Raw genomic sequence first — 230,396 nt, 5'->3', positions numbered from 1 at the left:
AACAGGGCGAGAAAAGGGAGCAGGGATGGAAAAAACTGAAAGCCAAAATAGTTTTGGTTTCTGAAAGTTGCTTCAATGCCTTTTTACACTTCCCTTGAAACATCTAGTGTATTGTGAGCAGCTCCGATTGTTGTTGATGTTTGTGGCGCTAGCTTCTGGGACACACCTATGGCATGGAGCCTTGGTGCTGCCTAGATTGCATAGTACCAGCCACACTGCAGATTGTGGCAGGCGCACTTCCCACCCTGCTCCCATTGGCCTTAGTGTGTAGAAACTGCCCCTTATCTACTTCCCATCCCACTTCTCCAATGGCTGAGCACAGAACACTGCTTTGCTATCCCTTGTAACAGCCAATGACTAACTCCTCCACCAACTGGAGGTTTCTCTATCAATTCAGGGACAGATGAGGTCCAAGAAATGACAAAGAATCTCAAAGGACCTTGAACATGGCTGGGAAGGAGACCCAGACATTTACCAACAGGGAGAACGGCAGTGCCAGGAGAGCGTAGCAGCACAGCAGTGAGGCTCTGAAGATCCCAGGAGCCGGACACACTGCTGGGCCCCGAGTGCTCAGGCAGCCTACATAGCTACTACTGAGAGCAGAATGTCATATCACCCACGTTAAAGTTTTGCTTTAAAAACTCCAGAGCAACCAAAGGAGGCCTTGTCCCCCTGCCAGTGTCTGAACAGGAGCCAGCACAGCTGGCCCCTCACTGGTTGCAGCCATAGTGTGTGATTCAGGGATGTGGGTGAGAGTCTGGGAGGCAATCTTCAAAGGCCATAACACATCCTGATTCGGGCACATCCCGTTCCCACCCACAGCCTGCTGCACCTCTGAGATCACAAGCCATTTTCTGCTGTAATCCATTATGCAGAGGCAGAGGGCCCGGTCTGAGGCCTAACCCTTTGCCCTCATGCACAGCAGTAACAGCCAGGCACAGCTTCGTCCTGTTGTAATCAACCCCTCACTGAAGGTGGAAAACAGGATTCTAGTGAATTTGCCCAACTACGTCGCAGATGAAGCAATATGTACCGCAGGGAACCTGGGAAAGGCCTTGGAGCTGTGGTTCCCTGATACTAAGGGCTAATGCAGAAAATGATTCACCTGTTGAGGCAGACAATCGGTCAACAATCTCTCACACAAGATCCATCGCTCACCTAATTTATAGGCATCCTGGCCAGCAGCAATTGGCCTGAAAGCAGAGAGGATGTTTTCAAAGAAGAAGGGCACACTGATCTCAGCCCTTCCTGTTTCTATAGTAGATAAATTGTGTTTCATGCCATTTACTGTGTATGTATGTTTCAGATGCAACCTTAGAAACGAATGTCCTGTCTCCTCTGCGTAGACACTGAAGAGCCAATTGTTCTTGTTGAGAATAGAGTTATTAGTCCAGGTGTTCCTGACAAAATTCTCCCTTCCCCCTGCGCTTTGCTCTGATTGGTTTTCTTCCCACCTGAGAGGTGCCTATATTTCAGCAGTGCTGTAGAGCAACAATTCTACGAGTCCATTGGGCTTGGAGGAGTCGAGGAAAGTAAAATAGGGAGCTCATTCAGGATCATAGAAAGGCCGTGGAGTAGGTTTGGGGGTGAAGGTGGTATGGAGTTTGCCGAGTGCTTTGGTACAAAGGGTGCTTTGTGAGCTATTAATCAGCACATCTTGTCAATAATAACTGAGCTCCTAAAGAAGCATGCATTGCTGCACAGCTGGAAGTCCTCGCCCCCAGTCCCACTGAGTCACCTGCTCCCAGGGTGCTTGCATTGTTCTTGGACTCTCCTCGTATTATTACAGAAGGGGGGTGTTAGTATTATAGAATCAGGGTTACCTGGAGGCAGTTTTAGCCGTAGAGTCTGGCATTTGACTGGGCCCTTACACAGAGAAGGGGCTTAATGTGCAAAGTATACACCCTGCATTAGTCTCTCATGTTCATAAGCAAGGCAATCATGCCACCTCACTACGGGGATCCTCTAGGAAGTGCCGCCCCACAGATTTCCATTCTGATCTCTCCCCACAACAAACCAGCCCACTCCTTCTATCCCCTCACAACAGTCTCCCTGAACACCCTTCCCACCTGCCCCTTCCCCATTCTACTCCATCCCCCAAATCCCCTTACAACTTCACTAAACTATAGGTGGGGCACGTCTGCCTCCCTGCTGGGCCCTACAATCCCCAGCTGAATGGATAGGGCTAAATTCTACACTGCCCTTTGTCACATGAGATCTCATTGGCTTCAACAGGGTAGCCCTGGGTGAGCCACTGCAGAATTCGGCCTGTGGAGGAAGGGGAGGGAGCACAAAATCACCTCTCCAAATCAGTCCAGACATTGAAAGCTTTTGTTGTAGATCAAGGGCTGGGCTGCGATTGGTGAAGATTCTGAATCAGGCCAATCCAGTCTGTCCTTAATACCCAGCCTTTGGACCTTGGCGGCAACCTTCACGAAAGGGTCTGCACAGTGAAAGTTGGTGGCTGTAACAATGAAGTGGTGTAACAATGAAGCAGCTGTGTGCACCTTTCACTGCTCTGTCCATCCTGGAGGCATCCCAGGAATCCAGCAGCACAGTCTCTGCTCTGGGGTGACGGGAAAGGAGAGATTCCCCCAGAGAGGCGTGGACTTGGAATCCCCCATCATGCAGCAAAGCAGTCACCATGCTTCTCCCCTCCTTGTTCTCTGCTCCAGTAATGGCCACCATTTGCATCAAGTTAGACAAGCACCTGCATGTCAGGAACGGTCTAGTTATTATGTAGTCCTGCCACAAGTGCAGGGAATTGGACTAAATGTCCTCTCAAGGTCCCTTCCAGTCCTATCCTCCTATGATTCTGTGATCATCTATAGTAAATAAAACTCACTGCACACAGAGCACTTGGCAGAAGTTTTCAGTTTCCATGGCTCTACATCCTTCCCCTTTTACCAGTCTGAGAGTTAATAATAATCAGCTATTGTGTATTGCTGCTGTGTACACTTAAAGCAGCTGCCGCATTCTATCCTCAGAAGTGGCTGCATTTCAGTAGGCCCTATATAGTCTTAGCTTTCTCACCAGGGTGCCGCAAAGCTCAATGTTTGTACTGTATTCTAAGAACCTCAGGGGCAAAATGCTACCATACTGAATTGCTTGGTCTCCTTGAAATTTAGCATGAAGGAGAATGAAAAAGATTATACGATATAAATCAGGTTGAGAAGGTGCCAAGAGGAAGCGATTCCAGCTCTGGCACTAGAAGCTGAAATAAACTCATACCAGCTTGGGTTCATTGGTTGCTTAGTTTCTATTTTAATAGAGGAAAAATTAATAGACTAGAATGAAGGTTGCTGTGTGCATCGCAGTGTGTATATACCTTTCAGAGGCTCTCACCTTTCTTTCAGTTGTTATTGCATAAGAAAGCTACCGCTCACAAGGATAAAGCTCCTGGTCCATTGCAATCCACCGTCTATGTTTGTAGTAGTGCTCGCCCTTTGGAAAAGTTTATTTATATTACAGAAGCACTTAGAAGCTCCAACGGAGATCAGCACCCCAAGCATTAGCAGAGCTTACCACCTACATAGACAGGATGGACAAAGACTGGAAGGGAAAGCTGAGGGACAGAACAGAGAGGTGAAGTGACTTGGCCAGTGTCACAGAGCAAGACAGTGACAGCGCCAGGAGCAGAACCAAGGGCTCCCAAGTACTGTACCAGTGCAGTGCCCTTTGGGGATCTGTAATCCAATGTGAAACGCTCCATGAAATAACAAACAAGAAACATCCGTGAGTTTTAAATTACTCTTGTACAAAAGACACCAACAGGCCCCGCAGAGGAGGGTTTCCATACTTAAAGAGTTTGTTTTCCCATCCCTTTCCTTCCATGTCACTTCACTTGCTCGCAGACTTCACTTCCCCTTGCCTGAGGCACAAGAAGATCACAGTCCCCTCTGTGTTGCTCGGGGTTGCTATAGCGATCCCACCAGAGCAGGCTGTGCCTGAGTAGAGGCTGACAGGGGCTCAGCTTGTAACCTGAGAGAGAGAGAGCGCGAGCTGGCAGGTTGGAGATGCTTTGTATTGTGTTTCTGATTGAAAATGAGTCATTGGTTCTCAGGAGTACAGATTTCCTCCCGCCACCCACTCTCAAAAGCAGATATCAGACAAAAGAATTTCCAACAGGATTATCCACGGTTGCATAAGAGTTACTTAGGCTGTAGCCAAGGAGCTGGAGCTTTAAAAACAACACGTTGCTCTTCTGTATCCCCTGATCTGACAATACTTTAGAAAGAAAGGTAAAGATAAATATCCCTATTTTACAGATGGGGAAACTGAGGCACGGAGGTACAGGAATTTGCCCCAGGATACAGAGGTACAGTAACCAAGGAAAGTAACCAGCAGAGCTGGGAACAGAATGCACCCACTTGACTCCCAGGCTAATGCTCTCTGCACTGGTCTGTACCGCCTCCCTTCCGGTCAATTTAGTGCTGGTGAAAGGGGCCAAATTCACAGACTCTGAAGACCGAAATCCTCTGCCAATCTGCTGCCTTGCCTTTCTTGTCTTGTGAGGAAACCTGTAGGCCCAGACAGAGCTAGTGTAACCCACACACCTCCTGGGTGTGGTGTTCTGCCCCATCTAGTGACACCAAGACCACTTAGAGCGAGAGAGAGAAAATGAGTCTGCCCTACAGCCTTAGCTAATGGGCAGTTGGCTTTTAGCTCATGCGGTAGAGGCTCACGCTTTAAGCTCCAGAGGTCCCTGGTTCGATCCTGCCCGCCGCCGACCAGGGTCTGTCAGCATTCCACTAGTACCTGAGCCAGGAAGAACTCAATGCACAGAGAAAGGGAGACGAAACAGTTCTTCCCAGGTAAAAAGAAGTCATATGTGGTTGAGCAAAGCTCTGGAAAGATCCCGTCTGTCCTGCTCTCGACAGGACTAGTGCACTTGAAGCACAGGACAAAGGAGAGGTGGAGTCATGGGCCTGTAGTAATTGCATGGCTGACGGTGTCAGCTTCCGGTGCAGTCAAAAGGCAGTGGTTGGAGTGGGTTCTTCAGGAGAGTGATAATGTGAAAAAAATGGAGTTAAAGCAGGACAATCTCAGGAGTTTTAGAATTTTAATGTCTGGGGAGAAGCCGTTGCAGGCTGGCTCAGTTCAGCCAAAGCCACACCCACAGGCCTTGTCCCAGGACTGCTGCAAACACACCGCAGCACTTTAGCACTGTTTTAAGTCACTTCTGAACCAGCTACAGGGGCTGCACTTCCCCTTCCCAACCCTGGAGGGCAGAGAAGATGATGCAATCAGCACCAGGCTGTTGTTAGGAGTTGCCCTGGGAAAGTGGTGGAGACATTGCAGGCTACCTTTCAAGGGGGATCCTGGCACTGCAGTGAGCAGTCCTGATGCCCTGATTCCTCCAGGATGCATTGTCAGTGCTCTGTGACACAGCCACGAGCTCACTGACAGACTCACATGACAAGCGCACTCCCCCAGTCACAAACATCCAGCTGACCGGCCCACATGATTTCAGATGAAGTTCCCTGGAAATCAAAGTCTAAAGAAGTGAGGGGCAGCAGTGGGAGAGGATTTAGAGTGACACATCAAAAATGTGTTAAGAAAAATAATTTACCTTAGCCAGCATCTGCTCTACTTCCCCATCTCAGCAGGGCTGTTTCAGCAACTAGCGGTGGGGACACTTCCTGTTTGGTTTGCGACACTCCTGGCTCCAGGGCCAGAGGAAACACAGAAGTACAAGCAGGAGAAGTGCAGAGTGGCTGAGTGACTGTAAAGAGCAAAGAAGGGCTGAAGCAAGGGGAGGCAGTCTTTACCCCACTGCAGGCTGCTGCTGCACCATGTCTCTGGCTCAGACCATCCGACTGTGGAATGAGGGAGTGTGTGCTACAGACCGCGAGGACTGGACAGCTGCGCTGGATGCTTTCAGCTCAGTGCAGAACCCCCCTTCCAAACTCTGCTTTAACATTGGCTGCATCCACCTGATCCTGGGGAATTTGGCTGAGGCAGAGCAGGTGAGTCACTCCTGTTACTGGCCCCTTTTCACAGGCCAGTCTGACTGACGTACAACTGGGTGCAAGCCCAGACTGCTCTGCCAGACAGACTGACAGACCCGCTGAAACGTGGAGTGACTAACGAGTGTAGACTGGCCGATGGGATGACTTGCAGACCAGCAGGTCCAACACCTGGCTTGATCTGTAGCCTGACATACAGAAGGGTATTCAGCACAAATCCAAGGGGGTGGCTGGCAAACTGACCAAACTGGGTACAGTGCGGGGGGAAGGGGAAGGGGAGGGGAGATTGACACCCCATATGTAGGGGGCCATATGGAGCATTCCCTGAGTGGAACACATCAACATGCAGGGATAAAGCAACTGGTTAGAAAGACACAGTGAGACAACTACGGTGCATCAATTCACCCAGTTCATTCCTTCTGCCCTACTGAAATTCAGTTAGTTCATGGGTCCTAGGGTGATCAGATGTCCCGATTTTATAGAGACAGCCCTGATTTTTGGGTCTCTCTCTTACATAGGTTCCTATTGCCCCCCACCCCCTGTCCTGATTTTTCACATTTGCTGTCTGGTCACCCTAATTGGTCCCAGCAAGATCCAGGCAGGAAATGGTTTTCCTGATTCAGAGCAGGGACTTGAACCTAGCTCTCCAGGTTCCCAGCGAGTGCCCTAACCACCCGGCTATTGGCTATACTGGAGGGCTGTGGGGGGTCCAGAAATTCCACCGTGGACCAAAGAGGCATTTCCCGACAGTTTCCTGACCAGCTCTGGTCTCCACTTGGGGCATCAGAAACCCTGGTCAGGAGACATACAGCAGGCATGTAACAGAGGGACAGGCAGCAGGGGAGGAGGCAACCCCTCCCTTGTCTTGCTTCTCTCCATGTTCCCCTTGCTTATTCACCCCTCATTTAGGCCCTTCCCCGGTACTCTGCCCTCATGCCTCATCCCAGCTCAGGGCAAGTGTCTCTCTACATGTTCCATTGCTCTGCATCGCTCTAGGACTCCTCCCTGATCCCTAGCCTTGCACTCAACGTCCAGGTCTCCGTCTGCCACTCTCCGCCAGTCTGTCTGTGCCGTGTATGAACCACCTTCTGCTCTCTGCAGGCGTTTGCCAGGAGCATTAACTGCGACAAGCACTTAGCCGTGGCCTATTTCCAGCGCGGGACAGTGTTTTACTGGAGAGAGAAGTAAGTGTTGGGTGCACTCTCCGGGGGGTTCATACTGCCTTTAGGCAGAGCCATTTCCTGGTTCCTGACTGGTTGAGAACAGTTATTTTGGCAAGTCAGTCCTGTTGTGATGCCAAAGGTGATAACTGGGGCTGGGGCACACCTCCCAAGGTAAACATTTTCTCTTGCTTAGAGGAAGAGGACTAGTGGGTTGAGAATGGGTATCGGAGCCTGGGGAATACCCCAGTGTCTTTAAAGATCCCCGCACAAGACAAAGACAATGGGAGACACAGCTAAAACCTTCACCGCAGGGCCTGTCTCACACATTGTGCAGTGCCTAGCGTAAAGACAATACTATTAACACTGATCGTGGCTTTGAAAATAGCATGGATAGAGGTGAGAGGCGCGAAGTGCTAGGGCTGGCAAACTGCGATGGGCAAGGAGGAGGGGGACGCACTCACCCCAAGAGATTCTGACATCTGAGACCCTCGAGGCAGCCATATCTCATGAGAGTGACTCCAAATGACCCCAGGACTCAGTGGGTAAAAGGCCATCAGTATCCTACGGGCTAGAAGGAGTCAGCTTAGAGCAACTGAGGGCTAGAGCAGGACGCTGTGGGCTTTTGATGGATGGCAGGCAGCGAGATTAGCAGAGCCGTGCCCTGATGGTTTATCACCTTTCTTTGCTCTACAGGTACGAATTGGCCATTGAGGACTTTAAAGAGGTGTTGGCCCTGCTGCGAGGGAACCAGCTGATAGACTACAAGATCCTGGGGCTGCAGTTCAAGCTGTTTGCTTGTGAGGTGAGGCGCGTGCAGGGGCTGAGAGTGTTTGAGACAAGCGAGGGCAGCCGGGAAGCACGGGAGGTGAAAGAATGGGGTTGTATGCTAACCCAGCTCCACTCAGCCAGTGGGCGCAACACAGAAGTGGGTCACCAGGGTACACGCAGTCAGCACAGCGGCTGAGAAAGCCGCAAAGTCCCAGAGTTGGTGGGACCCCTACCACATGCACCTGTCCCACAAACCCCCCTTCACCCAACACCACCAGCTCCACCCCCGTGACAAAACTCCCCCAATCCTTTGTGAATGATTTTGTGGTTCCTAGATTTAGAGATCACCTCTTGATAACCAGTGAGGGCTGGCTTAGGGCCAGGCTCCCTCCTGGGGACTCAGCTCTGGGGTGAGAAGCTAAGGAGCTCTCTGCAGCTGGGCTCTTCTCTCTCCGTCAGTCAGGTTTGAGCCCCACCTCTACCACCACCCTGGGGGGAGACGGGGGCAGCACTGCCTTCCCTGAGACATCTCCCTTCTACCCTACCAAATTCATGGCTGTGAAAAATGCATCATGGCCTGTGAAATCTGATCTCCCCTGTGAAATCTGGCTATTGTAGGGGAGACCAGATTTCACAGAGTTGGGCGGCTGGAGAGTGGCGGCTGCTGGCCCAGAGCCCAGCTCTGAAGGCAGAGCCACCGCAAGTAGCAATGCAGAAGTGAGGGTGGCATGGTATGGTATTGCCTCCCTTACTTCTGCGCTGCTGTTGGCAGTGGTACTGCCTTCAGAGCCGGGCATCTGACCAAGAGCTGCCCTCCAGCCACTCAGCTCTGAAGGCAGCAGCACAAAAGTAGGGGTGGTAATACCATGACTCCCCCTACAATAGCCTTCTGACCCACCCCAGCCCTGTTTTGCTTTGGGACCTGCCACGATTACAATACCGTGAAATTTCAGATTTAAATATCTGAAACCGTGAAATTTATGATTTTTTAAATCCTGTGACTGAAATTGACCCAAATGGGCCATAAATTTGGTAGGGCCCTACTGATTATCATTTGGCAATTAGGCAGCATGGAGGAATGGGGCGTCTTGAGGATTCGAAGCAGGAGTCCGCAGCTGGGCAGGTTCTGCCTCACAGAGCTGGACAAAGCCAGGATTTGGCCTGCAAAGCGTGGGGAGGGATGGGATGGATTACTGAAGGCTGTTCACTAGCACAGGTAACTTTAGAGATGTAAAACAAGCTTCTCTTTGTATCCAAATCCCCCTGAAAAGGGAGATGAGTTAGCCCTGGTGAGGGCAAATCACATGGCCCCTGGGTAAAGAGTGTGATCGTTGTTAGGAAGGTGGTTACAAGCAGGGAGCAGAATCATTACAAAGAGAAGCAAGTCCTCTCCTCCCCCCTCAAACACACACATCACCTCATTGCCTTCAGAGAGGCTTTCTCGATCCTCCTTTGGGATGCAAGGACAAGCAAACCCCTCAGCAGAGTCCTCAGGCAGTAGGTGCCATATGCAGTAACGTGGGCCATCGCAGGTCTGCCCTCTGGCATAGGCCACTGTTCTGGGAGTGGGTCAATGGAGATGGCCCATTCTCTGCTCCCTGTCGACCTTGCAGGTGTTGTATAACATAGCCCTGCTCTATGCCAAGCTGGAGGACTGGAGAAAAGCTGAAGAGCATCTGACGCTGGCGATAAGCATGAAGACCGAGCCCCGGCATAACAAGATTGACAGGGCGATGGAAGCCATCTTGGTAAAGAACACCACTAGGGATTGCTTAGTGGGTCTGTTCCTATCTAGGCTCACACTGAAAAGCCAGGGACCTGTAGGGATGAGAAAGGCTCTGAATTCCAGGAAGGCAAGGAACTGTCTTTGATCAGAGACTTTACAGAGCAGCAGAAAACGCTGAGAAATATTGCAGGAAATGTGGGTTTCAGGGTAGACAGTAGGATTTGCAGGTGAGTGGGGCTTGTGAGGGGATAGTTGGGCCAAGTGGGCATTTATTGTCAGGAGTGGGGGTTGAAGCAAGGGGGTGGTTGGGCTGAGTGGGGTTTGTGGGGAGGGGCTGGGTCATGGGGCAGTTGGATCGAGTGGGGTTGTGGGGAGGGGGCGGCTGGATCGAGTGGGGTTGGGGGAGCTGGGGTCGACGCAAAGGGGCAATTGGGTTGAGTTTACATGGAGAGAGTTAAACAGAAAGACAGAAGTCCGGCAATGCTGGAGCAAGCTGTGCTCTCCCCACATATCCCTGAAAAACACTGTGATTTCTGTGTGCTGCAGAAGCATAGACTCTTTGAGCCGGTGGCAATTCCTCCGGGGAAGCTGTTTAGGCCAAATGAAAAGCAAGTGGCTCAGCTGGAGAAGAAGGATTACCTGGGAAAAGCTACGGTAGGAAATTCATCCAAGGGGGAGGAATTAACATGCAGTTTTCTCAAGTCGGGCTGTGGGTCAGAGGAGCCAACTCACTGGCCTCTGCCTAGGGATCCCCACTTATTTATTATTGGCTGAGTCTTGGCAGCACAGAGGAGAACAGGGAATTGAGGACATCCCCGCCCTGAGGGACTCAGCCACTTGTAAGGGGAGGGAAATCAGTAGAAATCCATTGTAAAATTTGGAAGCTGCATGAATAAAACAAGAAAACGGGCCTGTGTGTGACCATGTTTTCAGGCCCCCTTCAGTGCGTGAGAGCCAAACACTGCAGCACTGACGTAGCACGTGAGAACCGGGAAGCGAATGGCCAATTCCCTTGCCACTGCCTGAGCCAGAAAATAAACCAGCAGCAGCTAAGGTGCAAAGCAGATCAGCCAACCAACATCCTGTCAGCTCCAGTGCTCCCAGGGGCTGTCAGTAATGCACGTAAGGGTGTCTGGTTTCGAAGGCCAGGATTTTTGAAACAGCCTAAGGGAGTTAAGTACCAAAATCACAGTGAAAGGGAGCTGGGAACCTAGCTCTCTCCAGCTGCTTTCAGAAACTCAGGCTACAAATATAGCTGAATTTTAAGCCAACATTGTCCCTTTCAGTGCTGCAGGGACAAGGCTCAAGCCTGAGCGCTCACCCCCGTGAGGGGGCAGGCTCAGGTGCCCTGCAGCGCAGTAGAAAGCGTTTAGCCCGAAGACATGGCTGCTCTTGAACCAGGGCTGGGTGTTAGAACCACTAGAGGAACAGCGGCCCCCATGGTGGTTGGGTCAATAATACATGGGAATTGGAGCAGTTAGCTGGGATTTTCCAAAGCCGGAGAGTCAGGGCCACGGGGAGGTCAGACTACAGTGAGCAGCAAGCAAAAGCATGGGAGCAAGGGGGCAGGAGAGGGAGTGGGAGCTGGGGAAAGCCAGGAAGAACCAAGTAACGGCCTTTCCCCTCTTTGTCTGTAGGTCGTGGCGTCTGTGGTCGACAAGGATAGTTTTTCAGGGTTTGCTCCGCTTCAGCCGCAGGTGAGGCAGCATTAGCTGCATCGTCACACACGTAGCACAATACAGCAAGTGCTGCCAATGAGAGAACGTGTGCACACGTCTGCACTGCAAGCACTGATGACATAGCAGCTAGATTTGACCTCGTTAGCTCAAACAGCAGCAGTGAAGGCACAGGCGGCAGCCGGGGCTAGCTGCTCCAGCCCACGCCCAGTGTCCTGGGTGGCACGGTATAACCCGTGCTGCTGTGGCTTCACCTCCATTGTGCTGCAAACCAGCTAGATCAGTGCTAGTTTGGTTATGTCCACGCATGCGGCAGTCACACCTGATTGCAGCATCCATACACCTTGCGTGTGAAGTTGATTTTCAACAACTTGCAGGGAATCCAACAAGACCCGGATAGTTCAGCTGTTATTTTCCCTCCTTCTCTCTCCCTCCCACCAGCCTCAGTTTCCTGACAAACACACCTCCCCACTAGGCCTTCAGCTGACATTTGCTGCTTCTGAGGCCTTCCATCTGTTCAGACTCTTGAGCCACCAGAAGGCTTTAGTTAAAGTTCTTTGAAAGACTATCAAGGAAGTGAGGTAACCACAGGGTCTGGTGTAATGTCCTCTTGTGACCTGAAACAGCTCCATTGCAAGAATAAGCGGGCTGATCCCACTACGGCAAAAGGCTGATAGCATGTTTCCCTACCATTCAGTAGTATGACCATGTTTAATGTAGCAGAGCTCTTGAAGAGGTGGTAAAATTGGCTAAGGATCCAAAATGATTTGGTTTAAGACTAGAGGAGATTGTGTAGCGCTGCAGAAGGGCCTAGCAAACCTAAACACCATGATGGCAGCTGAAATTCATCAGCAGGTGAGTGCATGGTGCTGCATATTGGAACAAACAATGAAGTGGCTGAATGGACTCTGGGTTAAATTGTGGCCTCTTAGGGTCTGTCTAAGCTGCATTTAGATCCCCGTGGCTGGCCCATGGTTTGGGCTCACGGGGCTTGGCTAAGGGGCTGTTTAATTGCGGTGTAGATGTTTGGGCTCAGCTAGAGCAGGGCTCTAGAACCACGCAAGGTGGGAGGGTCCCAAAGCTCAGGCTGCAGCCTGAGCATCTACACTGTAATTAAACAGCCCCTTAGCCCAAGCCAGCTGGCACAGGCCAGCCGCAGGTGTCTAACTGTCATGTAGACAGACCCTTGGGGGGATGAGCCAAAGTGACATTATGAACATCTCATAATGAGATGGCTGCCCAAAGCACAGCAGTGGTCCTGGGGGCAAATAAAGGGTTGGGCTGCACTGAGAAGGGAACAGAGATTAATCATGCCATTGCCAGCATTAAACTGCTGGTCTATATTAGGAGAAAGGAAACATCCCGAGAAGGGCAAGACACGTGTTAGGAGCCTGGAGGGATTCCTTTTGCAGAGGGATTAAACTGGCAGGATTATTTAGGTTCTGTTTGTTTGTTTACAGACGAGTGGCCCTCCACCCAGGCCAAAGACACCAGAAATCCTCCGGTGAGTTAAACAGAGTCTAGGGGATAACAGTAATGCATGGAGCCAGTCTGATACTGCAGCAAGTAGGCTATGGATACAGAGGCATGGTAGATGTGTGAATTAATCAGACATGCAACATCACCCCCCCAGAGAATTGAGACACTGGGACAATAGGGAACTGGACTGGCAGGTGAGAATGGCTTTGGTGATGAAAAGGGGTCTCGGACACTAAGAGGGAAGGAGACAGCTGCTCTAGCAGTGGCTGGAGGAGAGGGGAACAGCAGGGTGTCGCTGGAGAAGGCTGTAGCAGCAGGGGTGAGGTGGAGGAGAATGCACAATGGGGGCAGCAGTAGAGAGATTGGCAGCAGTGGTACAGGGGAGGCATGTGGAGACTGGAGAGGGAAGGAGTGGTGAGCTGGGCTAGGCATGGGAGCAGCAATTACTTCTATGTATTCCAATGAAATAAACTGCTGCATTGTGATTGGTGGGGCTGTAATTCCATCTCGGGGATCCACTGACTTCCTAGACCAAGAGAAAGAAACCCTTGTGGCTTTTGGTGCTACCAGAGCCCCTCTGTAGATTTAGAGCCCCGCAGCGGTTAAAGCAGGCAAGAGGGAATCAGGACTGCGGGGTTCTCTTCCCAGCTCTGCCACGGACAGGCGGTGCTAACCTTGAACAGGTGAACTCTCTGCCTCGTTGTATCCACCTGTGAAACGGGGATGATGCTTCCCTAACTCCTGTGGGGGAGGCATCAGTGTACACAAGGGGCTGCACAAGGCTCAGATGACTCGTCCTATGCAAAAGCAGAATAGTAGTAACATGTGTAGCACCTGTCCCCGTACCAAGGCTCTGCGCAGTTACAGCTCCCAGACTGGCCATGTCCCATGCACACTCACTCTGTATTGGATACTGGATTTTCTCCAGTTCTGGTGCTGGTTTCATTCAGAATGATGCCACCCCTAACAGGAGTCAGTAACTTACAGCTGTAATGGCAGATAGATTCAGCTCCCTATCTACTATCCCGTGTGCTTTTGGGATGCAGTCTGAGTGAGTGATGGAAGGAGTGAGGAGACTCCATGTGTGGGGAGGATGAGAGATTGCATCAGACACTAGCCCCATTGCAACAGCACAAACACCACGTTTCTGTTTACCCAACCTAGCAACTTCCATCCTAATTTAGCGGCAATCATATGCAGTTCTGCCTTCAGAGGGGCTCAACCTATGATTCCCTGAAGTGCCATGGAAAACCACATGCTCTTTACCAGAGCACTGGGGCCAGCTGCTCTTTACTCTTTATCACTAAGCTCTCCCAGTCCTGGGCTCTCTTCCCAGCCCTGCCACTGACCTCCTGAATGACCTTGGGTAAGTCACTTTGCCATTCTGTGCCTTAGTTTCTCCATCTATAAAATGGAGCCAGGTAATGATACTTATGACTTACCTGCTTTGTAAAGTGCTTGGAGGTCTATGCATGAAGAGTGCTATGTACATATGATGTACGTATGTATGATGTACTTGGTACTTCGATACCATGGTGAGGGGTGCATCGGGCCAAAATCCAGCTCTCTGTCCTCCCACTGCAGGGCTAATGGGGTACAATGAGCAGATAGGGTGAGGAAGGACGATGTCCTTCTGACATAGTGACTGTGACAGCCTCAGCCACTAGAAACACCGAGGGAGGCGGAGGCCCAGGAGAACAAGAGATCCAAGACAAAGCTAAGGAAGGCAGCAGCACTCTTCCCAGCTGACTCAGCCATTGCTTCCCCACCTAGGGCCCTGGAAGGGGAGCCTTACCGCGTGCTGTACGAGTTCACGCCCGAGACCGCGGAGGAGCTGCAGGTCCTGCCGGGAAACATTGTCTTTGTCCTGACGAAAGGGAAGGACAACTGGGCCACCGTTATGTTCAACGGGAAGGTACTTAGAGCCCATTCCACACGTGGGCTTTGCCAGACCAGTGCTGGCACTTGCTAAGGGCGTGTTTCCACTCCATCGAAGGCAATGCCAAAGCCCCCCCTGACCCCTATGGGGCAGTGCCAGGGCTCAGTTGCTGGGTGAGTTTGCTGGGTTGCTTTGTATGTCATTGCTTTTGTGCTGGGATCTGTTGCCTGATCGATGTGCTTTAGGGTCCTCACTGCAGCCTGTAAAGTGCTGCAAACATAGACACGTTTCTAGGCTTGGTAGGATCCTTCCCTGCTACAGGTCCCTTGGGGAGCTGTTTCCTGGCATCCTCTAATTCCATCAGCCAGCATCTGAGCACAGACTGCCTTGCTCACCCGCCCCAGCCCCACCTCAGGCTGTCTGGCCCCTGCGCAGTGTTTCCACTCACCTTCTCACTGTGGGCTCACCAGCTTGTTCCTTGCATCCCCGCTACCTGCTCCCTCGGCCCTGCATTTATACAGTGCACCCCATGCACTTTAACAGTACCCATCACACCACCCCCGGGAGGTCCCTGTTTTACAGGTGGGGAAGCGGAGGCCACAAAATGACTTGCCCACAGTGAAGCAGCAAGCACGTGGCAGAGCCAGGAAGGGGATGCCGGCCTCTCAGCTCCAAGGCCTGACCACACTTCCTTCCTGTACAGCTGGTCTCATTCAGCACCCCTCCCCCACATCAGTTAGTGACCTTCAAAAGGCCATCCAAGCCCCGCCTTGCCCTTTCTCCAGAAACTGCTCAGATGCATCCCTCAACTCGAAGTGCAAGAGCCCTGAGGCTGCACCTGCAGCCAGATCCCACACGTGAAAGCAAAGCCTCGGGCACTAGCCCCGAGCTGTGTCAGCCCACACTAGCTCCATGACACAGCAGCGTGAGCTGACCAAGCTGCTCTTGGTGGCCTATCTGATCAGATACCACGCAGAGGGGGCATGCTCCCTCTCCTTAGATCCTCCTCCTGGGACAGTAGGTTCGGCCCTAGGCTGCTCAGACACCTCTCTGAACTGGAAGAGGCCACAAGAAACAAATCTAAACTCTGCAGCAGCTGCCCTTCCAGGCTACAGTTGTAGAGGAGACCCCCAGACTGATGGGCATGGTTGAGTTGCTCCTTCCCAGCCGGTGGTTCTACCCAAATGTTAATGCATAACCCTGCTGCCGTCTCCTCCTAACCACTCCTGCTTTTGTCTTTGTGTCTCCCCTCCCCACAGAAAGGGATTGTCCCCTGGAACTACCTTGAGGCCGTGGAGCTCCAGAACCAGCCGCAGTTCCGGGTAAGGCAGGCTGGCACACTAGCAGCCCCTTTGGAATAGATGTTTCCCTGCAGAGTGGTGTCTCACTCCAGGAGAATGATGCTGCAGCTCACCAGAGCCTACAGCACTGTCATTGTTACTGTATGCAGGGGCACCTGCCTGCAGCATCCCCTGCCTCATGCTCTCCAGCCCTGTCTGCTCACTAGGGCTGCATGAATTGCTCCTGGAGCACCCAGAACTCCCCCAAATCAGGATGATCATGGCACCCCGCCTTCATGAATGTCCATATATCTGGGTAGGTGCGGATCCCATGGTCCACAGAGTGGTAGCCAGGGACTGCCTGCGCTACTGGGAGCGGGGAGACCAAGTGTTTCTTCACCCCATTCTCTCCATTAGGATCTGAATGGCCTGAGAGATGTAGAGGCCCTGCCAGGCAGTTCCCTCCAAACGCACACTGCCCCCTACAGGTTACCACCCAGCACTGCAGCACTATCACACATGGTGGGGAGCTGAGCTAGGGCTACCCAAACCACCCCTCCAGGATCCCTGTGGCCAGTGAGTCCCAGCAGGGATGTGATGCACAGATCCTGCCACCCAAGATCCCAAAGTAGCAGCTCTGCCGGTGTCCTAAAAGGGCATCCCACATGCAGGACAGCAGGACCCAAGCTCCCCTGTGCTGTCCCCTGCTGATAGTAACACTAACTACAGTCTCACCCTGCACAGGAGGAAACCCCCACTGAGTTGGACATCCCTGCCCCACCCAGTTCCACCGCTCCGGAAAAGCCCAGGTCTTCAGCACCAGGTCAGTGACCGTCGCACCCAGGGATCACTGAGATGGCAGTAGCTGGTGGGAACAGGCACTAGTTTCACCCCATCTGATGTTAGTTAGTTTCACCCCATGTGATGGGGGTGTGCCCCCTCTTTCCTGCTCTGCTGTACCTGCACTGGGGGAATTTGTCCCAGCCAGCTGCAGCTCTTGTGTGGCCCTTATTTGCTGTTGGCACAGTAGAGAGAGGCTGGAGCAGGGGACACAGTCATTTGTAGTGTTATATGGCATAGCACTGGTGATGGACTTGAAGAACAGAGGGTTGAATTGTCACACGCCTCCAGGTCACTTGGAAGCACTTTGAAACTGTGCTCCTAAATCACTTGGGCACTTAAGACCCTCCCACCCTAAATCCTGTCTGACTGGTGGGGAACAGTACAAAGTTGAGGCCCAAAGCTCTGGGTACAAGCAGGGCGTGTTTAGGAGGAAGATGCTCATGGTTTGCAGGCTGCCCGCTGTGGACAATCACTGCCTTTGAGGGGTTAGTTGGGACTGTTAGACCCAATTTTGCTGCTTTAGCTTTAGATGTGGGCTTCTCTCCCAGGGCTCTGAACCCTGCTACAAAGCATTTGGCCCCTGCTGGGGCTCTCAAGACTCCCAGTGCTTGTTCAGTACAGCTGGGACAGGGGGCACGAGGGCTGTGTTTGAAAAGCTGCTTGAACCTTCAATTCCATCTCGTATGGACAGCCAGGCTGATTTCACTCCCTCAGAAGAAAAGGTCCTCAGTGTGCTCGGCTAAGGGCTGTCTGGACTGCGGTGAATGCTGCACTCCCAGCGTGCCCACACTCAGACACCAACGATCCATAATGTGGTAGTGCCGAGAGGCGCTTACTGAGATCAGGGGCCCATTGTGCGAGGTGCTGTACAGACAGTGAGAGACAGTCCAAGATTCCCTACTTATTTCAATAGACAAGTCAGACAAAGGAGTTGCTATTGTCCCCTTCTGCAGAGTGGGAACTGAGGCACAGAGTAAATTAAGCACCTTGTTCAAGCTTGTAGAGCTGAGAACTAAACCCACTTCACTCACCTCCCAGTGCAGGGAAATCAGCACAAGACCATCCCATAGCAGGCTGCTGCCTGCCTGTCCTGGGGCTGTATTCTCTGCCACTGTACGTTGCGCCATTTAAGATGGAGCTGGGTTTGCAGCACAGCGGCTGACTTCACTGCAAGCCGCTGGAGTCCCGCGTTCCACACTGTTCTCCAGCATTTGCCTGACAGGAGAAGGAGGGGGCTCCAGTTGCTGAATGAAGGTGTGAAACTGTCCCATTCACCAAGCCCAAAGACAGTGTCCCCTGACCCTGGAGTCAGGGCCGGCTCCAGGCACCAGCGAACCAAGCTGGTGCCTGGGATGGCAAATGTAAAGGGGCGGCAGGATGTCGGGCTCTGGGGCGGCAATCCCGCTCGGCGGCGGGGACGCGACTCTTCTTCGATCGCTGGCAGCAATTCGGCGGCCGCACCGTCACTCCGCCTCCGTGTTCGGCAGCAAGGTTTTTTGTTTTGTTTTTTTTGCCGCTTGGGGCTGCAAAAACGCTGGAGCCGGCCTTGCCCGGAGTGGAAAGCAGCCATGTGCTGTAGGAGTCAGCTGCTAGCAGCCCTGTTAGACCTGGACCAGAAGCACTCAGATGTGCTAAGACACAGTGGTTAACACTTGTTAAAGCTGGCCAGGCTGGTGGAGGGTGAGGGTGAGAGGAGAAGAGGATGAGTGAGCGTGTTCATTCTAAACCCTTTGAACCATCTCATGGGAAGCATCATGTCTGAATGACCAGATTTGAGACATTGTTGGCACCCTAGAAGATCCTGATATGGGGTTCTAATGTTGGAATGGCTTTTCTATTAGACCAGCGGTTCTCAAACTGTGGGTCAGGACCCCTAAGTGGATCACAACCCATTTTAATGGGGTCGCTGGGGTGGTGTTAGACTTGCTGGGGCCCAGGGCTGAAGCCAAAGCCCGAGCCCCACCACCCAGGGCTGAAGCTGAAGCCCGAGGGCTTCAGGCCTGAATGACGGGGCTCAGGTTACAGGTCCCCCCTACCTGAGGTGGCGGGGCTCAGGCAGGCTCAGGCTTTGGTCCCCCTCCTGGGGTCGTGTAGTAATTTTGTTGTTAGAAGGGGGGTCGTGATGCAATGAAGTTTGAGAACCCCTGTATTAGACAGCAAAAAACTGCCTACCATCTTTGGCCTCATTTGATGCAGTTTTGGATGGCTGCCTGCAGTTGGATGATCAGGACCAAATGTAAATGTGTTGATAAATGCAAAATAATGCCCATTGGAAAACATAATCCCAATTATACATATAAAATGATGGGGTCTAAATTAACTGTTCCCACTCAAGAAGATGATGTTGGAATCACTGTGGATAATTCTCTGAAAACATCCACTCAATGTGCAGCAGTGGCAAAAATGCGAACAGAATGTTGGGAATCATTAAGAAGGGGAGAGATAAGAAGACAGAAAATATCATGTTGCCTCTATATAAATCCATGGTACGCCCACATCTTGAATACTGTGTGCAGATGTGGTCACCCCATCTCAAAAAAGATATATTGGAATTGAAAAATGTTCAGAAAAGGGCAACAAAAAATTAGGGGCATAGGACAGCTTCCATATAAGCAGAGACTAATAAGACTAGGACTTTTCATCTTGAAAAGAGATGACTAAGGGGGGGATATGATAGAAGTCTATATAATCATGATGAGTGTGGGGAAAGTAAATAAGGAAGTGTTATTTACTCCTTCTCATAACACAAGAACTAGGGGGTCACCAAATGAAATTAATAGGCAGCAGGTTTAAAACAAACAAAAGGAAGTATTTCTTCACGCAACACACAGCCAACCCATGGAACTCCTTGCCAGAGGATGTTGTGAAGGCCAAAACTATACCAGGGTTCAAAAAAGAACTTTATAAATTCATGGAGGATAGGTCCATCAATGGCTATTAGCCAGGATGGGCAGGGATGTTGTCCCTAGCCTCTGTTTGCCAGAAGCTGGGAATGGGCGACAGGGGATGGATCACTTGATAATTACCTGTTCTGTTCATTCCGTCTGAAGCACCTGGCATTGGCCACTGCTGGAAGACAGGATACTGGGTTAGATGGACCTTTGGTCTGATACAGTATGGCCGTTCTTATGTTGAGTGGACTCTGCAGAGGGATTTTTTTTACACTGACTCATGGTCTTAGTGGAGGTCTTCAGGGAACCTGAAGATGTGTTCTCCACTCAAAGTGCAGCAGCTGTCAAAAAAGCTAACAATGTTAGGAACCATTAGGAAAGGGATAGATAATAGGACAGAACATATAATAAATGCCCCTATATAAATTCATAGTATGCCCACACCTTGAATACCATGTGGAGTTCTGGTCACACTATCTCAAAAAAATGTTAGAATTGGAAAAGGTACAAAGAAGGGCAACAAAAACAATTAGGGGTGTGGAACAGCATCCATATGTGGAGAGATTAAAGAAGACTGGGACTATTCATCTTAGAAAAGAGATGACTAAGAGGGTATATGATTGAGGTCTATAAAAATCAAGAATGGTGTGGAGAAAATGAACAGGGAAATGTTATTTACCCCTTCATGTAACACAAGAACCAGGGGTCACCCAATGAAATTAACAGGCAGCAGGTTTACAACAAACATAAGGAAGTAACACATCACATAACACACAGTCAACCTGTGGAACTCTTTGCCCAGGGATGTTGTGAAGGCCAAAACTATAACTGGGTTCAAAAAAGAATTAGCTAAATTCATGGAGCTGAGGTCCATCAATAGCTATTAGCCAAGATGATCAGGGAGTCAACCCCATGCTCGGGGTGTCCCTAAACCTCTGACTGCCAGAAGCTGGGAGTGGACAACAGGGGATGGATCACTTGATAATTGCCCTGTTCTGTTCATTCCTTCTGAAGCACCTGGCACTGGCCACTGGCAGAAGACAGGATACCAGGCTAGATGGACCATTGGTCTGACCCAATATGGCCACTCTTACATTCTAAATCTTTAACCCTGTTCATATATCCAGCATAACTTTAATTTTCCCCCTGCCCTCTATAGAAGCTCAACTCCTGAAGTAGCATAACCCTCAGGGACTAAAAAGCTTACCATGAGCAGGAAACAAACACCTAAGCTTACTTCTAAGCTAAGTGGTCATTAGCCACTGCCTGCAAGAGCCTGGCTATTGCTCCATAAAGCATTGACAATGAACAGTCACCAATGCCTTAGTCTGAGCTGGATAGTGGGCAGCGCTGTGCTGGGGGACGATGACGGATTGACAGCCCTGGAGAACGAAGCGCTGCATGGCCCCAGAACAGGCAGAACCAAGGAGCAGCAGGGTAGGCAGAGGGTCTGGAATGGGGCTTCCATCCTGAGCGAGAGAACCACCTCTACGATGTCCCTCCTTGCCCTCTGCTCAGGCTGTCAGCAGAGGGGCCACTTTGTACTGGGCTGGATGGTGGCAGGTGGAAACAGCTACATCTGAACTTGCTTTACAGCCAGACACAGTCTGTGAACATAATCAGGTGTCGGACAGGGACACGACATTGGCAGCTGGCTGTCTTGTTTGGAACAGAACGATCACTTTCAAAGGCCACGGGCCAAACAAAGCCACCTTCAGCAAGGAGGGAACTGAAGAACCGAATGAAAGTTTTCATTTAAAGAAACAAAACAAAACAGCTGACCAAGAATGGCACTCTTTCAGAATGAGAGTTAGTTTGAGCATTTACCAGTTTTTCCAACAATTTTTTAAATTTGTCATAAAAACCTAAAAATGTCTGCAGTGTTTACAAATTTCCAGATAAAAAGACTTCCTTTCCCAGGCAGCTGTACTTCAGAGACACTAGCAGAGTAACATGCAGCAATGCCAGCAGAGCTGACAGCCACACCAATTAGCCTTGTGAGTCAGAAGGCCCAGGGAACCTTCACATCCAGCAGGGTCTCTAGCCCAGCAAAATCCTTAAAACTGAGCACAAATCTCACAGTGGGACCGTATTGAATACACTGGCGCTTCTGTAATGCCTTCCAGTGTCAAAGCATTAACAAACCAGGGGGCAGATCCTCAGCTGGTATAAACTGTCATAGCTGCATCACTTCAATTGCACCAGCTGAGGATCTGCTCCCATGAATTTAACCTTACCTCTGTGAGTTAAGAGTCATCTGCAGCGTACAGAGAAGGAAACAGGCACAGAGAGATTTTCAAAAGTGTTGAGCACCTGGAGCTATGGGCGCTCCCCAGTGACTCGCCCAAGGTCACACAACGAGGCAGGGGCAGAGTTGGGAACAGAAGCCAGGAGGTTTGACTCCCAGTCCACACATTAACAGATCTTCACAGATCCAAAACCCTGAGCTGAGAATGTAAGTGGTATGACAGATGAGTCGCATACATATTTGTACGTCATGATCATTAGTTTATCAGTCTAAACACGGGGAGTCTAACTTCCCTTCCATTCTAAAAATCCAGACTTCTACCACTTGTGCTAACTTGGCTACCATTAGTGCTGGAACTTACAGTGTCTTGTCAAGCCCCCAGCCTCTAGGAGAGACCACTGTAAACTGAACCCTGAGCAGGTCTGACACCATGTGTTACCATGTGAACTAACCTCCTCTTCTAGGTGCACTGTGCAGTGGTTAAGGAGCTCGCTCAGCCACATGAATAGCCACATAGGGCAGATTATGTTACGTTACCCAGCAATTTGTGTTTTTATTTTTTTTTGTTTTGTTTTGTTTTTTAAGAAAAAACTGTCTCTATGCCCTATGGTTGCAAAAATAACCTTTAAAATGTGAAATCAAGTGTAGCTGATGCAGTGATATCGGCCTGAGTCATAGAAATTTGGGTTGCTTCCATTCATCTCAATGAGGTGTTAATGGCAAAACCTAATAACACTAATGATTTCACTCATTTTGGCAGCAACAAGCTAATGTGCTTATCTGCTGTCATTGTTTGATGTAATGAGAGATGTGGGGTGAGGGGGCTGCCATTAATCTGAGTGTATATTTGCATGGAGAGTGACAATAGTTACCTGCTTAGAGTCCATTCATGTACTTTTTCCTCTGTTGTCTATTCAGCTCACGGACCTGGTACTTCTGGAAAACAGCAGCAAGAAGCTCCAAAGGTAATGGGTGTCTCTGTGTGCTTGTGCAGAGGAACCACTGAAGGGTGAATACATACGTCCATAGACACATGCATTTATTGTACTGGGGTAAATATTTGCGCTTTTGCAAGTGCTGCAAAACCAGAAACATTTTTGAGCTTGTCATCTTCTAGACTAATAGCCTCTTTGAAAAGTAATAGCCAGGCTGCAGGTCAGCTGGACAGCAGGATCTAAGACAGTCAATGTACCTGAGCACATCCTTTGACTTTTTACTGTGCTGGTAAGTTAATGATTGGGGTAGCTTTTGGAGAGGTATCCTCTATCCTCTCCCTGCACAGCCAGAGCAATGCAAGCCTCTCACATCATCTGCACTAGCATGCCCTGACTGACCAGAGTGAATTGCTTTCAGAGTGGTCAAGACTGGCTTGGCTTCCCTCCTAGAATTGCCACCGTGTTTGCCAATAAGCCTTAGTCGTGATGGTGGCTTTTGTGACAGACACTTACCTGCTGGAAAAGCTATTAAAACCCCCAGCTGGCAGATTGCTGGTGACCTGGGTCAGAATGGAACCAATAGCTTAGAGTTGAAAGGTTTCCGTTTCCATGCCAGCCCCCTGATTTATGCAGGCCTCATTCCTCGTCTTTTAACGAGTCATAACTACCTGTAGTTATACAATAAGGCTTCTGTGGTGCAGATTGCAACATTCAATTCCACTTTTCTCCTGCAGGATGTAGGATCAGCTACTTCAAACTCATATGTTCTCAAGGTGCATTACAAGTACACAGTAGCAATACTAGTCTGGCTTGGAATCACCTACAGCAAGCTCCTGGACATGGTGTGCAAGAAACTGGAGCTCTCACTAGAGCATACTAAACTGAGGTGAGCTACTGCCCGGTCTCAGCATCATCCTCATCTTCAGGGGGCTTCTGGTCTCACGCTAATTTTCCCCTGTGGCACAGGTACCGGCCTGCAGAGAGTGAGGAGCTGGTAACTCTGAGCGAGGAGAGCATGAAGACAGTATGGAGTCACGCTAAGGACTATTGCCTGACACTGTGGTGTGACGTCACAGAGGTCAGTAAACTTTGGTTCTAATGCTTGCTGACTGTGGACAGCTCTTCTGGCACCAGCATTCCTAGTTTATCATCAGCAGGGACTCCTGCTGGCTGAATTTGGGAGAGAAATACAGTATTTGAGGATCTGGATATTTGAAAGTAATTCAGTCTGAGGGACAGTAAGAGACAATGTGGTAAATCCATAGCCGACGGCCAAACTCAAAGGTGCTAAGTAAAGTGGTGTAACAAACTCCCCTAGTTCCTCAGAGACTGGCACCCTCTGGCCTGTTTACCCCACGCCCAGGCTGGGTCTTTGAGGAAGCTCCCGTTGGCATAACTTACACCCTGGGACCCAGAAGGTGTCTGCTAAAGTAGATGCAGTCTGGTATATTCCTGTCTCCTGGCCAGTTACCCTGGCATGGACTCTCTTTGAATCAGTGAGGCATTCAGAGGTGATGTGTGAGTGTGTGCGGTGGAGAGGGGGACTGTGTGCACGACAGGGCATTAAGTGGGTGAGGGTCTACTTAAATCGGAATGACTCTGGGCCAGGGTAGCATGCACTGGGGCAGGGAGTTAGAAGTTGTATCAGCTCGTATTCCCCTCTAAATCTGGGCCCAGTTTATTCAGATTTGGGCTCCTGTATGTTAAGCCTACGCCCATCCCTCCACAGCTATCAGGGACTGGAAGGCAGGGCCAGAGGTGCAGGGGGGCATCTCAAAGAAGCCAGCCCCTCAAATCGAGCGGTCCCACCATGTCAGCCCCTTTCTCCACCGTACCTACCCAGCAATTCTGGTCTTTCACAGGCTGGAACCCGCCACATCAGCTCCTTTCTCCACCATACCTACCCTGCAATTCCCGTCTTTCACAGGCTGGAACACCCCACCCCAGGCCACTGCTGTGCCTGGGTCTCAAATGCAAAGGGGAGCAGCACACTCAGCTCAGCACAGGCCGTCTCTCAAGGACTGGACAGCCCATTAGGCGGGAAGAGGTTGTGTGAAAGTCTAGGAGCTGGGGTGAGAGCTTGCAAGGTGCACTGTGGGAAGACACAGCCAGGTGGCAGCTCCCCGGAACAAGCCGCCCAGCAATCCCACTCCCAGCAGTGGCTATGTGCAAAGAGGCTGGTTTGAATTTTTATTTTTTTAAAAACAGCGCCTCCAGAGAATGCCAGAGCCCTTGTGGGAGGCTCTAACTTTAAACTTCCCTGGTGTTGGGGGTCCTTCCTCTTCCTCTTCCTTCCTCTTCCTCTCGCCTCCCCAGGAACTCAGTTCCACTCCAAATTTCATCCCTCATTCGGAGCCCTAGAATGGCAGAGCAGCTGCCCATGCTGAGCAAGACTAGCAGCAAGGCCCAAGCAAGAGAACTTGATTCTCCTTTGGTTTTGCACAAACCTTTCTTTGGCCTCGCGTACAACCCCAGTCCTCTAGTGAAATGAGTCAAGCTACTGAGGCACCCAGCCCTGTACACCCTGCATCTGTTGGTAACTGAGGTAGCCGTCAAACACAAAGGCAGGTAGAAAGAGCTACCAGGGACAACCTAGCTCTGATGAGTGCAAGGGTGGAGGGAAGCCTGGCTTTGAACCCAGGCATCTCAGCAGTGATCGAATGTCCTGCAAAGGACAGCCCGGCCTCCTGCTGCACTCAGCCAGCTGCTGGAGCTGCAGGAACAGTTCTGAGAGGCATTTTACCCCCTGACCGTGCACACTGAAGAGCACCAGAGGGGGACAGAAGCAATGGCCGTTCCTGTCACATCAGTGCAGCCTTGTGGCGGCAGGGGGCAGCTGACCCTTCAGGGGCTTTGGCAATGGCTACTTTCCCCAGGAAGGCTGGGTGTGTTTGACCCCCACACACGGGTGGATTCCCTGGTGGGCCAGCTGCTCATTTCTTGCTCCTGCCTTGGAGACAAACTCAGCCCCCTTGACCTAGCTGTACCAGGCGAGGATCGGTGAGTGCAGGCCATGCCCACCACTTCGCTGACTATTTGAGTCCTGGGCTGATCTCACGGCAGGAGCCTGGGAGCCAGGCTTCTGGCTGCAAGTGAATCTAGGAGAAGGGCCCAAGTCCCACTCCTAGTATCTTGCACTTCTGTGATGCCTTTCACACAAGGGTCTCAGGATGCTTACAAAGCATCAGAGTGCACACTCTATTCCCCTCCCCCTGCCTTAGGCCAAAGTGCCCCCCGTAGGTACAGTAGCTAAGGAACATATAGGATAATTACATAGACCCATTTGGTAGCTCTTGGGCAATCTGGATAGAGGAAGACATACACAGTTCGTCTGACACACAAGTAAACTTACAGTGTAACAACATTGCTAGCTCCTCCTGTGAAATTCAGTCAGTAGCTTTTCTTACATAGACATGCACATTAAAGGAAACACCAAGCGGCATCTCAACAGGCTGTTTCCTGCATTAGGGAGACAAAGATTTACCCCCAGGGGAAGATGGCCAAGCTGAGGAGGGTACCCAGAAGACATCACAGCAGCTGGAAGCAAACCACGTGGTAGCACAATACAGTTATGAAGCCATCCAGCCCGAGGACCTGGAGTTCCAGGCAGGAGACGTGATACTCGTCTTATCCAAAGGTAGGTTTATGCTGCTGTGACCTGGACTGGGGCTCCCAGTTCTGGTAGGAGCACTGGCCTGATTTCAGAGGTGCTGAGCACCTTCACCAGCTCCCACTGAGTTCAGTGGGTGCCCTGGATATCCAGGTCCTCCAAAAACCATGACAAAAAACCCTTGAAAGTTAATTCATCCGGCTGTTACCTATCTCTTTAGCAAGTCACCTTTCTGCTGGGCGTAGACGAGCCAGCTGAGAACTTCTCCGGCTGCTTCCCCGATCTGTTGGGTCTCACCCTGCACCTTAGCGGGCTCAGCCCCATATATAGTCAAGCAGGCGAGGCTGGAAATTCTCCTGTTTCCAGCTGCTTCCGCACGCCTGGCTGAGACACAGGCTCCTCCACCTTCCAGCCTGCAGAGAGTAATCCCTTGGCTGCAAAAGCCAGCATTGCACGTGACACTTGGCCGTCACTGGTCTTTGTAGGAATACAAGCTTGCTGAAAGAAGCTTGGTGAGAGGCTGTTGGGTGTGATCTTAGGGCTGTGGGGATAATGCTCAAATCCTGCAGGTTGAAAGTGTGGGGGAGGATAAGAAAGATGCCTTTCTTCCTTCCCACCTCTAAGAGATGGGCATTTTTAATCTGAAACCTGCAAGATGGGTCCCTGATTCCCTTTACTCTAGAGAGCCCCCATTTAGGTCTTGTTTATACAGAGAGAAAAATTGCAACAGTAACTACATCAATTTTTTTTACACTGTTGCAAATTTTCTTACCACGTACAAGGCCTTCGGATCAAACCTGCTAAGGTAAGGGCAGCTTCTGTCCCATGTGCTGCGCAGGAAGTGAGCAGGATTTTCAGCCAATTGACTAACCCAATGAAGCAGCAGGCTAAGGAGAGTTTAGGGTCTACACATGGACGCTTTCTAGTTCTCTCTAGTCCAGCTTTAGTCCACGTCCCCAGCAGCAGTTCAGCCCACCCAGATCCTCCAGTTCTACCCTCATTTCCCAGTTTAACAGTATTGGATGTTACCAGGCCATCTCTTCCAATCCACCTCTGAGCAGTCTTGTCCCACGCCTAATTAAATACAGCCACACCGATTTTGCCCTTTTCTTTTTTAAACACACTACACGTCCAAGCTGAGCCGACTTCAGTCGGCCTCTTGAGTTCTATCCCGCTTGAGACATGCTAGTTTGTTAATCACTTTCTCAATATCGGTTTTCCTTTTTTGAAAGAAAGGAAGAACCAGGGTGGCCATTTCAGCCCAGGCTACCACACCCCACCTTCGGAACAGAGCCACTCAATTATTGCCCCAGGCCCTCTCTCCTAATCAGCTTCCTTTTTCACTGCACTGCTCTTTGGCAGTGATCGGTTTAGGGTAGAATTTTGTATGAATCTTTGATCCTTCCCAATACCAGTCTGTGGTGTTTTCAGGACAATTCAAGCTTTCTGGGGGTGTGAGGCTGTGTAGTGGGCCTTGCTGGCAGCGATACTGTAGCCTTGACGGTTTCAGCCTGTGCACGAAGCACAGCAGGGAGGACAAGGCTGGTATGCTCCAGTGCAGTTATGAACAGAGACTACAGTAGGAACAGATACGGATAAGAACTAGGCTCAGCCCTCTGCCCTGAACTGGTGTGCCCACCCCCTTGCTCTCAAGAGCTCAGGTTGGAAGAGGGGCGGATTTGGCAGAGGACGAGCATGGCAGGAGAGATGGGTTTTAGTGAATCCCTCAGTATGCGAGACCTGTAGCTATATGTGGCCCTTAGATCTTATGCCTGCTCTAAGGCAGGAATAATTTGGTGGCTGCACAGAGGTGCTGTCATTAATGAAGGGTCTTGTCTTCCTACACTCCCTCCTTGGCCCAGTCAGGTTTTTTGCCTTGCTTTTATATGCCCAGATGGCACCTGCCCCGCCCAGGATAAAGCCCTCTAACGCCCTGTGATCCTGCTGCTGCTTTTCACTGAGCCTGGAAAAGCCACCTCTTCCTTCCATTCATTTTTCAGAAATTCCAGTACTCCATTCATTGCGCCATCGCCCCCGCTGCTGTTCTCATCCTGACACTTGCTGGTTTTCGTTCATCTCTGTTGCTCTGGTTTGTACTCTCTGATGTGACCAGTGACAGACTGCAGCTCTAAGGGTGCCAGGCTCTGGCCACGCCATATTTGGCTTTGCCCCTTAAGTTTGCTCCATTGTCTTTTATACAGGGCCACCATCCCCCCAGAACTGGGTCTGTAGGAACTTAGGGCAGTTTGGTGCCTAAATCCCACTGAAAGGTTGGCACTTAGCAGGCTTTTGTGCCTTTGAAAAGCTTCCCCTTATCGTCCTACGGCCTCGGCCTGGCACTGCCTGCAGCTTTACACTGAAGACCAGTTTTCTCTCAGAAAGGGAGAGTCAGGGCTAGTCTACGCTGGCAGTGCTGAGGCACGCCCGCAGCAGCGCTTTAAACGTGCCTTGCGTGGTCGTGGTGCTCTCCCAGCGCTCTAAAAAAAAGAAAACCACCTCAACAAGGGGTGCGGCTCCCAGCGCTGGGGCACTGTTTACACTGGCGCTTTACAGCGCTGAAACTTGCTGCGCTCAGGGGGGTGTTTTTTCACACCCCTGAGCAAGAAAGTTGCAGCGCTGTAAATTGCCAGTGTAAACAAGCCCTCAGAGACTTCACTATTGCTATTGATTTTACCTGAAAGACGTTCAGGGTTTCATACTAGCGCCCATCACCATAGTATCTAAGATAATACTCCTATAATAGTCCACCTATTTCTAGAATCTCCCCTCCCCATTTCCAGTCAGTCCTCAGGAATTAATATTTTTTATTTTAAAAAAAATAGAAAGTAAGATTGCTTTTTTTCCTAAGGCCTTCCTGCTCTATTTACTCCTATAAGCTTTTCCCATTGTTTCAGAAATACCTGCCCATCTTCGTACCGGTCCTCCCCAGTTCTGCAGCCTATTCTTTGTTGCCACCTCCGACTTGCGCTTTCACAGCTGTCCATCCTGTCTGTCCACTGGCTCCCTCAGTTCCTCCTTCTTTAGCCACGTCTTCACCTGGCTTTCAGCACATCTATTTACCCATTTGAGGAGCTTACTGGTGCCCTTAGGCACTGATCGGTTTGTGGGGTGTGATGTTGTTTACAAACTTATCCACAGCGAAAAAAGCGTCTGCCTTTAATTTTATCTTCTAGTGAATGAAGAGTGGTTGGAAGGCCAGTGCAAGGGGAAGGTGGGCATTTTCCCCAGAGCTTTTGTTCAAAAAAGTGATGCCGAAAACCCTGAAATTTAATTCCACAGAAGACTAAGGATCCCAGGACGTGCAACAGCAGCATTTAAGATGTCTCCTCTCATTAACCACTGTATGCAGAATTGTTACCCTCGTGTGTAAGAAAAGCCTTAATTTTCTTTAACCTTTTGTTTTGCCCCAGCTCTTATTTAAGCATGTCCCAGTTAGCACTTTGTTTATGAACCATCTCCCAGCGTGGAGACCAGCCACTCAGGCCTGCCTGAACAGTTGCACTTCTAGACCACTTGAGAAGCAGTTCTCCCTGTATCTATTCTGTCTCTGGCAAGAATCTGGAAACCTCTTCAAGGAGGGCAGTGCTGTACTATTTATGGCACTGCCAGCAAGAATGGAAGAGGAGCTGGTGGTCAGGAGCAAAGGATCAGGACAGGTTAATCCTGCCACATCATTAGTCACCTGTCAGCCACCACAACCCTCCCTCTCCTTTTCCCCCTTCCAGCATGACTGTCTTTTTTCTGCTCAATAAAATGGCGGCTCTTTCACAGTGCTTCACCTTCACTTACCAGCAGCTGGGATTTCTCAAAACCCTTAGGAAGGCACCTTTTCTCGTATCAGAGCTACTAGCCCTTCTGGTAGCACAGGAGCTGTGGATAAAGTTACTGTCAAATCTCTGCACTGACGTTTATACTATTAGGTGATCTACACTTTTTATGAGACGATTTCCCCATTCTAAGTACTAACATGCATGTTCTGGAAAGTCCCCACACTCCTAGCAGTATAAATATTGGTATTTGGATTCATCGTTCTTGAAAGATGTCTGAAAACAGAAACATGAAAGCTACCACACCAGTACAGTGCTGGCTTGCCTACACTGCCCCACTAATGTGCCTCAAACCTGACTTAAAGGTACTAGCCTCAGACAAGGCAATTCAGTTTCCAAAGCTCTTTTAAGAATTGGCCCCACATTGCTATTATGACAAGAACAGTACTATCAAGGATGGCGTAGACACCTGTGCCACTAAGACTTGAACTGAGACCAACCATCCATCAGGTAGTAAGGACATGGTCAACGCCATCCTGATGTGTATATGGACAAATGGCCTGTGGGCAAAAGGCTCAACATCTCAGTATCAATCCCCTGCCATCCCAAACTTCATTGATTCACATACCACCTTCAAAAGAAACTGTTAAAAGTACCACATGCAATTTCTCCTTTTGTGCACATTTATTTTAGACCTTATTAGGCTCAACTGATGTATTTACAAACTCAGTAAAATAAGCGGTGAATTAGACCGATGGAGATCTTCCTGGGGAAGTCAGAGAAAGGAGTTTGGCTGGGGGAGTCAGAGTGTTAGGTTAGAGGACAGGAGGTTTAGAACTGGTCAGGAATTTTTTTTTTTTTTTTTTTTTTTTTTAAACAAAACATTTCCTCCCCGCACCATCTGAAAATGCCGCTTTGTTAAAACCAAAACTTTCTACAGGAATGTACCACAGTTTTAACAAAACTCATCAGGGAAGGTCTCGGGTCCAGGATAGAATTTCTGCTCAAAACCAGAGAGAGACACCCCCCTGCCCTCACACACATTAGAACAGCCTGGTGGTTTGGGCATTCACCTGGATATGGGTGATCCAGTGAATATCTAATTATTTATACAACAGCTCCAACAGGAGCCACACCCAACCCAGCATTCAAACCAGGGACCTGAACCTGGGTCTCACCCAGCCCAGGTGAGTGCCCTGACCACCATGTTATTGGCGGTTTTGGGATAGGATCTCTTGCTCGGGTTTACACACACTTCAAAAGAACTCAGTTCCATCAGGATGCAGAATGGGGAAGTTTCAAAATGGTAAAAAGGTTCACATGGGGGGAAAACCATTTCCTTCCCAGCTCTAATGGTGTTAGACTGAGGATACAGGTTCTGGCTGGAGTGTAGAGGGGCTCTGGTGGTGAGAACGTGAGAGAGCAGGGAGGCACAGAGGGGTGGGGGGGGTCTTAGCTGGACATCCAGGGCTTTAACTGGACACCAAGAAGCGTCAGCCAGTTTACCCTTACTCCAAGGCTTCCGGTTCCCAGTTCTGCTTTGGTTCTCTCTGAGCCAGGGAGCTGCCAGTCCCACTGCAACACCGGCCTCACAGGAGTTTTATACACAAAAGTCTCCTCCTACCCTGGGCCCATGACTCACATCATCATTTTCTTCATTAACACTTTTTAGGGCGTAAGGGATTTTCCAGCCCACCAGTCTCCCTTTCTGGTCCCCATCCTAGGGAGCCTCTCTCCTGACTTGATGCTCTCCTGTAATTCTCTTCTCCTCCTGGGAGTCACTTAACAGCTGGGTTTTATGTTAAGCTGGCAGCTACTTGATTAACACCTGACCCCATTCCCCCAGCTAGTCTGTGGCTCCCTTGGAGTCCTGTTTCCTTAAAGGGGCAATGTCCTTGGACAGGGGTCAGTTGCGATCCCTTAGAAAGGAACAGCCCACCCTCTTACAGCCTCATGTATCACCAGTGATGCACATACCACAGTTTGGAAACCCCAGCCCTAAATCTTTCCATCAGCGCACAGGACTAAAGTTTAACTCATTCTCTGGGCTCTGGCAGTTTGACATAATCAGCCTTCCAAATGAAGGCTTTGCCAGGAACTCCCATACATCATTTTCAGTTCAATGTTCATAGCCCCTGTGCTATGTTTGCCTTTTGGGTCTCCCATGCTGGGTCCAATCAGAATCTCTCTGGCTCACTTAATCTTTCAATCCCACGTGGATATTATATTCCTTAGTATGAACCTTGCCCCCCTTTTCTACAAAAAAAAAGAGAATCTAAATAACTTCCGTTCAGTTAGACAGGAAATAAATGCTACTCAGGCCTGGATGGAGAGAACATGGTTTAATTAAAGGCAAAGCTGATTTCAGCAGCTGCAGGTCTTGCACAGACAGACAAAAAACACAAAAAAGCTTACGACACAAACCAGTTTCTGTTGGGAATCCCCGAGCCCTATGCAACTCCAACACCGGAGGGTGGGATGGGGAATCCCGGCCCAAGACTCAGAAAACATTCCAAACACCAGATTCTCATGCAGAAATGGGATTCTGTGGCTGGGACTCTGGCACTGCTGGGCGTGAGATGGAGAACCTGGTTAGCTTGTCTAGGGTGCAAGAGTCAGTGACAGTTCAAGCACTGGAATGTTGCAGCTGCCTGGGTGCACAGCTCAAAATACACAAACTGGGGGCCTGGAGAGAAGCACAGAAGGTTTCGGTTTGTATTCACCACCTCTAGGATGGGAGCTTCACTCTTTAGACCTTTCAAAGGAAATATATCTTCGAACTGCAACAGAGAACAGTAATGTTGCTAGTGCAGGGGGTATGGGGGAGCCAGTCATACCCTAACGAAGGGCATTAAGCTCTAATCTTCCCTTTTTGTATTAATTGGGGCTGCCCAGACTCCAGTGTCACTGAGGCTCCTGCATGTGCTTTGCTCTGCAGCTGTTTCTCAGCTCAACGATTCTGAATCATCACACACAAAATGCCCCTCTGGCTAGCACTGCAAATGGACATTTAGCTTGTTTCCATAACTTCCCTGGGAAACTAACAGAAATGCTGTCCTTTTTTCTATATGAGATTTCCAGTCTTCCTTTTCCCCTAATAAATAGCAAATAAAATGCTGTATTTCCCTTTCTGCGCCTTTTCAGAACTGAACGGCGCTATGTTTTCTTCTGGGTGTGGGTTACACGTGTCTGTGATGCCTGGAATTTCACTCTGGAACTGGAGGTTTGGGGCTCAGCTGCATGCGAGTCTGGAGTTGACGTATACCTATGGGGCTGTGTACACACCACACTGCCCAGCTGACTGTCTTCTTTACCCCATCGTGCTGGACCCATTCGTTGTTTGTGAGATGTTGACATCGGGAATAAAACTACGAGCATCCAGCAACGAGGGGAAGGTGGGGGTAGAAAGAAAAACAAAAAAAAAAAAAACAAAAACACTGAAAGCTTCTACCTACCTACCTACTAAAAGGAGTCAGGCTGTGAATGCACAGATTAGTCTGCCCTTTATGAGGCTGGTCACTATGCCACAGTAAAATGTACAGGAATCAGAAACATTAATTTAAAACCCCGTAGCAGTTACTTGCTTGCACTGCAATGCCCACTGCGTCCCCAAATGTAGCTTGAACACCTACAGAAAGGGCATTTTACGCTGGAGTCTCTAACCCACACAAGGGCTGGCCAGAGCCTTTGAGTGAAAGATGAAGTGGTGTCAAGTGCCAGACTCTCCTTCATGAAACTCCTTCACTAGCCCAGGAGATAGATCCCCACCCTGTCACCACCCACCTCTGACCGGAGCAGTGACTGGGGCTTTCATTGCTACACACTGACTACAAAGCACATTGTGTATGGAAGAATTCAGTGTGATCTTACTACTGAGACAGTAATAATAATAATAAAGATGTTTAGGAATAATTTCAACTACATTCTCAGTCAGCAAAGCAATCATTAATGGATTCCTATTTTATCTCCCCAAAGAGAGGAAAAGGATTGAGAAGTTCTCATTGGCTTCTCCCATCTGCCCTTCATTCTCAGCTTTTACTTCCCATGTGGCTGGGGACATGCACGATGGAGAAGGTGAGAGGCGGTGATATCAGGTTACTGAGTGAGACAAACAGCAGTTCCTCTCTCCCTCCAGAGGGCCGGGGGGGGATGGGAGAGTTCCTGATGTTTTTTGTTGCACTGCAGACATTTCGTGCACACTCAGTGGGTTGGTGGAGCACTTACGCCCTCCTGACAGCAAGGAACAGAAGAGAGGGCTGCCACCTGCACAGGACTGTGTGGGCGAGTCCTGCAGACCCAACATGCCATGGTTTATGGAGCCTTTCTTTGCAAGGATTGCCACCTCATTCTCAGTGTGGTGGATTCATGGGGCCTTGTCCACGTTGCTGCTTCTGCTTCTGCTGCATTAACAGTTGCTCCAGGGCTGACGGTCCAGGATGCATCATGGAACTGGACCAGATGGACTAAGGAAATAAAAAACAGCAAGGGTCAGCATGAGTACCTGGTTGAAGGGGCCCCTTCTCATATACATCTCCCAGACTGGCAAGTCTCCCATTTTCTCCTGCCTCCCCCCAGTATTTATACCATGCTCTTCACTGGAATGGATGCTTTTGTAAGTGGCTGGATCACAAATTAGTTACTAAAAGGACCCTTCCTCTTAACTCTCCTCCCTTCTTCCTATATACCCATAAAACAAGACAACGTGAACAGAGATTCCCATTACCTTAAAACTCATCCCAGACTAATAAGCAATGGAAATGCAGAATAATTTGTTTTTAAATAGACACAGATATGGTAAATCAGACCTAACGTTTGGGTTTCTTCTAGTTCAACCAGTCTATTCCTGGTCCATATGACATTTCAAAGTGAGGAGAGAGATTTCTACAGTGTGAGAGAACTGACACCTACAGTGACGTCTTCCAGCACTGGACATGCCTAACACGTTGTCTGCATTAGTGGGTTTTGCAGCAGGAAACCTTCAGCTCATAGTACTAAGGCCTGGTCTACACTAAAAGGTTAGGTCAACCCAGCTACACTGCCCAAGGGTGTGAAAAAGCCACACCCTCTGAACAACACAGTTAAGTTGATCTAACCCCCAGTTTAGACAGTGCTAGGTCTATGGAAGAATTCTTCCATCAGCCTAGCTGCCATCTCTCGGGGAGGTGGATTACCTGTGCCGACAGGAGAACCCCTCCCGTCGACGTAGGGAGTGTCTATACCGAAGCGCTACGGCAGCGTAGCTGCAGTGCTGCAGCTGTGTTGCTGTACCATTTCAAGTGCAGACAAGCACTACATTAACAGTCTGGTGCTTGGAACGCTTGACACGTATTCTGCATTGAGTCTCATCACCCAGATCTCCACACGCCATAAATACATTTAGGAAATAGGGGAATTACACAACAGCACTAAAACCTATTTTCTTCTCTTCAGGTTCAATATACCTTCAAGCTCTCCATGAGCACAGCAGAAGAATCCTCCATAGTGGGGCCATGGGTTGCCCAGGTGCCGCTGGGAGTGCTGGTCTGGTGCCAGCTGCTCTCTGAGGAGGAGGATGTTGCTGGGAGATAGTCCAGCCCAAATCCTCCCATTGCTAAAGCAAACAGAGGCTGGTTAAAAGTGCATGTAACAAAAAGGCATTGCAAAGCATCAGACTAACTTGGGGAGTATTTGCCCCAGGACTGGAACCTAGCACTCACCTGGTTTATCTGTTTTCCAACGGTCTGCAATCCTCCTGTCCCTGTTGTCTGGCGTCCCAATAGGTCCAAAGTTGGAGAATGGAACAGAATTGTGGTTATGAGTTGGAGGGGAGCTTGGCAAACTGCTTGGGTTGGAGGAGTGAGGAGACTGGCTGGCTGGTGTTGAATGATCTGTTGAACAATATAAATCAAGATAGAGTAAAAGAAATGTCAAAAAATTGGTAAGGGTTTTCTGCACATCTGAGAATGTTAAACTCTGCTACAATATCTGCAGTCACAAGGCTTTTCTCTGAGCCAGGGTCAGTTTATTCCTTATTATATTAACTTCAGGATTTGGAAATCTGCCAACTGTAATGTGAATATGCCACACCACAGTAGTAGAATAATTTATTTGATAGCCAACGGAAAAAAAACACGTGTGCTTACTTGAGAGCACTGGAACCCTCCTAGCAAGATCTTTGTGCAGGGCTTTCTAGCCAATGGAATGGAGTTCGCCAAACTTATTTCAAATATGTTTTGGGTGCAGTTTTCAGTGTTGAGCCCCTGTTCACAATCTGAAATTTGCCTATTTTGTAGTTTGACCAAAGCCATTGTTTTATACAAAAATGATTTTCTTTCTCCACTGTCTCGATCATTTTGCAAAGAGTCTGGTATTAAGTGATGAATCATCAAATTCAGAAAGTCTGACTTATACAGAAATCTGCGATAGCCTGAAAGGAATTCAGACTTGTACTGAATACCAAGCAAGAGGTGTTGAGGAAGTGTGGAATATTAGCAGATCTACCTGGTAGAGGAGAGAATGTTACCTAAGGATAGATGAGAGCCCTATAACATAGGGTAGCAGGAGGCCACTTAAATGAAGAGGCGAGGTGATAGAAAGCAGAATGGAGGGTCTTGCCATAAGTCTTACTGGAATAGAGACCACTCTGCAATTGCATCTTTTTAGACTGAGAAACTTCTACCCTCACATCTCATCTAGCACCCCCCACCTCTGTTCTGCTGCACAAACTAACCTCTTCTGCAGCTGCTGCCATTTGGAAGAGCGTTCCCATCTCTTGGCTTCAGCTTGCCATTTTCTGAAATCAAATTTTTCCCTCCCTTGCCTATGCCTCTTGATTTACCTCTCCTTTCTACTCTAACCATATTACTATATTATGTTCTTTAAAAGGTAACCTGTAAAGGAAAAATGTGTGCGTGCATTTTTCTGCCTCTTTGGATGTATTAAAGCAGCACTCCACCCTATATCCTTTACTTTTGGAACATCAGGACCATGAAATCTAGTCTTCCCTGATTTGTCTGAAGGACTTCTTGGAGGATTAGGACAGAAGCAGCAGGTGTGTCTGAATCAGAGCTTTTCTCCCAAATGTTTGTCAGTAATTAGAGTTAAATAAGTGTTAATAAAATAGCTTGGAAAATGGACTACAATTTCTTGCCCCACTCAGTTGCTCAGGTTTCTCTCTCTCTCTCTTTTAATGTCAGAACCCTGTAATTCTCTGGCATTTGTAGTCTTCCATCAAAAAACAGGGTACCAAAGACACCAAGCAGTAAGAGACTTTGAAAAAGACTTTCAGGCCTTCTTTATATACTATAAAGACGCAAATAGAAATTTTTCGTTTGCAGGTCACATTTAACAGATAATACAATATATATCACAATAGGTATAGAAAATAGCTTCTGTGCAGCCTTCTGAACTCCTGTGCAGGAAAGAAGCCATATCAAGATTATTACCTGAGCTTGCTGGAAGGGAGGGAGACCAGGGCGTCCCTTCAAAGAGAGAATATAGTGACGTCTCCTGATGGGCCATTGAGGGAGTGACCTCTGCTTTTGTGCTGGTATTCAGGTTTTTCCCATATACCTCATTGAACATGCTGCTGTTTGGATATCTTTCCTGCAATATTAAACAGAGTTTAATCTGAGTACCAGACTTATTTGAAACATTAAGGCTGTGGAAAGAACTTGAGGTGTGGGTTAAAACACTTCATGAACTCCATATTTATTCCCCCTTGCCCCATCCCCTTTATAATCATTTTACTTATATAAACTATCACTTTCTGAATCATCTCCCCAGCTGTACCACAAAATCCTAACTTGGTCTGTAACTGGACAGTCGACCATGCTCACAGTAGCTTAGTGGGAAACATGCAAACAACAGATGATGAAAAGAAGGAAAAATATACACACTAAGGGCCAATCCTGGGGCCCTACATAGGCAAGACTCCCAGTGAAGTCAACGGGAGTTTTGACTGTTGGTCTGCAGAATCAGGCCCTAAGAGGAGACAAAGAAGGAACAAACAAATGAGACAGGGGGACCAGACAGTGTGCCTAAGAGCTCAGAATGGAAAGACCCAAAAACCATCTACCTATAGGAATAAGATTACAGCTCGGAATTCCTTTCCAGCTTGTGTACATTTTTGGAACTAGTGTAACCACCCTGATTCTATAACATGACCAGAGCTGAATGGAAGTTTCCAATACTGAAGGGTTAAGAGTTCTTGTTGTTTACATACCTGGTTTAGGGAGAAGCCAGTGAGGGACAGGAAAGAAGATGACTGAGACATCAGCTCCGATGGTTTTTCTAGTAGGGACTTCTTCAGAAATCAAAAGGGAAAGATGTCATTAGATGTTTATTGTATTTGTGAATGAGAGAGAAAGCACATTATGCCACATTAAGGACAAGTTGTTTAATCACCAGAATACTTTAAAGCAAGTTGTTAATCAAAAATATTTTACAAGTTATTTTCAACGTTGGGATGAAGCAAATATTGATACATGCAGAAAAGTGTCACAAACCCATCACATTAACTGAAATCCAGTTAATGCCTCAGCACCAGCAACTACACCAAGTTTGAGATGAAATCTCAACCAAACCCGTTTTATGATTTGTCGTGCTGGATTAGGCCACTGGTTTATCAAGTCTTGGTATCTTGCTTTTGGCCTTTGTCAGTAACCGATACTTCAGAGGAAGGCAGTCCCCTCTACCAATAAAGAAGCCAGCTAATTGTGCAATGTTATACATTAGGAGAGCAAGAATGGGAGAGTTTTATGCCCATTTCCCCAAATGATCAGTTCACCTCCTTGGCAAGAGATTTTATCACCTTTATTTGCAGCTGTGCCAAATATGTTAGCTGTCACAAGATAATTCAACTCTTTTAAAAGAAAATATACATCTACTGTATCCTGAAGCATCAAGACGTGACTATGTGGTATATGCCTTTTTAATTAGTTTTAAAATACTCCTTTAATGTCAAGTGTTCTCTTGTTCTCATCACAACATGGGATAAGGAGGAAAAACTGATCAATTTTTATGATGGCAGGGTTTCCCAAACCTTCATAGGTGGGGAACCATTTTATAGACCACTCCACTACCAGTCAATTATCTGGACCAATTCCCCTCCCACATGTAATCATGTAACACCCTGTGAAGGAGCAGAGACTATTGCCAGACAAAGCCGGAGTTAAGAACACCTGTGGGTTCAGCTAGCCCCGCCCCATTATACCTACAGCCAATGCCAGGCCTGGAGGGGGGAGAAAAGAAGGGAGCCTGGCTCAGCCAGGGGCTGACTGGCGAAGAGGCAGGAGCTCTCTGTATGCCTGCCTGAAGGCACAGACCAGCAACCTGCCTGCCAACGCAGCCACTAGAGGCAAGTAAGTCTTCCCCTGCCAAGGGGAACCTACAGACCAGCCCCAACTGCGGGAAAACTAGACTAGCAGGGCCATGCCCCAAACTAAAATGACTTGCATAGGGAGCAGCCCAGGAAAACAGGTCCTGAAGCCCTCCTCACAGCAGGAAGGAAGGTCTATCTCCCCTGCTTAGGGGTGAGTGACACAGGATCCTGGGCCGGGACCTGAGGGAGGAGGAGCACTCAGGTCCCCCTTCAGCCCTCCCTAACCAATGATCTAGCCACTAGGCTGTCTGGCCACCGAAGGCCCTATCACACACCCCTTTGGGAACTACAGTAATTACTTGTATTACGTTCTGTATGTTACTCTAGGTCAGTAGTCTCCAGCTGGTTGATCGTGATTGACTGGTCGATCCTGGAGACTCTCCCAGTCAATTGTGATGTCCGGTGGTGCAGCGGGGCTGTTGTTAAGGCAGGCTCCCTGCCTGCCCCAGCCCCACGCTGCTCCTGCAAGCAGCCAGCATGCCCCTGCAGTCCCAGGGGTGGGCGGGCAGAGGTCTCCGCACACTGCTCCTGCCTGCAAGCACCGCCCCCGCAGCTCCCATTGGCTGGGAACAGGGAATGGTGGCCAATGGGAGTGGTGCCTGAAGAGGGGGCAGTACGCAGAGACCCCTGCCCACCCCAGGGGCGTGCTCTTCCTTTTCTGGGAGCAGCGTGTGGCCAGGGCTGCACAAGGTAAGTGCCCTGCCCCCCCCCCCCCCCAACACACACACAGCTGGGCCTGCTGCACTCTTGCTACTCCTGATCTTAATGCTGTCTTAATGGTGCAGAGCCATTCAGAACCTTGAAGGGGGTGGCACTTACCTTTGGGGAAGGGTAGATCCTGGGTTGCCCTTAAATTCAAAAAAAGTGATCTTGGGTGTAAAAAGGTTGGAGACCATTGCTCTATGTATTTAAGTTTCTATAAAGCAGTTTAGCAGCTAGAAACAAGGAGAGCCGTACAATGCCAGCAGTCACCCTCCACAGACAGCAGGGAATCTCTTGTCATTTTTAACTTCACACCCCTCAATTGAGTCCCCACTAGTTTTTCTCCCTTCTGCCCTACCTAACTGCTAGCGTTAAGGGGTCAGCAATAATGCACCTCAAACCAGCACGAGGCATTTTGGCATGATGTTCCCGTTTGGAACAGAGGGTAAATGTGAATCAATTTTCAGGAAGTTGGATCTATCCACATAATATAAAAATTTATGTGCCGGTGGGCAGCGAGTGCCACAGAGTTCAGGATGACTGTGTAAGTCACAAATGAATTGTGTGTGACAAAGTCAAAATTAAAATTGGGGCATCACTCAATACTTTGTTAAATTCATTTAAAATTATTTAAAATTAAATCCTCTGGATTACACTGCAGCCTGCATTGTAGTCCTTTCCTAGAATTTAGACCTTTGTATCAGGAACATCTTTGTGTTTGATCCTGTCAAATGACCAGGAATTCCCCTGTCAGTTTTCTAATAAGCAGAGGCTAGCTTATTGGGTTTTGCTAGGGTGACAACTTGATACTTGGAAAATGATTTATAATTCAGACAAATGCCAAATTTGGCAATTCCACACCACTCAACCGGCACACGAACAAAGCTGGCCTCCCTCCACTTCTCAGCAAAGATTGGTTCAAATATGGGGGGAATACAAGCTTGAAGAAGAGGGGAATTTGTTTTATATTTGTGCTGTTGGTTGTTCAGAATTGTGTGAAGACGTTCTTTCTTTGATTTATTGTATATTATGTATGAATCAGAGGCTCCCAATGCATTCAGGAGACATGCCTCTTCATTTTATAAATCTAAGTATTACTAAGACTTCAATATTGTCACAAGATATTCTACAGGGTATTTAACTAATCAATTGTAACTTTAAACTACAATTGCCATAATAAAAATATGAAATAATGCTTTTTAATTGATATTCTGTTACTAATTCACAACGTTCAGCAGTTTTCAATGGTTCTCCTGGTCAACGTCAATTAAGAAGGCTCTAGTATGCTATTAAAACATAACATTCAAGATTTCCCACCAAACCTTGTTGTAATCTACAAGACTGAAAGTTAACCTTATTCTTTATCCATATACTTCCAATTCTTTTCTAAAAAGGTATTTTCTTCCTTCTGTGATTTTTTGCATTTTTAAAAGATTTTTTCATATTATGTAACATATAATCATTGTTTTCATAATACATGAAAACAATATGATTTTACATATGGATAAAATAGAATCTTGTGAGTAACCAAGCCTATTCCACTGTGGAAGGCATAGTTTTATAGATTCTGGATCAATGTTTTGCTTGTGGACTTAACACTTTTAAACAAAGCAATTATTTTGAATTCTGAAGAAGCCAAGAGTCCAGGAACTGGATCAATTGCTATTCTATTCTTTATAAATCTCCTCCTCAATTATCCTGAGCTAATGAGCCAGCAGCTTGTTTAAACTCGCAGGCAGAGACTAACTCAACAAGGGAAAACAAAATTTCACACATCTTGCAACTTCACAGAAAAAAGATGCCAGAATTAGAATGAGAAGCAGCAGAATTAAGTCAAATACATACAAAGAGGCTTCGTCCAGGAAGAGAGGCGAGAGGCCCCAGCAGAGCTGGGTAAAGATCAGGAGGATTAGAGAAAATCAGCTCTTCCTCCTCCTCCAAGGCAGCCAGACTCTTTAACAGGTCCGGAGGAAGCAGAGGGGAGCTCTTGGGGTCCTAGTGACAGAAAGGAGTACAGTCAGATGCAGCAGAGGAGGGAAAAAGGAAAAAAAGCAAGAATATGAGTGAGAAGGGAAGCCACAGAAAGAGAACAGAAACTGTAATAACCTCAAATAAGGCAAGACAGAATAGTGTCCAGAAGAGAGGAATATTATAAAGCAGTTAAAAAGGCAGCATGCAAAAGAAGCACAAGACCATAAAGAACAGTGCAACATAAGGAGAGAAACAAGGAAGAGGGGATGGAAAGAGAATGCTAAACTGATATTAAAACTAATATCTTGTCCTTATGCATATTTAGCAGAATGATGCAGTTTTACATCAAGTTGAAGTTTTCAGTCAGAGACTAGTAACTAAATTAGAGAATGTGCTCCCTGTTATATTAGTGACCTACAGACTAATGGATTCATTCCACATTTTGTAAGGCAAGGAAAACCCAGATCTGAAGTCTGGTTTTCTGATAAGAAAAATCACCATATTTTTTCTATAGCCAATCTGTGTTTTGTTTTGTTTTTTAAGCTGTAAGCAAATTAAATTTCTGTTTTTGTTTTTTTTTATGGTTAAGTTTAGTTTTCATGAGAAAAACATTTCTACCTCTAATGGCCCTTACTCTTATGGTCCACAAGTGAATGTACCATTGGGCAAAAGGAGGTTTCCCTACCTGGGAAAGGGGGAGTGGACAGAATTAGCCATCTCACATTGTGTGTGTAATCATTAAATCAGCCACAGGTGGGTTGCGTGGCATAGTCTCTGCTCATGCTTCAAGCAGCCAAATCAAAAGTTGCAGCATGGATGAGATCCATGGATGGGGGTGAGGAGATCAGGACACTGGCACTGTTCCATCTAAAAACACAACCTGACATTAGGGCATGAGGCAGTTTCCTGGTCACTGTCTAGCTCTTCTCCCTCAAGGAACTGAACTGACCTCTTAATCCTCAGTACACTCACACAAGTACACCTGACCCCAGGTTAAAAATGGAAACCATGTTTCTGCCTCAGTTTCCTTATAGCCAATTCCAAAAAGCATTGCACCCCACACTTTTCTTCAGCAGGACTAACAGAACAGAAATTAACCACAATATTTGTAACAGCAATATGAGGCACAACTGGATGAGCAGAAGCAAAGGATGAGTCTGGCAAAGCAATGGACCAGGCAAGCAGGTCACCCATTTCTGTTTGGTGGAGTTTAAAAGGAAACTGAGGCAGGAGGCAATTTTTTTTTAATTTCCAGCCTAGGTTGGATGTGTTGGTGAGCCAATGCACCGAAGATATCAAGTGCAGGTTAGCAGCTTGTTTAGAAGGCAGTAATTAAATTTCAATTGTTTGAATATATTTTTGTTCTCTGCTCCTAGACAATAGGATCTCTCTCAACCTGGTCTATCACTAAGAGGGTCTCTTGCAGGAGGCAGGGGAGCCTGTCACCAAAATCAGAATGTGGCATGAATTTTCCATTTTCCATCAAGCAGCAAATTCTTGCTTTAGTGCAGAGGTTAATGTCACTTCTACACTGAGTGTGACTGACAGTACCCTGAACCAACAGTTTCCCCAAGAATATGCTCCCATATGCTTAGACCAACTGAGTGGCAAATCCAGTACTGGTGGCTGGAATCTCAAGTGAACCACTCTCCAGAAGGCAGTACAATATCATATTATCCCTGTTGGGGGGTGGGCCAGAAACAGCCCCACATTTAGGCATTTCTTGCTAGAGGATATGGCCAGAAATTAGAGTTTCACATTTAGGGATATCAGAGTCTTGCTGATCTTCACCACTTAACAAAATGTATGTTTACCTCAAAAGCCATCCTGGGCACAGTGTCCTGCTCTGGGCGGAAGACTCCTTGTGGTCGCTTCCCCCTGCGATCCATGTTAGCCTGTTGTGCCATCACTACCCTATTATCAGCCATGCCATAGGAGGAGTCCCAATAAAATTCTGGCATCTTGACTTCTGAGGGGTTGTGGTTATATGGCTCCATGGGGAAAGGCTTCATTTTTTTCTCCAGAGGCTGCTGCTGCATCACAGGAGGCTGTAATGACTGTTCAAAGAGTTTTAGGGGGTCCTGGGCCTGAAGATAATAGGGCTGTTTTACAGGCATGATCTTTCCCAGTGGGCCTTGGACTTGAGGAGGATTCCAGAGATGCTTTGATGAGTCTGCCTGTGGATACTAAAAGAGATGCACACTTTCACCATAAGGCATAAACAATGGATTACCATCATAAAGGTTAACTGAATGACTAACTGTTCTATTCAGACGTTCATTCCTGGTGACCATGCCCACTGGTCGATTACAGATTCTCCTTTTATAAATCCGAGAGTGTTTCTCACAGTTCTTATTCACCGAAGTTCAGAATCTCAGTGAGCACTCACTTCACACTCCCTACTCAAGCTCTGAGGTAACACCTGAGAAATGTCATCCTCATTTCAATTTGCAGACTTCACAGACCTCCAATTGAGGTGCCTTGGGTGGTCGTGGAGTCTCTCTCAGCTACAGATTTCAGATGGAGCAATGTTCAAAAGGAGATTTCTCAAGTGCTGAGTGTATAACTAATGGATGGCACGGAACCAATGTGGTGAGGCATTTAACTAAAAAGGATAGGAGGGAATAGTTATGGGGAAAGATCCAGAGCCACCCTCCTTACCTAGACAGGAAACCTCCTGGCTGTCTAGAAAAGCCTAAAGCAGAAACATCTAGTCGAAAAGATCACCTTTTAGCCATCTGTACACATATGCAGAAGGGCGAATACATTGTCTGCCATACAAAACATTTCAGACCTCAACAGCTAGCTTTAATTATAGAGACAATAGTCCACAGCACCAAGCCATACCCTCCTGTACACTTTGGCCATACTATACTGGCCAAAATTTTCAAAAATAGGAGCTTAAAGTCCATAGTCCTAAATCCATATTTAGGCGCCTAAAGGCAGGATTTTCAAAAGGATCTAAGTGACTTCTGCGCACAAATCCTATTGACTTCAGTGGGACCTGTGCTCCTATTTTCAAAAATATTGGCCACTGCATCCTTCCCTTTCATGGATGCTTGAAGAATTTTATAGTTCTTATGTTTTAAGTTTACCTGCTGGAATCCAGAGTGCTGTGGTGGGCTCTTCCTTAGGGCCTGCACAGCTTTTGTAGGGGACTGTTGTTGCTGGGCCAGAGCTTGGACCTGTAATTGGCTTGCAGACTGGGCTGTTGCCTGAGCTGGTAAGGATGTAAGGGGTTGCTGGGAAGGTGGTACTGACTGTTGAGGTCCCTGGTTCATTGGCCCTGGTCCAGAGGGCCGCTGCTGGCTGTAAGGAATGTGGGACTGTTTCCCACCTTGCACCTGGTTTCCTGCAGAGGAGTGAGCTGTAGGCTGAAGAAAGGTTCCTGGAACAGAAACACCACCTGGGAAGGTGTAACCCGAGCTCATAGAGAAAGCCACAGGAGGAGGTATAACGTATGCTGGAGGTGGGAACCCTAGAAAACATAAAAACACACCTTTAACCATTAGGAAGCCACACGCCTTAAGCAATGCAGGATATGCATGATGGTTTTCCATTTACTGTGTTTCAGTCATGAAGACTGTAAATGTGAGCTATAATTCCACATTTGTGAGACTTTGTATCTTCCCCAAATGACATCCACACACTTTCAAAAATCAGGGGAAGGGGTTTGATAATTTTATAGGGAAGTTCTATTTCTGAATTTTTTTTAGCTACCCTTCTAGTTAATGGTTATGGTCAATGGGAGAGACCCCTGAAATTTCTCCACCCTAAATTTAACCTATTTCTTTCTACTTTTTCTCCATCTCTCTTGCCTTCACCATCCTGAGATTTTCAATCTACTACTCTCCATCCCACATTCTGTCTGATACTGAATCACTGCAATGCTGAAGGGAGGACTGGCAACCTATCAAGCTGCACCCCACGCCCAGGCAGTCTCCAGTCCCTGACTTAGTTCTGTACCCACTTAGCTCTTTGGATAAACTAAGTCCTCCTTTCAGCAAGACTAAGGCTATGTCTAGACTACAGCTTCTGCCAGCATAATTTATGTTACTCGGGGGGTGAACAAGCCACCCCCGAGTGACAAATTATGCTGGCATAAGCACTCACGTGCACAGCGCTATATCAGTGGGAGAGCTTCTGCCACTGACATAGCTTCTGCCACTTTCAGAGGTGATTTTATTACGCCACCAGGAGAGCTCTCTCCTGTCAGCATAGAGTGTCTTCACCACCCATGCTGCAGCTGCACAGTTGCATCGGTGCAGCTGCACCGCTGTACATGTAGACATGGCCTAACTTCTTTTCTTGCAGTTCAGATTGTTGCAGTTTGGGGAGGAAGACAAGGGACTGAAGCTGCTCCTCCCAACCCAGATTTTCAGTTGAGTCTAGTGTAAGAACTGAGGGTCCTCTTTCTCCATCCCCACTTTTGGTCACTTGGGGAAGGTGGGCTCTGCAACTGCTCAATGGGCAAGCAGCATGGAGAAAGTAAACATGATAGTGGCACTTAAAGCCACAAGATCCCTCTGTTTATGTGGGTAAACCAAAGCCCTGAGAAACAGCAGCAGCAAATCATTAAACATATTTAGACAATATATGTTAACACAAATATTAACACCACACCTTCTTCAGTGGAAACTTGGCTGTAAAGCATATAAAATATAAAAGATCAGCTATGCAATTATGAGAGTATTGTGTACAGAAACAAGTTGGGTCAGGTAATATCTTTTATTGGACCAACTTCTACTGGTGAAAGAGACAAGCTTTTGAGCTTACACAGAGCTCTTCTCCAGGTCTGGGAAAGACACTCAAGGTGTCACAGCTATCTATAAGATGGAACAGATTGTTTAGCATAAGGAGTTAACATGTTGTTAGTGACCATTCAAGATGAAATAGGCAGTTAATACTTTTGCAGTTGCACGACAAAAGGAGGGTTACTGGGTTATAGATTGTTGTAATGAGCCAAAAATCCAGTGTTTTTATTGAGTCCATGATTTTTAGTATCTAACAAAGTATCTAACTAAGCTCCCAGGCTCATCTTTTGAATACTTCACTCCTAAGTGAAGCAGCTTTGCTTAAAATCCTGTTTTACTCAGTTTGTCATATTATAAGTAAATACAAGAGCAGACTACAGCAGTTTCATGTTATAAAGTTAGAAGCTTGTCCTTCAACAACAAAACCTAAGTGATGTGCTATATTTGCATGTAAACCATACAGACATCATGGCATGGAACGTAATTCCAAAATATAAGGAACCCTATTTATCTCACTTTTCAGTTCAACTACAACCTCTGGTTATTATGCTTTAAGTCAGGTCCATAACCTGAAATGATTATTTTACTAAAACTGTTGCTGCCTTGAGGGATGCTTCAATAGATCTTTCATCACATGAATTTCTATGCAGTTAGTAGTAAGTGCTGCTTCAGATGAGAATCAGCCGATTTACCTGGCCGACTGGGAAGAGGAGGGAAGGCTCCTGGGTGATGAATGGGGATGAACTGGGAGTTGCTTGCCTGGCTTGGAGTCTGAGTTACTGGTGTTTTCCTGGCTTCGGACACTGGAGTTTTCCGCATCTCAGTCTGAGATTTTACCTATATCAAAAGAAATCACACAAAAATAGTTACAGATTTTTTGTCAGCCATCTACATCATCTCAGCTCTGAAATGGAAGGCCCAGACAGAGATATATTCACTTTGTCCAGACAGTCGGAGGGGAAGAATGATCCAAGTAGTTAGGGCATGAGGACTTGGGAGATCCACAAGCTTCCTGTGCAACCTTCTGCAAGTTGCTTAGCCTGTCTGTGCCTCAGCTCCTGGTCTGTAAAATAGGGATAGTAGTACTTCCCTACTTCACAGTGTATAAGAACAAATGCAGTCTGGAAAAGAAGCTGCAGCAAGACTTCTCCCAGTGTATTGCTCCAGCCTAAATTATGCAGTATATATGCAAGGCCCTATATTTTATGCAGCACATTTGACCCAAATTATTTAAAAGGTCTCAAGTGGTCCTCACGGCAAGCCTCCCTACCCGAACACCAGTTCTCTACCACTTACTACTCAGCCCCATCCAGCACAGTATCTTGTGTTATTGGGTATTAAATTCAATTCTATGCTGCACCCACATTTTCAGGTAGTCAAAGGTTTTGTACTGCATGATGAACATTTAGATTTGGGGAAACAATTATGTAGCAGATTCAAAAAATAATGCAAGAAACCAAGGGACTGAATAACTACTTTATACACAGGGCCTTGAGTATGTGTGATGTGCATTTTAATGCACATTACAATGTCTAGCCACTCACTTCCTCATTCTCATGCAATACAAAGTACATAAATCATAAGGCTGTAACACAAGGGCCTATAGGACACAAGCCTGTATGATAATAAAGCTTCGCATAACTAAGGCCTAGGCATAAAATGTTGATATAGGTAGTTACTGGGTAAGTTGTCTTTGACAGTTTGACCTCAAGTCCCAAGATAAGTATTACAGTAAATGAGAGTGGTAGGTGATGGGAAAAAGTGAAGTGAGGTACCACAAAAGTATATTTTTGGAATTTTAGGGAAATTTAAAAGGATGTTGAGCTTAACCGAAACTAACAGGTACTAACTGCAGATGTATCATGGCAACTAATTGACAAATGCTAATGAGCATAACATAAGAGACTAATTGAGCGATTGAAGACAGGGATTCCAATTTTATTGAGGGTAGAAGTACCTATAAGGGAAAAGGTTAAAACCATCACTGGATATAGATTTAGTTGGGGATTGGTCCTGGTTTGAGCAGGGGGTTGGACTAGATGACCTCCTGAGGTCCCTTCCAACCCTGATATTCTATGACTTTATGATATGCATAAGATACGATGGGCATTAGCATAACACCCTATACAAGTTAAGACCCAGCCTGAAGGCAGTCGGACATGTTGAATGCATTGATTTGACAACCACACGCAGATCACCTCATCTATTCCAGGGCTCCCCACAAGAGATGATGATGCAAATATGCAAGTGCTAGCCATTTTGTATTGGCTCTCTCTCCTTTGTGTATTACAGGGCTTGTGATCTTGTTTGTTTAGCAAACAAATTTTACTAGTCAGAAAACATGCAGAGTTTTGTTTCTTGTATGCTCCTCAAGTTCCTCGTTCTACTGGCAATTCTATTACTGTACCTGATTTGGAAGCAGATCCCTTTCAAATTATTGTATAATATCTATATGAAAATAAGTACCCCCTTAGCAATCAGGCAATAGAAGCATTTGAATAGCCCCAAAGTATTTTCCATAAAATGAAAATTAAAACATCAATGTTGTACAAAAGTTCTGAAGGTGACCCGCAGAAAAGGGGTCTTCTGTCCTGTTTTATTTCTTTATGTACTGAAGTTGGCTTTGAAGTTTTTCAAAACAGATTTCTTCTGCTTGCAGGACTGAACTGTATTAGATTTTTAAAAATCTAATCAGATTTTGTCATTAGTTTTTAACTTTACCATTTTATAGTCTTAACTTGCTGAAGTGGATGTTTTATATTTGTTTCCTTTAGTTTCTCAAATTCTGCTATTTAGGATTTTACACGGGGGAGGGGGAGAATCTCTCCCCCCGCCAAAAATCTCAAAAAAAAAAATTCACATTTTAAACACTTATTTATGCTGAAAAAGACAGAACCTCATTATCAACCTTACTGTGAGGAAGCCATAAACTCTCAACCAAAAAGCTGATAAATTACATAGCTGCAGTCAGCATCACCTTCTGATCTACTGAATTTCCACAAGTCAAGAAAGACTGATTATTTTCACCAGGCTACCCTCCTTCAGGGTTTGAAGTCAACTTTGGTCTTCAGTCACTAAGGTGACTTTGAAAATTACACCCGTAAGTGCCTAAATATGGATTTAGGTGCCTAATTTTATACCTCTATTTTTGAAAGCTGTGGCCTATGTGTATTTAAAAAGTTAATAGCTTTGTTAGTGTTGAAAGTAACTTTCTTTTAGTGACAAAATCTGAGTACAATTTTAGTCTAAGATACTGTAAACACTCATACACATGCTTAACTTTAAGCAAAAGTAATCCCATTGAAATAAAAATTCTTTATCTATCAAAGCAGATTAGAAGTGTAATTTTTTTTCCTTTGCAGGTTACTTTCATAATACTATCACCTAACAGTGCCCCTCATACAGTAAATATGCTACCAGGACATGAATTTACCAGCCAGCAAGCCTATCATTTCTTCAGCATTGGTTTACACAATGTTCGTGCATAAACAAAATGTCTTTGCAACATTAAGCCTGAGGCAAGTCTTTAATATAACAGTTCCACAAACCACTTAATTTAAATCACTAACACAATAAGTAGCTGCATCGACTGATCGATCAGATCTGATTTAGAGATTAACAGGGAACCTCAGGATACTTGGAGAAAATCAGCTTTGCATCAGAGACATAAGAATGGCCATACTGGGTCAGACCAAAGGTCCATCCAGCCCAGTATCCTGTCTGCCGACAGTGGCCAATGCCAGGTGCCCCAGAGGGAGTGAACCTAACAGGTAATGATCTAGTGACCTCTCTCCTGCCATCCATCTCCACCCTCTGACAAACAGAGGCTAGGGACACCATTCCTTGCCCATCCTGGCTAATAGCCATTAATGAACTTAACTGGATAAATTCATGGAAGTTCTCTTTTAAACCCTGTTATAGTCCTAACCTTCACAACCTCCTCAGGCAAGGAGTTCCACAGGTTGACTGTATGCTGAGTGAAGAAGAACTTCCTTTTATTTGTTTTAAACCTGCTATCCATTAATTTCATTTGGTGGCCCCTAGTTCTTATATTATGGGAACAAGTAAATAATTTTTCCTTATTCACTTTCTCCACACCACTCATGATTTTATATACCTCTAGCATATCTCCCCTTAGTCTCCTCTTTTTCAAGCTGAAAAGTCCTAGATGCTTTAATCTCTCCTCATATGGGACCCGTTCCAAACCCTTAATCATTTTAGTTGCCCTTTTCTGAACCTTTTCTAATGCCAGTATATCTTTTTTGAGATGAGGGGACCACATCTGTACGCAGTGTTCAAGATGTGGGCGTACCATGGATTTACATAAGGGCAATAAGATATTCTCCGTCTTATTCTCTATCCCTTTTTTAATGATTCCTAACATCCCGTTTGCTTTTTTGACTGCTGTTGCACACTGCGAGGACGTCTTCAGAGAACTATCTATGATGACTCCAAGATCTTTCTCCTGACTAGTTGTAGCTAAATTAGCCCCCATCATATTGTATGTATAGTTGGGGTTACTTTTTCCAATATGTATTACTTTACATTTATCCACATTAAATTTCATTTGCCATTTTGTTGCCCAATCACTTAGTTTTGGGAGATCTTTTTGAAGTTCTTCACAGTCTGCTTTGGTCTTAACTATCTTGAGCAGTTTAGTATCATCTGCAAACTTTGCCACCTCACTGTTTACCCCTTCCTCCAGATCATTTATGAATAAGTTGAATAGGATTGATCCTAGGACTGACCCTTGGGGACCACCACTAGTTACCCCTCTCTATTCTGAAAATTTACCATTTATTTCTACCCTTTGTTCCCGGTCTTTTAACCAGTTCTCAGTCCATGAAAGGATCTTCCCTCTTATCCCATGACAACTTAATTTACGTAAGAGCCTTTGGTGAGGGACCTTGTCAAAGGCTTTCTGGAAATCTATGTCCACTGGATCCCCCTTGTCCACATGTTTGTTGACCCCCTCAAAGAACTCTAATAGATTAGTAAGACATGATCTCCCTTTACAGAAAATTGTTGCGCAAAAGTCAACATGGTTATGTTCTTCTACGTGTCTGACAATTTTATTCTTTACTATTGTTTCAGCTAATTTGCCCGGTACTGACATTAGACTTACCGGTCTGTAATTGCCAGGATCACCTCTAGAGCCCTTCATAAATATTGGCGTTACATTAGCTATCTTCCAGTCATTGGGTACAGTAGCTGATTTAAAGAACAGGTGACAAACCACAGTTACTAGTTCTGCAATTTCACATCTGAGTTTTCAGAACTCTTGGGTGAATGCCATCTGGTCCCAGTGACTTGTTATTATTAAGTTTCTCAATTAATTCCAAAACCTCCTCTAGTGACTTCAACCTGTGACAACTCCTCAGATTCGTCACCTACAAAAGACGGCTCAGGTTTGGGAATCTCCCTAACATCCTCAGCCGCAAAGACTGAAGCAAAGAATTAATTTGGTTTCTCTGCGATGACTTTATTGTTTTTAAGTGCTCCTTTTGTATCTCAAGTGTCCATTCCACCACGTGTGTTCTCCCCTAAGAAAATCTCCATTACACTTTCTACTGCCCTATTGGATTCATTGTTCCCAGGGGAGATAACATGATCTAGTGCTCAGAGCAGGATTCAGGGAATCAGTCTATTCCAGACGGTCATACTCTGTGTGCCACTGAGCAAGCATTTCCCTCATCTGTGAAATGGGAAAAATTACCTTTGAGAAAGTTATACAATTAGGTGCTATTAAATTTGAAGTATTATTTATCCTAAACACATTGGGCCATATCCTGTGCCTTGGCTTCATCCCCCTTGTACTGCTCTAGCTTGCAAAGGAGATGGAATGCTGACTGAACAGGGAAGCTGGAGAGTCCCTTCAACATAAGGCTTAGCTGGCTCCACAAACCTCCGTTGCCTGGACAGTTGTCTGCAGCCAGAAATCTGGCTAATATTCAATACTCCAGAGTTCAAACTGCTCTGGGAAGCACAATGTACTTCCATAGTTTCTCTTAAACTACCCAACAGCACAGTAAATACAGCAATTCACTATCAGGAATGAAACATTAGACTCTACCCAGAGAGCAGAGCCAAATTCAGGAGCCAATATAAGTTACACCTTTTTCCAGCCTGTCTGAGTTATTAACTAGCCTCTCTTCCACTTCTAGTTGGATACATAGGCCAAATGTGGAAGTGACTCGTAAGATGGTATACGGTAGATTCCGCTTAATAGCAATCCTGATGTTAGCAACTTCTAGTTAATGGTTCCCAGCAAAATGTTGCCAATTCCATTCACATTAACATCATTGTTAATGGGATCTGGATATTGGCAACGGCACGCCGATTATTAGCGCCCATCCCTTATTTTGAAGAAAGGCCCCACCGCAGACAGATTTGCAAGGCTGCAGCCAGGAAAGGAAGTGGTGGGACAGCCTTTCCCTGCTTGCAGCCCCACAAAGCTGCCTGCTGCCAGTGCTCAGCCCATCCCAGTTCTTCCTTCAGGACCTGCAGCCCAGCAAACCTCCCTGCACACAGGGACTGTACAGGTATGGGGCTGTGGATGGGCAGGGAGGTTGTGGGTAGGACAACAACAGGGAGGGGAGCTGCATCCCAGATGTTACTGTGGCACAGTACCTCTCCCTGTGCCTTGCCAGGGCACTGCATACCACGAAGAAAGCACTGGGATGTACTGAACCCTGACCCTTGGAGAGTGTAGAGACAGGTATGGTGAAGCCCCATGAACCCCTCAGCACCTCTGCTCCCCATAGGAAGTCCCAACATCCAGACTGCAGCTGCCTTGCCACAGTCAGGTTTGCACAGCTACATCCAGAAAAGGCATGTCCCAATGCTTTCTTCCCTGGCTGCTGCCTTCCAAATCTGCCTTCTGCTTATTAGCAACTCTCTGATAACAACAGGTTTCAGAGTAGCAGCCGTGTTTGTTTACGCAAAAAGAAAAGGAGGACTTGTGGCACCTTAGAGACTAACCAATTTATCTGAGCATAAGCTTCCGTGAGCTACAGCTCACTTCATTGGATGTATGATGATGTATGATGTATAATAGCAGCATCTTTTTGCTACCAACTGAAGAGTTGCTAATAAGCGCAATCTACTATGCTACTTGAGCAAACAACTCCTTACACCCTCCTATTTTACCTGCTACACCCCCCCTTTTCTGAGGTTTCCACACTAGTTATTGTACACCAACTTTGCTTTCCTTAGATTGAGTGGGCCAGGAGTCAAAAGTATAGGGTAAAAGCACATGCACGACCAGATTTCACAGTCCGTGACATGTTTTTCATGGCTGTGAATTTGGTAGGGCCCTAGTTACGGGTAATGCAGTATAAGTTACATGATGGTAAGCTGATGAGAGTCTAGATCATGGGTGGGCAAACTACGGCCTGCGGGATTGCCACCCCCGTGGCACTGCAGACCCCGAGCAGCTCCCGGAAGCGGCCAGCACCACATCCCTGCTGCCACTGGGGGTGTGGAGGCAGAGGGCTCCGTGCACTGCCCTCACCTGCAGGCACCTCCCCCCACAGCTCCCATCCTGGAGCCACTCCAGGTAAGCAGTGCCAGGCCGGAGCTCACACCCTGAACCCCTCCTGCACCCCGCTCCCCAACCCCCTGCCCTGAGCCCCCTGCTGCACCTCTCCTGTACCCCAAATCCCTGCCCTGAGCCCCCTCCCACACTCTGCACCCCCCCTCCTCCCCAACCCCTTGCCTTGAGCCCCTTCCTGCACTCTGCACCCCCTCCCACAGCCCGCACTCCCTCCCGCGCCCCAACCCCCTGCCCCAGCCCTACATTCAAGGCAAGTTTGTTTACATTTGTGGAAGATAATGTCACCTGCTTCTTGTTTATTATGTCACCCGAAAGCGAGAACAGGCGTTCGCATGGCACTATCGTAGATGGCATCGCAAGATATTTACGTGCCAGATGCACTAAAGATTCATATGTCCCTTTATGCTTTGCCCACCATTTCAGAGGACATGCATCAATGCTGATGAGTTCTGCTCAATAACGATTCAAAGCAGTGCAGACTCACACACGTTCGTTTTCATCATCTGAGTCAGATGCCACCAACAAAGGTTGATTTTCTTTTTTGGTGGTTCGGGTTCTGTAGTTTCCACATTGGAGTGCTGCTCTTTTAAGATTTCTGAAAACATGCTCCACACCTCATCTCTCAGATTTTGGAAGGCACTTCAGATTCTTAAAGCTTGAGTTGAATGCTGTAGCTATCTCTAGAAATCTCACATTTGGTACCTTCTTTGCATTTTGCCAAATCTGCAGTAAAAGTGTTCTTAAATTGAACAACATGTGCTGGGTCGTCATCCGAGACTGCTATAACACGAAATACATGGCAGAATGCAGGTAAAAACAGAGCAGGAGACATAATTCTCCCCCCAAGGAGTTAAGTCACAAATTTAAATTAGTGCATTAATTTATTTTAAGAATAGCATCGGCATGGAAGCATGTCCTCTGGAATGGTGGCGGAAGCATGAAGGGGCACACTAATGTTTAGCATACCTGACACAGAAATACTTAGCAATGCCAGCTACAACAGTATCATGTGAACACCTGTTCTGATTTTCAGGTGACACTGTAAATAAGAAGTGGGCAACATAGTCTCCCGTAAATGTAAACAAACTTGTTTGTCTTAATGATTGGCTGAACAAGAAGTAGGACTGAGTGAGGACTTATAGGCTCTAAAGTTTTACATTGTTTTGTTTTTGAGTGCAGTTATGTAACAAAAAAAAAAAATCTACATTTGTAAGTTCAACTTTCAAGATAAAGAGATTGCACTACAGTACTTGTATGAGGTGAATTGAGAAATACTATTTCTTTTATCATTTTTACAGTGCAAATATTTGTAATAAAAATAATAAGGTGAGCACTGTACACTTTGTATTCTGTGTTGTAAATAGAAATCAAACGTGAAAATGTAGAAAAAATCCAAAATATTTAATACATTTCAATTGGTCTTCTATTGTTTAATAGTGCAATTAAAACTGTGATTAATCCCAATTAATTTTTTTGAGTAATTGCTTGAGTTAACTGCAATTAATCAACAGCCCTAGTAAAAATGTATGATGCTAAAGTAAACAGGCCTTTGTATAGTAGAGGAGCTGATCTGTTAAGTCAGAAGTGCCATTTTTAACTAGTGACTTTTCAGTGTAGAACTACAATTTAAGGTACTGAACATAGCACCCTCCATTACCTCCCTTCCCTCAAGAGTAAACTTGTAAGGAAATGCCATGAATCACTTTTATATCTGGTCCCTAAATAAGGCCTGTTGCTGTTCTTCAACTAACAACTACTGGCATAGCAGTAGCACCTAGGACCTCAGTCACGGCTCCTTTCAGCTAGATGCTGCACATAAAAAAAGACAATCCCTGCTCCAAAGAGCATCTAACCATCTAACAAAAAGGCAAGAGACAGACTCTGTACTCAGAATCTGAATGCCTTACCTGCACTGCCACATTCTGCTTTCCTGCCTCCTGCATCTTCTCCAAGCTGCATTTCTTGGTTTCATTCTTTCTTTTGTTGTCTTTCTTTCCATCATTTTTAGTGGCTGCTATTCCTTTGCTATAGTCCCTTCTTTCCCTACCCACATCTTTAGGTGGATAGATTCGCCCTTGCTCTCGGTTTACCTCTCGTGGTTTAATGTTCTCTTTGAATGTGACCATTGGTTTCTCCCCAGTGTCACAGTTGCTAAGATTTCTGCCAGTGGACAGAACCGATTTGAGTCCTGGGCTCCCATCTGTAGACAGTGGCTCTGCAATGGATGTTTCCTGTAGGACGAGACTCTCTTTGGCTTCACTAGGGTCCTCTAGTAACAACTCTGGGATTTCTGTCAAAAACAACAGTTTTCCTACTTCGTTTTCACACTGAATCAGCCTAAAAAAAGAAAAAGGTACTGAATAGCATGTAGTAGTCCTTTTAGCCATGTAGCCCATCTTCCCAGGCTATAATAATGGCATGACATATGCAACGAGCCAGCACACAGCACACTAACCCCCCAGCCTCAGTACTAACTCTATATAACAAATTACATTATACCTTCCAGGCTGCTGGCACTCTTCAATATGCACACACACCCACCATTGCCCAGTCTCTACGACTTCACATACTATTGCCAGTATTGTTGTTTAATTGTACCACAGTAGTACTCAGAGGTCCCATTGTACTAGATGCTTTACTACCATGTAGGAAGATACAAGCCCTGCCCCAAACAGGTAAATCTCAGGAACTGTGTATTCCTACAAGTTTCACGAATGCTCATTATCAGAGCCATGCATTCGCGCATTGTCTTTTGTCACTACCACAGTACAAAACATTTACTTACATATGTAGTGTTCTACAATACACTAATGCAACATATCAACATTACCACTCAAAACTAAATCTCTGGCACCTGTCAATGCTACTAAGCTTTACAGCAAGAACAATATACAAACAGGAGTGAGAGAGATAGCACTAGCAGCTGCATAGATACCTTGGCTGGTTGTCAGCAATCCATTTTCCTGTGAAGATCAGTCGTTGCTGCCGTACCCGTCGCTGCAGCCCTTCTTTGTCTCCTGTAATCCCCTGGTGGCCTTTGGAGAAATCCAAGTTCCTAATGTTGACGTAAACAAAGAATGGAAAATAAAACTAATCTCAGTCGCCTCTTGTACCGTAAAGGCAAATGGAGGCTTGCAAAAAGGACGATGAATTGTACAGAAAGTCTATTGCAGATTTCATTTTCAGCAGGATTTAATAACCTAAATACAGGTTTCAGATGCATCCGATGAAGTGAGCTGTAGCTCACGAAAGCTTATGCTCTAATAAATTTGTTAGTCTCGAAGGTGCCACAAGTACTCCTTTTCTTTTAACCTAAATACAGTTATAGATATCGGAATTGCATTTTCAGTTATATTACTTTAATAAAGATGGTCTACATTAAGCAAGTAAACTAGTGACGTCAAGTCCTTTATGATGACATGACAAAAGGGTGCATGATATTAGGAAAAACTCTCATATTAAGACCAAAATTAAAGGTTAACAGTAAGCAAATGGATTTAAACCAACGTTTCTCCCTCACTAGCCATCTCCTCCTTGCTTTGGTAGTGAAGTCATAGTGCTATTAGTACTCTGATGCTACGGAAATTATTCAGATGTCAAGTATAGGCGAACTACTTTGCTACAGGATCAAGCCGAAGAACAACTCAGGATCAGAGGGAGAAAATCCCACAACTTCAACAGCAGCAAAGGAAACTAGGGCCAAGTAGTTTTTTTTTCATATAAATATATTCCTTTCCCAAGTTCTCAGTGTGAGTTCTCCTTTAAGATCGTCACTGTTTTCAAAGCTGGGTTGAAGGCTATTGAAGGAAAAATGCAAAAAGGCAAATTTAAAAATTAAAGCCAGAAAAAAGAACCCCATCCATGTTTCAAGTTTTAGTATATTTTATATACAAATGTGTTCAAATAAATGGAACTTCCCCTTCCTCAAAAATTTTACTTCTGTGATACTGGACATGGACTCCAGTTCATCACAAAACTAGAGAGATAGGAGTCCTGCATGCAGACCACTTTTTACTTATTAAAATTGTTTGTAAGGAGATCTACATTCATCTGTACTTGCTCTGAAAATAGGGTTAGTGCAGAACATCAGTATCTCCCTACCACAAAGTCTTCCTCTTAGTACTTCACCACCAGTATGGGTAAAAAGAATAGGAGTACTTGTGGCACCTTAGAGAATAACAAATTTATTAAAGCATAAGCTTTCATTGGCTACAGCCCACTTCATCGGATGCATAGAATGAAACATATAGTAAGTGTATATATTATATATATATATATACACACACACACACAGTAAGTATATATATATATATATTACACACACATACACACACACACAGAGATAAGCTGGAAGTTGCCATACAAACTGTGATAGGCTAATTAGTTAAGATGAGCTATTATCAGCAGGAGAAAAAAAACTTTTGTAGTGATAATCAAGATGGCCCATTTAGAGACAGTTGACAAGAAGGTGTGAGGATACTTAACATGGAGAAATAGATTCAATATGTGTAGTGACCCAGCCACTCCCAGTCTCTGTTCAAACCCAAGTTTGTGGTATCTAGTTTGCATATTAATTCAAGCTCAGCAGTTTCTCACTGGAGTCTGTTTTTGAAGCTTTTCTGTTGCAAAATTGCCACCCTTAAGTCTTCTACTGAGTGGCCAGAGAGGTTGAAGTATTCTCCTACCGGTTTTTGAACGTTATGATTCCTGATGTCAGATTTGTGTCCACTTATTCTTTTGCGTAGAGACTGTCAGGTTTGGCCAATGTACATGGCAGAGGGGCATCGCTGGCACATGATGGCATATATCACATTGTAGATGTGCAGGTGAACGAGCCCCTGATGGCGTGGCTAATGTGATTAGGTCCTATGATGGTGTCACTTGAATAAATATGTGGACAGAGTTGGCATCGAGCTTTGTTACAAGAATAGGTTCCTGGGTTAGTGTTTTTGTTGTGTGGTGTGCTGGAGAGTATTTGCTTCAGGTTGAGGGGCTGTCTGTAAGCAAGGACTGGTCAGTCTCCCAAGATCTGTGAGAGTGAGGGATCATTTTTCAGGATAGGTTGTAAATCTTTGATGATGCACTGGAGAGGTTTTAGTTGGGGGCTGAAGGAGACAGCTAGTGGTGTTTTGTTATTTTCTTTGTTGGGCCTGTCCTGTAGTAGGTGACTTCTGGGTACTCTTCTGGTTCTGTCAATCTGTTTTTTCACTTCAGCAGGTGGGTATTGTAGTTTTAAGGATGCTTGTCTCCGTCTGAGGGACTGGAGCAAATGCGGTTGTATCTAACACTAATTAACCTCTCAGAGTTTGTATGGCAACTTCCAACTTATCTGTATGTATATATATTTCTTCTTACTATATGTTCCATTCTATGCATCCGATGAAGTGGGCTGTAGCCCACGAAAGCTTATGCTCTAATAAATTTGTTAGTCTCTAACGTGCCACAAGTACTCCTGTTCCTTTTGCGGATACAGACTAACACAGCTGCTACTCTGAAACCTGTCAGTATGGGTAAAGCATCCTTCAGCGGCCACTCACCTGAATGAGGGTCTCAGAGCCAAGAATCCCTGCAACTCAAACTCCTCTGGAAGTGGGGTAGCTGGTGAACAAACAAGAAAGAATATCAGTAAACAAGGCCTGGAATATGCTGCACCAGTAAGGTTATGGATATCCAGTTACCACATACAGTACAGCTCACACTACTAGATAAATGCTGTACTACTCATGCTGTGGGATCTACAGAAAGTGAAGGACAGATAAAATGAAATACAATATGCTCAGCACAGGAAAAAGCAGTTTGTAAAATATTCACATTCTAAGTGTACTAATACTAGAAGGTGCTTTATTCTACCATGATACCCCACACCAAAGATGCTAGAGACACTTCCTCCCCGCCTCCCATTGCCCTTTCACAGAACACAGACTAGGAGCATCCTTACCATTAGTGCTGGAAAGATCTTCCTCATGGGGCTGGAAGCTGTTTAGCAGAGAAATCAGCCATGGCCAAATGCTACAAATCAAAAGAAGATAGTTTCCACTTGTCATGGTATGTCTGAACTGGAATTCTACTCATTGTACCAATTCAATATGGAGACCTATGACAGAGTTGAAATCCAACTCAGCCCAACTGCTTCCAAGAATCAAGATTTTTGGCATCCCTCCCTTACTGCAACTAGTCAGGAGCCCTTATTCTCCTTAACAAAGTGAACTCCTTCAGCAATGAAATGATATTCTCTCAGTGTTGTCAAGGGAAGGATAGAATTTTGAGATGCAAGGAAAATGCTTTCAAAAGGCGGTCTGAGATAACCAAAGAACCCAGTTTCCTGTCACCAAATTCAGGAAGCATGGCAAGTGCATTTACCAGCTAGAGAGAAACAAACCACAGGTGTCACTTGATTTTAAAATATTATACTAGGGGAATGAGTTCACAGCATTTGTTTGTAGTTCGTACTTTCCAATTCAAAGCTGACTGTTCTCAAGAGAATATATCTGAAAATCAGTTCAGAGACAAAATGCTTCCGTAAGATATAGTTAGGGTTACTTCTAAAAACCTTAACAGAATATTGTAGTTCTAGAAGTAGATGTTGGACCACCACAAGTCCTAAGTTCAGGATGGATTTAAGTTGAACACTAAACTACCTTCACTCTAGACGCATGCCCTGCTGAAGTTGGTGCAATGACTGGCAATACTTTGCATAGACACCACTCTGTTTCGATGTCAAATCTGAAGGACTACTCTATGGGGCATGTATAAGGTGAGGCAATTGTTTGAGAATGAAATAAAGTACTCTGATTTTACAACAAAGGGGGAAATAGTGCATATCCGTCTACCTATGGATAGTCAAGTCTTATTACAGCCAAAAGGAAAATAAAAGCGTAGTGAGGTACACAAATGTGGGTATACTGGGTCCATGGCAACAGTGAGATGGAAGGGATGGACTGATTCGGCACTCTGAGGAATGCCTTTATTCTCTGGGGCCCTAACAGTTTTTGCATTTTTTTTTAAAAATAAATGAAAGCATAAATTAGCAAATCTTTCGGATGTGAACCTGTGTCTGCAGACAGACAGAAAATAGCTTGAATAGAGATGTGAAATACTCCATTATCTCAATAGCATGTTAACATTTAATTGCCATCAACAGGCTTAAAATCAACCATTGATAACCATCTTGCTACTTGTTTTGCAAGCACATGGTACTCTGGGATTGCTAGATGAGCTTGAATGGAGCACAGTACTATTACACTCCCCAAACCTCCAAATCTGACTCATGGTGAGATATGAAAATATACAGTAGTGGTGGAAATGGAAGAAGGTGGAGAAAAGTTCTGATGGGTAAGACACAGGCATATTCCAGGAGTATGAATTCTAGTTGGGTCTGTGGCAAAACAGAGGACTTCTATGTAGCAAGTATAGTCTGCATTTCTGCTAGTGTATGGCTGCTTTTGTAGACCATAGGGCAGGGGTGGCCAAATTTACTGACCCTCCAAGCCACATATGACAGTCTTCAGAAGTTTGAGAGCCATGGCACACCTAGACGGGTCTCCAACCCTGCTCCTGCTGAAGGCCCAAGCCTGTGGGGCTGAAGCCCTGAGACCCCTCTCCTCACTAGACAGAAGCCTCTACCCTCCCTCCCTCCCCCGCTGCAAGGCAGAGGGCCCAAGCTCTCCCCACTCCCCATACATTTAAATTCAGTGAAACAATACAGGTTGAAACGAAGACCAGATAAATCAAGAATTACTCAGAGATCAGAAAATTACAAAGCCTAACCTCCTTTAAACAGAATGGTCCAGCTAAAGGAGCTTACAAAACACCATTAGCCGTACTGACAGAGCCTATAGCCACCTTGAACTTGAGCAGATTGGTTAACTGAGCTTACAGCTCTGTTAGCACAGAAGAATTTAGTGACTCCAGCAGATATTTGCTGAGGGTTAAAAAACCTGAATAGCCTGTAAAACACATCCTGCAAAACACATCCTGCAGCATGGACTCCTATAGTAGCCACATTGGAAATAACCTGCATCTTCATCCCATCTCACGTTTCACAATCTGCCTCTCGCCCCTACAACTGAGCTCAAAGATTTCTTAAAACTCTGTCTCTGCAGGCATGGTTCTGGCCTGGAGACTCCTTCCAGTTGTATGGCTCCCTTCATGGAAAAATACTTGCAAACTGGGCTACAGAACAGGAGTTAGTATCTTTTCACTGCCAGTGTTAACTACCAAGTACAGTGTGCGCAAAAGAGCAAGGGGCTGGCATCAGTATAAAGATGAGTTATGTGTCAGATGAAGGAGAAAGTATTTCCTACTATATTCTAGGCAGTTTCACCAAACAACCCCCAAGTTTTGTTGCCTCAAGGGAGTGAGGAAGCGGAGCAGAGATTAAAGAACACTAATCCATTTCAAGTTTTCATTGTGCCTAATTTGTCAGGGTCCCACAGGACTTAAACTTTACAAGTGTACCAGTAATATTTATATTGCAGTTCACTTGCCTCCTGTGACAGATCCCCTCATCTTCCCTTCCCTCTGCCAGTCAATGCCTTGGACTAACATTTATATCCTGTAGTGACTGGCATCAATTCTGTGAAAGCAATAGGCATTCTATGTCAAAGGCATGCCCAGAGCTCTCAGAATGAATCTGACCTTTTTCAGTAAATCTTAGTCATTATCTACCACATGATGAATTGAAATACAAACATGTACCCTGAAGGTAGGTCAGCCACTTTTCCTGAATGACTGCTGAGATTGGTGAATGTAAAAATGTTGATTTTCTAAGTCCATCAAATCCTTTTAGATCTAAATTACGGTAAGTAACAAACCCTCATTCTGTTTGTATGGTAGGGCGTGAGGGGGATAGAGGTGGAGAGTATAAATATCATCCGTGTAGTTCTCATCCATGATACTTGCCATACTTTCAACATGCCTTTTGAAATAAATTAATAAAAAGTCTTTACTAACAGTAGATCTCTGCTTTAGCTATTTTTGAGTCTAGTATGTGAGTGTAAAATGTTTAAAAAGAACTTAGGAGGCCTACTTAAAATAGTTTCCAAAGTGCACTGGCTGCTGTCTCATTTATATCAACAGGGAACAAACTCTTGTACAATATTTTTAAAAGCATGAAACAGACATTCTGTTAAAGTTGTCTATCAGCCTGATTCTGGATAGGAAAGTGACATGCAGATATTGCAGCCTGTGGAACTGCAACAGAAAGAGGTGGCCAGAAACCTGATTGTGAAGAGCCACACACTAGAATTGGTATTTTATGGATATTTCTTTTCCTGTCTGGGATTAAAGATTCCTGCCCTTGGGTAATATGGTTTCAGCAGAAGAAAAATCTGTATCAGCTATTTGTTTTGTTTAAGGTAAGAGCAATGCTCCACAAGAAAAAGCACATAAACCTTCAGGGTTGAGAACTTGTGTATTTCTGCATTTTTCAGAGTACAGAAAATTCTAAATCTGCATGTAGTACAAGGATTATTTCCCCAATGAGTCCAAGAATAAGTACAGTTAAGACTGATAGAGATGTTTTCAAATAAATAGGACAGGGATACTTACAGCTTTACTATATAATAGGAAAGCCTCAGAAGTATGACTAGGTCCTTTTTCATTTGCGGACCCCTTTGGAAATTTCTAATGGAGGTGCGGACCCCTTTGGAAATCTATTGTCTGTATATACAGTTGAATTCTGTTCAGTCAGTTTTCAGTGTAAGTCTTTCATGGACCCCTTAGACATAATCCGCAGACCACAGGTTGAGAACTACTGCACTAGAGTATTACAGAGACACAACAGATACAGGTTTCGGGAGAACCAATGAAAGGAAAAAAGGAAAAAAAGTGGTTTTTTATCCTAAAGGAAGTTTTTTATTATTAGCAGTACTGCGAGAAAAACTTTAAAGAGACATGGTCAGCTTGAATATAGGGCTAGATACCTTAAGGGCCTGATTCATGCTTTCCCCCAGTTTGGGAGCTCCCTTTTTAGGGCCTCTAGTTCAAGTTGTGCATTTGACAGCTCTTAGTAATTTTTACTATGGATGTAGTCACAGTGTCTCTTTGCTGAGAAAAAATAAGGTTATTTCACTAAGTTTTCAGTTATATTAATCTTAGCTGTTGCTTGCAACTAACGAAAGTATAACAATCAGACCAGCGTGATCAAGTTGATGTTGCCCCTTTACTACGAGAATAGGAGCATGTAGACAAATTGAGCAAAAGTGAGGGATTTTTAAGTAGAGCTCTGTGTCCTACCTTCTCACAGCAGAATTCAGAACATTCTACTTTGAGGGAAAAAAGGAATAGTGCACGTTCATTTGTTCTGAGGGAAGGAGGGAAAAAGATCAAGTCTGATGAATGAAGGAGATATCATAGAACCATAGAATATCAGGGTTGGAAGGGACCTCAGGAGGTCATCTAGTCCAACCCCCTGCTCAAAGCAGGACCAATCCCCAATTTTTGCCCCAGATCCCTAAATGGCCCCCTCAAGGATTGAACTCGCAACCCTGGGTTTAGCAGGCCAATGCTCAAACCACTGAGCTATCCCTCCCCCAGACAGGGCAAAAAATTTTTATCATCAAAGATCATTTTGAAAGACTGATTACTTACCTTACAGTAAGTATGGTTGTTAGAGATATGTTGTCAACATGGACTCCACTCCCGGTGCACATGTGCCTCATGCACACATAATTAGACTCTTTTGACCAGAGCTGTTCGTTGGGGCTGTGCTTGTCCCCTACATGTTCTCATACCTTCACCCAAACACAAACAGCAGAGCAGGCCCAAATGTTCCTGAGTTCCTTCACCAGTTGAGAGCCCTAGAGGAGTAGGACTCCATAGTAGTGGGGAAGGAGTGTAGGTCATGGAATCTAGATGGACAACACATCTTGAAGATGTCATGGAAGTTACTGTAATGTAAGTAACCATTCTCTCTTCTTTGAGAGATTGTCCACATGACTTCTACTCTAGGTGACAAACAGTTGTCCGTTTGCTTGGATGTGGGTACTAGGAGTCCTACTTGAACAATGAATGGAGAACAGCCCTGAAATAAGCAGCATCTGATCTGGAAGCCTCTACCAAAGAATAGTGTCTTGTAAATGAGTGAACCATACATGTAGCCAACCATATAAACTTCAGAAATAGGAACAGTTAGCAGAGGATGCCTGATGTCTAGCAGAATGAGCTCTAATGCGGCTAGGTGGATCTAACTCACTCATAATATGTTCTTATACAGTTGAAGAAGAGCTAAGACTCTCAGAGGATAGTGCCTAACCCTTCACTCACTTTCTCTGAGAAGGCCACAGTTTAGGTATGTTCCTAAAATATTTTTGTTCTGTTAAGGTAGTCTTACAATCCCTTGACTAAATCGAGCGTATGAAATTTAGTTTCCCATGAGACTGAGTGAGACTTGGGGAAGAAAACGAAGATGAATAAATTGATATACACACACATTTTAAATAACTTTGGGCAGGAACTTGGGATGAGACCTAAGAGTGATCCTTTCCTTATGAAACACAGTTTAAGGGAGCCCTGTCCTGAGGGCCTGAATCTCTACTACCCTTCAAACTGATGTAATGGCTACTGGAAAGGCAGTCTTCATAGCTAGGTGGTAGAGGGAACAGATTGCTAAGCACTCAAAGGAGGGGACCTATCAACCTTTTAATATTATAGAGGTCCTAAAAAGGGAGCTCCCAAACTGGGGGAAAGCATGAATCAGGCCCTTAAGGTATCTAGCCACTGTAGGGTGAGAAAATAGTGCGATTCTGGATAGGAAAGTGATATGCAGATATTGCAGCTTGTGGAACTGACAAGTCCAGCTTTGGGGGCTAATAAATAGTCCAATATTGCTGAAGGAGACTTCTAGTCCTGATGCCAGTATAGAAAACTTTCTACTTGGCTATTAGTCAATGTAGTTGAGGCTTTCCTGCTTTGGAGCAGAATGTTCTAAACTTCTACTGAAGAGCTTTTTCTGGTGGATGTCAGCGAGCCAACATCCAGGCTATTAACAACACAGGGTGAAGGATCTAATCATTGTGCTGTGAGACCATGTTGCACAGGACAGGCAAAGTCATCTGAGGCTGCATGGAGAGGTTCACCAGATCCGAATATTGGAACTCCTTGGCCCATGCAGGGGCTATCACAATTGATCCAACATCTTGCCTCAGTTTTCTAAGGTCTCTCAAGGATGTTAGGGGAAAGCATATATTAGTCCCAGTGTCCAGGGGATAAGAAAGGAATCTGATAGAGCCCAGAATGGAGCAGAACACTTGACACTTCTTTTCTGACCTGTGGCAAATAGGTCAATTGATGGGTATCTCCACTTGCAAAAAATGCTCTGCAACACTGAGTCCTTAACTGACCACTTGTGATTGTCTGAGAACTGCCCACTGAGGTGATCTTCTAGCAAGTTCTGAATGCTTGGAAGATGCAGGGCCAGTGACATCAGTGGGTGAGGAATAGAGCTGAATGCTCTCTTGTGCAGATGACCTAGCTCCTCCTCTACTGCGGACATAATATATAACTGTGGTGGTGTTTGTTAGCACTTCGACTGTAGATCCCTGGAGTAGAAGCAAGAATGCTTTGCATGCCAGTCAAATGGCTCTGAGTTCTGGGACATTTATGTGCAGACAAACTTCTTGAGAAGATCACAGGCCTGGTGTTTGAAGGTAACTTAGATGAGCCTTCCACATCTCTCCCCAGAGTCTTGGTAGGCAGAGGCGCAGCAAAGAGTACTTCCTCATACACCTGAAGGGGGTCCTTCTACTAGTTTAGAGAGGAGAGAACTTCTTGTGGGACCATGATAATCAGATCCATGAAGTGTCCACTGAATGTGGATTTTTCATTGTTGACTCTGAGCCTCAGTGTGGCAAAGAACTTTAAGGTTATTTGAACTGCATTGGCCACCTGTCGTGCTGAACTTCTTCAGATCAACCCTTCAACAGGATATGAATAAACTCCTCCTTTGTCTCTGTAAATGAGCTGCTATGACTACCAGATACTTGGTGAACACCCTCAATGCTGAGAAAGACTAAAGGGCAGAATCCAGTACTGGTAATGAGATGTTCCTACTAGGAATCTGAGGGATTTCCTGTCAGCCAGGAGTATATTGTTGAGACACCAAAGATCTAGAATGGGCTGCCAACCCCCTTTCTTTAGGAAGAATAAATAATGAGAATTAAAAACGCCACCTGCCCCTGAATTCTGAATCTCCCCCCACATCTTGGAGCAGTGGAAGAATCCACCTTCTTGCTTCAACAGTATCTTGAGAGGGGTTCCTGAAGAGGGACAGGGCAGTCGAGTGGGCAGCAGGAAGAAAATGGAATTGTATGCAATACCAGTTGCTGACAATCTCTCAGACCCACTTCATACCCCAATGTGCCCAGCAGGGCTATGACTGATAAGCATTTGGCTACTGAATCAATGGACACAGGAGAATACCAGGGACCCATACACTTTCCTGCTCAAAGAGAAATCTTTGGAGTCCATCCCTGATTCCCACTGTAGTTGGGAAGGGGAAGTATACTGTATCGATGTCTCAACTGCTGTATGCATTGCCATGATTTAGGTGGTCAAAAGTCTAGTTTGCACTGCTGAGGGGAATCCAGTACCATCCCAGAAAGGGTAATTCAGTACCAGGTCCACAGACAGGTCACTAACTGTGCCAAAAAGACCACAGATGCAGTGTATGCAGGGTACAGAGAGTGAGGAAGAGTCTGTGTGAGAGGAAAGGCAATCAGCAGATACTCTTTTCATAGCCAGTAACAAGATTCCAGAGGAATCCAGCTTGGGCTATTTGGATGCCATTGACTGTGGTGCTTGAAACAAGTTAGACACATGTTGACTCTTATGTCTTGGTTCTGAGGATGTCTAATCTTGTCCCTGGAGCGTGGAGCTGCTTCCTAGCTGTGCCTGAAGAAGTCAACAACTGGATTGAAGCCGACAACTGGTTCCGTAGACCTCTCAGCCCTGGAGCTCAGGATGAAATCCCAGCTGGTTTGGGCATGAGCTGAGAGAAACTGGAGAAAGACTGAGCCTTAGCCACATCCTTCTCTGGGTCTGAGGAGGCTTTCACTGAAATCCTCCAGAAGTAGTAACTAAGCAGGCACCCCTAACCTTATGAGTCTGCCTGGAACAAGAGCAGCAAAATAAGCAATGGTCAGGGATATGACATTTGCCTAAACCAAATAGCCACTTAGACTGCTGAATGGAATAGCAGCACCACAGAGTGGCATTCCTAAAGCCCAGAGATTTAACATCTACCATAACAGCTCAAGTCTCCGTACAAATGGAACGGAGAGGAGGCGGCTCCAAGCCTATTATCTATGAAAAATTAGTAAAAGAAAGTAGTAAAAAAAGAAAATTTTTAAACCAACAGGCAATCTAAAAGTTAACAACCTGACAGCTGTATTACCTAAACACTCACTGCAACTGAACTGAAGAGAAGCAGGCAGACTGAAAGGACTCCATCTCTCTGCCAAGGGCGGTAAGAAAGAACTTGGGTAGGTATTGTGGGTTAGGTGGAGATGGAAAAAAAACCTGCAAGTTGTAGAAACAGATGGCCAGAAGAATCTGATCTCAGGTGCATGGGGTGCACCTGCAGTAAGAGAGGAATCCATGTGGACAACACATCAATGAAGAACTTAATATCTGTCGATTTTACTTAATTTTAAGTTTTTTTTCATGAGCCTCTCTTTTTGAAACCCTTAAATTATACTTGCAGTCTATAAAAGGAAACTGAACATATGATGGAACAAGTTGAAAAACCGTTGAACTCAGATTTCCTTTTCATTATCCTGAGCCTGTGATTTGGCAAAATGAAGCATGGAGAGGTCTTTATTTTTTGAAGTAGGAAGATTATGGGAAGATAAAAATTTCCCTAAGCTTTTTTTTTTTCTTTTTTAAATTTTGAGTGACTGTTGGGGAAAACAGTACATAATACTTTTTAAGGGCAGATTTCAAAGCACTTTGCAGTAGTGAGTAAGCACTATCATCCCTATTTGACAATCAGGGAATTGAGGTGCAGAGAGAGGGGGTAAGTGACTTGCCCAAGGCCACACAATTAGGGGCTGAACAAGGAACAGACTATATCTCCAGACTCCCAGTCCTATGCTATACCCACTGCTTTTGTAGGGCTCTGTCCATTGTGGCCACTTACCCCCAAGGATGACAGCAGCCTTCTCTATTAAGGTATACAATACTCTATTCTTACTGTGAAGATTAGCATTTATTCAGGCAGTGCCAATTAATCCAGTCACTGTACTTCACCTTGGTTTTTTAAAGACATCGAGAGAGAGAGAGAGAGAGTGAGTGAGAGAGAAAAATAATAGCCACTTAGGTGTTGAAAAATATCCATAGAGCCAAACAAAATTAAACAATTGCTGTAGTTGTAGAATAGACTGGGCAGTGCCACAAAAAGCCTATAATTATGGTACTATGAGCATAGAGTAGAGCAACACCATGAGATGCTCTCTGTGCTGACCTTCAGTACAAAATCGAAGATTATGGGAGAATCTTGGATTCTAGCACCATCCAAGCCTCAATGTATGACTTTTGGAAAATCATTTTACAGTCATCGGCCTCAGTAAATCTAACTGAGCGAGTACAAAAAACCAACACAGATTACTGGGTGAGGTTGTTTGGCTTATTTTATGCAGGAGTCAGACTAGATGTTTGCAATGGTCCCTTCTAACCTATGAATAAAATCTAAAAAACAATGGTTATATATTTGCAAATACTGTATCTAGTTTAACACCCAGAACCCACAATTTTCTTTGCAAAAATTCTGTACTTTTAAAAACCTCAGTGTTTGTAAATGAACAGTTAAGGGACTCAGTCTATTTCTTCACTACCTTCTTCACATTAATCCTTCTTTAGTCACTATCACCTTACACAACTGACTGAAAGTTAAAAGAAAAAAATAATTGTATCAAAAAGAGAGACTCACAACTGTCTTTCATCAACCACTGCCTCCTGGAAGACACTGGGCCTAAGTTTCAGCCAGTCCATCGAGACCTTTACAGCAGGAAGCGGGTATGCACCCCAAGACTCCTCCTGGAAGTCATTCTGCAGTGGACACTTGCACAGGACTCCAAGAAAGGAAACTGAAAGGATAACAGGTGAAGTGAGCTGTAGCTCATGAAAGCTTATGTGCAAATAAATTTGTTAGTCTCTAAGGTGCCACAAGTACTCCTTTTCTTTTTGAAGGGATAACAGAGGAATCCATAACAACTTTTAAAAGTGTTACACCATAAATCTACTTTGAAGGCTATTTATTTAGAACAAGCCACCCAAATGATTTTAGTTTAAAGATTCCACTGGCAGATCATAATCTCTTATTTTCCATGTACTACTTCTTACCACAAAGTTCAGCCATTAGCTTTTTGAATTGTTTTTCCTAAAAAGGCTCTGTTGACAACTGAAGAGAGGTGGTAAATTCAGTGGGACAAATAGGTAAGTATCTCCTTACAAGTGAATCAATGGAAAAAATAGAAACTGAATTGGGGGTGGGGAAGGGGAGGGAACAATCCATTTTAAATGTATATTATATGGAAGCAAAGAAGAAAACAAAAAAATATTTGGAATCTCAGTACTTACTGAAGAGGGCAAGTAGCTGTGTCCAGCAGAGCTGCTCATCCTGGCTGTAACTATGCTGTTCAGTTTCATTGCTAAAATCTCGCAGATGATGCAGTTGAAACAGGTTGATGACAGTAATATGAACTAACTGCTGAGAGTTGAAGGCTTTTTGGAATAACAACCTCTGTAACAAAGAAATTTATATAAGAGAGTGTGTACTATAACCCAGAAAGAATGCATCCGAAAGGGTTAGTTGACTGACTGACATTTCAGACTTGTGGTTACTATTGTACTGCATTAGCAATGGTTCAGCCACTGGGGAGAAGGCACTCATCCTAAATGTTTTTTGAGTGCTATTAGATTATCCCTAATAGCGAATTACCCCTCCAGCGCAAACATACACTTAACTGAGCCCCTTCCGGTGCCATCTTAAGTGACCGACTTTGCTAGACCTCTACACCTGTACACACAAGATGGAATGTACTGTGGGGGACTGGCCCGCTCCATGTAGTTTAAATGTAACATGCAATAGAGTGATTACGTTAAAATGTGTGACTATACAAACTGCACAGAAACATACCAGCTAATCTTTTTCCCTTTCAAAAAATGAAACAGCAGCAAATGTAGTGTCATGATTAAGATTTTTACAGATAAATCAGGAAATTCAACCATGATGTATGGTTATGCATTATGAGTGTTTCCATATTTAATCCCATGTGACAGAACTATTAATAGTGATGAAAATGGCACATGATGTTTACAAAAATGATCTTGCTTCACTAAGTACAGTAACACTAGACACCTGCCATTCTTTGGCAGATGAAGACGAACTTTAAACCTTTCTGATGCATAGTGATAAGGGTTGATATCCAATCTATCACCACAATCAATTTAGACAAAATCACATAGCGAGCTAAAGTTAGTTGCCTAAGAGGAAAAAATGACTTTTCTGAGTCCCATGCCCAGTTTTGTTGTTTGCCTAAGAGCATACAGCACCCTAAGTTCTACAACTGGAGTCAGAAGCATAATGAGACTGCTGGTATTGTTGAACAGTCCGAACCTTATAATTTTGGATGTAAAGAGAGCTTTAGCTGCATGACCAACCATACAGTATCTACAGCTAAAAATATTTCTGAAAATATAGCCCATCGTTTCATCAGTTTCATGACATCCCGAAGGTTGAGCTGTTAAATGCCCATTTTGCTTCAGTCCTCACTAAAAAGGTTAATCGTGACCAGATATTCCACAGTTAATATTAACAAGGGGAAAGGAATGCAAGCCAACACAGGAAACGAACAAACTAAGTTAGATCTATTCAGCAGGGCCTGATGAAATTCATCCTAGGGTACTGAAGGAACTAGGTGAAGCAATCTCAGAACCGTTAGCAATTATCTTTGAGAGCTCACGGAGGATGGGTGAGGTTCCAGAGTAATGAAGGCTAAACATAGTACCTATCTTTAAAAAGGGGAACAAAAAGAGGGCCTTGGGAATTATAGACCAGTCAAGCCTAACTGCCCCAGTAGATAGGGGAAAGCAGTAGACATGATATATCTAATTTTAGTAAGTCTTTTGACAGTCCTTCAGGACATTCTCATAAGCAAACTAGGGAAAGTAGTCTACATACAATTACTATACAGTGGTTGCACAACTGGTTGAAAGACCATACTCAAAGAGTAGTTATCAATGGTTTGCTGTCAAAGTGGAAGAATGTATCTAGTGGGGTTCCACAGTGGTCAGTTCTGGGTCCGGTACTATTCAGTAATGACTTGGATAAAGGAATGGCAAGTATTCTTATAAAATTTGTGGGTGACACCAAGATAAGAGGGTTGCAAGGAGGACAGTCACAGGAAGACAGGATGAGAATTCAAAACTACCTTGACAAGTTGGCTAATTAGTCTGAAATCAACAAGATGAAATTCAATAAAAACAAGTGCAAAGGATTTACTATGGAAGGAAAAAAAAAAACACAAAAAAACAAATGCACCACTACAAAATGGGAAATAACTGGCTAGTAATCCTGAAAAGGATCTCGGGATTACAGTAGATCACAAATTGTATACGAGTCAACACTGTAATGCAGTTGCGAAAAAGGTTAATATAATTCTGGGGTGTATTACCAGGAATGTCATATCTATGACACTGGAGGTAATTGTCCCACTCTACTCAGCACAGGTGGGGCCCTAAACTGGAGTACTGGCTAATTATAGGCGCCATGCTTTAGAAAAGACGAGGACAAACTGGAGAGAGTCCAGAAGAGAGGAACAAAAATGATAAAAGGTTTAGAAAACCTGACATATGAGGAAATGTTAAAAAAACTGGGCATGTTTAGTCTTCAGAAAAAAACAGACTGAGGGGAAACCTGTTAACAGTCTTCCAATATATTAAGGGAAGTTATAAAAAGGACAGTGATCAATTGTTCTTCAAGTGCAGTGAAAGTAGGACAAGTAGTAATCAGCTTAATCTGCAGCAAAGGAGATTTAGGTTAGATGTTAGGAAAAAACTATAAGGATAGTCAAGCTCTAGAATAGGCTTCTAAGGGAGGTTGTGGACTCATTGGAGGTTTTTAAGAACAGGTTGGACAAACACCTGCCAGGGACTGTCTAGGTTTACTTGGCGCTGCCTCATTGTAGGGTGCCGGACTTGACATCTAAAGGTCCTTCCCAGCCATAGGTATCTATGATTTCATGCTTCACTTCACAACCCAGCTAGATGAAATGATTTTCTTATATCATGGAGAGGAGGAAGCTAAAACTATTCAGCTCAGTGTAGCAAATGCCATGTTACAGAACATGTTGCTTATATATACACAACACAATGTAATGCACAATGTCAGGTTGTCATTAGTTCTTGCACACCTTGGATGTGTTCGGTACCACAGAGTCTTCCACATGCCTGAGCACTGTTCATAATTACTAATAAGCATTCTGGAAAGTACCATTTATAAAATGGCTAAAATTAAGAAAAGAGACAGTGAAGAACAGTTGGGGGGTGGGGGAGGTTTCTTGTTTTAAATTGTACCTAGCTAAGTCACATTGTCTGGAGTAAACATAAAAAAGTTCATCTGTTTGAATTAGAGAATGTAACAGTTTTAAACTTATGAGCGATGTGCTTAATTACTGGTTACTCTTACTTTGCAGAGGAGACAGCTCAGTTTTGAATGGTTCCACTCCATGCACAGAACTGAAGGCTTTCAAAACAAACACTGCTCTCAAGGGTAAAAGCCAGCAGGAGAGGCAGCTTGAGCAGGGTTAAAACTGTCTTAATTACTACTAAAGAGTAAATGTAGGAAATCAAAGGAGGAAGCTCTTGGTTCAGAGTTCACTAAAGAATTTAAGGAAGACTCATCAGATGAAATAGTAGTAGTTGGGAGAAACTGCTTTTCACAAAATCTCTTGCGATCATCCAGTTCAAGAAGCAGAGAATCAAAAGTGGCACTCCAAGCTCAGAATACAGCCTATGTTTTAAACATTTAATTAATTTTAATTAACCTTTTGTCTCCAACAGAAGAACACATTTGGATAAGCAATATTAAACTGGAGGAAAAAATCATGCTGTCTGTGTAGGTGAGTAGGGCTGACCCATTATCAGCCTCACCACCAAATCTTTGCAGCCTGCTGACTATCACCACCTCATGCATAGGGCCATACCAAATTCACGGTCATGAAGAACATGTCATGGACCACGAAATCTGGTCTTGTGTGTACTTTTACCCAATACTATAAAGATTTGAAGGGGGAGACCAGCGTCTTTCAAATTGGGGGTCCTGACCCAAAAGGAAGTTGCAGGAAGATCACAAGGTTATTTTAGAGGGGTTGCAGTATTGCCACCCTTACTTCTGAGTTGCTACCTTCACAGCTGGATGGCCGGACTGAGGGCCCAACTCTGCAGGCAGCAGTGCAGAAGTAAAGAGTGGCAATACCATTCCATGCTATCTTTACTTTTGCACTGCTGCTGGCAGCAGCTCTGCCTTCAGAGCTAGGCTCCCAGCCAGCAGCCGCCCAGATCCAAAAGCAGTGCCACCGCCAGCAGCAGCACAGAAGTAAGGGTAGGAGTACCGCAACCCCCCCTACAATAAAACTTTGTGACCCGCCCTGCAACTCCCTTTTGGGTCAGGACCCCTACTGCTATACCACCATGAAATTTCAGATTTAAATAGGTGAAATCATAAAATTTACGATTTAAAAAATCCTACAACCATGAAATAACCAAAATGGACCAGAAAGGAATTTGGTAGGGCCCTACTCATGCATATCATGTTCTATTTCAGGATGCAAAACACTTACCCCCTGGTCAGAAATACTTTGTCAGTTTTCTTAAAGGAACATGTTTTCCCAGCATATTAAATCAGTGAAAGATCAGATTCCTGTATAGATGTTAGATTTCCAAAGTGAAAAATTAGGAATTTTGTGTGGCACTAACCTTGAACTGTTCCTCCAGCCTCTCTCGAAGAGGGCTCAGCTTCTCCAAGCCCTTACTCAGATATACATGGCCATGGAACTTAATAAATGCCTTGATGAAGTCAGACACCCCCCATCGAGTCTTCACCTCATCCCGACTGCAGTTTGAGAGAAATAGTTGGCTTCAGTTTTTGTAAATAGACATAGCTGCATAGACTAAGGATCTTCCAGGCAGAAACAATGCTAATAGCTGCATCCCCTTCTCAGAGAAAGGACAGGGGTGTGAGAGAGAAGAGGTAGTTTCCACTATTGGCTGCCCCTACCCAAGAGATGTGGTGGTAACTTGATACAGTTCACTTGCCCCCCAATGGTGCTCCCACCCAAGAGGATCTCAGATACAGGTACCTCTGCTCAATACATATATAAGGCGGATGTGGCTGGAATGGGGGTCAGTGATCTACTTCTGTGTGCACATTTGGTACTATGAATGCTTATCTGTGGTGGGTATACACACAGACACACCAAATAAGGGAGGGAATACTTGCCAGGACAGAGGCAAAGGGAGTGTTAGTTATGAATAACTACTCACTCCCTAGAACAGATCAGCCTCACCTTTCCAGTGCTTTAGAAAGTGCTTTTTGTAGATTAGTGGAGGCAGCTGGGAAAGGGAACTTCACAGCAATGCTTCTGCAGTAGTAGAAAATTGTGGTCAGGTGGTCTCCTTTGGAGGAAGCTAAAATAGCCAACTGATTGTAAGGCTGACCTAGGGGAGAAGAGGATGACAATTTCTCATGGAGTGAAGTGAGCTTTTCTTCAACTGTAACCAAAGCTATTTGCTCTAGAAAAGAAGCTCTATTTCAATCTAAATCTTAGCTATAAGGACAGCAAGCTTCCATTTAAAGCCTATATATCCTTTATACAGATCAGATTAATTTGCTGAACCAGTTACCCAGCCGCATCTCAGCACTGCTATAATTCACAAGCTACAGAATTCATGGTTCAAATTTTCACAAGTCTATTAAATGTAAAAACAGATGCAAATGACAAAAAAAACTTTGTCTAAGCAGGAAGGTACAGTCAAGGCCAGGCAAAAGTTTTGCCTCTAATATACCAACCAGAATCTATTAGAAGTTACTGATGTAATACAATTTAAAATACATAGGACAAAAAAGACAGCTCCAAAAATTTAAAAGTCAGTTTTAGATGACTACTGCACTAACTGAGTCCTGGTGGGTGTGGCTCATAAAAGTGGTTTGCATTCTCGCTACAGAGCAACCTGCAGCAAATGGGAATCTGTATTCTGTTCATTGTAGTTGAATTAGTTCTATTCGTACTATATCACTGCACCTGCATAAGGAGAGAGATCAGGAGAAAATAGGGAGTCAGAAGGCTGAACTACAGAACCACCTCAAACTTGTATGAGTGACTTGGAGACCCCCTGTGAATTACTGAATTTTATTTATTAGTAAGTAAATAATTAAAGAAAGCAAAGAATGTTTATTCATTTGACAAGTGCAGTATAGGTTTAATAATACTTCATACAAAATGCATAAATGTACTATAGCATATTCTGTAACATAGCTCAGTCTTAAGACTACGAGACCTCACTATAATACTTTGCTATTAATCCTTTGAGAAATGAAAATAGATTGTGTGTGAACTATGGGTGCATGCAGATTAGTGAAGTGTGAATTATCAATGTTCTACTGTAACTTATTGCTGGTATTTTATTTTTTTTTTAATAATCAAGATCTTAAAACTATTTCTCCATTTTCTATGGAGAAAAAAAGCAAACGCCTTACATACTGATTTGGGACAGTAAACTCAGCAGAATAGAGGCATCTCAGACTCACCATTGGAGGGAACAAGCTGAGCTGCATGTCTATAGTAGGACTCTGCCTGGCTGGTCTGATTCCTGTAGCGAGCTAAAAAAGGAAAGAAAGGCAAGTTTAGACAGCAGTTTGTCTTGCTGCTCAGAGGGCTAAATTCTCCTCAACATTTCCAAGTATTTGGTCCTGCAGATTACAAGTACATACAGTTTACTTGAGGAGACCCATAAATGTCTTGCAAATACTTTAAAACAAACAGTAGGATTACATACTGAGTACCCGAAAGAGTACAAGGAACATCAATTCACTTTTAGTTGCCCTCCCTTTCCCACTCCTCTTTCAGGTCCCAAAGTCACAGATCACCAGCTCTTATTCAATACCCTCAAATACACTGTGTCAGACACATTACACAAAAAGCTGTGAATGCTCCTCATTCCTCTTGACACTCGGAGTATTCAATACCTAGACCTAATTTTAAAGTAGTTGCAGGTTGCCTTTTGCAATAACCCCTTCTACAAAAAGTTTAATCTAGTGTGGATCATATAAGCTAAATATGTAAAGCACCACAATAAAATTATAAATGGAATAAACCTGTTGAACTTAAGTGTACCTGGATGCAAAATAAAACAGGCAGGCTTATGAAAGTTAGACTTCTTACCATGTTCTTTGTAGGAAAGACTGTTTAACATATGCTCTCTCTGACATGAATGCCTGTTAAACATTGCAGCACAAATTCTTGTAATAGCTCTTGCAATTTAACAGGTTTCTACTTTTCACTGTCTATCTCTGCAACAAACAGAGCTCCTCTAGATGAAAACACAAGTCTAAGCAAATCATTAGAAAGCTACTCTTCATAATATCACTGCCTTCGTGCATCACAGTCTTTCAAGGGCTCTAACACTCCAACATTACATTTCAGACCTTTCAACCTGTTCAAACTGTTCAGTCTACAGGCAGCAGTTCAAGGCAAAGTACTTGGTCTAGCACAGGGGTGTCCAACCTGAGCCTGAGAAGGAGCCAGAATTTACCAATGTACTTTGCCAAAGAGCCACAGTAATACGTCAGCAGCCCTCCATCAGCTCCCCCACCCCTCTCCCAGTGCCTCCCACCCACCAGCAGCCCTGCCAATCAGCTGTTTCGTGGCATGCAGGAGGCTCTGGGGGGCAGGGGGGAAAAGAGAGCACTGCAGGCTCAGGGGAGGGGGTGGGAAGGGCCTGTGGCAGAGCCAGGGGTTGAGCAGTGAGCACCCCTCAGCACATTGGAAAGTTGGTGTGTGTAGCTCCAGCCCCGGAGTCGGTACCTATACAAGGAGCCACAGGTTGGCCGCCCCTGATTTAGCTGCAGCACAGGTTGCACGGATTCCTTTCCAAGTTTATGCTATACAGAGCACCTCATCTCTCCTTGCTCCAAACACTCACCAATGTCTCCAAGGTGGACAAGGCAGTGCTGGCAGATGTATGAGCAGGAGCTAGACTGCGGCTTCACAATGGCGCTGGTGTGCGTCTGTTTATTGCTGATAATTCCCAGCTGGGAGGACTTCACACGGCAGGGTAAGTCTACATTAAACACTGTGCACAGCTCCTGTAATAACTAGAAGAAAAGCCCTAGTTTAATAATAAAAATCAGACAGTAATCAACACAGCAATGTAAAAGCAGTGCGAATACTACTACTACTTCTGCATCAACAACAACAACAACAACAACGGAGTTGCGTACCCCACCATGCAGAGCACCTCCATAAAGAAGGCATGTTCCCCACACCTCACTGCCCAGAGGTAGATAAGTAGGGGGCAGAGGGCAGATGCAGATCTGTTACGGTCATTTTTAAATATTTTCTGAGAACAGCAGTTACTAGTTAGGTTTTCCCTTGAAATTCCTGACTCCAAAGACTAGTTTGGGTAAAGAATTCACAGGAGAACAAAATTACTGAATTCTTATAGTACCACTTTCTTAAATGGGCATCCATCATATTCTCAAATTATACAGCAAGGTCCAGTGGATTTACACAATACTTCAAAACTGCCATACAAGTATATTAGGACCTGAGCAAAAAGGTGCGGGAGAGGGTGCGGTGTGCAGGAAGGAGCTCAGGGCAAGGGGTTGGGGCCGAGGAGGGGGGGCAGAGTGTGGGAGGGGGCTCAGGGCAGGGAGGGGTGCAAAGTGTGGGAGGGATGTTGCAGGGGGCTCAGGGCAGGGGGTTGGGGTGCAGGACGGGTGCGGTGTGCGGCGAGGGCTCAAGGCAGGGGGCTGGGGTGCAGGACGGGTGCGGTGTGCGGCGAGGGCTCAAGGCAGGGGGCTGGGGTGCAGGAAGGGTGTGGGGTATGGCAGGGGGCTCAGGGCAGGGGGTTGGGGTTCGGTCTCTAGCCCGGTGCTGCTTACCTGGAGTGGCTCCGGGGTGGCAGCTGTGCGTAGTGGGGCCAGGGCAGGCTCCCTGCCTACCCTGGCCCCATGCCGCTTCTGGAAGCAGCCGGCACCAAATCCCTGTGGCCCCAGGGAGTGGGCGAGGGGGAAGGGGGTAGAGGGCTCCGTGCGCTGCCCTGCGGGTACCTCCCCCAAAGCTCCCATTGGTCTCAGTTCCCCATTCCCAGCCAATGGGAGCTGCGGGGGGTGGTGCCTGCAGGTAAGGGCAGCACATGGAACCCTCTGCCCCCTCCCCATCCCCCAGGGGCCACAGGGACATCGCGCCAGGGGCTTCCAGGAATGGTGCGGGGCCTGTGGCACCACAGGGGTGGCAATCCCACGGGCCGGATCCAAAGCCCTGAAGGGCCAGATCTGGCCCAAGGGCTGTAGTTTGCCCACCTCTGCTTTAGAGGCCTAGTTCAATGGGCTTTAAGACAAGATGCTGCTAATTCTTTGTAGCATGTCAATACACTGTGCTATCCGTAGATATTGATTCCCCTTTAGACTGGTCCAAAGAGTTCAAGAAACAGACTTGAAAAAAAAAATTCTTATGCTTTTTGCTCTCAACATAAAAGTTAAGAGTACACAAAATTTATAGTCTGTGTAGGATCCCATTCCCTTAAAATACTGTTAATGAAATTCATGGAGAAGGAAGTCCAAGATCACTAAGCAAAAAGTTGGATGGGAGGAGAGCACTACCTTTTCTTTATGGGAAAGAAGCTCTTGTGTCCAACTGCCAGAGGCAAAGGGAATATATAGTTAAAACCTGAGCAATTGAGAGGGGAAGGGATTTTTAATCTGATTGAGCAGAGCTGAATGTTAACTACAACAGTTTCAACATCCCTACCCCTTCAGATAAAGGCCAAGAGAGTGCCCACTACAGTTCTCTAGTTGTTCATGACATCCTCTGGCATTTTGTCTGACTTGATAGAACGCCAGGCCAAAAACTATAGGTGAGAGACTCAAGTTCCAAAGCAGAGACAGTTGTTACTGAATCAAATACACTGAACGCTGATGTGAGGGAGTGCTGAGGAATGACAGCTTTGCTTTCCCAGTTAATGCTTTTGTAGTTTCGCCTAGAGGCTTCTTGCAGAAGCTCTTGAACCAAGAGCATTTTGTTACACCATAACGGAAATACCTATGTACAGCCTTATTACTAAGAAGTAGACAGAGATGTAAGGAGTACTTTGCAGCCCTGTAAATTCACTTTCCCCAAAATAATTTTAAAAAGGAGAATAAAGTGTCTTTTAGCTTCATATTAGCTGCAGACAACTGAATCAAAAAAAGACAGGCAGGTGAGATAGTCAACTCTTATTTATGTATTTGGCACAATCTTCCAGAGTCTGAGTAATCACTTGGAAAGTACCCGTCTTGGGCTGCAACATCTTGGCAAGGTTCAAGAGTCTCTTCCAAGAAAAGCACCTAATTCATAATAGGTAAATACTGAATAATAAGCCTTCTCCAAGACAGAAGATTCAAACTTTTAACTTAAAATGCGATATAATGAATAAAGAACGATCCAGAACTAGTCTTGTGATTAAGAAAGAATAATAATCCAGAAATAGAAACTGCATTGCTGGGACAGGTAAGAGCATTTCTTCCATTTGTCCTTTTAACAATAATTCAAACAAAGCCTTTGAAGGCATACAAACTCAAAAATCCTCTTCCGATGTGCCTTTGTATACCAGAATTGCCACTAAGTAACAAAGAAGGACTACTTGTGTTAGCTGGTATCTGTGTTGGAGACGAAAGACACAAACATTGACCCCTGAATGTTCTCCAGCTGGCGATATGAAGGGTCACATAGATCATGGCCAATCAAGGATGAATAAGCAGAATGTTTCCATTCTCAGCTAAATCTACATAGGAAGCCCAAAAGGGAACTGTAACTGGTAAAGCTGATGGGGACAGAGAGCTCATATCCCAAAAGTTCTTGGATGTGATGGTTTCCAACTTAGCAACTTTCTTTACTCAAGAAAGGCACAGATGTGTCACTCCTAAGGATCTTCAAAGTTATAGCTATGAACATCCTTGAAGGTTAAGAGGTGAAATGTGATACCAAAGTTTGCTTCAATTGTCCAGACAATACAGAAAACAGCAGCACAGAAAATACATATGGCATCAAGCATTTATGGTTTATGTGCTGCTTGAAGAGTCAAGTCCCTCAAAGCAGCTTCTCAAGAATGCTTCAATTGCTCTTCCGATATTGAGGATTTTGTCCTTCTCAACTATGAAGAAAGTGGATGAAAAAAAACTAATGGTACTTTTTCAAGCTCTGCCCATAATACTCCACCCCTGCCTACTTGAACCTTTAGTCATTTGATAAATGTGAAGGTCTTACTTCATGCACATTATAGTTACATTTTAAATGTACTTTTCGCTCAAACACAGTAAGAACAGTCTTATTGTATGGACAAAAGCAAGATAAAGAATCCCTTAAAAGCAGAACATCTCCAACTGATGAAGAGGAGAGAAACCTCTGAAGTGATCTTCCAATATACAGTGTGATAGGTATTCATTCTTAAAGATGCCATCTGCACAGCAGTTTCACTCCTGAGCATAAGTAGCTTGAGTGAGGTCTCCAAATTAAAAGCAAATCAATTAGCACTGCAGTGAGCAGAGCAAGACAGACAGCCTATGGCACAACATAAAAGTACCATGAACTTTAGCATACTTCAGGGAAGAAAGACACTTCCAAAAGACAAAAGGTGTAAAAACAAGTAAGGCCTCAATGAGAATCCTCAGACTGTCAGAAGTTGGCTAATTAATATAAGAGATATCCCAAAGAGAGAACTCCAGGAGACAGGAGAGTCTGCTCTGCCTCACCCATCATAACTCTCACATCCTCCAGTACTGTCTGAACAAGAACTCCTTTTCCTAGAATCTGAATTAAAGTTATAATGCTTCATGCGGTTGTGCAGGAAAAACCATGGCAGCTTTGCACATACTCAGAATTTAAGCAGACCTCATGCAGCAAATGAAGCAGCTATATTTTGGATCTTCTGTGTTGTGGTTCCTATAGGCATCAGACAAGGATGTCTTATGAACTTTTTACTGGTAGTGGACTGGTAATATGAGAGACCACAGAACAATCAAGGGTCATACAATGGACTTTCACATAGAAGTCAGAGCACCTTGACTTTGCAGATGACATCAGCTTGCTATCCCATACCCACAGAGACATGTAAGCCAGCACAAATGATCTCCGGGCTTATGCACAATTAGTAGGGTTGACAAACTTCAAGAAAACTAAAATTATGAGAATCAACCCAAAAGAATCATCAACAACACTTTCTAGGACTAACATGTCACATATCTTGGCAGCATTGTAAGTACAACAGGTGGAACAAAGACATTAAAGCCAGAATAGAAAAAGCCAGCCATGCTTTTGTAACTCTAAAGCCAATCTGGAGAAACAGAAATCTTGTCCTCCAAACTAAACTTTGAATATTTAACACCACTGTAAAGTCGGTCTTACTACGTGGTGCTAAAACTTGTAGGTTAGATAGTAAGGTCTTAAGACTCCAAATTTTCATGAAAAACTGCCTTAGACATATCCTCAGTCTCAGATGGCCCAAACAAAAAAGCGAAGAACTCTGGAGAATGATGAAACAGAAGCCAATAGAACAGGACATTATGGAACAAAAATGGAGATGACTATGCCATACATGGAAAGACTCAAAAGATCATGAGAGGCAGGCATTGGACAGGAACACTCAGGGTAAGAGGCGGCAACCTAGACCAAGGATACCATGGAAACACACTACAGAAGCAGAACTGAAAGCTATCAAAATGACAGGGAAAGAAGCTAAGACTGCTTCAGGAGACTGACAAAGATGGAAGACTCTGGTAAAGGCCCTACATTCTGCATGGAATGGAAAGGCATAAAATGAAAATATCTAGGGTTGGGATTATCAGGAGTGTAAGGGAGTTGAGTGCCCTTAATATTAATCATAAACCTTTTACTGTTATCAAATCTCCACCACAGTATCATTTTAATTTCATCTTTTTAAAACGGAATGACCTTCTATGTAAAGTAATCAGTTTTATAATAGTTTTTAAACAGCCCAATGAGTAGAGCCCTACCAAATTCACAGCCATGAAAAACGCATCATGGACCATGAAATCTGGTCTCCCCCCATGAGACCTGGTCTTTTGTATGCTTTCCCTATATTATACAAATTTCACGGGGGAGACCAGCATTTATCAAATTGGGGGTCCTGACCCAAAAGGGAGGGTTTTTTTGGGGGGTCCACAAGGTTATTTTTAAGGGGGAGGTCACGGTATTGCCACCCTTTACTTCAGCGCTGCCTTCAGAGCTGGGTGGCCGGACAGTGGCAGCTGTTGGCTGGGCGCCCAGCTCTAAATGCAGTGCCCCACCAGCTGCAGTGCAAAAGTAAGGGTAGCAATGCCATACCACGCCACTCTTACTTCTGTGCTGCTGCCTTCAGAGCTGGGCAGCCGAAGAGTGGCGGTTGCTGACTGAGGGACCAACTCTGCAGGTAGCAGCACAGAAGTAAGAGTGGCAATATCATACCACACCATCCTTAATTCTGCACTGCTTCTGGCAGCAGCTCTGCCTTCAGAACTGGGCTCCTCGGCAGCAGCCGCCGCCCTCCAGCAGCCCAGTTCTGAAGGCAGCACTGCCGCCAGCAGTAGTGCAGAAGTAAGAGTAGCAGTACTGCAACACCCCCACCCCCACCCCAATAACCTTGTGACCTCACACACACACAACTCCTTTTTGGGTCCAGACCCCTACAGTTACAACACCGTGAAATTTCAGATTTAAATAGCTGAAAATCATGAAGTTTACGATTTTTAAATTCCTATGACCGTGAAATTGACAAAAATGGACCATGAATTTGGTAGGGCCCTACCTATGAGGCCTCAGCTGATCACCACAGAAACATCTCCCCAACTCCGCAACTGGTGTTCCTTCAAAAGTCAAAAGATTGCTGAGCGATAATTATGGGACCAACAACAGTAGTAGCTGTGTTTATTAAGATTACATGCAAAAAAACTATGTTAGAGGAAGATTAAGGTTACAAACTCAAGCACTTTGTGTAGTGAAGGAGACTCCTCTGTACGACCCCTCCCTTATTTGTTACAGAAGGAAGAAGGCATGTAGTGGATTACAGAAAAGGAAAGGATGGTCTCAGGGATAAGGCAGCTAAAAGTTGCTCTGGAGAACTGGATTCAATCCCTTGTGCCAGAGTTCCTACATCAGGGGTGGGCAGCCTTTTTGGCCTGAGGGCCACATCGGGTTTCTGAAATTGTATGGAGGGGCCGGTTAGGGGAGGCTGTGCCTCCTCCAAACAGCCAGGCATGGCCCGGCCCCCGCCCCCTATCTGATCCCCCCGCTTCTCACCCCGACGCCCCCCCACCCAGGACTCCTGCCCCATCCAACCCGCCCTGTTCCCTGACGGTCCCCCGGAGGACCCCTGCCCCATCCATCCCCCCACCCCCCGCTCTTGGTCCCCTGACCGTTCCCGGGCCCCCTGCCCCTAACTTCCCCTGCCACCCCATCCAACCCCCGCCCCACTCCTTCCTGACTACCCCCTGGGACCCCTACCCCAACCACCCCTTCTCCCTGACCGCCCCCAGACCCCCCGCCCCTAACTTCCCCCTGCCACCCCACTCAACCCCCCCTCTCCTTCCTGACTCCCCCTGCCCGGACCCCTGCCCCATCCACCCCCCCTGCTCCCCGTCCCCTGACCGCCCCCCGCCACCCCATCCAAACCCTTCTCTCCTTCCTGACTGCCCCCATTCAACCCCCGTTCCCCGCCCTCTGACCACCCCAACCCCTATCCACGCCCCGAACTCCCCTGCCCTCTATCCAACCCCCCCCCGCTCCCTGCCCCCTTACTGCGCTGCCTGGAGCACCAGTGGCTGACAGCGCGGCTACACCAGGACAGGCAGCTGCGTCGTGCCGCGCAGCACAGAACACTGGGTCAGGCTGGGCTCTGCAGCCCCGCTGCCCAGAGCATTGCGCTGCGCAGCGGCGTGGCTCCAGGGGAGGGGGGACAGCTTCCTGGGCCAGGAGCTCAGGGGCTGTACTTTGCCCACCTCTGTCCTACATGATGCTAGTCAGGTCACTTAAGCCACGCTTTTCGAAAGGTGGTTAACTAATTGTGTGTTTCTCATTTTATGGATGCTTGAACTTGAGACTCTTGGTCTGATTTTCAGAAGTACTGAGCACTCACAGCTGCAATGGAAATCAATGGGAGCTGTGCTTTGAACATATGAAGTCCTCTATAATGCTAAATACTCTAAAAATCGGGTTCTAGGTGTCTCAAATGCTTTCCAGAGAAAAGGTTCTCAGGTGGTTTTTTTTTGACATTGAAAACCAGTATATTTTTCCCTAATCTCAATCAGGAACAGCTGAATGGTTATGGCTGAAATAAAAAATAAATAAATAAAAATGGACGGGGAGGGGGAAGGGCACAATTACCCAGCACTGAAAATTTCAGCCCAAACAGTTAAAGTTTGGCAAACTTAAAAAAAAAACAAAACCCAAAAAACCCCCACACAACTGAATACAGGGGTCTTATAACGAGAAGCATCAGGTAACCTTAGTAAGAAGCTAGTCTACCAGCTTCACCTATAATAAATATTTTACCATTTTTAGACTCAGACTGCTGCAGGAATGAATACCTCATGCTCTTCCTTCTCCATGTACAATATTAAACAATTGGTCAAGTGCATTATGGGAGCTTGTCTGCCTCAAGAGTAAGCAACTGCTGGAGAGAACATACTAAGTTTGACAAAATAAACAGTGCAAGCTAAGCAGAGGAGCTCCATACATTCACTATCAGGGCAAAAGTGTAAAAACTCTTGCTCCAAGGTTGTATATTTGTACGGAAACCAGTGTTTCAGAACTCACCTGTGTGTAGAAACCACTAGCTGCCTCTAGGAACAGAGAAAGGTTCGCCTGAACTTCACTCCGATTCGGGTTTGCTCGGTTTTTTGCCTGCCCCTGAAGTGTTGTGATCTGATTCTTAAAAGCATGATTCCAGCTGAGAATAAAACACAATTCTATTGGCTACAGCAGTGACTCACTGGGCAGACACTGAGCTCCCTGAGAATGGGAAAAAACTGTCTGTTACAATTATAAGGCACCTGGCGCTAACTCCATCAAAGCTCTCCACTTATTCTAGTGTCTTAACTGCTCCCTTTTAAAATGGAACAGAACATGCAGTGGAAATCTAAAGTCAAACAGGGAAGAACGGCAAATTCCCCCCAAATCTCCAAAAGCCAAATAGATTGTTTGCAGCATTAACAATTATTTATTTGCTGCCAGCACTAACCAGCATGTCAAGCACTATTAGTCATAAAGCTTTGACCATCAGTCTCACGGACAGGGTTAGAGAAACTGTTCAGGAACTGATGTCAGGCCAAAATGTCTGAACATCCAGCAGCTTTAACATCACGCTCTTCCAGACTCTTTGCCAGGGACTGGAAGAAATGCAGACTATTAACCAAGGCTGGTACAAAAAGATGCTCCTGTTCCTCAAATAAGATCCAGGGGTAGAAGCTGGGGGACAATCCAGTAAGAACCTCACCTGGCTATGAGGAATGCCCCACTAGAGCACTAGCCCTATATGATCTCTCCCCAATCTCTGGCATGGAGTCTTTGTCCCTAAATTAGTATGAATGAACATTTGGAGCTCCTCCATCACCAGTTTCCCAAATGCTCAGAATGGCAGTGTTAGGGAAGATTTCCTGCTCTTTTGATCCGCCTTTCCTTGATGGGAATAGAAAGGCAAATGACTCTTTCCCCCTCTTTTCAACCTCACACAACTGAGGGGGGCTCAATACCACTAGTCCTCACCCCATAAGAGGATCTTCGTCAGTGATGATTGCATCACCCTCTTCTCATGCTGATCATGAGGATGCTTCCAGCTTGTTTTACTAACACATAGTACTCTACTTCTGTGCTTCAGCTGTAAGGCAGGGTGGCACTTGCCCATTTGTAAGTTAGAGTTGACATGAGTGGGTAAGCAAGTGTGGTTTTGAGTCTTTTGTTTTTGAGTCTTGTTCTGAGCTGCGTCTCACTCACATGGCTCTCAAGTGGAGCTAGATCCCATCCCCTGACCTCAGTAGGAGCTACACTATATTTACTAAGGCTGAGTACCCAAAGCTTCTTCCATGTCAAAGATTATGTGGCAGAGCAGCTCCTCTTAGACATAGAGAAAAACAGATTATTCACCTGTTCGACTAAAAAGGCAGGTCCATGGATTAGCATTCTCAAACAAGTTTTTGGGAATGCTTAAGGGATTTCACTAGGAATTACATATTGGAAAGTCTCTATGCAACAAGTGACACACCTCTCTCCAACATTAATCAGTTCCATAAATCATGCATCTCACTCACCGTGTGTATGCTACACATGCCTAAACAATGAACTATTATGTACAAGTCCTTTTTTGAGAGTACAAATCCATTAGAGATTTTCTGATGCACAGCAAGGTTTTCCCCAAAGTCCTTAAGAGCAGGAATTGTAAACATCCTTTCATTCCCCATTCCCATACATTCCTCCTAGTTCTTTAAATTCAGTGTAAGATTATTCAAAATGCATTTATTCAAGCTTCCACTTACAGAAAAATTGAGCCCATTTTATAGGTTGTACCCACCCTTCCATAAGTCTTGGAAGGATCCTGCTCTAGTTCACAACACATGTGAATACTTGCAATTAGAATACTTACAGGTCCTGTTCCACTTTCTTGTCTAAAGCATACTCCAGATCAGTTACTAGCATTTTCTGGTATAAGTCCTGCAGAGCCTGTCTGGATGTCCAGACTTCAGCTGGACCCAGCTTCGAATCTGAGCATCAAAAAACAAAAGACAGATTTACCATGTCCCAGTACACAGAACAGCATTGTTTCAACTGATTTTTCCCATTCCTTCCCCAGGAAAGAAAACACCATGTCGTGCCACATCCAATGTCATGCCACACCTCCCTTCAATTACAGCTTCATCAAAAAACAAAAACTAGGAAAACCAATGAATACCAGGAAGAGATTTGCAGGCTTTGCAACAAAGGGCCAAAATGACAAGCTGCTAGAAACCAGAGGATTGCACAAGAATTTCATATGCAAGCTATTTTACCAAAAAGCACATCAACGTAATATTTATTGCAGTTCTGAAAAAAGACTAAGTTACCACTTATATAAATTCACCAGCAATAAAAACATGCTATCTTGTAAAAGCCAGAAGATAGATGCTGCAAAGCTGCATTTTAGGACTTCACAGGCTGCATTTGGGGCATCCATAAGTTAGTGTTTGACACAGCAGTTCCAGCATCTTTGGTGCTAGAAACTAGAGACAGATCTTTTCTATTACTGAGAATATCTGCTGTTCATTTTTAAATAAGTATCAGATCAGTCATTACCCAAGACATATGAGCTAGGTCCAGTCCTTCTCTCTCCTCCCAGGTGGAAAATAGGACTCATCCTACATCACCAGCTGGGACAGAAAAGGACTTGTCTCTCCATAAGTGTTTTAAGGCACTGCATGTGAGTTTTAACTATTTAAGTTTCAAATTTTCATTTTCTATCTACAGCAGGGAGTATAGTCACTTGTAAAGCATTCTCCATTTAGCCACATGGGAAGAACAGACCTTTAACAGGACACCACCTACACACTCCAGAGATCTTGGAAATCCCAGCTATTCACTAGATCATATTTATAAGTAACTGTGAACTCAGGATTTCAGTTAGGTCTCAATGTCCAAAGTTAAAATGAAATTTTACAGCCTGCTTCTTTTATGCCCATCGTCTCACTCCTATTAGGAGTCTGGTAAGCATTTTGTATCACTACAACACAAAGAAAAATAGGACTCAAACACAATTTTAGTAACTGCACTAACAGTGAAATAAAAGACAATTACCTGTCATGTCAGCCTTCAGGACTTCTGCCTGCCTGCAAGAGGAAGACAGGACAAGACATTAGATATTAACAAGGACTGATGAAGATAATCAAGTTACACCAAACAAGTGGGGAGGGATGTTGTTGTTGCTGGGGTTTTCTCTCTTTTAAAAACACAATTGCTTGAGCGTGAGGCAAAGACAAGGGTTCAAGTCTTTTTAGGGATTGTATATACCAATAAGTTATACCAATATAAGCTAAGATGTGAATTTAAACCACTAGAATTTGTCATGTAGACACTTATGCTCTTATAAGAGTGGCTTCACTTTAGTTTATGTTGCTTTGAAAGGGTTTAAGCTAAACTGATTTAAGCCACTCTGATAAAAGCCACTCTTGTACCAGAAGAAGAATGTCTACTTGGGGAGTTATACTGGTATAAATGAATGTTACTTACCTGTAATCACAGTTCTTTGAGATGGACTCTGCATAGTCACACTCATGTGATGTGCTGGCTAGTGAAGTTCAGGCTGTCAAGCCTTCTCATAGCAGTGCTTCTTAGAGCACTCATGCATCCCTCTTATCCTTTGACTTTGCATTCCTGAACGTTCTAAGGACAAGGCTATAAAAGGTGTCATGGTGCTCCTTACCACCTCAGTTCCTTCTATGGAGTCTTAACAGAATCTTGACTGAGGAGTCAGAGGAAAAGGGGAATATGCAGAAACAATCTTGAACTCCAGTTACAGGTGAGTATCCTTAATTTCTTCAAGTGTCCTTAGCATATTCCCATTCATGGGATAGTTTGGCAAGCAGTACCCCATAGATGTAAGGTGGAACTCCAAGTCCTAATTTAAGTCCTTGAAGTTCTGCTTTACCAAACTGAGTGTCAGATCTAGACACTAGGTCAAAGGAGTATTGTTTTGTAAAGGTATGTATAGAGGTCCAAGGAACAGCTTTACAGATCTCTGCAATTAGAACATATCTGAACCTGGTCTACTCCTAAATGTTGGGTCGACTTAGCTACATCACTCAGGGCTGTGAAAAATGTCACACCCTGTCTGACGTACTTAGGTCAACCTAACCTCCACTGTGGGCACAGCGAAATAGACAAAATAATTCTTCCATTGACCTAGCTACCGCCTCAAGGGGATGGATTTACTACAGCAGGGGTGGGCAAACTAGAGCCCACAGGATTGCCACCCCTGTGGCGCTGCGGGCCCCACACCGCTCCCGAAAGTGGCCAGCACCACGTCCCTGCGGCCCCTGGGGGAGGGGAGAGGGTGGCAGAGGGCTCCGCGCACTGCCCTTGCCTGAAGACACCGCCCCCCGCAGCTCCCCAGTGGGAGCCTCGGGGGAGGTATCTGCGGGTGAGGACAGCACGCGGAGCCCTCTGCCACACCTTCCCCTCCCCCAGGGGCCGCAAGGACGTGGTGCTGGCCGCTTCCGGGAGCGGCATGGGGTCAGGACAGGCAGGGAGCCTGCCCTGGCCCCGCTGTGTGCCACTGCCACCCCGGAGCCACTCCAGGTAATTGGAGCCAGGCCAGAGCCCGCACACCAAACCCTCTTGAACCCCGCACCCCAGCCCCCTGCCACACCCCACACCCCTCCTATACCCTAACCCCCTGCCCTGAGCCCCCTGCTGCACCCTGCACCTCAAGTCCCTGCCGCACCCCTCCTGCACCTCAACCCCCTGCCCTGAGCCCCCTCCGCCCCAATCTCTTGCCCTGAGCCTCTTCCTGCACACATTCCCACACCCCACACTCCTCCTCATACCCCAACCCCCTGCCCCAGCCCTACATGCATGGCTCTGCATGCAATTTCCCCACCCAGATGTGGCCCTTGGGCCAAAAAGTTTGCCCACCCCTGTACTACAGTGATGGAAACAACCCTTCTGTCACTGTAGTGTTTATGCTACAGTGCAACTGCAGCATAGCTGCAGCTATAGTGCTTATAGTGCAGACATATCCTACATACCATGTTATGGAAGCAGACATTGCTCTGGCAGAGTGCAATTTAATCTCAACAGGGAGTTGAATGGATGTTAACTAACGCTCTCCTCTACGCACTGTCTAACCCATCTAGATAATGTCTCTGAGGAGATAGTGACCTATGGGGGGGGGGGGGGGGAGAAGAGAGACACACAGTCAGACAGATGCCTTTTCAGGTTGCCATAGTCCATCTAATATTGGAAGGGCAATTTTCTGATGGAGAATTCAGGATGTCAAACAGGCAGGGATATTTCTTCCACTGTGACAGATGTGGACAGAATGGCAGTAACACTGAAATTCCCAAGTCCACAGAAAACATCTTCAGAAGAGGAAGCAACCCCTTCCACTTGATATTCCAAACACTTGATATTCCACTTGAGCCCTATGCTGCTCATCTGACAGTATCAGGAACTACAGCAGAGGAAATGTTCCATGGAAGCAGATGAAGGTGACAGATCCAGGACTCATCCAAGGAGAGAGACTTTTCCTGATCTCTAAAGTCCATGAGAACTCAAAAGATTTCTATAATGCTTAGACAAAGGCCATCAAGCACAGAACAATATCTGTCATTCATGCCAGTAAACAAATTCATGCTCCACATCATATCTGGGAGGGTGTGATGATACATAGGTACCATATTGACCGGTGTATTCCTTCTGATGAGAGAGTGGAACCCAGGAGGTATGCCTAACACATCCAATTCTTCCTCGGACTACAAGACACTACAGGTATGCCTACACTGCAATAACACTCCTGCACCTGGCCCAGCTCAGCTGACTCAGACTCTCGGGGTGCAGGTTGCAGGGCTATAAAATTGCAGCATAGATGCTGGGGCTTGAGCTGGAGCCCAATCTTTGAGACTCTGCAAGGGAGGGAAGGTCCAAGGGCCCAGACCCCAGCTCAAATATCTACACTGCAATTTTATAGCCCTGCAGCATGAGCCTTGCAGCTCAAGTCAGTTGACACAGACCAGCACAGATGTTTTATTGCAGCGTAGACATACCCTACAAGACCTGGCATGTGTAAAACGGAGTGTTTGAGGGCGAAGGGGAGTGTCTGGGGGATATATGAGGCAACTTTTCTCACCTCTTCTCTGGCTGTGAGGAGGAGGGCATTCAAGGAGAATAACTAGCAGTAACCTTCATTTTATCCCACTTAGAAGAGTAAGCTTGTCTCTTCAGGTTCCAGTAACTTATGGAATTGCCAATTTGTATGGTGTACCTGCACTACCACAGTAAATGTTCATACAGAGTGAACAGGAGATGAAGAAACTACTTCCTCCTCCAGAACAATCTTTGGATCTCATGCAGTCTTCAGAACTGGGGGAAGACTCTTAGGCAGGGATATACCTTGAACCAGAATCTTAGTTTTTGATTTAGGATCTGATATTATCCAGTCTAGATGCAATCGATCTGAGGATTCCCTCAATATCAAATTGTCCCCGCTAACACAAGCCTTCTTGTCTTGGAACTGAAGTAGAAAGATCCCACGGTTTCTCCCGTGGTTTGGCCTTCAGGCTGAAACAGACTGAGTCCAAGTGCCTTTAAGGTCAGTCTAATGATCTGGGGGGGACTGACTACACTGAGGTGCTGGATCTTGATCCTTGGGCAGAGATTGAAACCTTCTACATAGTGTTCTTAATGCCAGAGGTGTAAGGAGCAGACATAGGCATTTTCATCATGAATAGGGATCCCTTGGATGTGTCGGGTTCAAGAGGCTCTAGAACCAGAGATTCATGAAGCAATAAGACTTACAGCCTGTTGTCACATTCCTTGCATCCCCTCAGGGTAAGTGTGCTACAGACAGAGCATCTTTAAGGAGAGTGACCCTGCCCAAGGCGTTTTGTGTGGGCATCCAACACCAGAAAAAGACTGCAAGACAAGAGTTGCACCTTTCAAAAGCAAGTCTGAACTTTCAGATCTGCCATGGAACCAGTCGTCAAAACCGAAATTAACTACTATCTATCATAATAAAAAAATCCTTTTCCTTAACCAACTAACCTTTTCATTAAAGTGACACTAAAAACTACACTAAAGTAAACCACTAAATTCTTTGATAGAAGAATCCTGATCGGATAGATGTGAACCTCTCCAGATCTATCTGCTGGTGTGGCTGGAAGGAACTGAGGCAGCAAGCAGAGGGCACCACATCCCCTTTCACAGCCTTGCCCTCAGAATGTTCAGGAATGTAGAGAGGAGAGGTAGGAAGGATGCATGAGTGCTCTAAGGTTAGGTTCCACTGTCTAAGCTGATCAGGTCAGTGCATTCCACGAGTGGGAATATGCAGACGACACTCGAAAAAATTATAATTGATGTACCTATACCACAAAAACTAGTAAACCTTTCCTGTGTAGACAAGCCCTTAAAGAGTAAGAACAGTTACAGTTTCAATATGTAGGAAGAATATTTCTGAACCACTAAATGTCCCAAATCAAAGCCTCCATTATGTGTCTATATGGAAGATGCATCTAATTCTTCTGTTTCGCACTAGAGATAAAGTGCAATTAAAAAAAAAAAGGTATCTTATAGGTACATCATAACACTAGCTATATTGACTCACCCTTGAGTTTAATACCCAGAAAAAAATAACTCATTCTTAATGTTAATTGTTAAGACTAACTCATTTCCAAAGATCAGTTTTCACCAAGTCAATTACCAATTTATGTCAATTCTTTGACCTTAGAATAATTACTACCATTTAATATTAAACAAAAGAAACAACTATTAATAAAATGTGTTCTCTGGTACAGCATATTTCAATAAACCTTATCTGCCCATCTTGGAATACTACATTTATGATCTGAAATAAACAAAACCTCTATTCCTTTATTAAGTCCCTATACTTGTCATAATGGAATCCACATTTTGAGGGCAGGCCCTAACAAAGTACAAGTTTATAAAATAGGCAATGGAAATTTCTTAAATATCAGGGCATGTCTATACTACAAACTTTTGCTACCGCAAGTTACATCGGCATAAAGCCACTGCAGTTAGTAAAAAGAAAAAAGAAAAGGAGTACTTGTGGCACCTTAGAGACTAACCAGTTTATTTGAGCATGAGCTTTCGTGAGCTACAGCTCACTTCATCGGATGCATAGCATATCGTGGAAACTGCAGAAGACCCACGATATGCTATGCATCCGATGAAGTGAGCTGTAGCTCACGAAAGCTCATGCTCAAATAAACTGGTTAGTCTCTAAGGTGCCACAAGTACTCCTTTTCTTTTTTCTTTTTACGAATACAGACTAACACAGCTGTTACTCTGAAAACTGCAGTTAGTGTATCACTTGTGCACATGCATACTTGGCTCCTCGCACTGGCACCACATGTACTAGGAGTGTGTCAATATGCAGTGCCAAGCATAATGAGTAGGTAACCCAGTGTGCAACCCCCCGCCGCCCAATGCACTTTCTTTTGAGAAGTTTTGGCAAAGCACAGTGGGGCAGAAAAAAGTTGCACAGGGGGGACTGGGAGTAAGGGGTCAGCTTCCCAGCATGCAACTGTCTCTATTCCATCATGTTATCTATATCCCATAATTTTTGCGCCTTTTTAAAAAAAATCCCACAAACCTGCATGGCCTTCTTTGCGGTCTGCCATCTTTGACAGAAGCCTGGAGACTGCACACCTCTGAAATATTGTCATAAGCATTGCAAGCACAGGATGCATGTGTGATGTTCCCCTCCGGTGCTATCTGGACTGGTGATCTGGTAGGTCAAAGGTCTCCAAAGTTTTTGGATCGCGCACCCCCCCCCGCCCCCGATGCCGCTAAAGCAAGAAGAGTGGAAGACCTGCCGCAGGTGTGCCGCCGAAGAAAGAAGGGAAGACCTGCCGCAGGCGTGCTGCCGGAGGGGAAGACCTGCTGCAGGCGTGCAGAGCTGCCGCCGAAGAAAAAAAACGGCGGAGTGCTGTCTGGCAGAGCTCCTCCTGCCATGCACCCCCTGGGATCCTCTGGCGCACCCCACTTTGGAGACCACTCTGCGAGGTCACTTCAATCTTTGACTCTGGGAGCCAGCCTCACCCTGCTCTGCTGTGAGAACCCCCACTCCTGGGCTGTTCACACACAGCCGCTGGCATGTAAGCTGCTCCCAGCTACTAGCAACCGAATGACACCAGCCAATATCTCTGGTCCCAGACACAACCCTGGGAACCTCCGTCTTTCACTGTCCAGTTATGCCCACTGGACGCTGCAAGCTTATATAAGTTCGTCAATTTAACAAAGAAATTGATATGTACCAGGATTGTTATCCCAAGGGGAGCCTCTGACACACTTCAAACCAAACGCACTGCTTCAGGTAGAACAAAAACAGATTTATTAGCTATAAAGATAGACTGATAAGCTAAAGCATAACAAGTCAGATTTGGTTAAATGAAATAAAAGCAAAAACACATTCTAAGCTGATCTTAACACTTTCAATGTCCTTAAAAAACTGAGGTGCTTCTCACCACAGGCTGGCTGGTTACTTTTCAGCCAGGCTCTCCCCTTTGATCAGCGTTTCAGTCGCTTGGTGCTGGTGGTGTCCGTAGATGTAGGTGGAAGAGAGAGAGCATGGCAAAATGTCTCTCCCTTTTATAATGTCCTTTCTTTCCTCTTGGCTTTGCCTCACCCCCACCACGCCAGAATCAGGTGAGCATTACCTCATTGCAGTCCCAAACTGACCGAAGGAAGGGGGTGACTCCCTCAAGGGTCTAACAGATTCTTTTGTTGCTGCCTAAGCCAGTGTCCATTGTTCCTGTGAGGCTGGGCTGGGTTTGTCCCATCCATGCCCTGACGAGGTGTGAACTGCCTCTCTGTTCTTGGAGAGTTTTTGCATGGGCTTGCTTTAAGCCATGAGAATACATTTTCAGCCTCATAACTATATACATGAAAGTATAACCTATAACATTATTGTAACAAAAAAAACCAAGTACTTGTGGCACCTTGGAGACTAACAAATTTATTTGGAACCTTATGCCCAAATAAATTTGTTAGTCTCTAAGGTGCCACAACTACTCCTTGCTTTTTTTGCTGATACAGACTAACACGGCTACCACTCTGAAACCTGATTACTGTAACAATTGCTACAACATCACTAACAACCATGCTCAGTGCATTAGGAGCCTTCCAAAGACACCCAACGTGACGAACTCTGCATTGGATACCACACAATCATTTTATAAAGATGAACATAGGGGCATAGGGTGTTACCCCGAGGTACAGAGCGCAACAACACGATCCTCCAGTATTTGCACAGCCATCTTAAAAACCAAAATCAGCGTGGAACATTATGATTTCTTGGAGGACAGACTGCTGTGCAACATAGTGAGAATCAATTTGAGGCTGTTGGTGGCATTCATGGAGCAGCTGCAGATAGTGGAGTGTCACCCCTGAGCCCAAGAAATGAAAACTGACTGGTAGGATTGCACTGTAATGCAGGCTTGGGATGATGAGCAAGGTCACATTCCTAGATCTGTGTGCCAAGCTTGCGCCAGCCCTCCAGCTCAGGAACACCAAAATGAAACCTGCCTTGACAGTGAAGAATCAAGTGGCAATTGCATTGTGGAAACTTGCAATGTCAGATTGCTAGCGGTCAGCAGGAAAAAATTTTGGAGCTTGAAAATCCACTGTGGGGGTAGTTCTGTGTGCAAGACCATTCCGACTGTTACTCTAGGCAATGTGCAGGTCATAGTAGATGGATTTGCAGCAGTGGGATTCCCAAACTGTAGTGGAGCAACAGACAGGATGCATATCCCTATTTTGGCACCAGACCATCTTGCCACAGAATACAAAAGAAAAGGGTACTTTTCTATGGTATTGCAACTGTTGGTGGAGCACCGGATACGCTTCACCAACATCAACATTGGCTAGTTAGGAAGGTGCATGACATGTGGATCTTTAAGAACAAAGGACAGTTCAGAAACCTACAAACAAGGACTTTTTTGCCAATGTTAATCTGCCAGTTGAGGAAATGTTGACATGCCAATAGTGATCCTAGGGGACCCAGTCTACCGCTTAATCCCTCAGTTCAGGAAGCCATATGCTGGCCATCTCAACAGCACCAAGTAAAGATTCGACCACTGGCTCAGCAGGTGCAGAATGACAGCTGAATGTGCTTTTGGTAGACTGAAGGACACTGACATTATTTACTCACAAGACAGTTAAAAAAAATCCCAATGGTTATAGCTGCCTGCTGTGTCCTGAACAACATCTGTGAAGCAAATGGGGAAAAGATGCCTGCTGTCTGCTGAGTGAACAGCCAGACACAAGAGTGATTAGAAGAGCTCATTGCAGAGCTATATGGCTCAGGGAGGCTTTGAAAGAGTAATTACCCAATGATCCACAGTATTGCATTGTACTGTACTGTGATCTACCTGGCCCTGCTATTTTGGGGCCTCTTAGGAATTGTTTGGTGCTCCGTGTACAGATATAGAACACTGCCAATGCACCTATTAATTTTGAAGTGGTTGCTGTCCTTTTATGATTATTACACTGTCACTGATCTAATGTGTTGTGTCACGCTATACAGTAACAAGTGAGTAGGTGCTTTCTGAACTGCTAGGAACTCTGCAGCATATGTTGTGAACTACTAACGATGAATTCTTTTCCACATAATAGAATTTTATTCAGTAACAAAACCAGTGCAAAAAACCAAAAAGCCTGTGCAATTTAAAAGCAAATACATTAAAAATGTAATATATTAATGGAACAGAACTTAAAGGGAAAGAACACTCACGTCCATTTTAGCTATCCATACATCAAACCGTGGCTTTCACAGGTCAGAGCATGTGAAGCTGTGGCTGTCCTTAATGTTGCCCCAGGATGGAATGGTAGGGTTAGAAATGTGGAATGTTTAAAGAGGTGCTGCAATGGAGTTCTCAGTGGACTACAAAAAGAGACGAGCCTTGGACTGTTGAACCTGTAGGTCTGCAAGAGAGTCTGCAGCATCTGTTTGTTGCTGGAGAAGCTCCATTATGTCCTGATGCATCTCCCTCTCCTTTTTCCTGTTGGGGCTCCTAGCCTTTCTCCAGGATGTCTGCAATGTTCAGGCCCTTCACTCACAGTCTAAGGAGATCCTGCAAGCCAGCACTGCATCAAACATGTCACCCCAAGTCCTCTTCTTTCTCCCCTCTATCTGGCTCTGGATCTGCAGGTGTGGAGGAAGAAACCCCTTGATGTCACAACGGAGCAGCTGCACATAAAACACAGAGGTACTACTGTCAATACAGTCACAACGGAAAGTGAAAGTTAAGATTCAGAATTCCCTTCCCTTGCTCCTCTAAAGTTTTAAACAAGACATGCTTATTGACGTTTCTGCTTCGGAGTGCTTGTGCACAGTGCTACTCATCATGATTGCTGTTATTATGGCCCGCCGGAGGGAAGGGAAATGAGAGAATAGCTAGGTTGCATAAAACTATGAGTATAGGCAATGGCACTGAATACTGGCACCATTTTTCACAGGTAGTGGCGATTTAGCGGATATCTCACTCCTGAAGTAACAAAGGCATACAGAGCACAGCTGCTGCTGGAGTCCCAAAGCTGCCTGGGACCGTATGCTGTTAGCCTGTGTACTGCAATGGTGCCTGCCCAAGTCATCACTGACTGGCATGGGAAAGTGTTCTACTGTGGAGGAAGAAATAAGGCTGCCATCCCTAGAAACCTTCGGGAGAGAACTGCAGAGTAAATCCAGGAAAGTTTCATCGAGATCTCTCAGGAGGATTCCAGGGACATCCCTGTGTATAAAAACAAACTGCTCCGTGTGGCCCCCTTGCTTAACTCTACAGAGGAATGAAAAGCAGATAACTCTACCTCTCTTTGTTGTACCGCTATCTCTTCTAATATGGGTAAATTAATGAAAATAGCTGTGTCCTGTTAAGCTGTGGGCGTCATCAGTACATCATTGTAATAGGAAATACAGCTGCACACTTACCTGAGGTTCCTTTCCCTGCACCAGGCTCGCCCGTGCTCGACTGCCAGGACTGCAGTGCAGTCTCAAACAGGTGCTGGTCGCATATCCCCCATCCTCCTCCTCGCTGTTCATGCCAGGGGCCTGTGACTCGGGCTCTTTGGAGATATGCATGGTGGTCTGTTGGGTGGTAGTGGAGTCTCCACAACTATGGCTTGCAGTTCTTTATAAAAGCAGCAGGTCTGTGGCTCACCACCAGATGGACTGTTGGCCTCTCTGGCCTTCTGGTATGCCTGATGCAGTTCCTTCATTTTCATGTGGCACTACTGCCTGTCCCTGTTGTACCCTTTCTCCTGCATCCCCCATTAAATCTGCTCTTATATGTCCACTTTTCTACAGCTGGTCCGTAGCTGTGCTTGCATGAGCCTCTTCTCCTGGTCCAATCAGGTTACCCAATATGTCCTGTCTACTCCAAGCCACAGTGCATCTGGAGTGGATAGCTGGCATGATCAGTGGCACATAACAATGGACAGCTGCTAGGTGTGCTCGGCAAGCCAGACAATCAGGAAAAGGCATTTCAAAAAAAAAAAAAAAAAAATCCACAGGACTTTAAAAAAAAAAAAGGGGGGGGGGGGCGGCGCAGGCATATGGGACTTCTGGCATTTAGGATTCCTGGGCAGTGGAGCTGACAACTGCAACCAGAGCAGTCAGTGTCAGGCACTGTGGGACAGCTGCTGGAGGACTGTTAGGGCCAACGTAAGTAATGTAGTGTCTATACTCGCACTGGGTCGACTTCAGTAGATTGACCTTAGCTCAAGGCCCCTTGGGGAGGTGGTGTTACTGCACTGCTAGAACAGCGCACTTACGTCGGTGGGAGGTCAATTTAACTTCAGATACATGCACAAGTAGGCCGACGCCAGGCAGCTTACATCACCCTAACTTTGCAGTGAGGACCAAGCCTAAGTATATTTAAAATCAAATCCCTCTTCCTAGACTTCCAAGGAATTATCTGTGGGTAGTATTAACCATCATTCATAATTTCTCTCTCATCTCCATGTCAGAATAGCTGTTGCAAATACAGGTGTCTGATTTATGGGTGAGGACAGGCTATCCCCCTCTTTTTGGGGCTGTGACACATCCAGGGTACAATCCAGACCAATGAGTAGCTGTGTCACTCCTGACCGCAAACCTCAGATGCACTTTACACTGCTTTGCTGCTGTAGCCTCCAGACTGGACTGCTCACAAACAGCCTCCAGCATACAAGTCGCTCCCAGCTACGTGTGCACGCGCTGCAGTCATCCAGTCACACTGGCTCTTACCAGCCTTGAGCATATTGCAAGGTGACCCCAACACATCTCCAGTCCTAGATTTACCCCCAGAAATATATGTCCTGTATTGCCCAGCCCTCTACTGGATAACTAACTTATATAAAGCCCATCATTTTATTAATAGACATGATAAGCACACATCTAGTTACCCCAAATGGAGTTTCCCAAACAAACACACTGGATAAGATAAAACAAAACAAGTTAACTAACTACAGAGAGACAGATTTTAACTGAGTACAACTTAGGAGGTATAAGAGGCAGAAATGGTTACACGAAAAAAAGATAAATTAGGCATCAGTTGCATTTTAACAGGCTATGTTAATTTCTAGGAGCCCTCAACCTTCCCCACCCCATGCAAGCCTCCAAAATCCTGCAGGCCACCTCAGACCCTTCGCCCATGCCTATAAGTGGCACAAATCCCCCGTCACCCACTGTACCAACCTCCTAGGATTAAAACTGAATTACTATGCAAAAGGGAAATACGGTGAAACACTGCTTACCATCTCCCAACTCTACCCAGGCTGGGAAAAAACTACTGAAATAGTATTCCAAAACTGAGGAACGAAAGTTTATCATTGTTGCCATGGAGACTTGAATCACCTACAATAACTACTTGTTCTGTTTCTCAACTCTCCCAGCTTCTGCCCCCGACACCAACCTCCAATAACAGGACTGCTATCAGTTGCACAACTCTGGACTCATTTCCAAGGCAGGAAAAGGAAGACCAAAGATAAAAAAATGTTTGGGGACCTCCTGGCAGCATCCCAAAAAGAGGGATGAATAGAGGAGTGGAAGGAAGTTCTCCTTGCAGAGACAGACAGGTGATGCAGAGACAAGTGATGCAGAGCATGCGCAAAAGACAAATCATCTTGAGAACATGCTGCTGCACTGGCCTGCAACCCATGGAGAACAATGTTCCAGGAACAGAAGTACCTCTCACAAGGCTACAACAGGCATTTCTGTAGATATCCCATACCACAGGGCCCTGAAAACAGTAAGTTCTAGAATCCATCACCACCCCCACAACAAACAAAAGGTTCTTCCCACACTATTCCACATTCCAAGGAAGACGCCAGGCACAAATCACATGTACACAGGCCTGTGACCAGTACAGCACTGATATACATGTACTCAGTATTTAGTCACGTGTTGCACAACTGCACTTCAATGTTGGATACAATTTGTACTGTCTGTCACGGTATAATGAATAATAATTTTTGTTCAATAACTGATTTTTATTATTTGCACTGCCTGACATTCAATAAAAGGTTATTTTGACAAACGTTCAATAAAGTTTCGTAAAAATACCACATTTCCACTGTCATTCTGCAACTATTCAGGGATAGTTGAACAGGTCCTTTCTCCTATCCAAGTGTCCAGTAAAAGGCATCATAAGCCAGTGAAACAGAGGGTAAACTGGGTTTACAAGAATGACAAGAGGAATCAGACCACCCATGATGTTCATAGTGGTCCTGGGACCAAAATAATCATTTTTCATTAAACAAAAACAGGCGTGAGTTTCAAAAGAGCCTAACAGCATGGACCATTCCAGATCATCCCACATTGGTGAACCTGCCAGTGATCAACCGGGCCCTGGAGCACCATGGAGAAGTACCCCTTTCTGTTTATGAACTCTGAGGCCTGGTCGGGGAGAGGGAAACAAAGAATAGGCACATGGGTCGCATCAATGGCCCACCAATACACTTCAGGGACCCTAGCTGGGCAAATCCAAGTCATTCACCAAGATGAATGACTCATGCCATTAGCACCTTCTTAATATAAACAGTGCATGCCTCCGTGACAACAATCCCAACAGTTGATCTACCAGCTACCAACCAAGAGCAATTTGGTATTAACTAACCATAGGTGACAAGCTTCCAGATGGTGATGCCACATTCTTCTCCACAGTGAGGAGAGAGCTCACAATGGTATGATGCCGCTACAGTTCTGTGCAGATCTTTAGAAAAGTGCTCTTTGTCATCCCAAAATTCTGCTTCGACTTCTGGTCAGCATCATGATCCTTTACCACCAGAGTTGGTTTCTCAAACCCAGAAATGGCACTCAATGGAATGAAGATGTTCCAAGAAAGCTTTACACACAATTAACTGTTTGATCTCATCCTCCTCTGCCTGCTCTGCTGAAAACGACTTGTCAGTGTGACAGCTGGCTGCCGAAGCCACCTGGATGCACGATTCCAAATACATGCGCAGCACCATCTATGTATTAATGAACGCGTGGAGTGTGGGATGCTGATGTGTTCCTTCCATGCTGGCTGACAGCAGTTAGAAAGTGCTGCTAACTCACAAGATAGAATCAATCATGGGATGTGTTCATAGGAATCTCAGCAATTTGTTGCTATGACCTCTACATCCCAGATTTCCAGTGGGTATCCCACAATGTGCTGACACAAAATCCCCATAATACATAGAACCCAGCAACAGGACAAAGCACCAGGGGATACCTACCCAGAACACTAAGAGCTTATTTTGAAACAAAATTAGTGCCTTGTGTATGCATTGATTCAGGGGGTAGTAGGCAAGAGTGAGCTGTATGGATGCAATTCGTTTGGAATAGTTATTCTGCAAGAGCTCACACAAAGGTAATCTGAAAAACTCCACCATGTAGACAAGCCTTTAGTCTACATGACCACTGAAATCCTTCTAATACCTTATCCATGCTAGGGATTTTTTGGAGGGAAAAAAAATCCCCACCGTTGTTCCCCAGTTGCCTATACTAGCTTTTCCAATATTGCTAAAAAGCCTCTTGCAGCTCCTGAGGTTTACCACCAGGTCATCTAAGCCTACTCAGAGCAGGTTGAATTGAAACAGGTAAAATACCAGCTATAACAGAAGCTTTATCTCCCTTAGAACTCCCAACATAAACATGACCTCCCTTCCAAAGTTACTTTTTTTCAAGTTAAAATATAGAGGAAGAGCTATGAGTGCAAAGATGTATACATTTACGACTATTTCTATGAGACAAGAGTGAGTGATAAGATATATTCTAACAAATTATTCACCTTGGAAAGGAGGAAATTGTTTGCTATTTAAATGCCTGAAGATAATATATAAGGAACTAGGATCTTCTCTCTCTTTAGTAAAGTTATAATTAGGGCTGTCAAGCAATTAAAAAAATTAATAATGATGAATCGTGCTGTTAAACAATAGAATACTATTATATAAATATTTTTGGATGTTTTCCACATTTTCAAATATACTGATTTCAATTACAACACATAATACAAAGAGTACAGTTCTCGCTTTATATTATTATAAATATTGGCATTGGAAAAATGAATACTATTTTTCAATTCACTTAATACAAGTATTTAGTGCAATCTCTTCATCATGAAAGCGCAACTTACAAATGTAGAATTATGTATAAAAAAACAACTGCACTCAAAAACAAAACATTATAAACTTTAGAGCCCACAAGTTCACTCAGTCTTACTTCTTGTTCAGCCAATTGCTAAGAGAAACCAATTTACAGTTAAGGGAGATAATGCTGCCCTCTTATTTACAATGTCACCTGAAAGTGAGAACAGGCGTTTGCATGGCACTATTGTAGCCGGCTTTGCAAGATATTTACATGCCAGATGCGCTAAAGATTCATGTCCCATCATGCTTCAACCACCATTCCAGTGTACATGCGTCCATACTGATGATGGGTTCTGCTCATAACAATCCAAAGCAGTAAAGACTAACGCATGTTCATTTTCATCATTTGAGTCAGATGCCACCAGCAGAAGGTTGATTTTCTTTTTTTGGTGGTTCAGGTTCTGTAGTTTCCACATTGGAATGTTGCTCTTTTAAGACTTCTGAAAGCAAGCTCCACACCCCGTCCCTCTCAGATTTTGGAAGGCACTTCAGATTCTTAAACCTTGGGTCGAGTGCTGTAGCTATCTTTAGAAATCTCACATTGGTACCTTCTTTGCATTTTGTCAAATCTGCAATGAAAGCGTTCTTAAAATGAACAACATGCTGGGTCATCATCCAAGACTGCTATAACATGAAACGTATGGCAGAATGCGGGTAAAACATAGAGCAGGACACATACAATTCTCTCCCAAGGAGTTCAGTCACAAATTTAATTAATGCATTATTTTTTTAACAAGCATGGAAGCACGTCCTCTGCAATGGTGGACAAAGCATGAAGAGGCATACGAACATTTAGCATATCTGGCATGTAAATACCTTGCAATGCTGGCTACAAAAGTGCCATGCAAAAGCCTGTTCTCACTTTCAGGTGACACTGTAAATAAGAGGGCAGCATTATCTCCCGTAACTATAAATTTGTTTCTCTTAGCGATTGGCTGAACAAGAAGTAGGACTGAGTGGACTTGTAGGCTCAAAAGTTTTACAATGTTTTGTTTTTGAGTGCACTTATGTAACAAAAACCTATACATTTGTAAGTTGCGCTTTCATGATAAAGAGATTGCACTACAGTACCTGTATGAGGTGAACTGAAAAATGCTATCATTTTTACAGTGCAAATATTTGTAATAAAAATAATATAAAGTGAGTATTGTACACTTGGTATTATAACTGAAATCAATATATTTGAAAATGTAGAAAAAATCTAAAATATTTAATAAATTTCAACTAGTATTCTATTGTTTAACAGTGCAATTAAAACTGCAGTTAATCGTGATTAATTTTTGAGTTAATCACGTGAGTTAACTGCGATTAATCAACAGCCCTAGTTATAATGCAATGTAATAAAATCTTAACTGGAATAGGGTATATATACACAAGAAGTCAGAGGCCGAACTAGATAGGAACTCAATTGTTCCTTCTGTCCACAATTCTGTTTTTCTGCCTTTCCCAAGTAACTGCAAGGGCTAGAAGCCCAGTCAGCCACACTACTATTTTCATCTCAGAATCAAAAATAATTCCCAGGAATGGAAAGCAGAGTGACCATGCTATTAGGAGGTTTAACTAATTTGTGGTTTTACAGTAATTTGAAAAATATAAAAGCACTATAATTCTACTGGCTTAGTAAATGACCATCTAAAGCACCTCATTTCTGGAGGGAGATATGACTTGATCATATCTTTGCTCTTGTGGGCTCTAGAGTATAGAGATCAATTCCCTTTGACACCCCATCTCAGGACATGTAAAAACTACACACCCACTCTTAACAGTGTTTAATACGACCACTGGTGGTCGCACATTTATTCCACTGAACTGACGTTTCGTTTCCTGTATTGGATTCCCTCCATTTGTTGCTGGCATTTTTTTAAGAATGTTGACTTATTTTATTTAATTCTGGCTGTTTTGTACAAGAGTTTTCATCAGGAGATGTTTTATAAACAAGTTTATTTGAACATCAGGGATCAAATTATTGATCCAGACATCCCATCATGTTCTATGGGAGAAAAACCATTTGTTTCCAGTACAAACTAAGTCTGTTTACATGTCTCCTTAGAACCCAAGTTATATATTATAGTTTATAGCAAATACAAGAGAACCAGTTATGATGCAGGAATATTTCATATTATCTCCTATTTCTATTATGCACAAGTTTAGAGAAGTATGGTTCAACAACTGTATCTGGAAGTTTTTGATCTATGTTGTAGGCATAGTTCCCCACTCAAGTCTGGGGATGTGCGCTAGCAACTCCCAAAGTAAAACTTAGCTGGATTTTGTTACTTGTTTTTAATTCTATATTAGTGTGTAATAAAAAAAATTGTGCTCTTCCAATATGAATTTCAGATACACACATTAGCGTGCCCATGAAATCGTTGCCTAGACTTGTTCTTTTAAGACAAATTGGTGGTTTAGAACAAAGCAAAAGGATCTGTTTAGCCAGTTGAAAAGAAACAAATTGTAAGCTTAAAATTTAGTTAAAGATCCTATTTGATATAGGCAAAATTTAACACACAACCTCAGTCTAAACTAGTGACTGTAACAAGAGGATGCATTTTCATGAACTTAGTAAGTATTATGACTCAAAAAAGGGAAATATTTTGATTTCAGGACTGAAATCTGAAGTCAAACTGAGAAACATGTCACACTTTAACAGTGACAGGATGAGAGAGCAGTGCAATCCTCATGAAAATTTTTACATTAATTTTTCCTACAAATACTTTTAGAATAGCTTGCAACACCTTTCTATCAAAGATACTGTCAGGTAGTTAAAATTCAACAATCCATTTTTCTAAATTCACATTTTTCATAATCTAATCTGAATTAGATCTGATTTACCAGGTGAAATACTCGCACATGTTCTTTGAATTTTACCTGGTCTCTTAGAAAGTGGTAGATGAAGAGACGTATGGCAGTTTGTTTGGTATACATGTGGGCAGAAAGCTATAGTCTTTCTTGTGGAGAGGTAACAGAAGGCTAACCTTGAAGTTAATAATACAGCTCACAGTAATTTATCCCCCCCACCCCACAAAATAAAGTCATGTCAAAAGGCAAAAAGAGAGAACAAGTTCCTTAGAACTCCCGGTGCTTTCATATGTTATGTTCTCACCTGAAATATATTTTAATTCTTTAAATAATTGTTAAGTCAGTTAACACAAAATCATCTCCATTTTAAACACATAACCAGCCCCCAGTCTCATCAACAATAAATCTGAGAGGAACTCACAGTAACTCTGCAAAGTGTAAATAGAAAATAATCTGCATCACTACCAACCAGCCTGATAATATCTTCCTCCCAGCTTCAAAGGTGCCTTTCTTGGAACACCTGGTCCCAGTGGCCCCGCATTACATGAAGCGCCATGGGGCTGCTGACTACATCAGAGCTGCCATACTGGATCAAACCAATGGTTCCTCTAAGTCCTGTATGACAGTGCCTAGTACCAGAAACTTCAGAAGGAATGGAATAATGTGTCCATAGGAGACATTTCTTCTCAAGTCTTGTCAGTCCGTACTCGGATTATGTCCTGTAGCACATGAAGTTTAAGTCCTCCTAAAAATTATCCATATAAATGTCTAAATTCTCTTCTGAATCCTATCAAGCTCCTGCCTTAGCAATATGGTGTGACAATGAGTTTCACAGGTTACTTAGGCATTGCATTAAAATATTTTCTTTTATCAGTTTTAAATGTTTTGCTTTTCAATTTAATTGAACAGTTGTTTACGTCTATAAACAAAGATACTGCACGGCAATATCAAAGATGAAACCTTTCATACATTAAAGCTTTCCCATGAAGTTCTTGCAAGTCCATAAAAGATTTAAGGAATCTGTTTTGTAAGCATTCAGTAATCTTCCTGGAAACCTGAAACCATACAAGCAGTCGTCTATCATAGAGTGCAAATGCCCAAATTGATCTCAAAATCCTAATATGCCTGCCACACATACTTTCCATACCTTCGTCCTATCTACTATAACTGTCGGTTTTCTTGGGTTAATCACCCAGACTGTCACCTGCAAAAGAACTGTTACTTACCTTGCAGTAACTGTGGTTGTTAGAGATGTATTGTCTACACGGATTCCTCTCTTGGTACACATGTGCTCTATGCACATGAAACTGGATTCTTTTGGCCAGCCGTGTCCATTGGCGCTGCATCTGTACCCTACATGTTCTTGAATTCCCACAATCTGAGCGCATGAAGGGCAGATCAGGCCCAACCATTCCTCAGTTCCTTTGCCAATACAAAATGCTAAAGTATTAGAACTCTGTAGAGTAGAGGGGAAGGATGGCAGGCTGTGGAAACCACATGGACAACATATCTTGAAAAACCAGTTACTGTTCTTTTTTCATGTGGAAAATCACTTGAAGACCACTCTCGGTGACGAACAAGCTGTTGTCTCCGTATGCTTAGAGGTGGGTACTAGGAGTCCTATTTAAACAATAAAGGCAGTCTTTGGAAAAATCAAGGAGCAGGTCCTCAAGGAATCAATTCTGAAGCACTTGGAGAAGAGGAAAAGTGATCAGGAACAATCAGCATGGATTCACCAAGGGCAAGTCATGCCTGACTAACCTAATTGCCTTCCATAACGAGATAACTGGCTCTGTGGATAAGGGGAAAGCAATGGATGTGTTATTTCTTGACTTTAGCAAAGCTTTTGATACAGTCTCCCACAGTATTCTTGGCAGCAAGTTAAAGAAGTATGGGCTGGATGAACTCCTCATCTGGAGTACTATAAAGTGGATAGAAAGCTGGCTAGATCGTCAGGCTCAACAGGTAGTGATCAATGGCTCCATGTCTAGTTGGCAGCTGGTATCAAGCGGAGTGCCCCAAGGGTCAGTCCTGGGGCCGGTTTTGTTCAATATATTCATTAATGATCTGGAGGATGGCGTGGACTGCACCCCCAGCAAGTTTGCAGATGACACTAAACTGGAAGGAGCGGTAGATATGCTAGAGGGTAGGGATAGGATAGAGGGACCTAGACAAATTAGAGGATTGGGCCAAAAGAAATCTGATGAGGTTCAACAAGGACAGAGTCCTGCACTTAGGACAGAAGAATCCTATGCACCGCTACAGACTAGGGACCGAATGTCTAGGCAGCAGTTCTGCAGAAAAGGACCTAGGGGTTACAGTGGACGAGAAGCTGGATATGAGTCAACAGTGTGCCCTTGTTGCCAAGAAGGCTAACGGCATTTTGAGCTGTATGAGTAGGGGCACTGCCAGCAGATCAAGGGACGTGATCGTTCCCCTCTATTCAACATTGGTGAGGCCTCATCTGGAGTACTGTTTCCAGTTTTGGGCCCCACACTACAAGGATGTGGAAAAATTGAAAGAGTCCAGCGGAGGGCAACAAAAATTATTAGTGGACTGGAGCACATGACTTATGAGGAGAGGCTGAGGGAACTGGGCGTATTTAGTCTGCAGAAGAGAAGAATGAGGAGGGATATGATAGCTGCTTTCAACTACCTGAAAGGGGGTTCCAAAAAGAGGATGGATCTAGACTGTTCTCAGTGGTAGCAGATGACAGAACAAGGAGTAATGGTCTCAAGTCGCAGTGCAGGAGGTTTAGGTTGGATATTAGGAAAAACTTTTTCACTAGGAGGGTGGGGAAGCACTGGAATGGGTTACCTAGGGAGGTGGTGGAATCTCCTTCTTTAGAGGTTTTCAAGGTCAGCCTTGACAAAGCCCTGGCTGGGATGATTTAGTTGGGGATTGGTCCTGCTTTGAGCAGGGGGTTGGACTAGATGACCTCCTGAGGTCCCTTCCAACCCTGATATTTTATGATTCTATGACAGCCTTACCAAAAACAGGCTTATGAACTGGGAGCCTCTATTAAAGAATAGTGTCTTGTAAGTGAGTGGACCAAGCTCCATGCAGCAGCTCTACACATTTCTGAAACAGGAACACTCTTTAAATAGGCAACAGAGGATGCCTGAGCTCTAATATGGCTAGGTAGAGCTAACCTAACTCATAACATGTTCTTATACAGCTGAAGACCCCCTAAGACAAACTCTTCTGGTGATGGCTATGAGGTGCTAGAACTGACCTTCTTAAATAAACCTACATCTTGCAGGGGTAGAGGGGAAGGACAGCAAAAAAAAAAAAAAGAGGATTTCCAAGTTGGTTATGTGCCCCCAAGGAGCCTAATAAGGCCAAGATTGAATGTTGTAAGGATAAGGGGCTGGAAGCCATGGGAGTGGCTATCAGAACGAATGGTTTCCCACAAGATTCCTGAAGTCTGTTTCTGTACGGACAATCTCCGAATTCCCTATCAGACCAGTCAGGCTCATGAAAGTGGGAATGAGATGAGAGGGTTGGGATACCTCCCTACTATGTTCAGAGGGGAAGGAAAAAGGTTAGCTCCTCCCTTGGATGAAGTATACCTATCTGGTGTCTTAGGGTGAGCTTTTGCACAACCTAAGCAGGATTGCTTATAGGTACTGTGGTAGTATTAGAGAACGGTACAGAGGCAGAAGTACCTCTAGTTGCAGAGGACAGCAAGGAGGATACTGGTAATGCAATCACCCCAAGATCAGTAGGTACAGAGAATGACTTTGGTACAGAGAAAGTCAACAGCTGAGTCTTCAGCACCAGAACAGAGGGAGTGCAGATGCAAGTTTTAGATGGTCTCTGGATATCCAGAGACCAACTGGTGCACAGGTGAACCAATATGGGCTATGAACTGCCTTTCAGCTGAGCATCAATACGGCAGCATTGTGCAGATTTACCTCACTTTAATACACAGAGAAGATGATCCATGCCTGCGTTCTCTTGGAATGGTGCTCCTTCTTATCCTTTTCTGACAACTCACTGGAAGAGGTCTTGGTTGCTCCATCAGATTCAGTAGTCAAAGGATTCAATCTTTCAGATGAAGAAAGAGCCTGAGACCTTGGAGTAGAGCTGCAGCTCACAGGAGCACTAGTCAAAGAGGACTACTCAGGCCTGATTAGATTTCCCCCCCCCCCTCCAGGCTCTCATCAAGCATTCCAGAAGAGTGAGCTTGAGCTGGGCCTCTCTTGCCTTCTGTGTCCTTCTGTAGAAGACACCGATCAAGCATCTGCCAGATATGTCCCTCACCAAGGCAAAAGAGTCACCTACTGCACCCATCACTAAGTGGGACAGCCACCACACAAGAGACAGGTTTTAATCATGGAGAATTTGTATCCACCACAGTGACTGAACTGGGCATATCCCACCCCCAATCTACTATTAAAAAGTTATTTTTATATTTGTCAACAGACCTGATACAAAAACTATACTAAGTATACTATATAACTTCCTGCTACTAACAAGCTTAACAAGAGATCGCACATTGCACGGAGTAATTGGACACTGACGTGGTTCTGTCTCTCTGCCATGAGCCCACTCTGTTCTTTATACCTTTGGGTAGCAGCACAAGGACACCTAGGACACAGGCACAGCTCCAATGGACAATGCTGGCCAAAAGAACCTGATCTTGTGCAAACAGGCAGTTGGCACACAAAGAGTGGAGTTCATATGGACAATCACTTGAAGAAGAAAGGTTACTTCTGAGCAATATTTTAATACATTTAACCTGGCTACATTCAAATTATGATCCCTGAACCTCCCACCCTACATGCTAAAATGCTAGGTCATCCCAATTTCAGACCAGAATGAACAACTCTCAGTCAAACTTCTTAAAAAGGAGGTGTAGGCTCAGATGACAGGGAGGTCAACCACAAGGGCAACTTTGTTTCTGTCACCCAGGACATTAGGGACAGCCACACCAGAACAAAGTAGTGATCCATAAATGGCCAATTTGTGTTGTACAAAATGCTACAGGTGGGATAAAAATTCATTCCTAACCCCAGATGGTGCCCATTTTACACTGAAATCAAAAGAAACAGAAAGCTATTAAAAACATGGGTAGGAAAGGGGCGTTATTACAGTGCTATTACAATTCCATAATATAACTGCACTATTGAGTTCCACAGTTGTGTAGTAAGTGTAAAGAGAGTTTTTAAAAACAAATTTAAATTTTGCTGCTTCTTAATTGCATTGAGTTTCTTGGGGCACTTAGACAACCACCTCTATTCCTCTCTTTTTGCAGAGAATTACCATCAACATATTCATGCTAATCCATGCTCTTCTAAAACAATGTGTTCAGTATAATGCCAGTCACAGAAACTGACCTATCTCGGGTTTCTTTTCTCTACACTACTCCTCTTGGAAATTAAATTTTCCACAATATACATATGTGCCTTTAACACAGCAGGATCCATGCAGCATAGAGTAAGAATGCAACGTACAACAGCACTGACCCATTAGCTACTGAGAAAATTTTGTTCATTGACCATCCTAAAAATACCTTTACAGGAAGTGCAAAGTAGATGCAGTCCAAGTTGGAGATATTCCTCTTTTCCCAGCTTCTTGGACGTGCATCCGCGTTGCTGAAATTGGTAGAAGTTGTGAAAAACAATAATGTGATTTCAAAATACCAATCTGGCTTACACTGATACTCTGTTGTTTACGTTTGTTGTAAAAGAAATCACGCCGCTGCCTCATATGGAGCACATTTTGGGTAATATGCATCATCTTTTGACCAAGGATCTCAAAGTGCCTTCCCAAGATTAGAAAAGTTTGAACGTTTATTGAAGAGATCATTACATTAATAGTCTAACCAGGAAGCTGCAGTACAAATTAAATCCAACAAAAATTCCATAACATGGTTAAAATAATCTTGAAACATTCAACAAGATTCCTATCACAACCCATGCAGGACAGTAGCCAAGGAAAGTCATACCATTACCCTACCCTCTCCACTGAGCATCTGGAGCAATGTCAGATCAGCCATAAAGATACAGACTGCAGGGAAACACGGGAGATAGTGAATAAACAGGCTTCCCCCACTAGTTCAACACATCCTAAGTTTAGTGACCTTCATGAAGCAGTGCCACTCATCAACTTATTCCAGCTTTTGCCTAAATGGGCTTCAGGGTGTGATTAAGGTTTTGCAATGGTTTGAGGAGTTTGACATAACTAAGTATTAATGTATAGGTGAATTGTATAAATTGAACAAGTATAATAGAATATATTTTCATGCGAAGTGCTTGCCCAAATAGTTTTTGTAAGCTTGAGGTTAACTGAACAAGTAGTTTTGAGTATTATAAACTTGGAAGTGTTAACAATTTTCAGAAAGTTTTAACATTTGTTCAATTACTTTATTTAAAAGAAATCACTTGTTCCACACGAGTTCATAGGACTATTTTTATTCAGTTAGAATGCAAGGAGGTTTTAGTTAAAATTTCAGCTATAACTTCAGCAAGAGAACTAAAGCATCACTCCACCAAATCTATGCTTCCACCTAAAGATCCTAGCCCTTTACACTGTAAAGATAAATAACTGACAAAACATTGGGAAGTTTTGCTAGAAGAGAATCTTCGGCTCCAACCTCAACCCCTGGCCTGAGTTCCACTTCTGGAATTTTCATCCCTGCATGAGTCCTCTCTGACCCCTTCTCTTATCGTCAACATAGCTCCACTTACAATATTGACTGGAAGAAGCGGCAATCCCACCACCACTGCACATTACCATTACTGCATTCAAAACTCCAAGCTACTGCCCTTACCAGCACCACTCTGATATCAAGAGTTTCCTCTCATCTGCTTCCCTATTGCTTCCAATACAATGCTTCTCCAGAGATATAGTGAAATGAAACTCTGTAACAAGACTTGGCAATGAAAATGTGCCCAATATGCAAGACCACCTTCACGAAGGGTAAACATGTATGCCTGCTCCCTTTTATTCTATGGGAAGAGGAACATGAGTCCATCCCTTCTCCTCTCCACCCAAGTACATGGGGTTCACTGGAATCTATGTGCAGAACAGAAAGACTAAAGGTGGTCTCTGGACTGTCTTAAAGGTGAACAAGGTAAGTACAAGGCTCTTTCTAGCCCTTATAGGAGAATGGTGTCTCAGACTGTATGCGAAAGGTAAGTGTGAGAAATTGTGTCTGACCTATGGGAGGGTTGAACTGAAACAGGGCTGAATCTCTGACCCATGCATAGGGCTGGGCAAGTTGTCCACTGGTCAACAGATAATACTTTGCATTTACGTAATGCCTCTGCAACTATTCTATAGATTTTCAGAATGTAGGTGGGGATAGTGATCCAACCTAGAAGGGTAGACCATCAGGGTAAAGTAGTACTGGAATTATAGGAGAATGGCTAGGGATAAGAGGGCAGAGTTAAGGTTAGCATAGGAATCTTAACTGAATTTTCTAGAATTACAAGCTATTGTAAAAAAATAAATATATATATACACACACACACACACACACACACACACCCCCCTATATATTTTTTAAATATAGAGTGAGAGAGCAATATAGTAAACCTTGTTATTTTTTCAGTGAAGACTGGCTGGAATAATATTTTATTAAGTTTCTTCCCTGCTACCATCACCATCCACAGCTCTCTTCTAAGCCTCTAAAATGGAAGCTGCTAGTGGCTAAGCTAAGGAAAAGGCAAAAAAGTTCTGTTCTAGTTTGCTTCCTTGTCTCCAGCTGCTGGCAATTCAGCTAAGGTAACAACTGTGCTCATTTAACAACATGTTCTGAGCAAGGAAAGTAAGTTACTGAAGGATTTTAAAAGTATTTATTTTAAACCATAAGAAGCAGTTCCATGTTCAAACTCAATAAAATCTCTGTTTTTCACATCTGTGTCACTTCAAGTCTCTGGTGGTGAAACTGTTTAAAAAGCATTTGCTTTCCTTTCATCACATGGTTTAAAATAAAGAGCACTCCAGATGCAAAGTTACTTCCAATTTCTAGTAGAAAATAAGTCTTAAATAACCAATATCCTTAAGGGATATCCTCAGCGTCCCTTGTGATAACACATGCATTAGTGCACATATAGTCAATCTGCATGCACTGGCTGGCAGCCAGTCCACTGGGAACAGGTAAATGACATTAAATTCAACCTGGGAAAATCCATTTATTCGTTGTCTCCTTGACCTGTTCTATAAACCTAAAGAAAAAAAATTTATAACACAGAAGACCAATTACTCAGAAGTCTTTTCCAATCTGTCAGTCTTGGAACAAGACTGTAAAATTCTACTTGCTCCCAATGAAAAATTGTTTTTGACAAGTTACAAATGAGTTTCGCCACATCCCCATCACCATGATAAGGATAGTAGATTTTTGCATCTTAGCTGTTATACATTCTATGACAATTTTGCAAGGCTCCTTTGAAACCAAGCAAGGAAGACACTAGACTTTAAGTGTCCTAAAGAAAAGCAATGCTATGGCCTATGACAGAGAATGGTAACAACGACACCACTACTTTCTCATCCCCCATGTCCACACTCAGAGAAACACACCAGTTTCAATTCTGGGTTGTAACAGATATTCATAAGTCATTACAGCAATATTAGATCTAAAACTCTTTTTCAACAACATTGTACCCATTACACTAGAGAAGTTACTGAATTAATAATATTTTTACTGCTACCTTTGTCAGTGAATAACGTTGCTGTGTATGACAGAAGAGGTTCAGCAATTAAAACTGATGTTTCAGCTACGTGTTTTGTAGCACTAATATCCCTATCTAGACCTTAAAAGTCACTGAATTCAGACTGATGTCATTTTAGATCATCAAATCAGCTTCAGATATGAAGTTATTTAGGTCAGACTTGAAGTGGCTAGATTGCTTTTTGGAGGTAAATAATCTAGCGGCAGTTAAGATAGCACTATTTTTAAATGGGTTAAGTTTGAGACTATCAAAGGCAAGCATTGGCAAGCATTCTAAAATGTTCAACATAATGGATGATTGAGTATTCTATTTAATACTATGCTCTCAGTATATATAACAAAATACACAGCCTTATCATTCTGCAGGACCTAAACAGCAAAGAGTAGCTGTCACTAGCATCAAATGGTAACAAACTAGATTTTCCTCCAATCTCGTAGCTAAATTTTATTTCTTATGGATGGCTGTCAGATGTCTTCTGAAGATTATGAATCTGGTTTATAACTTCTCATAAACATATAAAACAGACTAACTGGCTACATTTCAAGTGTCTTCCAACAAAGTATAGTGTGTCCATTCAAAGCAACTGCTCCAGAAGAAGAGGCTATATTTCCACAAGTTGATAGACTCATTCAAACAGAGGCAGCGTCTAAAATACAGTTTCATTAGCCAGCACTCCAAAAACCCATCCTGGAGTAGGTCAAGTAAGAAACTCCCCAGCAAATGCTATCATCTTCTGCAAACTAACCTTTCTTTTAAAAAAGAAAATAAAGTGTATATACACACATATACTTTATATAAGGGCTGTCGATTAACTGCAGTTAACTCACACGATTAATTGAGATTAATTTTTGAGTTAATCGTGATAAAAAAATCGCACAGTTAAATAGAATACCAACTGAAATTTATTAAATATTTGTGGATGTCTGTCTTTCTACTTTTTCAAATATATTGATTTTAATTACAACACAGAATACAAAGGTTTCAGAGTAGCAGCCGTGTTAGTCTGTATTCGCAAAAAGAAAAGGAGTACTTGTGGCACCTTAGAGACTAATAAATGTATTTGAGCGTAAGCTTTCGTGAGCTACAGCTGTTAGTCTCTAAGGTGCCACAAGTACTCCTTTTCTTTTTACAGAATACAAAGTGTACAGTGCTCACTTTATATTATTTTTACTACAAATATTTGCACTGTAAAAATGATAAAGAAATGTATGAGGTGAATTGAAAAATACTAAGTATTGAAGCGCAATCTCTTTATTGTGAAAGGGCAACTTACAAATGTAGATTTTTTTTGTTACATAACTGCACTCAAAAACAAAACAATGTAAAACTTTAGAGCCTACAAGTCCACTCAGTCCTACTTCTTGTTCAGAAGAACAAGACAAACAAGTTTGTTTATATTTACGTGACATAATGCTGCCTGCTTCTTATTTACAATGTCACCTGAAAGTGAGAACAGGCGTTTGCATGGCACTTTTGTAGCCAGCACTGCAAGGTATTTACATACCAGATCTGCTAAACATTCGCATGCTCCTTCATGTTTCGATCACCATTCCAGAGGACATGCTTCCATGCTGATGACTCTCGTTAAAAAAAAAAGTGTTCGTTAAATTTTTGATTGAACTCCTTGGGGAAGAATTGTATGTTCCCTGCTCTGTTTTACCTGCATTCTGCCATATATGTCATGTTATAGCAGTCTCAGATGATGACCTAGCACACGTTCATTTTAAAAACACTTTCACTGCAGATTTGACAAACCGCAAAGAAGGTATCTATGTGAAATTTCTAAAGATAGCTACAGCATTCAACCCAAGATTTAAGAATCTGAAGTGCCTTCCAAAATCTGAGAGAGAGGAGGTGTGAAGCATGCTTTCAGAAATCTTAAAAGAGCAACACTCGGATGCGGAAACTACAGAACTGAACTACCAAAAAAGAAAATCAACCTTCTGCTGGTGGCATCTGATTCAGATGATGAAAAATAAATATAATTGGTCCGCACTGCTTTGGATTGTTATCTAGCAGAATCCATCATCAGCATGGACGCACATCCTCTGGAAGGGTGGTTGAAGCAAGAAGGGACATATGAATCTTTAACACATCTGGCACGTAAATATCTTGCGATGCCAGCTTCAACAATGAAATGCGAACATCTGTTGTCGCTTTCTGGTGACATTGTAAACAAGAAGCGGGCAGCATTATTTCCTGCAAATGTAAACAAACTTATTTGTCTGAGAGATTGGCTGAACAATAATTAGGACTGAGTGAACTTTTAGGTTCTAAAGTTTTACATTGATTTGCTTTTTGAGTGCAGTTATTTTTTGTACATAACTCTGCATTTGTAAGTTCAACTGTCATGATAAAGAGACTGCACTATATTATTTGTATTAGGTGAATTGAAATTATTTTGTTTACTGTGCAAATATTTGTAATCAAAAATCATATAAAGTGAGCACTGCACACTTTGTATTGTGTGGTAATTGAAATTACTATTTGAAAATGTAGAAAACGTCCACAAATATTTAAATAGTATTCTATTATTCTTTAATTGTGATTAATTATTTTAATTGCTTGACAGCCCTATATATTTATCTCTAGCCTCTATGGTTGCAAAGACCACCTCAGTTTGCTCTTGCAGGGTTAAACTGATGCAGTGCTGTCCTCCTAAATCTGCAGAAAGTGAGCTCTGCTGTCTATTCTGTTGCTCACAGATTCCACAAGCTGCTGCACAGTGAAAGTGGAGATGTCTTGCCAGTTTTCAGATATGTGTGGACATCAGTGAAACAAGAATCTGGTCACTCATTGTGCTGCAGTTTTGGAAAGCCATGAGCAACAGTACAGGCAGGCACTGCAACTATCCATCGTGAAGGGGGACTCAACACTGAAGGTGCAGGGAACCGAAGAATAGCAGAAACAACTTCTTTCCAACAAAAACCTGAGGGGGTGAGGAGGTTAAAGTAACCCAGAAGACTGGGTGAGGTGAATAATAGTGGAGGATACCCCAGCTTGCCTACATGAGGATCTTTAACAAAACAGCAATTGTGAAGCAACTTACTCTACAACAGCTATTCTGAAATATCTCTCTGTGTGGACACTATTCTAGAACAGAAGTGATTTTATTCCAGAATAAATACAGGAAACTTAACATCCACTTCATGAACACCAACAAAAAACATTCTGAGTGGAGCTGGTCAAAACAGCGGTGTAATTTAACAAAATTTCAGAATTTCTACAAAATGTATAAATTTTGAATATTTTTGAGAAGCTCCAACTCTCATTGAGCAGCACGCAAATAAATTTAAGACATTCCCAACAACCACAAAGTCTAAACCAAAATCACTTGTAACAGTTCATAAAGACTAACAGTTATTTATGTAATAGTTGTCTAAGGTCTGTGCTTTTATATAAGCACACATTTTAACAATTTAAGAGTACATGAATACCAAACAGAAAAAGTTTTTCTTCTGTCAAAATTCCATGCACCCATGATGAGACAGCTAGATGTATTTAAAAAACCCTCAGTCCCAACACTTATTCAAGGCCATAAAATGCTGATTTAATGTAGAGGACACGGTAAGCATGTATAACTGGGATTTATTCAGTATGCCAATAAATTTATTCACTATACCAATTGTGATAGTACGTTACTACACACTGTGGAAATCACATTTCTAATTCTCCATTTTAAGAATATAGTCCACATTTCAATATTTAAGAAGCTGAATAATAGTGGAGAAACAGAGTTAAGACTGAGTGCTGGTCAGAGAGAATTCCTGCTCTTTAAATATTCCCGAGCATTTCACAAATGTAAATAGATTTAATCTAATGATTAATTTAGTCTGCTACGGAAATGCGGGTACTTTTTGGGAGAGAAACACTTAATGATAAGTGAGCAGGACCTTGGCTTTATTAGTACCAGTTGAGATTCCATGAAAGACGTATGACCTACAGTTGGTTTCAGTAAAGATACCCAAAGAACGTAAGTATGGAACTAAAGAAGCAACCAAGTAAATGTTCCCAATACAGTGCTATAACATGAGCCTTCAAAAACAGACTAAGTTCTAAAGAAGGAGAGAGAAGAAAATCAAGAATCACATATTTGGAACTTGCCACTAATCAATGCTTGAATTTCAGCCAGATGCTGAAGTTTATTTCTAATGACTGAACAACATCTGGGAGATAAGAGTGTAGACTGTATTTTCTGAACCACCCTCCAGCAGTCTTCCACTGAAACCAAACTGTTGAGCTTGCACCTCCTGAATTCTTTCAGTCAGGCATACATTATGGATTTAAATCTAACTGTGATTCATGACAGTCTTGTGTAAAGACTGACTACCCTAGTAAACTACAATGGCCACCAGATCATTTTAACTTTAAGCAACAGCAAACAATAAGTAAAAGGAATTAGAAACTGAAGGTTCACTCTGGGGGAAAAAAAATGTATCACTACTGCATTGCTACAGGACAACAGTATTTCCACCAAAAACCAATATACTCTGAAATGTTGGTGGTTAAAAGCTTTAGTGCACGTATGTGTGCACTATCATCTGCTGGGTATTTAACAGGGGTTAGTGAGATTTTAGCCAGCCACTGCTTTTCCTTATTACTTAGCACATCTATGTATACCAGTCTAACATATTCTGTTCTTACATTAAAACAAAAAATTGACCTAATTTTGAAAATCACTAGGCCATTGTGTGAAAACAAAACATGGAACCATATGAATCATGACTGCTGTAATCTGATGAATCAGGTATCCATATGTTCAACTGAATTTTCAATTATATATAAATTTGATTTTCTATAATTTTGCCTTTGAAGACAAAAGCATCAACTCCCTTCCAGTTTGTCATCCCGACAGATAAATTTCCAGATAGGCCTCAAAATGTCCCATTGCTACAAGCTCCATTATAGTACTTTCCAGCCTTTGCAGGTCTCTAATAAAAGAATCTTCTCCATAAAAGAAAGACTTCAGTTAACACTAGTGATTAAGTCCATCATGACATTGCAAAAGTGTACACAAACTTGCCTATTTTAATCTCAAAGAACACCCCTAATTCTGGATATTTCAATCTAACTCAATATCTTCCAAACAGGCAATCCCCACATTTGGTCTGTGTCTTTACTGCCCTGACTAGCAATCCTGCATGCATGGTGGATGCTGCCAAAATAGATAGTTACCTCAAAAGGCATCAGCAAGTGCTTGAAGTCACCACCTTTTAGGACTTAAACAGTAAGATTTGAAAACTTCTTTCACAATAGATTCAAATTTTTGAGACGGAAGAATTGTGCCAAAACTTCGACTGAATACACTGCTGCACCAGCTAAATTCAGATGAACCATCTCTTGGAATTCCTGTTGCCTGAAACGTCAATTTCTTAAGCTTTTTATTCCTATGACGCCATAAACTGTCGCTGATTTTAAATCTACTACACCAGAGTTAAATAAATCTTGAATAAATCCGTTGTATACCAACCTTTGCTCAAGTACAGACTTGTCATCAGCAAGCACAGTAATAAATCTAGTTTTCTGTATGCGTTTGAGACACTTTCAACTTTGCAGTTGCCTGTATAATGTCTTTCACAAGTGGATGCAAATATGGTTTCATCCAAGATTAAGGCCACTTTTGGCATACAAATTGTAGACTACAACAAAATCTCTGAAACTGAAATGTTTAGAGTATGTGTAATCAAAGTGGCAAACTACTGCATGTCCTTATGTTGTGTGGCTATGCTTTAGCTACTCACTCCTTAGCACACTCTTCCATGCTATACATTTTATACGTACTTGGGGAAAAATAAAGAACAGGCAACTCAGCTATAGCTACAGATCCATCTCCCCCACACACGCACCAGGTCAGTATGTAGTTTTTATATATGTTTAGAACAGTAAGACAAGGACTGACTTGTAAATCAAAATATCCGCTAATTATGGACTCAGTACAAAGCTTATTATGGATAAGTTGGCTAGTTAGACCTAACACTTGCCTTTCTGGCAAAAAATAACCCCATTTGGACTGATTGTGGCCTATAGATTGTAAACTTATTCTCCATATAAAAATCAAAATGGCCTTGGCAGTGGCAGAAGCAGCAGCTACTGCTAAATTTTTGGGGTTCTAGGAGTTGCTGCATAGCTTACCCTGGCTTGGCTGGGAAATTAAACTTATTTGGAGACCTTTGCATTAACTACCTCTGAGATACTTGACTGCTGGGGAGTGGACGTGGACACAAACAGACAAGCAGTAGTGACTTTCCAGAAATTGCTCTTGAATAGCTTTAATGACAAGTTTCAGAGTAGCAGCCATGTTAGTCTGTATCAGTCTCTAAGGTGCCACAAGTACTCCTTTTCCTTTTTAATGACAAGATTATTCCTCCAAACTGGACATCAGAACTAAAGCCCAAACTGAGAGTGTAGCGCAGTGTAAGAGAGCTCCAAATAGCAACCTTCTCAGTGACAGATACAGTGCCAAGGTATGCTGTGGAAACTTACTCCAGTAACTTCCAGATCACTAGAAATTTAATATAATCATGTAACCACATATACATTTTTTGAACCATTTGAACAGCCATTAAACTGAGATGGACCGACCCCTGGTCTTATCTACATAAGCCACAAGAATTCTGGAGAACTTGCGGGATAGATTTGTTCCTATATAGATAACTTTAGGCTTCCAAAGAGTCTTAAATGCCGAGCCGGACATCCTTGGGCTTGGAGGGAGAGGAAATGTGAAGACTAATGGCCTGATTGAGATGGAAGTTTAGACAGTAATTTGGGGTGAAGATGCATGGCCTACTTTTAATAAACACAGTACAAGGAGGATCCAGCCATCGGACTCTTATCTCACTAATTCTCCAGGCTGATGTTACAGATATAAGGAATTCTGTTTTCAGAGATAGGACACAGTCAATAGTCTAACCAAGATTAAAAGAAAGGAACTCAGGAACTTTGTGAAAACAAGATTTTGTTCACAGGAGGTGGTTCACACATCAGAAGGAATACACAGGAAAAAATGGAGAGCCACCCTGGTCTACTTTTTGAGCTGTCCAGAAGGAGAGTCTTCCAGTTCATTGAGTAGAAATGTCTTGTTAATGGTTTCCTACTTTTGGACCTCAGCAGAGCACTTGATCTACTGCTCCCAGCAATCAACCAAGCTGTCAACTTGAGATCCCATTGGACAATCTCATCCCAAACCAAAACAATATATCTAGTAGACTGAGAACCTGGACTTATGGATTTAATTATAGTTTCAGCAGGTCAGAATATCAAAATTGCCATGCCCAAGTCAATTGCCGTGCCCAAGTCAGCATCTTGGTTACATCCTTATCCGATTTCTGATGATCTTCTGGCTCAAGGCTGAAGGAAACTCTTGCTTCTAGTCCAGAGGGGAATATCTGTTGATGATGCGGGATCCTGCCTGCCCCTGAAGTATATGAGGAGATATTTGGCAGTCACTGCTGGCAAAGACATCTAGCTGGATCTTACCCATTTGCAGAAAATGTAGAACTAGTCATATTACTGACGGTCAACTCTCAAGGGGTCTGCCAAAACATTGTCTAAACTTTTTCCTGCAAATGGAGAGCCACTGGAGCACACTGACAGTGAATGCTGCATTCCAACACGATAACTTTCTGACACAGCTGGCTAAATCAAGCCCCTATCCTCGGCAGTTATTCTAATTTATCTGTGTGAGGTTCTCCATCAGGATTTGGACTTGATAATTACCAGTCCTCACCTATCACATAGCCTGAGCATAAGCCTTATGCCCCAAAAAGGTTGAGGCACATGGTGTTTATTCTTAGACGCGAATCTAGAAGCTCCAGCCTGGCAAGGTCTCTCATTGGCCACTGCTATTGAGAGCACATCTAGGATTAGGCAAGAGTAAAAATATTCAAAGCCCTCCTCAGGGACTCGATACTGTCTAATTACAGAAAGAACTAAACCTAGAGTCAGCAAAAGGGCCCTTGCAGGCTGTAAGCACCATTGTTCATAGGGGTAGCAACACTGCTTTCCCGCAGAATATCAGAACCAACAGGCTTTCTTCTGGACCAAAATAAATCCTAGGTCTAAGGACGCCGTACTATGTCCCCAAGAGCTCCCAGAAGGCCTTCATGCCATCAGCAAACTAGGCAACCTATATGCTCAGCAGGAAAGACTAGGAGAAATGAGGCACTCCTAACTCATCTGTGACACAAAACTCATTCCCTTCTATTACTGACCTCCTCAGACGGAGATATTAGCTGTGGGGACACCATGCTGATTGCAGGACCAGGAACAGGTGGAGAGATGCTGGCTTAAAGAAATAACTCTTGTAGTCTGATCCACTAGATATAGGAAACAAAGTCTGACAATACATGGATTGCAACCAGAGTAACTACTCTGCGCAACAGCGAAGGTGAGATATTAGTGATATGGCACTGAATGAAGACAGGGAGCAGTCAAGAGGAGATTAACACAGCAGATGCAGGGAAGTAATGGAGCTATTGGCGAGTCCATGAAGACAGAGAAACAATGTGAATTATAAAAAAATTAGTAGTCAAAACTTTTAACGAAGAGGCTAGTTTGATCATGAGATTAAACCAATCACATGAACTCTCAGTGCTGTTGACTTGTCAGTACCAGAATTACTCAATGGTATGCAAGACCTGTAATTCAATCATCTTTCTTTCTATGGTTATGTTATACCAGAGTAAAGCTACATTTAGCTAAAACGTAAAATTCGTACCTTTGTGAAATACATGTGTTAGTTCTAGCCTCAAATAGCTAAGAGTTTAATTAAACTCATGCACGTCAAGTCAGTTATGAAAAATATATTTCCTCAAGGAAAACTTGAGGAATGAGCTAACAGTTCAATTCTTTTCTTTTGTAAAAGAAAAACAAGCTGTTTACAGGAAGTAAAAGTTAGTTCTATTTTATATTAAGATTTCTATTAATGTACTGTTCCACTATGTATGATTTAAAGTGACCTGACATTTCAGCTTTATTCTCTCTCCAATACCACAACAAGTTTGCTCCATTTATTAATATTTGTGGGCTTAGTTTTATGTATTTTTTTAATTATTAAACAACAGCCTTGCAAACTCACCTGGAGTCCTGAAAGATAAGCCAGGCTCTTTCCTTCTCGCATATCACCAGCAAGTAATAAAGTTTACCCTCCATGACACCTCAAGAACCACACTGAAGGCTGAGGTCGGGTGGGTAGGTTCACAGGCCTAGCTGTTGGGGAAAAAAAAAATATTACCCTGTTCTCATAAAGACACATGTACTCAGCTTTACATGGGGCAAGTAATCACAATGAAGTCAATTGGACTACTCACAGCATGTAAAGTTAAGCACATGCTTAAGTCTTTAGGGATCAAGGCCTATAGAATCATAGGACTGGACCTTGAAAGGTCATCTAGTCCAGTCCCCTGCACTCACGGCAGGACTAAGTATTATCTAGACCATCCCTGACAGGTGTTTGTCTAACCTGCTCTTAAAATCTCCAATGATGGAGATTCCACAACCTCCTTAGGCAATTTATTCCAGTGCTTAACTACCCTGATAGTTAGGAAGTTATTCCTAATGTTCGACCACAACCGCCTTTGCTGCAATTTAAGCCTACTGCTTCTTGTCCTATCCTCAGAGGTTAACAAGAAGAATTGTGAAAAAATATGTAATATACTTGAAAAATGTTATGTCCTCTCGGTCTTCTCTTCTCCAGACTAAACAAACCCAATTTTTTGAATCTTCCCTCATAGGTCATGTTTTCTAGACCTTTAATCATTTTTGTTGCTCTCCTCTGGACTTCCTCTAATTTTCCACATCTCTCCTGAAATGTGGAGCCCAGAACTGGACAATACTCCAGTTGAGGCCTAATCAGCACGGAATAGAGCGGAAGAATTACTTCTCATGTCTTGCTTACAACACTCCTGTTAATACATCCCAGAACAATGTTTGCTTTTCTTGCAACAGTGTTACACCGTTGATTCAGATTTAGCTTGTGGTCCACTATGACCCCCAGATCCCTTTCTGCAGTACTCCTTCCTAGGCAGTCATTTCTCATTTTGTATGTGTGCAATTGACAGTTCCTTCCTACGTGGAGTACTTTGCATTTGTCCTTATTGAATTTTATCCTGTTTTCCGCAGATCATTTCTCCAGTTTGTTCAGATCATTTTGAATTATAATCCTAACCTCCAAAGCACTTGCAACCCCTCCCACCTTTGTATCATCCACAAACTTTGTAAGTGTACTCTCTATGCCATTATCTAAATCACAGATGAAGATATGGAACAGAACTGGACCCAGAATTGATCCCTGCGGGAACCTGCTCAATATTCCCTTCCAGCTTGACTGTGAACCACTGATAACTACTCTCTGGGAACGTTTTTCCAACCAGTTATGCACCCACCTTATACTAGCTCCCTCTAGGTCAGAGGTGGGCAAACTACAGCCCGCGGGCCACATCCGGCCCACAGGACCGTCCTGCCGGGCCCTTGAGCTCCTGGCCCCTCCCCTGCAGCCTCAGCTCACCGTGCTGCCAGTGCTCCGGGTGGCGGGGCTGCGAGCTCCTGCTGGGCAGCGCAGTGGTGTGGCTGGCTCTGGCCAGGTGGCGCGGCTGTCAGTCCTGCTACTCTGAGCGGCACGGTAGGGGAGCGGGAGGGTTGGATATGGGTCAGAGGGTCCCGGCGGGGGAGTCAGGAGACAGGGAGCAGTTGGATGGGGAGGAGGTTCATCGACGGTCAGGGGATGGGGAACAGGGGGAGTTGGATAGGCGTGGGAGTCCCAGGGGGCCTGTCAGGGGACAGGGGTGTGGATAGGGGTCAGGGCAGTCAAGGGACAGGGAGCAGTGGAGTTGGTTAGGGGGTGGGGTCCTCGCGGGGTGGTTAGGGGCAGGAGGTCCCAGGAGGGGGTGGTTAGGGGACAAGGAGCAGGGGAAGTTGGATGGTTCGGGGGATCTGACGGGGGGAGTCAAGGGGCGGGAAGTGGAAGGAGGCAGATGGGGGCCAGGCTGTTTGGGGAGGCACAGCCTTCCTTACCCAGCCCTCCATACAGTTTCGGAACCCTGATGTGGCCCTCAGGCCAAAAAGTTTGCCCACCCCGATCTAGGTTGTATTTCCCTGGTTTGTTTATGAGAAGGTCATGAGAGACAGTATCAAAAGCCTTACTTAAAGTCAAGATACCATGTCTATCGCTCCCCTACCCCCATCCACAAGGCTTGTTACCCTGTCAGTTTGTAAACTGGACAGGCTTGATATTGGATCAGTGAGACAGACCTGGAGCCCCACTAAATTTTGGTGGGGTTGGGACTTCTTCTTTAAAAAAAAAAAAAAAAAAAAAAAAAAAAAAAAAAAAAAGAAGAAGAGTAACATCAGAGAACAGCAACATTAACATTTTCACATTACAGAGAAGAACGTCTCCATTGAGTAGATAAATTTAAGCTCCTGAAACGGCGGTCCAAACTTGAACTACCTGTCCTTCCTCTTCCCCTACCCCCAACCCAAACTTCACAGTAACATCATCTTTTTAAAAGGAATACACCAGAGGTAGGAAGAAGAGACAGTATACTCTTGAAACTGTTCTCTGTGGCTTCTAATTGGGAATTCCATTGCTAATGGTGTTTTCCTTTCAGGTGTCTCTCCCAGCTCTAGCAAGAGCTAGCAGAACACACAAGAGATATTCAGACAAACAAGTCTGCTCCTGTAAGATTAATAACTAGCTTTGTGGTAAGAGTACCTGAGAATTCCCAAGTAAATAGAGAATGAGAGCGAGCCTAATCAAAATTGCTTTGATTCATAAAAATACCTTAGACACCATTTTCACCTGAGCAGGGAGATCATGCAAACTGGGAGTCTTGAAAAACCATTAATATGATCTTTGAGAGAGGTCTCATAGGCCTGAATGTAATTAAGGTTTCAATCTATTACTCTCCTGTCCCTCTCACCAGACTTTATGCAAATCCTTGAGTACCTATTTTAATGTTTCTAACTTATTCCTCCCAGACGACAAACTAAAATGGGACAGAAACAGCATATACAGCACAACTGAATCCAGTGATAACAGAAATTGAAACCCATGAGAATCAGCTACATAAAAGGTAATTATCTGGTGATGCAGCTTAACTGGTGACCTGCAAAGGATATTTTTAAAATTGGGGTTTCTCCCTTTTTCCATCTTTATGGCACAGGAAGGTGACTGAATGGGATCCCCCCGGCTTGGTTTTGAGGTTTGTTTGGTTTTTTTTTTTTTTACACCCTTGGAAATATCAAGCTTGTCAAGTTTGACCTTTCCTGGTTCTGCTAGAAACTTCCATACGTGTCTCAGATATTTATCAGCTCTTCATTTTGATTGAAATGACACTGATTCTTTAACAAAAAAGTTCTTCATCCTAAATGCTCTACACTCACTGAAGTTAGATGTTTTGTGAAGTTAGATGTGTTAAGTGGGGTGTGGGGGGGGGAGGGGGGGAGGAGAAGGGGCAGGGAAAGAGGTTTAAACCATTCTGGATAAAAATCCGTTCCTTTATTAGTTCAACTTTCAGTCTTCCTTGATTCCTGCAAAGTCATTTCACTATTTCTCCAATCATTAATCTTCCAAGAAAGACAACACATGAATTCCTAACCTAAAAACCAGGCCAAAAAATTTTCACAAAAGCCCTCCAAGGCCTTATTTATACAATAAAGAAGCATTCTTCCTGCCCCGCCCCCACCTTTACAAATCACCATCCTGTTCAGCTATCCTTAAGCACAACATCCTTAAATTCAATTATTCCTTCATCAGTGGATTCCAACTGAGAGTTCTTATGCTACAGTAAGGAAGAAGGCCATCCTTTCTCTAAGGCAAAGAACTAGCAGAATGGGCATTAAGACACCTGTTCTATTCTCAGTTCTATTCTCAGCTCTCATACTGTATGATCTTGGGCAACAGTTATCCCAAACGACATCTCTGTACCCCAATTTCTTCCATATGTAAGTTATTAAAATGTAAATAGCTCCATAGACATATACAGTACTTTAAATCCATGGATAGTGCACACTGAGTCCCAAAAAGCTTACAATCTATATAGGTCAAAAAAGACAAGGAAGAGTTCTGGAGACGGAGAATGTTTGACTACTGACGACAAACTATTTAAAGAAGTGGTTTTAAAGGAGGGAGTAAGTTTTTGCCAGTCAAAGACAAGAATACTTTCAGAAGTATTTTATTTATCGTTTGTATTGCGTTAGTACCTAGATGACTCAGACCCATTTTAATAGGCACTGTACAAAGATGAAGCAAAATGACAAAAAGAGAAAGAGCAGTAAGACAAAAGATTTGAGAGGAGCAAAAGGAATAGATGTAGGTGATTATGGAAGGTCTTGCAGATGAAGAGGATCTTGAACTTGATGTGGCAAGATGCGGAACGCCAATGGAAAGATTCCAGGAAGTTTGTTTTTTTCCCAGTGGGGGAAGGGGAAATTGGTCAGAACAGAGAGAAAGGAAGATAACTTTAGTACCACCAATTTTGAAAGACCTGGAGGATAGCAGAAGAGTTCAGCGGCAGGAAGGCCCGTCAGGACTAGATTTCAGTTATAAAAGCAAAAAAATGACTAGAACATTGATAGGGATTTAACCACTGGAATCAATGAGAAAGATTCATTTGAGAGATATTAACAAGGAAAATGTGTCAGCATTGGGTGGAGGAAAAAAGAATTAAATGCAGCACGTATTACAGGCCTGGGAAACATGAAGGATAGTGATGTTGTCCATGAACAGAAGGGAGACGGAGGGAAAAAAAAGTTGTTTTAAAAAGAACAAATCTGAGATAGCATGGAGACAACCCAGAGGAATGAGAGGCAGCCAGGAATACAAGACTGGATAGAGAAAAAGGATTTGGGGACTGCCATTATGGGGGAGGTAGCTGAAGTGTTTTAAGATCCCTGGATAGAAGGCCTTTTAGAACTGTAAAGAAACATATTAACGGCATCTCATCACCTCTTTCAAAGGCTCTTGCTTCAGTCCCTGAGTCTTCAAAAAGGGATACGTGTCTCCTTTCAGTATATTTACTGGTACTAGGCTTATTATCTAGGCTTTTTTGCTGACACTGGTCTTCTAAATTACAAGACAACTGGGCTTTTAAATGCAAAGAATTAAGTTTACTTAATGCTTATGTCCCAGTACTTTCCACTCCAAAATACTGTATCGTGCATTTCTGTACTTTCGGGATTCCACAATACTTTCATTCTGTGAAAAACCCATTGACTATCTCTTCTCTTAACCCCCCAAATTGCTTGGTTCCAAAAACATTTTAACTCTACACGCCACCATAAAAAGCTCTGCAGACTACTGGTCCAATGATCACAATTTGAGAACCGCTGCTATATTGCCTTTCACAGAAAAGAAATCCCAAGCACTTTACAGACTACAGATACAGATTTTGCTTTACATGTAGAACCCATTTAACGCTGCACAGTATAACTAGAACTCAGCCCTGTATTGATTTGAAACTGCAGAAAAATGTAGGCAGGAAGAATGTAATAGCCCAAATTAGAATTTGGCCACGACACCACCATTAGCATACCTGGGCTTGCATAAAGTCCTATGTGATATTTAACAATTGCAATGAAGGACTTTGGATTTCTCATCTGAATAACTTAACTCTCTCTCCCCCTACAGCTAATGCCACTTTGCCATGCTATCTTCCCCACTTCACCCATTTGCTCATCCGACCATAGCCTCTTGGCCCAACCATCTAGTCCAGATCCCCTCAGCACATACCCTTTTCTCCCCATGACAATTTTCTATCACCTTTCCCAGACAGACGTCTCGCCTCCTTCCTCCTGCACCAGTATATCCTTTACTCCCCCATACCTCCCAGAGTCTTCTACTGAGGTTACCCCTACTTCCTCCATCTATTCCACTCTTCCCTCGCTGTCTGCTCAGCCTCCTTTCCTTTGCATTTACCTCCTCCCAATAAACTCCCCTTCACCCGATGTACTCCCCAACTATGCCACTCCCTCCCCCTCAATGTCCTTCCCCTAGATCACTGCTTGCCCACCCCACCCCCCTTCCTGGTAGGCATCCCTTGCTCACCTCTCACCCCCCAACACCTCTCCCCCCTTCCTTCCGCTCGCCCCGTCAGACGTACACAGCCAGCCCCGGCTCTGCCCCTCCCCTTCAACTCACCTTTCGCCCCCGGGTCCGTCCCCCCGTTACACCCCCGCCCGGGCCGAGCTGCCGGGTCTGACCCTCACCTCACCCCTCCCCCTCACCGGAGATACTGCGCACACAGCAGGCTCATCCTCCGCCGCTCGCTGCCCGTCCCCGCCGCCCCTCTCCGGGTCTCACAGCCGGGGCCGCTCCGCCGCCCAGGACCCGCCGCCGCCTCCGGCCGCCGCCATCTTCCCGTGCTGGGCCCAGGCTCCTCCTGCCCGCCGGGTGTCCCCGCGCTGGGTCTCCGGCCCGGGAGTGGGCGTAGAGAAGGGGCTGTTCTCGCGAGACCGGCTCCGGCACCGCGCAGCTCTCAGCTGCCTGCCTCAGGCGACCAGGCTCGAGGAGGAGCCGCCGCCGCCGCCGCCTCCGCGCGCCGGGGCAGGCAGCAGCAGCAGCCTCCGGGCTTCACAGTCAATGCTGTCCGCCTCCCCCACACTTCCGGGCCCGGGCCCGGCCCGGCCCCGCCTCCCCAGCCACACTTCCTGCCTGCGCTACGGCCAAAGCCTTCCCCGCGCGTTCGCTGCCAACCCGCCAACCCGTTGGCTGGGCTGCTGCTATAGCAACGGGAGGTTGCCGCACTATCACCATAACAACCGCCGAGCGTGCCGCTCTTCCGGATTGGAATAGAGCCAAAAAACTGGCCCCTCCCCATGCTCCTCCTGACACCGGCCGCTCCCACTTGGCTGCCTGCCCTACATCCCGACCAAACCCCCACTCCTCTCCAATACCCCCCTCCCTCACCTGCCCCCCGCCCCTCCCCCCAACCCCTCTCCCCCCAGGCCCAGTTGTCCGTGTGAATACACTGTGCTCTGCCAGAATCACCAGCTGCGGGGCCGAGCTGGCTGGGCCCTCATGAGTCAGGGCACTGAGGACAGTCGCTTGGGGGAAATCACACAGATCCCCCCCCGTGCTTCGTGCCGATCAGCACCTGGAGTGAGGATGAAACCAGACCCGCTCTCCCCTCCCCTAGAAGAGCTCAGCACGGCCCAGCGCATCTGGGAGGGGCTATGCCTGCACCTGCCTCTGCAGCATCTGGCACTGTCAGCGATACTGCCAAACTAGAGGCACTGCTGGGCTGTTCCCAGATTCGTGCAGTTGTTACAGCAACGTGCAAATGTCCTACTGTGCTGCCCAGCGCTCACCGCTGTGCCAGTATCACGGAAAGTCTGAGGGTTCCTTCCCAATGCGGGGGGAGAGCAAGCTAAAAACAGTCAATCCATTTTCCTTGACGTCAGGAAGCAATTTGGTGTGTCACAGATTTAATCATGTAGGATTCCAGGAAGCTCCTAGAGCCCAAAGCTGTGACAGTTAAAATGAGAGTGATTTCAAACAGTTCTCAGTGAGATGCTCACTGCTTCATTTCAAAGTCTTTCATCACAAGAGGGAGCTAAAAAAATACATTGATGCAATCTAAGCAAGCTCACTCCAAATAATAAGAAAGGTTGCCTGCCACCTGTCAGTAATCTTTAAAAAAAAAAACAACCCCAAACCACCTAAGGCCATGCTGCAGCCCCTGCTCCCTTCCAAGATACTCCCTGTAAGGGGGAGTAATCATGTCCCTTCTTTCCTAAATGCTCTAGGAAGGACCTCTTATTGCCTCGTTGAGGACTAGAGCTATTCCAGTTCCTTAATCCAGCTGTTTGCTTGGTTCTTCCTGCTCTCATTTTTCTACCCACCACCCTATTACTAGAAGGGTGGGCTTGTTCAGCTCACCCCGCCCAGCCCACCAGCCAGAGTTTGTTCCCAGCTCTCTCACACATACCCACACTTTGCTGCTGGCTCTCTCTTCCTCTCCTTGCCAGCTGGGAGAGTGAACTGGCTTTTTCCTTCTCTGGGAGAAAGTACAGTGCAGTGCAATTAGGGCCTGATTTTCATGGATCAGCACCCACAATAGGAGCCAGATTTCCAAGAGTTCAGCACCCAACTCAGTGTTGCTCACTCTTTTGGTATTATCACACATATCTCATGATATTTGGTGCTTTTCTTAAAGCCTCAGGTCCTGGAGTTCAGTGATTGTGTGAGAATCTCTGCTTTTTATTTTTAAGAATGTTTCTTTCTGCTCATAGTTACAGAGAAAAGCATGAAAACATGAACCCAAAAGGCTCAAAAAACAGAACACATATAAAGAGACTCAATATTTATTTTTAAAATCCCCTCATGATTTTAAAGACAATATCATGATTGTTTGGGGCCCAATTTATGATTTTTGAGCTCTTAGGGTGTTTGGTATGCTGAGCTCTTTGGAAAATCTGGCTACTTATTTGTGTGCCTGAATAGGAGCAGGACTGTTTTGAAAATCTGGCCCTTAGGGCCTGGCCCTGGACAACAGGGGGCTTGGTTTCTAGTCCCATACCAAAAAAATAGATAAAAATAAAAAAGTTAAAATGGAGTTAAGATTAAAAGAATGTATTAGTAATTTAAGGTAAAAAACTGTGCAAACTTTGGCAAGTCACTTAATCTCCTGTCCCTCAATTTGTCAATCTGTAATTTGGGGATAAAAACACTCCCTGCCAGTGCCAGACAGGTTTGTGTTTCGAAAGAACTTTGAGATCCCTGGCCAGATGATGCCACAGAAATGCAAAAAAACCATTACAAGTGTTCTGTAACCCACACACCTCCTGAGTGTGGTTTTCTGTCTCCTGTAGTGGCACTGAGACCACTTATTAGAGAATAAAGAGTCTGCTTTACAGGCTTAGCTAAGGACTAGTTGGCTTTTAGCTCATGCAATAGAGGCTCATGCACTGAGGTCCTAGGTTCGTTCCCGCCCACTGACAACCAGGGTCTGTTGGCATTACATTTCCTCCATTGCTACTGTGGACCCATCTTCTTCCTCTATGGGATCCTGAAATGGGCAGCCTCTCCACTGTTTGTCCCTTCATCCTGGCTAGCTTCTGCTTTGAGATGGGGTAGAGGGGAAGCTCAACTTTGCCCTTCCCTACTAGCTGGTACACTTATATCAGGCATTGCTTGGCTCAAGTAGAGCACCAATGAGAATATGTGTGGGAGAGGGAAGCTTCTCCAACCAGACTGCCAGATGTGCAAATGAGTGGAGTACTTGGGTCACCAAAGCTTCATCCCACCAAGAACAGAGTGTGCATGATGTGGTAAATGAGTGGCTTTGTGCTAAGAGCTCTGAGGAGATAGTAATTTAAGCCCATTGGAGAATCAGAATATCTATCCCCATATTTATTTCAGCCCTGGCTTGGACGCATCATAGGTTCTCTCCAACTCTCCTTTTAGGGGAAACTTTTAAACCCCCCCCCCCCCCCCATTCACCTAACTCTCCCACAAACACACAGGTCAGTTCTGCATACATTCCCTATCCAAACCACCAGAGTAATTTGGGGCAGGTGACGGTTGGGGAGCAGAAAGTCTCCCTTTGAATCTTAGACTCCAAAACTGGGGATTCAGTTTATAACGTTTTTGCAGGAAGCCTCAGCTCTGCTTACACTGACCCTCTGCAATGACATTGCAGGAAATCATAGCAAAATATCTACAGCCAGTGTGACTGAGTAGCAGGGACTTACCAATGGAAAAAGCTATAATTTAGTCATCTTTTGTAGTGTTGGGTGGCTCAGGAGATTGGTAGTAGTCTAGGGTGCTTTTCACTTTTGGGATACCAGTTCAAATCCCGCACTAGTGACTACAAGGTGATACTATTTGATGGTGTAATTGTTGCTAGTGCAGGAGGAAAGAGGGTCTTATTGCTAAAGCACAGGGCTAACTGTTGGGTTCTTCTGACTCATCATTTACTTTGGGGGACTCCTTTAATCTCTTTGTGCCTCAGTTTCTCCATCTGTAATATAAGGATATTAAGTAGAGCTGGATGAAAATGAGGGCTCAATGGAATCAAAATGTTCTTTGTGAATGTGTCAATTCCATTACAACTTTTGACAGAAACCAGGCAGGGATTCCTGGCTCCTGGGACTGGCTAGCTCCTTGGCTCTCATCTGGTGGGCTGCTCTGTGCCCAAGAATCCCGGGCTTCCTGATTACCCACCTGGTGGCTTAGGAGCAGTCAATTAGCCAGGCATTCAGGGAGCCTGTTACCTGAGCAGGCCAGCAGCTTGCTGGGGGGCAGCTGGGGAACCAGGCAGCCTGGAGATCCTGGGAAATGTTTTTAAAAGGTCAAAACAAATTATTTCAATTTTTTCTCAACAAAATGTTGGAATTCCCATTCCATGAGATATTTCAACATTTTGATTTTTTGTTCTGAGTCTAAAGATTTTTTTTAACATTTGGAATTTCCCACTAAATGGGAATCACAGGTTCTGACCAACCCGAATAACAACACTTATCTACCTCATGGGGCAAAGGCTGGCTCAAGCAAAGCTGGTGTCCTCAAGCTACCAGGGGACCAAAATTCAGTTTCAACCTTTGTGTCCCATAATGAATGTTATTATCCCATAGCATTCTCTGTTATGCTAGCAAAGAAAAGCAGGAGGCACTAGAGAATGTGTTCATATCTGGTCTGTGTGTTTGTGGAGATAGGAGAAAAGTGTTAAGCAGAATGAGAGGAGATGGATAAATAGATTTAAAATATGCCAGAAAGCATATAATAATTATAATAACACATAATTCCACAGTATAATGTAAAGCTACAAAAATGTTGGGGAAATATACATGACAATTTTCCTCTGGATGCATGGATAGTCCTCTTGTGTAATCTTGCTGAAGATGATTTTTCTTCTTATCCCAAACAGAAATTCTTATATATTATGTATCTCTTCTGTACTATTATTCATCACATGACAATGAAAATCTAAAGAAGCCCCCAAAGGCACATAGATAGATTTCAGAAGCTTCACATTGTGCCACCAGTGCAGATCAGTTATGTGCTCTGGGGGAAAAACAAAGTATTTTCAAAATATTTGGAATTCTTGCACAGATACTATGGTATAAAATAAGCTATTCCTTTCATAGGACTTCCTTATAAGATGGTAACTCTGCTAGATGTAGCAAGAATCTTTGTGATACTCCTTATATAATCATTACAATGTTTATTTGGTTTTTCTTTGTTTTACAGCCTAACAGAATGAGAGGAGAGAACCCTGGGATGTGCCCGAGCAAAGGCTACAACAACAAGGGAACATCCCAACTTAGGCAGATCAAAGGTCACCACAAAGCTCTGAATCAGCACAAAGCAGCTTGCATGCCAGGCTGTGTGCACTGGAACACAGCTGTAAAGCTCATACTAGCATTTTGACCTGTCACATGGCACCCTCTTGACTCAGGAAGGCTCCATGCAACTGTGGGCTTGGCAGAACCGTCTGAGCCAACCCTGCATGGGGCTGTTTGGGGCCTAAATTTGCAGAAGTGTATGACATGCTTTGAGATGCTTGGGTGGAGGATGCTTAAAGGAGGGCACATGCATCACAAAGGAGACCACAAAGTGGCAGGGCCCAAACCCCAGTGCACAGAAAATCACTGTGTAAGTGTAAGAATATATTTGCTAAATGGCAAATCCTTTAGCACACTGGGTCTCAACGTGGAGGCCATCACCCTCAAGCAGGTAGTGGAAAGACTAGGGTGGTGGTCATGACCACTCTCCCTTTCTTTCTGGCTAGATGAGAGGGGGGATCCTGATTGTTCTATTACAGTATGCGAGATCAAGAGGGGCTAACATTCTTAGTCTGGGACCTGAAAAGGTAACTTTTAGATACAAAAGTCACAAAGACAAATTGTGCAAAGGGAAGTATTTGGAGAAGTGAAATCCAGGGCTAAAGGGTATAACAAAGTAAGCATTTAAAAGAATCAACTTGTAGATTGGATCAGAAAATGTAGTTACAGGACAAGGAAAGTTTTAAAGGAGGGTTACTCCTGATCTGCATTAAGAATTAAAACTATGTTAAGAACAAGTTATGCCTGAGAGTACATATGGGTAATTTACGTGTAAAAGAATATTACAATCACATGAATGTTATCCCAACATCAAGCATCACAAACCCAGGAAATTCATAGTTAAACATAAAAGAAATGTATACATGTTAAACATATGGAAATACAAAGCTAAGGCATCCAAACAACCTTAATTCTGCTCTGTAGTGATACCATTAAGGAGAGAGAAGGGAAAACAAAAACAAAACACAGACACACAAAAAACCAACTCCCCCCTCCAAACCCCCCCCCCAAAAAATAACCAACCAAACAAAACCACTAATGTGTCTTTCAAATTAGTTTAATCTAATCTGAGACTACACGCTACAATGCATTAATCATAATTGAACGATTGTTGCATAATGTCACTACAGGACGCCAAAACTGCTCTAACTTACTCCAGGGCAAACCAGAATCACTGCACAGCCCTAAAATATAGGGAGCATAAGGGTTTCTTAAGACTCAACCTAAATCCACTCTGACCCTGCTTCTCCTGCAGAAATGGAGTTCACTGAGAATCAGGCCTCCACAGTAGAATGACTCCATGGATAGTAAGAGATTATTATTATTTCTAAGATGTGCGATTGTTTTGTATAATACTTAATGATGTCAGCATATAAACACTACCTATCAGTTCATTTATCTACTTCATTATTCATTTTATGCCTGAACATGTCTTTATGTAGACAAAACTGCCACTGAGTTTAGTAGCGCAGGGGCCACCCGAGGGGATGAAGTGGATACAATTTGGGGCCAATCACACACAGATGCTCTTTGCATATGCAAATTCTGATGATGTTTTGAAAACAAGTCCCTTACCCTTTTAAAGTGTTTCAGGTTAAAATGTGTTAAGGAAAAAGTGTTAATTTAGCTGCTTTATGTGTGGCCTGTGTGTGGAAACAGTGGCCTCTCAGGATGTGGGGCATGAGTTTGGTTGTGTCAGTCCGGTTGCTAGTGGGCAGGTGGCCACATCACAATCCCACCACTTTGGGCACTAACTGGTGCTGTTGGTGGCAACCTCAGTAGAGGTAAGGGATTTAGCTTCCCCTTTACTCCAATGCATAATCCCTCCAATGCAGAGTTGAAAATTGCATTGCTCTTGCCTGGGTAGTCCCTGTCCTAGTGATAAATAGAGGACTTCAGTCTCCAGGAATGTCATCTAGAAGGAGGATGCTCAAGGGGGAGGCTTTTTGCAGCTGTGAGGTCGTATTCCTAGCAATCATATGCACATGCATTCAGACAGATTTCCTCTGAGTGACAGCCACTGACTCCTTGGACTCCTAAGGGCAGAGGGTGTTGTCTGGGGTTCTGTGCTTGACATACCCTTCTGGATCTTTTGTTTTGACCCTGTCACCTGCAGCCCCATCCCTGTGTTTTCATGTTTTGTCCCCTGCTATTAGTTGTTTCCTGGGTTCCATGGCTCCTCTGTTCACCTGAAGGAGTGGGCCCTTCATTCTCCTGGTGGGATCTGCCCCCCCATCGCTGGATTCAAACAGGCAGGAGGAGGAAGCTTGATGGGAAGGCTCTCTGTGATTGTGAGGCTATATTCCTAGTGCTCATATGCACATGCATCCAGGCAGAGTCCCACTCGGCAGCATTCACTGACATCCTTGACAATACTTTGGAGCAGTGGGACAGCATCTGGAGTCCTCTGCTGAGCGTTCTGGTTACTTTGACACCTCTCTTGTGTCATTCATCCCCTTTAATTAGCTGACCTCAGTTTCTTTGTGGCCCTTCCCCTTGTCTGAGGATATGGCGAATGCTGTTTCTGTAGGGGCTCTTCCTCTCCTAACTGTGATCAAATAGATTAACAACTTTCCACCTTTCCGTCTTCTTGGCACCTCCCCTCTCCTGAGGAGGTAGCTATCACTGTTTATTGTGGTTGAGCCCCCTTCAGGTAAGCTGCCTCCCTCTTTGAGGCCAAACAGAATGACAACCACATTGCATATTTAACGTAAACATTTACATTACATTTAAAATGGCACCTTGACATTTAAGCTGTCTTATGTTCCATCCCTGAGCTCACACTGTCCTGTGGATAACCTGAGCAGTATTGCTTTAAAAGAAAAGATGGCTGCAATGCCAATTTGATTTTTTGTAATCCAAGTTTAGGTTTGGTTTTAACCTTTAACTAACCAGAGCACAGATTTTCTCTGACTGCTAGCACTTGCGTGAGCTGAACATGATATATGTTCACAAATACATGAGCCTTCATCACTGCAAGCTTGCCCTCTCTGCTTTTGCATGTGGATGTTAAAGGGAAACTTATCAAAGTCAGAGCTTGAGTTTGGGCATTCTGCTCTGGGTGGGACAGCCCATTTTCCACCTATTCATAAGAAGTTGTTCTGCTTTTCTTCATTGTCATCTTCTGCAGAAGAAAGTGAGTCCTCTCAGTTAGCATGTGCAGTGCCCTGAGGGAGCAGGACATGTCACCTCACATCACGTATGTATCTGAACAATGCAAGGAGTGCCAGTTGCAGGATGGGAGGGCCTGGCTGTCTTGTTTAGTCTTGTTTGAGTCAGGTGAGAGTCAAGATCCACCCCAAAGCCAAAAAATGCTGAGAGAGACTCCGCTATAGTAAAACTAGTTGAGTATACTTTGCTGACTGTCATATGAGGAGGGAAATGGACCTGTGAATTTTCAAGTAAAGCTGGTTGTGTTGCTTACTGAAGGCTTAATTTGGCATTTCTTTTTGTGCAGGATATATTTAAGATCCTTGAATCTTCTGGGGTCTCAGGTATTTAGTACTTTTGTCCTCTATTGGTTCATCAACTTCCTGTGCTACTTAAAATGTACCTGGTGCCATCTGAATAACAGGGGTTTCAGTGACATGTCAAAAGCACTGATTAGCACAGTGGGTTATCAGCAGCAAAATGAATTAAAATCACTTCCTTTTAGGGTGCCTGAGCGTCGAATTTCACCTTCAGTGGCAGTGGGAAGAACCACAGTTTCGTCTATGGTGCCATCAGCTAAGCCTTGATGCATATCCACCCTTTTTGCCCCTCTCCTCATGGGTGCCCCTCAGAAGGAAAAAGAAAGGAGAAGGGAAAATTTTCACTGACAATCTCAACCTGCCCCACCCCACATCCCCAAATAAAGAGCTGGATCAAATTTGCATAGAGCTGGGTCAAATTTGCTTTCCCAAAGTGACTATCTCTATGGAGTATTTTTTTGCTCCCCATGGAAATGTACCTCCCCCCACCACGCTCCAGTGAACAGTAGGGAAACAGACCCTTGGCTAGCTCACCCCACAGAGAGCCTGCTCAATAGAAGGAGTTGTATTATTTGAAGAGGGCTTGAAAGGATTTACTCCACAGTTGAGCAAGAGAGTCCAGATGCTATTTAAACCCAGGTACACAACAACCTACACCTCCTCTATACCCACAGCTCAAGAGAATGCATCAGCCAAGTGGCAGGGAGTGCAGTGCTGTGGCATTGCAGCAGGAGATGTCATCATCCCTAGCCAGAATCTATTTGGGGTATTTATATGGCCCCTGTTAACATAGTAGCTGAGTACCTCACAAGCTGAGATGTATTTATCCTCACACTGTGCCTCTCACATAAAGAAGGGCTGTTCTCCCCATTGTATAGATAGACCTAACCACAGAGAGACTGAGATGCTTGCTCAAGGTCACACAATCCAGAGCAGGGAACTGAACCAGGGCCTCTCACATACCAGGCTAGCACCCTAACCATGAGGCTATTCTTCCTCTCTAACATTACCCTTCCATCCTTAATTTATCTGGGGGTGTCCTATGTATATTGTGGCATCCTACCATTTTCCAAAGGTTTCCCCCCCTCCTTCTCCCAGTGTTTTCCCATAATGGCCTAACTGCTGGACCAGCCTTCCTCTCAGTGAGCTATCTAATCTTTTTTGACTGTGAGATCTTTGACGCAGTGAGTATTTCTCCCATTTCTAGACAGAAAACCATGGGTTGAGAGTACATATCTGTAACTGAAGGGTAAAAAAACCAGACAAACAAACTAACCATTCCAGGGATGTTGTAGTTATCTCAAAAATCAAGAATTATAAACCCAGAGTTAAAGTTACACTTAAATCTAAATATGTTAAAGTAAGAAATGCACAGTTAAGGCATCCAAACAGCCTTAACTCTGCCGTGTGGTGATCCCATGCAATAACCATACAATTATGATTAAGGCATTTTAGTCTGTGGTCTGAGATAAGATTAAACTGATTTTAATAGTCTTGTGCATAAGGAGAAATTAGATGCACAAGATTTCAACTAAATTTAACTATATGGAAAGTTTGAAGTATCTTCATTATTCACTTGTTAAGACCATTCAGGACAAAAATCAATCAAACAACAACAACAAAAACACAGCCCACAATCAAAACCCTGAAACAGGTACTACAGTTCTTAAAGTGCCCAGTTTTTAATTAATTACAATTTAGACTAATTAATAGAATTACTTGTAAAATCTCAGAAAATCCATTCTGTACTCAGAAATAAATGCTATAGATTTGGGGAGGAGATGCTGTATTTTTCACATAAAACAAAGGTTGAATCCCTTCTTTAAATGCAAACCAGAAACTAACCTTAACTATGGACCAGATCTTCCATAATGTTCAATAGAGCTACAGCACCAAGTACAATGCTGGTGCTCAGTAAGAATAATTCCTTGCAGCAGCTTAGAAATGAAATTGGGGCAAGGAAGCAGCTTCTTAAAATATAAGGCAGGTCATTGGAAACGTTCAGCTATTTTACGGACTCCGTGCAGAGCTGTGGCCTTGAAAGTGACAACCCAAAGGCATTATGAGTGTGATGCCAGAGCAAGCACTCCTCTCGTGGTGCCCAAACAAACAAAAAACGCTTATGAGGTGTGTGCATAAAATTTGATATTACAGTAACTGTGTCACAGTCAGAGATCCAATTGAGAGAAGAAGCAAAACAGTCAAAAGATTTTCACAAGCGCTATGTTCCTCACACTTAGAAGTTTTGTACTAGAAGATTAATTATTTCCTGGATCATATAAATTTACCGCAGCTTGGAGATGCTGAGAGGTCCGCACTGCAGACTCCCACCTGCTCCCATTTCAGTGGAAGCTGTAAACACCAAGAAAGTACTTGGCCCAATTTTCAAAGGAAATGTTAGAAAAAGTTTGCTCCAATTTTGCCTTAGCTCTTTCTTTGTTTTTTGTTGTATTTAGTGCCATTGAAAGGGACCAGCTTTATACCTCTAGAGACCATCCCTAGAAGGTACACATATAGACCTCCATTACCTTACAATATTTAATGTCACCACACCCCTGTGAGGTAGAGCAGTGCTATTATCCCCACCTGAACTGAGGCCCAGAGAGACTAAGTGAGCTACATAGAAAGTCTGTGATGGAGCCACAAATTGAACCCGGGTCTCCCAAGCTAGCACCCTAACTGCTGGACAAGCTTTCCTCTCAGACTGGATTTCACTGAACAGGTATATAACACAGGCAGTGACAGTGCAAGTTTTCCATGAATATAGCCCATTAACATGTTCCAGCCCCGAGCTGGAGGGACCTTCACCAAAGGTGGAAGAATGACAGTTTAGTCTGTTGCGTTATTTAGTGCTTGGCCACTTTGCTGAAACAGTCATTAATGGAGCCATTTGTGATGTGTACATGAGGAAGAAGCTGTATGGAGTGCACTAACACATTTCACACAGGCCACCCACAAGCCTGCAGAAGGCGATGACTTTCAGTCATCACCAACCTGAACTGAATTAGAACCAGAGCTCTAGAAGTGAAAGGTATTATACCTAGTTACCTCAGCTATCCACACCTAGCTGGCTTGTTATTTCCTTCAGTCTATATCTCTCAGTGCCCAAAAACATAGCTCAGGTTATTATTATGTACAAATCTAGTAAGGCTGAGCAATGGGTTATATGACCTCATATAATCCCTAATTAAGACAGAATTAGATCTGTGAAGATACTTTAGTAAATAATTGAGTTTGTGGGCCAACTTTCAGCTGCTGAATACAGGCACAATGGGAAATTTATAAGTAGGCTGCTCTTGCTCCTTGGAATGTCCTGGAAAGCGAGTCCCATACCCCGTATGGACTTGCACTAATGTAGTAGAGACCATCTCAAAAATAATTAATTCCATGTTTTAACATAAGACGCTGGGTGAAATCCTGGCCCTACTGAAGCCCATGGGAGTTTTCCCATTGACTTAATGGGATCAGAACATAAGAATGGCAACACTGGGTCAGACCAATGGTCTATATAGCCCAATATCCTGTTTCTTAACAGTGGCCAATGCCAGATGCTTCAGAGGAAACGAACCAAACAGGGAAATTATTGAGTGATCTGTCCCGTCATTCACCCCCAGCTTCTGGCAGTTGTAGGTGTAGGGACAACCAGAACATGAGGTGGCATCTCTGACCATCTTGGCTAATAGCCATTCATGGACCTATCCTACATGAACTGATCTAATTTTTCTTTTGAACCCACTAATACTTATGGCCTTCACAACATCTCCTAGCAATGAGTTCCACAGGTTGACTGTGCATTGTGTGAAGAAGTACTTTTTGGTCAGGTTTTTTTTTTAAATGAAAACTTTCATCCAGTTCTTTAGTTTCCTCCTTGCTGGAGGTGGCTTTGTTTGGCCCGTGGTTTTTGAAAGTGATTGCTCTGTTCCAAACAAGACAGCCAGCTGCCAGTGTCATGTCCCTGTCCGACACCTGATTATGTTCACAGACAGCTGTGTCTGGCTGTAAATCAAGTTCAGATGTAGCTGTTTCCACCTGCCACCAGCCACCATCCAGCCCAGTGCAATGGCCCCTTTGCTGACAGTCTTAGCAGATTTATATGGTGGCATTATGATAGTTTATGTCTTATTACCTATCCCTTTCCTAATGATTCCCAACATTCTGTTAGCCTTTTTGACTGCACATTGAGCAGATGTTTCCAGAGAACTTTCCACAATGACTCCAAGATCTCTTTCTTGAGTGGTAACAGCTAATTTTGACCCATCATTTCAAAAGAGGCCTGTGCTCTGTATACATAGGGTGCATGAATTTGCAGATTTATGCTTACTGAGGGCTACTTTAAAATGATGTATTGCAAACAGAAATAGCAGCAACTCCTTTCATTCAATGATGGAAAACATTCTGAACTCATCTGGACTGAGGAGAATGGTAAATATAGGCCAGATTCTGCGCTGTACCCACAGTGCAGCCTAGGGGAGGAAGGTGCACACTCTCTGCCCATCCTGGACTCACACATGACCCGGCACACCCTTATGATGGGGAATATGAGGTTGCCGCACAGAGGCTCATTTTGCCAGCCCTACACTGCCTCTGATCTAAGCAACTCTGCCCCCTTTTTGGCTACTGAAGGAGTATAAAGGGGCAATAGCAGAGACCAAAACCTGTCCAAATTACTATATATACCCGTTCATAAGTCGAATATTTTTGGTAAAAAAGTGACGCATCGAAGAGCGGAGTTTAGCTTATAAATGGGTCTACACCAAAATTTGATGATTTTAAACTCTATGAAATCATTGAATTGAATATCTAATACATTATCGTTTTGTTTACCTGGAGCGTCCGCAGGCACAGAGCCCCCCAGCTCCCAGTGGCCGCAGTTTGCTGTTCCCAGCCAATGGGAGCTGCAGGAAGTGGCGCTCCGTGCCTGTGAACGCTCCAGGTAAACAAAACGTCCAGGCCCGCTAGCGGCTTGCCCTAATGGGCCAGGAGCCAAAGTTTGCCAACCCCTGAAATATAGGGTCGGCTTATGAAAGGGTCATACAGTTTTTGCTATTTTTACCTATCCATCTTGGGAGGGTCGGCTTATAAACAAACAGGCTAACAAACAAGTATATACTGTACTCTCTGCTATTTGCTTGATGTGGTCCCCAGGTTGCTCTGACAAATGGTTACTCCTTTAGCAACTGTTGAATCTTGTTACACTCATACTCATTAAATCGGACATCCTAAACAGTTATGTTTTTGCAGCCCAATGCCTTATCCTCTATGGATTGGATTTATAGGCCTTGGTTTTGTTTAGATGTATTAACAAAACAGCTCAAAAAAACAGTGTAAACACAAAACCTGCTCCTACTCCCTAGCTTGTTGGAACCGGTGGGTGTCATTCTAGATGTCTCCCAGAGCGAGTGGCTCCTTCATTTTTAAGGATGTACAAGTGTCAGAGGTTTTTAAACTTTGGAATGTTGCATTGCAAAATTCACTAGGGGAGGAGAGCTGGTTGCTGGGGTTCTGTAAACAGGGGAAATCCCTTATTTATTAGCTCTATACACCAAGAAATCCAATTTCTCTCCATTTAAATGTCTTAAGGGGAAAGGTCTTCCCTCCTTCCAACCAGCACAACTGAGTTGACAATGTGAAAGTGAGACACAGTCTTGTGAATAGCAACTTCTCTCATTCTCACACATACACTCCTCCGCGCTCATTCTTGTCTCTCCTGCTTTCTTCTTGGGCATCCCCCATCCTTACATTGCCTGACATTCTCATACTGTCACACTGGAAAGGGAAGGAAGAAATCAGAACACATCCCCACATACATACCTTGGCTGTGAATCATGGGCACAGAATTAGATCATTCTATACAAAGCCAAACTGCTCTGTGAATTCAGTTTCAAGGTTTATTCTGAAGCTATGTACTGATTCAGTCAGGGCTTGATCCAAAGCCCTGAAGCATGGATAATTCACTAGGAGAGGGGAGCTGGGGTTTGGGGATTTACAAGATCTGTGCTCATTTCCCACTTCTGTGCTCATCACTTCTTGTGTGATCTTGGGCAGATCACACCATCTCTCTGTGCCCCATTTCCTCATCTGTAAAATGGGGATAATAATCCTTCCTTTCTCCTACCCACCCTCTGACTGTCTTGCCTATTTAGCCTGTGAGCTCTTCAGGGCAGAGGTGTTTTTCTTACTCTGAGTGTGCATGGTGCTTAGCACAATGGGACTGGGGCTCTCAATAGAGGGTCTCTAGACACTACTGTAATGCAAATATTAATAATAATAGCTGGCTGTGGGAGGATCATCATCCAGTGGCACAGATCTGTCTGCCAATGTAGAGGGCAAGGAGATAGGAAAGAGGAAGTGGAAGGTTTCCTGGTGCCCTGATGATACCAGCAGCAGTGTCAGCCCCTTACAGCCATTGGCAGTGATGCATGTTAGAGGTGACCTCAGCACCTGGGTGGGACCTCAGCACCAAAGGGACATGGCTCAAGCTACCTTTTTATCCCCCCCACCTCCTAGAGAGTTGCACTGTGTTTTTTGTCAACTGATGAGAATTTGGACCACGGTGTCCAAGTATTCAACAAAGGGACAGGAAAGAAAGGTACAGGACAGGCTGGGCTGTAAACTGCTTTGCAGATGATGCAACACAAAACGCTGCTCCATATTGTAGCTGATGATTGCAAGTCAGGGAAAATGCATGCACCACGCACTCATTCTTAGACCCATCTAAAGCCTTACCTTTTAACATCTCTTTTTTCCTTTGTTCTGCAGCACGGCTGTGTGAATAGCATGTGTTGACCCCCGTATTACCTCTTCAGCACAATTCCAACACACATCTCATCTCACATACCCGGGGAAGGTTGCTAAGAGACACCAATGTACTTACCTGCCACACCTCTGCCAAAACCGAGGCACTGGAAAATGAATAGTCAAGGACATCATAGGCCAGATCCTCAGCTGTGGCCTAGAAGCACACAGCCCAGCCTATGGAGGCCATCTTAAAACTGCCCTGATCCAGGATTGACTGCATGCTGGGCCAATCTCCAGTGTAAATTAAAAGTAGCTGGAGGGCTGCTCAAACTTGCACAAGTTGCCAACATTCCGAAGGGGCTGCTATGGCAGCCAGGGCTCACTGGGGCTCCTGGAAATCTCAACCACACCCTATTTTCCCCAACTACACTTCCTTCTAGAACAGCTTCTGGGAGTGGAGGGGTGGCATAGGAGCCATTATGTTGGCCCTGCACCACGGGGTAGGGGGAGGGGGTCTGATCCTCCTATGCTTGGTTATGGTCTAACCCTATTCTTATTGAAGTCAATATAAAAAAAATCCCTACTAACATTAATGTGGGGTTTAGAACTGGGCCCAAAACATCCACTTGAAATGATGAGAACATAATTAGACCCAAAATTATTTTAAAAATATCAACTTTCCTGAAATTCAGCCTGTTTTCTTCAGATGTAGCCTGTGCAGGAGTTTTCAAGACGATTCCCTGTTATGTTCACAGCACACAGACAGAAAAGTTAGATAAAAATCCTAAAATATGCTGCATGGAAGGTTGCAACATAACACTACTTTATTTGTTACAATCCAGAACCCTGACACACAAGAATCAAAAACAGAGAGCGAGAAAACAGGCTGCTTCCTAAGGCTGCAAAGCACAACTCACCCCGCCTTGCTTTAAGCTGGCTCTTTCCAGACTGGTTGCAGAGGACCCAGCTCAGATGTTTCCTTCTGAGCCCCCTAGATTGCAAGCAGGACCAGGAAACCCCTTAGGATTTAAAGTCGGAGCTTGTTGGTAATCCTTAACAGTAGCCATATTTTCTAAGCTATGTTACAGGATAGAGTACAATAGAAGAAGTCTAACTAGTGCCCTGTACAATGATCAAAGCACCTCTTCTCCTAGGTGTCACATTTCTCTAGCAGTCCAGTCCAGCATCTTATTAGTCCAGTCCAGCATTAGCACTGCATTTGCAGGTTAGCTGGAAGGTTTTAGAGGTTTTCTTATCTTCCCTTTCCCCTATCCTGACTCCACCTTTTTCTCATTCAGCTGCTATTCCCTCTTTTTTAGTCATTTGCTTCTAGACACTCATTATTCTGCACTCACTGAGCAACAGTATATCCTGTCCATTAACTCTGGCAGTTAGACAATCATAAACCACCCCAAGATCACTGCATCATTATTTAGTTCCTTACAGCTTCCTGAGCCTCATCTTGCAAGTGGTTCTTTTAATCCTTTGGTGTCACTTGCTAGGGTTCTGCTGTGGCTTTTAGCCATAGCCCTGGGCTGATGCTGGGGAAGGGCTGCACTGGGAGCTATTATACCTCAGGAGCACAGTGTGGATCAGGTCTCGCAGGGACCATACTTCCTCCCATGCACAGTTGCCTGGATCTGTTGGAGGTGTAGGAGGAGAGCGGGTCATGACTGCTCTCTCCCCTCTTTGGCATGGCTTCTGAGCCAGGTGGTGCTATGACGGAGCAGTCCCTGTGCTCAGGAGAGTACAGGGACTGTGACTGTGACTGGCCCTTGCGAAGGGAGAGGCTTCTTGCGCCCTTCTCCACCATTGTGCACCCATCCAAGGGTCAGATACACCCCATCCAGGATGTTAGATTTACCCACAACTCGGCACCCTCAACATCAGTGACACTTTGGTCAAGCGCTTTGTGAAAATGGAAACTGACTTGATTCACTTTCACCCCCTTTTCTGGGCTGTCAGGCTTTTGCTGGGTAAACTGCAGCTCTCTGCATAGACTTGCTCATGCAATGGACTTCTGACTGCCTCACACTGCTCTTCCTTTATGTGATCATCATCCTTGAACTAAACAATTGTTTCCTTTTCTCCAGCCCATTGGTAGAGTAGAACATATCTGTAGGATTCAGATGCTGTGATGATGGGAACCAGAATAAGAATTTAGATAGAGAAAGGGTAGAAGAAAGGGACTTATCTAGTTTCTGAAACAGGTAGCAATTTGGGGAATAATGCTGGAACCCCTATGAAAGTAAGGAAAGCATCTTCCTTCTCTCAGTTTCTTCTCCCTTTCTACTGGGGAGTAACTGGATGGCTCAGAGGACTGCAAATAAGAGGTGAAGACTTTACCTTTATTAGTGGTTTAAATCTGAGCCAAGTTGGTAGTGTGTGAAAGGTGTTACCATCTGATAGCTACCCAGAGACTTATGTGAAATGATGTGATGAACTTTGGCCATTTCCTTGTGTGCAGGTGACCACATCATAAAAGCCACCATCACAGTTCTGTTTAGCACCATTACTGGCTGCGTTAACAAAGAAGTGAAGGCTGAAAGGGGAACGGAGGCTGAACTAATCTTTTTCCTAGAAGCAATGCCTCCAGAGACGAGCTGATGCCCGTGAGTGAGACAACCTGGTGCAAAGATTGCACTGCCTGAGCTTTGCATAGATAAAAACATTTGCCACTGATATAGATATCCAAGCACATTCCAAGGGAAAATAAGAACTATTATCCCCGTTTTACAGATGTAGAAACTGACTTACCCAAAGTCACACAGCAGATTAATGATGAAGGAACTGGAATGAGAACCCAAGTCCCCTGGCTGCCTTGAAAATGTCTTATCCAACAGACACCTCAGTCTCCAGGGCTGTCAGGGTGGAAAATTCACTGAAAATTTTTAAAGGAACAAAAATCAATGTGTTATTGAATCAGTTTTGAAAAAGCCCCAAACCCAGCAGTGCCCCAGTGCACAAAGGATTATAGTAACTAAATATTTTAAATGCAGTGCATCATTTGCTCATCAGTGCTTATAATTAATGACACTGTCTGACCCCTAAGAACATGGCACAGACTTCACTAAGTGCATCTCATGGATCCTCTATATTAGATTTGTCATGTGTCTGAGCCTTGGGCTGCAGTCAGAGAGACAAGAGAAGATTGAGAGTTCAGTCTGATTGTTCAAATTTCTCCTGTCCTCAATATTTGCTAGAGAGCAGACTTTAAAATCTTCTGCTCTACTGAGAAAAGATGGGCTAGTCAAGGCTTCTTAATCTTCAAAGTACTGAATTCCAGAGTACAGTCCATTGATGTCTCTGTGCAAGAATTCCATAGGCCCAGCCTGCAGGAGAGTTTGTGACACTTTCATATACTTTTGATCATCTGCTTTATTTTAGGCTGAAAATTGGCTCAGTTAGAAAGAGTGACCGATCTGTCTCCATAATCTCAGCCCATAGTTCTGTGAGCAGCTGATTCTCCCTGCAGTTTAGAATCGGAAGTTTGTGACTCTTATCTGTTGATGGATGTAATGTTCTAGATTTCCCCCTTCCTTCATATCTGTATATGAGCCCCTCCCCTCACTTTACACACACACAGACAGATGACAATCATATTTCTGCAACCACATGCTAAAGTATATTTAGGCCCCGATCCTGCAAGCTGTTCTATGCACACAGTGGCTTGAAGGATCCGGGCCTTATTTTGCACCTCTGGCCAGCTCATCTAAACTCTGCCCACAAATCCATCACCGCCAGGACTACTAACATGCCAAGCCTCTGAGCAGCCTCAAGTAGCCACTCTCGGATCAAAAAACTAAATAAAAAATTCAAGCTTTCAGAGAACTGATTCCTCCTTTCCCAGGGAAAGCACAGGTCCCCCCTTGCCCATTGCTCTGAAGTCCAGGAAGGTCTAGGCCCCATCACTTTTTAAGGTCTGACACCTTGTGATGGTGTCCACTCACTTAAAATGTGATAGCGCCTCCTCCTGACCATCCTGGGGATTAGCTCTGGATAGGTGGTGTGCCTCCTCAGGTGGTGTTTCTGCTGTTGTCCTCTCATCCTGTGGACCCCTCATGCTCCAGGAACCACAGCCTCCACTTCAAGACTTGGCCCTCTAGCTGGGTCACCATACTTATTCCCCTTCCTGGGCTGACGCAACAAAGTCTTTCCTGGACAAACCGTCCCAGGCCAAGGCCTGCACCTTGCTGCTTACCTTGCTGCTTTTCCCTGAGCCTTTTCCTACCTTTCTCATAGCCCACTCTCTGGGTTCCCCAGCCTCAACTCCTTCCTCTCAGAAAGTAACTGTGGACTATCCTCTAGCCCCTAATGCACCTCTCTTCTCCCAGGGAGTGGCTGCAGCCTACTTCCCTGCATCCCCCTTCTGCTATCTGCTCCCTGGCTTTATGGAAGTCCCACCTGTTCCTGCCCAGCTGAGCCTGCTCCCAATCAATCCCCTGCTCCCTGGCTGCTCCTCCAGCAGGAGCGGCTCTACCAATTTTGCCGCCCCAAGCAGTCGCTGCCGAATTGGCTGCCACCACAACAGCGGTGGAACTGCTGCCGAATTGCTACCATGCCCGGAAGAGCAGCGGGGCTGCCACCGAATTGCTGCTGCAGGACATGGACCGCCGCCCCATTCTCAATGCTGCCCCAAGCACCTGCTTGGAAAGCTGGTGCCTGGAGCTGGCTCTGTCCTCCAGGTACAGCCTGTGGAGTTAATTGGCCTGCCTGGCCATCTTAACCCCTTCCAGTCTTGTATGGGGTGGACACCCCTTCACACACCTGGTGAACCAGCACCATACTGGATCCATTGGAGAGCAGGGAAGTCTCCCTCCCCAGTAACAGAAAACATTTTTCATAATTAGCAACAACTGGCCATGGTAGTTTCAGAGAAGGCAGACCTTAAAAATCATAACCCTTTTATGTGTAGCAAAGCTATTTTAGATCATTCATAGAGGCTTAAAAATGTATTCTCATTTTCCTGGAAATGTAGGGTGGGAAGGGACCTCAAGAGGTCATCAACTCCACCCCCCTGCCCTGAGGCAGGACCAAGTAAACCTAGGCCATCCCTGGCAGGCATTTGTCCAACCTGTTCTTGAAAACCTCCAATGACGGGGATTCCACAGCCTCCCTTGGATATCACCCCAATGCACGTACGTGGCCATTAAAGCACTTGGTTTTAAAGGCAGAACGACACAGAAAATAGCACACCTATAAAATTGCAGTGCTCTGAAGGATTTCCTAAAGTAACTTTTCCCTAACTTGCAGTGTAAGCCAGGGGGTCCCCAATTTATTTAGAGTCTGGATCACTCCATTGTAGAGAGACTGTTTGGCAGACGTTTCCCTCCATTCACTATTACATAACACCCTGGTGACAACAAAATTTCATTTGTTTTGAATCTTTTCACAAAATACACTTCCCTTTTTTCAGTTTTCTGTAGTGCTGAAGTGACATTGCAGCATCTCTTGTGATGGGCTATTGCAGGAGGAAAATAATGGGGACCAGGGAATAAATGTATCAGAAAGGGGTCTGTGTCCTTAAGCAGACCCATAGCCGGCCAAAAAAGTCCCTTTAACTCCAATCCCTGCTCTGTATCTCTAGCTTCCTGGTCTGATGTCAAAGTTCCAGGTCCAAGTTGAGGTCACTACCTCAGCAATTTTAGCATGCCAGGCTGATGTCAAGGCTGAAGTTTACTGGCCCTGTACCTCTAGTTTGCTAGTCTAATGGCAAAGGATGGACCTTTGGGACTTCACTGACTCAATATCTCTAGCTTGCTAAGTGACATCAAGGCAGGGGCCCTGCTAGGGTCACTGGCTCAGCATCTCCAGTTGGCTGGGGTTATTTCAAGGCAGAAGCCTCTTTGGGACCTAGCTCTAGCTCAGTCCCGCTAGCCTGCTGGTCTGAAGTGAAGGCACAGGTTTCTCTGAAGATGTATTTCTTTTAAAATACATTATTGCTTTAAAAAAATGTAGAGCTAATTGATTTTGAATACATTTGTGGTTCAATATGAAAAATGTTCGAGAGACTAAATGGACAATACATTGGCTGAGCTTGGTTATCAACAAAACAGTATGATACAGGAAAGAAAGAATGAATACATCACCTATCCATCCAGGAAGCCAGTTCTTGCAACATGTTCAGTTCACCTTATGCCGTTGCTACCCAAAATACAGCCTCTAAATCACTGCTATTTATAGGATGGTTGCTTACAATTTAGGAAGCACTTTATATAACACCTAAGATCCAGCCCCCAAGTAAGGACCAGTTTCTTAACTTGTCGTCCTGTACCTTCCTTATCTGTGTTTTAGATACTAGCATTCCAGCTATTGGTCCATGAAATTATCTCCTCAGCTTGTACCTGGCCAGCACATATATGTATTTTCCCTTTGACAGTTTTCCTATCCACTTAGGCCAAATTCTGAGTTGTCCTGTTCTAAGACAATGTGGGATATTCCAGTGAACAGCCGTGTGGGAAAAACAATACAATGCAGCTGGCATAGCTGCCCAATGGTCATACATACAATAGTCTCACCTTGTGCTTGATCCATACTACTGTGCTGTAAGTGATACGTGTAACATATACATTGGCTAATGCTGCAAAAGAAAATGAATCATAAACGTTCACAGGACCCTACAAAATCTTAAAGATTCACCAAGAGCATTTCTGTGGACACCAGCCTCTCTTTTTGGAGAATAGTATTCATATTAATAAGGAAACCAAATATTCAACTTCTGACCAAACACAAGAAATTAAAGGACTATTTTCAAGTGACACTGGCAGGCTAAAACCATGGGAAGGATTCGCCCTTCCACTCTTTACCCTACTCGGGACAGAGTCAGTAACAGCCCTTTTCTCAGGTGGAAGAGAATGCCCCAGGTGCAAGCATCTTGTGCAGTGTCACTTGCAAGCCCTAGCATAGCATACATGGAGTGGGGCAAGGGCAGGGCTGTGGGCAGGGCCATAGAACACAATACTATGGGGGATTCTGATCTGCTCCCAGGCAGGGCTACAATAAATTTATGCAGCTTCTTGAGCTGCCTAAGTTAGGCCAGTATCTATTTTGGCCCCCAGACCAGATCAGAATCCACATGGCATAGAAGTGGGTTTTAAGCTACCTTAGCTTTCCCTCTCCCTGGGCTGCCCATCTAGGAGGCATAACACAAAAGTTTCACCTTGAATCACTTCAGATAACAAATTTAATTACTTATATTTTTAATGATACCTTTGTTTACTGTTAACACTGAGAGAACTTTAAAAATTAAACATGCCTTTCACTAGTTGGGGTTGACAGTTTATTTTTTGCCTCTCTCTTAGTCCGTGTAAAGGAAATAGACCAGTCAGCTTTACCTTTAGGGTCTCAAAGCCTAGCACAATGCTGCAATGAGGCTGGCAGGAGAATGTTCATTTGCTTTAAAAAATGGTGTACACTTGAATTGCAAAAAAAAAAAAAAGAAAAGAAAAAAAAAGAAAAAAAGAGCCATTTCTAGAGGTTTGCATAGTTGTGAAAACTTATTTAGAGAAAACCTAAATGCAAGGCCAAATCTGACCTCTGCCAATGTTCCTTTAAATGATCATGTGTGACTGAACATCATATGTATGTCTGGAGCATACACTTACTCTGTGTTCCATTTTATTTCAGCTCATTAAGTATTGTGGACAAGGGGGGATCCAGTGGATATAATGTATTTAGATTTCCAGAAAGCCTTTGACAAGGTCCCTCACCAAAGGCTCTTAAGCAAAGTAAGCAGTCATGGGATAAGAGGGAAGGTTCTCTCATGGATTGGTAACTGGTTAAAAGATAGGACACAAAGGATAGGTATAAATGGTCAGTTTTCAGAATGGAGAGAGGTAAATAGTAGTGTCCCCCATCGGTCTGTACTGGGCCCAGTCCTATTCAACATACTGTATTCATAAACGATCTTGAAAAAGGTGTAAACAGTGAGGTGGCAAAATTTGCAGCTGCTACAAAACTACTCAAGATAGTTAAGTCCCAGGCAGACTGCGAAGAGCTACAAAAGGATCTCACAAAACTGGGTGACTGGGCAACAAAATGGCAGATGAAATTCAATTTTGATAAATGCAAAGTAGTGCACACTGGAAAACATAATCCCAACTATATGTATAAAATGATGGGGTCTAAATTAGCTGTTACCACTCAAGAAAGAGATCTTGGAGTCATTGTGGATAGTTCTCTGAAAACATCCACTCAATGTTCAGCGGCAGTCAAAAAAGCAAACAATGTTGGCAATCGTTAAGAAAGGGATAGATAAAAAAAAACAGAAAATATCATGCTGCCTCTATATAAATCCATGGTATGCCCACATCTTGAATACTGTGTGCAGATGTGGTCGCCCCATCTCAAAAAAGATATATTGGAATTGGAAAAGGTTCAGAAAAGGGCAACAAAAATTATTAGGGGTAAGGAATGGCTTCCGTTTGAGGAGAGATTAATAAGACTGGGACTTTTCAGCTTGGAAAAAAGATGACTAAGGGGGGATATGATAGAGGTCTATAAAATCATGATGAGTGTGGAGAAGGTAAATAAGGAAGTGTTATTTACTCCCTCTCAGAACACAAGAACTAGGGGTCACCAAATGAAATTAATAGGCAGCAGGTTTAAAACAAACAAAAGGAAGTATTTTTTCACACAACGCACAGTCAACCTGTGGAACTTCTTGCCAGAGGATGTTGTAAAGGCCAAGACTATAACAGGGTTAAAAAAAGAACTAGATAAATTCATGGAGGATAGGGTCCATCAATGTCTATTCACCAAGACGGGCAGGGATGGTGTCCCTAGCCTCTGTTTTCCAGAAGCTGGGAATGAGTAACAGAGGATGGATCACTTGATGATTAACTGTTCTGTTCATTCCCTCTGGAGCACTTGGCATTGGCCACTGTTGGAAGACAGGATACTGGGCTAGATGGACCTTTGGTCTGATCCAGTATGGCCACTCTTATGGTGAAATTCACCCCCAGGCAGAGAGCCAGCACAAAACATTTGTACCACTTAAGCCCTCTGTGAGAACTTTATAGGTTTTAGGGCCGTATGGGGACCATTATGAACGCCCACGTCTGACCTCCTGCATGATGCAGGCCATAGAACCTCACCCAGTGATTCCTACATCAAGGCTACCTCTTATTCCTGACTCTGACACATTATTTTCATCCTAGCTCATCCTTAAGGATTTTTCCCTGAAGTGGCTGAGAGATTTTGAAAATATTAACACAACTTCTTTCTGCCTGGGAGTATTTTCTAGTGCTTCTTCCATTTTAGTTGTCAATGTCTTTTTCTTAAAAGAGCCCTCACTGCTGCATATAAACTGCTTCCTGTTTTCTATGCTTTACGCAGAGAGTGCTCTTTGTTTAATTTTGACAGATGAGACATATGGACAGAAATGGTCCCTGTCAGACTTTCCTAGAGCCTTCAGCTTTCAAGGGCTATTCAGAAGGGGGCTTGTGAGGTATCAACCACGAGGAGGTTTGAACAAGCTTGTCAAGAGAGAAAAGGAATGCCATCAACACACAATCCTCCTAGCAGCTCATCCAGGGCTTCAATGATGCTGCAATTCCTCTGGAATTCTAGACAGCTGAACACCACAAAAAAAAAAAAAAAAAAAAAAAAAGAGAGAGACTAGGAAAGAAAACATTCTTTCAACATCTTGGAAGCTTTCCCACAGACAATGGCAATCTAGTCAGAGGGACAAGGGACAACCTCTGTGTACAGTGGGTTGAAAGAAACTCCAGGTGTGTGTTTTACTGGGTCCCATAGCTTTTGGGATGGATGGACTGTCTCTTGTTATGTGTTTGTGCATTGCCTACTACAATGGGGCCCCTAGGTGCTCCCATAATGCAAGTAATAAATAAGATTTTCCTGCCCAAATGGGCTTGAATTCTCTGTAGCTGGAAGAACTTTCCGATAGGCTTAAGGATTTAATCGACTGCTATCAGAACTTGGATCTGTGGCCTTTCGCAAAACAAAACTTTTCAAGTACAATCCTGGAAATAAAAAGATGCATCCATACTAGCAAGCAGGGGATTGTGCAGATTGATAGTGAGAACCGTAAAGAGGAATACATAAACTGGGGCCATACAGACCTTTGTTGTTAGCAGAGATGAAAAACAGAGGCACAAAAGGGAGAGAAAGATGGGTACAGTTTTGTGGAACTAACAGAGACAAAGAGCCTGCAGTATAAACAATAAATGTTTGGTACTTTGAAATCTCTTAAGGAAAAGGACAGAAAGAAATCTGTGTTTTTGTTAGAGGAAGGACAAGAAAGAGAAAGCTGCATGCAGAATTACTCTGTGCTGGGAAGGAAGCTGCTTGCAGCGGATAGAATCTCCCTGGTGTTAGGAGGAATTCCAGGGATAGAGATACCCTTGAGCTGGAGGGGTGGGGGAGAGCATTTGTGGGTGTTTGAATCCAGCCTGCTGTAGCCTATCTTGGTGTGAGTGTATACATGTAATCCAGTCCCGGGGTGGGGGTGGGTGGGAGGGAGAGAAGATCCAGTCTCCAGAACCATCTTTATGCTGTGTGTAACCCAGACTCCAGTAGCCCCTCCTAGGTAGGCAGGCAGGCAGGCAGGCAGAGAGGGTGTGTGTGTGTGTGTGTGTGTGTGTGTGTGTGTGTGAGAGAGAAATTCAGTGTCCATTAGCCCCTTCTTGGTGTGTATGTGTGGGGATCCGTCTCCAACAGCTCCTGCTAGCTGTGTGGTGTTGCGGGAGGGGAAGCCTGTCTTCCGTAGCCCCTCCCAGGTGTGTGTATATAAGGGGGGAAATCCAGTCTCCAGCAGCCCTTCTCTGGGGGTGGTAGCGGGGTGTGAGCGTGTGTAGATTGTCTATTACTATGTGTACAGAGCCTAGTACAATGAAGCCTGGCTTCAGTTGAGCCCCTAGGTGATGCTGTAATACAAATAATAAATATTATTGTGGTGCTACTGTGCCAGTGTGCAACAGGAGTCGGGGGGTTGGTGCTCTGGGAGCTACTACATTCCCCTCAGTAGAGTTTGGAGTAAAAATTGGCAGGATCCATTGACTCAGATTCCAAAGCCATAACGGGCCATTCTGATCATCAAGTGACCAGTCTGTCCCCCCGCCCCCCGTAACATAGGCCACAGACCCTGCCCAGAATAACTCCTTTTAAACTAGAGCATATCTTTCCAAAAACAATCTAACCATGATCTTGAATTGCCAGTGATGGAAAATCCACCACGACCCTTGGTAAATTGTTCCCATGGTTAAGTACTCTCACTGTTAAACATTAATGCTTTATTGCCAGTCTGAATTTGACTAGCTTCAGCTTCCAACCATTGGATCTTAATAGATGTGCATTTTTCCAGGGCTCTGGGCCAGGCTGCATCAAGGTCTGTATTTTCCTAGCAAAGTAGGAAGGGCTAGACCCTGTTTTCTATTTAGATAGTACATACTGGGGTTTGAGGCCAAACATTTTGAAGATCCAGCTGCCAGATATGTAGTTTGTTGGGTTGTTTGTTTGTGGCATTCATATGCTGGGCTACATCATGGTTTGGGATATTTTAGTGCAGCAGGAACAACTATGCTTGTTTTGTACTCATACCATGCTCTTTGGGTGGTAAGGGCAAAAATTGTACGGCTCTGGCAGGAGTCACGTGCTGGGTCCTGAGTTCTGTGGTGCTGATGCACTGGGGTGTGCCAGAGTTTGGGGGTAGTAGGAGTGGCTGGACTTGTTCTCTATTCAGGCATTTTAATTTGGCTGGCTCCAGAAAGATCCTGGTGCCACAGCTAATTTTGGGTGTGAGTGTGGTCCAGTCACCAGCTGCCCCTCTCTGGTATGTATGTGAATGTGAACCAGCTGCTAGTAGCCCCTGTCTGATGTGCATGTGTGAGTGACTATATCTCCAGGCACCAGCAGCCCCTCTCTAGGGGGTGGGTGTCTGTCTCCAGCAGCCCCTCTCTGGAGTGTGTGTGTCTCCAGCAGCTCCTCTCTGGAGTGTGTGTGTGTCTCCAGCAGCCTCTCTCTGGAGTGTGTGTGTGTGTGTGTCTCCAGCAGCCCCTCTCTGGTGTGTGTGTCTCCAGCAGCCCCACTGTGGCGCTGAAAGCGTTAAAGGAGGAGGGGAGAGATGCTGCTTGCGTCTGGCTCAGCTCCTTGGAGCCCACAGCGCCGGCTGCGCCTCACCTCCCTCCTCCCTCTGCAGACACACCGAGACACAAAAAGAGGCTGGAGCGAGCTGGCAGAAAAGCAGCACCATGACCGAAACCACCAAGACCCACGTTATCTTGCTGTCCTGCGGCAGCTTCAACCCCATCACCAAGGGGCACATCCAGATGTTCGGTGAGTCCGTCCCCCCGCCCGCCCCCCGCCCCTGGATTTTTCAGTGCGATTGAATTTGCTGGCGCCGGGCCATCAGGGAGGATGCTGGCTGCGTCGGAGCCGGCCTGTTCTGCGGGGAGGCCACATGCCAGGGGGGAAGGGAAGCTGGATTGCACCAGCCCTGGGCTTGGGGCTAGGGTGGCCTGATAGCAAGGGTGAAAAATGGGGACACTTATCTTCAGGGAGGATAGTTGCCTATATAAGACAAAGCCCCTAACATCCAGACACCTGGTCACCCTACTTGGGCACTTAGCGAGCAGGGCTGCCCTGCGTGGCTGGCTTGGCAGGGCTAGGACCATGGCAGGGGTCACTGGTGAGAGAGAGCCCAGGGCAGGCTGGAGGTGCAATGGCTAGTTGTTAGGCATCTACTCAGTCAGGGGGCCATCAGTGCCAGGGGCAGGCTGCTTAGGCTGAGGGTGGGAGCTGCAGGGGCTTTGGGGACAGGGAACTTTTGTTAGTGGGATGGGCAGTGGGATCAATCTGGCATGTGTGTGTGCGTGGGGGGGGAGATCTCCCTGGGGGTGGGGGTGGGCAGGAGATGTGGCATTGGTTGATTCTTTAGGGGCTCGGTGTCAGTCGGATGAAGATTTCATGGCTGCGCAGGATTTGGGGTGAGTGGGGTGGACGGGGGGGGGGTAGGGTGTTCAAAGGCAGGTGAGTGTTTGCTGGACTGGACAGGGGCCTCTGGAGGAGAGGCAGCTGTTTGAGCTTTGGTGTCCATGGAGGTTGGGTGGGTTATATGACTGGCTGGGATCAGGTGGCAGCAGGAAGGGAGAGGGGCCCTGCCTGGCTCGGAGCTGGTGGCACTAGGGTGGGAGTGGGTTTCCCTGGCTGTGTGGGATCAGCTGGCAGCAGGAAGAAAGGAGGCTTCCCTGCTGCGGGTCTAGGAGCACCGTGCCCATAGTGGGTTCGCTGCTTGCTGGCTGGTGTCAGAAGAGCTGTCAGAGGCTATTGTTTGGTGTCACTAGGAGAGCATGTGCCAGGTGCAGGTGAGAGATCAATGCTGAGGGTTGGGCGCTGTCCGCAGGCAGGTGCTGAAATCTCCTTCCTGCTAGTAAGAGCCTGATATGTGATATATTGAAGCACACTCAGGCTGGTGTGGGCAGGGGTGTGAGGGGACAAGGTCATGTTAGCTAGCAAGCCCTGGCGTTTTTAAGGGCTGATTACACACCATTGTAGCTAAACATCTCATTGAAGGATTAATGAAACTGAACAAGTTCCTGCTACTGCTCTAGAGAAAGGGCCCATAACATTCCCAAAAGGACCTGAAGAAGAGCTCTGTGAAAGCACTGAAGCTTGTCTCTCTCACCAGTAGAAGTTGATGCAATACAAGGTATCACCTCACCCACCTTGTCTCCCTGAAGGGATAAACATGAGTGAGGTCAGGTTAATAGATGTGGGTACTATTCACAACCTATTTTAATTCAGTATAAACTGTGTGCATATATACAGCTAGAGATGAGTAAGAATCCACTAGATCTTCCTTTATTTACACAGGGCTCTATCTACAACTCTATTGTCCAAAAATCTTCTCCTAGACTCTAATTTGCCCCGAAGTTCTTAAATATGGGTCTGGAGAGATCTGCACACTCATACCCCCCTTCCTGCCACCATCAGATTTACATTAGAAACTGAGCAACATTCCCTTTGAAATGATCCACCTACCCACAAAACCGGATTGGGTCTTATTTTAAACAACGACATTTAACATAATATGTAAAGAAATTCAAAGCAAAGCCACTGTACGGGGCAGAAAGGTATTTTGAGAACTGTTTGATACCACTTTAGCATGCAGAGAAAGGGTGGAAACCAATGCTCAGTTTGTACCTACACAACAGACCATAATGAGAACCATTAAGTACTATTTTTCTAGCAGGTTCTTGGTGCATCTTTTCATGCTCTTGGATTCTCCCATTTTAATTTCCCCTGATTCACCACACCCAGAGACACACACCAAACATGGCCTCACATGTGGCTAGAATGCCTTTTGGAGTGCATCGTGCCACTTATTCTCTGGGGGATTCTCTCTCATAGGAACTGAGTGTACTGTCTCTGTGGCATTTTCATTTCCTATCTGTCTGGAAAATGTAAGACTGGACCAAGGTGTCAGCTCCAGCTCTTGTGTGTGAGAGATCAGAGTACTAAACAGAGCGCCAACTAAAATACTAAGTGCTAGAAGCCTGGGTGACAAACAGAAGGAATTAGAAACACTAATTTCTGAAAGGAATTTGATCTGATTTGTATTAGTGAAACCTGGTGGGATGATTCAGATGACTGAAATGTTAAAATCACTGGAAACTCACAATTTAGAACAAAGAATGGACAGAAGGGGAGAGAATGGCATGGTACATCAAAAATGTGTGTTACCTTCTTTAGAATTACTGACAGTTCAGAAGGACAGCACCTGAAATGCTTATGGATCAATACAGTAACTGATAAATCACAAGACAGGGTACTGAGGAGAGGGGGCGGGTCTGCTATACACCATCGAATCAGACCAAGGAACAGAAAGAGCAGCTCCTTAATCATCTATCAATAATGTGTGGAAAGAAAAAGTGCAATATCATGGAGGATTTCAGTCTGATGGATATATGCTAGAGGTCTCATGCCAATGCTGGTAAAACATACTTGGAGTTTCTAAAAGTTATCAATAACTTTCTAATACACAAAATAATGCAACTAACTTAGTTGTTCAGTATTAGTCCTCATTCTGATGAGGAAAGATGAATTGATAACCAAACTAAAAACTGATTGTTCCATAGATGCAAGTGATCACAATTTAATTTCCTTTACTATGTGCAAACAGAATATAGTCCTCACCAATAATATACCTGGTACTTTTAAATGGCCAATTCCCCAAAGCTGAAAACAATTTTGAGCAAAATTGGTGGGAGGAAATATTTAAACATAAAAATGTGAATAATTGGAAATTGTTTAAGAATGTTTTATTAAGTGAAAAACGAATACCCTCACAATGCTGCAGTCATAAATGAAAGATGAAAACAACAATAAATAAATAAATTTATATAACATAGAAAAAGTGGATGCTGATAGTAATGAATACAAACTGGCAGTTAGTAAATGCAGGTGATTGATAAGGAAAGCTAAAAGCATCAGTGAATAAATCTGTGGCCAGTATGATTAAAGAACAAGAAGAAGTTATTTAAATATATCAGGAACACATGAAATTCTAGTAATGGCGTAACTCAGAAACTAGATCAAGATGGTAAATTTATCAATCCTGGTCCAGAAAAGGCAGAAATAGTCAATATTTCTGTTCTGTATTCAGAAAGAATCTTGAGGATGTATTCATATCTTACAATGATAAAGAAGTACTTTCTATTCCATCCGTAATTAGGAAGGATGCTAAACAGCAATTATTAAGGTTAAACATTTTTAAATCGGGAGGAGTGGATAACTTGCACCCAAAAATATTCTTTTAAAATTTGCTGAGGAGCGCTCAGAAGTATTATAGCTGATTTTTAACAAATCTTGCATCACTGGGGAAGTTCCAGAGGACTGAAAAAAAGAAAACGTTGCACAAATATTTTAAAAGGGTAGACAGGATGACCCTGGAAACTATAGTCTGACATCAGTCCTGAGCAAAATAATAGATAGGCTAACATCGGATGCAGTCAGCAAGGAATTAAAAGATGATAGCATAACCAATGCTAATCAACATGGTTTTATGGAAAATAGGTCTTGTCAAACTTGTTTTGGTATTTGGATGAGATAAGTTTTGTTAATAAAGGTAACTGTGGTGACATAATGTACTTGGACTTCTGTATGGCATTTAGTCCTGCATGACATTCTGATGAAAAAAACCAACATTTAAAAAAAAATCAATGCATCCCATATTAAATGGATTAAAATTTGTTGAACTGATTGATCACAAAAAGCAACTGTAAATGGGAAAGTGTCATCCAGCGGGGAGGTTACTACCAGGGGTCCCACAAGAATCTGTTCTTGGCCGATTGCTATTCCACATCTTTATCAATAACCTGGAAGAAAATATAAAATAATTGCTGGTACAATTTGCAGATTACTACTCCACCAATTTTTGTGTCATTAGTGATGGGACCAGGTCAGCTATGGTAAAGTGGGCTCATTTGAACAACATATGTTTTAGCACAGCAAAATGCAAGGTCAAACACCTAGGAATGAAGAATGGAAGTCATATTTATAAGATGGAGGACTGTATCCTGGAAAACAGCATCTCTGAAAAGCACTTAGGGATCATGGTAGATAACCAATTGGACATGGGCTCCCAGCGCAATGCTGTAGCTAAGAGAGCACATGTGATCCTTGGATGTGTAAGCGGGGGGACTATCAAATAGTAGTAGAGAGGTAGTATACCTTATGTACCTGGGATTATTAAAACCATTACTGGAATACTGTGTCCACTGCTGGTGTCCAGACTTCAAAAAGGATGTTGAAAAATTGGGAAGGGTTCAGAAAAGAGCTACAAGAATGATGAGGTGTAGAAAATGTGCCTTCTAGTGAGAGACTAAATAAACTTGTTCATCCAAGAGAAAGTTAAGAGATTCATTATATCAATGAATACCCACACAGGGAAGAGATTGCTGCTAATAAAGGGCTCTTTAGCAGAAAATGGTAGAATGAGATCCAGTGGTTGGAAACTGAAGCTTGACAAATTCAGACTAGAAATAATGCTCACATTTTAAAGTGAGGGGAATTAACCATTGGAACAACTTATCTAGGGATGTGATGGATTTCCCTTCACTTACAGTCTTTAAATCAAGACTGGGTAACTTTCTAAAAGATATGCTGTCGCGCAATCAGAAGTTATGGGCTTGGTGCAAAAGTTATTGGGGGAGGCTCTTTGGTCTGTGTTATGTGGGAGGTTAGACCACATGGTCAGATAGGTCTTTTCTGGCCTTAAAAATCTATGAATACATTATAAATTTGGACCCAGTTCTGCAACCCTTACTTAACCGTCGACCCATACTTACCCCAGTAGGATTACTGGCATGAGTAAGGGCTGAGAACTCTCATAGCAAGTAAGGACTGCTCTTGTGAGCAAGGGTTACAGAACTGGGTTTTTAAGGCCACATCCTGGTCATCTTACTCATGGAAGCTGCCCCACTAAGTCAGTAGGAGTGATCATGTGAGCTAGGCAAGCAGGATTTGGCTCTTAGTTTCTATGGCTCCTTTGACTCTGTCCTCAACAAAGAGCAGAACAGTGCTGCTTCCTGTAAATAACGTGTTCCAAACAACTAACTAAATGTGTATTCAAGAGACCATCTTCCTCTCTCAGGTAAAGAAATGGCCCTCATAAACCTGATAGGAAACACTTGCTCTTCAATATCAGAGAAATTATATCTGCTTAAAATACAACTAACAGAGAGAGGAAATGCCAGGTAAAGGCTGATACTCATTCTTTCACTTGGAGCTGGATCCTGTAGTCTTCTACTCAGGCCAAAGCCCAGCTGAGTTTGCCTGGAGGATTAGGGCTAGGGTGGCTTTTTTTGATGCGTGCTATTGTCGACTGGGTCCTTTCTTCACTAGTCGCTTGAGTTTAACGTGGAGCTTCCTCCTTAGGTGCAGATTTTCAGGTGGTTGTGATTTTGTCACAACCGTGCATTTTACAACATCCTCCACTGGGACAGATCCCCATAACCATGGCAAGTCCCACTCACCTCAGCAGGGCTCTGGCCACACTTTGTAAATTGCAGGGTCAGGCTCTTAACACTAGCCAAGTTTAATTTTCTTTATATATGAGTGTATAATAGATGCAGGTATAATGCAGCTGAGGTATAAGGCTATGCACCCACCTATATGAAGTGGTTCTGATAACACCATAATAGCTCTGAAATCACACCTTGAATTGTTTGTAATGTTATATGTACTCTGAAATGTGTATGTAGTCTGAGTCACAGTGTTTGAGTTGCCTTTTGTATATTTAAATGAACATTGTCCACTTTGCTTAAGATCCAAATTTCAGCTTTGTTTATAAGCAGGGGAAGGGGGAGGGAGGGGCTTGTTTTATAAAATCTAAAATTAATAGAGATATTTGTGATTCTTTTTAATTTAAGTGAAATCAGGTTTCCTTTTTATTCCAAAACAGGCATTACTACATGAAAACAGGCCCTATGCAAAAATCACAACAGTATGCAATTGAGCGTGAGTCTCAGAACAAAGTCCTCAGTTAAAAACAAATGGAAAAGACCTCAAATATTAGACATTAAAAGCCATATACCTGCTTGCCTTAAGTCACGTGCATAGGGTGGTTCCATTGAACTCAATTGAATTCAGTTTTCATTTCAAGTTAATATTCAGCAAAACATTGTGTGGCATTTGCCTAGCTCTGCATAGTATATGTAATACTGTCAGAAGCAGAACTTCTGAGACAAAGCCTACTTCTAATTCATCCCCAGCTGATTGCAATTCTGTATGCAAAAGGATGGGGCAGCTGCAATGAGAGATATGCCCATTGACCACACCCTGAGGTGCCCAGACAAGAAAGCCAACAGCTGTGAAGGGGATCTGTCTATATCACAGTTCCCCATCACCTCCTTTATATTAAAAAGGCAAAGCAATGACACCAAAGGACAAACTGTACAACCAATGTCAAGAGCAAAAATATAATCTGTGCAGCACCATTAACAAAACAATGCAAAAATTGGCAAGCTTCCAGCTGACAAGAGTGTGTTTGCTTTTTAATTAAATCATTCCCCTCTATCATAGGTGATCCCCATGTAACAGCAGCCTGCTAAGGGCATGAGAACCAGGAAGTGAAGCTGATGAGAAACCAAAGTCCAACCCACCAGTCTAGTTTAAATCTCCAGCAGAGTGCGAAGTTAAATGTAAACAAACTGCATAGATGGTGAAAAGTCCATTGAAATGTTAAATGATCTAGGATGTGACACTTGAAAAGAAATTTATCAAAGCATGGAGCCAGCTGACCCTACCAAGATTTACATGAAGCTCTCCCAGTCTTTCTTTAGCCATAAGGGATACAGCAAACAGGCAGAGTTGCAGGAAAGAGATCTTTATTGAGCATGCCTAGAAGGCAGTATTACCTGTAGAGTAAGAGGCCTCTGTTTGTTTAGTAGCAACCTGGCCTGAGCTTGCATTCCACAGCTTCTGGTGACCCACCAAACCGGGTCTCCTCCTGAAACTCGACCCTCTTTTTCCAGTTCCACTCATCATACTACAGCCAGAAAGGTGGGAGGATCAGCTGCCTCCACAGCACCTCCCCTCCTGAATTCCCTGGATCCTGAGCAAGGCCTTTACAGGGCTAGGGGGTGATGGGTTGGGGTGCATATATTGTCCACCCCTAAATCCACAGGGAAAGCACATAAACATTAACGCAGCTTTATTCTGATCTCCCTGACTTTCCCCCGGGCTGTGGAAGCCCTATTCATGGTGAGTTCCAGAGGCAGCCACTGATGGAAGATGCCCCTGGTAGTGTGGGTCCAATGGAGCCCAGCTGCCTGGGGGCAGGGAGGCCCAGTGCCAGTGGGAGGCCTAGGTCTCTCCTTATACTTCAGGATCTGTGTGTGGCCCGCCTGTTCCTTGTGAATGGGGCAAATCCCTGACGGAATGATTTGGAGAGAACGCTGCAAGGGGAACCTGGTGCATTTTCCTTCCTTCCTGCAGAACTTTCTCCTACAGATTTTCCCAGTGAGACTTTACTAACTCACTCATGATTTTAATTACATCTATGACATCCATATGCACACAACCTTTCTAATCTCCTGCATGCTGGGTTATTGTAAGATTCTATTTGATACAACCCTGTTTTTGCAAGAGAGAAATGCTTTTCTCTTAGGAGCTTACATAATAACATAAGAACAGCCATACCAGCTCAGACCACTGGTCTATTTAGTCCTATCTTCCAACAGTGGCCAGTGCCAGATGCTTCAGAGGGAATGAACAGAACAGAGTAATTATGGAATGATCCATCCCCTGTCATCCAGTCCCAGATTCTGGTAGTCTAGAGCCTATGTCACTTAGGTGCTTTAAAGATTTTTTTTTATCCAAGATGAATCTCTCAGCCTCCCCCCCCCACCCCCCATTTAAAGAACATTTGTTTTCCAGACAGTTACAAAATAAGCCATTGGGATTGTGGCATCACAGGCAATTTGGTGAGCAGAACATGGCGCCCTCTAGTTCACATTCACATTGGCAGTTGTGAATCACAGCTCCAACCCTCTTCTTTTTCTTTTTGTCTAACGTGAAGTGAATTTCTGCCCATATCTAGTCATCTGTGTACCTACTAATGGCGAGTACATGCCAGCTGTCTCCTGACCAAATGATTCGATCGGAAACATTTTTACTGAAGAAATAAGAAAGCGCTCCACTGTCCAAAGTAAAAACTCCATTGCAGCACAGTTCAAAGAAAATTCCAGCAATTAAAAATCCCAGCGGGCTGCGCTTTGATTAGTCAAAGCAAGCCATCGAAGGGGAACCACTGAAATCTGTTACATTATGTAAATAGGCTTCTAAGATAAAGAGACTAGTTTTGAAAGTAACGAACAGGAAGGAGATGGAGAGTTTCTTTGTTTTGTTATTTTAATCTCTTGAGTTTTAAAAATAGGGTTTTCTTAGTGGTGGAGATGACTGGACTACAAAAACAGCTGAATCAAATGATCTCAGAACACAGCTTGTGAAATCCCATGTCCTGAACGAGATGTTAACATTTCCCTTTTCCTGCTTTCACTTCAATTGTGATAGTATCTGTACATGACCACAAGCAAAATTCCCATCCTGTGAAGGGCACTCAGAAACCTAAAAGAGGAGATTTTTCTCAGCAATGTGAGCATTATGGATTTAGGATTTATGGGGTCCTACACAGTATCATTCGGCTCTGTGAATACTGGTGCTCGTATACTGGTGCCCCTATGCCTGTGCATTCAGCTCGGTGAATACGACCCCTGCCTTCTGCCTAGTAAGGAGACTGCAGCACATGCTGGGTGTGCGGGAGCCAAACCCCCTTGCTGTCCCAGTCAGAGGCACGGACTCCGTGTGTGGGGCTCCGGGGCTGGAGCACCCACAGGGCAAATTTAGTGGGTGCAGAGCACCCACCGTCACCAAACTCCCTCCCTCTGCCCCCTCCCCCTGTGCCTCTCGCACGCTGGCGGCCCTATGCTTACCAGCTCCTCCTCCTCCCTCCCAGTGCTTCCAGAATGCCGCAAACAGCTGATTTGCAGCATTCAAACTCCGGGAGGGAGGGGGAGGAGCGGGGAGAGGGCATGCTTCAGGGAGGAAGCGGGGAAGAGGTGGAGCGAGGGGTGTAGCAGGGGCGGGAAGAGGCTTGGGGGCAGGGAAGGAGTGGGGGCAGGGCCTGGAGCGGGGGGGGGGGGTCGAGCACCCCTCAGCAAGATGCGAAGTCGGCACCTATGGTCCTGGTGGTGCCCCAAATTTTCGGTGCCCTACGCAGTCACGTATGCTTGATGGTGGCCCTGAATGTAAGACCTAAAAGCTTCTGTCAGGCTGGCTTGTCTTTCCCTTGTATTTCATGTCTGAATCCTTTATACAGAATTATCTCAATCAGTCGATAGAGCATAAGATCGTAATGTGACGCTAGCAGCTATTGGGTACATCACAGACAGATAGGCCTGATTCTCCACCTTGTTGCACCCGGTTTTATACTGGGCTATATACTGTTCAGTTCAGTGGAACTGAAGTGGGGTAACAGAGCGTAGACTCAGGCCCACAACCAGGGAGATGCATTCCTTACACTGCTCTGGGTGTACCATTAGTGGGGCTTTGGAGAAACTGCCACTGAAATCCAAACCACTGAAAACTATGGACAGAGAACAATGGAGAAAACATGGGAAGGACCAGAGCTCCAGCAACTCCCACGGCCCCTTGTTGATACTGGAAATTGCTGGTGTGGGATACGCCCAACCCCTGATCCCAAATCAATGCTCCAGAGGAAGGTGAAACCCCAGGGGAGTGGGGGCATTTCCTTCTTGACCCCCACATGTGAAAATCAGTCCAACCCTGTGCATGTGAGCACAAATCACCCTACATATGCTTCTAATCCTAGTTAATGCATCACATTTTTGTCTAGAGTAGCCAACAAATGTGGGGAAGTTGTCCAAGCCTCTCTTCTTCAGCCTGGATAAGTCTGGGGTGACTGCATGGAAGCATCCTTCCTTCCTCTTTTTTCACTGAAAGCTTTAGCCTCTTCTGGCTGGGAAGTAACTGGTTTCTAATACTTCCCCGAACAATAGAGGAGAATAGTGTTTCTGTAAGTGCTTTGGGGCAAGGAGGACCATCTTTGTCTGCATTTCAAAGTGGCAGGCACATCTATGGTGCAGGCACAGTTAGAATAAGCAGCGTTCGGTATATAAAGCCGTGCACTGTGTGGCCATTTAAACCAGTGGGCCTAGTTCTCGTCTCACTCCCACTGGCATCACGCTCTGGACGTCGGTGGAGTTAGCCTGACTTGTGCACGTGTAAGTGCGAGCAGACTCGGGCCAATAATAACTAAAAAGCCTTATTTGGTCATAGGAAATGATGGCGTTGGATCACCCCTCCCTGTGGTAAAATGCATGGGAGGGGAGCCAGGGGAGGAAGTCTTTGCAAACATCTCTCGTGGAGATTCCCTCACAAGTTCCACAAGGCAGGGATGTGGATTGTGCGCTCTGTCATGGTACAGACCATCACCCCCAGGCCCTCCAATTTTCTGGAGTCTGCAGAGATCCCAGGGGTCAATGGGAGGCCAGCACCATCCTCATAGAGGTGCTATAGCAGCTCTGGTCCCTAGCGGTTCCATTAGTGCAGGCACCCTAGCAGGGACTCCACCTGGCCACACCTACCCTGGGATTCCCACTAAAGAGGAACCCCTGTTGCAGAGGGGGCTGCATGGAAAAGACACTATAGATCCAGGGCATATTAGCCGTTCCTTGTAAACTCCACAGGGACAAGAGGGAGATTGACACTCACCTTGGTCTGGCCCAGCCCACCTCTCCTCCCTGGGAAGCCCCCAGGCCCACGGAGCATATTGTGCTGGGTCTGGGGGGGAAAGAGGGACAGTGACCTGCAGGTGACAGTCTCCTTTCTATGCAGAAAGGGGGCAATCCATGCTCCGAGGGCCTCCACCACACAAAGATCAAGGAGGGGGAGGCTCCTTGAGAGGCGACATGGTCTAGTGCCCAGGGTACTAGGCAGGGAGTCAAAATGCTTGAGTTCTGCTCCTACCACTGACCTGCTTTGTCCCCTCCCAGCCTTTGTCTGTCTTGTCTTTATAGACGGCAGGCTGTTCAGGACAGGCACTGAGTGTCACTGTGCTCGTACAGCACCTAGCACACTGGGGATCTAGGGGCTACCATCCTGCTAAGAATTAAGACTAATTCTTAACTAATCCCTCCTGCAATAGACTCTTTCTTTTCCAGCACTCTTCCTTAGCTTCCTGCGGCCCAAGCCTTTGTCTTCTTTATGCCTCACAGAGCTTAAACTCCATCCCTAACCTTTCCTGGGCTGGGTCTCTCTAAAATATTTACGTGCTGTTAAATATTTAGCAGTGTTTATTCCATTCCATAGACATTGGCGCTGTCTAAAACAACGCCGTTTAACAGAATGTTGGGGAAGGAATGGATCTCATTTTCAAGTAAAAAGATGAAAATAAGCCCAGACTGGAGCAATCTAACCCAATAACTTCGTTAGAAAAGAAACAAAGGCCCCAGTTCGTTTATAAAATACTTGCCATTTATTAGTATGTCTACATGGCTCTGGCTGCTAGCTTATTATGTTTTAATAGGGGGAGCCCATGTGCTGCAAAGAATACTAATGAATTCACTTGTATGATTAATAACACATATTCCTGTGTTTAGGGGTGCCAGCCTGGGACTAAGTTCAAGTCCCTGCCCTGCCACAGATTTCTTGTGTGACGTTGGGCAAGCCACAATCTACCCGGGCTTCGGTTCCCCATCTCTCCAATGAGGATATATTAGCACTGTCCTACCTCACAGCGGTGTTGTGAGGACAGATGAGATAGTAAGGCAGGGGCAGGGACTGTCTTTTATTGTATGTCTATGCAGCACCTGGCACAATGGAGCCCTCCTCTGGTGGAGGGCTCAAGGCACAAATAATAAGTAATACTTATAATCAAGCATAATGCTTTGTACTTCTATAGAGTCTTTCATCCAAAGCTATCAAAGCACTTTACAGACAGACACTGGTCTCACAGCTCCATGGGGTAGGTATTAGCCCCAATTTACAGCTGAGAAAATGGAAGGGCAAAGAAGGTACCATATGACCAACCTAAGGTCCCAATAAGTCTAGGGACAGATCCAGGAGTCCTATATCCCAGGTTCCCTATTGTAGCTGCACTCCTCATAGTTTTACAGGAAGCTCCTCTGAATCACGATGCCCTCAGTGAATGGCCTTTCAGACCACGGAGGAATTCCCCATTAAGAGCACTAGCTGCATTGGAATAGGGACTGCGACTGCTGCCGACCCAGTGCCCCGGGGCAGTGGGGAGATGCCTGGCTTGATTTCTCCGCATGTGTCACTGGTGTGGTATGAGCCAGGACCAGAGGGCTGAAACAATTCCCAGCAGCTATGGAAAGACTGGAAGGCGTTAAAAGAGCAGACAACTCAGCATGGGACTCAGATACACAGAAGGTCCACTTCAGCATCCAAAGGCACCCTCTCATTAGGGACCTGATTTTCAGGGGTGCTGTCAGCCACCACAACTCCTGCATGTGCTCAATACCGCTGAAAACTCAGGCCCAAGGCGGAATTCCCGTCCCCTTTAAGCAGCCGTGCTATTAAAACTATTGGTCTTAAGTCAGCTCCCTGCGAGACATCATGATTCAGTGGTTTGGCGGGTGCTCACCTTTGTTTTCCTCCTTTTCAGTGGGGGCTGGTTTCCCACAATGGGTCTGAGCACAAGATCCATAGATACAGTTTTATCTTTTGGTCACCATGGCAGAACAATCCTAAGACATTTTGTCATTGGAGGATGCTATCATGAGCAACGCCCAGGGGTTGACCCCAGCATAGGGGTGCAGTGAGATTCACGCTGCTTTCTGGTTTGGGAGATAGGTTGGCAAAAGGAAGATCCAAACAAGGAGAAACTTCCCTTTGCATACAAACAGGATTCTTCCTTCCCAGGGGAAGAGTGTCACAAATTGCTCAGCATCTGAATCACAGCCATGTATGTTTGGGAAGGAAATCCAACAGCCCTAGTTGAGCACAAGACCACCCCGAGGAGAGCACATTTTACTGTGCCTTAGCACCAGGGGAAATGCATAAGAAACCTGTTTTGTTTCCAAGATCTTGCAGCTGGGTCTGTGAGTCTGAAAGGAAAATCTTTGCCTTCTTCGGTGCACAGATGTTGTCAACGGTCTCTTCTGAAGAAAGCAGGTGCTGGGGATAGAGACTTGAAGAAAGCTGGTGTTTGCTGAACTGTCCAATCAGAGGAGACAGGGTTGTGGTGACAAGCCTGCAAGTCTCCAGTGTGTCACTGTAGCGACTTCTCAAGTTTCAACACTGACTCAGTGGGTAGCAGGTGGAAGTGAGGCAAGGCAGTGGGGTTTATGGCTAGATCACTAAACTGTGAGTCATGAGACAGAGGTTCTATTCCCAGCTCAGCCACTGACTTACTGCATGACCTTGGGCATGTCACCTGATTGGTATTTCCTCTACCACCCTTTGCTAGCCTTGGCTATTTACATGGTGAGCTCTTCAGTGCAGGGATAGTTGTGTCTGTACAATACCTGGCTCAATGGGGCCCAGAGCCCCAAGTGGGCCTCTGAGGTGCTGCTGTCATACAAATAATTGAAGTATAGAAGATGACAGGGCTACCATATGGCAATCTGGGAAGTAGAAGCCACTGTGTTTCAAATCGTGCTCACCTCCCATATGTAAGCAGTCCCACAGATTCCAGTAGGATGATACACACATAGGAGGAGCCAAAATTTGGCCCTTCAAAGTCAAGGTGAAATGTTTTCAAATCCACATTGGCACAGACAGATTGCCTGCATTTGTATGTACATTACGTACAGCGCATGCCATTGACAGGGTAGTTTGTCCTGCCCCCCCTACCCCCTACCCATTTGAGAAGGCTCCCAAGCCAAGTGGCATTGTGACCTGGCGGGCCAGATCACAGTGCCCCCTTGAGGGCCAAAGTGGAGCGGCACTGCAGCCCCACACACTGGGTTGCAGCACCATTCATTGAAATTTGGCCCAATGGCCCTTTTCACAATGGAGGGGTGGACAGGCCAAACGTGAGTGACTCTTTGACCCTCTGCACTGGGTTGCAATCCCTGGAGCAGGGAGCTGGAGCCAGCTCCACGTGCCAGGAGCCGCTGCTGCTCTTCCAGGATTGAGCAGGGCAAGTGTACATTTAGTTTCATTGGTATTTTTGTTTTTAACAGTATCTAGGATTATAATGCATAATACATTTTCCTGCTCATTGCCGTAAACATACAAGTTGTGTTGTTTTTGTTTTAGTCTTTTAATAGCCTGTTTTAGTCTTAAATCGACCCCATTTTCCTGCCAGTACTGGGGCTTGCAGCTATTGTTCCTTTCTTTGCCAGCTCGCTCCTAGCCAAAGCAACGTAGACTGAAATTACCTTAGCGCACACATTACGATCTTGGTCGCAGATTCTCCCCTGCGCTGTGGCCGCTCCATGCAGAGTGTGCAAAGCAGCACTAAAGCTGACACAGGAGGATCATCCCAGTGTGCAGAACCAGTGCAGCAAGGATCTCCTCTTCCAGCCCCATCCCTGCAGCTGGCATAAGCCAGGGCTGCCTTGTACTCCAGCTACAATAATGGCCTCTTGGATGGCTTTGGGGCACTAGCCTGGCACATAGCCAACTCAAGATTGGCTTCAAACACCACCCCACTGGCACAAGCTGTCCAGTGTATTCCTTTACCATGGCCAAGGACCTGGGATTATAAATCCATTGCTTCTCATACTCCTCTGCTCAAGCTGTGTATCTGCCTAAAGGAATAATATTACAAATGCCAGAAGCTACAAAGTGCTCCCCTTGATGTGATCCAATGGCTCAACAATTAAAGCAACTAGAAACGCTTAAGAAGGGAAATTAGGCCAGAGGAAAAGGATGGATTTTAAAAAAAAATGTTACTGACACCATTTGACAAGGCTGATATGGGCGGAGCTGTGCATCACAGCCTCTTCTGGGCTATCAGACCAGGACGCTGTCCCATTTCAGTCATGTGGTTTGATTTTTGATGTGAAGCAAAACAGGCTACTCCAGAGGGAGGAAAAGGAAAATGCTCATGCAGCAGGTTTTCTTTTTACATACTTACCATTTAAATACATGTGTGGAGCCAAGACAGTAACAATCTTTTCAAAAGGGAGCTGTGAAATAGCTGGAATACATTCTTCTCTGTTTGCCAAATAGCTTGTTTTTGCCACTGATATTTAAAGTCTAACTGAAATAAAATGTAGCCACATGATGCAGATTCTGGGCTGGATCCTCAACTGGTGTAAATAGGTGTAGCTCCACTGAAGACGACAGAGTTATGCCGATTTACACCAGCTAAGAATCTATTCTTCTGTATGGTATTTAGAGAGTAATGTTTCAACCCACATAATCTGCAGTGTTAACATCCAAATGATTCATTGCAGGGCTGTTTTCAAGTTGTGCTGCTTTGCTTGCATCCTACTTGCAGTGTAGACACACCCCAGACCCAGGCAGCTGGTGCCTTCCTAACCCTCCTTGGAAATCAGACAGGAAAGAAAAGACAGAGATGAAATCTAGTTTGCAATAAGCATTTTGTGGGGTAAGTGGGAAAGAGGGAGCATGTTCCCTCTGAGTGGCAGACTGTCCTCTACTGACGGGACATAGATGCTAGCTACCACGACTATCTTCTGCTCAGAATGAGCTGGAGCCAATCAGAACTGCCGTGATTTTCGCTTTCATGGTTGGCACTAAAATGAAGGCTCGTTTCACATACTGATATCCACAGCTGCAGTTTCACACTGAACACCGAAGCTCTCTTGCCTATATCAATTTTTCACCGATTTCTCTTGAAAACATAACATTTATCACACTGGAAGACACCAATAGGTCCACTCTCCTATCTCTGACACAGTGCAGGCTGGAAGCTTCAGAGGAAGATATCATTTCCCCACCACCCTCCATAATGCGCAATGCTGTACCATGGATGGCTATTATTACTGACCCCATCATGTGATCAGCTAATGCAGCAAACCATGAAAACTGATAGGCCTTGCCATCTTTCCGTCACTCATGTAATTGTCGATGCTATTCTTATGTATAGCTGTCTACTCCTTTTTTAAAAGTTACTAAGCAATTCACCACAGTAATATCCTGTGGCTGTGAGTTCCATAGATTAATTATACATTACGTAGAAAAGATTATTTTGAAATAGATTTATCAGTTTCTTTCCAGCAGTTGCTTTTAGCAGTTTAGCTAACTACTGAATATAAACCACCCTTGGCTTTTCAGTCTCTTCTCGCTTCACATTCAGCAAGAGCTTGGAGGACTCTAGTAAGGCTGTCTTTTATCAAATACAAAACAGATACAGTGTTAGAAGAAATACGGCCCCCCAAAGGACTGAACTATACATATTATGAGCTCAGTCCTGCAAGGCTCTGAGCATCCTCACAGCTCCTATTCTCATCTTTGGATACTGGGGCACTGAGCACCTTCCAGCATCAAGGTCCAAGTAACTTTCTCATTAGTGCCAGATTGAGAGCTCTGTGCAATTAAGTTGAACTGTCTCTTTGTATAGTTTATGATAGTGCCTGCAATGGTGGGCACTTTCCATACAGGAAAGAGGGTACAATTCCTGTCCTGCTGAGTTACAGCAGAGGCTTCTGCATCATATGCATTTCTGAGCGCACCTTGCTTTTCCATGCCCACTGGTATACTTCCTAGTTTGATGGGAACTGCTGTGCTGCTCTGCACTCCCAATGCTAACCTGGGATATTCCACTCCTTGTCAGTGTCATCATCATCTGTGGATAACCAGCTGCACCATTCCAAGCTTCATCACCGTGTCAGGACTTTTATTAAGACTTCTGCAAGTCTCTTCTTTTTCCTCTTCTCCCTCAACCTTGATAGGAGATAATAAACCTAAGGATGCCCAGGTTGTCTCCAGATGCCTAGATAATGCTTCCTCAGATGGGTCATCCTTTCAGGGCTACGTCAAAAAATCACTGATAGCTGAGTCTATATTTAAGCAAAAATGGACTGTTTCCTCTGTGCCCCCCCGCCCCCGCAAACATACACACCCTGCCCCCCCACAAGGAAACCTTCCATGCTTCCAAAATCTGTTGCAGTTGCTCTGCTATTTCTGGGTCAGCTGACTGTGAACTGATCACTCAGTCCTCCACTGACTTCTTCTTTTAAACCTCTAATCTCACTCTGCTATCAGGAAGCAATCAGTGGTCAACATATGGTCACAGCACGAGTTACATTAGTCATCAGAAGGGTAACTTTCTAGTTGGGGTTGGACTGAGCCCTCTGATATGATGTCTGGATGGCTGACTAGTGAATATTCATAGGTAGGAAATTGAGGTATCCTTCTTCTTTGACTTTTTCAAAGTCTCGCTTTCAAAGTTCTGCAGCATATATATTTCAAGGCGTTCACTGGACATGTATATTTGTGGATCTGAAATGCATGAAAATGCTTTTCAAAATCCATGAAAATTAATTTACAGGAACAATTTAAAGCCCCTTTCTCTATGGCTGGCTGAAGAACTGGTAGCATCTTGATATCACCAGTACCAAGGAAATTAAACCTGATTAATTGGGAAGGCAAGTGACTTTTATTCTGAGTGTTTTCTTGTCAACACGAATATAACACAAACAATCGGGAAAAATGTTCCTTTTATAGGGTTCAGCCCCACTGCCACTTCTGATGGGGGCTGGCTCTCCCCATCTGTAAAAATACCTACCACCCAAGGTTTTGGGAGGCTTAATTCAATAATGCCTGCAAAGTGCATTCAGACCCTTGAACTAAAAGGTAAAGTAGCGGTATCATGTGCAATAGACCACTCTGCAGGTTGTTTAATTTCACACTATTTCAACCGTTTAGAATGAAGACCCAACCTGATTCAACGTACTTTCACCTATGTGGCCATGAAAGGACCCTATAAACACATCTCTGATTTGCTGTTCTGAGTTATAGGTATTGCTCCGTGAAATTGTTTAATTAGTAACTGCTGGTTCTTTGCTCTATTTGGGTGTTGTGGGAGGGAAACAACATTTGGGACCTAAAAGTTCTGCAAGCTAAAAAAGAAGATAAAGCGTGCTAGCATATGCGGGTTACTGTTTTCTGCAAGAGAACGTTTTTAAATAGCCAGACAGAAAATGACCAGCCCTCAGTAGCTCATGGTAATGTCCTGCCTTGGCATGGGGGACGGGTAAACACCCCCCTTGGGGAGACTAGCCCCCAGCCCTGCCCCTTCTGCTGAAGCCCCTCCCCTACAGCTGGAGGAGCCCCGACCTGCCCACCCCAGCCACCCCAGGCCACCCGCCCCAGCCATCTCAGGCTGCCCCAGCTCCTGGGTGCCAGCCTGACCCCCCGCCAGCTTCAGGGGAGAGGAGGGGGGAGGGAGGGTGGGACCTCGGGGTGCAGTGTGGGCGGGGCCACAGCCTGGGTTAGGGGAGGCTTAGCCTCCCCTGGGCTATGACACTCGCCACCCATGAGCCTTCGGTTATCCTTGGGAACTGGGGAAGGCAGAGGCCAAATTACAAAATACAAGAATCACAGACATCTATTTTTATGTCCTCCATTGTGTGTGAATACAGAGTCTATGGAAATGGGCCCTATCAACAAATGGTATCTAGCCCTTTGTAATCTCTCTCTCCTAACTCTTGGTCAGAGAGAGAAGAGGGGTGTGCAACACTGTGACGGATTAGGTCACACAGACCCCCTTGAGACTGTCACCTGATGTGCTGAAATCACCTCTGAGCCCGTTTTCTCTGCCAGCTTGCGACTCCAGAACCCTGCTTTGTTGAGCCAGACACACTAGCCTGCTGCAACACAGACTCAGGGTCTGGGCCACGCCCCCAAAGCTACAGACTTTAACCAAAAACAGCTCAACAGGTTACCTCTCCAGCACCCACACACCGAGTTCCCAATGAGATCCAAACCCCAAATAAAATCAGTTTTACTCTGTATAAAGCTTATATACGGTAAACTCATAAATTGTCTGCACTCTATAACATTGATAGAGAGATATGCGCAGCTGTTTGCTCCCCCAGGTATTAATCACTTACTCTGGGTTTATTAATAAACAACACAAATGATTTTATTATGTATAAAAAAGTAGGATTTAAGTGGTTTCAAGTAATAACAGACAGAACAAAGTAAGTCACCAGGCAAAATAAAGCAAAAATACACAAGTCTAAGCCTAATACATTAAGAAACTGATTACAGGTAATATCTTACCCTCAGAGATGTTTCAATAAACTTCTTTCACAGACTGAACTCCTTCCTAGTCTGGGCCCAATCCTTTTCCCTGGTACAGTCCTTGTTAGTTCCAGCAGACATCTCAGGTGGTAAGCAGGGGCTTTCTCATGACTGGCTGACTCTTTGTCCTGCTCCACCCCCTTTTCTGGCTTTGGCACAAGGCAGGAATCTTTTGTCTCTCTGGGTCCCCACCTCTCCTTCTAAATGGAAAAGTACCAGATTTAAGATGGATTCCAGTATCATGTGACAGGGTCACGTCCTGTGAGACCCCAGCCTCCATTCTTCCTGGGCTGGCCCACACGTACACAGGAAGGTTTGCAAGTAAACAGAGCCATTACAGCTCATTGATTCTGAAGCACCCTTAATGGCTTCCACTTAATATGTTTACATCAGTAATAGAAGTTTATACCTTATACTCCTAACTCCAGACATAGAAATAATACATGCAAACAAATAGGATGACTACACTCAGTAGATTATAAGCTTTGCAATGATACCTTACGAGAGACCTTTTGCATAAAACATATTCCAGTTACATCGTATTCACATTTATAAGTATATTTTCATAAAGCATATGGAGTGCAAATGTCACAATCTAGCCCTTTGTAATCTCTCTCTCCTAGCTCTTGGTCAGAGAGAGAAGAGGGGCTTGCAACACTGACTGTGTATTGTGATCTGATAGTAATATTGTAAAGCTTAGTACTGAGCTACAGCCCCATGGAGCTTGCACTGGTCAGACATGTTATAAGAGAGAGATTCTGCCCTGAAGATCTTACAGTGTTTATCTAGACAAGACAGTCAGAAGGTGGGAGTGTAAACAGAGGCACAGAGAGGTGAAATGGCTTGACCAAGGTCACACAGTAGGTCAGTGGCAGGGCCAGAAATAGAATCTAGATCTCTCTGCTAGACCGCACGGCCTGTACATAACGCAATATCTATTTCACAATCCTCTGTGTAACTTATTTTAACTAAGACTGAAACCCTCCAGTGCCCTTACTTCTTCTGGGGCCCACTCTGATATTTGCAGCACTTTGCATGTCTCTTTGCCTGGGACCAGCTATTCCACTAGTAACTCCTCTCCTTATCGGAGGTCAGACTTTCCTGAGGCAGCTAAGCCCCACTCAAGAGAAGACATCAGGTTAAAAAAGAATACATTCTTAGACAAACAAGTTATCTGTATTACAAAAAATACCTTAGATAACAGATGCTGAAAAAATATTTTTAAAAAATCACGTTCACGCCTCACTGCTTGTGCCGTTTATTAGATGTTGTCACCTCTTTCACGGTCAAAATAGTCTTGGGTCCAGAGGTTGTAAAACAATATTCCATAGACCACCAGTGGTGATCTACACAGTGAAACGTTCTTAGAACCAAATGGTGGGCGATGGGGGTGTTGGGAAGCTAGGTATGTTCATTGAGTGGGCTCTCTCTTTCTCATCTAGGGATCTGAAGAATTACAGAGTTGTAGTACCACTGGATTAGTAAATTTTACATTTGTTTAGAGACAGTTCTTGGTCATTTTCTCTTCCAGGTTCCCATGTATTGGCATAATGATGTAATGTTTTGGCTGCAAACAATGCAGGGAATTATTATTATTATTATTATTATTTTAAAGAATACCATGCCTATGGAAACAAGTTTAAATAATGGAAACATTTTCTATTGGTCTCAGTCTTTGTAAATGATTCTTGTTATTATACAAAACCTACATTTTAGGTCAAGTTTGACCCAACAGTATCTTTTTAATGAACAACGCTGTTTGATTGCATCTTAGTTTTAACCTCCATCAGCAGGATATTTCATAAATCCAAACAAACTAGAAACATTCCTATGTAAAGAATAAATGCTGGGAGTGTGTGTCAGTTTTCAAAGTGCCAGAAAAAACCCCAAAGCAAATAATATTTGAAATCAGGCCTTGAAAAGTAAACACAAAAATATCTGATTTCAATAATGTAAATTGTATGTGATCGGAGAAATGTCAGAGGAGCTGAAACATTGATGATTAAACTTATTCAGTGTGAATGACTGAAAATAAATACATCTTTTAAATAACCAGTACTTTCCAATCTGGGAAGCAGGAAACTTCATTTAATGCAATCTAGATAAATAATCACTTATCTTTTATAACCCTGCAGAATGTCCTGTGATCAGTCTTTCCTCACAGTGATCTTGCTAGAAATAAAAGTGGCAAAAATAAACAGTATTCATTTTAAGCAGAGGAATGTAAAGGTGACCTGGAGAAACACCAGTATAAGTGAAGAATTTACCTCTTGGGGTTATATAATCTGAAGGGCCTCATGTGGATTTGTTGGGATCAGGAGCAGGCCTGTCAGGGTCCCAACAAGGGCAGTCAGGGCCAAAGGTCAGAGCAGGGACTAACCTGAGTCTGGGAATAGTAGAGGAGTTCGTAGTGATGTCCCAGGCCAGGCACAGAAGTTCAAATCAAGCTGAGGTCAACCCGGGAATTCAAGAGCAAGAACAGTCATGGCAAGCCACAGAAGATCCACCCTGATGCTTGGACACTTCTTGGAATGCCCCTTGGGTTTATATAGGGCAGGGAGCCAACCAGGAGCCATGGGGCTGATGTCTGTCAAACCCTGAGGCGGAACTTGCCATGGTCTTTGTCCACGGCAGGTCCTGGGAAATGGAGCGCAAAGTGGTTACAGCTGCTGCTGGGTAGCAGCCTAGACCTGCCAGCTCTACGGGTCTGGGTTCTAGACCATGGGGCCTTATGTGGCCTGAGCTTTGTGCTGATCTTCCAGGGACAGTTGTCAGTCAGTGGATTGTTTTCCTAAAACTACGTTTTAAAGCAATGCACAATGTGGAACTCATTGCCATATTATATTATTAAGGCCCTGAGTTTAGCAGGCTTCAGAATAGGAATAGACAGAAATATCCAGAGCTAGCCAAGAAAATATGTAAAGAAACTAAATAAGAGTTTTGGAAAGGATGTAAAACTTCCTGCTTCAGAGCACAAACCAGCCTCTATCTAGTGGGGTTTAGGAGGAAGCTTTCCAGGGGAGGTTATCCTGTAACTGTCTACGGAGGAGTTTCTTGCTTCTTGCTCTAAAGCAGCTGATAGCATTGCAGCCTGGGGTGGGATGGCAGCAGGTGGATTAGCTCCATCCCAGGAAGAGGAGAGGGACAAAGTTGTCATGGGTCATTCTCTGGAGTGGCATAGAGCACAGATGGTGCTTTCCCAGGAAGGGGACCACGCACAGATGTTTCTGGCATTTTCTAAAATAGGCTTTTACCCAAGGTTTTTCAGGGCCTAAACGATTCCGATTTCTGCAGGGGCTGAGCTGGAAGCCTGCGGGTTAAAGAGTTGTTGTGGAATCTCATCATGTGCAGGTTGAAGGCTCTGCACTATTAGCGAACAGTGGTTTGGGTTAAAAGCTCTGAATTTCTTAACTGTGGCTGGTGACTCATGATTATAGCCGAAAGGCGATCTGTCACTTCAGATGGAATCAGGATTCTTCTCAATCCAAGCAACTCTGGGCATCACTGTCACACTTCTCCACCAACCCTTGAGGCTGAGGGACAGCTCGGAAGGCCAATGTGTTCGGTTAGCCAGCTCTGCGACGTGCCCCCCGCAATGAATTAGCGCTTACTTAAGCACTAAATCACACCAGGGTGTGCATTCTGGGAGCACTGGTGCACACCTTAGGAGCGCTATGAGGCAGAAGGCTTTCCCCAATAGGCTAATGCACACTTTGGCAAGGTTTATTGCTGTTATTTTATTTATTTATGTAGAAAAAACTGTTTGGAGCATTAAGAACAATTTACTTTGGAAAAGAGACACGTTTTTCTGTGCAGGAGCATCACAGCCCATGAGCAATTCCTAGAGAAAAAACAATTCAGGAGAGGCCATTTGCCAATTCCACAGATGCCATCAAACCACGGTGTTGAGTAACTGTAGGTTCTTACACTTGACTCCCCATGGCACAGTGCCACGTTGTGGATACTGGATGTATCTAACAGGAAGTGCAGAGGCAAGTGGAAGACGGCTAGAGAGACCCAAAGAGATACTCCGGGAACTCTGAGTCAGAAAGTAAATCCCAGTTAGTCCATTACATTCCTCATATAATAGTTCAATGATAGCATTTAACTGAAACCTGAGATTCCCAGCTTCCTCTTGAGTACCTCACTCACCCTGAACCATTGTCCCACTCAAGGCTTCACACCTTCTTTCAAGGTCCCCGCTGAAGCCATCTGCATTGAACTTGGAGGGAGGAGCACGAGTTGCAGGAAGGAAGAGCTTGAAGGAGGCACCAAGGCGGCAGACTGTGTACATGTGGCTGGAATATTGGCTGCAATTGCAGCTTCTCCCTCTCTCAGTAAAGAGCTAGTTTAGTTTTAGAAACATGGAGTCCCCTCATGTTGTTACCCAGCACATGGTACCTGAAATACCCACCATGCTTGGAACTTTGTGTTGGGACCCATCCACAGTACAAATTCAACCATCTTGGAGAGACCCCACAGTTACAACCCAATTGACCCAACATAGTCAAAGCAATTTCTGTCTTGCAGCATAAACAGGACTTAACCATGTCCCTATGTCATGCTAAAGCCTTGACTATGTGGTGAACAGGTGACAACTGCAGTGCTGAAGAGACGTTAGAGATGGGCTCAAGCTATGAAATTTAGATCCAAATCTGGGTCTGAACCAAACTTCCCTCAGAGTTAGTAGGGGTTTGACATCTGGGTAAGTCCCATCTCTCCCTTCAAATATCTCCTTATCACCCACTTCTTGTTTAGTGACGCTTTCCAGTGTTTATCTCCCCACAGATGGCCCTTCCACGCACTCATGCAGTCAAACTGCTGTCAACCTATAAATAACCCAACCCAACAACGCTGTTGACTTTCCGTTAAATTTACTAAATTAGTGTCCACTTACAAAAGCAGCAATGAAAAAGCTTTACAGTTAAAGAAGTGAAACATTCAGACATTTGGAAATGCTATTTAATTGATACATGGAAGATTAGAAAACTAACTCCTAAAAATGGATTCTTCACTTGGCACTTCTGTGTTGCAATATCATATAATTATACTACAATGGCACCTAGAGGCCCCAACTAAGTCTGAGGGTGTGGCGTGCCAGGCACTGTACAGACATATACTAAGAAACAGTTCCTGTCCCCAAGAGCTTACATTCTAAATTGACAAGACAGACAAAGGGTGAGAGGAGTAACAAGCACAGAGAGGTGAAGTGACTTGTTGCATGCCATAGGCAGAGCCAAGAATATTGTAGTGTCGTCCTCAATGTTAATCTTCCATAGATTTATAATCCAATAACTGGTTTTTCTCAGTGTCTATATCCTGTACCTTCTTGGATTTATTTCCCATGATCTGTATTTATTAGATTGCAAGCTCTTTGAAGCACGGATCTTGTCCTTTTATCTGTTTTTTTTAAGAGCGGCACAGAACTCCATAATCATGTCCAATTTAAAAAGTGAGCAATTTAAAAATGAGCAATTTTTACAAGCAAGCACACAACAATACTGTGTGCATCTTCATAATAGTGCGGCATTCTGTGGAAGCAGAGAGGACAATTAAGTATTAACAAAATTTGAAATGATTTGTGCTACCAAAGATACGGTCATGCCTATAGAAACTTTTGAATAACTTTCCAGTTCAAGTTAAATGTATCTCAAATGTTTTCTTGCATTTCTGGGCAGTGCTAAACCTTCACTTGAATACATTTATAGGAGGAGAAAAGTTTGTTTCTAATGGGCAAGATTTTTAAAAATGACTAGTGATTTGGGGTGCCTGTTTTGGGGAACTCAGCTTGACACCCTTCAAAGGGCCCTGATGTTTAGAAAGTTCTGAGCACTCACCTATCAGAATCAGATGTCTTCAAGATATGGGCAGGCTGCAGGAATCACCAGGCGAGATTATATGGCCTGTGTTATCCAGGAGGTCACACTAGATGGTCCCTTGCAGTCTTAAAATCTGTTTGTTTATTGTATATCAAAGTTGTCCACCCAACAACTGTAGCAACCCAAAATCACTAGTCACTTAGGAAAATGTGGAACTGTGCTTTTTTTAAGATGAGTTCCAATTCCACTTTTAAGAAGTAGTTTGTAAATTGAGTAATATAACATCATAAATTCATGAGATTGTGCATAGACAAACTGAAATTAGTATTTCTAATCTTTTGTTAAATTTTCTCGAACCATAACCTTACCTTCTTCCCTTGCTGATTTGTTAAGTGGGGAATAATGAAATGATGCTAAAGTTAATGAAGGTTTTGCTTGGGAATTTAATTTTTTTAATTGAATTGTGATATCAATATAGGGGGCTAAAGTTAAGCAATCTGAATCCAGATTTAGGCACTTTAGTGACCTGATTTTCATTTGTGTTCTATACTGGTGATTTCCATTGCAGTCCCATTTCAATACTTTTGAAAATCAGACCACATATTTAAGTGCTTAATTCTAGGCACTCAGGTTTGAAAATTCTGAGCCCTACTTTTGTGCATGCTTAAACTACTGTGAATACAGTGCTGCAATCTTCCTGTAAATTTCCACCTCATTTCGAATCTCATCTGAAAACATATCTTTTCTCCTCTTAATTTTTCTCTTGCTTGACTTCCAGCTTTATGACTCAGTGCTTTAATTTATCTACCCTAGCAAATCTTTACTATAGCAGTTTTCTGTAATTGATATCACACAGTCTTCTGCTTAAGGCTGTAAGGGGTCCTGAGAAATTGTTTATATCGGTGATACTCAGACTCAGTGGTTCAGGAGCCAAATTAGCAATCAGCATTACCCAAAAGAGCCACAGTAGTGTGAATTCATTGTTTCATTTACTATATATATATATTATTCTCACAGCAAAATGACTGAACAAGTATTTTTATTTAATCAACTACAATTGGTTAATAACCTAGTAAAATCATCCTGCTTGGTTAATAATTAAGTCACTTCATAATTAAGTTTTAGTATCACGTGTTGCAAAGAGCTACAGGAGACACATTAAAGAGCCACTTGCAGCTCCCGAGCCTCAGTCTGAGTATCACTGATTTATATGAAGGACACTATAGAAAAGGATAGTAGAAAAAACCTGTCCCCAGAAAATCCATTCTAGATTTTACACTGAGCCTTTTGAATTGTGGGACAGACTTTGAGAGAATAGTCTGTGTTGGATAAATATACATGCAGGGCAGATAGGCTCAGTAAAGCTCCTAGTTTTGTTTATCACCAGAGTGTCTCAGTAGCTAGATTTAAGGAGCTCCCAGTAAACAGGGACACAATAGTATTATCCCACAGGAAACAGTCTGAGGCACAGCGAAGAAGATACATGACTTTGCCCAGGTCACACAATAAGTCAGTGGACGAGCAGGACAGAACCTCAGAGTCCTTGTTCCCAGGCCCCCACTACAAGGCATCAGGTCAGTGATATGGATCAGCGTCAAGCATGGAAAGGAGGCAGCAGACTGCAGCCTACACAGGCATTATGAAGTGGCACAGGAGAAGAGGCTTACCTTGGCAGGCTTACCTGGGTTTAAGATCACGACAGCAATGATACAAGGCGTGTCTCTTTCCAACTTCAGTACAGAGGGCTGGTGACGCGTCTCCCAGCTGTGGCTGAGTGGAGGATAATTTATACTAAGGAACACAGCAGGATAAACATTATCAAGCAAGTTTCAGAGTAGCAGCCGTGTTAGTCTGTATTCGCAAAAAGAAAAGGAGTACTTGTGGCACCTTAGAGACTAACAAATTTATTTGAGCATAAGCTTTCGTGAGCTACAGCTCACTTCATCGGGTGCCTAGATTGGCATCCGATGAAGTGAGCTGTAGCTCACGAAAGCTTATGCTCAAATAAATTTGTTATTATCAAACAAGTAACTTTGAAATAAACTGATGATCCCATAGGAGCAAATGTCCAGCTTGTATAAACCAGAGTAGCTCTATTGAAGTCAATAAAACTATGCTGACTGGTCCAGATCCTCAGCTGGTGTCAAACTATTTGTGTTCCAGGGTGTGTGGTTCTCCCACATCCTTCCCCAAAGTCACCAACTTTTCCCAACCCCACTGCCTCTTGTTTCCTCTTCTCTCCCCCTCCTCTAAGGATGAGAGGATGCAACTAGGTTTTGCTCAAAAGCTCATGTGGTTTGAAATTCACAAGCATTTTCTCCTCTGCTCCCCTTAATTTAAGCTCTTGTTTCCAAGGGAAATTTAATTCCAGAGCGTTTTCCCTAACTGAACAGAAGCCTGCACTGTGCAAGCAAGAACGCTCGTTCTTTGCCATTAATTCTCGCCCTGCCTCTAGAGCTACCAGGGGCATACAACAAATGTGCAGGGTCTAGATCTCAAAAGCTGATCCAGAGCCCATTGAAGGCCGCTGGAGTCTTCCCATTGGCTTTGGCAAACTGAAGGCCCCCTCCAGTAGGGTGACCAGATGTCCCGATTTTATAGGGACAGTCCTGATGTTTGGGGTTTACTCTTATGCAGGCACTTATTACCAGTGATGAGCTGCCAGAAGCTCAAGAACCGGTTCCTTCACTCGCTCCGGGTCTTCGGCGCCACGTCCTTCAGTCCCTCCGGGTCTTTGGCGGCACTGAAGGACCCGCCCCTGACATACCGCCGAAGACCCGGAGCAAATGAAGGACCTGCTGCCAAAGTGCTGCCGAAGGCTCAGAGTACCGCCGGGTCAGTAAAAATTCACATGGGAGCCTCCCCAGCCGAGAGTTCAGGCGGGACAGACAGGACGATCCCACGGGCCACATCCTGTCCGTCCCATCTGAGCTTCCCCACCCCTTTAACAACCGGTTCTAAACTGGCTTCAAAATTTAACAACTGGTTCGCGCGAACCAGCTTCAGCTCACCACTGCCTATTACCCCCTACCCCTTGTCCCGATTTTCACACTTGCTGTCTGGTCACCCTACGCTTCAGAGCATGAACTGTGACAGGTTCAAATTCTGTTCTGAATGTCGAATCTCATCCAAAAGGGTGGGTACCCGAATTGAGTCCTAACTTTCTTGCTCAGGGCCTGATTCTGATCTCACTTACACTAGTGTCACCCCATTGACTTCAATGGAGTTACTCCTGATTTATGCCAGCATGAGAGGAGAATCAAATCCTTTCTCTCCCCATCTGCCCCCCAGCATACTAGTGAATGAACACCCAGATGCAGCAGAGCACAGCTCAGCTGATCTCCATCTCCATCCCCTGCTCGAGAGCAAATTAATTCCCAGACTTTGCTCAGCACAGCAGTTCCCTTCTCCTCTCTCATACATTTTTCAAGACATCACCTCCACCACAATTGATCTCTAGCCTCAGCCTTGCATTGTGACGCCTCCCCCACCTACTCAGCTTTGCATGTGGGGATGGTTTGAGTGTCTTTGCCCTCTAGGGATGTGCGGCGGGGGCTGGGATGTGCAGCTGAGCTCAGAAAATTGCAGGTTCAGAAGTATGGGGTTTTTCCCCCTTCTTCATTTGATTGATTATTTTAAAGGCAATGACGGAAAAGCCATTATTAGCAATGGCAAAAGCAGCGTGTTCGGAAAAGAAGCCACCAGTTCCTTCTCTGCCCCTTACAAAAGAGAAAAGAGCAAAGCGGAAAAGGCATATACAGATTTTTTTTAAGAGCACAGACAGGCATCAGCACAGACAGCTCCTAGAAGGAAAAGCTCTTCTCCATCAATAGCCCGTAAAGCGAGTCCAGCATCTAATAGGGACAGACATGTTTAAATGAAAAGAAAGAGCATAAGACATTTTATAAGGGAAAAAAGTTTAATCAAAAATGCTCCCTGAGATGCAGGTTTCATGCTTTAATTTATATTGTTATTTGGTGCTTCAGTGGTGCTGGTTAGAGCTGCAGCTCAGCAGACCGATTTTCCCCTCCAATAATAAAATAAATAATAATTATTATTAATGATAATAATAATTAATAATGCCACCATCTTATGTGGCACTTTGCATCTATCAATACTTGTATGGGCAACCAATATCGAATAATGGGCTCTTCCGTCTAACAGAGAAAGGTGTACCATGATCCAAGGGATGGAAGCTGAAGCCAGACACATTCAGACTGGAGTAAGGGGTACATTTTTAACCGTGAGAGTAATTAACCATTGGAACAATTTATCAATAGTCGTGTTGGATTCTCCATCACTGACCATGTTTAAATCAAGGTTGGATATTTTTCTAGAAGATCTGTTCATGGGGGACTTCTCTGGCCTGTGCTATATAGGTGGTCAAACTAGATGATCACAGTGGTTCCTTCTGGCCTTGAATGATGAATCTTTAGAGCCCAGCGCACTTTATGGAGGAGATAGGTAACATTATCCCTGATGCAGAGAGCTGGTCGGTAGCATCAAAAATACACTTTTCCCCCTAAAGTCTCACTCTGCACTTGTAAGGAAACAAAGGACATTCTTTTCTTCCTCTGGAAAGACTCCCTGGGTGACTATGAACGAGCCCCTGCATCTCTCTGTGCCTCAATTCCCCCATCTGTAAAACCAGAATAATAATACTGCCTTTCCAGCCTTTCTAAATAATGAAATTCACCCAAAACAATGGCCTTCTCATGGGGTTGCAGAGTCTCCCAGAAGGTGCCCTAGGAGCTCTGGCAGTCCCCTCCCCCCTTGAATCCATTCCTGCTCATAACACACATTACAGGAGTTACAGGGAACAGAGCTGTAGTGCAATGAGAGGGTTTTCAGCAGTTCTGCAATGCCTGGCTGTCCAGTTGAGCTTTCCTTCAGCACTACCCTCCAGATGCTTGATTCCCGTCTCCTGCCACCCGCCCCGCAGACTGTCCCTAGCTGGAGAAACTAATCTGACTCAGCCTGCTCTGCTAACAGGGCTTTTCGTCACCTCACCCACAGGGTTTATCAGCACAATGACAATGGCTCCAACCAACCTTCACAGACATGAAATATAACTCAGTAACCTACAAAGCCCGTCATTCTTTTTACAGCCAGGATCTGAGTGCTACAAGAAAACTACAGCAACTTTCACAGAAGAGCCAGGGCTTTTCCACCAGCCTTTTGACAGCTGATTCACTCCATTGCCTGGAGGAAAACAGCCACTGCTTAGCACCCAGTTTTTGAAGCCCCTCTTAAATCAAGTGATTGCTTTCCCCCCACTCTGCTGCTGCAGGGCCATCCTCGGTGTACCATTGTTCTCAGCCTTACAAACTAGTTGCGGTGTGTATGCTTACTACTGCCCTCTGCTGGGTGGAACCAGAACTGCTGGGCTGTCCTCTACTGCTAGCAGAAAATGGAGACTCTCCTTTAGTTTAAACCAGAGAGCCCTATGCTACTGGCACAGGATGACCCCACCTTCTGGCCCTGCTGTTGGTGTGACATTGCAAGAGGCCATAGCGTACCGGGAAGAGACAGCTGTGATGCTCCTATGCAGCCAGGGGTTCCCTTTACCCTACCGGCACAAAAGGAGATGGCAATGGCGGAGACTCTTGCTACCTTGTGGCCTGGCCTTTCAAAGGGACCTTATTCCAGACCTTTCTGAAGCCAGACTCCACATGGGCAACATGCCCTGCCTTGGCTCTCTCTGCGGTAAGTCTCCCCAATGGAATATAAAACCTTAATCCACTTCCCAACCTCTGCTCTTCCTCTTAACTCCCCCCCACCCAATCAGGACCCCCATATTGAACCCAGGCCTACCCTAGACCACATCCTTAGCCACTGCAGTGCACTGACCCACCCACCACCCCTGATCAACATCCTTAGCGCTAAAGACCTACAGACCCACAGCAGCCGCGACCCAGGCACCTGATTGGCTGGGCAGGCAGCACTCTCATTGGATACCTGGACTATATAAAGGTCTCAACAGGCAGAGGAAGCTATTTGAGTAATAGGCCATTGCCTGCTAATTGCTGCCTAGATCACCTTGCCATGCTGCTTCACCTGACACTGCCTTGCCACATCGCCAGACCTTGCCTCCCTAACCCACTGATCCAACCCCCTGGATTGGATCTGCCAGCTACAGACCCCTGAAAGGTCTCTGACCATTGCCACGGGCTACCTCTGATACCAGTTGACCTCCCGGCTACCCAACCACCCATGCACATTTGACTACTGCTCTGGATTGCCCCTGAGACCACCTCAGCCACTGGACATTGCAGTTTGCTCAGACCGCTTTGGTCTCCTTCAAGACTTGCCCTACCTGAAACAGGTATGGAACCAATAGATGCCCCAGGGGATGCTGCACCTCCAGGAGCAGGTCACTCACTAACAGGCCACAATGGACCAGCTTTGGGTGGAAAACTGCACACAGTGAGAACAGATCAAAGGACTGCAAGTGGGAAGATCTCCTGCAGCCCCATGGACCCACGTCACCTTCAGAACCCATGGTACCTTTACCAGTGTGCTACAATGGGACCTGCAATGGGAAAACAGATGCTCTGTCCCACAAAAGGGAATATGCCAGTGATCCTAAGAGACCGAAGTGCCTCCCTGCATCCTGTTGCAGGGGGACATGGGACATAGGCACAATGGAGTCAGTTCAGAGAAGAGCTCCATAAATAAGGAGCAGGTTGGAAGGGCTGACTTTAAAAGGGCAAATCAAAAGAACTCATCATGCAGATTTTGGCTGAACAACCTCTACAGTGGGGATACATTATCACAGTCTGCAAATATTCAAGGGTGCAAAAACCCCAAGAAAGGAGAGATGATTTAGTGAGACATTTGGGGTATCAAGAGGAGGAATGTGATGAAATCCAGAGAGACAATTTAGGGTATCAAGAAGAACTACCTGAGCAGGAGGTGTATTAGGTATAGACAAAGAGCCAAAGGGAGCAGGGCAAATTGCATCTTTTGGACCTAGATCTGGGTAAACAATAGGAAACCCACTGTCTGGCCATTTTAATTAAATTTCCCCCTCTTCAACAAAAATTCTACATTTTGACACCCCAACAGCTGGTCAAAAGCTGTCAAAAATGTTTATTAATATTGTTCCTATTTTGAACTTTGACCAGCTCTATTCTGGACATTTACAAACTAGGTAGGACCATACAGTAGACAATACGCATCAGAAACACTCCTGGATTGTTTGGGAATGCACCTGAGGACCTAAGTAGCTCTTTTCCATTCCTAACTTCTGTGATGTCCCCATCTGTCCACAGCACCAGATTGCAAAATGTTCTCAATTCCTCCCAACCTAATCCAAACCGTCTGAATAGGGCAGGCTCTAGAGCTGGCAGTTGTTCTCAATAGTGCAACTCTGGCTTCTTAACAGCAGCTTCAGAGTTCACAGGTGCACAGCTAGGTACGCTGTCTATAACATGAAGCTACCCAAGTGCTAAGACAGGGGTGGCCAACCTGTGGCTTCGGAGCCATATGCTTCTCTTCAGAAGTTAATATGCGGCTCCTTGTAATAGGCACCAACTCCGGGGCTGGTGCTACAGGTACCAACTTTCTAATGTGCCAGGGGGTGCTCACTGCTCTGCCACAGGCCTGCCCCCACTCCTCCCCCCTCCCCCCCCCGCAAAACCTGCTATGTCCTCACTCCTCCCGAGCCTCAAATTGGGAGCGCAGTGCAGGAGCTGATGGGAGGCTGCTGACATATTACTGAGGCTCATTTTTGTTGCTTGAAATAGCATCTTAAAGACTTGCCACCAGAGTCTCAGTTGGTGTATATTAATACAGCTCCTTTGGCTTGGAGCTATGCCAAATTAAACCAACTGAGGATCTGGTCCCTTCCTCTTCTATTCATCTCGACCAGTTTTCTCTGATTTCTTTTCTCTTGTTTTTTTATGGTTTCTTTTGGGAGTAAAATGCAAACATAATTGGCTTTGCTTAACAATAATAAATTTGTGTAGCAGCTTATTGTGCCAAAACGTTGCTGTCAGTGCATCAGCAATTGACGTCAGTGTACTTCATTAAACAGCAGCCACTGCAGAGCCAGTAGAGGGAACACAGACAGAATGGTCCAAAACATAGTGGCTATGTTTGTTGTCAATTTCATGGCCATGGAGTAAATCATTGCATGCAACTATCCCTTCTAGGGATGCAATAACATCAGATCTCACAAATAAGGGAGGGATCCCATTGATTTCAGTGTGCTTTGGATCAGGCCCTAAGAAGGGTGGGAGGCCTGGTAAGTAGTTGGAAGGGAAAAACCAGTTCTGCAGCAAGCTTATGTTGATGATTCAGATGACAGCACTATTGTCTCAAGGTTAGCACTGACCCCATGTCCCTAGAGAGTGCTGTGCTGCTGGAGTGGGTGTTTATAGGATAAGACATAAAACCAAAGTCCTGACCACTCTGTGTTGCCAACTCACATAATTTTTATTGCAAGTCTTATCATATTTGGCATTTTTATTCAAGCCCCAGCTTCTGGAGTCATGTTATTTTGTGAGACTCTCAATTTTCATTTAAAATAAAAACAAGTTTCTAGCTGCCATGGTTGCACACAAAAGCTGGAAAACATAATCCAAGTGCACCCTAAAGGCTCAGAGACAAGAGGGCCAAGAAAAAAAAGCCCCAAATATATTATTTTTTAAAAATCTCATGATTTTTAAGCCAGTCTCGTGATTTTTGAACACTTGCAGTTGGCAATACTGCCATGTGTGCTCACTAAAGAGCCTAGAGTGCTTTTGAAAGAGGAGAGGTTTTAGCCCTAGCTTCCTGGCTAAATTCCAGTTGCAATAATTGTATTGAGTTTACCAAAATATGCTCTGCAGTTTGTCTAATCTGGTATTCTTCATTTCCTGTCCAAGTCTTGTGCTATGTTGAAATGTACTTTCAACAGCTGCTGCATTTCACCCCAGAGGGGGCTGCCTTTCATAGATGGGTGCAGTGTTTCTTGCATATAGATATGCACAGTATAAGAACCTGCACAGATAGGTTGATTTTTATAATACCAACTGTAAATGCTTTAGGATCCTTTGGGATGGAAGGCATTAGATAAATGTTCAGTATCGTTATTACATTATTCAAAAGTGAGGTTTATAATCCGGAGGGGGCTATCACAACAGAATTTAGCAATAACACACGGCACCGTCAGAACATGGTTTTAATTTTTAAACAAAAAGAAAAGGAGTACTTGTGGTGCCACAAGTCCTCCTTTTCTTTTTGCGAATACAGACTAACACGGCTGCTACTCTGAAACCAATTTTTAAACAGACTCCAAAGAAAGGACAATGCGCCTGCAAAGTTATATTTCTCTTGCGTCCTAATAAAGGTTTAGGTTGGGATTTTCAAAAGCCCCTCAGGGAGTTGCATTAAAATTCATTGGGATTGGAGCACCTAATAGATTTCTTTGAAAATCACAACCTTAGACAAAGGGTCACATTTGCAAAAGCGCCAAAGAGATTTTGGAGCCTAAGCCCCATTTTAAAGCGAGTAGTGCCCTTGAATGCCTCCATTTTGGGGTGCCCAAGAGGAAACGCTTGAAAGGGGTCTGATTTTCAGAGGGCAGAGGTTCAGTGCTTTCAGGTTGGGCACTCAGAAATCCAGGCACCAAACTCATTAGTGACTTCTGAAAGTCTTGGCTTTAGGCTCCTAAGTCAATTAGACACTTTTCCAAAATGTGACCCCTGTGCTCTACCTGCACACTGACAAGTGCACAGCCACCAACCTACACTTCTCTCTTCTTCTGGGCCTGGTTCTAGAAAAAAGAACCAACTGATTTCATGACCTTTTCTTTCCAACAAAACAGACCTCCGCTTGGAGCCTGAGCCTTTGAGGACAAAGGGGGTCTTGATGTGTGAGCTCTCACCCCCTGAAAAAGATACTTTATAACGGACGCACTGACAGTCCTGTAATTGAGGCAGTGCTAGCGTGGGCCACTGAAATAGATTCAAGAGGCAGAGCCCTTATTTCACATCATCAATCCCTAGAGCAACCATGGAATTGGTTTGACTCCTAAGTGACCTGCAACCCAGCAGCTGGGCTACTCCCGCAGACGCTGGCTTTATGTTGAAAGCAGCCCCCTTCTAATTCCCCTCCCCAGTGTTAACTGCTGGGCCGGGGAAGCTGAAGGAAAGGAAATAAAGAGGGAGGGGAGGCAATTTGCTCATTAAATCCTGTTCTCCAGCAAGAACTGCAGGCATTTCTCCTCTCTATCTCACATGGATAGGGGCGCTCCCATCTGTGCCTGGAGAACAGAACTGCTGCTCTGCACTGGTGCCAGGGACAGTAATGCAAAGGAGGCCATGAGCCAGATCCTCCAAGAGGGACACCCTAATTTACACCAGCTGAGGATTTGGCCCCATTTCTCGGCCCCGAGGCAGCTCATTTAATGCTGAGGGGGAAAAAAGGGTTCAGGTCATTTGGGGCAACAGAAGGAAAGAAACCTCCTCGCTACATCTCCCTTTCTCGGCCCTATCTCACTGCATAAAAATAGCCAGTTAGAACCAAGTGGAAGCAATCCAATGAGTGGGGATTATTTTGTGCGAGGTCTGGGAGCCTGTCAGGAGCCTGCCTGTGGTATGTTACACAGCGCAAGTGCCCAGTCCTGGGGAGGGGGAACTGCAGTGGATGAAGAGAAGAAATGATCTGATCTCATTAATAACCCATCCCCGCCAGCAGAGAGAGTAGCTGGCTGCCTTCCTGGAGGCTGGGATTTTATCTCTTAGCAGCAGTTGTTCTGGTCACGCTCCGGTGCCATCACTCTCCTTGCCCCCGATGGTTCAGTCTGACCCTGGCAGCCCCCTTTCTGCTCTATCAATTCCTCCCACACAGGATTTCCTCCCCCGGAAAGGATGCTCGCTGTCTGCCAGAGATCGGCCTGGCTCAGCTGCGTTTCAAAGTACAGGAGATGTTTTAATTCTCTTGTCCTGGGGGGCTCTGCCCCTCCTCTCCAGTCAGATGACAGGCTGAAGAGATTAATGTGTCCTCTGAACTGCCAGGGCTTTGTCCCAAAGCACAAGGGCTGTGACCTGGCGATTGTCTGAGGGCTGGAGTGACAGGGACAGAATGAACTGCTTTGCTAATACAGCCATATCAGACACAGCTTCCAAATGTCCCTCTTTAGAAAAAAGCATCTCAAAGCACTTGACCGGACCTGCTGCATTTGGAAGCCTGGGTGAGTGAATCCTGCTTGTCTCAGAGACTGGCACTCGAACGATGGTGGCGAATCCCACCGCATGCCCAGAGACCGGACAAGTGCAGGGGGCCGGGACTTCTACTGCACTCAGAGAGTGTGAGTGTGAATCTCTACAACAATGCCTGCACAGAGGGCTGACCCTTCTCGCACAACGGCAGAGGAATGCCCATCGTGCCCGGAGAGAGTGAGAGCTTGGCATGAGGAGCCTACTGTGGGGGAGTCTGAATACCTGACCTGCCGCAGAAAGCTGGCGTGGCTACTGCTAAACCGATCTCTGTGACAGAACTGTAGAAATGCAGAGCTGCAAGGGACTGTGAGAAGTCTGCAAGTCCAGCCCCCGGCGCTGAGGCAGGGCCAAGCAACCCTGGACCATCCCTGACAGTTGTGCAACTTCTAAAAAGCGCGGGGAGGGACCGCAGGGTTTTTAAAAGCCTGAGGGCCAAATTCTACACCCCACCCAAGCCCACACACCTCCCCTGGAAAAAGAGGGGTGTGAATCAGCTTGGACTTTATGCACATGATCTTTTTCCCCCCCAAGTAAAATACTTTGGACTAGGCAGGATCGGGGCCAGTCTTTACAAACACAAGCCAAAAAGCTGTTGTCCTTTGCACAAGCAGGGGGTCGCTCTGTCCCGCATGCAGGCCAGAGGCCTGTTTCGCTACACCATCATGATCTAGCGGTGACAAATATGTACCGTCCGCTCTCGCTGCTCCCTGTAAGCGACCCCTCACAGTTACTGCCGGATTTGGTGGAACCGTGCACACTGCATGTGGAAATGAGGCTGTGTAGCCAAAGAGAGGTCGGAGGGTAAGTGCATTGCAGATGTTCATCATGCACCCGTCCTGTGTAGCTAGTCCTGGTTACATTCACGGGACAGTCAGCGCCACACAATATTAAAGACAAAGTCCTAAGCACATAAAGGTTTTGACATAAGATGATGAGACAAAGCCAAGAAATTAAGATCGAAGGCTGACAACCCTGCCTGAACCTGAGCAGCTTTTGGGGGTGGGGAGTGGGGGCAGACAATCAGTCTGAATTAAAGATAGAGCAATGTTTCAGAGCTCTGGAAGGGCTCCTTGGCAGCCCTTCTGTTATGTAAGCAAGGCCTTGGTGGGCAATGGAATTGAAAGCCATCTGTGTGTGCGAGTCGCTCTTGCTGGGAATGTGTCACGTTATTTTATATTTCTACTGCAGTAGCACTGAGGAACAGGCCCTGCCCCAAAAAGCCACAGTCTAAAGAGATCAGGCAGGCAAAGGGTGGGAGGGGAAACAGAGGCACCAAGCGATGAAGTGACTTGCCCAAGGTGACAGCAGCTCAGGAGCAGAGTCAGGAACAGAACTCAGGTCTCCTGAGTTGCAGTCCAGTGCCCTGTCCACTAGACCACATACTCTAAAGGGAATGAACAGCAATCAATGGAGCTTCCGTTCCACAGATCTACTGCTGGTGCAAATCCATTCCATTGAAGTCAATGGAGCTAAGCCAGTTTACACCAGCTGAGGATCTAGGAGCCAGGAGCAACAGCAGTACAATACTGCCCCAAGGAAGGGGAAAATTGGCTTCAGGTGATATGTACAGTCCAGGGAACTGTTTTCTCCAGCACGGCTATTGTGCTGAAGCCAATAGATACTCACTTTATTATTCCCCTTGGCGTTCTCTGCCTCTCCCCCTTCTCCTGACTCCCTAGCCTGACTTCTCCCCCTCCTTCTTAGCTCACCAGCTTCCCCTACCCTACTGGCAGAGAGAGGCCCTGCCGTTCTCCACTCCCCCGCACCAGCCTTGTCGCCAGGGGAGTGAGATGGAGAGGCCAAAGGTGATTTTGACCAAGGGAAACCAGGAGAGAAAGAACCACATTGACCAGGGGAGCTGAGAGCGCAGCCGCCAGAACCAACTGGATGGGACATGTGACTGCCCACGAGGAAGGGGAAGGGGACTTTCCTCAGAGCACCTAGGCCTGGCGAGCAGTGCCCAGTTTCCATGAAAGGAACAGTTGTTTCTATCGCAAAGCATCATGACCCAAACACACAGCAAAACCAACTCCAGTGGAGCCCCTGGGTAACAGCGCTGCTCCCCACACACTCGCTAGCCTGCCAGCTCCCATCAGCCCTGCCATGCACAAAGCAACAGTGACCAGAGCACATGGCATATTGCAGGTCTGTGGACAAACCGTTACCACCAAAGCACTAGAAGCTGGGCCTAATGCATCTCTGGTGTATCTCCATTGCAGTCAAGGGAGATACACCACCAAAGATTAATATGGTCCCGATTTTAATGGAGAATCCTATTTGTAGCTAACACTCTTGTTGGCGCCCAATGGGGATGTCACCACCAATGGGAAGGTCCCAGGGTTATTACTCCTATTCGAATGGCAGGAGAGGGCAGGTTCCTCGAGGGGCTGGAGAGGAAGGCAGGGTTTTTCTTCCCTCCAGTTTAAGGCCCTACAAAAAGAAAGATTTAGACACATCTGTGTAATAGCCGCATCCACCGTGACCTTAGATGGGATTAAAAAATCATCCTGAACCCCCGCCCCCCTCCTGTGCCAGGGTATTAGCCAGCTGCTATCTGATGGAGGTTAGGAAGAAAGTTCTCCTGCCATTATTCCATAATTGTCTAGTTGGGGGTTTCTTGCACTTTCCTCAGAAGCAGCTGTACTGGCCCCTTTCACAGAGACAGGATACAGGTCTGGATGGGCCACAAGTCTGATCTGGCAGGGCTATTCCTGTCTTCCTATGAACGAGGGATTCTTAGGCAATCCAGAATGGCATCCTCCATGCGGTGTGGCCTCACATAGGCAGGGCCTGCGAAGTCGTGCAGTGCGGAGGACACCATTTTGTTCTCCTAAGTGGTGTCCTCCATGTGGCATAACCTTACACATCTGGGGCCTGCGCGGTTATACCGTACAGAGGATGCCATTTTGTGTCCTCCATGGGGGCCAGATGGAATCTTCCGGCCCTCAGGCTGCTAGCTGGACAATGCCCATCTGGTTGGGTGTGCCTTGCATGCTTAGTGTACCACTGTGCTCTAAGGTGACTGTCGCACATCCCCTCAGTGCTTATCAGACACCTCTCACTGTGACTGGGGCCACGACTTGGGGAGAGGAGGTCACAACTGCAGAATATTTTGATGATGCAAGCAGCCACTTTCGACTATTACCAAGACACTGGCTTCCACATTCAGCTCACAAGCAACAATATAACATCAACTGGGAACTCTCTGTACTGACATGGGAGCAACCACCACACGAGCGACACTTCAGCTTCTTCCTCCTTCCAACAAGCAATCCCGTATTGCCATCTGGAGCCGAGTCTCATCCAGCCGTCGCACATCCCCAGCCAGGCAGGCAGCGCAGAGACGAAGCCTTGATCGGGAGAGACTATGACACAGTCTCAAGTATCCCCACTTTGCTGATGACACCTTGGGCCATGCTGCTGGATTGGTTCTCTGAGTGCATTCATATACACACTGCATGACAAAGCTGAAAGCATGGACCTCTGTGGGACTCTCTACAAGAGGGCGCTGGTGCAGATAAATTATTATCCAAAAGTCAGAGCAACTCCAAAGCAATCTCATCCACTATGGCTATTCCACAGGACTGATCTGGAAGCGATACATGATCCAGGCTCTTGAGAGCAAAGGATGGGTTTAACAATGCATCACTTGATCAGTTTAATTTCTGTTTTAAAGTCAAAGCTATTTAGCAATTCAAGGAGCTCAGAAAACTTAACGAACTACTCAGCTCCTGGTCCCTCTGTCATTAAAACACACACACAACTCAAGTGATTCATAGAAATTTTGTTTCAAAACATGAGCTTCTGGGCAGGAGCCTCCAATGCAGAATTTCAGGTGAAAGCGCATTTTAACGGATGTAGTCAATCATTGGGAATTGAAGGTTTTAAAAAAAGCACTGATGCCTCCTTAACTTCCAATGCTCTCCGCCACAATATCAAGCCCAGCAGCTCTTCCAATACGTTATCTCAACTCCTTGCAAACTTTGTTAGATGCTGTTGAGTTTTAAAATGATCATCCTCAAAAACCTAATGCACCTTGGATGGAAAACTGCTCCACTGTTTTTTCTCCTCTCTGCGTGCCTTCATTTTTTTCTTCTTCTTCCCGTTAGCATCCATATGTTGGTAAATCTTTCTGCTGCAGTGGGTGAAGTCCCTGCAGGGATGGCACCCGAGGAACTTTTCAAGTGGAGAGGATGCAGGTCTCCAGAGTCCCAGGCAGGAATGAGTGAGCTGGAAGCAAATTCTCTAATAATAATAATAAAGTGTCCCAGTGCCTTGGCAGTGATGGAAGCCTCTGGTGCTTCCCCTCCTTCAAAAAGTAGTCAGAAGTGACATTTGGGAAATTGAGAGCCACAAACCCATTCCCCAGTTGCTAGGAACTCCTAAGCCAGATACAATGAACGTCAAACCAGATCAACAACACCATGAACAGAGAGAGAGAGAGAGAGAGAGAGAGAGTTTTGTTTAAGCAACAGCAGCCAGAGACAGCAGACAAATGGAAAGTGAAGGAAATCAAGAAAATGGTTTGTTTTCATCCTGGAGAATTAACCAGCCTAATGTGCGGGCTCCTGGGTTTGATTTGACCTCTCTGGTCTGCTGAATGAGAGCAGGGACCACACGCTTACAGAAAACATGCAACTCAACCTGTTCGAGAGTGCAGGTTTGGTTCCCAAAAGGAGTCACATGCAGGGAATTGAAGGGAGTGGTGGTTGCAGTATTTTCACACTGAACTCGTTTGTGTGCGTGCACGCACTCACATGCACACACACGCACTCACGCGCGCACACACACACACACTCTCTCTCCCCAAAACCATTATACAGGAATAAAGAAATCTCATCTTGTGTGCAAACTCAGGCATGGGGCTATTCAGGTCTTAGAAAATGCTGTAGAAGAATAAAGTGAAACCTCTGCAGGCTGACAAGTTAATGAACTGAGCCTCACAGCAACCCTTTGAGGTTGCAAGTATTATTACCTCCCCACCCCCCGACAGGGAAATCAAGGCACAGAGAGATTAAGTGACTTACCCACAGTCCCACAACAAGTCCATGGCAGAGCTGGGAACAGAACCAGATCTGACTCCCACTTCTACTGTTAACCCCAAGGCCAGTTTTCCTAGTACTGCAGAGAAAGAACACAGGACATGGTGCTATGTAACAGATTTTCACAAGCGGTTCCAATGTCCAGGCAGGGGCATCTTGAAAGCAAATGTTTCGAAATTGCTAAATACACTGTAATACCCTGCCAATGAGAGGGATCTGATTAACAACCAGACAACACTCAGAATGACAAAGAGACTAGTACTAACACTCCACCCTTAATTTCTCTCTCTATCTTAGGCCTGGTCTACCCAGGGCGTTTCATTGGCACGGAGGTTTTGCGCACTTAGGAACTTACATTGCCCCCCATTAATATTTCAGCACCTCATAGGCAGTACGTCTGCATTGCACTCAGAGGTGCAATTGGAGCCCAGGCAGCCTCACGCATGCTAGCTTTGATCTAGCTGGATTGGCTAAAAATAGCAGTGAAGATGTGGGAGTGCAGACCCGGTGTCAATGGTACAAGCCCACCCGGAACCCTGGGTCCATACCTGCATTGCTCTCCCATGCTGCAGGCCTGGCTGGTGTATCTGCGCTGCTCTGTTTAGCTAGAGTTACGCTAGCATGCATGCGCCTACCCCAGCTGCAGCCACACCTCCAGTTGCAGCATAGACAGACCTGCAGCCTTGTCACAACAACTGGGAAGTGCTACGATCCATGGCTTACAGGTGGGGCTCTGAGGCACGGATGGACTAAGTGACTCACCCAAGGTCACACAGGAAGTCTGTGGCAGAGCAGGAACTTAACTGCAGGTTTACCAAGTCCTAGGCTACCACCCTAACCCCTGGACCGTCCTTTCCTCCTGGGGATGGGCTATGAATAGTGTATGGTCCTGACATTTTCCAACAGTCTCCCCTGTTCCATTGTAGACCCCCCCCTTCTTCCACTGTCCGCATGTAATGGGAAAGGGCCAGCATCAGCTATGCTAAAAGCCCCTCTAACCCATGAGGGCTAAACAGCCTCTGCACTGAATTTCTTGGCTGTGTTGGTCCAGCTCAGTCCCTCTGAAGTTCTCTTAGCTCACTTTCCCTTCATGTTCAGTTCTCTCGCTCCGGCAGTTCACAGCACAGTGGACACCGAACTCCACTCGGGGGATAAAAAAGTTAATTTCCTTGTTTCTGGAGAGGCTGGCAGACAACTGCGCACAAAGATGATCCCGTTACACAACATATGCCAGCAGCTCTGGTACTTTTACAGCATAGCATCCTGCAGCACTGCGCTGCTGAGGCCGACACGTATCTGGCACTTTACGGCCTGGTGGGCAGGGCGCTGGCCTGGGACGAAGTCTGCTCTGATGTAGGCAGAGCAGGGATTTGAGGCTTTCACATATCAGGCAAGTGCACACACATGCAGCAAGTTCCATTGTAATTATAGGCATTCTGAGGGCGAGCAATGGGCTCTGAGGGCAGAACATGGCACTTAGTTAACAATTCCATGCGGATGCATGAGACAGAGACTCGTCCCGCCCGTTCTCTAGAGGTGTGTTGGCTCTGGAGTGCTAAGGACTAAACCCATCATACAAACAAAGGGCTTCTCCACACTGCAGGTCTGAGCCACTGCTATGGTTACCCCAATGCAGCTGCTCCCATGCAAAGCCCTAGTACTGCCGTGCTGCACCACTGTAACTGTGACTTGCCCCTCACCAAACCAGAGTTAGCTGCTCCAGGGCAAGTGAACCCCAGTCCTGCCATCGGGTCTGTGCGGGAGAACATGTACCCCACCTGGAGCCATGTACAGGCACAGGGGTTCATCTATATGGATCCAAACGCAGGACGGGGACCTAACTGGCCACTAAAGTGAGCACCCATAATTCTGCACACGCACAAGGGGAAGATCTATGTAATTTCTGCATAGACATTTCTCAGAGCAGAACCATATTTCAAGCATCAGTGCTGACCAGCTGGTGTCTTTATTCTCCCTTCTGTTTTATTTTCAGACTATTTCTGTTACAGATATATGTCTGTTTTTAAATCCAGATGTTAAGCTTTGGCTCTTGGAATTAATGGGTGTGGGGAAGATTCCTCCAGAGCTGCAGTAGGGACTGCAGAAGAGTTCGATCAAAACCACACTAAAATGGAAACGCAAATTGGCAACAATGGTTTGACCACAACATCGTCTCCCTTAGCAATGTACATAGGGCAAAGTAGAAGTAGGGCAGCATGCTGTGTTCCAGTACTGTAGATGGGGCATACATGATGCACAAGTGTTTATCTACTATGCAGACTATCTGTGCTCTATACTGCCTGCCCTAGTCATTCATGTGCTACTGTGTAGGGAGTGTGATGACTCCTTGAATGGAGCCTATGCATAGTTTTAATATCCTTCTTCAAAAACCCAAAGGCTGAGTCTCCTCTGTAACTCCAGATGTGCTAATAGAATTGTTCTAAAACATAATTCCTGCTGATGTAATTTAGACCGAGTATCACATATTGTTAGTTATATCACAGTAGCACCTAGATGCCCCCATAATACCAGGGCCCCACTGTGCTGGACAGGGTACAGACACATAGTAAGAGACAGTCTCTTCCCTAAAGAGCTTACAGTGAGATAGACAAGACAAAGGATGGGAGGGGAAACTGAGGCACAGAGAGGTGAAGTGATTTGCCCCGGGTCACACAGCAAGTCAGTGGCAGAGCCAGAAAGAGAAACTAGGTCTGCTGAGCCCCCAGCCAGTGTCTTACCCACTAGACCACACTGTCTTTCATATACATGCAAAACGTAGTTTGTAAAACTGCCTCTGCTAGCCAGACAGGCTGTGTCAGCAGGAGCTGTTTTTAAATTGTGTTTTAAAACAGTTTCACCAGCCCCATTAATGCACCTGCACAGACAGCGCCAAAGAGAATAAATGCAAACAGATTTATAGGGCCCATTTTCAATCTGCCCCAAAGATTTAGCTGCACTCCACCCAGCAATGTTGTTGCGAGACAGGTCACTCCATTGCACGCATTCTTGTTTTAATTACTGTGATTGTTAAATGAAGTCAGCGCTGGACTGACATCTCTGAAGACTGAGGGGCTAGATTTAATCACAGACCAGGCCCTACAGCAGTGGCCATGGCAAAGCAACCTTTCCCCTCATCCTCTCACCAATGACCACTTCTAGGGGTCAGACAGGGAGTCAGTCACCAGACCCCATTCCTTCCCTGGGCTCTCTGCCGAGATTGCCAACTGTAATGGTGGTTTCTGTGATGTAGACACCTGTGTCCACTAAGAATGGGGCAGAGCCCACTAGCTTATTTCACATAGGCCATCAAACACCTTTCGGATGGTAATGGCTGTGTTCACTATTAACCTGCATCCAATTAAAACCAATCACATCCTTTATCTGGGGTCTTCCTCAATGCCATTTGAGCTCTGCCACACTGGCATGACAAATTAAGCTAAAGAGGGCATTGGTAGCCTTACATTCTGAATATACAACAATCTCCCCTCCCCTCATACACACAGGGCTGGGTCATCAGCTGGATTTGAAATCAACTCATGATGTTTAGCACTGCAGGTCACACCTCTGTTACTTGAGCTAAGGGATTATTTTCATTAGCTGGTGGTAGTAGCACATGGTTATCCTGGAGTGTACCAGTCACTAGAGGGAGATTAATACGTTCTTTGCCCTTGTATTACAAATGCACTTGGGTTTTGTGTATTTTAATCAGATCCTTAACATTACTGAAATATTCAGAGCCAGCATCTGTGCTGGTGTTAATGGGCATGGCTGGACTTCAATGGCATGCCACTCAATTACACCAGCAGAGGATTTAGCCCTGACTTTGCATTTAATAGCTTCATCTTTATCCTAAAGGCAAAGGGACAGTTTCCAAGGGGCCTCAATCCCGCCACCACTTTTGCAGAGTAAATTTTGCTTGCACAATTATGTGCAGGAGAAAATTCAGGGATTTGCACAAACTGCATGTGAAAATTGAGACCAGTTTTTCAAATCTGACTCAAAATGCTAGTTAACTTTTGGCTTTACTGAGTGGAATTTACATAGTGATCCCCTTCCTCCTCCTTTTTTTGTTTGTTTTCTTCATTAGAAAGAGCCCGGGATTATCTGCACAAGACTGGAAGGTTCATTGTAATTGGTGGAATCGTCTCACCTGTACATGACTCCTATGGGAAGCAGGTTGGTTGATCAAGTTCTTGCTCTCTCCTGTATGATATTGCCAAAGTAATCTGCAGGAAGCTGGGAGCGTGCGTGAACGACAGGAAGGGTTAGGTCTGAGGGTTTCTAGTTCAATGAACACCCTGGGGAACCAGGTAATGCTGGTTCCGAAACGGAGTCTGAGAGAGTGAAATCTTACAGCTCAGCTGATGCCAGAGGGAAAGCTGTGGGGAAGCTGAGCAGAGGGCTGGGATAGATTGTGTGAGTCAGATAGTACCCATTAATAGTTCTGATGAACCTGATGTAGGGACAGCAGTGTTACCACCTCTTGTGATTTTACCCTAAGTCTATTTTTTTCTTAAAGCTGCAGCTCCTGGAGTCCTGTGATTACATAAAAATCTCAGCTTTCATTTAACTCCCCCTCCCCCGCAAGTTTCTAGCCCTTGTGGTTACCAAGGAAAGCTGGAAAATGTGACCCCTAAAGGCACAAACACCAGAAAGCAAATAATGTTTTTTTTAATCTCATGTTTTTAAAGCCAATCTCATAAGTCTGGGGGCCTGGCTCATGATTTTCATATGCTTGGGCTTGGCAATACTGGGACAGGAACTGTTAAAAGCATCTTTTGGAGAACGAAATCCAAAGATGGGGAAATCTCTATATTTGAGCTGCAGAAGTCTCCTCCTAACCAAAAAGACTCGAGAAAATGCTGTCCCTATCATTAGCCCCCAGGCCAGACGGGATTCAGAGAGAAGCAAAACTCTTATGATGTCATGTAGGCTGCTTGGTTCTGCCCTCTGAATCTGGGCAAGACATAGATACCTCGGCCCTATACAGATGAATAACAGTGGTGATGGCCCATCTGCGCGGGTCCTATTGGGTTCACACTCCGTTTAGTGGATCTGTGTCCCTGTGATGCATTCAAGAGAGCTGGAACTAGGTTTTGGTGGTGAAATCTCAGAATTGAATCAGGTCCAAGCTTGAGGGAAGACTGGATATTGGACAAAGCTTCACAGATTCTCCCTGCATCCTCTCTTAGCTACTATTCTCTTTCAGGGCCTGGTCTCCAGCCGACACCGTCTGACCATGTGCCAACTGGCCGTCCAGTCCTCTGACTGGATCAGGTGAGTAACACCTTGGGTATTGCTGGTAGGGTTATACAGGGAGACTTTGAAAGACACAACGCTCCTTTTATGGGGCAACGCCTGTAGGAAGCCGGTTCGAGTCACATCCACCAGCTCAGGGGAAGGTCAGTTCAGACTGAGCTTGGAGAGGATTTTCAAAGGGCTCATCTCAGAGCCAGCGAGTGGTAGCTAGTGATGTGCATCAAACATCCCCATCAAGGGAGGAGGTGAAAGCAAAGCTCCAGTCAGCCCTGCCGACTGCGGCTGATGACAGACATCCTTATCGGCTAAGCACGCAGTGTGTAATTAAAGCAAGCTTCCACTAATTACCTTAATTATGCACCAGAAAAATTTGTGCCATTATAATTTGCATGGAAAGAGCATGTTTTAATAATGGCTCATTGTTACTGTGAGTGCGCGTGCCTATATAAGAAACTCAGCAGTCTTTGTAGGTCAGAGGAAGGGCACGTTCCTCACGCAAGGAGAGAGAGAGAAAGTGAGAGGAGGCTGCTGAAAAGAAAGGGAATGAGTAAACATGCTGTGGAGGAGAGGAGGGAAGGGGAAGAACAAGGAGAGAGGGACAAGTACCAGGAGGAATTGCAAGGGAGGAAGATCAAGAAGATTGAGAAAAGGAGTAACAAATAGGGCATATCTGGGCCTGATCCAAATCCCATTGACTTCAGTGGGATTCTTTCCATTGGATGAGGCCCAGATAGAGTTGACTGATATTGATGGCCACATGGAGACACACTAAGTTGCATCACATGATATGGAAGCTATCAAAAGGATTGGATGGATGGTCGTGACTGAGTGAGCGTCTGCCTGGCTTTAGTGAGCGTGTGTGTCTGACACAGCTGGGAGCATCTGGCCATACGTGCAGAAGCGTGTCTTTATGCACAGACTCCCAGTGCTATTGTTTCTTATTACCGCTAGTGTCAATCCCAGATACACAGACCCTAATGAAGAGCAGAGATGGTTTCTAACTTAGCTCAGGCGTGTGTAGCACAGAGGTTACGCAGACATTAGGCACTCGGCGTGTTTTTAATTCAGGAGATTGTGTCTGTGACTCCTCAGGTGGGGTGTGTGAGAAAAAATACATTCAGTTGCTAAGAAAATGTTTAAGAAACATCCCAATTTAGCAGCTCATTAAGTTTTCAATTAAGCCAGGCTGTAGCACTGGAGGTTTGCCTTTCACAACCTGGTGTACAGAGGAGGGGTGGAAATCCCTGCACCCACAGTCTGTGTGAGACAGGCATGAAATCTCATTGCCAGGAAAGGCTCTGGGAACAGCCAGGGTGCGATTAGCAATTCATGAAAGATTGGGGGCTCCCAGAAGATCTGAGAAAAGAAAAAAAGAAGAAGTGTTTTCCTGCTCTGGGAAAAAGGCCCAATGGGGGAAGCTTTTCCTAGAAAAAAGACTGCCTTTCACATTGTCTGTGTGCAAAAAGACAAAGGCACCAGACTAATGAATTCCCCGCACGGCCTCAAGAAACAACTGCTGGATACATTCCATGTCTCCCAAGTGATTTTACAAACATCAGGCTATGGGGACGGATGGTCCAGTGGTTAGAGCACTAGCTGTGAGGATGTGGGAGACTAGGTTCAATTCCCTGTTCTGCCATAGACTTCCTGTGTGACCTTGGGCAAGTCCCTTAGCCTCCCATCTGTACAATGCGGATAAGAGCACTGTCCTACCTCACAGTGGGAGGCCAGCCCAGGGGGGGAAAAGCAAGAGGTAGGGATAATTTTTATGAATAATGTCACAGCTCCTGGACACTGCCTCCCAAGGCACAGCTACATCCCCTCTCACCCAGACCCCTGCCTGGGGCTTCTCTTCACTGGCTCAGCAGCGCCTGCGCAAATCACTTGTTACCCCAGCCAGCACGTCTAACGTGAGGGGCTCACGCTGGTGTGGTGACAGCCCCAGCGCTGACAATCCTTTCGCCACGTTCCCCGTTTCTGCTCTTCCTCCTGCTGCTCTCTTTCAGTAACTCACCAGAGAACAGTGGGCTGTTTCACCAGAGGTCGGTGCAGTAAACGACGTTACCTCACCTGCCTTGTCTCGCTAAAGGCCAGCAATGGCAGTCAGTGGGGCGGCCCTTCCCTTTGTCCCTGACAGACGTGTCACGTAGCTGTTGCTCAGGCACGTGAGAGTCGGTCAGGCTGGTATGCTGCCGGTGCCATCGTGTTTGGTGGCGCTTGGCTCTCGGGACTGCACCTGCACGCAGTTTAATTTCCTAAAATAAAAGTTTAAACCCTTAAGAATTTCCCCCTTTGGCTTTAGCTGTGGCACTTCAGGGTGGGAAGGGTTAAGGATCCGACCCTCAGATGCTTCCTCCCATATGGATAGAACTACAGTAGGTCAAGGCCCAAGAGTGGGGACAGGTAAGAGCCTCTCTACAGGGCCTCACACCCCTCTGTGATGTAGGTTGCCAACAGGCTGGGCTGGTGCCCAGTATCCCCATGGAGGTGCCCTCCAGGCCAGTGATCTGCCTGCAGTGCGGGCGTAGTTCAGTGACACCATGTCCCAACAGCCACTGAGCTCCATGCAACTTCCGTCAGCTCCTCCCAGATGCTGTCTGGGTGAGGGGGCAGAGAGAGAAAGTGCTTCATTGCGAGCAGCAGTGGCATGGGCAGCCATGCGGATGTTATGCATGGTGCACATCATTGGCAGGGCAGGGCAAAAGAAGCAGTTTGTCCCAGCCCCCCCTCCAGCCCCATTTGAGAGGGCCCCCAAACAGAGTCATGCTGTGACACAACGTGCCAGGTTGCAACGCCACTCACGGAAATTTGTCACAATGGAGGGGCCCCCTGGTGATGCTGTGAGCCCTGCCTTGAGAGTGCTTCAGCTGTGCACACCATGGGAAAAATTTCTGGGAGCAACCCTGGTGAGCAGAAACCCTGGACAGCCTCTTCCTCGGGAGCCCAGTGTGCTCCTCTGTCCCATTGTCACGCTGGTGACCAAAGCTGCTGTCTCAATACATTTCCATGCAGTGTCTGGCACCTGGCCAGGGGCTAGAGGAGAAGAGCTCTTAGATGGGCATGCCCAGGACTGCGGAGGGAAAAGGAAACAGAGCAGGGATGGAGATGTTTAACCAAAGGCATGTGGGGGGAATACAATGAGAATGTGATGGCTGGAAAAGCTGCATTTGGCATCTTATTCCAGCCTCTAATCGCAGGCAGACATGAGGAGGTTAACATGGATGGTTCCCAGCAGCATGGTCCTATCTGTTGTCTCTTCCTGGCCTCTCCATTGCAACTGAGCATGCTGAATGGTGAAGGACAGAGCAAGATTCACATGCAAACCCTCTTTGTTATGTTCTCACCTCCCCGCAGGGTGGACCCCTGGGAGTGCTACCAGGACACCTGGCAGACTACCTGCAGTGTGCTGGAACACCACCGTGATCTGATGAAGGTGAGTCACACCTGGACAGATGTGTCACGGGGGAGGGGAAAGCTGTGGCTAGTGGGAGACGTGGTGCAGGAGAGTGGTTAGACCGATGCATTTTTAATGCCCAACCTGAGTGTCCCTCAAATAGCTTTGATCTGTTGCACTTTCAGGGCTGAATTCAGGGTCAGCAGTAGCCAATGCAGGGCAGGTTTCTCTCTCTTTCAGGTTGACTCAGTTACATCAACGTGATCCATATGTTCAATGGACTGATCCTTAGCTGGGGAAATAAAGCATAGCTTCCCTGACACCTGTGGAGCTGTGACGATTTACCCAAGCTGAGGTCTTGGCCCGACACAGGTCAAGGAGATAGACTATTATACAGGTGCATGTCTGCCTCTCCTGGCTGAAAAAAAAAGGAGTCAGCCCTCTAGGATTGGGTGCGCACGTCATCATCAGCCAGCAAAGTACCAATCACAGATTGCAGCAAGCAGTCCAGCCCAGATCAGTACACCCACACGGAGAGGCTAAAAATACCATCAGTAACAAGGAACGAGGGGGACATGTCAATTTAAACAAAACCCTGCTCCTCACAAAAGAATTGCTCAAGCAAGGGATTCCAAACAGCCGCCATTCCTGGAAACTGAATAGTTCTCCAGACCAGCAAATAGGAAAGGCTCCCAAGAATGCACCAAGGCCCAAACTCCAGCAGCCGCCAATCAGAGACAGTCACAGCACCTGGTATGCAGATCACGCAAGGTGTACATGGTGTGACAAACTCACTGGCCCGGAGCACCCCCTTTTGGTGAGTCCTGGCATTGCCACCCTTTTTCCTCCTCTCGACCTCAGGGCTCACATGGTCTGCTGTGTGACTCTGCCGGCCAGCCAGGTCCACCCATTACAGAGTATCAACGTCCTGCACCAACAGCATCACCAGTACGACACCCCCACCCCTCCTGGCCGGGTGTGTGTGTGTGTGTGTGTGTGTGTGTGTGTGTGTGTGTGTGTCCCAGACCTCTCCCCGCAGAACTCAAAACCCCCCAAACAGAACCAAGCACCACTTCAGCCACTCCACTCATCCTGGGGTTGAGCCTCTCTGGGTTCTCCCCAACTCTTTTGGGACAGCGAACCACTCGGCGGCCTCCACTGGACTTTGTCCTTCCGTTAGGGCTCACCGTAGGAATCCGCTGCATGCCTGCAGCTTTCCCATGTCCCTTCTGTCCCTGGCCATTTGCCACAGCTCCTTTCTCAGGAGAGACTCCCAGGCCTTCTCTCCCCCTGAGCCCCCTCCCCACTGGGTCTCTCCCCCACTGCTCTGAGTGCCTCGCTTTATGAAGGTGACTCTCCTCCCCACCTGAGTCTGCCTATGAACTGTACCTAATGCACCCTCCAGGTGCCACCAAGTGGGCTAAATGAGCCCTTGGCCTCCCATTAACCCTTTCGCTGCCAGTGTGGGGTGTACACACCCCATTGCAGTGGAGTTATTCAGGAGTAGCTGTTGCACTGTAAATTCACATACTTCCTCAATCTGAATTAAGTTTCACTGTGTAGATGGGCCCTCACAGTACGGGAGCTAGGCAAAAGGAGAGTAGAAGAAAGTGGAATGAAAAGAACATTGTGCCGCACATGACCAAATTGAATCCACCTTTGGAAAAGGGCTAAGGACAAACTTCCAGGACCATGTCTACTCCAGGGAAATGCTGTGCTTCTATACACTGGGGAAAAGAAAAAAAGACCTGTCAGGACGCACACAAGAACGAGGCTGCAGTGAGAGCTGGTGGAAAAGGCAAACTCACAGCTAAGCAGACATCACCCTGCTGGCCACGCAGTCAATCCAGGGGAAAAGAGGGCATTTGAAAGGCAAGTAAATGAAGCCCTGCTTACTCACCTACCAAAATAACCCCACGGGACAAACCTGGCTCCGCTGGCCCTAAGGAATGACTCAAAGCAACAGGAAAATTCACGGGCATCTTCCATGCTGGGTAAACCCCAGAGAATACGTGACACAGTAGGTGAAACCCCTCCACAGGCGCAGGCAGAAGTGAGAACGAAGCTCACAAACCCTGAACAGAAATGGGACTTCCCACCACCTCTCCAGCTAATGACCTTAGACCATTATCCTACCCTCCAGCAACAGCAACGGGGAGGTTGGCATCAAAGCCGCCCTGAGACTTGGATGAAAGGGACAAACAGGGCAGGGGGCAAGTGGGCAAAGAAAGGCAGGAGGTGGAACCAATTAAACAAACCAAGTTGAGAAGAAAAGCAGAAGGCTCGGCCATGCCACTGGCCTGCTGCAGTGCCAGGCAGGCAGGATCTGCAGGCATCACAGCAGGGGCAGGTTTAGAGGAAGCAGTTAAGAGAAGAGAAGGTGGAAGATCAGGCGTTTGGACAGGGAGTTTTCACCAGGTGTGTGTGTGTGTGTGGGGCGGAGGGTAGGTGGAAGAAAGCATGGAGGTGTTTTGACGGAGAAGCAGACAGGGGAGTGACTGAGGCTGGCACCACTGGCAGAGTGATGTTGGGGTGTCCACAGCTCAGTAAGCTAGTAGATCTGATGGCTAGGGAGGGGGTAAATGGAGAAGGCTTTAAAGGCAAAGACAAGGCAGTCATGGGAGAGGGGGAGCCATTGGAGGAATGCAAGCAGAGAAGTGATGTGATGAAAGTACAAGTCAAGACGACCATTCTGGGGGTATTAACAGGATTGCCCTATGTAGGACATGGGAGGTAACTGACCTGCTCTACTCAGCACTGGGGAGACGGCAGCTGGAGTGCTGTGTCCAGTTCTGGGCACCACACTTGAAGAAAGATGTGGACAAATGGAGAGAGCCCAGAGAAGAGCAACAAATGGTAAAGGTTTAGCAAACCTGACCTATAAAGAAAGCTTAAAAACACTGGGCATGTTTAGTCTTGGAAAAAGACAGCTGAGCGCGGACCTGATAACAGTCTTCATCTATGTTAAGGGCTCTTATAAAGAAGACAGTGATCAATTGTTCTCCATGTCCACGGAAGGTAGGACAAGAAGTAATGCGCTTAACCTACAGCAAGATTAGATTAGATATTAGGAAAACCTTTCTAACTCTAAGGGTGGTTAAGATCTGGAATAGGCTTCCCAGGGAGGTTGTGGAATCCCCATCATTGGAGGTTTTTAAGAAGAGGTTGGACAAACACCTGTCAGGGATGGTCTAGGTTGAGGGTCCTGCTTCAGTGCAGGAGCTTGGACTGGATGACCTCCTGAAATCCCTTCCTGCCCTACATTTCTATGATTCTTTGACCCTAGTAGCGGTGTTGTGACTGGACTGAGGGAGGCAGTGTGGCTGGCAACAAGGCCAGAGAAGGGCAGATTACAGTAGTTGAGACACAAGATGAGGAAAGCCTGAACTCGTGCCTCAGCGGTCTGGACAGGCAGGCTAGGCCGAATATTGGGTCTCATACAACACTGCTTCCCACTGCTGTTCTGCCCCTCTGGATCCTACCAGCCCCTGCCCCATGGAGCTGAACTGAAGGGAGGAGAGCTGATGTCTCACAGCGCTATCGTTACCTTGAGGGAACATTCCAGGAACAAGCCAAGTTGTTCTGAACCATTTCAAATCCACCCTCCAGTCAGATGAAATTTTTATGATGGTTCCAATTCCTCTGAAGGGAGACGAGTGGCGCGGATCCTGCAGTAGCACGAGGGAAGGGATTATAGTGAGAGCTCAGGGTGGGCTGGATTCTCCCCCCCCTCCCGCCCCCCTCATTAACATTCCTTTAAAGTTCTTAGCTAGCAGGGCAGGAGCCACCCCAGGATTCCGCAGTTAATGAGGCCCCATCTGTTCACTTCTTGCCTCCAGTTCGAAGGGAGCGGAAGGAAGGAGCAGCTGGGAGTGGCTCTGGAAATAAGATTTGACGCAAGAATGTGTGTTGAGTGCAGTCATTATTCTGCTGTCTTTCTCTCCTAGCACAGGGTGAGTTAGCAGCATTGCAGTCTTATCCTGGGCAACAACATGGGGGCGGGGGACCCAGAACGGTGCTAACTCGTTGCAGGGCTAAAACAATGCTTAAAGCCTGCCTGCCTCTTTGAGATGTGTGCAGCAATCTCCTCACAGAAGCAAATTCACACACAGTCAAATCAAGAGCCAGCTTTTCTGTTTCTCTTAGGATCACGGCCTGAAAGGGGAATGTATGGCTCAGGGGACCGGCAGCTCAGGTGTGAGCAGGAGCCTTTCACCTCTGGGACTGGCTCCAATCTGGCACAGTTTGACACTGACTGAAGCCGACTGTCACCTAGCAGCTGTTCACAATGGCCTTTGTGAAATGATTTTGGAGAACTCAGCCCAGCTCCTAGTGCGCAGGTGGCTGCATCACAAAACCCACCACCAATTAGCACTAATTTGAAGTTAATTTATCATACTCAGCAGAGAAGACTGGATGGACCATAAGGCTGAAGGCCCCTCATATCCCAGAGATGGTCACGCAGGCACTCGGATATGACCATCACTGGCCAACACCCTTTTTAGCAGACTCAGCAGAGGGGATAAAGACTGAATGGGCCATGGAGACTGAATTACCCAGAGCCAGTCCCTACAGAACAGGGGAAGGGCACACCAATGTGGCAGCATGGGGGAAGCTGACACAGCCTTTCCCTCTGCCAACCTCATGGTGTGGGTATAGAGAGTTATTCAGTCCCCAGGGCTGCCAGGCTGACACCAAATTCACTTTAAAAGAACAGAGAAGGTTTGAAGTCTCCTATTCCCATGAGGCCCATGTGTGCTTGGGGGGCGGGGGACAGAGAATCTCGAGTTACTAGAAAAAAATGAAATGGCAATGTGTAAATCAGCCTTGCAAAATTATCCAGCCTGGGCACCAAAATCTACTCAGCTGCCCTTTACTGTGATTGACAATCATGGAAAATCTAGTAACATTTTACCTGCCTGACAAAACATTACTCAGCTCTGGTGAGTGGGTGACTAGAATGTTGCCAAGCTGGTATAAGATCTGCGGGCGTGCGGACAGACATCATCTCCAGTGATAACAGCATCTCCCCTGTTGCTTAGCTTTGGCCTTCATCTTATACCTAAAATCCAGGAGAGGAATACTTGAAACCACACAATTGTCCTTATTAATTCACCTTAAGAGTTAAGGCGGCCATCAAATATACAGGGCTAAATGGGAGAGGGCATTTGGGTTAGTATTTTGTCAATACCAGTTTTTGAATTGTATCCTTATCATGGTTTTGCACAGATCAAGCTGGCCTCATTGCACGTACTAGAAATCATTCCAGTGGGTATCCTATTTGTGGAGATGCTTAGGGTATGCTGAGTGAGTCTCCCAGCCCAGGTCTACAGATGGGAACAGGAAGTATGAAATGAGGCTGGCTGTGTCTCCTAGTAAAGGCTGGAGAATGTTGTTAATTTGTGAGCTGTAGGGCTGGCTACCAAGCTAGAGTGAGAGATCTATGGCTGTGTTTCTGGCTCTGGAGTTGCATTATTGACTCCTTACATTTCATCCCCACCCTAGCGAGTGACTGGCTGCATCCTCTCCAATGTGAACACACCTTCCATGACCCCGGTGATTGGACAGCCCCAGAATGAGTCTCCACAGCCCATTTACCAGAACAGCAACATTTCCAACAAGCCCACTGCAGGTAGGTCACAGCAGAGGGAAGTAAGCTCTCCAAATGGAGCAGAGGCAAGCCCTGCAGACAGCACCAATCTGAAATCCCCAGACTTGTTCTCGCAGAGATGGGGAAAGGAAACAGACCTGTCCAAGAAACAATAAATGAAGGTTTCAGGTAAGACTGTGTATGGTTCCAAAATGTATAAATTTGAGTGAATTGAGATTCCAGACCCATGCAATTCAGCAACATTTGGGTTCAAGTTTGGAAAATGCAACCTACCTGTCACCGGGTCCTTTTACTATCTTCTCTCTCCCTTCCCCAACTCCTTATTGACTGGGATCTATCAGCAGAGTCCACTTGAGTGTCCACACAATTGGCACCGGGAGCAACATGGGAAAAAGACCAAATGGGCCATGGAGACTGAGTCCCGCTCCACAGCTAGAAGTGGTCTCTTCAGGTTCAAGTTAAGGTGCATAGGCAGAGTATTGGGAGGAAGTTCACGCTGCCAGTGTCTATGCTTTACCTGTTCTGTGAATGAATAGAGGACTTCCCTTTCGAAGGGCTGTCACTCTGGCACTAAATCTACATGAAAAAGGTGTCTTAAAATTGCCCCAAAACCAGGCCTGATCCTTAAACGTGGTAGAAGTGCCATTTCACACCTATTTTTTGCATGTAAGTACTGCGTGTCACACTTAAATCCAATGATTAACCACTCAGGGGGCTGTCTGAGGACATTTTAAATATGCTGTTACCTGTTTTGTATTTGCAGTCATGGTCATTCCAAGTGCAGATTAGGCACAATCCTGAGTGCATGTTGCACCGACAACTGCACACCTAGCTTCGTTAAAAATCCAAATGGGGTGAAATTAAAGAGTTTTAAGGGGGGGCTGAAATCAAGAAACAACGATTATCTCCATAGATTGAGGCTTTAGTAACCAAACCAGTAAGGGGCTATTTGCACCAAGTTGCTGATCAGATCCTTAGCAGAAAATATTGGTTTCTTTCCAAATCTTGGTGCGGGGAAAAAAGCTCTTCAGGATGATGAACGTCTACATGAAATAACTTCCAATACCGCAACAAGGCTCTAAACGAGTCATTCAAACAGACGGAAGTGGATACAAACAGTACAGAAGGTGGGGACAAGAGCTTATTGATTTAAGAACCCAGCCAGCAGAGACGGCCAGTGGGGATTCCCTCACACCCTCAGGGTCAAATGCCCTGTGTGTTCCGAGAGCTCTGTAGGGGAATAAAAGACAGGCCTTGTGCAGTGGGACATGGTTCTTGCAGGTGGCTCAGACTCTGAACCTGCCTTTTACCTATTCTCTCTCCCTCCAGCAAAGATCTTGGGGAAGGTGGGAGAAAGTCTGAGCCGGATTTGCTGTGTCCGTCCGCCAATGGAACGCTTCACCTTTGTGGGTATGTCATGAAAATGTAGATGCTTGCATTCATCTACGTTCCTCCCCACTCCGCGGTCTTCCCCCGCCTTCCTGCTTCACATCCAACCCAGTGCTGCAGTATCACTCGCAGCCAGATCCTCAGCAGGTGAAAATCAATGTAGATCCAGCAGTGGTGTATGTCCATTTATACCAGCTGAGGACCAGGCCCCCACTCTCTCCCTGACAGCCTCTCCCTGGTTGTCACAGAGATTGTCAGGGGTTATGCCAAGATTCATTGCAGGTAGGCGCTCAGATCCCTCCCAGGATTTCCCTGGATGGCTCAGCAGGAAGAAGCATTAGTTTAACTAGGGAAATCTGCCCTGCTCGAGCCTGGCTATGCTAGGGGAAGAGGCACAGTGACTCCTTGAGTTTGCAATGCCTGGATGTAGACAGACACCACCAAGGTGAAAGAATCCCTGGAAGTATTAACTCCAGTCACTAACAGGAAATCTACATAGTCTCTCTCACCATAGATTGTAAGGCTGGATGATTCCTTTATGATCACCTGGCCTGACCTCTTGCACTACGCAGGCCCTAGAACCTCACCCAGCCATTCCCCTGTTGAGTGGGAGCAGATCTTTTAGAAAGATGCCCAATCTCCTTCAAAAGACTCTGAGTGACGGGGAACCCACCACCAGGTGCCAGGTAGACAGGTAGGCTGGTGGAGGAGGAATCCTGTTAACACTAAGGAGCCACTGCTGAACAGTTAAAGAGCCGTCTCCCCTCCTGGGCACGCTCCGGCACGGATACTCATTTGAAGCTTGGACTCTGGCACTTCTTTCTCTAGATGAGAATGCGAATTTGGGAACCGTGATGAGATACGAGGAGATTGGTGAGTACGCGCTGTTCTGCCCTCGGGAAGGCGGGGCCCTGCAAAGCATAGAAGTGGGTGGCATGGGAGGGGCCACGCAGGGAATGGAGATTAACAGTCTGTTCTAGCGACTGAGCACAATGCAGGTGCAAAATTAGCAGACCGGGTCATTGCTCCCATTGGACACCAGGCATCTGGATTTGGGCTGACTCACAAGGGTGATGAACTGCCCTGGGCTGATTCCCATCCTCACTGGGGGGAGGACAGCATTGCTACAGGGTTAGAAAAGAGGACTGGGAGTCGGGACACCTGACTTCTCTTCCTAATTCTGACACTGACTCACTGTGACCTTGGGCCAGTCATTTAACTGCTCAGAACCCCTAAGGTTGCATCTAACGCTAGAGCTGGCTTTTGATGGCGTAGCTGTGTTGGTTAGGGATGCGATTTCATCTGGGAAATGGTGGGTAAGGTATACCAGCCAAAGAACTCACTTCCAGTGTAAGCTGCGTCTCCACTAGCCGGGTTTGATGGTAGAGCTATCCCAGTATAACCCTCTCTAGTGTAGACAAGGCCAAAGAGGAGAGTCAAAATCTTACTTATCCACCATTGTAAGGTACTTTGAAATCCTCCAGTGGAAGTTGCTATACGTGGTACAGCCTGTTCTAAGTGTTCCTTGCCCATCTCTTCCCACCCCCATTAAAGTAACTCTCCGGCATTAAAGAAACACAGCAGGACTGCCGTGTTAGCACAAAGAGAGGGTCCCTGGCCCAACTGCAGAAGAAAGGACTCAGCGCCAACTTGGTGAAAGTTGGTGAACAACTTTCAGTGTTCTCTAATGACGAATACCCTTCTCCCATCACACAAAATACCATGGAGAGCCTGGCATGAGCCACTCAGACTGAGACGCCCAGTTACCAGTGCATCAGAAATTGGTCAGGCCCCTTCCGAAATGTTTTTCGCCCTGGCTGGTGAGCAGAGAGTTAAGGGCATCTCCCACCAACCCCTCCTAACTCTGGCTGCCTCCAGTCCAATGGCGGAGGTGTCTAGCTCTTACGAATGAGGGAGTTCCTTTCAATATTTCTTTAACACAGGGATCCATTTTGTGGCTTGTCCAAATATAAAAAAACCCTTCGCATCCTTATAAGCCTCCCTGCACTTCACAAGCAGAGGCTAGCAGACACCTGGCAGGAAGTATCCTGCTGAGGCTGCTAGACCCGTTTCATTGTTTACACTTCCCACCCACCCAGCCCACCACCACTAGCTAGCTGTAAAGCAGCTTAAAAGCCTTAGAAATGGCATGGATAGCTCAGGCAGAAGATGATCACTGGAGCCTTCTATGCACCCCTATAAGTGTTAAGTGTTAACCCCGCCCAGAGTTCAGAAGTAGAGGAAAGTGCTGACTTACGCTAAGCTATAGGTGGCTAAGACAGGGAGGGTGTGCGGGGGGGCTGCATTACATTGGGTGTTCCTCTATCCTTGCAAATTTAAGCAATATTGCTGCTTCCCTCTGGTGGCCAAAAGTGGTGATGTGGACAAAGAAATCTGTTCGGCAACACTCAGTTCTAACACTGACCACTTGCAGTTTCTGTGCCTTTAAATGTCCTAGGTTCTGAGGGTCAGTAAGTAGTACTGTACGCATCTCAGGAGTAAAATGCCAGCAGTTGTGCAGGTCAGCAAGCCACTTAGGGGAGACTGATCCAAACAGGGGAAGTTAAAGGGAGGACGTGAAAGTCGATAACAGGTTTGCCCTGCAGCAAGCAAGCATCAGGGCTTTCTGGCAAATTCATCACTGTCATGGCAGAGTAAGGTACGTGCTGGGGAGCAGTGGGACACCCCCATTAAAGACCCTGGTGTTAACCAGTTGTCTGGGTCCTTGTCATATCTAACAGAACTAATAGAACATCTGTCATTTTAAAGATCCCAAAGCATTTCTATACACCTACATACACAGGAATCGCTTCTTTCCCCATGACATACTTTACACGGCACATGCACACATGCTGAAATGCAGCCATCTCTGGGGTGGAATGCAGCAGCTGTTTAACTGCCCACAGCAATGCTGCACAGCAGTGTAGGAGAGGAAATGAAATGTTGTTTGAAACGACAGAGGTATTTAGGGTAGGCAGATGGTTTGGCCAGAGTACTGCACCGCGCTAACATCACTGTTCTTGCAGAAAGTGCGATAGGACCTTGAATAGCCACAAAGCGTCAGGCCCTGTTTTGTGTGTCTTACGGAAAGAGTCTCTCCAGCAGCACAGTGCAGGGGTTGTTGGTTCAGTAGTGTCACAGGGGAAGCCATCAGCCCATGTCTCTGAATGTCTCCATTCTCTGCTCCCTTTCTTCAGAGCTTCGTATCTTATTGCTTTGTGGCAGTGACCTGCTGGAGTCCTTCTGTATCCCAGGCCTCTGGAATGAGTCTGACGTGAGTAGCTGCCTCCCACTGCATACAATCCATTGTGCGCTGTTTCCTTCCCTCCCCTCTCATTTTTCTCGCCTCTTTGCTCTCTCCCACGGTGACCTTACATGTGGCATAACATTCCCAGGAAACAACTGAGTCAACTCACATGGGAGACCTTGAACAGTCTGCGTCTATCCCCCATTCCATCCTGCGCCCCCTTCCATTTCACACCCTGAGCTGAGCAAGCCATCCTGCTTCTGACTCTCGGGACCCACTCGGCTTTTATTTCAGGTTGGAGCCAGAAACTTTCCCTTTCACATCACGTTTTTCTCCCCACCCTCAGGGAGATGAGTGGCGGAGACAGCTGGGGACTGCAGCTACTTATGGCTAATTCTGAGGATGTAAGGAAAACTTTAAAGGCCATCTCCCAAACTCATTTTCCTTTATAAACAGATGCTGTTAAATAGATTTAGGCCGTAAATTTGGAATATGGGGAGAGGCGTATAGGGGTTTACAAGACCCAATTTTCATGACACTAGAGGAAAAAGAAATGTAAATAAATCAAGCAAAACAGTGTTTGTGTAGTATAAACCTACCACTAATAATAATAATTCCAACCTAGCTCTTATATAGCAGGACAGTGTTAGGAACCCAAACACAGCTGCCTTGTGCTAGGGCATGAGAACCAGGAAGTGAACCTGACCAGTCTCAGTTCACTGCCCGAACTGAATGAAAGGAGACATTATTACAGCATCCATGAGGAAAAGCAAATTAAATTGGTGAAATTATTTCTTCTAACCTGTGTTGCCTTAAATGCATGTTACCATCTTTAAACTTTTTTTTTTTACTTTGGCAGATTATTTTGTCTTTAAAGCTGAGTGCTGTATTGCCAGCCCCAAATAGTCTAAATCACAAGTCAGCCCCCCCGCCCCCCATAATGAAAATTAGTTTAAAAATCTCATGATTTTTAAAAAAAATTGGGGGGTTGGGTTTTGGCTGCGGGCATCTGGCATTTTTAGTGCCCACTTGGTTCACATTTTCAGACATTTTCTCTGCAACCATGAGGGCTAGATGTTGACTTTTTAAATTATAACCGCTGAGATTCTCACAGTCATCTGACTCCAAGGACTGGTGCTTTAAGTAAAAACATCAAATACCACAAGACTCATGCTAAAATAACAAGAATCCGCAACACTACGTGTGGAGCAAAGGATCATTTGATGTGCTTTTCTAATACACCCATCAATATCGGGGCTCTGGTTCTTACCAATAAAAGTAAGAATGTGGCTAGGTCATCATAACCCAGTTTATCATCAAACTGACCCCATTCACCACCTAAGATTTCTCCTAATTTGAGTGACGGATAGCAACAAACATAATTTAAAGCCACTACATTAATACTCTTGCTAGCTAGAAATTTCACCTCCAGCAAACCTATCCATGTTCATGGATTCCAAGACCAGATGCAATGATCGTGATAATCTAATCCCGTGGTTTTCAACCTTTTTTCATTTGCAGACCCCTAAAAAATTTCACATGGAGGTGCGGCCCCCTTTGGAAATCTTAGACATGGTCTGTGGACCCCCAGGGGTCCGTGGACTACAGGTTGAAAACCACTGTTCTATAGTAATGACAACCTTTTGCAGACCTCTTAGACATGGTCTGCAGAGCCCCCGAGGTCCATGGATCACAGGTTGAAAACCACTGATCTAGTACGATCTCCTGTATAATATAGGCCATGGAACTTCCCCCAGATAATTACAGATAACATTGTCAACACAACAGAATTCTATTTTAAGGACCAAGGACCGAGTCCAGCAAAGCCTGTAAGCATGTGAATAATCTGTTCCCTGATTGCATAAGTGTAATTTTTAGAGTAAGGTTTTCAGGTGTTCCTGGAATTAGGAGTTCAAAATTTGCTTTCCATGATTATTCTGTATTAATCACATATAATCTGCTGTTTCCTTGAACATTTCCCCCAATGAATTCATGTACTAGAATATCTGCAAAAGGGAACACAAAACAGATGCAAACATCGTGGCTGTAAATGCATTTTTGGGAGAGAACATGCTAGGAAATTGGATTTGGGGAGAATATTTGCCTAAGCTTTGCCCATCTGTCCAGATGATCACTTTTGTCAGAGCCGGAAAATACTGAACTACCTAAATCAGACACATGCATAAAAGCAACGGCTCCATCTTGCAAGGACATAGCTAGTTCTGCTAGATGTTCTAATGCCAAAGCAGGTCAGACAGGTCTTACATGACATGCCCATAAGCTGTTACATTCTGTCTCAACTGACCTGAGGGGAGCTCAGGAAGGGGAGAGATTTCCCTCCTACCTTTGAACGCGGCAGACATGTTTTCCAGTGAAATCCTTTGTTTGGTGCTATAGGAGACACAGAAGGATATGTGGTCCTACCGGAGTAATTTAAAACCGACACAGACAAGACAGATCAGACATGCTGGGAGACCCAGAGGGAGGTTCAAGCGTTGCTCTTTTCCTTGTTATTGACTGGGCAACAGTGTTACTGAAGTGGATGATTGTTAGCTGGCTTTGTGGGAGAGGAGAGTTCTAAGCAGGTGTTTGAATCAAGGGAAGGAGAGGCCTTCCTGAACAGCAACACAGAGGGAGTTCCAGGCCTAAAGGGCTGTATGAAAGGAAGATGAGAGGTGTGGTGTTGTGGGGTTCATTGGCAACGTGGCACAGTCCTTGAAGACTGACTGAGAAACTTAGACTTGGTGAAGAAGGCTACAGGAAGTTTGTGCAAGGGCTTGGAGAGCAACATGGTCAGAACAGTGGACATGGAGGAAGATAATTGTGGGATATGTCTACACTGCAATGTAAGCTCAGGGTTCGAGTTCAGACTTAAGCCTAACCCTTTACTTCCATCTACACACAAAGTGCACTAAACTGTGGCTCAGAGCTAGGTCCCAGGACCCCATGGGACCCAGGGTTCAAGCCCTATTGCTTTGCAGTGTAGACACAACCCCACTGAACTTGTGCTCTGGGAGTCTGCCAAAATTATCCCACAATCCCACGGGCCGACTTTCTTTGTCCTCTGAACAGTCAAGTTTGGTGGACAGTCAAATTTTCCCCCACAATGCACCACAAACAAAGGGCTAGAGCAGCACTAGGGCACTAGGAAGCCTGGGATAGGGGTGGTTGGACTTGGACCTGCATAATGAAGCCTAGACGCTGCAGCCCCAGTTTGGGACCCAGATTTCAACAATTCCTAACCTGGGGTTACACATGAACAAAGACACTCAAGCCCTAGGTTAACAAACCCAGGATCTGCTAACACGAGGTCAGCTAACCCTGGGCTTATATTGCAGCGTATGGGGTATGTCCACATTACAATGTAAACCCAGGGTTAGTGGGACTCAAGTCAGTTGACCCTGCATTACAGAACTCAGGGCTTGAGCGTCTACACTGATTGTTAACCCGACATTAACCCAGGCTCAAACTGGGGCTCTGGCATCCTCACTGCAGCTCGCAGACCCATGTCAAGCCAACCATATCCCAGATTCCCTACTGCCCTCCCACAATGTGGCCTCTCTAGTCTTTGGCTGTGGTGCACTGTGGGAAAACTTGACTGTCCACCCCCCATGTGGCGGGAAGTTTGAACAGCCTGCTGAGCAGTCATTTTGGTCAGTGTGCTCCCAGCTACCGGAGCCAGCAACATGGAGGAGGCACCTTTTGAAGAACTTCTCATGTTTGCACTTGTACTCCTGTGACAGGAAATGGGCAGCGCTTCTGTGAGACGTTGGTGGACATTTCAGCAGTGTTTTCTGACCCACCTAAGCCACCTGACAAAACTTGTGATGGAGGAGGAGGAGGAGGACACAGACATGGCTGATGCAAACTGGCTGAAGCTGCTGATGGCACTCTGTACAGCCTCTGGTGACTTGGGCTTCTGGAGCAGGGTCATAAGCACAGCCTGGTGGGGTAACAGCATCATGCAGACCTGAGATGACCAGCGGGGGGGGGGGGGTGGAGGGGGGAGGGAGAGAAGAAGAAACACAAAGTAAACTACATTTCTGGGGCTTTGTGAGCAGTTTGCCGTGACACTCCGCCATGAAGACACGTGCATGAGGGTGACCATTCTGGTCCAGAAGCAAGTTGCTATAACCGTCTGGAAGCTGGCTACCCCAGACTGCTACAGGTCCATTGCCAACCAATTAGGTGTTGGAAAGTCCACTGTGGGTAAAGTGGTGGCAGATGTTTCTGGGGCAATCAGGCGTGTGGTTTACCCCAAGGTGGCAGCCATAAGTGATATTGCGGAAGTAATTGTCAGCTGTGAGAGAATGGGGTTTCCAAATTTTGGGTGGACATCAGGGGAGAAAGCTGGGAAATGGGGAGGACCCAGGAGAGGAGGATAATCTAGATGAGGAAAGAACAAAGTCTGGACAAGAGTGGAACACACACACTGGACCACCAGAAAATGGCTTTGGGAGTTGTCTTTGATCCAGTGCCAGATGATCTCTAAAGCCAAATTCCTCTGGCATCCCACACTGAGTACTCAAGCAAACAAACTTCTAACACGGATACAGTGAGATCAACAGAGAGACTCTATTTCAGCAACTATGTCCAGTCTAGGAAACAGCAGCCACTCCCTTCTCCTGCCCTGCAACAGGGCAAACCAGAGAGGAAACCCCGAGAAACGAATTGCTTTGTGAGCTGCTTTTCCATCCAGACGTGACTCTAGGAAATCAATTCACAGACTGAAAAATAATGGATCATTTTGTAATTTGAGGGCTTAAATTAAGGCACCTAATCCTGCATTTCAGTGCTCAGACCTGCATTTCAGTGCAGCAGATCAGTGCTCAGTCTGATAATTTCAGCTGGTCTGAGTGCTAAGGGTCAAAATTGGGTGCTCTAATTTGGACCCTAAGTTTGACCCTTGTGATCCCACGCAAAATAGGACTGGATTCTGGGGGGAAAGCAGCCCAACACCCTCCCCTTCAATTAAAACACAGGAGGGAGTGAAGACAGCAGCTCACTGCCGATTCTGCTTTGCTTGCTGCAAGCAGCACCTGCTTAGAGGAATAACATTTGTATCAGGTAAAGATAATGCTGTTTAGCAGGTGGCCATTTATTTGCTCAGATATTTCCTGATATGCTCAGAGTACTAAGTTGTGGGGAGTTGTTTGAAAGGAGAAAGTGCTTCAAAGAGCTGGTCAAGATGTCGTCTCACCTTCCACTGAAGGTGCACAGCTTCCATTCGCCAAAGTGGGGCAAAGCTTTGGGGTTCTCTCTGACTCCTCGCTAAGCTTGGATGAAACTAGCATCAGTTTCCCAAAATGCCTTCTTCCACCACTAGCTTACTAGGCATCTTCACACCTTCCCCCTTCAGGCGAGGACCTGAGCACAGCACTCCACGCCTTTGTCACCTCCAGACTGGGTTGCTGTAACTGAAGCTGAAAGTGAAGAGAGAGGATGCACAGGCATGAATGTGGCTTCACCTTCACCATGGCTTAGGCCACAGTGAGCACATCAGGCATGTGCTCAAGTCCCTGCACTGGCTCCCAGTCAGTTTATGATGCCAATTTAAGACCTTGGTCCTAGTTTTCAAAGCAATGAATGGCTCAACCCCCAACTACCTCAAAGGCTGAATTTTGATTTAGGAACCCCCGGGACAGCTGCGCTCCCCTGGGCCAATGCAGATCACAAAGTCGAGGATGAAGCAAGTGAGAGCTGGGGACAACGCTTTCTCTTGCAATCATTTCGAGCTAGCATGCTAAAAGATAGCGTTGCAGCCACAGCTGTGCAAGGGGCTAGCTGCTCCAAGTACATAGCTCGGTGGGATCGTACTCAGGGCAGCTAGCGCCTCCTGCCCCTCGCACCACCCCAGCTACACTTTATTTTTAGTGCACTAGTGTAGGTGTGGGTCCTTGAGCTAGAATTTATACCTCCAAGTGGCAGTGTAGACATCCCCTGGGAAGCTGCCAATTAGCCTCCTTAACGACATTCATGTTTCTGGCAAAGACTTCCCAGGAAGTTTGCAGAAAGAGGGTAAGTTAAGACTTAGTTCCTTCAACACATCACAGAATATTTCAGTGCATCTTTTGTTTGAGTCAGGGACCTGCGAGCCGGTTCCTGGGCCAGCGTCGCCCTGGCGCGGGAGGCTTAGAAGGTTCTGAAACGTCTCTCTTTGCATTGCTCCCAGATGGAGGTGATTGTCGGGGACTTCGGGATCGTGGTGGTGCCCCGGGACGGCACAGACACAGACCGGATCATGAACCATTCCTCAATACTCCGCAAGTACAAAGTAAGTGACTTCACACAACACAGACATTCCCTGCATCGTGGCTGGGACTGGGTCCACTTGGCCTGGCTCTGCCTCCCGCCCCTGGTTTCTTACTGCGCCATGGTGCCGTTGGGGGACAGGCCAATGGGCAGGGTGAGCTGACTGTGCAGTGGCAGCTACGAAGCTTTACCGCTGCACCACTTCCATAAAGCAGCACCAGCACCTGCAAGTGCTCCCAGCCTCTGTGTCCAGGGAGACATTCATCCCTGGGCACAGGACCAGTGTGAGGCCTGTGTGTCACTTACATCTTCAGGGCTCACAGGCCTTGTTCCAGACCTCAGCGACTGGGATGGAGAACCCAGAAGCCCTCTCACCATCCCCAAGGAAGTGCCCAACTCACCTCTGGGCACTACTGTCCTCACGGCCAGAGACCCCGACATGCTGGGTGCACAAGCCATGAGGAGCAGAGGGCTGAGGTCAGTCATGTTCATTTGCTCTTCTCATTTTCACCACAGAACAACATCCTGGTCGTGAAGGATGACGTGAACCACCCGATGTCTGTCGTCAGTTCAACCAAAAGCAGGTGCGTGACTCGAAGGGCCTCCTGCTGCAGGGTACAGAGACCCGCCCCACCCTCTCATCTCCCATCCAGTGGATCCAAGAATTTCCCACAATCCACCACAAACATTTCCCCATCTATATAGGTACTTACATGGCCCTATCTCCATAGTATCTGAGCACCTCATAATCATGGATCCATCCTGTAAGGGAGGGAAGTGGTCTGATCCCCTAGTTACAGATAGGGAACTGAGGTATGGAGCGATTAAGTGACTTTGGTCACACAGGAGGTCAGTGATGGAACAGGGAATTGAACCCATGTCTCCTAAATCCAGTGCCTTAACCACTGTGCTGTCCTCCCTCGCCAGTCTCATCCTGTCCACTTGCATTGATCTCACACACATTCAGACCAATGGCTCCTTTGGCTAAAATGTTACCGTGTGCATACGTGTGAGAGACAGTAACCCTCGTAAATGCACCCTTCACTGTGGAGCTGTGAATAGCTCCTCCATGGACTGAGCTCACATGGAGCCTGATTTGAGCCCTATCCAAACACCTGCTTCCTGTTGGGGAAGAGAAAACGGTCTGGGGCAACGTGGGGTGGGTAACTGGCAAGCGCTGACTCCCTCTGTTCTCTTTGCCCCCCAGACTGGCCCTGCAGCATGGGGATGGACACGTTGTGGATTACCTGTCTCAGCCCGTCATTGACTACATCCTCAAGAGCCAGCTATACATCAACGCCTCTGGTTAAAGCCTGAGGAGCTGCAGCAAGGCAGCCCCACCGCCCCACTTCTCTCCAGCTCTCCATCACACTTCTCGCTCTCTGTGTGTCTGTCTCTCTCTCTCTCTCTCACGGCCTCCGGCGCGTCCGCCTGTCTCACTCACTGACTCTAGCGCTCGATAGTGCAGGAATCTCCAGGGAGCTGTGGGATACCCCAATGGTACACATCTCAGCAATCTGCTTCGGAGAACCCTTCCCCTTCATACACCGGGGGCAGGGGATACAGTAAATAGAGATGTACCCAGCTTGCTGTAGGGAGGTGGCTCTGGTGTCCACCTTCCCAGCATGCCCTAGGGAAGTGGCCCTGGTGTCCACCTTCCCAGCATGCTCCAGGAACAGGGGCTTGGTCTTTTCCCATCCTACGGCACTTACGCTAAATAAAACACGGTGGATCTTTTTATTAATAGTTTTAGTGTGAGCCCCTTGGCCTCGTAACATGATGCACTATGTCCGTGCTTGGCAATGGGAAATCCTAACCCACTTGGCTCAATGCCCAGACTCGGGCTAGGCTGAGAGCTCTGCTCAGGCCACTTATGGGACAGTTTAGCTTTGAAGTAAAAAAGAACTGTGAAAATTCTGAAATGGTTTTCTGGAGCTAAGGCTCCCGGGGCAGGGGGGTGGGGGCAGGGGAAAGCACACCTCAGCCTGGCAGCAATTGCTTCTGCTGTAGGTAATTATTCATTTGGGGGGGCGGGGGGAGTGGGCTCCTTTAATCTTCACTTGACATGAACCTGGTCACTCCAGGATGTCCCTTAAGTGGTCATGCTGTGTTTGAGTCACAGATGGAGGGTACCTGACCCAGATCCTAGAAAGGAACCTGTCATACCAGACTAGATCATGGGAACTCAAACGCAAACGGCAGCCGAAGGTCACTGGTTGTGCTTCTCTCAAGCCCAACCATTAGGTTTCGTAGCATCTGTGTCCCTTCCACAGCATGGCAGCATCTGCCCGTGGGATGCTGACGGGGGAGAGGCTCTGTAACCTGCTATTTACCAACAGTCAATACATGTCTTTCTGATCAACAGGCATCATATCCTGCTGTGCAGGGAGGCACATAGGTCTCAGCGGGGGTTACAATGATATGTCAAAAGGGGCTGATGAATTCATTAGCAGGGAGGGGGCTGCCATCACAGCTAACCCCTGAGCAAACTTGCCTTATACAGACGCAGGTGGGTAGAGCATAGCTCTCAGGGATCTCATTTGATCTATAGGCACAAGCTGCTCCCTTCATACCCGACCCCTGGGATCTACTTGCTGGCACCTCCCTAGCTAGTATGGTCTCCACTCCTGCCTGCCTCCCTCCCTCTCCCCCTCCTCCCTCCCAGACTGTGGGGTTCAGGCTGCCCGTGAGGAGTCTGTTAAAAGCCTGAGAGCTCTGGGGCTTGCACCTTCCCCCCCTCTCCTGCATGCCTCTTTCTGGACAAACCGCTCTTGTCCTTTGCTGGCCAGGGCTGGGGTTGTAGCACATTGGGCCAAATGCTGGCAAGGGGAACAGATGCAAGGGGGACATACACTGGCCAAGAAATGCCGAGAGTGGGTTGGAAGGAGCAGGGATGTTTAAGAGACACAAAGGCCTCATACTGGCCCCGGCAAGCAGGTTGCTGTGCAGGGTACCACTGACTTGCAGAGGACTCCCGGCCTGTGACACTGTGCGCTCTGGAATTATTGCATCATTAGAGAGGAAGGCAAAGCCCAGCTTTAGGTTTCATCCTTCCGTTTTTCCAGTTAGCCCTTTTATTTGGAGTTTAGCTGTTTGTCTTTAGTTCTCAGGCACCTGCCATTACTTCCCTGCTATGCTTGTGCTAACCTGGGCTGTTTCAACCCGACTGCATTCCTGTAACAAGGTGCTGTAGCTATTCTCCGCTGGTTTCTCTGCATTCCCACCGAGGTGCCATGAAAAGCAGGAGGGCACTAGAATCCCACCCAGGGAACTTGCTGCTTGTGCCCCTTGGAGGGCTGTGATCCCCCCGCAGGGAGAGGGAGCATTTCAGGGAAGGACCTTAAAGCAAAAGCCCTTAAAGGGTTGCAATGAAGCACAACCTGCTCCAGTGGAAGCTTCAAAGAGAAGACGCTGCACTAGATTTGGTGACCCGCTGCTCCACGCAGCCACCTTGCTTGCTGTGAACTCACTATCACCAGTTACCAAGAGAAGCCAGAGTCCAGGAAGGCGACTCTGTCATGGCAAATCACTGCTGTCAGCGCTTCAGCCAGAATAACACTTAGCATTTGTAAACCCATTGCAGTTTATCGCGCTTTACAGGAAGTCAATGATCAGTCTTCAGAGGTAGGTATTGTCACCCCCATTTCACAGAGGGAAAGTCAGAAATCCAGAGGTTAAGTGACTTGCCCAAGACCCAGAAAAAAATCCATGTCAGAGCAGGGATCAGAACCCAGGAATCCCTTGGTCCCTGCTCAGACCACGAGCCCATTCCTGTCCTATTAGAAAGGCAACAGGATTGTCAGTGGTACTACCAGCAAGTGTTCCCTTCCCAGGCTTTTATCCCCACCTGAAAAGGTTAGTTCAGGAATTGTCACTGTTGCACTGAAGTTTCCCATGACAAGCAGAAGGGTAGGAAAGGGTGTGGGGAGGTTGGACTGGCTTTGCCAGGCTCTTGTTTCTCTGCTCTTCCTGCCGCTCCTGGCAGCAGCACGTATGTCTAGGTGGGGGAAAACATGGACTCCAAGGGGGCACCAAGCCAACTCAGAATCCACAGAGGCTGATGGGAGCAAGTAGGAAACGTGTGTACTGTCACCTGTTCTTCAGGGGACGTCTCCATCTGGAGTTCCTGCTGCTAGCTAGCACCCACTGCTCTACAAACTAGCACGTGGGAACCTGGAACGAGCAGCCTTCCTGGAGACTCCTGCTCACATACATAGCAGGTGGATATAAGGGGCATGGTCATTTTGTGGGGGAGGGAGGGGAAGAGTTCTCTATTTGTCAGTAGCTAAGCTCTTCTAGACAAACAGCTCTTACTACCCCATGTGGGTCAAGCTTTTCACGAGCTCTGTCTCACATACAAGCTATTTCAGAGAATAGCAACGGCTCCTTGCCAGAACCCACTGTACTTCTCCACTCCAAGCTGGAGGAGATAAAGCAATCAATGTCTAGAATGAGCCACCAAGAGAATAAACTCAGAGAGAAGAGACTTGCCCCTGGAGTGGGAGGTAGGACAATTGCTCTTAACTGAGGGAAGATAGAGAAAGGAAATAAAAATGAATTAAGACAGTGTTTATAAGAGTCGAAAAGCTCTCGATCCCCTGCTCCTTCAGGTGATCGAAGGGTGTGAGATGGGAAGCAGGCCAGTTTTCGATCTCATCCAGTTTAGGACGGCATGCCTTAGAAACATAGCATTGTGGTATGGATGATGAATATACTATGTCTTACTAGTCTTATCTATGCCTTCATTTATCTGCTCAGCAAAACTCATGGTGTGGGGGGTGGGCATGAAGCATAACTTTGGAGCGGACTGTCGAACTGTTGGGATCGCTTTGGATTTGATCCTTGGGTTGGCGCGAGCAGTCGCACCTCCATCTCTAACCGATGCAACAAGGGTTGGCAAGGAAGGAGTTTTTCAGTGTACGGGGGAAAGAGGGTGGGATGGTCCTTGAACCCGCAATTTTAGTAACACAGTTTTGCTTTACTGAAATGAATAAAAAAAAGTTTTAAAAGAAAAAAAAACCCAATGGGTTGAAGTTGCCATGTTGCCAATTGCATCTTTGTGAGAGAGTTGGGAGTTGGATTTCTGTTGCTAAAAGTGGTCGACAAAAAGAAAAATAACCCCCCCCAAAAAACACCCACCCCTTTATCAGCAAAGTGTTTAAATTATGTAATAAAAAATGATGCTATTAGACTGTAGTGTTTCACTGCTGCTTCAGCTAGGGAAATGTCCCATTCCATTTTGTGACAGCTGGATGGCTGTCTCCTAGAATAAGGAGAATACTTTGCACTT

The 230,396-nt window shown here is 45.4% G+C and overlaps 3 protein-coding genes across 6 annotated transcripts; 2 read left to right on the top strand and 1 right to left on the bottom strand.

Moving 5' to 3' along the window:
• The first annotated feature begins 5,423 nt into the window (after positions 1-5,423).
• On the top strand, positions 5,424-30,222 carry NCF2 (neutrophil cytosolic factor 2). Its single transcript, XM_074961110.1, has 15 exons — positions 5,424-5,969; positions 7,071-7,153; positions 7,826-7,934; positions 9,514-9,648; positions 10,173-10,280; positions 11,264-11,323; positions 12,763-12,806; positions 14,555-14,696; positions 15,920-15,982; positions 16,685-16,763; positions 22,841-22,887; positions 23,592-23,743; positions 23,824-23,935; positions 26,326-26,494; positions 29,641-30,222. Exons 1-15 carry the CDS (start codon positions 5,796-5,798, stop codon positions 29,736-29,738), a joined length of 1,575 nt encoding a protein of 524 aa, XP_074817211.1. The 5' UTR covers positions 5,424-5,795; the 3' UTR covers positions 29,739-30,222.
• Positions 30,223-33,581: 3,359 nt separating this feature from the next.
• On the bottom strand, positions 33,582-131,248 carry SMG7 (SMG7 nonsense mediated mRNA decay factor). 4 transcript variants are annotated; one of them, XM_074961106.1, is made up of 24 exons: positions 130,890-131,248; positions 124,747-124,877; positions 89,647-89,678; positions 88,463-88,580; positions 86,641-86,773; positions 78,776-78,947; positions 77,382-77,453; positions 76,141-76,291; positions 75,551-75,686; positions 71,153-71,315; positions 70,503-70,659; positions 60,516-60,586; positions 60,115-60,175; positions 57,513-57,632; positions 56,485-56,914; positions 47,715-47,859; positions 45,364-45,746; positions 44,083-44,454; positions 42,143-42,292; positions 38,438-38,518; positions 37,659-37,818; positions 35,931-36,101; positions 35,676-35,824; positions 33,582-34,697 (listed from the first exon to the last, which is right to left on the bottom strand). In XM_074961106.1, exons 2-24 carry the CDS (start codon positions 124,818-124,820, stop codon positions 34,584-34,586), a joined length of 3,615 nt encoding a protein of 1,204 aa, XP_074817207.1. In that variant the 5' UTR covers positions 124,821-124,877; positions 130,890-131,248; the 3' UTR covers positions 33,582-34,583. The 4 variants fall into 4 exon arrangements, with proteins under 4 accessions (XP_074817207.1, XP_074817209.1, XP_074817210.1 ...); XM_074961108.1 differs by lacking the exons at positions 124,747-124,877; positions 130,890-131,248 and adding exons at positions 98,318-98,773; positions 99,512-99,994; XM_074961109.1 differs by lacking the exon at positions 42,143-42,292.
• Positions 131,249-158,240: 26,992 nt separating this feature from the next.
• On the top strand, positions 158,241-227,018 carry NMNAT2 (nicotinamide nucleotide adenylyltransferase 2). The gene is made up of 11 exons (XM_074961105.1): positions 158,241-158,452; positions 204,042-204,130; positions 205,164-205,231; positions 208,568-208,646; positions 214,113-214,239; positions 215,548-215,628; positions 216,436-216,480; positions 218,805-218,881; positions 225,027-225,128; positions 225,623-225,690; positions 226,314-227,018. Exons 1-11 carry the CDS (start codon positions 158,368-158,370, stop codon positions 226,414-226,416), a joined length of 924 nt encoding a protein of 307 aa, XP_074817206.1. The 5' UTR covers positions 158,241-158,367; the 3' UTR covers positions 226,417-227,018.
• The last annotated feature ends 3,378 nt before the right edge of the window (positions 227,019-230,396 follow it).

This window comes from Natator depressus, chromosome 8 (assembly GCF_965152275.1).
Source record: "Natator depressus isolate rNatDep1 chromosome 8, rNatDep2.hap1, whole genome shotgun sequence".
Taxonomy (NCBI): domain Eukaryota; kingdom Metazoa; phylum Chordata; order Testudines; family Cheloniidae; genus Natator; species Natator depressus.
The sequence above is the reverse complement of the archived record's forward strand: the minus strand, read 5'-3'. Positions and strand labels throughout refer to the sequence as shown.

Excerpts from the sequence above, each read along its gene's own strand:
- NCF2 (XM_074961110.1), top strand. The coding sequence starts at position 5,796 with ATGTCTCTGGCTCAGACCATCCGACTGTGGAATGAGGGAGTGTGTGCT. Across the intron at positions 9,649-10,172 it reads GGGCGATGGAAGCCATCTTG|AAGCATAGACTCTTTGAGCC; the intron begins GTAAAGAACACC and ends TGTGTGCTGCAG. Across the intron at positions 14,697-15,919 it reads CCGTTATGTTCAACGGGAAG|AAAGGGATTGTCCCCTGGAA; the intron begins GTACTTAGAGCC and ends CCCTCCCCACAG.
- SMG7 (XM_074961106.1), bottom strand. The coding sequence starts at position 124,820 with ATGGAGGGTAAACTTTATTACTTGCTGGTGATATGCGAGAAGGAAAGA. Across the intron at positions 36,102-37,658 it reads CTCCCTTCCAGCAAGCTCAG|ATCATTCAACACCAGCCAGC; the intron begins GTAATAATCTTG and ends ATTGTTCAACAG. Across the intron at positions 34,698-35,675 it reads TGCTCATGGAGAGCTTGAAG|TCCATCTGGTCCAGTTCCAT; the intron begins GTATATTGAACC and ends TTATTTCCTTAG.
- NMNAT2 (XM_074961105.1), top strand. The coding sequence starts at position 158,368 with ATGACCGAAACCACCAAGACCCACGTTATCTTGCTGTCCTGCGGCAGC. Across the intron at positions 215,629-216,435 it reads GGAACGCTTCACCTTTGTGG|ATGAGAATGCGAATTTGGGA; the intron begins GTATGTCATGAA and ends TTCTTTCTCTAG. Across the intron at positions 225,129-225,622 it reads CAATACTCCGCAAGTACAAA|AACAACATCCTGGTCGTGAA; the intron begins GTAAGTGACTTC and ends TTTTCACCACAG.